Below are 229,830 nucleotides of genomic sequence, written 5' to 3'. Positions count from 1 at the left end.
TGTGCAATTTGTGTCATTACATTTGTATATTTTCATGTAGAACCAGTAGCTAAGCGTTACTATTGTTTACTATAGCATGACGTAAGTCAAATTACGTCAGTCTTTATCTCGGCGTCTGCCTCCTCGGTTGTGTCAATAAACTTACGAACCATTCAACCTTTAATTCCAACCCTACGGAATTAACATTGTTTCTAGGAGATTTTTCTTTTGTATTGAAGCTTAATATCATCTATTAATTCATCTATTTTATATTGCAGAAGTCTAAGGTGTCTAAATGTACCATTACTTATGGCAGTAGATAGAAATGCAATTGTAACCCTTCATAAAAAGGGCGAGAGTAATTCAGTCATTGCCAAAAAGCTAAAAATTCGTCGTGAAACTGTGTGGAAGGTGATAAAAAAATTCAAGGAAATTGGTGAAACATGCAATCGACCTGATCAAGGAAGGAAACGAAGTGTCCGAACAAAAAAATTGGTCAGAAACACGAGGGAGAAGTTGAGGAGAAACCCTCGTCGCTCAGCTGCAAAATTTGCTGCAGAAGCAGGAGTCAGTCAGACATCAATGCGTAGAGTCCTCAAAGATGACTTCAAAACCTCCCCTTACAAAATGCAAACAAGGCATGAACTAACAGACCGTCATGAACGAATAAGGCTCGAAAGATGCCAGCACATTCTGTATCTCATTGAGGATGGCATGCTTCCCAACTTGGTGTTCAGGAGCTATGGTGGTGCAGTGGTGAGAGATTCTGTCTCTCGCTCCCAGCTCCCGGGTTCGAGTCCCACTGACGACAAGTTCTTCCGGGAAGCTCAGCTCATGGTCAACTCAGCCATTCATCCAACTCTGGTTGATAAATGAGTACCTGGCTTGTCCAGGGTGTTGTGAATGCAATAAAATGGTTCTGGCGGGTCAGCGAGCCAGTGATGGTCGTGGAACTACCAGTGGCACCAAGTGCCCGGAAAAACTGACCTATCACCACCCCTCCCTAGTCGACACTACCAGGATGGCAAAAATAAGCCAAAAAGGGTAATTACACACACAATTGGTGTTCAGTGACGAGAAAAAATTTGACATTGAACAAAGCGTTAACCTTCAAAATGACTGAATTTGGAGTCGGGATGGATCTGTGGCAACCAGAACAGCAACACGACGTCAAAATCCCATGTCCGTAATGGTTTGGGCCGCGGTAACTGCCTCTGCTGATGTCTCCACTCGTTTTTGTCCCCTCAGGAGTGAAATTGAACAGTCAGCAAAACATTTCGGACATTTTGGAAGCTGTGTTGTTACCTTGGACCCGTAAACACTTCAACGGCTCACCATGGAGTTTTCAACAAGACTCTGCCCCATCACATGACTCAAACATTTCCCAAAACTGGATTCAGGGTCACATCCCAGCGTTCATTAGCAAAAATGAATGGCCCTCAAGAAGCCCTGATTTGAATGCTCTCGATTTTTCTGAGGGGGATATTTTAGAGTAGGGTCTGCAGAACACCTCATGATTCTTTGATAGTTTGAAGTCTAAATTGACACGAGAATGGTACTTGATCCCTCAAGAAATGCTGCGTGTCTCCTGAGAATTTTTCCTGCGTAGATTGGAGACCGTCATTAAAAATAAGGGTGGTCATATTGAATAAATATGTCTGAGAATTGTTTAGGTAATTTTTGGCTACTAGCTCATCCAATAAAAAACAATGCACCTGTTTGTTTCATTGAGAAATAACAAAAACATGCGTTGCCATAAATATGGCGGACCCTGCATTAGGTTGGAGAGGTGATGAATTCGAAGTTATAGCCCCAAGATAGTTTTTAGCCCCAGTACACCTCTAGATGATACCTATGTGCATATCATCACCGTGTCATTCACGTATGTAGCGCAAGCATTCGACATGAGGTTGACACCTTTAGAACAGCCAGCGGCCGCTGGTTGAGCGAGGGCGAGAGCGCGGCGGTAAAGTGGACATTTCGACCGCGTCACGTCCGCGAGCGTCCAGCGCTAATCGCCTTCAATCGCCGGCGTCACGGCCATAATTACACGCTGCAGGCTGCCACTGCACGCTAATTACACGCTGCAGGCTGCAACTGCACGCTAATTACACGCTGCAGGCTGCCACTGCACGCTAATTACACGCTGCAGGCTGCCACTGCACGCTAATTACACGCTGCAGGCTGCCACTGCACGCTAATTACACGCTGCAGGCTGCCACTGCACGCTAATTACACGCTGCAGGCTGCCACTGCACGCTAATTACACGCTGCAGGCTGCCACTGCACGCTAATTACACGCTGCAGGCTGCCACTGCACGCTAATTACACGCTGCAGGCTGCCACTGCACGCTAATTACACGCTGCAGGCTGCCACTGCACGCTAATTACACGCTGCAGGCTGCCACTGCACGCTAATTACACGCTGCAGGCTGCCACTGCACGCTAATTACACGCTGCAGGCTGCCACTGCACGCTAATTACACGCTGCAGGCTGCCACTGCACGCTAATTACACGCTGCAGGCTGCCACTGCACGCTAATTACACGCTGCAGGCTGCCACTGCACGCTAATTACACGCTGCAGGCTGCCACTGCACGCTAATTACACGCTGCAGGCTGCCACTGCACGCTAATTACACGCTGCAGGCTGCCACTGCACGCTAATTACACGCTGCAGGCTGCCACTGCACGCTAATTACACGCTGCAGGCTGCCACTGCACGCTAATTACACGCTGCAGGCTGCCACTGCACGCTAATTANGTCGCTCCCTTCACGTCGCTCCCCTAGAAATGCAGCAATATGGCAGCGCCGGGGGGTGCGCATCACCCACAGCAAACCTAACTGCGTGGTGCCGAGTGAGCCAATCATGTCCGGAGACGCAACAGCCAAATGTCCGCGCAGAAATTTAACGTAAATTAACAAGTTTCGGTATGAAATTTGAAATTTCGTTGCACGCTTTTGAGGGCAAGCGAGCCTCTGAACAACAAGAAATAAGTCTATGCGATAAAGTGGAAAAAATGTTTATTAAAATGTGATAACTTTGTAGGACATTTCCAAGATGGTTTTTAATAGAACTCTGCCTTAAGGCGCCTAAACATGGCGAGCAGAACGCCGCCTTAAGGCGCTCGATTAAGGTTATCACAGAAGCCTCTTATCGCCCAGCTGATAAAATATATATATATACATAACGTCACGTCATCATTTGTACGATGTTGATAAGGAAGAGGCCCAAATGATGGTTTAATTACCATCATCAATGATCGTCTTATTCGTGAATACAATTCATGCATTCATATCCAGCTCAGGAATAGTGATAAATGCCACTCTAAATTTAGTCACTATTCATTCACCTGGCACACTAAATGTGAATTCTGTATTTAACTATTATCTAAGCGCAATCATGAATCAGGTGAATGATGAAGGCCTGAGCAATCACTGCGTGAGTATCAATGATACGGATGAATATACCTTCAATTCAAAGCTCTTTTACGTCACTTCCTTAGTACGAATCGTACAAATTTAAATCGAAACAACGGCAATTAACTTCACACTATCTTCGTTGGGAATAGTATGAAGATATATATATCCCGATAATATTCATAAAATAATAATATAAGGGAGATATCTATATCTCCCTTATAATTACCAGTTCAAATACAAAGGGAATGCAAGACAATCAAGAGAAAGACAAAGTTAAACAAAAACTCAGAACCAAAGTACCGAATAAACGCAATAAGAAATACAACGATTAACAATTTAATGTTTGAAAACATGCTTCGATTCCAAAATCCATCGCATGTTCTTAAAAGAAAACCTTGCCAAAACAAAGCTTTTAGTTCTCACTCGTTCAAAACGGTTGATCGATCTTTTTTGCAATATAAATTGCCTGTGAATTATTCATACTGAAATAATCCTATTAAATTGTTCTTCAGTATCATTGCTGTCATTGTTATTCTGACGACCACTTCATTATTGTTTTTATATTATATTATATTATATTATATTATATTATATTATATTATATTATATTATATTATATTATATTATATCTGTCTCTTATACACATCTAGATGTGTATAAGAGACAGGTGTAGCGTGCTGCAGCGGCAGCGGCCGTGTAGCGTGCAGCAGCAGCAGCAGCGGCCGTGTAGCGTGCAGCAGCAGCAGCAGCAGCCGTGTAGCGTGCTGCAGCTGCAGCGGCCGTGTAGCGTGCTGCAGCTGCAGCGGCCGTGTAGCGTGCTGCAGCTGCAGCGGCCGTGTAGCGTGCAGCAGCAGCCGTGTAGCGTGCTGCAGCAGCAGCCGTGTAGCGTGCAGCAGCAGCCGTGTAGCGTGCTGCAGCAGCAGCAGCCGTGTAGCGTGCAGCAGCAGCAGCCGTGTAGCGTGCAACAGCTGCTGCGGCCGTGTAGCGTGCAACAGCTGCTGCGGCCGTGTAGCGTGCAGCAGCAGCAGCCGTGTAGCGTGCAGCAGCAGCAGCAGCAGCAGCCGTGTAGCGTGCTGCAGCGGCAGCGGCCGTGTATCGTTCAGCAGCAGCAGCAGCAGCCGTGTAGCGTGCAACAGCAGCAGCAGCCGTGTAGCGTGCAGCAGCAGTAGCAGCCGTGTAGCGTGCTGCAGCAGTAGCAGCCGTGTGGCGTGCAGCAGCAGCAGCAGCCGTGTGGCGTGCAGCAGCAGCAGCAGCCGTGTAGCGTGCTGCAGCAGTAGCAGCCGTGTAGCGTGCAGCAGCAGTAGCAGCCGTGTGGCGTGCAGCAGCAGCAGCAGCCGTGTGGCGTGCAGCAGCAGCAGCAGCCGTGTAGCGTGCAGCAGCAGCAGCAGCCGTGTAGCGTGCAGCAGCAGTAGCAGCCGTGTAGCGTGCAGCAGCAGCAGCAGCCGTGTAGCGTGCAGCAGCAGCAGCAGCAGTAGCCGTGCAGCGTGCAGCAGCAGCAGCAGCAGTAGCCGTGTAGCGTGCTGCAGCAGCAGCAGCCGTGTAGCGTGCAGCAGCAGCCGTGTAGCGTGCAGCAGCAGCAGCAGCAGTAGCCGTGCAGCGTGCAGCAGCAGCAGCAGTCGTGCAGCGTGCAGCAGCAGCAGCAGTAGCAGCCGTGTGGCGTGCAGCAGCAGCATCGTCCCCTATGACCCCGCGCCATTCAATGCATCGTAAGCGCAGCGTCGCCGCGCCTGTCACCTGCATTGCCACCTTCAGAGTCAGGCCAAGTGACGTGGTAACCTGGCATTTAGTGGTAAGTCAACCAGGCATTTAGTAGCGAAAGAAGAAAATATTATTGAAGAGATAAAATATGCATTTAGTGGCATGGTAATAAGTTATTTGATGAAAAGGTAACCAAGCATTTACTGGCGAGGTTACTAGGCATTCAGTATTGAGCCAACTATGAGTTTAGCTTGGTAGCAACAGGCACTTGGGGGTGATAGAGCCCGTTATTTACAGTCCACGTTTCTAGGCATTGGAATACATGGACCTCACATTTAGTGGCAGGGCTCTTAAGCATTTAGTGGTACAGTGACCAACTATTCACCAAACACTTGTAAAAAATGCAAGCTTCACTAACTTAGCATTTCCTACATTATAACTACGCATTAATGGCGTGGCAACATGCATTCATGAACATGGTAACTGAAGACGTAGCTCAACATTCCGTAATAAAGAGAGAATGGACATTTAGTGACCAAGTGGACAAGGCATTTGTGAGATTTGATTGGGTTTAGTCACGTGATGCTCATGCATTTAGTAGCGTTATAACAAGCATTGGAGTGCCGTTGCTATAACCAAAACCAAATCTTCTTGACAACCACACGCCGCCACGCGACTGACGGTCATCGTAGCCACATCTGCAGGAAAGTACGACGTAAAAACTAGTCTAAATTTATCCATTGTTGAACTATTATCCTTGAAACAATTATAGATATACAATTCAAACTGGAATATATATATTTACCAATAAATATCAGCGTTCGGCGGCACTATTAAGTATTAACATCTGCAATTTGAAATAGCATTGCTTTCCTTATTGTGTTACGAACAATATTCTAGAAATTCGTGTACATATCATTAGACTAAGATTAGCTTCTAATTAACACGACTAGATACAGACATGGCGGCAGATGGTCTGAGTAGATCAGGCTTCAGTGGCCGTAGCTAACTTAGGAAGGTCACACAAACGTCGTATATAATTCATTGCACGATACAACCTCTTTCTTTAGTCAGCGCTTAATAACATAAACACTTTAACTAAACTATTCAGTTAATGGTAATAAGTTAGAGTTTCCGAGCATAAAATTTCAATTGTGTTCCTATGTAATAAGTGGTGACATGATGCAAAACACGCATCTATAATGAATGGAAGGCCACGGCTACGACGCTCGAGCCGCCGAGCTGTACACACCCACTCACGTCAGTGCCGTAGCACACACTGGCTGCTGGCTGATTGGCTGGGTGGCAAGTGGCAACAGGCGCCACGTCAAGTGGCTGGCAGGCTGGATGCCAAGGCTGGATGGCACGTGGCACTTGCCCAATAATCACACACCTATAGCTTGTTCCGACGAGATCGTTTGAAGCTTTTCAATCTGGCCATAAATTTAATTAGGTACTGAAATTCAAGTAGAAATTTCAATTCCATATAATCAACAGTGTACGTAGGGTCGTATAATTTATTAGATGCATACGTTAGAATTAAATGTAATAAGTAATTGATTTTCCATTCATTGATGGTTAAATTATCACACATTTGATCAATGACAACACCGTCCCTGGCAACATCATCCCTGGCAACATCATCCCTGGCAACACCATCCCTGGCAACACCATCCCTGGCAACACCATCCCATTATATTATATTATATTATATTATATTATATTATATTATATTATATTATATAATCTTCTTGTTGCTATGCTTCAGATCAGCACAACACAAATGTGATATTTTCAGCGCATTGTACACAAGTTAGCACAGCTGTGGTGAGCAGATGTGCTGCAGCGGCATGTGTTACTTGTGGCACTGAGAGGCCCTGCCACCTGCCACCTGCCACCTACCACCTGCCATCTGCCACCTGCCATCTGCCATCTGCCACCTGCCACATGTCATCTGCCCCCTGCCACCTGCTATCTGCCACCTGCCTCCTGCCACCTGCCAGTTGCCACCTGCCACCTGCCACCCCAACACGTCCAGCAACCCCACCACCTTCCCACCACCAAGGTTGCCAGGGGTAACCAGATTCATGGAACCAAAGAGACCGAGGACCAGCGGTATTTAAGTTATTTGTTTATGTTTGGCTTATTTATTTATTTAATATTATTTTAGTTATGTTATTTAAGTTATGTTCGACGGTTTATCGATGCCAATTAGGGTATGCTACAAGGCAGTCGCTGCTGTGGCTACTGCAGCTATCGCGTACGACACTTATTTTTGTTGTCGAGTTTTATTTTCTTCTCATTTGCGCTGTCATTGTGGTCAGCAGCGGCCGTGTAGCGTGCAGCAGCAGCCGTGTAGCGTGCTGCAAGAAAATAGCAAAATTGTTTGAACGATAATTTGTGCACATTTACTGAATTTATGAATGCATACATGATAACTGTGTTGTTTTCACGAAATGTTATGTGTAAGGTATAGCTATGTTAATACAGGCTTAGTATAATGTAAATATTTAAGTACTTGAAGTTTCCGTTTGCAGCGCCATTGTTAAAGAATTGTTGTTGTACATAGTGGGTATTGATCTACATGTGTTTCTTATTTCTGAGTCATTTTCTCTGCGTGGCGGAGTGTGCAATTTGTGTAATTACATTTGTATATTTTCATGTAGAACCAGTAGCTAAGCGTTACTATTGTTTACTATAGCATGACGTAAGTCAAATTACGTCAGTCTTTACCTCGGCGTCTGCCTCCTCGGTTGTGTCAATAAACTTACGAACCATTCAACCTTTAATTCCAACCCTACGGAATTAACAACGTACACAAATTCCTTTCTTTCTCCGCTGATAGTTGAACTTCAACTCACAAGAACTCCAACTCACAAAATGTTTTAAATTCTAGGTAGCTCTCTAAAAAGTCCTCAAAATTTAAATAGGAAAAATGTAATTTTTTGCCTTGATTGCAAAAAATTACAATCAAGGCGTTATCATTGCTATTTAGACAACGTCTCGCTCATTTCTTCATATGCTCCCTAGTCAGTCAACGCAGATGACGCTGACACAATACAACCCCCTTTCATCCATGCGCACTGAGTCGACAGGAGCTAGGAGTGGCGAATTCGAAGCCTCTGATTGGTCAGTTCGTTGGATGGATTCGATAATACCTTTTCAGATGAGTCTTGCGTAAGACAGTTTTGTTAATGCCAAATTTTGACTGACTTACGCAATACGTAACTTTTTGAACGTAAGTACGAAAAGTTACGTGTACTTGGCGAAGTTTCGTTAATCTCTGCCCTGGCGTATAGGTTATCAGAATCGCTACGAGTCTGGAAATATCGCTGGTAGGCTTCCTTGTTGGTTTTCAGCTTAGCTAGAACACACGCAGCAACTGCAGACATAATCGTGTCCTTGAGAAATAACCATGACTCAGCCACATTCATGTTCTTAATGTAGTTCGAAATATTCACTGCATTCACTAACTGCTGCACGGAGTTTATCGTAGTCGCCTTTCGCAAAATTCAAATTCATTCATTCAGCCTCGTGACGAAACTCGCGTAACATTGATTCATCACTAGTAAACAGCAGGTCAGAAAATATCGGGGGTCTGTTTACTTCTATAATGGTTTGGCTTGGTGGCGTGCAGGACTAGGAAGGAGTCTCTCACAGACTCCATGAACAAGGATGCTGGGTGATTCTCATCCCTTGGAGAAGATCCATCTGTCCAGTCTAGGCTATGGATGATTAAAATCACCAACGATCAACGTGTGTGACCTACGGAAAGTCATGCTCAGTAAAAGACTGCTTAGTACTCTATCGTTATCAGAGGAACTGTTTGGTGACCTGCACACTACGCCCATGAGGCTATCTTTGCCTTTGAGAGAAAGTTCGCGGCATGCAGGAGCATATGTTCAGTCTTAAAATGACTAGCAAATTACGGACCAGGCAATAAGTCCAGCATCTATCTCAATCAATCTTCAGTTATGGAAAGATCGGGGTCCAAAGGCCGGATCCCTTGTGAATCAAGTCACGAAAAATTCAATAATCGGCAACAGGCCATGGGCCTATTTCTTCAGAGCCGACATTTCTATTCTATTCTATACTGATTCTCTAGCTAATTGATGCCTTGCAGATAACTTGACTTACTGGGCCCTATAAGAGGTTCTAACCATCAAAGCTATACCTCTATACTGCACTGCTCTTCATTCAAGTCATGAAAACAATCAAATCCTGACAACTGAAATTCAACAGGTACATAACATAACATAATGATGTCGGCGCTGAAATGTAGGCCTGATGTGGCCTGTCGCCGATTCTTTTATTAGAATTCTGTTTTACATATGTGTACCAAGTTTCAGAGTGATCCGTCTGTGAATAGCCGAGATAAATTTTACCCCAGACGCTCCCCTTAAACTCAGGCTAACTTAAGTTTGTAATGGATTTATCTGCTTTCCAGCTATAAATAAATCCAATTTGCTCGTGATAAATAATGTTGACAAGCAGGACAATTAATTTATCAATAATAGTAAATTATGCAATAAATGCAAAATTCTACTCAATTTTTTAAATTATACGTAACACAAGAGGGATAACTCATTTGTATGCATTGTACAAATGAACGACCGAAGTGGTCTCTTAATTGTATGCATATTAAAGCCACTTCATGACACCATTCTTCACACCTCATGTTTACATTCGTCATCACAACAAATTGCTCCCAATAAATCAAATGGAAATCCTCACCTAAGTAAATAAACATATGTGTTCTTCTTCCATTATTTTCCGATAATATTCATCATAACATTCATCATAACATTCATCATAACATTCATCATAACATTCATCATAACATTAATCATAACATTCATCATAACATTCATCTTAACATTCATCATAACATTGATCATAATATTCATCAGCGTAAGATCTCTTTCACTATCAAATAAATGCTGGATTTATCGAGGAGTCTCCTAATCTTGGACCGTTGATGAGCGCGATCACGGAAAATCATAAGGTCTCCTGGAATTAAATGGTATACCAATTTTATTATTCACCGACATAATCTATCGATAATCATTGATCATTTTATCATGTATGAAATTAAAACGAATGACACACACCTGTCTATTATAGTATTACCAGAGGTGGGCAGTAGCGGGCTATATGTAGCGGCCGCTACATTTTCAGTAGCGGTAGCGGCGCTACATTTAAGCAATTGTAGCGGTAGCGGGAGCGCCCGCTACATTTAGAGCATGTAGCGGTAGCGGTAGCGGCCGCTACATTTCAAAATAGCGCTGCCCAGCTCTGAGTATTACCAGCGATGTTTTTAATTACTAATGCCAAATCATCTATCAATTAGGTTCAAAAAGCTGCGCCAAAATAGGAAACTAAAACTGCATCGCAAGCTTCAGGAAAATATGCTGAAATTTCAGCATTTTTGGCGACAATTCCTTTCATTTCGTCTAATAAAACTTCAGATACAAAGAAAATCTACTTCATCAACCTTCTTTTAGCCGGACGAAATCTGTCGTCGAGATCTGCATTGCTGGCATCACTCATCACTTTTATTACCGGCAGATCCTGCACCACTAACTTATTATCTACGTTGAACGATTGGACTCGCCTGCTGGACGAAAGGGAGCCAGTGGATGCATTGTACCTCGCTTTTGCCAAAGCATTTGACAGTGTTCCGCATGAGCGGCTGTTGCGTAAAGTGAAGTCCTTGGGAATTGAGGGAAACGTACTCCAATGGATCAGAGATTTCCTAGTAGGTAGACGACAACCTGTAAGTATTAACGGAACCGTGTCAGACTGGGCATCAGTGCGCAGTGGCGTGCCACAAGGAAGCGTCCTGGGGCCTATTTTGTTCGTTGCTTTTATAAATGATCTGCCAGAAGTAGTGTCCAGCGTGTGCTCCATGTGTGCCGACGACACAAAAGTTTATAATACAGTGAAGAATGCGTCAAATAAAGTGCAATTGCAAGATGATCTTGACAGCTTAGTTAACTGGGCTGATACGTGACAGCTGCGGTTTAATGCTGAAAAGTGTAAAGTACTTCACCTCGGGAAGAACAATGAACAGCAAGATTACAGTATGAGAAGACATGGTTGCAACGAGAGAGTAATGATTGAAAAGTCTAGTGTGGAAAAAGATCTCGGAGTTTATGTCGACAAGGAGCTGAAATTTTCTAAGCGTGTTGAAACGCAAGCTAACACATCCAACAAACTTCTTGGACTAATCAGACGCTCATACGAGTTCCTAGAAATTTTTTCTCGCTTCGAATCACCGACATGTGGAACAGCCTCCCCGATGACATCGTTGGCGCTCCAAGTATGAACGCGTTCAAGAACAGACTAGATAAAGCTATGGAAAAATATATGTTCAGATTTGAAATGCCTAGATCCTTATCGAACCCGGTGGATGTCTAGTAGCTACTTCAAACTATCGTCAGTCGATCATGAAAATATCCGATCAAATGACACGAGTTTAGATCTTGTGTGAACAAGGCACGAAAAGGAAAAGAATCGGCGACAGGCCACATCAGGCCTACATTTCAGCGCCGACATCATTATGTTATGTTATGTTATGAATGAGTCATCCGATACATTTATATCAATTGCATTTCATCAGTTAAGTTCATTGCATTGATAACTTATTTCATATGTTATCAGATATAATTATATCAATTGTATTTCCTATCTTGGAGTTGAAGACATCGACAATTCTTCACGAGGTTTTGATCCTTCCGATCTTCTTAGAAGTTCTCTAGATTTTCTTAATTAAATTTTGTGGTTTTCACTCTTTTTTCACTCTATAGTACAAAGGGTCATTCAATCATAGAAACTTTCTCTCTTTTCTACAAAACCAGAATCAAAGAAGTCACATTTATGACGCAGGACTTTAATTGATGCGATTTTTTTTAGGCAAACCTTATATTGTTTTATATTTGTAATATTAAATTTTTAATTATTTCAATAGTTGAATATCTGTCAGTGACGGTATAACGCAGCTTAGTAAGAGATAATCTTACATTACGTTATTAATTAGACCAAACACTTCGTACTGTACGGTCTTTGTAACCACTATAGGTATTTCTTTTCAATATTTTTTTGTTCATATTAATGAATGACAAAGAAATTAAGAGATTTTTAATGTATCTAATGTACTGCAATTATATTGAGCACGGCTTGCATAATATTTTATGTAATAAACAAGATATATATTAATTTAATGAAATGTTCAACCTCTTTTCGTCCATGTTTCATCCCCATATCACGTCTACAAATCACGGTGAATTTAGATTTATATTTTACTGAATAACATATAAATGCATTTAAATCACAAGTTCAATAGAAAATTGACATATCACGCTTTCAAGTCTTGAAAATTCATAGGTAATTGAAACATTTCAGGTCAGAAAATTCAGATTAATGATATAACCTCTAATTAAGTCTTATCACATTGACCTGAAATTGTTTACACCATTATTTTTACACGGAACAGCAGCTTTCCATACGTCAAGTACTTTGAAATTAAAAAATTTGTTTTTATTTCGAGCCAACAAACTGCTTAGCAGGAGCATCAGCGGCAGGGACTGCTGAGCAGCAGCAGCAGAAGCAGCAGCAGCAGCAGCAGCAGCAGCAGCAGCAGCAGCAGCAAATGGAATTCACGGCTCGGTGAAATAGAATCACGGCTCGTAGAAATGGAATCACGGCTGGCAAATCCATAAAACCACGGCTCGAAAAATTCAGTCGCGGCTCGCCAAGTAGATATATTCCATACTAGCCACCGAATCCCCGACACCTTTGGCAACAGCCAAGTCCCGACAGGGCTGGAAAAGTCCTATTTTTGTTTGAAATATCGCGGCTCTAATATCATATAATTTCAGAATTTCAGTAGGTATGAAATCTCGCTGCTCGAATGTCATAAATTTTTGTTTGATTGAAAAATTGCGGTTTGCACTTTGCAAACATGTCGCTTCATAAAATTTTCAACTACCGCAATCCGCATTGCTTTAGCGTTCCCGGCTCCCGCCAAAATATCCTGCAGAAAAAACATAAACATCGTAATGTAAACAAATCAACTAAACATTTTGTTGAAGATCGCGCATAGTTGCGGTCATGTCAAAGCGGTCAGACTGCATTTGTGCAATTTGTGTAATTACATTTGTATGTTTTCATGTAGAAGCAGTAGCTACGCTTTACTGTTGTTTACTATGGCAGGACGTAAGTCAGATTACATCAGTCTTTACCTAGGCATCTTCCTTCTGGGTTGTGTCAATAAACTTACGAACCATTCAACCTTTAATTCCAACCCTACGGAATTAACATGGTGCCATGACCAGGATTGTGTTGTGATCCGAACAGTGCAGTTAGGCTGATTTTCGAAGTTAGTCATGATGGCAGACCGCGCCATTGAGAAGAGAGGAGGGCACAGAGCCGAGGTAACAAAGTTGCATAGAAGAATTGAAGCTCTTCTAGCCGAAGACGTTCTGCGGTTCGAGCCTCGAGGAACTGCAGGTATTGAGAGGAGAATTGTGCAAACAACGTGATGCTATTGTCAAGCTTGACGAGATTGTTGCAGATACCATCAATGTTGTTGATATTGATGATGATATTGCTGAGGCCTCTGTTGTCAGTGTTCACATAGCCAAGACACTCTTGATTATTGACAAACGAATGTTAGAAAGGAATACAAAACTCGCTAGCAAGGTTCGCAGCCCCAAACCTTATCCAAAGATGGTCAAATTGCCAACTATAAATTTACCATTTTTTGACGGATCAATCCTAATGTGGCAGCAATTTTGGGACTTATATAAAACTTTGATTCACGACCGCACCAATGTGTCAGACACAAGTAAGTTCCATTACCTGCTATCCCAGTTGCGAGGCAAGGCTTCCCAACTAATGGTTGGCTTTAATCACACAAGTGAAGAATATCAAGAAGCCATTAAACTTCTCAACGATACATATAGCAACAAAAGAAAACTAGTTGAAGCTCACATGCACGCAATTCTAGATTTGAAACCACCTATGGCAACTTTGAAAGACCTCCAGATACAGAGCCCAGTACGGGGGGCATATCAGGGGCTTCAAATCGTTGGGTGCTAACATCGACGATGCTGGGTACGTCCATGCGACGGTTATTATTTGCAAGCTTCACAAGAAGATCAGAGAAAATATAAACCGTGAGGGATGCTCGGATCATTGGGATCTGACGTCGCTTCGTAAGGTACTAGAGACAGAGATAGGGCATATGCAAGCCACCGAACATCTCGAACCAGACAGCTTTGATTTCAAAGATCAACTGGGGAAGTCTAAACTTGGCACAATGTCCTTACCTGTGAGTTCTGGTTCTCATCAGAGAATATGTCCTCTTTGTGACGATTCAACCCATTCAGTAATGAACTGCGTCAAATTTAAGGCCGCCAAAGCCGGCAACAACGAGCAAGGACACGGAAGCTCTGCTTCAATTGTCTGAGACCAAGACATCAAGCACAACAGTGCAGCAACAAATTTAGGTGACGTACATGCCAACAAAAACATCACACCGCACTCTGCAATGAAGATTCTCCTTGTCAGAAAACATACAAGCCTAAAGCCAGGCAAGTGTCAGCACAGCTATGATACGGTGAAGAGGATTCCACGCAGAAGAGGGTGGAAGACGTCACGGCAATGGATCCTGCGACCGCATTGGTAGGCAGAGTCAACAGCTGCTCATCCATACTACCAACAGCACTTGTTACGGTTAGCAGTGGTAACTCACACTGCAAGGTATGGTTGTTGCTTGACTCAGGTTCTCAAAAAACATTTATTAGGCAGGATGTTATGAGGATGTTATGAATACCAGTGGTTAGCAATGTAAGGTTAACAGTTAATGGGTTTCAGAACAGTCTAGAATCTACCATGTACGATTTCGTAAAATTTGATGTGCAAACTGAAAGGGAATGTATTCCTGTAGAGGCAGTAGTCGTAGATTTGATCTTTGATTACGTTTCAACTCCTGGTAGGTGTGATACTGTCAAGAAACTCAAGAATTTAGGCATTTATTTGGCTGATCCTACAGATAGTAGCAAAAAATTAAGCTTAGAAACTCTTGTAGGTATTGATAAATATTTCAAAATTGTCCCCGCCAAACAGGTAGATGAAATAGCTATCATCCCATCAAAGTTAGGCAATTTGATAGCAGGTAACATTCCAAATATTGGTGATGACTCGGCGGCAGTCGATCCTGTTACTGTATTGAGAGTTGATGTGTCACACGACAAGCTCGATACCATGCTTGAGAAATTTTGGAATTTAGACTCAATAGATATAACCCCTCATGATTATCATGATACCAGGGATGTTGGTGAATTCAAACAGTACATCACATTCAATGAGGGTCAGTTCGTTGCAAGATTGCCTTGGAAGAAGGATCATCCCACATTACCTTCTAATTATTCTCTAGCTTTAGGGAAAATGAAATCAAATGTGAGAAGGCTGAATTAACAACCTAATTTACATCATTGTTACGATTCAATTATTAAAGACCAATTGAAGAATGGCTTTATCGAAAGAGTGCAAGACCCCGATGTTAACTTAGGTAAGGTGCATTACATTGCACATCATTCAGTTGCAAAGCAGTCAAGTACTACTCCTCTTGGAATAGTTTTCGATTGTTCAGCCAAGATGTCAAATGACAAGCCAAGCTTGAACGACTGTTTGTTCTCAGGACCTTCTTTGGTCAATGATTTGTTTTCAGTGTTAATGAAATTTAGACAACATCCCTGGGCATGTGTAGCTGATATAGAAAAAGCTTACTTAATGATACAGTTAGATGAGAATGATCGCGATTGCACGCGCTTTTTTTGGCCACGTAATCCTCAAGATCCATGCAGCCCAGTAGACGTTTTTAGATTTAAGGTTGTATTTTTCGGTGCTACTTGTAGTCAGTTTCTGCTTAACATGTCAATTAAGTTACACCTAGAAAGTAATGCTGATGACACTTTGAAGGAATTGTTGAATTCACTATACATAGACAATGTTGCTCATTCTTGTCCAGATGAAAAATTGCGAATAGAATTTTATAGGAAATTTAAGTTGACCTTACAAGACGCAGGTTTCAACTTGCGCAAGTGGGCTACAAATTCAGGACGATTGAGTTCAGTTATAGCTGTAGACAGTAAAGATGGAGCCAGCAATGAGATCGATATTAAACCTAAACCTGTTGATGTTTTGGGGTTAAAATGGGACACTGCTAATGATAAAATGTACTTCAAGGTGCGCTCAATGAATCCTCTTCCTTGTACGAAGAGATCAATCCTTAAAAACTCTGCTCAAATTTTCGATCCACTTGGATTTCTCTTGCCTGTTACAATAAAGGCGCTTCTGCTTATGCAAGACCTGTGGCGCATGAAAGTAGGCTGGGACAAGGATTTGACCTTTAGGATTGGTACTGATTGGTCAACATTGGCCACAGATTTAAATGTGTCGCAAACAATTGAACTCCCACGAGCTACAATGTTGAAGGAAAATTTTGACATTTGTGCCTTTTGTGATGCTAGTGGAAAAGCTTATGGCATTGTCATGTATATCAGGACAGAGGCTGGAATATACTTTATAGCTGCTAAAGCTAGAGTAGTACCCATCAAATCCCCTTCCTTGCCTCAATTGGAACTCACCGCTGCAAACCTTGCTGCATGATTAGTAGCTAAAATAATTGTTGATTTGCAGCTAGAGGATTTTAATGTTACTACAAATATTTGGTGCGATAGTCAGATTGTATTGCATTGGATCCTAGCTGATAAGCCTGCTAACAGGAAATATATTGACCAGAGAGTTAAGGAGATCCGCGAAATTGTACCAATTGCAGTTTGGAGGTACGTGAAAAGTTCTGACAATCCTGTGGATGTTGTCACTCACGGCCTCAGTGGGGAAAAATTTCTCAATTGTAAAGAATGGGTTAGGGGTCCTGCTTGGTTAGCTGATAAGAGGTCTTGGACTCCATTCAGGAAATGCGAAACTCAGGCCAGCTTGACTATTGCTGACCATCTGCCAACTATCTCTATCCCAATTCCGAACCGGGACGCTGTTCGTGTTTCCGCGGCTGAAGTCGTGGGACGGGATGCGTGTATATTTGTGTCTAGTTTTGTGGAACGCTTCAGTTCTTATGCACGTATGATCAGAGTGTTTGCATTTGTTTTGAGATTCATTAGTCGAACAAAGGTCAATTTTCCATGCTCTGCAGCTGTTAACTGCGGAAGCCGTTTGACAGGAACGGAAATCACTAAATCTGAATCAAAGCTAATTGAGTTATTGCAACGTCATTACTATAGAGATTGCTTTCAGTACTTGGAAGGCAAAGTCAATAAGAGGATGCCTATTGTGAGACAGTTGAATCTTGAAATAGAAGCGGGCAAGCTGACTTGACGTGGAAGGTTACGCCATGCAGCCTTGCAACAAACTGCTAAGTTTCCTTTACTACTACCTTCCAAATGTCATTTTACAAATTTATTGATTTCTTCATATCATTTCCAATGTTTTCATGCTGGAGTAAACCATGTTCTGAGCTCCATTAGAGATAAGTTTTGGATACCTAGTGGTAGACAATGTGTAAAAAGCGTCCTTAGGACTTGCATCATTTGCAAACGTCACCATGCTCGGACTATTAAGCGACCTGTCGTCGCCCCATATCCTCATTTCCGTATAGTTGAAGCCAAGCCCTTCAGCATGGTTGGAATCGATTATACAGGAGCTATGTATGTTAAAGATAAGGAAAATGTGTACAAGTTATATGTATGTCTTCACATGTATGGTGATGCGCGCTGTACAACTTGTTGATAATGGGTCAGCTGAAGCATTCATGTTCGCGTTCCGTAGATTTACGGCAAGCCGGTCATGTCCATCTTCAATTTTAAGCAATAATGCACCCAACTTTGTCAATTCTGCCACCACTTTGTGTGAAATTTGTAACAGTGAGTTGGTACAAAATGCTTTGTGTAATTTAACGATACAGTGGAAATTTATACCAGTAAAGGCTCCTCATTTCGGCAGCATGTGGGAATGCCTCATTGGAGTGACAAAATTTGCTTTGAAGAAAGTAGTAGGCAGTTCACTCGTGTCTTTCACTGAGATTCATACGATTATATGCGAAGTAGTCATTTGTAAACGATAGACCCTTGGCGCATGTTTCTGATAGTTTGGATGATGACCTGTTAATGCCTTCCCATCTACTGTGTGGTCATCAAATCTGAGCCCTTGGTAATTCGGGGGTAGACCTGGATACTCTACTTGATCCCACAATGTACGAAAAGGAAATTGTGGGAAGGAAATTCTTCGACTCTTGCCAGCAAATGTGAACAGCGGCTAAGATTGTTACTTGCACATTTTTATAGCCGCTGGAAGAATGAATACCTGAAATCGCTCAGAGAAAGGGACCTTCATTCATCGACGATTTCCAATGGTCACATTGGTCCAGGCGATATGGTGTTGATCAGCGACGACGCTCCTCGCATGTCATGGCTGCTGGGGAGGGTAATGCGGTTGCATACCGCCGATACTGGCCTAGATTGCGTCGTGCATTCAGTTGAACTAAAGACGAAAACTGGAACAACTACTCAACCGATTACTAAATTGGTAAATTTGGAAATTCCTTCTGAACTTGGTAACATCAGCAAGTCTGACAGGTCGAGCACATCAAGAGATCCCATTCCAAAACTCGGGGCAGATGAGCAAGCCTGCGAGAAAATACCAAAATTGTTTGAACCATAATATGTACACAATTACTGAATTTATGAATGCATACATGATAACTGTATTGTTTTCACGAAATATTATGTGTAAGGTATAGCTATGTTGATGCAGGCTTAGTCTAATGTAAATATTTAAGTACTTGATGTTTCCTTTTGCAGCGCCATTGTTAAAGAATTGTTGGTTTACATAGTGGGTATTGATCTATACATGCGTTTCTTATTCCTGAGTCATTTTCTCTGCGTGGCGGAGTGTGCAATTTATGTAATTACATTTGTATATTTTCATGTAGAACCAGTAGCTATGTGTTACTATTGTTTACTTACCTTATGACCTTATGATGAGTTTAGGATGTCGCAGTCCACAGTCACGCTGATGTGCCGCCTTCGTCGTCCTCCGTCTCCGAGTCGTCGTCGGATGTAACGTTGGACGTGTTCCATCTATTAGCCCTCATTTGGGCTCGCTGATGCAAGATGCTGTTGCTTGTCACTTGCTGATTGTAGTTTCCCATTACTGGACAGTCCGGGAGCTTGCTCAACCACTTGTCCAGTTGTCTCTTGAATGTTGCAAGGGTAAACTCCCCTCCTCTCAGCGCTTTTGGCAAGGCATTAAAGAGCCTCGGTCCTACCACAGACAGTGATCCCTCACAAAGAGTCTGTACTCTGGCCGTGGCTCGGTTATTAAATGGGGGAATCCTGCACAGTCTACCCCTTCTTTCGTTGTAATATGTCCTTATTTTGGAGGTATCACTCTCAAAGTTGGGAGCCAGTCCATTTATCATCTTCCAAGTGTACAGTATGATATACCTTTCCCTTCTTCTCTCCAGTGAGTACAGTTCCTGGTGTTTCAGCCTTCCCCAGTAGTTCAGGTTCAGCTCCCTCATGCCACTGATGCTGTACGTGAAGGTACGCTGCACTGCCTCCAGTTTCCGCACCGCACCCGCCTTGAGTGGTGACCAAAGCTGGCAGCAATACTCATGATTGGGGAGCACGAGTGTAATCATTGGTGCTGCTTCTCTCATTTGAAATGTCCGCCATATCCACCCCATCCTTTGCTGGCTGCGCATGACTATTTCCTCGATATGGGCATCGAACGTGGCTTCAGTACTCATCAACACTCCAAGATCTCGAACTAGTTGCTTCTCCTCAATTTCTGTGCCATCTGATGCCAAGTAGCAATGTGGCAACCCGATCTCTGTGCGGTCTCTGTATCTCATTACTTCGAACTTGGTGCCGTTAACTGCATATTGTTCACTAGGGCCCAATCGTAGATTGACGATAGATCATCCTGTAACCTCTTGCAGTCTAGGCCATCTGTGATCTTCATCAGCACTCTTGTATCGTCCGCAAATGACGATGTAGATGTGTGGGTGAGTTCTGAGTCAATGTCAGCAATGTGGATGAGGAAGAGGATTGGTCCAAGCACTGAGCCCTGCGGAACTCCGCTTTTCACCTTCGCTTCTCTTGATTTCGAGTTTCCAATTGCGACAGCTTGTACTCTATCTGTAAGGAAGTTGTGGATCCACCTTAACAGGCTTCCTCCTACCCCCAACAGCCTCAGCTTTCTAAAGAGCACCCCATGGTCAACTTTGTCAAAAGCTTTAGCAAAGTCTAGGTATACCACGTCCATGCCAGCTCCCTCCTCCAGCTGGGCCACCAGACGGTGATGGTGCTCCTCCAGTAACTGCGACACAAACAGGAACGATTACGCCGGAAGCCATGTTGTCCGTTATTGCACAGGTCAGCCTCTTCCATATACCAGATAAGCCTCCTGACCACTACCTTCTCAAAAGGTATATATATTGTGTTCTCTTGTCAGCGACCGTACCTGCTGACTGAGCAAGTGTTCCGCAGCAAACTTCACAAGTTGAGCTTCTTGACTTGTGTCGCGGTCATCGACCTCTAAGCCACCAGGGCTTGTCCAACAGATTTGTGGGAGATTGAAGTCCCCACCAATTATCAGGCTGGGGGCTGGGTCACCCAGTTCAGCCACCCTGGTCTCTATTTCCTTGAGGGTTTTTTTGAAATTTTCCGGCAGACAAGCAGGCGGTCTATAGACTATGGCTACGCACAGGTCATATTTTTTATGTGAAGTAGCACGTATTCAACAAAGCCGTCAGAGTTTCCAGATTTCGATCTCAATTCTACAGTGCTTCTTGTGAGGGAGTTCCTAAGGTAGACAATTACTCCACCCTTCTTTCTCCCTTCTTTCCGGTCCGCGCGGTAGTGTTGGAATCCTTCCATTGTAATTTCTGCATCGAGGATATCTTTTCTTAGATGCGACTCCGTTAGTGCAATCATAAAGATCCCACCCTCGTCGGCCATCTCACACAGCACGCCAATCTTGTGACGCGCTCTCAGTGGGAAGAGCCCCTCGATGTTGGCCAGCAGAATGCCAGACTCTTCCCTTATTGGTGCGCTTACCTGCGTCTCCACCACTCTGCCTGGCGCCCCTGGCCCAGCAGCTCCTGCATCTGGTGTTGAATCATTTCCAGCTGATGCCTCATTTCTAAAAAAGCGCCGTAGCTAATCTCTGGCCCCCCGCGTGCGTCCCTGTCCCATACGCTTGGGCCACTCCCTGGAGTAGCTAGGTCATCCCTCCTTCTCCAAGAACTACCCTCCTCACCGCTCCTTCTACCAGTGTTTTCCGCAACCCTATCACTGCCCTGTCTTCCCTGTGATGGTGGGGACTGTGAGGGTGAGGGAGTGGGCTGGCAGTACCACACCTACCATTGTGTGGTACCACACCTACCATTGTGTGGTACCACACCTACCATTGTGTGGTACCACACCTACCATATTATTGGTATATTCAAGCGAGCAGCGGCAGGCGCGTCGTCTTTGTCCCGCCGTCGGTTTCCTGTTTTGGAAAAAAAGCAAAAATTTTTCCTCTTCGCTGCAGGAGCAAAACGGAGGGAGGGACTCCACCCCCCTCCCCCCTCCATCTCTCCCCCTTTCCCCTTCTCCTTCCTCTCCACCTGCGCCAACGTCTCGTCCGCCAACACATCCTCTCACATGCTTCACGTAATTCTCCTTCGTGATCCACGTATTGCACCTCCCGCACTGTCTCCCACTCCACTCGCTCCACCCGTACACGTCCTCTCATGATTCACTCTTGCACCCTACATCTCAACACTCATGCCACATATGCTACATTCAAACCTGACTCGCTCCTCAGCTACTCTGTGCATGCGCTTCTGGTGGTTGGTCAGGCCCACCTTACTTAGGCAGTCATTCGCCTTACACACCCAGTCATTCATTCTTCTAACATTCCTGATGGCCGTCCACCACTGAACATTGTGTTGAAGCATCAATTCATACCCTGGCCACTGCTCGAACTGGAACTTGCGTGCAACAGCCTGTGACCACTCGGCTTTGTCCTCCTCCAGCCTTGCGTAGAACCTGCCGTGCACCACCAAAAGGTCACTTTTAGCTCACAACATCCAGGGATAGGTTTCAGAAAGCATAGTTCTGTTCCAAAATCTATCATTTGCTGAGGAGTGACTTCCGCAGCTTTGCTAAATTACGTAACTTTTAGCTCACAGCATTTGGGGCTAGATTTCAGATAGCATAATTCTGTTCCAAAATTTATTGTCCTACTACGCATATGAACTGGTGCCATGTGTGGTTGTCGATGCCTTTGCTGTCAGTCCCAAACTTGCATTGTCTTCACAGAGCAGAACTGACTAACATTGGAGCCAGAGATGTGTAAAAATTAATTTTTTAAAATGTAAATTTATTTGTAAACTGAGTTATATTTTTACTGTTTACCATCAGTGTTCATAAAATTATGAAGCAATGCATATACTTACATTGCGTTCAGAAATTGTATGTTGACCCTAGAAAAAACATGTTCTTGTTGATTGCCACTAGGTATGTCGAACGGCAACTCCAAAAAAATTCCATATGCTATTAGTAAGGTGCCAGACACAAAATAAGAAGGTCCCTAATTACCCCTGAGAAAGGGGTAATAAGGGACACTTAAAATAAAACTTAATTTTAAAAGGTTTGAAGTATGCAGAGTGTATTCATCTATTACTAACAGTACTCTGAATTCTTCGCCCTTTGTAGATGATGTAATTGTAGAATAAATGACATTTTCTGGGATTTTTACTTGTTTTTCTTTATCAATATATTACCATATCCATACATTACTGACTGTATGGTACCATAAAATGGGGTAACTTTGACCACTTTTTTTCAAAATGTCATTTTTTTTACTAGATAAGTTTAACTTAAAGTGAAACATGCAAAATACAGGTCTATACTCTACCTTCAATCACCATAAATTGCTGGCTCCTGCCTCTCATAGTTTTGATGTAATTTCAAAAAAAGTGATGGTCTTTGTTATCCCAGCTCTTGGGGTTTCTTTGACTGGGTAGTAAAATCAATTTTATTTTTTGGTAAAATAACTCCAAATAACTCCAGGTTTTGGTGCATTGTAGTAGAACTCTTCTAGTTACATATGCAAATGACAAATTTTAGGAAAGTGTCATAGTTTGCAAATTAGGGGTGCTGCCCCCCTCCCCCAATGGGCGAAATGTGACCACCTAATGGCAGCTGTGACGGGGTAACATTGACCGGCTTGGAAATTAAGTTAAAATTACCATATATAAGACTCTGTAGAGTCTGAAACATAAAGAAAAAACATTAATAGGTGTATCAAACATAAAATATGTTATATAGGTACCTATGGTAATTTAAACTTAATTTCCAAGCCGGTCAATGTTACCCCGTCATGGCTGCCATTAGGTGGTCAAAGTTCCCCCATTGGGGGGCAGCACCCCCCATTTGCAAACTATGACACTTTCCTAAAATTTGTCATTTGCATATGTAACTAGAAGAGTTCTACTACAATGCATTGAAACCTGGAGTTATTTTACCAAAAAAAATTAAAAATTGGAGGGGTTACTGCGACAGGCTTTAAATAATAGCTCTTTTTCGTGGGTCACATTTTTAATTTTTTAACTTATTAGATATGCAAACTTTTTAAATCTTTCTATTGTGTTACGTAGCCTCAGTATTAGGCCTTTAATGGCCATTGACAAAATTTTTCTATTTCAAATAGTTTTTGAGTTTAGGGTTTTTTGTTAAAAAAATGAAAAGTGGTCAAAGTTAACCCGGGAGTCAAAGTAACCCCATTTTACAGTACTATTGATATTTTATTACCGTATCCATTTACATGCCATTGAGCATTGACAACAACCTTGTCAACTGCAAGTTTCATATCAGCAGCCAAATAGCATTCTTCTGGATCTGTAAGCTTCCAGGACATCATGTAATTTTGCACTGTTCTAATTGGATCAAGTGAATTCACTATAAAAAAAGATTGTAAAAAACATGCCTGAAACAGAAAGCAATATTTTAGTGACAACCATCATATTTTTGGAGAAATAAATTAGAGTTTAGGTTAATTACTTCTCTTCTATGTTGCCTGGTGCACAAGTTTATATATGACATTCTATGCAAAATTTTGTGATGACCGATTATGCATTAATTTTTCATTAAGTCAAAGTTTTTTGCCCAGCACTTGAAATTTTTTGTTGTTAATTGATTTTTTTGTTGACTGGAACCTTTGCTGATAGAGGTTCTACTGTAAATATGTTTTTATGGGTGTCCTTATTGCCCCGTCTTTTGGAAATCGCCACCATTTTTGGGGGGATGATAGGCAAATTTCATCAATTACGTTTTTAAGTCTACGCCTTTGTGCAACTTTTATGTAAGTAAGATTATACAGCAAATATATATATATATTTTTTTTTGCTACAGACCTTAGCAGAGGTACTCTTCCAAAATCTCGCTTCTAACACTTGTTTTTTTTATCAGGGAGTTTTTAGTGGCTAAATGTATGATTTTTTAACTTGCTTTATGCTGCATAGATAGTAAAAATGTTGAAATTTATGCCACTATTTTTAGTTTTGCCATATTTTGATTAGCTCAGCTGCTACAACATTTTTACAAAATGTGGGACAACTGTCCTGATTTACCCTGCCTGTTCAATTATTAGCCCATTTGATGGTATCTATGAAGCAATTTTAATTTAACTAGAATTTCATTCTTTTGGTAAATCTGCATTATTAGACAGAATTTTCTATGAATAGCAAGTAAAAATTATTATTTCAGTTTTTTCTGAAAATCAGCGACAAAATTCAACCATTTTTCTTCATTTTTTACAAAAGAAATCAAGCAAAGGCCCCAGAAATAGGTAAAACTGTCTGCTATCATTGTCATTTTTGTTGCATTAATGGGTGGCTTTGGCACAATTTTTCAGTTGGGGTTGAAGTTTCTTTATAAAATAAGTCATAGAATAAATCTAACAGTATATAGGTATATAAGAGCTGTAAAATCATGAGTGGCATTGAGTTTATACAAACAATTTCCCACCTAATTAGAATTACACTGTATATTTTGAATGATATTTGATAAAACTAAGAAATCACTTCAACCAAAGTTTATAAGCGTCATAAATTACATGGAGTACATCTTGAAATGCAAAGGGCATTAATTTTTTAATTTCTTTTATTTAGCTATAATTTGTACAAGATTTTCATTATTCATTGCAGATTTTTTTTCTTAATTATTTAAAGTGTCCCTAGCTTTTTAGTGGATATTCCGGCTACTTGTACTGTGGTGGCTCTAGATGGCATGTTTAGAAGTAAAAGGCAAGTGGTGTTATGTTTGTCGCTGCATATCATCATTCGAGAAAGCTAGGGCTTTTTAATTTTTATTTATTTCAAGTAATATCTTCATAATCAAGTAGTTTTCACCTTCAGCATCCAAAAATGGCTTCTGCTAAAGGACCAGGCCTTTATGAGTTCCTCACTGAGGCAGAACTGCAAGATTACTTCAATGTCATGAAAACTGAGCTCAAGGTATCCATCCAATCCATGTAATAATGAGATATTATTTTTTGTGAATCACCTTGTGCATTGTTTTCCTATAAATTAATGATGATCTTGCAATCATATATTTTTATGCACTTGCATTTCTAGTCACTTTCAATTTAATTGGTACAAATGCTGAATTTTTTTTTAAATTCCTCACTCGTAATACCTAATTCAAGCTTTTCATGCCCCACCTGCTGACTAAACTATTGTTAGTTCAAGTTTATGAAATACTACTAGCAGTTTACTATCTCTGTTCCTGTAAATATAGAATTTTTAAGGTTAACATATTATACAGAACATGAATATTTTTCAACTCCATTTTGACTCTCATTGATATTTTGAGAAGCATCAATACCTGGATTATTGGCTAAATGGCTTGTAAATTATAAATGGGTCAAGCAAATTTAATTTTGTATCTCATTAACAGGTTCAAAATGTTGGTCAGCTGAAATTTGTGACAGATGAAGATCTACTGGCACTGGGAATGACCCGACCAGAAATTAGACGTCTTAAGAAATTCTTCCAGAAGTATCATCCTCAGACTTACTTGTCCAAGTTTAAAAAGGTGTGTTTACTTGATCAATTGATATTACTGTTTGAACTTTTTCTGTTTATTTTCTTCTATCTTCTTCTGAGAGTATGAATGTAACTATTAAATGACTAGCTGTGCCCCAGAACACTAACATTACAAGAAAACTCTTTGACAAGAGTAATGAAGGCTGAGTAAACATGACCATGCATGATAATTTGCTCTGTATCCATGTCATAATGAGATCAATTTCTCTAGTCTCTTCAAGGAAGGTCAAACTCTTCACTCTTTCTTGTTCCTACTGGAAATTAATTCTTTTTTGGTTATTTATCATAGTAGTACAGCTGCATTTTATAATAAGTAATTGATATAAAATAAGAATGAGTAAGGTTTTAGTAGAAATTATATTGTAAAAAATATAAAATGTTACATTTAATATAACCAGTAGATCAATGGAAATCATCACACCAATGGTAGGTTGTGCAGAATTGAGAGGAGGTAGCCAATACTTAAGCATTTTCAATGCTGTAAACAAATTTATACTATTGATGGACCAATTTGGAAATTATTAGTGAACTTTTTATAGATCCATTTAGAAGTTCTGATAGCATTTCAAGTTATTCATAATATATGCAATATATTCATAATATAAAGATATAATATATGCAATATATTGTGTATTATTTATTATGCCTATATCATGATCACAAAATTATGCTAAGTTCTATAGTTATTTGGTAGATGTTTAAAGACATTCATTGACTCACATTGGAAATTTCTGTTACTTACCAGTGCAATCAAATCAAGGAAATGGCATCTGCTGATTGACAATTTTATCATTTATTTCACTGTGGAAGTAATTCAGAGCAACATAGAAATTTCTTTTATCATTTATTATAAACTAATAATTGTCATAATAAAGAAAATATTTATCATAATGAAAAAATAATTATCATTACCATGCAGTAATGATAATTATCAAAAATACATTTATATTTTTATTTTCTGGATCAAGTGATCTTGTCCAAAACCCCAAAATTACAGTTCAAAAAACTGAACCTATGGTATACCTTCACACATGAATTCTAAAAAAATGTAGTTGTGAATTTTATGTTTTTTCTGCCAAACGTGATACTTCTTCAACTAATGTTTGCTCCCATTACTTTCATTGGATCATCCTACTCCCAGTGTGCACTGAAATAGCTTATATTGAGTTTACCAATACTTGTTCCTCTTAGTACTCAATCATACTAACAGACATGTGCTTGCTGTCAGACAACTGCCCTGGTCATTAATGTTGCTCTTTTACTAAACATTTGTTATTTATGGTGTCCCAGAAGCTGTTGTCCCGCCGCGAGAGCGATGGTCTCTTGCACGGCACTGAAGACGCCGAGAGTTTGAGCGACGCCGGCGAGTTGCGCAGCAGAACAGACGTGGACCGCTGCAGCGTGCGCGTTACCAACCGCCACATCATCTCGGCTGAGGCCATCGTTATCAATAAGGAACTCGGCGTCGGCGAGTTTGGTGTTGTGCAGCAAGGAGTTTGGACCAATGAAAACGGAGACAGGGTGCGTGACTTTACTCTTTTGCTTGAATCACTGAAAATTTCTGCTTTTAGAACAGTTCCAAAAGATTTTTCAGAGATACCGTAATGCATACCGATTATCGAGCGATGTGTGTTACCATTTTTTCATTATTTTGATGTTTCTAAGTGACATAACTATAAAGCTCTTGTGTTAATTTTCAACGGAATTAAGTTTCTATAATGTTTTCACATACCAACAAATTTTGTTGTGCTAACATCAATTCCAAATTTATTAAGAATTTAGAAAGAAAGAAAACAGCGCGCAAAAATCACTATTTCTAATGAGAGAAAATGTTTTGGAGTCTAGCTCCATTGTCAATTCAAAGACCCAGTACACAAGTACAAACAATTAGCAAACTAAAATTGTCATTGAGGATATTGAAACATAAATTGTCAAATGAAAAAAAAATAAAAATGGAGCAAACATGAGCAGAAAAACCTATCTATCTACTATTTCGAGGGGATAGAAACTGCAGGCCGGATTTATACTAGGCTTCTATTTAAAAATGCTTAGGGATTCTAAAATTTACAGACCTAGCTGGAATGCCGCCAACAGTTCCTACACTCTAGGGTTTTACTACTCATGTTTTCTTCATTTTCATTTGTTTCCATTGGACGATTTATGTTTTAATATCCTCAGTGTAAATTTTAGTTTGATAATTGTTTGTACTTGCCTTCTAGGTTTTTGAACTAGTAAAGGAGCTGGACTATCTAATTAAAAGGGGTGAATTTTTTTGCTCTTTCCCTGTTTATGAATTCTTGATAACATAAACAAGTCTCAATGGACAAGTCCTATCACTAGTAGTTATTCGTGATTCTTAGTAACCAACACTACCGGAGTGCTCTATATTCATAGAATATTTTCAATTATTTGTTATCACACAATGATTGATGTAAGACAATTTGGTGATGCACTGCTCTCTGCAGATCCAAGTGGCCATCAAATGCCTGTCGACAGAGCGGCTGCAGTCGCAGCCTCTGGAGTTCCTGAAGGAGGCGGCCATCATGCACTCCATCAACTCCGAGCACATCGTCAGGCTCTACGGCGTCGTGCTGGACTCGGCCGCCCTCATGCTGGTAGGCGTCATGCTGGACTCGGCCGCCCTCATGCTGGTAGGCGTCATGCTGGACTCGGCCGCCCTCATGCTGGTAGGCGTCGTGCTGAACTCGGCCGCCCTCGTGCTGTTGTGTGCTCATTACATATGTAAAGGCCATTTTAATGTGAATGAATCGTCTTGGATTTGTTAGTGCTGAAGTGACTTGTTCTGTCAATGGTTGTCAGGTGACTGAGTTGGCTCCCCTGCGGTCGCTACTGGAGTGTCTGAAGGAGCCGTCGCTGCGGTCCAGCTTTCCTGTGCTGTCGTTGTGCAGCTTCAGCGTGCAGATCTGCGACGGCATGGCTTACCTCGAGAAGAACAGGCTTATCCACAGGTACAATTTCTCATTTTACTGACTCGTAACATAGTTCCTGGTAATGCTATAACGATTTTATTGAAAGTTTTTATTTAATCAATGAAAAGATAGAGCTGTGTGCGTCGGTTGATTTTGGGGCAGCAGAAACTCATAAAGTTTTTTTCTATTGAATGAACTATTTTTTTTACTCCTACTTGATAATCAAAGCATGCGTTTCTTAACAATTGATCTTTTAGATGATTTCAAGGTTTGCGCTGATGGAGTAGAGCTTGTCTTCATTCAGTTTAAAATTGTCTGTACAGTTTCATGAGCTGTTACAATAAATGAACAATTGGACCTGAAAATATGGTCTTCATAACTGTATGATGATTCTTTTCTGATTATACTTCTAGATTAAAATCATTCAAATGTAGTATTTTCGGCCATTACTTCACCATCAGTTTAGTTATTGTTCACCTTATCTCCAAGTTTAATAAAACTGATAACTTTTTTTATTCATTCTAATTATTGACGTCGATATTTCTTGAAAAGTTTGCCACATTTTCTTCCACAAAAAAATATGGCTAAAGTCGCAGTTTTGCTGCTCGAACTTTAAAATGGGCTTTAAAAATGCCACTATTCCATTCAACCTCAGGTCAAATCGATACGAGTATGTGAGCCATTGAACTTAATTTTTTTATTTCCTCTCATGAGTTTTTCGACATATATTCACATAAACATATGAGCATTTATGTAACTTAATTGAGTTGTGTTCAGGAAAGCTAAACTACCAGCAACATTGCATTCTAAATGATTATTGATTCCAAGATTATTCAACGAAAATTTCGTAGTGACAGTCCTTTGTTGTTGTTTTTCCGTCTATGTAATGTTAGAACGACACCTTCATCCTGATTAATTTACGTTTGATGATCATCATGCAGGATACATTTTTTGTCGGCCTATGAATAGGTCTATCTGCTTTTAGCATTGCTTGTTATTTGTGAACTGTGATTCTAAATGTTTTTTTTTCTTGCAGGGATCTTGCTGCTCGGAATATCCTTGTGTTCAGCAAGAATAAAGTCAAGATTTCAGACTTTGGCTTGTCGCGAGCGCTGCGCGTGGGTAAAGACTACTACCAGACCAACTTCAATGTCAACCTCAAGCTTCCTATTGCCTGGTCAGCACCTGCTGCTCTCATAATCAAATCATCATGTGCCCAGTTTCTTTTAATTAACATGTCAATCAATAGCTACTTATTTTTAGTCTGTCTTGTCTGCTACTCTCTTACCAAAATCATGATACCTGTGTTTATTCACTTCAACAGCATTCTCTATCTACTTATTTGTTGTTAGTGTCTGCTACTGTAATACATAAAAAATAGCTAGTTTTAAGGCGCACTGTTCCTCTGCTCGAACTGTTTGTGTGCCCCGTGTGCAGGTGCGCCCCTGAATGCATCAACTACCTGCGCTTCACGTCAGCATCAGATGTGTGGGCGTTTGGCGTGACGCTCTGGGAGATGTTCAGCTACGGCTTCCAGCCCTGGCCCGCACTCACCGGCCACCAGATCCTTGAAGCCATCGATGAGCCCAACTACGAGGTGAGCAACTGCGAGGTGAGAAACTACGAGGTGAGCAACTGCGAGGTGAGCAACTACGAGGTGAGCAACTACGAGGTGAGCAACTACGAGGTGAGCAACTGCGAGGTGAGCAACTGCGAGGTGAGCAACTACCAGGTGAGCGACTACCAGGTGAGCGACTAGGAGGTGAGCAACTACGAGGTGAGCAACTGCCAGGTGAGCGACTACGAGCTGAGCAACTACGAGCTCGTGCCGCATCAACTTGATATAAAATTCATATCTGAGGGGCTCAATGATGTGATTTCAAATATTTTTTTCCTTGTTGTTACCGGTATGCATTCATCATTGCCTCTTGCTTGTATGTTCTACGTTTGCTCTGCACTGTAGGAGGATCGATGTTGGCTGCATACTTCGTTCACTAGTAGTACAGATGTTGCACGAATCAATTCTGAATAAATAATATTATCTAATGTTATGCATATCGCCTGGTGCGCATGGCATAAAAATTTCCTATTTTATCTGCTATATGAAAGAATTATGTCAACAAGTAACTGGTGATAACTAGAACAAGCTCATGGTCTGGGATGTATCCCAGGACGACGTAATTTTAATTACAGTAATATAGATTTTGATTTACAGAAGTAGCTTATACCCGATCGAAAAGAGTCGAATTCGAATTGTTGATGTACTGCATTGATCACAGCGCCTGGACCAGCCTGACGCCTGCCCTCGGGACTACTACTCCGTGATGCTGCAGTGCTGGCAGCACGACCCTGAGTGTCGGCCTAAGTTCCATCATCTGCTCACCTCCCTGCCTGACGTGAGTAGTTCATGGTCACCTCCCTGCCTGACGTGAGTAGTTCATCATCACCTCCCTGCCTGACGTGAGTAGTTCATCGTCGCCATGGTCAGTTGTACTTTTATTCTTCGTTAAGATGACGGCTATAATATTACAGATAACGGAGACTGTAGTAGAACACAAGCAAGTAATTAATTTATTTGCCCACAATACCTGAAGCAACTTTTTGTGCTTGTATGACCTGCGAGGTGAACGGTGTTCATAGTTGCTAAAGATGAGTAATGTTTGAAGTCGATTCGTGGGGTTAATAACAGATATTTTCCAAGCATGGGGAAATTTTGAATAAATTTCAATCTTAAATTAATTTAAATTTTATTTTAATGCATGTTGTTGTATGTGCAGTGCAAGCCGGAGCAGGTGCAGGCTGTACGTGAGCACCAGGACCCTGCACCACAGCTGTCGCAGCTGCCGTGGCTCAACTATGCTCTCGGTGACGTCATCACCGTCCTCGACAAAAGGTAATGATATCACCATTCATTCTGCCTGCAAAACCTTCGTTACGCCGGGTCTCTTCAAGTGTTACATGAAATTAGTAATGTGAACTTGTGTAAATTTTTTTTATCTAGCGGCTGTTGACAAGTGGCCTCATTTAAAAAGCTTTAGATGTACTCTTGGTAAATTTAAGCAATTTCAGTAAAATTCAAAAGAAACTGAGTATTTCTGTTATTATTTTATAATTTTGAATAGAATAGAGCAGGTAGAGCAGGCGAATCATGCTATTGTTTCAAATATGTTGCTTGCTATTCAATCTGCTGTAATTGAATAGCAGTAACTCGCTAATATATTACACGCAGACTACCAAGCAACTGCGGCATCAGCTGACTCTGTGTCTTAGCGATCTTTGTTAACCCTCGTCAGGCTGTTGAATTTGACAACTTTATAATCGTACCAAGTGTGGGTACTGTTTTACTGAGCAACTTCATCAGGGTTAAGCTAGGAAGAAACCTTAACAGGAAGTAAGGTACCACTCACCCATGAACTACCACTCACCATGACCTACCAGGTTACCACTCAACATGAACTACCACTCACCATGAACTACCACTCACCATGACCTACCACTCACCATGAACTTTCACTCACCATGAACTACCACTCACCATGAACTACCACTCACCATGAACTACCACTCACCATGAGCTACCACTCACCATGACCTACCACTCACCACAATTCACCTCAGCTGCGCCACTCACTGCCACTCTAAGCTCGCTGCTCACTGTGCATGCTATTATTCACCATGTTTTACATCTCTCCTCATTCACATGCACTTACCAAATAGTCGGGGGTAGAATATTATCTTTTATTTCATTTATCCAGCGTATTATTTGTACGCTGGAGCTGACGTGCTGCTTGTGGGCAGACCGAGCACAGAGGAGAGCTCGCAGGTCATATGGAAGGGTGTCCTGAACAACGGCAAGACAGGCTTCTTCAACCCCAGCCACACCGTCGCCTACCTGGGGCCTAATGTGCCCAGCAACAAACTGCCTCTCGTCAGGGGGGGTAAGGCCTTCTCCTCGCCAGTCTAAAGCTATTAACACACTGTAGTTTTGCTGCTTTTTACACCACATTTTGTTCTTTTACTTCATTTTTATTTGTGTGCCACAGTGTCATCAATTCTAGATCATTTCTAATTTCAAGCTCTAATAAAAGTATATTATCTCTACAGAGATAAAATCTTAGTCTTTTCAGGTATTTTTATTGTTTCGGTTATTTGGTTGTTATGTTGGGATTCCTACTGAGAAAATAGACCATGAGCTATACTCCTGGCATGGAGCTACCGTTATTCTTTAATGTTAAGTGCATAACGTTAACTTTCGTAAATCTTGCGAGAGTGTCTTTCATTTGCATGTTATTAATACTTCAACATAACTTTGTACATGAAAGTTTTGTACTGGGACGTTATATAAGTATGTATCATAGTTTTGATTAAAACCTTTCTTCATAAAGAAGCAAACCGAACTTTTCACTGAAAACAATGCCACAATATGCTGTTATTATGATGATCTGGTTACATTATTTTCAATTGAATAGAATAATTTCAATTGAAATGAATTACTTTCAATGTAAATAAACAATCAACGAGCTGGTAATGTGCGTGGTGCTTGAAATGAATTATTTTCAATAAATAAACAATGAATGCGCTTCTAATGTGTGAGGTGCTTGAAATGAATTATTTTCAATGTAAATACGTGCTGCGTATTATTGTATATATAATGTAAATCAACGATCGTATATAATGTAAATAAAAGCACAACGCGCTGCTAATGTGTGTGGTGCAGACGGCAAGAACACCTGCTCGTCACGCCGCCGTCTGAGGCCCGACATGATCAGCAGGCCCCAGGGAGACCTCAAGCACACCGGCCACGTGGGCCTCGACGGCACCTTCTTCGGTGACGTCGGTATCCTGGCTACCAAGACTGATGTGCCTAGGGTCAGTCCTTCTTGTGTAATTGCGTTATTTAACTGTATTATTATGGAAGCATATTTCCTGTGGTACTTTTTAGAAGATGAAGAGTGGATAGGATGGAAAGTTAAACTTTGCCATCTACAGTACAAGTAGGAAAAAGTGGTTATTTTGATTAACATTATAAACACTCGTCAGATTATTCATGCCTCATACTTGGTATCACTTCTACACCGTCTGTATGAGAGTCTCGTGCTCGGATATTTTCTCAGGGCTGGTGCAGAAGCCATTCCATGCATAGGTTGTCGCAGTGTGAAACTGTAGTCTGCTAGGAGAAAAAATATAACTCAGTACTCACTGCAGTGAGTGACAGAGAGCGCATTTTCTCGTCGACGAAATCGTGAAATCACGGACGGACAGACAGACGGACGGACATGACGAGCAGAATAGGACATTTTTTCCATAAATGAGAAAATGCGCTAAAATGGGCTCTTATTTTGCTGGGCATGCTTTTTTAAGAATTTATTACCACCCAAAATTGGGGATAATTTTGTGTCGTCAGGTTATAACTGAACGTAAAATGAATTAAATTAAGCCATCGTTCTTTTGTAAGTAAGATAATTCGTTATGTGACAACCTTGCATGCTTGTTACTCACCGTACCATAATGTTGGTGCAGGTGGAGGGCGTGCCCGTGCACCGCGTGCCGCCCTACAAGCCCTACCACTCTGCTGACGCAGACGCGGCGTCCGCGCTGTCCCGCGCAGGTTCTGACGCGTCCGAGCGAGCGCCCTTGCTCAAAAAGGTGACTCGATTCTTCGACTCGTGACTTGCATGTCGTCTCTGATCTAAGAAACGAGCAAAATTCAATATGTATTGTTCATTCAAACCATCGTAATAAGCTTTCGTCTCACTCAACGCAAGCGTTGCCTTTCTTTAATTAAAAATGTATCTACTTGTAAATGACTTTTTTGCTGTTCTTGAATTTAAATTGACCGATTTGATCACACGGTTGTGATAGAACGATTTTACAGCGACAGAAGTCTTCGCGCTCAAATTGTGCATTAATTTTGTTGTCCTTATTCAATGACAAATTAAACGTTCACAAGCGTAGCTTTAAAGCACGTGGGGTGAAGTATCTCATAAATTAGATCCAATTCTTGAAAAATGATTCCTAATATTTGCGCAGTTACTAAATCATTCAATTATGTAGGCGATTTTTTCATTTCCACTTAATGGGAATTGATAAAAGGTCTGATCAAAATGTAAATTATTGCAAATATGTACATCGCTGCTCATAGATGCCCTAATGTGTTTAGCAATATTTTTCTTTATATTCGTGGGCAGTCAAGCGACGAGTACCGAGCAGGGCTGAGCTGCAGCGTCAGAGGGCGGGAGGCGGCCGCCCCGACCCCCAAGAACCTGGAGGGCCTGCGAGGGCTGGACGCGCTCTCTGCCGCCTCCCTCAGCCAGTACCCGCTGGAGTCCATTGACCACTACACCGAGATATCCGACGAGGAGCCTGAGCACCACAAACTTAACGACAAGAGCGATGATCGCCTCTGCAACTCGCTCTTCAACACCCTGCCTGCTGAGCGTGACAAGGGCCGCGCCTCCTTGGCTGCTCGCAAGGATGTGCGTCTTGCTTCTCGTAGCATGGTTCTTAAGCTATATTTCTGTACTGTTCTACTCCTCAGGATTTGTGTGGTTATAGTTATTTTTGTTAAAGCAGATATTGAACAGTACTGGTTTACTCCTAATGATTAGTACTCTCAAAACCATCATCAGCATGAAATTAATGAACAGTCTTAGAATACTGGCATTGTCTGGTGTAGTTACTCTATTCGAAACGATTATATTGGTAAGCCTGAATATTTAGGTTTAGTAAGTTGTGTGTAAACCGCCCCTGATTACGCCCCGGATGTGCGCGTGGTGCGTTCATACAAAATTAAATTCCATTTACCCTCCTTGATCGCCCTAATATTTCCCTAGTGAGAATTCTGGTCGCTGGCATGGCGTTGTCAATTCGGTGTTGAAGACAGTATGTGTTTCCCGTGTCTGGTTTGCTCTTCACATTCACTGTTAACTGTCATGCATAGTCGCATTAATGGTACTGGGTGCCGTGTTGGTGTACTCGTATCGTGCGGTTTTGAGCCAAACTCACCCTGAGCTCGCATAAGTCCTATGCTCCTACAGGCATATTTACATCTATACATCTATATCTATACATCTTTACACCATACGCTATATGAGCGTTTAAAACCATACTCATTTGTAGGACTTACATATGTTTGACGCAATTTAATACTAAGAATTATGCCGTCTAATATTAACATTAATCAACGTCAACGCAATGTCTCAGTTCCAGGATGGTAGGATGGTTGTTCACTGAGAAGAATGTAACTCGTGTATTCAGTCTCTTTCACTACAATTCCTATTTTGTTTGATGCCTTTTTGTTGTAATTTCGATTTTGCGTTCAATTTTGGTTCATTTCATTTGAAGGACACGCATCAAAAGCGCCGCTGCTACTCATATATTTTAAACGCCCCTAGTTTTTTGTCAATTACTATTCAATGCGTGAACCTCTCAGTCTTACTAACTTAGAGTTCTTTTTTCTAAACCTATTTTTAGTTATTTTTATCGATAGTATTATGCTTAGCTTAACGCCAAATCATTGCACAGCTTTCCATCTAGACAACCATAACGTCCTGGGACCGGAATATTAAAACTCGTTTAAGTACACGGAGCGGTCTAAGTACACGTAGCGGCTGATTCCTAGTCTTTGATAGGTGATTTTAGCCCGAAAGGCAGCCAGTGATTGGGCTAACGGAGATAGAATAGAATAGAAATGTCGGCACTGAAGAAATAGGCCCATGGCCTGTTGCCGATTCTTGAACTTTTCGTGACTTGATTCACAAGGGATCCGGCCTTTGGAACCCGATCTTTCCATAGCTGACGATTGATTGAGATAGCTGCTGGACTTATTGCCTGGTCCGTAAGGTGCTAGACATTTCATGACTGAACTTATGCTCCTGCATAGCGTCGTCTAGTCTGTTCTTGAAGGCGTTCATACTCGGAGCGTCAACGATGCTATCAGGGAGGCTGTTCCACATGTCGGTGACTCGAAGCGAGAAGAAATGTTGTCGTATGGATGTGTTACAATGCAGTTTTTTTAGTTTATAGCTGTGGCCCCAGGTGTTGGTTCTTGTTCTTAGATAGAGATACGAGCTCGTAACTAATTGTTATAGTATAGCTCGTGGTTGCCCCACAGGATGGAACAAGTCGCAGCACCTTCGACCTCGGCCCCAGCCTGATGGACGAGGTGCTGCGTGCCCTGGACGACTGCACCTCGACCACCTCCCCCGACGACGCCTGCCGCGCCACTGACGCTGATGTCAGCAACGTCAGGAATGAGATCAGGGAGCTCACGCTCGGCAGGACCTCCAAGAAGAAACAAGTCACGGTTGGCGTAACCCCCTAAGCTGTGCTTGTGACCTTGTATCCGTTTCAGCTTTAATTTGAATTCGACTAATAATATTGGCTCATCTTGAATGTGATATCAATGGTTGAGATCAGTAAATCCATGTAGTTTGTCGAAACATTTTTTAAATCTGTTGTAATCTTGAATAGGTACTGTTTCTATTGCTTATTGATTTTATTAAAAGATTCGTCAATGTGTGAATTGGAGTTTGTTGACTGACGTTGAGTAAGACATACCGCGACAAATATCGTCCAGTTAAAGTTTATTCATATTTGTTTTGATCTTAGCAGTCGCCCTGCTTTGCAATTTTCATCGTAATAACACTAATACATATAATATGTATAAGTTAAGAAATGTGTTAAAAATGTCGCTTAGCTTTTTTACCTCACCGAACATTGCTACTAGAAGTAATTACGTTGCTATATTTAATAAATATTTCTCATTTGCTTGGAAATGCCAAATGTCTATATCATCACGAAGCTTATCAGTTGCTTGCAAGTTACGTTCTCTGTTTACTAATCTGTACAAGTTTATCGTTTCGCGATGCCAATTGTCAGCTCAATGAGGTAGAATCTTAAGAAACAACCATGACAAGGCAACAATTTGTTTCACAGCAGCTCTGAATATATACAATTTATATGAGCAGGTGAATGAGCCATGATAAGGCAACACTTTTTTTTTACATATATACGTACAACAATTGTACAACAATTTTTTACATAAAATTTGTATGCGCAGGTGAAGCCCATCTCAGCGAGCGACGAGCGCACGCTCGACTCAGCCATCGCGCTCGCGCACGAGCTCGCGTCGCGCTCCATGCTCGCGCTCAACCAGGCGTGTGAGGCGGACGTCTGATGAGTGCCGTGTGAGGGGCTGCGTGAGGTGAGTGCCGTGTGAGGAGCTGCGTGAGCTGAGTGCCGTGTGAGGGCTGCGTGAGGTGAGTGCCGTGTGAGGGGCTGCGTGAGATGAGTGCCGTGTGAGGGGCTGCGTGAGGTGAGTGCCGTGTGAGGAGCTGCGTGAGCTGAGTGCCGTGTGAGGGGCTGCGTGTGAGGTATTTATGAGGACAGCAATAAATATATCGCTGTCTCCATGTATTAAAACCGCTCACTGCAAATCTCTGACACGAATAATTACTGTAAATTATTCTGGTTGAAGTGTACGGAATGTTTTATTTAGAGCAAGTGCATTTTTTAAACTTGGTCAAACTTCTGTAAGACAACGCTGTGAAAATTTTTGCGGATTGCGGATGTGATCCTAGTTGTTGCGACGTCAGTGAAGGAGGCTCTAGATTGCCAATCATTTTGGTCAGAAGCTTTAATCAATCAATCAACTCGAGCGTGATTGACCGTGTAGGACGCTGTTTGACGGTTGGAGCGAAGCTTGAGGGTGGTTGATTGGAAGTTTGATTAATGAAATTGACTGATGGAAAAAGACGCATATTTTCAGAGAGAGGAAAGCCAAATCCTTATTTGGAACCATTGCTCATCACCAAATTCAAAACCACATAAAAACCATTAGCGATCGGACAACAAGTGTTCACTGATCCTATTTCTGATACGGAGAAAAGTTTAGATCCCATCACGCACATCCCGTCACGTGTCAAAACAGCATAAATAACGGAACAAAACTGGTGGAACGACTTGTTCCTAACGCTTAACTTGTTCCTTACGTGGGACTTGTTCCCAATGTCGGACTTGTTCCTAACGTGGAACTTGTTTCTAACGCTTAACTTGTTCCCAATGTGGGACTTGCTATTCCTGGTGAGGAGGGACTTGTTGTTCCTGGTGAGATGGCACACACTTTTCGTTCTTTAAAGTTACGTCACGCTTGACGCAATATTCAGTAATATTGAACATTGCGTCATTTACTTTTTCAAATAGCATTTTTTGCTAACTAGCGTTGTCCACAAACGTGACAAACCGATCCCATGCGGCCGGGGAAAAATAAGTGTTTTCTGCTTGTTGATGTGTTTCCCTCAGTAGCCACACTAGTGATATTCTCGTTGTAAGCGCACTGAGCTGAACGCTGACCTCCCCTGCAGGTTCAGCTCGCGCAGCCCCAAGCACGAGCGTCGGCACTTCAGCGAGGAGGTCGCTTCTATACCCGACATCCAGGTGAGCTCACGCCTCATTCATACCTGCTTATTATTTCCAGAACAAAGTCTAGTTTTAGTGTTTTCAATTCCTTATTTCTCACCAGGATTATTTCCAGAATTAAGTTTAGTTTTAGTGTTTTCAATTCCTTATTTTTCACATGGGAGAATGTTGCTCTATTTCGTGAGGTTAAATGTCTCGATTATAGACTTTGAATCTTAGCTGCGAGTGAAGGTGTGGTTCAGCCAATAGATGTTCAATAATTTTGAATTTCTCTGCTTAAACTTTTGACTGTTACCGGGAAGTAAAAATCTTGATCATTTAAATATAAATAAATTTTGCATATCTCATAACAGCTTTTAACAAAACTTCAACCTCCGCCTAGAGGTATTATGTCTGAGTTGCGCTATTCTTCATCAGAGTAAACAGCTTGCCAAGAATGTCGCAATTTCATTTCAAAACCTCGATATCAATCTAATTCACGTGGTCTTTGGTAACCTTTGTTACCTTCAGCCAAGTAATATAATTTGGGGTTTCCCTGCTCATAGACTCGCTTCATTCCACTTGAACATAAGAGTGTAATAATAATTTTCTCGGAGCATTTGTCAAACTGAACGCCGCTCGTATGTTCATGGCGTATTACTCATTACGTATTCCTTCACATGGATTATAAGCTCTAATTAAATATGATTTACGTGTGCATATCATCACTTAACTCGTATAGGTTCTTGTTATAATCCTTGCCCTGATTTTGTTGAATCATAATTTATTTTGTAATCATCTTCGCTTGTATGATTCCTTATAAATGCTCTTTGTTGCTCTTGTCGAGTCCAGTAAGCTCGCTTGTTGTCATATATATGATGTTATAGGTCCTAGCTTTTAGTTATGCATGACGTTCCAAGATTTGCTAAATGTATATAGCTTTTTTACGTGTGAGCACAGGATTGTTGATTAGTTTTTTAATTTATTTGTGTTTTAATCGTAGTTTCCCAAATGATCTGTATTTTGTTACATAGCACATTATTCTTCAGTTTTTGCATCTAGTTAGTTTATTCATTATGTATGGTCGTGTAAGTGGCGTTTTTGTGTAGTTGTGATTTTTGCTTTTTATGTGGCATCTTGGTGCTTGTGTTGCGTCAGGCGAGCATCCCGGAGCAGGCGAAGGAGGCTTACAATGCACTGGTGGGTGGCTCAAGCTGCCACTCAGACACGCATGCCACTAATGCCATGCCACTCAAACGCTCCGAAGCCTTCCACCAGCACGCCTCCAAAGACCTCAACACTGCAGCAGAGAACGGCCTGTCCGCCTCTGGTAAAGTCTTGGCAGGCAGGAAAGCATCTTGTGACGTGACCGTGCAACAGCCTCCTGATCCCAGCGCCTCGGACCACCACAGCAACCCACTGCGCCTGCTCAGAGCCGGCATCACCGTCAGGCCTAAAATAAGAGGCAATAAACATAGCCAGGTTCTGAACTTGGTGCCATCTGATGGCCCCAGCTCTCCTTCAATGCCTTCCTACCAAGATTCTACTCCGTCATCTTTGAAAAGCTATTCTGATTCCAGTGTAAGTGCCTCGCAAACTTTACCAAAACATTTCAAAAACAGTGAAACTCGTCGTTTGAAAGACCGAATTTCAGAAATTAATCAAGCTCTCGCCGGCGACTACGTGCCGAGTGGTGGAACAGTAAGTGGCGATGCCAGTGCAGAAGGTGATGGTAATCCTTTGCCTCTTCCTCCTAGAGATAGAACAAGAGCATCTCAGAACTTCACGAAGCCGAGGCACCATAGGAAGCATCCACTGATCATACCTGGCATGCTAGGCAATGCGTTATTCCGTTCTTTTCCCTCTAACTCGACTTCCCCCTGGGCTGATAAGACTGAACCTAATACTAACCTGGGCGGGCGGCTCGTGATACAACACACACATAACCCGCAACTTGAAGACAAGACGGCAGTTAAACCTGGGGTCTTGGCGGCCGCTGCTTTGCATTCATCTCCACGAGCTGACGACGACTCCTTAGATGTTACGCAAGACATGCTCGCTCTTAATAGACTCTCACAAGATGGGTGCTCGGAAAGTAACAGAAGTAGCATGACCGACCTATCAAACGCTGAGGACTCTAATTCTAAATCATCAAGCGTTCCGCCGGCCAAACCTCCCAGACTTTTTTCGTGAGTATCATACAGATTCAGTTACTCACCTTCAATTTCTGTCGTTTCTTGCAATCTGTAGTTTTTGTTCGCAAGACGTTGATATTCTGTCAAGAAAAATTATAATTTTCTTGCATTTCATTGTAGAATTATTTGATCAAACAGAATCAATAATTGATTCTGCCAGCAATAACCGCGGAACAGCTTATGCTTACCGTAGTTATAGACATCGATTTTATCGAGCGAAAAGTCCTCAAAATTTCTCTTGTGGCCCTGCAATGCCTGGGTGTGGGTATGTTGTTCTTCAAGTCCGTCATGATGGATCTCTGCACCGAGCTTTTCACGGCTGTTGTAGTGAATGCGGTACGCTTGATACCTCAATTTAATTCATTATCTTACTCTTGCCTTGGCGAACCCGTATATACTTGTTGTTTTCCATGCCCAGGTGAGTGCTGTTGTAGTTCTGTCCAAAGTTTTTTTTTACTTTCACTCATTTGCTTTTTGTAGCAAAATATAATCTCGCTTTGCTTGCACCCATTCTAGTATTATTACACATATTCATCACTGCATCTACATTTACTTCTTTTTGTGTTGAGCTTTTGTATGCATAGTTTAGAGCTTCAAAGTCAGCACCAAACGCTGGCTGTCGTAATGCAATTTTTCCTCAGTGAAATCAGTTTGTTACCTCGATCTCTTAATCTGTGTTACGTGACATCGTCCTGTGCGATGACTGTAAGCAAACGACGGTACTTAATTGAGACTCGCTGCTGTGGTGAGTCGGCTAGAGACTCGCTGATGTGGTGAATCGGCTAGATCTGCGACTGCCGTTCTCAAAAGTTGATGGTAGTACACAATGCGGGCCATTATAGTTTCCAAATTATTCAATCGGTCGCACATTATTTGTGTTATTGCTAGCACTATATTACCTAACAGCAAAGCATATTTTTGTGCAATCAAGTGGGAACTCTTCTCCAGTCCTCAATCCGGTCAGTTTTATCACCTTGGTTTACACGACAGTGGAACGTTTCGGCGGCTTAAGAGATTAAATATCAATGTTTTCTTGGTCATATCAGTTTTGAGACTGCACTCCTAATGAGGAAAAAAGATGAAAAGACCACACAAATGTTATATTTATTCTAATTATATTTTATTTCGCTCTTCTACAAAATTCTACTGTTTTGCTCTGCGTAAATTTTGAATTAGTTACTCGGAATATCGGAGTTAACTTTTTAATCAGTGGGAGTCAGCACGCTAGAGGTTTTCTTATAATTATCTTGTCTGGAACAAATCAATCACTTGATAATGTGCGGTTGGTCTTTAACTTTGTGCTGCATTGCACTTCAGCTTTTCAATGAATTCGCAAATCTCTAAACTTGTGTTGACTGTATTATACAAGTACGTTCATTGTATTTTTTTCTTTGCACTGGCAAAACTCGCTTGTGTCTACTGCTCATGTAAAGTGATGGTATTTTTGTGGTGCAGGAAGGACTGTGTTGATGGCGTCGAAGTTCAAGTGGCAGCTGATGGCAAGGAGGGACTGCAGCAAGCTGGTGAGATGGGTCTCTTCGAGGGAGGGACTTTCTCGCTGAGCCCCCGGGCCACCAGCCTGCTCGACCAAAACCCTTTCCTGTATTCTGACAGAATTATGAGAGAAGGCAAAAGAGACCGAACATCTTTAGGTAAAGTTTATCAATCTGGAGACCACGTGAGCTGCGAGGACCTTCTCGAGTTCGCACTTGACAAACCTGATTCTCGAAGGACCTCTGGACCACAGCATGGAGAGAGCAGCGATGAGTGTAAACTCATTCTCAAGATACTTAAAAATCAGGTTACATTCTATAAATAAACTAGCTTTTGCCTTTGACGTGTTGTTCCATTTTTGAAAAATGTTGCACATATAATATTGCAGTCGAGCATGCATGGCCAAATTAATGTATATGATGTAGTCTTTGTGCTATCACATTGCTAGTGTGAAGACCAGACTTTAGATTATGTTATTTATTTTCTTGGTCTCCGTTTGCTGTTTTACGATATTTTTCGCTGTCTTTTGCATATCGCAGAGCAGGGTTCAAAAGAACACGTTTCGGATATTCAGTGTCAATTTCCAGCTAGAATGCTGGCTTTATAAAATTGTTGATTTTGACAAAAATGAAAGAACAGGAACTTAATCAACAATATCTTTTCACTGGTCCTCTGCACAACTTGTATACAAAATTCATTGTTTAGCAGAACTAAGAAATTAATGTAATGTAACGTCTTTTGTTCAATTAACACGCATAATGCGTTCGATCACTTAGTACCTACATCTCCAGAATCTAGGAACTGAATTTTCACATCACCTGTCACAGCCTCGGGCTGATCCAAGTGAATTGCAATGACGACTGGTCTAAAATATGAACGCGCATGGAAGAGTTAACTGTGAAATACAAAAAAAGTATTAGATTTAAGCGCAGTATACCCTGCGATGGCAGATGAGCCCAGCTGTACGCTCGCTAGCATCTCGACTTGCTAATTGATAAGCTGCTCCCAAGCCCTCCCTTTAGTTCCATCGCACTGCCGTTGGCCGATGTGTCCAGCGATTGTGATTCTTTTGCGTTTCTTAACACGCTTGCAAGCTTATAATATTGATTTGGATATTCACTGAACTCGAGATTATGGGATTTTTAATCTTTGTTCTCGTTATACATGATGAATTGTTTGCTCATTTTATATTTCTTTCGCCGTTAACTTCTCGACAATTACAAGTTTTGATATGATGCGTGCGCATCATCACATTAGACGCTCCCTAAAAAGCTGTTGTTGCCTGCAGGTGTCGGGACAGGAGTGCGTGTCTGCGCTGGACGTGTGCCACTGGGACGTGCATCACAGCCTCAAGCTGCTGCGCGTGCTGCTGCTGCTGCTGCCGGCGCAGCGTCCTCAGCTCAACGTCGTGCGGGAGACGCTCGTCGCCTGTGGCTGGGACGTGGCCAAGGCCGCTTCATTCCTGTCCAATTCTCATGCTTGATTCTCTCAGTCCATGTTTCTCTCATGATTGATAAGCTCTTGCTTACTAGATTAATCTCGTGCTTTATTCTGCCTTGTCTCTGGTTAGTACAAGTTAGCTTACAAATTTTCATACCGTCGATCAGGCACTTGGACAGACCTACTGTAATCCAATTAATCTTTCATTATAAAACATCATACAATATAATATGCAACCAGTCGTCTACATTAAATTTCAGCATCTTCGTCTCGAAATACTTTGACTCTGGTAAACCGCATAGTTCACTAGACTCTGGAATTTTACAATGTATATCTCTTGCTAGGTATCACATTCTGCTCAAGTTCAAAATGTTTTGACTTGTGCTCCACGTCTATAATTTATTTTCCACTTGTCTTTTGTATGCTAATTAATTGACATACCGTTAGCTTAAGCGGAGCAGTGGTGACTCGTGCCAAAATAACCTTGCAAATTATTTTAATAATAATTTTATTTTAGAATAAAATTAAAGATTTGTATGAATGTCTGTCTGGCAAGGACTTCTGTACGATTTCTTCCATGAGAATATTGGTGAACAAATATTTTCCAACGATCTAATTCGTTGAAACGAGAGAGATGAAAAGTATTGATATTCTTACACATATATTAGCTTGAAATCTCATAAAGGAATCTCCAAGTTATATGTTAAAAATTTTTAAATTCAATTTTTATTTGCTCCTAGGTGTCTTTGGTATTTTTTGTTAGAAAAAATTTGGTTTAAGTTGGTAATTCATGTATAGTTGCGTATTTTGTGCGTATTATTACTCGAGGCTGCTGTGCTATCTTCTAGTTTGTCAGCATTGAGTTTGTTCCTGCACTCGTGAGCTGTGTTCGTGAGACCACAGCTGAGGCCATCGGCAGCCTCGCTGCTGGGCTGGCCTCCTCAGCCGCTGCTCAGACGACCATCTTCCTGAATGCCAAAATCAGAGCCAAATCAAGAATTGTTTTCAAGTCAGAGAAATCAGAGTGATTTTTTCTTAGCAGTTGTTTTTAAATAAAAATAATGACGTGAATAAAAGCAGTTCCACGTTGAAGCATCTTAGGTGGCGTACTATGATTGTCAAACCTGGGGTAAATGGAAGTTAATGCATTGTTCTTGCAGATTTAATTCTTCCAGCGCGGAATCACGGCTATGTCCCGCGCAATAAATATGTTTTTAGGATGCAAGGAACGGCTTGAAAATCTACTCCATTTCTTACAACCTTATTGATGATCATTATTAGAATGAAAACGCTGTAAACGCTAATGAAAATTGTCCGGCAGCTCTTTCAGATCTGGTAGAGTGTAGACGATTCGTTCATTTCGTTGTGCGCAATGGTCTTGTGTATCACAACATTTCAATCCATGTGCAATAAGAGAGATTTTCAAACGGCGAATGATTGTAAAGTTATTTGTTTTATCGAAATGTAAATATTTGTGGTTCAAACGATTGGTCTGCATACTCCTTTGAACCGAGATTTTTTAGGTATGACTGCTCTGAGGAATTAAGAAAATATGTCAGTGCAAGCGTTCACATATCAGTCGAAGGCAGCTGTCCTGAGTGAAAATTGGAGAGCCAGTCGATGCTAAGTCATAAATTTGTAGACGGTGCGAGTCAACAACACTTGTTAGGTTTAGCGAATAATTCTTGTATGCTTAGCCTATAGAGCATTCGGATAAATAGAAAAGTTCTGATGACATGCTTCCCCCTCGATCTTACGTAATAAACTGAATCTCAACAGCAATTGAGGATCTGAAGCGGACTAACGTCTGCTGCTGCCTGATGGTCTCAGGCGATGTGGGGTTTGGGCTACACGCAGCGCGTTGCGTGTCGCGCGTTGCGTGTCGCGTCTTGCAGAGTTTCTTGTTACTCGAAGTGCAATTTATGCTCACTCTTTCATAACTTCAATTCTCTTAATGAATTCTCTGGTAGAAATGACAACTATGGTCACTATTATTAGAACTTATAATAACAGTAATTCATTTCTTTGCTTCATATTTTACGAATTTGTCAATTCTATTCTGGGAGGTAATGTTGTTATGATATTTTGAACTTATAGACAATAAAATATGGTATTATCGTCCTGGTCTCTTACAAGACGTATTTCGGACACTGTGTTCGGCAGAGGCGTTTCTAGGGACCACATGTCGCGTCTAGTATTAAGGATTCGTGTTCGATTTTATTTGTAATCATTTATTTTTCTATTTTTTCGTCCTTGAGCACATGCTTCTGACTTCGAAGTGTTGGCTGATGTTCTTAGTTAACGATCACAGCTCGCTGGTCTTCGCTATACTTATGCTCTACAAATGTGATGAACTTCTCTAATGTTGCTCCATGTTGATCTCCGCGACGGGGCTTGCGCACAATTATCAATTGTTGTTAATTTGATCACTTTTTAAAGAATAAAAACTGCGCGCCTGAAGTTGGTGTCGCTATAAACTCATCGTAGCCTCAGTGTAACCAATTAATGTCTGTTTCAGTCCGGGACCGCTCAGTGCTTCACTCAGATGATAAGATGAGCATGTTTTCATTGAGGCTGGCTGGAATGCGTCAAATTTTCTTTAGCGTAGAAATAAAAAATTTCTCTCCTGCTACTTAAATATAAATAATAATACTTAAATAATTCTCTCCTGCTACTTAAAGGTTTAGAGCAAGATTCCCTTCCACTTAGTCAGGCCGTTAATAAAGAGAAGCTGTCCTCTCTCGACAGTTCTGTTCAAGTATTACATCAAACTGTTCTCACTCACTGTCCTTTCTAAATGTAAGGCATTCCAGATCAAATATGGCTCAGACTATTTCTATTGATTGTGTGTAACTTCGTACTGTGCACGCGAATCTTTCCGCATTCGATTCTTGCCTTCATTATAACGAGCTCGGGATTAGTTGAAAGTTGGTTTGTATGACCTGGAACTCCTATTAGTCAAGTTATTTCACCAAGGATTATTTTTCCGATGTCAAAATTACATCTGATGCTTGATCCTCTGAAGATCGGTCATCTTCAACGCACAGAAGGCAAGACAAGCACGTTTGAGTCAGAATTCTACTTGTATTTCTTCTTCATTTTGATGTTTGCATTTGGCTAGAATCGATTACTGCATCCCATCTCCCCAAGTGCCAACGTCTATTAAGAATTTATTTACCTTGATAGCCTATGATGTTTCTACATTAGTAAATTAGTCCAAATCACTGTACGCCTGTTTCAGCTTTAACGTATCGTTAAGGTTTGACATTTAACCTTTAACAATATTTTCGTATTTTCACAACGTATATCTGCTGGCTTGTTAAACACTAACTTCAATCAGCTCAGACAGCGATTCAGGGCTGTTTGTCCAGGCAGAAACCGGCACTTTTAGGACCTACTTAATATTGTAAACAGCACTGTAGAAGTACTCTAAATTATTTATCCGGCATCAAACAATGTTTAATTAAATTGAAGATTGCTCTGCAATCTCCTAGCAAACAATTCCAAGCTGAGATAGACGGCTCAACTTTTAATAATTTATCCTCATTTGTTGCGGCTAATTTTAGATTAAGCGCATGGCTTAGACTGAAAATTTTTAGATGATGTGTGAGAATTTTAACTTATGTCTTATTTAAACAATATTTGGTGTCCTAAATAAAGTCTTAAATTTTCTGAAATAGAATAAAAATATCTGTAAGTAAAGCATTGCCTGCGACGCGCCTGCAATATGAGCGACGCACTTCATACACACCGTCTCTTGTGCTGTCTCTGCCATACTGTGTCGCTTATTATGTAGCTATTATATTCTCTTGATTGCTCCTTACCCGTCCACCATGACTGTCTAATGCAACTGCTGCGTGCGTATGTAATTTGTTTTAGCCCTCTAAATTATCTTGAGATTTTACTTACTTGTACATGTGGACGACTTTATTGCTTGTGGTTGAAGAAACCTTCGCACTAAATCAAAAATTAGTTATCTCTACAAGAACGAATCTTGAAATGAGTTAGAAATCTGTTTAAATCGTTTTTTATGTTAAATTCTACTGCAGCTGTAATTTTAAATTATTCTCTGAGCAGCTAAGTGTAAGCTTGTATGTTCAAGTCAAGTTCTTAATTGTTCACTCGGTTAAGTTTATTGCCTTTCTTCCGCTTGTGCAATTGAAGTAATTGCCGTAGAGATCGTCAGTTGGTCACACAAGCGGCGCTTCCCCCATTAAGGGAGCAACTAAGAGCCACGCTGGCTTCATGTCGTGTCATGTATTATTGGCGGGATCGTATTGAGCCTATCTTTTCTGAAAGTTTGGCCAGAAATCTCTGAAAATCTAATGCAGAGCAGTGCAGCAGTGCCTTGAAATATTAATTGCTACGTTAGTACTCCACCCATCGCTGCCCTCCGCCAGCACTCCACCAATTGCTGCCCTCTCGTACGCTGTATTCGTGTTTGTAATAGCTATGCATGCAATGTAAACATATATATCAATTTTTAGCATCTATTATGAGATGCATTTGGGCAGGTGAGACTGGGCCGTTTGATGAGCGTCTGCATTGCTGCAAGGCAGTGTGCGTTCTGAAACGCCTTGCCTTCTGCTTATTGATTCTGTGGCTATTTTCATTGGACTCGTTAGTGAGCTGTAGATTCTGTCGTTGGAAATGCCTTAAATTCGTATAGTATATAAAGATTATTTTAAATGAAAGTGACTGCCACATTCATGTTGTGTATTCATTTCGGTGGAGAGCGTTAGAAATGTATGAATTATTGGCATGGAACAATTCACGCTAAGTGTAGTTCTAATATTTCCGCTGGAATTTTATGTGTGATGAATAACAATGGTGTGAATGTTATGTTCCGATTTTTTTAAAGCTCTTTTCGTAATCCATGTACCGCGCTTACTCACATTTTTTAACTGTTTAATAAACATTCTATACTTCTCCTTGTTTTTACTGCATATTAAAATGATGTAGTATCAGCTCAGTTGGCCGTCTGAGGAAATTTCGATGATAGCCGTTGTTGAAGTTGTTTCCTGAGGTCTAGGGCTTTTACAGCCTTGCTCTTACAAAATGATCTTTAAATATTAGTAATTCTCTTCTCGGTACATTTCTAAATTTTTCGAAAGTGGCTTAAATTTGTGGATCTCGAAAGAATAATTCCCCCTGCCACAGTGACCAAATTTTGATTTGTATGCATAATTCGAATTATCATTACTTGATGAATATTTCAAGAATAGAAGCCATTTGTTTAGCGTATTAAATGACGTAACTTAAAGTGCGTTCGTTAGATAAGAAGTTTAAAGTTCATCAACTCGCTGTGCCGCGCTGCCAGCGATCACCTGGAGCTTCCTCCTCCAGCACCGCGCTTGTGATGCTGACGACAGGTGAGCGGGACCGAGACTTGAGGTGCCTGTACACAGGGATAGTACAGGGTGCGGCGCGGGAACTTACTTATTTGAATTGCGCGCCACGTGGCGGCCATTAGTCCTAGGAAGGTGGCGCCATGCGCAATATGGTGCGCGGGCTATGAAGTTTTTCGTCCACTCAGTTCAGTTGCGACCATGCAGTGGTCGAGAGAGGAGCGCGCGTTCACTCGTCTGACAAAATGTATTGAACAGCATGGAGGTCACCTACAAGATGTAATATTCAAGAATTAAACTTGTAAGTAAACCCAACGAAACTTTAAATGTAGCTCTTAGTAAAAAAGAAAGAATTAAAACGCTATCTTTAATACTTTTTACTTTGTGATTTTTTTAAAAGAGTAAGTTCCCACGCCGCACCCTGTACTAGCCGCTAGTTCATCCGCCTCTTGAACTGTCCACGCTACTAGCCTCGTGTATAGGGGTTCAGCCGCTTCAGAGGCATGTGCCGGCAAGTGCCCAAGACGCGGCCAAGAGGGACAACGATGTGATGATTTATGCGCTGGAGAAGTGGCTAGTAGCGCTGATGCAGCCATGGTGAGAGTATCTGTGCCGCTCTTGTGAAGGTTCTTGGGTCAAGTGAATCGTGGCTTGTTTACACGATAATGTTCCTAAGAAGATCCCAACAAAGTGGGTTCCAGACGATATGCAATTACTATTCTTTGAAATATTCCAAAAATATGAATTAACGTGGAATGTTTGCCATGATGGTTACTCCGACAAAATGAAGAGAGAAACGAGTATTTTGAAGCTGACAGAATACATTACCTTATTAGTCAGGGTTTAGTTGTTCCCGACGTTGCATTTTTAAGGGCTAGAATGAAGAGTATAAAAATGACGTACAGACTCGAGTTGATGAAGGTGGTCTCACTATCCATCTTCACACACCTCGACGGCTTCTAACGACGCACTGGCGGGCGCGAACGGGAAGATAGCGGCACCTATTATACTCTCCTTGTGTACAGGCTTACTTGCCGGATTTACTAGCCACCAAGCGACCGACACTTAGTATAGTATCTTCGGCATTTAAAGAATAGGCCTGTCGCCGATTCTTGTACTTTTCTTGACTAGACTGGCCTTTTGATCAGATCTTTTCAACGGACGTAGATTTAAAATAGCTTTTAGATATCAGTTGTTCCGTAGGACACTTGCCAGATTTACCAGCCGTCTGCACTATCCCCGTGTACAAGCGCCTTTACCTCAGCCGGGCACCGTCGCTCAGACCGCGGGTTTCTTGGACGTATGCACATCATTAACCAATGAAACGCATGACACATATCCAACGAATTACTCGTACTGATCTAGTTCCAAGAAAATGACACCGAAATAGTTAATTTGATTCCAGCGAATAAGGAAGTAATTAAACATGAGTAGGTACTTAAAATATTACTTGGAATTTTCACATACTTCCATTCAAACAATGGGTATAATAGCTTTAGGATTAATATTAGACGGAAATTACCACATGAACGAAATTCTCGGTACTTTTAAATAGCTGATTAATGTTACTCTCGTCATGCTAATTCTCTGAACTAACTCGCTACACAAGCTGGAAACTAAAGTTGGAAGAAGAGAACAATTAATGTTGCTACATTCAATAGCACTCCGTCCAAGTAAATATTTAAAACAATGCAAGGTTGATAAACCGATCTTTCGAAAACCTTGCCAATTACCTTAAAAGTGAAGTCAGTTGGACAGCCAGACAGAACAGCCCAATGACGGACCTGCCATCAGTTTCAAACTACGAACGTAAAAAATCCAGTACGCATAAGTGTGACGTTGCAGTGTATAATCCTCAGTTACTTTACAGCAAATTTTAAATGCGTATAAGCTCGTTTCTTCGAGCTTAGACCATACAACATTCGTTAGAAGACGCTATCAGACGCATAATACATCAACCCGCGGTCATGATTTGATCACTCAATGCCCAACGTCACGTGATTTTCCCAGAGCCAGTCACAGTAGATGTTCAGCATGTAGTCCGATGGCCGAACTTGTTTCCACTCGTTGATGCAAAAAATTCTGTACGAGTCATTGCCGTATTTGCCGATGCCATGCAATTCCTTGGGGTACTGCCAATTCTTGCGTAGATACTCTTCTGCACGGTAAAAAAATTACGAACACATTTTATTAGCAATTAAGTAATTTCAGAATAAACTATCCTCAATATCAGGATAAAGCACGTGGAAATTAATATGGTCTTGATAGAATCAATTGAACTAGCACGTAAGCACTAAATACAACCATGAAATATCAAGTACAAAACCTTTAACGTGATTAAGTTGGTGAATCATTTTAGGCAGCATGCAGTCTACTTATAATGTCTACACTAAAATTTATACTCATGCTTCAATTTTATACTTTTATTTCAGATGTCTTTTCATCTCAGGAGAGGGGGTTTGCAGGCCCCCCTAGTAGTAAAATCCTACTTCCTTGCTGGATCACTGAAAGGGGCTTCCCACAACAATATATTTGCAAGAATCATCAAGTGCCGTGCATACACTAAACAAGAGCTGCATGCAAGTTGAGATAGGCAATACCCTTAGAAATGCACGTAAAGTTTACAGACAGAGAATAAAGCTGTTAATTCGTGAGCAAACTTTGAAGTTGACTCACAAGAAGAATTTAGCACTCATCTGAAGAGAAAAAAGCAACAATCTTCCTGAATAAACAATACGTACATAATATCTCCTGACAGCTGCCTCAACCATCGGCGTGTCCAACTTCGGGGCACGTGTGGCGTAGAACAAAAGTACACTGGATGACAAATTATACTTTGAGGAAGTAAAGTCTAAAGAGACAGAAGGAATAATCATGCTTGCCGTAACCGAGTCACATCTAACAGAGGATATCCAAGATAGAGAAATCGAAATGAAATGCTTTCAACATTACCGAGCAGACCGAAAAGAAGAGAGGAAAAAAGGAGGCTTTATAGTCTACCTCAGAAACTCCATCGAGGCAAAAACAGTTCCCCTGCATTTAGGCTCCAATGGATATGTGGGACATGTTATACATATTATACATCTCTCATCTCCTATTGTGCATAGCTATCGTATACCGACCGCCTGACTGCCCGCCGGAAAAATTCAACGAAACTCCTGAGAGAATATAAACAGAGGTGGCCAACTTGGGTGAACCTTCCCCAAACATTGTGGTTGCAGGAGATTTTAACCTACCACGCATAGGATGGCCACACTTGGACTGTGTAGAACGGCGCAGAGATCAGGACGGAAACCAGACAACAGAACTACGTACTTCGCTAGGGAGCACTTGCTAAGTCAACAGGTGATGGTACCAACAGGAGAACACAATATCCTGGATCTATTCTTCACCAGCAATGAAGAACTGGTTGCTGATATTCGGGTTGAGGAGACCGCACTGTCAGACCATCGACTAGTAGTGGTCGAAACAACAATTGGGATTAGAAACCAGCCCAGACCTACATCTCGAGAGGGCCTGGCCGGGTTAAATTTTCATTATCGAAGAACAGACTGGGAGGCCATTGAAAACGAACTCCTCGACGTCGACTAGAAATCCGAGTTTCTGGAATTAAATGCCGAAGAAATGTACAATAAACTGTGCGAAGTATTACTGCAGGTATGCACGCGCCACACGCCGGAAAGAACGACCCCCAAACGGCAAATAAACCCAAGGGACAGGCGGATTCTTATGAGAAAACGAGCGATCTTGAACAACCAGATAACGGCCGCCTCCAGAAATATGAAGAAGCGGAGGATGGAACATCTAAAGAATAAAATTGAGGACACTGAACGACAGCTGCAGGACTCGCATTAGGCTGAACAACAAGTTGCGGAGGCGCGAGCGGCGGCTGCCATTCGGGAGAATCCCAAAAATTGCTACAAATATGCCCAGTCAAAGGCCAAAATCAGAGCATCAGTGCGGCCTTGAAAAAATAACGAAAAAAAGAAAAATCTAGATCTAGAAAAAAAATCTAGATAGAAGTATCCAAGAATTATCGGCTTATCCAGCTCCCGGGCCAGATGGGGTCCCTGCTGTGTTACTGAAAAAATGTGTCGGTGCACTGAAGGTCCCTTTGACTTTACTCTGGAAACATCATTGAGAGAAGGAAACGTTCCTAGTTACCTAAAATTAGGGCTAATAACCCCTATCTACAAGGGAGGTGCGAGAGATAAACCCCAAAATTACAGGCTGGTTACATTAACATCCCACGTAATCAGAGTATTTGAGAAGGTTGTTGCAGTACATGGAAGAGGCTGACCTTTTCAGCAGAAGACAACACTGTTTTAGACGAAATCGTTCCTGCTTGTCTCAGTTACTGGAGCATAATTGGAGTGCTCTTCAGAAAATTAAGACTGCTGGGAGTCGGAGGTGAATTGCTGGCATGGATCCACAGCTTTCTAACAGAAAGACTACAAGCTGTAGTTGTTGGAGGCTCATGATCGAGCGAGGCTAGGGTGAAGAGTGGAGTACCACAGGGAACGGTACTCGGCCGAATCCTCTTCCTCATTCACATCGTCGACATAGATGTGGCAGTGAACCACGCCACTGCATCGTCATTCGCGGACGACACCAGGATATTAATGACCTTCACGGACAGGACGGACAGTGAGAGGTTGCAAGAAGACCTCTCATCAATATATGACTGGGCCCTAGTGAACAACATGCAGTTCAGCGGGACCAAGTTTGAGGTCCTGAGTTACAGAGGAACCGGAAGAGCTGGAATGGATCACCGCTACCTGGCACCTGACAACTCGGAAATCAAAGAGAAGCGACTCGTTCGCGATCTAGGAGTGTTGATGAACAATCAGACGAATTTTGGTGATCACATAGCGGCAATAACCGCATGAGGTAGGCGACAGATAGGGTGGATCTGACGAACGTTCAAAACGAGAGAAACGGAACCGATGATCACGCTCTTCAGAGCCCTTGTAATACCTATCCTTGAATACTGCTGCCAGCGCTGGACTCCGTTCACACTCAGCGCAGTACGGCAACTGAAAGGGGTCCAACAAACCTTCACTTCCAGGATCAGAGGGATGGAGGAGTTTAACTACTAGGAGAGGTTGCAGCAACTGGGTTTGTACTCACTGCAGAGGAGACGGGAGAAGTATGACATTCTTTACACATGGAACATGATAACCGAAATGGCACCTAACTTCGAAAGCGAGACCTCCAAGAATGAGACACACCAAAACGAAAGAAGGGGGAGACTGTGCAGGATCCCCCACTACGTAACAGATCTGCGGTCAGATTTCAATCCCTGCGGGAAGGATCCCTTTTCGTGGCCGGGCCGAGGTTGTTTAACGTCCTACCAAAGGATTTAAGAGATGGGGAGTTCATCCTGGAGACCTTCAAGAGACGACTGGACGTGTTCCTGGGCTCAATCCCTGATCGACCTCCCCTGCAACACTACCAGCGGCGAGAAGCAAGCAACAGCATCGTGCATCAGGTGGCCCGAATGAATCGGATGAACGATAATCAGAGGCGGTGATCCATCGTGGCCTGGGACTGCTACGCCCGAAAAAACTACTAAGAAAACTAAGGTGCGTGGCATAAACTACGTGATATTGTGCCGTGGCCAAGCATGCTGGAGAGTGTAGGAGCCTTCTCGGTAATATAGTTGCTTTAGGCCATGGGAGCCATAGGACCACGGCCACTACTTCAACCTGGTCTGGTTTGGAGTGATCCAGCGTTTCCCAGCTGCCTCTTAGCCCTGAGGCTGAGTGTAGCCATTGCATTCTGAATGTTTAGGCTGCATTGACTCAAGGGCTAGTATAAGAGTTATATTTGAAGCCGCCTACTGCAATTATCTCTAGTATGGATGGCCTTTCGATTTTGAGATTCTAAATTTTGGCTAGCTTTATTATAGGTAACCTAAATTTTGGCTAGCTTTATTATAGGTAACACAACATAAACAAAAAGCAAGGCAAAATGAAAGTCAGTTTTGATACGCTTTCCTGGATATAACTTTCAGACATGGATCACTATACACAGCAGCAAGATATAGCATGCACAATTTATAACATGCAAATAAAATATAAACCAATTCGTTGAAATCAAATATGTGAGCATCAGCCCATGCTAAAGTGCCATCAGTGTACACAGCCCAAACTAAAGAAGAACTCAGCAGCTGATCCTCACCCGAGAACTGCTTGATGATCTTAGCCTTCCTCTGGTGCTGGCCGAGTGGCCTGAGCGCCTCCGCCATGTCCGTGACGTCTGCCTTCAGGACGGCCTGGGCGCTGCCCCACCGCTCCAGGAACTCCCACAAAAGGTTCTTACCAACAGCTTCATTGCCTGCAATGTCGCACCATCTTTAACATGAGAACCTAATACATAGCACTATCTTGCATGCACGTACAATGAAAACTTTGGTTTGTGTGTAGAATTCCACCCAGCCTATAAGCATTTGGGGGATACACAGCAAATGTGGAAGGATGAGAAATATGAGATTAGAGGGAGAATGTTAAATCCTCAGTTTGAATCCATGACAAGCTCTCACAAAGTATGTTTTTCATTCAACATGATGCTGGAATATGTTCAATACTTAAATATTTCCAATCATATCTATGAGAACTACAGAACAGGAATATAATCAATAGGTATATTTAAACTGATAATTACTTGATAAAAATAATTTAATGAAGGCAATTGTCTCCCGCACATTCTTTTTTAACTTTACTGTATTACCCAACATTGCACATTCCATGAACGATCAAGTGCCCAAAGCAAACCTCATGGACAAGACCAGAATTGCATGTCAGACCTGAGACTTTGTTCATAAAGATGGTGCCAACAAGAAGCTTCCAAGGGTCATGGTACAAAGTCTCCTGGATGAGGTTAAAAGGGCTGCGTGGAGGCACCCACTTCGAGCGGCCCTTCAGCCCAAGTTTAGGAAGCGCTTCAGACTCTGTCTTGAAATAAGGGCTGTTCTTCAGTGGTTCAGCCACGTCAGCATTCACTTTGTCTGGTGTGACTGGTTGAACTTTTGGTTTCTGCACTCGGTTAGGATGAGCCCCGTCTGTGTTTAGACCGAATATGCATTAAAACAGATAACATCATGAAATTGGGACATCGTACAAAATTTTTACAAAATTGCCATGTAACAACCAGAAAATTAGTTGGATTAAAGAAAAAGTTTAAAATTCAGATACATGAATTAATGTTTGAGAATTTCAACTCTTGTTCTTTAACTTCTTTGATTGGGTGCCATATTTTGACAATTAAGGTTGTATTCACAAGCCTTCTAGTCAACAGAAACAAAATGCACAAAGCAATACATGAAAGTTCTTTTCATTCATGGCACTCACTTTGAGCATTAACAATTTTTCGTTTCTTTGGAGGTGGCTGCTTGGGCGACATCACTGTAGGAGTTGTCAGGTTTGTAAGGTCAGTGGGTGCAGGGGATGCAAATAATGAGGGCATGGGGCTGGTGGTGTTGTTCAATGTGGGGGGCAAAGGAGAGATGCTGGAGGTAACTGTTGGGGACATTGGTGGGGGAGAGCGAGCAGAAGATGGGGCTCGTCGGGTTGCCATGGGATATGGCTGGTGGCAAAATTTGAACACTCCTAGATCCAGTTCTATATTCTCCTTAATGGCCCAGTTCTTGATTTCATTGCGAGATCGGAATTTTTTACCTTGCGGACTGAAAGAGAAAATGACCAAATTTCAAATTTAGAAATGAAAATCATTGGGAAACTAGTTAATGACTAGAACAATTGTTTAATAAAATATAAAACTTGGAAGTAGTGAATTGACAGCCTCACCAAATCAGCTCAGATTTTTTCAAAACTTGGAAACTAAACTTCTAAACAAAATACTCTTGTCAGAAGCACAGAATGTTTCTAGTCAAAAAGTATCTGTTGATATAAATAAATTATAAACATTGTAAGTTGATAGCTAAAAAAATAAGAGATTCAGTAAAAAAACAATACTTAATATAATAAAAGCTTCATGATGGAGATGTTCTCAATTTTAATTATCCATATTTAACTTGTGCTTGACAAGCTACAAGCTGAGTTGCAATAATCTTATAGAGTGTACACATCAAAAGGAATACCATAAGCAACCATCAACCAACAAATCTGTCATTCAATATGCCTAATTACACAACCATTCCTGCCCAAATAAAATTTACTACTTAAATATTATAATACGTCACAAAAAATAACATTTTTAGTTTCAAATCAATATGTTATAAATTTTATCCATTAATACTTAGTTCCGCTTATGCTGGGCTTGCATAACTGTGGTATGATAGAGTATTCTTGATGGTTCACAACTTTAGGGTTATGATTGACTTTTAGTCAAATAATCTTTATAATATAATCTACAGTCTAACACAAGATGATTGTGTAAAGGTTTACTACCTCACTCTCATGCCACACATCGAGTTCCACATAAATTAAAACTACATTTTATTCAATTTGTCAATTGTAATAGCACATAATTAAATAAAATATACTAGTAAAACTACTCCCAGTATATGCTAATATATGGTATTGTTGGTGGTGCATGATGTATTGTAATTGTGTAATTCTGTGAGTACAAGATCCCTAATAAAGCCTTTTGAAAATTTTTGTGATAACTGAACACCTTAAAAATGATGAATTTAATGCTCAAATTAATTAGATCAGTTAACCCAGTAATAAATTAATGCATACATATACATATCATGCAGCCTTTCAATATGAATTGATAAGTCAGGTAAGTAATTCATCATTCAAAGAAATGATAACTTAAAATTTAAATGGCAACACCCAAAATCCCTTCAAGCTCCAGTGAATTTGATTTGTATGCTTAGGCTATGCTTATACAGTGACTAATTCAGTGACCAAACTTGACTAAGATAATTCAGATAGAATCACAAAGAGGTAAAATTAAAGCCTTAATACAATATCCTCACCTAAAATAATATACATCAAATTTACCAGCAGACTGGCCACCCATTCTCTGTGAAATTTTTCGGACCCATCCTTCAGGAGTGTGTTCATTGCTCTCAAACACAACTGTAAATTACAGAATAATGTGAGTTTTTTACACATTAAAATATGTACAAAACAAAGTTTATGATTCTAGTAATTTAATAGTAATATCAAGGAAATTCAATATCTTTAAAACTCAAATTCAAGTCTCACTCAATTTACTTTCTATCACTATAACATGAACATATTAAGATTCTGTAACAAGTATGTGTCACAATGGTGTAGGCTAATTTTTCAAACTGATGGAAACAAATGCTTTTATTTATGCAAGTGCATAAATAAAGCAAAAAATTATGAATATATTAAATAGTTTTAACCACCAGATGAATCTGACCCTAGAAAATATTGAATTAAATTATAACTCACCAGGTTTCATCAGGGGATCTCTATGAGCCACCACTTTTTTGCCAGATTCTGCAGTTGATTTAGCTTTGTCCTTCCTTTTGGTAGCAAATGCACTAAATGCACCTTTGAATTTTTCAGTCAAAGATGGTTTGGTGTCATCCAAGCACTCATTAATGAGTGCTTGACAAAATGGTTCATATGATAATGGTTCCGATTTCACACAAACAGAATTATCTGCCACAATAGGTGATGGCTCTTGTTTAATTATAGCTAATGGGCAAGTAGAGTTTTCTTGGGAATCTAGTAAACATTTTTCTGGTGAAGAATCTCTTTCCAGGGCCACACCACTGCCATTGTAGTGGATTTGGTTCAAATTGTTATCAGCCATGCTACTGGCAAATGTCACAAATGAAGAAGAAAAATATATATACCTGAGTAAGCCTGAAAGAAAATATATTAATCAAGGCATTTATAAATAAGTTATTACAAGTAATCTATTCATAACTAAATATTTACTGAAAAATTAAGCTCAACTCAATCATTACCAAACACAATTACATCCTAAAAAATATACAAATGAATAGATCTTATTCTCATTATGAGCCTCCTTCAATTCACCTTAAGGGGAGTGTCTGGGTCCGAAATCGACAATTTTGGTTTTTTCCGGGTTTTAGTCTCATCTTAAAGCTGACATTCTGACCTATCCAACGGTACCAAAACCATCTCTGTACGTTGATTTATGCATTCACGGCAGATCGCGAAAGAGCAAAGGTTGGTGGAGTTCTTTAACATTTAACATAGGGAGTAAATGCTGAAGTGCGCCTTAAATAGCTAGTATTCACACTCTCCGCTCCAGTTACCCTTCAACAGTCGTGAGGGATGGTTCTTGCTCTGTCGTTCCCACCATCCTTGACAGAGATTTAGCTCCCGTATCATCTGGTCTTGCATCCTTGCAACCTTGAATGCCGATTTCGAGGCGCCCGCGACTTTGACGGGCTCCACTGAACAATCACACTTATTGTCACTGGAAAACTATCTCCTCCTACAGTTTTGAAGCTACAGCAATGAGAGAGAGGTATACCATTCGATTTGCAAATAAAAGATCTAGAGATTGGTTGTAGCTTTTTTTCAATTTCTTTATAGTTTTTAAAATATTTTGAAAAAGGAGGGGAAAAGAAAGGGGAAATTGAAAATTTTTCGAAAATTTCACAAAAAATGCCCCCACACCCAGAAAAATTCGAATTTCAAAAAAAGCTACGACTAATCGATAGATATGGACCTTACGCATCGAATGATATGCATCTCAATGTTGTAGCTCCCCCAGTATCCCCTTTTTGGCCGTTTTCTAAGGATTTCACGTTTCTTTCATTTTTTTCAAAATATTTACACGAACAAAAGAGTCTTAGAATTATTTTTAACATATGTGTACCAAGTTTAAAAGTGATCCCTCCGTAAATAAAAAAGTTTTTCTGGGACCCAGACGCTCCCCTTAATCAAGTCAATAATTAAATTCTTGCACACAGAGGAATTTTTCAACAATAATCTAGCCAGCTTAAAGATACAGTTGATGAATTGATAACAATAAATGACACCAAAATATGGGAATTTCTTTTAGTGATACTGTGGTAGTACTTCTACAGTTGCACTGTCAGCCAAATAGACTTTTATACAAAAAATTCTGAAAATTTTTCAGGGTTCATTGATTAAATCAAACTGATTAAATCATGTGATTAAATCATTTGATTTTTTTATAAAAAATCACGATTTTTATTTTTTCAATTTTTTTATATATTCAAATACCATAGGTATATTGAGTGGCAGACTTTCATTTATTTTGAGGTATTGTTATTCATGGTTTAGAATAAATGTACTATGAATGACAAATTGCTATATAAACAACTTGTTGCCTTTAGTGTGTATTAGGTTCCAATAAATTGAATGTTTTTGGTACAGAGGCATCAAGTGTGCAATACATTGTATGTAGCTATCAGCTTAGCTAATTCATATAAGGCTATAAGTAGTCTTTAACTATTTGACTATTTGTTATATATTGATTACAATATACAATTAAAATGTGTTAGCGCTAGCTTATACATGGTGAGGCAGAACCAATTGGGCAGTTTTGAGGTAAAATAAAATAGTAATGGAGGTACATAAAGAAGAAAGTTTATTTTCCTCAAGGTTTGCATAACATACTGTTACAGGGAGCATAATTAAGCTAGGTTTTAGCACATTCCTTACTGACTTCTCCCATTTAGCTGATTTTAACCTATCTATGATGTATTCATTATTAACATTGCCATGTTCTCTCTTATCTTGTTCCAGCATCAATTTATTTTCCATTGCCAGTGTCATTGCCTTGATGTGAAGCTGTGGTAATTTGTCTGATCAGTTGGGAAGTCAGAAGGCTATTATTGCTAGTTAGAAGGACTATTGCCTAGGTGAGTTAACCCATTAATGTCAAGAATTAGTTTCTGAATTTTTTTTTTTTGGGTTCTTTGTGAAAATATTATCATTTGTGATGGCAATAAATGAAAAAAATGTTCATATATTTATTTTTGTTGTATGTGAAAAATTATAGCTTGGTTCCATAACTATGGCACCACTTTGCATTAACATAGCATTTCTTCAAACAAGACTTTTTCTTATAGTAAATCAAGCAAAGTTCTCAATAATTGATATTACCTAATATACGTATTCATAATGGATAATACTGATAGATCCACCAATCATGTTAGGTTAAAATTTAATTTTTAGCATGGAATGCATCCATTCATTCAGATTGAATAGGAAGGTTGTTCAATTTACAAATATTTTTAAGCGTGTTGTCCACATTGTTTGCATATGCATTTGCTTCTGATGTCTCTTTGCTGGCCGATGTTGTTGATTGTTGTATTGCAATTCATCATGGATTGAAGTAGAAGGGTGCACTAGGTATAGACCCTGATTATTTTATTTAGGGTCTCCTGCATTATTGCTCTTCCTAACTGATCTTTTAGAAAAGTCATTGCAATAGCCATTCTTTTTTTTCAAAGTTTTTTTAGAGGCCAAATTAAACTAAAATATATCTTACATGTAATATGTTGGCCTGGGACCAATTGCATCATGTTTATGGGACCAATCCATGTTCCAGCCCATGATTAATTTTTTTTTTCATTAGATCCACCAATTAGCTTCAATTGCAGAAAAATATCTGATTTATCTGCTGCCCAAAGTTTATAATTAAATTTCATGGGCTAGCCACGTGTATGTCGTAGCACAAGGTGGCCATGTCGACCACAGTTGACTTTCTTCTCTATCAATAGTCATTGTTTTCACATTTGGTGATTACTGTTGCTACAATGACTATTCTTGATAGGTGAGCGGAATTACAAGTGACTGCATCATCCGAGTTATCTGAATCTCAGTCTGTTTCGTTTACTGCTGTTTCTGTGAGATGTTCAATAGCAAATATTTGATCTTCATGCTATTCTTCTCTCAAAATCTCATTATCCGAAGTGATGAACTGCCAAAAATACAATTAAAAAAAAGTGACTCGGGATGAAAAATTGTACGTATTGTGTTCATCGTACCCACCTCCTAATATTTAAATTTTTGGGTTATATACTCCTAACAACTCTTAAGATAATAGTTCACTAATAAATAACAGAAAAACTGTAGATCTAACATCTAAATAATTTCTAAATCCAAACAAATTTTTGGAATACAATGCGTAACTATATCATGAAGTACCGTCAAACGGGGTACAAAGGGACGGGCGTGGTAAATCGGAACGCGTGTCCCACATTTCATAGAAATGTTGTAGCAGCTAAACAAATCTAAATATTGCAAAACTAAAAATAGCGGCATAAACTTTGAGTGACTACATCCTAGATAATATAGATACATCCAAGATAATACATCCCAGCATAGCCACAGCTTATGGTGGCAGCAGGGATTGAACTATATACCGTAAAATAGGGTAACTTAGACCACTTTTTTTATAAATGATGCCATTTTTTTACTAGCTAAATTAAACTTGAATTGAAACATGCAAAATACAGGTCTATACTCTAGCTTCACTCACCATAAATTGCTGGCTCCTGTCTCTCATAGTCTTTATGCAATTTAAAAAAAGTGATGGTCTTTGTTACCCCAGCTCTTGGGGTAACTTAGACCGGGTGGTAAAATCAATTATATTTTTTGGTAAAATAACTCCAGGTTTTGGTGCATTGTAGTAGAACTCTTCTAGTTACATATGCAAATAACAAACTTGAGGAAAGTGTCATAGTTTGCAAATGGGGGGCGCCACCCCATAATGAGGGAAATGTGACTACCAAATGGCAGCCCTGATGGGGTAATATTGACTGGCTTGGAAATTAAGCTAAAATTACCATATATAAGACTCTGTAGAGTCTGAAACAAAGAAAAAACATAAATAGGCTGTCAAACATAAAATATGTTATATATGGTAATTTTATATTAACTTCCAAGCCAGTCTATGTTACCCCATTAGATATGCAAACTTTTCAAATCTTTCTATTGTGTTATGTAGCCTCAGTATTAGGCCTTTAATGCCCATTGACAACATTTTTCTATGTCAAATAGTTTTTGAGTTGTGGGGGTTTTTGTAAAAAAAACGAAAAGTGGTCTAAGTTACCCCGCCGGTCTAAGTTACCCCATTTTACGGTACAGTTATAAATACACTACAAGCATTGACACCTATTGGCGTTGGGAGAAGATATTACGTCACAGCATAGCTGCAGCTGCTGCCTGCTGGCAGCAGCAGGGTTCAAACTATATATGGTTATTAACACATTGACTCTGAAGTGGTACATATGCATACCACGAAATGTATTTCTCCAGGACGTAGTGGTACATAATTCAGGTTGCCTAAAATCGGCCAAATCCAAGAACAAAAAAGGCTGATAACTAAATATATACTAGTTTATTTGTAGGTTCCGCTATGAAAATTCCATTCATTTTCTTTTTGCAGTATTTAAAATTTAATTAGGAAGTACCCCTATCATAAATTTTAGCCAGCCAATGCAATTGAGAAAAACTAAATCACGGAATTTGTCCAGAAAAAATGACAGTCTGGCAACCCTGTTTAAAAACGGTACAAAAAAATGAAATAATAGTACAACATGAAGCAATTGTAGTCAATGTGTTAATACCCTACGTACATTGTCACAGCGCCGCGTGGCGGTATTGTTATTGCCGCACACCCATGTTTAATCTATAACTAGTAACTGCACATGGCAAATTTTTCTTGACATATTACCCAGCACCACCCAGAATGAAAAATGGAAGACATGAATTCCCGCGCACCAGGTGCATTTTCCTGCCTATGGCCCACCCCTAAACTTCATTCAGTCTTGAAGCAGCAGTTTTTGTTTGGGAAGGTGCTAGTGTGTTGTGCGGTGCGGCAGCAGTCAGTCCGTAAAGAAGCCTTGATTGGTTCAAACTGTCATACGACCAGGTTCTTTTATATGACCTATAGAATTGCACTATGGCCCAACACAGCTTACATGGAAAGCTGGGAGCTTGGCAAACCTGATTCAGGCTGATTGCAAGGAATAAAGTAAATTTCTGAGAAATTATCAATTCTGTTGCCTTGTATAACCACTGGGAAGGGTGGCCCAGTGGTTAAAGTTCAGAGTACCAAGATTGGCACAGAGAGGCGCGGGTTCAATCCCAGCTCTGTGCGCCAGTTTCTGGTCAGAATCGGCAAGGAGGCCGGGCGGTTAAGCACAGCAGAATTGTAGCAGTGAGTTACAAGTTCGAGACTGCGAAATGCTGTGAATGTTCTGCCATGTTAAGAATCAGGGACAGGCCTACGGCCTACTAAACGCTGAAACTGCTATTATATAGATGTTCCTACTAAATCTGATATTTTATGCTAAAATCAAATTTCTTCTCAAGTACAAAAATTAGTATGTCTGCAGACTGTCACTTTCAGCCTGTCAGGGAACTAAAATTTCCAGTTGGGCTTTCAGCCATTGGAAAAATAACATTTCCAATCAGGCATGGAATATATCTACTTGGCGAGCTACAACTGAGTTTTTCGAGCCGTGGTTTCAAGGATTTGCCAGCCGTGATTCCATTTCTTTGAGCCATGATTCCATTTTTTGAGCCGTGAATTCCATATCTTGGCCATGAAAAGCCATTTACGAGGTGTGAATTTATTTACATAGTCCATGCACGAGTTACCCCAAATCATTAACTTTACCATGAAATAGTCAAATGGAAGCAATAACATTTGTCTTTACTGTAAGCTGAACATGTGTTAATGCAGTAAGCGGTCTGACCGCTTTGATGTGACCACAACTATGCGCGAGCTTCAATGAAAGGTTTAGATTGACTTGTTTATATTACAATGATCAAGTTCTGCAGGATATTTTGGTGGGAATGCCAGAACAGTAAAGCAATGCAGATATTGCAATTGTTGAACATTTTATGAAATGACATGTTTGCAAAGTGTGAACCATGATTTTTCCAATCAAACATAAATTTATGACATTTGAGCTGCAAGATTTCATACTTACTAAAATTAAATGATATTAGAGCCATGATATTTCAGAAAAAAATAGGACTTTTCCAGCCCTGTTTCCAATTTGTCAGAAACAGAGAGTAGAATCAGTAGATGTTTTCCACACTTGGCATTCTTTTATCCCCAGATTTAAAAAAATTATTTTTAATGTTTTGGATTGGATTGTGACTTTTACCTCCCAAGGCTCCCACTTCAAACTTTATTTGCATATTTCATCAATTAAGTAAAAAGTAAATTAAGTACCATCAAACGCGGTAAAAAGGGACAGGTTGGAGCAATTTTTGTTAATAACTTCTTACCATGAAACATTTCACAAGCAAGTTTAGGCTCATTTTATAGCTCTTTGCAAGGGCAATCGAATAGCATCTTCAAAAAAAATTCCATATGTTATTTATTATGTGCTAGACACAATATAAAAGGCCCCTGAATTCAAATGGGGTAAGAAGGGACACTTGAAATAAAACTCAATTTTAAGCGTTTGAAGCATGCAGAGACAGCAGAGTGTACTCATCTTAGTCACCTATTACCAGCACTCCAGCAGTACTCCAAAGTCCTCCTCTTCCTTTTAGATGTAATGTAACGACAAGGAGCTTCTGCCTCACATTCAGGCTGTTCTGCTCCCAAAAAGATTTTATTTTAATTTAAATTTAGATTTTCGCTTAACACTCTGACTGCGACTTGCAAAATAGCCTGTTGGACTTAACTGTGGCCTTTGCTAACAAAGGATCTGCTGTAAATGTGTTTAAAGGTTGTCCCTGACCCTAATTACCCCGGGGAGTGTCCCTTATTACCCCATTGTGAAGAAATGGCTGCCATTTTTGGGGGGAATTAGATAGGCAAAGTCCGTCAATTGCATTTTCCAGCCGACACCTGTGTGCAACTTTTATGTAAGTAAAATTTTTTAATGCAGCAAACATTTTTTTTTTCCTCCAGACCTTAGTAGAAGTACTTTTCCAAAATCACGCTTCTCATACTTTGTTTCAGCAATTCTTTAGAGATAGTAAATGTTTGATTTCTTGACTAGCTTAATACATAATAGATAGTAAAAATGTTGAAGTTTACACCACTATTTTTAGCTTTACAATATTTTGATTAGTTTAGCTGCTACAAGCCCACAACATTTCTACAAAATGTGGGACGCACGTCCCGATTTACCCTGCCTGCCCCTTTTTACCCTATTTGACAGTAAATCAAGTAAATTTACTTTCATCACGTCAATTAACATTTAATTATTAATTAACATACGACACATCCTACAAAATTTATAGAAATTTGTTTCCATTCCAATAAATAAGTCAGGGAAGTAATTACAAGAGCTGAAGACTGATGAGCACAAGTTTTCAGAGTTTTATAGGGTAAACGCGGTATATTCCGACACATTAAGGAGGCATCGAGAAATGAAAAACTATAAAAAAAACGTATGTGTTACGTAAGTTCTGTTGCCTTCACACGACTCTCAAAACACTTCACTACGCGTCAGCAACGATGAAACGTCACAAAATGTTGCCATATTTATTAAAAAGCCTTTAGAATGGTACTAAATCCAAATCCCTATATTCCGTCACTTTGTACGGCAATATTCGACACGTGATGAGTCGTATTGCGTCAGCGCTTCAAATTTAACTGATACGTATTGCCGACATCCACGTGTTCGAATTCCGTTTGCTGTGTGAGCATAAAAGTCTCAAACCATAATATTCTTCCTATAAAAACAGTTATTCACTATTTGGTAGAGCCATGTCAACTGTCAAATTTGACACATTTTTCGATGATCTCACCACGTGGCATGCATTGTCTCTCTTTGGATCTCAATATTTTCCGGCTAGATGGCCAAGACCTAGTGTTTTTGCAGTATTTCGACATGCAAATGTATGACGTCACCATTTCAACCATCAATGAAATGAACGCATGGAACTAAAACAAAGCTTAATATAAAGGAAAAACTAGAGAAGTGACGGAATTACCTATGATGTCGGAATATACCGCATTTACCCTACCCTAACTTTACAAGTTGCTCACTTGTCACTTACAGTCTTACACTTACTGCATTCTTCCCTTGACTTACCTATCCACTCTTACTCTTAGTCTCTGTGTGGCCATTTGCACAAAAAGCTGTAATTTGCAGCTTTTGCCTGCAAATTTCTTAGATTGATACAGATATTCAGATAATATGTTCCCAAGTCCCAACACCAACATATGGCATTGTAGATTGGTTTCAGAAAATGAAACTTGTTCACTGGTTAAATCACTTCAATGTGTAAAAATTTCCCATGAACCTAAATCTTTGATCTTACTGACTTTGTGACTGCTGAGAGCCTGAGACAGCTGAGTATGGACTGTGACAGTTCAGTGTTGACTGTGGTCCATATTCCATGGGGAATGGAACCTTGTTTGTTGTTAGCCTAGGTACCTTGGAAAGTTGTATGTTGGACTTTGATTGCATTATTTGCATAGCACCGCAACCTGGCAAACCAGAGATATTTTAGAATCAGTTCATTGTTAATTTCCACATTTACCTAGTACTCAATATTTAAGCAAAGTTCTTATGGCAGCCTATGATGAATTGATGATGCTGTATCCCTAATACTTTACTGGTCTACTAATAGTTATAGGCAGTACTCAAAATTTAACTTGAGGGACAGGGAGTCTAGGAGAGTCTAAAAAACTCTCTGCTTTGCCACTCGCCTTAGGTATGCGTATGCCGGGCTTGGATATCATAATCTAGCAATGATCAATGAGCAATCCAGCAAGGACCAGCACCAGTCAGTCAGTCTAAGACGGATTTTCTGTTAGGATGATTGTTCTCATTTTATAAATGCGGTATGGATTGAATATGCTAAAAGCGTTGGTGCAAGTAAAGAAAAAATATCAAAACAGTAACATGCTAACATTCTTCTTAGCAGGGGGTCCACACTGTGAATGCTAACATTGTTGTAGGTAGTCAGTCTTATTCTACAATAACTACACTATTGCAGCAGGGTTGCCAGATGGAGCCGAGTAAAAAAGGCCAATTTAGCTCACAAAAAAGGCCACAAAAGGCCTCATTTGAAATTAATAAGAAATTCTTAAATTATAGGTAGTTCTAACCATTCGCAGGGCATGCATTTACTCTCAACGCTTTCAGAAAGCAAAAAAACTACACCAATTTCACCAAGTGTACGAGCTGAATTACCGCCAATGCTACATAAGCCGCCAGGTTCCAGCCTGCACGTTTCTGCACGTTACTTGCTGACCGTAAATAAATCCGTATAATACAGGTCCAGAACTATGATATTTAGGATTCGATTGCCACCTTACATCTATGAAGCTTTTCGATCGCGTTAGAAAGTTTTGGCTCAGTTTGCTAAGAAAATACATAGTGAAGTGGCCGGCGACAATGTGGCGAAGTTCTGTGGTATTGATGGTAGAATATTTATACGCGGAAATGAAAATAAATGTAAACTCATATTATCGCCGGCTGTTTCTCCTGAGGGCTGATTGGTCTAATTCAATTGATTCGTTCTGTCTGGTGGCTTTCGGCTGCCTATATGATTTTCCAGAAGTGTTGAAGGCTACGTTCCGGAGGGCAGGAGTCATGATAGTCCATTACATCCAGGGCAGTGGTGGTCTTCGGCAGGCTTCCCATTATAATAAATATAGATAAAAATTTAGCTGAAAAAAGGCTTGGTGGCCGAGTGCGATCACCGAGACTCGAGCAACGATTTATGGGTTCGAGGAACTTAAACTAGAAAAATTTGTCGTTTAAACAAGCGATGTGACCGGGTGGTTAAGAAGGTGCAAAATTGGAGCAGCGAGTTATTCATTAACAAACCATGACGATTGTCAGCGCAACCTTGGCCTGCTACAAGATGATAAATCGGATTGCAGATGCAACGACTAACAAGTTTATTAGCCGCGAGAAAAGTTGCCCGCAGCAGTATCTCGTTATATTATAAATGAGTTGTTATAGCCCTGGAGTTTGCATGTACATAATTGCTTTACGATTTATTTATGATTGCCGAATTTTTCCTTCGCGTTAAATGACTAACATTGTGACATCTGGTTGAAAACTCGTCTTATCGAGTAATTTTGAGATTAATTGTTATAATATTTTTACACATCTTGGCATCATAAGTTTACCCTAAAGATGTCTGTCTTTGCTTTTCACAACTCTCCAAATTTAAAAATATCTTTCCAATCTTCCGTTAAACAGTCAAGTCAAGGTCAGTAAAATAAAAAAAATTGATACATGAAAAATTAAAGATTAAAAATTTAATAGGCTCACTAGAGCCTCTCCCTACAAAAATTCAATATGGAATTATTTTTTGTTACTAAAACCAAAAATAGTTTGATATAAAAGTTCCAATTTATATGCATATGAGTTGAAGAGCGCCTTTAGAGGCAACTGCTTGACCTCTCGATGAGCAATGAAGTCCTTAAGAAGTACCTGGGCTTTATTAATTTTTTACCACGTTTTTCTTAGCTTCGTTTCGTGGCTGTCTGTTGTCCTCAAAAATTCAGACCTTGATTTAGAGCACTTCTGAAGATCCTAGAAACTTGAAATTGGGCATGCATGCTTATGCTGCCTAACAATTCAAGATTTGATCATCAGAAATAATAATAATAAGGAAAATAAATTTTTTAGAAAAAAAAAAACTAAAAATTCACGGTTCGGAATCGAGTTTTTTTCTCGAACATCCAGACTTGCCACCCTGGAAATTGATTTGAATTGTTAAAATTGCTAAATTAAAAAGTAGAAACTAGATAAATATAAAAATCAGTTTTAAAAACAACGTTTTTCAGGTTTTTACAAAACTAAAAATAGTGAATTAAAACAAATAAAAAAAAAACGTTTAAAACCACGTTTTCTTAACGGACAAAAAAGAAAAACCATTTACTCTTACATAACATTACATAACATTTTACATAACTTAAACGTTATGTAAGAGTAAATGTTTTTATTTTTTGTCTGTTAAGAAAACGTGTTTTTAAGTTTTTTTATTTGTTTTATTTTATTATTTTTAGTTTTGTAAAAAACAGAAAAACGTGGTTTTTAAAAATGATTTTTAAAAACCACGTTTATAAACGTTAATATTCGTTTTTTTATCAACAAAGTTTAAATTAGCCAGGCTGCAACTCAACTTTGCGTTGAGCACTGAATACAAGTCGTCCGAGAAGTTGTTTTCGTGAAGCGTATTTCAATTTTGTAACGATTAAAAACTCCTCAAATTGTCGAAAAATTTTAATGTAAATCAGTAGACAACTCCGTCATCAAATTTGAGAAAAATCACATCTTTCGCTTCCATTCATAAGCTGTAATTCACATCTTATTTGTGAGTAAACTATATAATATTTTTTAGAAGTTCACTGATTCAGTCATTACTTTCTCAAGTTAATTTACATTGACTTCATGGAATTCCGTAGATTTTATAAAAAAAAATAAAAATTGAGAATCCCATAATCAAAACAACTAGACTGTCTTATAAGGACTTTAAAATAATAGGTTAGAGAGATGTATATTTCGTATTACGTGTGACACTAAAAAAAATGTCATATTGAGGAGGAAAATTTCCGTTTACATGGGGGAAATTTACTTTAAAAATCATTTACGGGACAATGCTTTTAATATTGATTTCTAAAATCGCGGAGAAAAAGAAGTGAAAAAATCAGAGTTGTATTTAACCGTTGCTGAGGAAATACTTCATGGCACACATCCGACGATGGGGCGGCACACCCCGTTAGGGTCAGGTTGGTAGCAATCGGGGCAACCGCCACCTCCACAAACTGCAATGCGTACAAAAATTACAAACATAAATAAAAAGGCTGACCTGGTCTGTCGTCCACCAGTATTTCTATGACCTTAATAGCGTCAAATGTATTCAATCCAACGACCATGTCTGCTTAACCAGTGATTTCAGTAGGCACATGTTTTTGGGTCCGCTATCCATTAAAAAGAGTATCGTTTATAAACAAAAAGGCCATTACTAAGTTTCGTAGTTTCAATTTCCCTGAGAGTCTTACTAACTAAATGGTTAACTTACAGATGCATCGTGCGTCAAAATCAGAGTTCAGGTTGACATTGGTCTCTTGGAGGTCCGAGTCGACTGCTTTTTGATCGTCCATGGAGTCGACGACGTTTTCGTGTAAGGCTGCATCCTGCAGTGACGCGCTGCGTTGGTTGGTTGGCGCTGCGAGAGAAGAGTCTGGAACTTCCTGCAGTTCTCTGCTCGCAAGAGAGGGCAGAGCCAACCCTCCCGAGCACAGCGTCAGTACGCAGGCGAGCAGCACCAGCGTCAAGTGCTCTGTGATAACAGCATATAGGTAGTCTAGAATATAATTTGTAGTCATTAAATCCTGAATTCCTATTTATTTGAGACAAAATAAAAAGTAACCTAAAAGTAGCATGTCTGGAAAATTATTTTTACTCACTCATAATGATAAACAAATTACGACACAGAAGATAGCCTCGAACAACGCCTTGAGACTTACTGACAGTGGAGTAGGGTTTGCAGTCTCTTATCATTTTATCTTGACTTTGATAGCCATTAAAAGTTCCTAGTCATAAGTTGGTTCAGAATCTAAATTCGTCACTGGTACCTAGATAGCGGAATATTAAAAAGCCCGCTTTACAGCCCCTCAATTCCCACAATATAAATGATAGTGGTGCGTTTATACCATGGGTTCTCTCATGCACGAGTGGTTAGGGGCAACCTTAAACAGGTGCACATCGAAGGTAACTGATTTCTTCAAAACAACGCACGAGTCATCTGTTTTTGATTCGTTTGGTTCATACCATCGTCGAGCGAGTCTCATCGCTTCTTATCATTGATTCTTAGCTTGAATGTTGGTCACTGATTTTGGTCCTAATTGCAAATTTAATTGGCACAATGCTTCGAATTGTCAATAATTAACTTTAAATGTTTGGCTGAGCTACTCTAGTGGCTGCGATGAAACGTCGATGTTGGAGGCTCGAGCAGCACACGTATGTAGGATGACGACCATGACGCCGCGGGATGGATTAATTAAGGTTCACGAGGTCAACTTATACATTTCTCTCTCGTGTGTTGCAGTCTCGGCTACAACGCTGAAGTGAATTTAGTACAAGATACTTGAAAATTTAAGTCAACATGCGACTCCTGCATACCTGCATAATCGGATATTTAATGATTAAAAGACTCACGCTTATTTTTTAGTATAAAAATCTCCATGTAATTGAAATGCAGGTTATCCCATGTTTTAGAGAATGAAAAGCGGTCAAATACGGCCATTCAGGGATTTTCAAGAATAAAATTTCAATTCGAGGATCACCATATTAAACTTTTTTTTCGTGCTCTTTCATTTTCAAGCAATTGATGAAAGAAAATTCGCTGAACGTGTAAATGGTGACAAATAAAGCGTGAAGTGTGAAGTAATAATGAACCTCGCCTATGCCTCAGAATAGTGAAGGCAGGGCTGGGCGAAAGGCTCCTGATTTACGTTCGGGACCCTCTCTCCTCGGCCAGAGACATATGTCATTGTAAGTAGAACTAGTTACTAGAGCTACATCCAAGGAGGCTCGCTTCGAGTTGCACAGCCATGCTGGCGCCCATCGCATGAACAATTTCTTCTCCAGGGGAATGTTTTGATAAGAATTATGTCCTGTCCTAATTTTAAAGACCGATATTGGCACTTAATCGAAGTGAAAGGCTTTGGCCTTCAGTTAGTAAGACCGTAACCATGTCAAACTATCGACTTTCGAGTTAGGATGCAGGCTCTTGTATCTTCCCGTATGCAGGAGCAATACTCGAGGATATATGTAGAAGCAAACGTTCCTAATAGAAGTTACCTCAAAATAAGGGACTTTTTAGAGTCCATTCACGGTGATACTGGTAACAGTAATACTTTTTCAGCGCTAGCTGCATCCTGCGGTAAGGATTGAAGCTGCCAAAGCTGGTTCAAGGACTAAAGCAGCACATATGACAGTTGCTGTAAATGACGTTAACATGTCTGTATTCCGACTGTTTCAGGACGCAAGAAGGCTCTCGACCTGCATGCACAAAGGCATCCGCTGTAGTTTGACGAGACTAGAAAATAAGTGTATAGTTCTCTATAGAACTCTGCGCTAGTGGCGAATAATCTTCTGAACGATTTAATAGTGGATACCTTATTACTATAAGTCTATAAACAACATTTCCTTCACGTACATTCTACGTATATTCGGCTAATTAACAGGACGCCTCAAGAAGGTAAGGTTATTCTATGCTGGAAATCATGGTCGAATGGAATGCCGAATTCCAACAAGCTGTGGAGACTTCGTTCGAGAGGGGCGAGTGTGATTAAAAACTATGAAAATAGTGAACAGTTAAGCTTTCCTCAACACATTCAACTGTTCAAGATTGATATATAATCATGAGAGGAAGACTACCATAGTTCTGAAAAAAGGTCGAAAAAAAGTGAAAATCAAAAGCTATATTTATTAATAAATGCGCACAGCTTCATTTATTATCAAATGCCTGCGACCTTAAAATATGGCGTTTATTCTACATAAATTTAAAACTTCAGAACGAATAAAATTACCGCAAGCATTGTAGCAAATGGAGAGGATACGATAACGTGTTGCGTAGAACGTTATCAGTTATTTGGTGCCGATCTTTACTACAATTTGTTTTTGAACGTATCAAGGTGTAGAAAAGCTTCAATTTACAAGCATTCCAGTCCGCCGCAACTTCCTTCAGCAACAATCTGCTGGTGCTGACGCTTCAATGCTCGTCACGAACAATTGATGCGGCATCAGATGTTGTTTGGGTCCTTTTGATAACGCGTGGGCATCCCCCGCCGTTGCTGAGTGCAACAAACAATTTTTTATTAAACTTTACGTAATGAGGGGCTATGAACTCTAAGATATCAAAGTGCATTGCACAATTTCATATAAAGAGCTTGTAAGATTCCGGCTATTGAAATCATATGAGAAACCCAGATCAATGCCAAAATCATCATTTCTTATTTCAGCAGTGATAATGAGTAGATTAAAATCAACAATATTTCATGGGGCTGAAGTAAAGTGCAGCAAATGTATGGGTTGATAATTTGTTATCTAATTTTTTCGCGAAGGTTTAGTGATGATCATATCTTTCTCGAATGTGCATATCGCCAACACAATGTCGCCACTCGCCTTGAGAGTCGAGTAATACTACTGACCATCAGAAAGACGGTCTCTCATAGGCAATTAAGTACAATTATGTCATAACTTCTGCAATAACTTCCAAAAACGCATCTATGAGAAGTGGTGCAATCATACTCACAAATGCCCTGCTGTTGATGACTTGGCTGAAAGAAATTTTCCTAATCATCAGAAGGCGGATCGACCAATTGCAGGACTAAATCGTTAGGATCTTTACGTTTCATTTCTTCCGAAAATAAATCGACATGATATTTTTCGGAACCCTCGCCATTTCTTCCCTCAGATTCATCCGACGTTCGGTCTACATTTGACCCCCCAAAGCCATCATTAGTTTTCTTAGTTCTAACTAACTTCAAGTCGGTGGACACTTCATCAGAACCCTCGTCATCCGCTTCAATAGATTCACCAGAATCCTCATCCGTTTCATTAGATTCATCAGATTCATCGGAATCCTCATCAGCTTCCCTAAATTCATCGGAATCCTCATCAGTTTCACTAGATTCATCAGATTCGTCGGAATCCTTATCAGTGTCACTTGATTCATCAGATTCCTCATCCTTTTCAACAGGTTTAGCAGAATCAGAATCGACGGACGTTTCATCAGTTTCAGCATTTTGCGAGGGCTGTGAATAGGCTGATACTTCATCAGTTGAAGTATCCACAGTTGGTTGTGAATCAGCGGAGGTTTCATCAGTTTTAGTAATTCCAGTCTCATGTGAATCGGCTGACGCTTCATCGCTTTTGGCATTTTCAGTCAATTGGGAATTGACGGACGTTTCATCAGTTGTGGCATGTTCAGTCTGTTGGGAATCGACGGACGTTTCATTAGTCGTGCCATGTTCAGTCTGTTGGGAATCGACGGACGTTTCATCAGTTGTGGCATGTTCAGTCTGTTGGGAATCGACGGACGTTCCATCAGTTGTGATATTTTCAGTTGACTGTGAATCGGCAGACTCACCAGTTGTATTGTCAGTCTGTTGCGAATCGGCTGATGTTTCATCGCTTGTTCTATCAGTTGGTCGTAAATCGGCGAAATCTTCAGTTGTCTTAGTATTTTCTGTAGATTGTAAATCGGTAGACATCTCAGTTGTAGTAGTTTCAGTGGATTGGGAATCGGCGAGCGCCTCATCGATCTTATTATTTTCAGTGGTCGTTGGTGGCGCGTTATCAATTCTAGTATTTTCAGTGGTCTGAGAATCGGCGGACGTTTCATCCGAACTATTGTCTATGGTCCGATCTACTTCAAGTGACTGTTCTTCGGTTTGCGGTTCATTGGAGATCGCATCGTTCTTTCCTCTCACATCTGCCGATTGAAAATCTGCGTGCGGAATCTGAGGAACTTCTATGGGACTGTTGAGGTCAAAGGAAAGTTTTTCAGCAAGGGGATCAAGTTCACGGAGGATGTCAACATCGTGGGCAACAATTCCTGGTAGCTTTGGGAGTTGTTGTCCTGCCGTTTCAGGCAGGACGGACTCTTGACCACATACCACTTGCAGGAAGACGAGCGTCAGCACCAGATTAGTTTCTGAAGAAGAAGTTTAGAAAATGATTCATCAAATCAGAATTTACATCAATTTATTCATAATGAATCACAATTAGAAAAAGACGACAAATCTAAGAAAGTTATTTTTCAAGAATTTTGAGCCTTTATAATCATATCCCTTACTATGCCCTGTTTGTAACCTGTTTCATTCTTATTCGTTTCCTGCACCATTCCAACCATTCGTTACCTCTATCATACCTGACCATATACGTATCCCATATATCCTGCAGCCACACGAAGCCAATACCACATCCTGCCGCCACACGAAGCCAATACCACATCCTGCCGCCACACGAAGCCAATACCACATCCTGCCGCCTCACGAAGCCAATGCCTTATCCTGCCGCCACACGAATGAAATATCCTGCCATAAGTATTCAATATAATTTTTTCGTACATATATCATACAATATTCTGCCGAACGTATCCGGAATTTAAATCAAATAGCTAACTAACGTGAATATCATTCAGCTCGAGATAGTAGCATTCACGTTAGGAGTGGGCAATTGCGATTCTTGAGCAGCATCGAACGTACTTATCACATGTTCTTGCGTCCATCCAAATATCCATATGATTTAGACATCTCGAAGCGCTAAGTAGTGAGTATTCACTCCAGTAACCGAAAATAAATTTCAAATAGCTGCAAACAAACAGCATGGTGTTGAGCACATACTGACATAGTACAATAAAGAATGACTATTCTAATTAATTCGAGATCAACGCAAACCCGACTAATTCAAATAACTGCACACTATCAGCTCCCAAGGCTGATAGTGTGCATCACGTTAATCTAGACTAAAGTAAATGTTGGCTTGTTTAAATTTAAACAGTTGCTGAAAACTCAAGCAAAAGAACTTGCGTCTATGATGAATGTCTAAGATAGAAGAGGAAGTGCGTGACGACACATAGATACGAGCGTAGTGATTTACTCTCCAAATTTACTGATCTGGCAGGTATATTATGTGCGAATCCATATTCCCATTTAATTACTCAAATAATGGTGAAATTTTGGCTATTTTCTTTACTTTTAAATTCCTGGTAAATTTGCGACTTCAGCAGCCAAGTGATTTTAATAATTACTCAAATAACTCAAGTTTATCTGCAATTAGATTAACTAGATAAAAACCATTCAAACATTTGATTAACACTGCACCATCATGAACCATCCGTTGGACATTTTATAATGAAATATTGGTTGATTATATTATTCGATTCTGAATTCTAATGAATTGAAAATTATTCAGTCCATTCCGTAATGCATACCAATGTTGCAATACCTCAAGATTGCACGAGTAGAGACCAAATTTCAGTTAGTGTAAAATGTGTTCATGAGCATCGCATTGTGGATGCAAGCTGGAAGAACTGCCAAATATTTACGGTCTGGGCGACAAACCAAAAACTCTAGACGCAAATCTAAGGCTACGTAGACATTGTCGAAAGTTTATAGATGGATACAATTGTCAAGACTAACGTTAAATTGTTGTAGGATAGAATAAGAGAAATGACTACAGGTTTTTAGCCTGTATACTTTTGTCGTTCCGCCAGTTATTTTCAATTACAGAAGATTCTCGGCGTTAGTCCGTAAAAATCTCGAATATCTGTAGTTGCCTTACGTACAAAATAGACTGCTCACATAGACGGCTTTCCAACTACGATCCATCGATATGATTCGTATGCGATTCTTTATCAGCGAACTAAGAAATATAAGGTACTAATTTTTATGAACGACAGGTATTTGTTTGTATAAGGTATGTTAATAAAATTTTGAAGGAGCAGTCGGATAACTGAAGCCTACTTTTCCAAAGTTATTTTATTCAATAGGAAGAAAGAAGAACCAATGCATATACCCCGATATTTCTTCCATATCAAAATAGATTACTTGTAAACTGCGTAACAATCGCAAAAGTTAACATCTCTGTTAACATCAGGAGCATTGAATTTACTTTAAAAACTTTATCAGAAGAAAGGAGTTTCTTGATCGCAGCATTCAAGAAATCAACTAATCTAGTGGATTCCTATGTAGGAGAATCTTCATGCTCAACGGTTAGGGAACGAAATCAAATGTGATGGTGCGAGACGCCTAACTTCAGAACACGTATTGCAGTCTTTGTTGTAAAAACTAACTAGAATAAAAGAACAAGTCAAACGAAACTGAAGTAATGAGCAATTGGCCGCTATCGTAGGTGGCAAGCGATAAGAATGCTTAAAATTTATATAGGGTACATCTCTTGGCCCGAATAACCACTGTAGGTTAGGACAATGTACACAGTAGCAGAGTTGACAGTAAATTGTGAGAACCGTTTGCAGAACATTTATAGTTTCTTTTAAGTTTAAAAAGCAGAAATTCTAAATATCTTCATTCGCGAAGCCATTACTTCTACGTTTACCCATTGAAGTAAGTCTCAATAGATAAAGAGTATAATGGTTACTTATATCATGCATTGAAATATCGAACAACAGAACACCCTCAAAGAATAAATCTTGGTTTATGGATGAAATTCCAACCTGAACGGGTGATAGTAGGTATACCATCATTTGGGACTTGACAATCTGAAGGCCAATTGTAAAATAGTAATAGCATACTACCTGATAGAACTCAACAAGATTGCCACGATATAAACTTCTCGTCCGACAAAGACATGGTAGTTTATTTGTAGAAAAGGTTCAGAAGACTCAAATAATCCAAGGGGAACAAGAATATTTTTTATTCAATCATAGCCTGTATGAAATTAATGTATAGAGTCGTGTAGGTAATAAAGCTTCGCCCTGCTCTACGTCCTACGAATCTAGTCGAAAATGCCGAGCTTATTCACAAACAAGAGCCTAATACTCTTTGTAAGTAATTTGCTATGTAGGTAGGTAATTGTGCTAGGAGACAAGTCATGCCATGATTTCGAGATTTTCAACATCTCTACTTCTTACACGAAAAAAGCAGAGACTTTCCACGACCCTATAGCACACAACTAATTTCATAGTCTAGCTATTAAGTAATGGTTGGCACGCACCAATTAATTAACCTCATATTACCGAGCACTAACTTAGTAACTACCGTTGGCGCACACTAAAAATATCTTCCAATCAAGATCCAAGTCTGTACGAAGGTTTCACCTCTAACTTACAAGGCCAATTCCTAACAACAATTGCAGATAAGCAATATATCAAAGGAATCCAACATAAAACAGAAAATATAGACACCGGAGTTCATTTGGAAGTTACTTACTCATCTTGCATGTAGATCAGTACGCTACACATGTGGCGAGAACTCCGAGCTGACTGCGTGACTGTTGAACTCGAATCCAAGCAAATTTTAATGTCGTCAATTTGAACACGAGGGTACTAGTCTATCGCGGCATCGATGTTCTCAAATTACTCTAATTCTAAATTTCATCAAAGTTAAAAAAAGTATAAGAATTTAAAAAAAATTTCCAAAAAATTAGTATGAGTAATTCCATATTATATTGAACCAACATATTTATCAAGGTGCTACCAATTCAGGACTGACATTGAAATTATTCAGTAATTTTAGAAAAATAATATATCCTATTAAAATCATGAAACGTTGCGAACAAAACGTGCTTGTTTTTACTCGTGTATAGACTATTATGGCTTTTTTTATAAGCTCGAACCGTCTTTATTAACGTCGTAATTTATTTTGTGATGGTGACGTAACTTGATGCAACTTCGCAATGCGTGCGCAAGAACCGATCAGTTAAATGACGTGTCGGGCCTGAGTCTGTTTTTGTAGCGATTTTTGCACCGCAAGGGAGAAGCGTGAAGACGAGTTAATAGAGCCTGCTTGGATCTGGCTTGTAATTCTTTATCATCTAGAATTGAAGTGAACTTATGAAGTGCGTTATGCGGTATCATTTCCTGAAACACTAACACGATTATCAGCGTACCTGTTGTAGCCGGAGTGGACTTTGGTAATGGTGTAACCCTAAAATATTTATATTTTATGAAGATGCACTCCAGTTTCAACTTTTCCCTTTCAGACATTGGTTTGTGGTAACATATTAGTGTTATAGTGTATTTACTTATGAGCATATCACCTAAACATACCAGTCTGTATGGTACCGGAATTCCTAAAATAAGTAGCGGTCAGTCGGTCACCACAAATTTCCTCAATCTAAAATAATTTATCGCAATTGTACGTGGCACGAAGGCCGCCCGCGCGAGACAGAGCTGGCGACTTTAGTAATATGAGACATGCAGTCCCGCGCAAAGCCTCCAGAAGGCGATATTTCATTTGAATCCAAAGAGCATGTAAACGCGTTAGAGAAGGCGCGAGGTGCCCTAATTCTACTGTTGTTTTTGTGTGCGGCGTGTGGCATTCATCGCGAAATGAGTAAATGGTGGCTAGTGAACAAAGACCCTACATTGCACCATTCTTTAGCCGAGAGCCACATGCCGCGGGCTTAATTACTAAGGACACGGGTCTCTCATATATTAAGAGATCGCTTCCTTGTGTGAGATCGTTCGCATGTTGTCAACACAGCGCGAAAACAAGGCAAGGAACCTGCACGAGTGACTTCACCTCGCGTTGTACTCGCTCAAGTGACGCATAAGCAATTCATTTGGAGAATGAAACGAAATCGACGTATAGAATAATTTATATCGGATAAACTCCATTAATATGTAATAATTAATAAAAATGATAAATGGGTAGCACTTGCAAAGATCCATTTCCATTAGGCTATAGTCAGCAGTCCTGTGAGAAAAGTCAACAAATAACATAACAAAGGCTGTAGCACAATCACTCAAGAAATTCATAACAATTTTACAAGTGCTAGTGAAGAAAGACACAAGCAGTTAGTAAATAGTAAAGGCATAGACATCCTACGCAAGAAGTGCTAGTAACAATTTTTACAATATAATGTTTACTCTCGCCAGTGCAACAGCACTGTGCGTTGCGGAATCCTGCATCTCGGAAAACCGAAATGCTCCTATTTAGACACCACTATCCTTGGTACCAAGGATAGTGGTAACTAAATTATATGCTTTGTTTTAGTTCGCGCATGATCGCTACGAGTCAACTGCTATAAATTCAATAGAACTTAGACGAAACAAGCGAAGCAAGTACTGCGGTAAGCAGCTAATTAGATACAAAGCACATTCGTGAATATACTGGCTAAGTCTACTATGCTCTTTGGTGCTACCACATTGCTAATACTTGTCACAAACGAAGCAAACTTTCGAAATATTAACGCTTGGTCCAGCCTTACGTAGATGAATACGATCTCATTCCGCACATCTAAATAAATTTGTTATGACAATGTTTATAAAAAAACTGGCATGCGGTAAGGCTGCTGTAGTAAGCGACATCAAGGCTGACGAATAACCATCAAATGGCGAAAGACAACTTTTAGCACACATGGCAGATGGTGCAACAGGCGCCTGATTTGCAGGTAGACAGTTAATCTTAATGCTTGCATCATCGGGGTAAATAGTTTGGGTTACAGAGACACCAGCTGCTTGGCTGTGAGCGAGTCTGGGGAAGCGAGCTCCGAGGAACTGGAAGGTTGCTGTTGCGTTGCGAATTGAGTTGTGTTTTTAGAGGAGCCCAAGCTGGATGAGGCGGAAGGGTGGGGCATAATAGGCGTGGTGAGAGGCGTGAGACCGGTGGCCAGGCTGCTCACTGTAAGCGGCGTCACAGGAGTGAGCCCCGTGCCTCCTTCCATCATTGAGTCGAAATTGAAACCTCGTAAGCCAGCGGACGGTGTCTCGATAGACACGCCAAGCTCGGTGAGCGGTGCCACGGCAAGGCTGGTGGGTCGGTGTGGCTTAGACACGACCATCTCGTCGGAAAATTTCGTTGTAGGAACATCAGTATGAGTGACAGGCACACTGGCTTTGCCTCGAGGAATGATTGAGTTAAACAATGAGTTGGTGTACTGCTCTTCAGAGTCGCTAAGGGTTTCTTCCTTAACACAAATCTCCGAGTCCGAATCTGAGACGAGCGCTCCAGGTAGATGTGCTGCGTTAGGGGCGCTGCACGTCACGACCGCGGGTCGAGTAGACGCCACTGACGAGGCCAGCACACGTCCAGCCGACGTGACGACAACGTTGACGTTGTTGTTGAGACGAGACGATCGCGTGCAGACAGGCTTGTGCGTCGCTAGTAGGAACTGCAGCTCGTCACGCTGGGTCTGCAGCTGCTCAATCTCGATCTGCAGGGAAGATTTCTTTTCCTCAAGACGGTCGGTCTCTTCCTGTAGCGTCATCGTCTGGTCGAGGCGACGCTTGCGACATCGCGCCGCCGCCATCTTGTTGCGCTCACGACGGACTAGTCGCTTCTGCTCCTCTTCTTCAGACAACTGTAAATGAAAAAATTCATTACGTTACTTCAGTTACTATTTAAGGCATTAATAAAGATATGGAATACATAAATTCATAACTCAGAATACCCGAATGAACTGCAGTTGACCTTTCAAAGTTAGACACTTGGCATCTCGATCAGATACAATATCATCTACTACTTTCGATAAGAACGACGTCACGAACGAAATTGATAAAAAACGCAAAAATTGTTCATTAAATAAAATATATTATATTCCATACAACTATCGTTAATTACCAGAAATTGTAATGAAAAGACAACATAAACATCCGCAGGTAACTGAAAACAACGTAGCTGACATCTCCGGAGCCACTCTTGAAAATTTTTAAATTATAATTTTTTCCAAGACGAAAGCAATAAAAGTTGTCTTTGAGCGAAAACGCTTAGCAGAACTTGATGATAGATCTTGATGAGGAAAAAATCAATTTGATGAGGATCATTTTGAAGGAACATGCGTTGTGCCAGTGCCATCAGGCAGCTGGTGTGTGACGCTTAATTGCGTCATGACAGGTCATTACTTTTACCTTGACAGGTGGTAAAAGAAGTTGCAGATAAACGAATGTTTCAATTCCCCGATTGAAATTTTTAAATTGAGAACAATACCAGATAGAACGAATCTTAAGCAGGAAAAATTGTTCAAGCAATTAAAAAAATCGCACAAAATGATGGAATAACTTAAGATTTAATTCTCACAATGATGTTAGAAATAGAACACTATTTTAACTAGAGAAATTTCCCAACAATAATATAGAACTTAAATTTGTACACTAGCTTGCTCAAGTGATAAAACAAATCAATCGAATTCCGAAAAACAAGGTAACCAATAATTTAACTCTGTTTGGCTTTTACCACGATGTCTCGAAAATTATTATCGGGTTTCCTTCGCTTTATGGAAAGACTTGGTCATTGCTACAACAGCAATGATCATGCTGGCTTGCGGCGCGGTGGATTCACCACTACTTCATACAACCAGCAGGCAGCTGGATTCAGCGCGCAAGGAGTCACCCAACAAGTCAGCACGGCTACTGGTGGTGCTGGCTTGCAGGAAATAGCGTGCTGGAGATGCAGGCGTGCAGAAAAAGGCGTGCTGGAGATGCAGGCGTGCACTCAACAAGCCACCATGCTAGCGCAGAGAGCGCTCGAGGACCCATACATCGGGAGGTATGCGCTCACGCAGCAGACTCTTACCTTGGCAGTGTTGTTGGGCCGACGTCCTCCCATCCTCCTGTTGGACGAGTGTTGTGGCGGCTGCTCGTTGCCAGAGTCAGAACTGTTGCTACTGGCACTGCTGCTGACGTTGAGGGCAGCGACGCTAGGCATGGAGCAGGCGTTACTGTTGGTACTGCTGGCAGCGCTAACACTCAGGATGCCAGTGATGGGCAGTAAGGGAGGAGGGCCACAAGTCGAGGTCTCTTTAAAGTCGTTACGAGAACTGGACGTGTCCACGACAGTCGCGATGCCGCCACCCAGACTCTTGCTGTTGTGCACCGAGATGAATGTGCTACCTGCACAACCGACATACGTAAGTAATGAAAATGAATAATACATGGGAATTTGCTCCATCATATAATATATATAATAGCCGTTTCAGCGTTGATTATGCCGTTAGAACTGTAGCAGATTCTCAACTTCGCAGAACATTCACAGCTTGTTGCGGTCTCGATTGCGCAGCTCTCTACTCAAATTCTGCTGTGCTTAACCGCCAGGCCTCCTCGCCGATTCTGACCAGAAACTGGCGCACAGAGCTGGGATCGAACCCGCACCTCGCTGCGCCAATCTTGGTTACTCTGAAGTGTAACCACGGAGCCAGCCTGCCGTATACATTACCTCACGCTGCAACCTGGTGTCTCACCATTTTTCCGCTCATTATTGCTGGTATATCTAATTAGACCCGATTTATTAAAAAATATATATGACCTTTTTAGATTGCAACGTCTAAAATATTACGTAACTTGTAAACAGTGAGATAATAGGTTTAACTTTAATAAAAGATTAGATTGAAAGTTAAAATCTTTGAGTTGAAAAAGGATCAAACCTAATCGGAGAATTGAAAAAAAGTGCCTACCGGGAGAAAAAACACGGTGGTGGCATTTGACTATCCTTCAATGAGTTTCGTTAAGTATATATACATTTGAAACAATTGAACCATCATAAACGAAACTAATTCTAGAGATAAGAAATTGCGATCCAAGGGCGACACAGCGCTGACACTGACCAGGCTGCGGGTGAACAACAGGAGGTACGAAGCCCGCTTGATTGGAGTGCGTCTCAGGAGGCTGTGTGTCGACGTTGGCAGACGCCTGCAGGAACGTTTGTTGGATGTTGCGTAGGGTTGTGGGGGTCAGGGTGGGCGTCGTGAGTGTCGGCACGCCGCTCTGTACGCCGTCCACCGTGCTCAACTGAAATAAAAGAAGTTTTATTACTTTAGACTCGAGCGCGACAGGAATGAACTCAAGCCACTGGCAAAGTGGAAAGATGGTTAACATTTCTCATCATTCAACACATTAATATTAGTGTTGTCATGGATAAGCGAGATAATTTAAAACCCGATACTGATACATATATTTTATCCAAACCGCCATACCACTGCATCAATCGCTATTATTAGACGAGTAAAAGGAGTGTCGAATATATAGTCTATCTTAGTGGTTTAACAGCACTCCACTGCTGAAATTTTGTACCGTAAATCATCTCCCATAAAATCAACAAGGTCGAAGTTTTCGATTATCGCAAATTTCTGAAATAACGATTACGAGTAAAAATTATTCATGGCACTTTATGACCGCACGGCTTCAAAGGACGATCGTGCATGCAGCAGCCGGCGAGAAATGTGCAGCGTTAGCATCTATGAGAAGAATAAACTGATGAGAACAGCAACAGAAACGATGACACGTTAAGCACAATAAATCGCTTACACGTGATGTCGGACGCGTGTTCCAGAGACAGAGCAGGGTCGTGTCACGTCTCGTGCTTACATTACAACTTAATCTCAAACCAGGCGTTCATCGTTAGCTACCACGAGCTGCAAGACACTTGGGAACAATACACAAAATCCCATAGTACTGAAGGTGAGCAAATACAAGCGTCACAATAATCCAGTGAGAGGACATCGGGAAAACAGAAGCCTGTGGAACAAGTGATAGGGAAAACAGAAGCCTGTTCACGCTAACGGCGCAACTAGCAAACGATTTGACAGCAGAGAAGCTAACGCAGAGCAAGACGCGTCTTAAGAAATGATCACAGAGAAGCACATTGGAATTTTTAGTTCGCTTTACAGCTGCCTAACCTAGTGATGGATTAATTTTATCGGAATTAGTATAACGCAAGCGTGGGCAATGGGCATGTTTAGAACTGATTGGCAGCAGACATGATCACAAAACGTTCAACTGATTTGCTTGCGAGAAAGTGATAGTAGTTGGCACAGAAGGCTGGCCTGTCCAACAACAAGTCGGCGCAGAACACAGAACAACGTGTCCAACAGGTCGGCGCAGAACACACCTGTAGAGCAAGACACCTGTGCCTCTAACGCTGGTCTGTGGGCCACTACTCCACAATAAGGTTTCAGCTGGAGTAAGGGCTTATAACTTCTGCCTCACGTATGGCATAAACGCGTTAATAAATGAGCTATTCGTCAAAACCAATTCTCAAACGTAGGAGAACTTGGGACAGCGAGTGCACTGAAGGCCAAATCGAACAAAGCGATAGTAGTATATAGGCTTCATGTAATGGGAATCAAGGTACAACCAGTCTCGTCGGACAAAAAGATGTCCGACTAAAAGGCAATAAAGGTGCTGACTAACAATATCCTTTATACCTGTATGTTACATCAACAAAGATTTGCGAAACAAGTGAAGAACATAAAACAGAGGAAGATCAAATTTATTTTCTGCTCCATTCCGAACTGGATGTGAATTTCCGCTTCACTTCAACCCTATCTAATTAATCTGAGTTATTAAAGCTCAGTCTGAGATGAGTTACCCTCAGTCGCAGCTTGGATGAAAATCAAGCCAAGCAGCAACCAGAAGCTAAGTATGATACATATATATAGCGGCAGGAGCGCAAGAAGCAGTTGGTCGGGTACGCTGATGTACCCGCAAGAACCATGTAAGGCGTTCGCGTCCAGCCAACACCTGCCTGTCCCTGCCTGTGCTCGGTATGAGTCAGAGACGGCATCCCCGCGCTATACTTGGCACGCTTACGTCACTCGCAACAATGCAGGTCTACGACTCGCCCACCACCACGCCGCCGCCGCCACGCACTCGGCTCATCATTATATATCAACAATAATAATAACTAATGCATTGAGCTCACAAAACATACAGGAAAAAAGTGACACGAATGAAACTACTATCAAACGAGGATTTCACACACAAAATCAGCATCAGCTGCATAAAACCTAATTTTTAAACAGTTCCAGACGCTCTGAAAAACAAACTTCACATCTCGCAAACGTTTCAAAATATTCAACGAGAAAATGGATAGTTACTTTGAGCCTCTCCGTTGACGCAACAAAGTCTATGGACCATCAAGGACACGCAAGCTACCTGCTGAGCCTGGATAGCAGCATGATTGTAGGGCGGCGCTGGAGGCTGAGCGGCATGCGAGGCCCTGTAGTGAGGCGGCCACGGCTGGTACAGAGCTTGGTAAGCTTGTTGCTGGGGCTCTTGTTGTTGGGCAAAGGTAACGCCAGAAGGGTATTCTAAAAGGTGAGCAGGGGTCTCGTACCAGCTGGTTTGTTGCGACCCAGCTACGTAGGATTGATGGTCGTAATGAGAACGTTGGTAAGGCTGGTACCTAGCGTCGTGGTGATGGCCATGTACTGCTCGTCCTGAGTAGCTACCAACAGCTGGATGGTAAGCAGGCTGAACAGAAGATGCTGGAGCAGAAAGATTGCCGTACCACCAAGAATTGTTCGGTCGTGAGCTACCTTCTTGGTCGATTTGGGTATTCTTCGCACAAGATCGTGTGTCAGTCCAGTAAGGCCATGAGTTCATATTATTGACCTCATGGTAGGTCCAAATTCTCTGCGGCTTAATCAATTGGTAGTTTTGGTACGAAGGAAGATGGTCTCAATCAGTCTCTAGTCCCATGCATGTCCACTTTTTTAACGCCATCAATCATATTTCCGTTTGAATATTCATGAAACAAGATGATTCACACACATAGACTACAATAGGCGACAGTACAATTGTAACACCGTCACCACATGAAGCACAGGACGTAGCGACACAAGAGCTGCCATCAACAACACACTCAGGACAGACACAAGAGGTCCAGGAGCAGCTCGGGTATCACAAGCGCGGTGACTCATGGTCGACTGAGGCGAGCAGGCAGTGGCGCTCCTGAGGCGTCTTGGCACTGACGGAGGAGGCGACCACGCAGGTGGTGACTCACAGGTGCTGCTACCGCGGGTGCCTTACTTCGCACGACATGCCCTATAGTCTATACAGTACATTTCTGGGCTACACGGTTCATGGATCGGTATGAGTTTCAGCCGAATAATAACAAACCTAAAGATTATTTAGCTTTACCAAAAAATTAATAAATGAAATAAATACAAAAAAATAGTGACAAAGATTTGCGCTCCCCCTCGTGACCGCAATGCGGGGATCTGACTGGTGACGCAACGCGTGCTTATCGGCTAAGAGTTTATAAGAAATTCGCAAGCCTAATTGGCTGTACATAGCTTGCCTGATTGGCTGTATAGCGCACGTCAGTCCTGAATGAGTCTTCAAAACAAACTCCGAGCACGCAATTCTATAGTGATAAAACTTCTCAGCAAAAGCGTACCTTAAAACATGACATTGTGACAGGAGCGTTAATTTTTCTGGATGTTTTGTAGGATAAATAGAAAGCAGTGTCAGCACCTAGATATAATAAAATTGAAAATTTCAGAAGAGCAGAATAAATAAAATAATTTTTTTATCGTGTAAAATACAAGCGACCCGTGTAACGATGTCATACCCAAGAAGCGTTAACGGTACAATACGCAATGTAATGTGGACGGAATACAAAATTTCAACCACTTGATGGTATAAACTTCACGGCAACGAGTGGAGTCATGACCATAGGACACGGCCACGACACCACGGCCGTCACGCTGGCCACGTGCGTGCAGCACGTAACCAGCAAATTTATCAATGTTAACAGCAAAATACTTAGTATTACACTTGCTAATAATTTGTTCTTAATCTGCATTTGGAATAAACGCAATTGAAAATGCGGCATCGTCACGGCAATTGAGCAGCAACTTTATAATCATATCTTTGATTGATTTATCAATTCAGACTTCATGCAACCTCGTTTACAGCATCGGATTAACTTTTAATACTGATACAAACTAAAAAGTTAGATAACAACAGCTACTTGTACTCCTGGAGTACTTCTGTGAGTAATAACAAGATTAACAGAAGAATTCATCGCAATATCACGCTGGGAATCCCAAAAGAGTGCGATCTTTATCAACTAAAAGAGGATAATGATTTGCAGTCCAAAGGGTACGGTCTATGCTGTCATGAAAAGGGTATTATTTTATCACACAGAAGAGGAAAAATTGCCCATTAAGCCCAGAACAGGGTACGGCATTTGTGGCCTAATATAGGATACGACTTTTTCGCTCACAAGAGGGAGAACGGTTCTTTCAGACCAGAGGAGGGAACGGTTTTGCTGCTGAGGTGATCACTGCAGCGCGCGATCTCGAGGCTCCATCGTAATCTTTATTTTGGGCAAAAGCCGCGACTCCAATAACTTTAGACGTGAGCTCAACAGGGACAAGGCCCTGAGAATTGTTGCCGTGTCTTCTTAATACACGAGCAAATCATACCAACATGCCTCTTACGTTTGAAGAGTTACGTACAGTAATCGCGGCAAAATGACTAATTGAAGGTTAAAAAGAGTAACCACATGTAGTTGTACTTTCGAACAGGGTAAATTTTCCGTTCTCAGGCTTCCATTGTATACAACGTTGATCGAATGGAAAAAATTTCCTCGACCAATAAAAGAGATTGAAAAAATTAGAAATTCAATTCCATATTGCGGGGTCAAAACTAAATTTTAAAGGAACAGCTTAATAATTGAATGGTCATTATTTGTCTGTCTTAGCAAACGAAACCTTATTTTATTCGAATATTATTGGATGATTATTTGATTTGATACTCAAACAAAATTTGATTGGCATGGCGAAAAATAAAACTGCTAATCGTGATGAACAGTTCAATAGAAAGTTAACATAAATAAAAGACACCATAAGTACCTAAACTCTTATTTTGGTGTAGTTCGACAGAAGCTTTACTTTTATGCAAGTTTTGATTGAAGACCAAAGCATACTTTTTATTAATAATCGTCTTGTTCGTTTTTTCAACGAGTCGAACAAAAGTTTCGAAACGTCACAATTTATTAAAACGTCATTTGGAAACCTGCTTTTTTATCTTCTTTTGAGCCAGCAAGAAATTTTGTTCGACTCATTGAAAAAACGAAAAAAAATATTATTAATAAAATGCGTGCTCTGGTCTACAATCAAACTTGCATAAAACTCTTATTTGTACGCCAACGAGACGCGGTTCTTATATTTGAGAAACGTGCTTTAACGCAGGTTTTCTTCGTAAGAAGCATATAAAAGAAATAGAATCAAAATGAATGCATAGACAGGAATGCATTGTCTACAAGCTTGCGTAGAAGAAAAGAGTTCCTGTTCGAACAATTTAATTCAAACTTATTAAATATATATTAATGAAATTAATTATTATGAATTAAAGGATTGAGAAAATTTATCTGCCAAGATTATAATCCCATATTCATCTTCCCCACGTCGTGATATAAATAGTGATCGGTTACATGCAGACGCTACCGTTCCCGGCAACGCAATGACGCAAGCCTAGACTTTCTCATTGAGACGCACCTCCAGTGTTGCGATGGCAAGTCACAGAGCTAACGCAAACTTGCTGATGTCGTCAGACTATTGAGCAACCATGGGAGCTCGAAGCGCATTCCTTATGCATACGTGATCAAATTATGGTAAAGAGAATCCGTGCAGCGTTTGAACGCAGAGCGAGGCGAGGAGATGCTACCGCGTCGCGTTGGATCGTTCACGATTCGTTTTCATGGCTGCAGGTGAGTCATAAAATAACACTGTTCAATGTCAAACTAACTAATTATCTGGGTCAGATTTGAAGGGATAATAGCGATTCTTTTCAAGTGTCTTCATCCGAGAGCATATATTTTTATTTCACTTTTTAAATTAACCACTCACTATTAGGTTCTATATAGGAGTGGGTAGTGAAAGAAAGTGCATTTTAAATATGGTATGGTACAAGGAACCCAGTCAATGCTTCAAGTCCCCCACCATTTTATGGTAACCAACACTAATTTACATAGAAAACACTGTAGTTTGAGTTGGATAGCTTCAATAAAAATGAATGACAAAAAATAGAGCATCACAAAAATATAACTTATCACTGGATGACTTAGAGTGATCAATGAAGAAGATCTTGAAATTCCTCAACTGTGTCACATGCATAAGGTTAATATAGTTATTGAGAGTATGAAGCTCATGCCAAACAGAAATAAATGAACTTGCCCTCCCTGAACTGAGAATCTAGCATCCCTACCGTCAACACCGAACAGTCATAATATATTGTGCAGTCTTTGAAGGCATAACTGTGCAAAACAAGCAATGCATGTATAATAATGTATGCAGCCAGCCATGTGCTTTTACATGATGTTGAGAAGACATGCATGTACAATAATGTATTGCTGCATACATTAATGCAATTATGCATTACTGCATACATTACTGCAGCAAGTCATGTATTGCTGCATACATTACTGCAGCAAGTCATGTATTGCTGCATACATTACTGCAGCAAGTCATGTATTGCTGCATACATTACTGCAGCAAGTCATACATTGCTGCATACATTACTGCAGCAAGTCATGCATTGCTGCATACATTACTGCAGCAGCAGGTCACTGTCATGTTCAACAGCCCTGACTAGCAAAGCAGCAACAAAACACCATTTTCATATATTAACTTCACACCAAAGTAAATATTTTTTCCACAATGTAGCTGCTCAATAAGACATAAAACAATTGTTTTCTACTTTATAGCAGTTTTAACATTTATTAGGCCATAGGCCTGTTGCCGATTCTTAATATCGCAGAACATTCACAGCTTGTTGTGGTCTCGAACTTGCGACTCACTGCTACAATTCTGCTGTGCTTAACCGCCCGGCCTCCTTGCCTATTCTGACCAGAAACTGGCGCACAGAGCTGGGATCAAACCCACACCTCTCTGCGCCAATCTTGGTACTCTGAACTGTAACCACTGGGCCACCCTGCCCCTGCCTTTGGATAATTTTGCTCACAAGTTAAGAATAAATAGCTATATATAGCCTGAAACATTTTTAGAACGCTCAGTATATGTATATATTGATGTGCACATGTTTTGCTTAAAATTTTGAAATAGAGTGTCCATTTTTTAAAGGTGAAAACCAAAAACTAGTAGAATTTTTTTTACAGTCAGCACTATAGATGACAAAGGCTCATGGCTCATGTAAATTTAACAGGTAAAAATTACTTCTTAATGACACACAAGGTCACAGTTGTCATGTTAATAACCTTCACTAAAAATAGTCTATTTTAAGACAAAATTGCAGCACAACTTGTTAGCAAGATCAAACCAATTTTAGTTATTCTGCACTTCTAAAAACCATACAAATCATAGTTTTGACCAGTTACAATAAATTTTTTTATGAGTGGCAAGTCAAATGTAGGACCTGCCAAGTGGCAACTAATATCCTGGACATCAAGATTAAAATTTTTGTATTTAGTACTAAATGTCCAAAGCAACACAAAATCTTGCAGCTCCAAAGTAATAAATTTTCAATAATATTTTCAACCATGCAGTTTGATCCTGCATTAGATGAGAGGTAATACATCTTGTGACTGAAAAATTGACAGAAAATCTTGTGTTGTAAAACAGAAGGTATATATATCATAGTTGCAAACAGTGGACTGCTGTCAACTGGTGTTCTTTTTTGTGTCCCATAATTTTCTTTAATGTTGGTGTTCTTTTTGTGTGATTTTACTTGTTTTCCTGTTATTAATTTCATATTGATTTTATATTGATGTGGTATTACCACATCCATGAACATGCAATTGAGCACTTACAACAACCTTGTTCACTGCAAGCTTCACCATCAGCAGCTGTATAGCATTTCTTCTGTATCTGTAAACTTACAGCATGGCTTGTAATTTCACACAATTTTAATTGAGTCAAGCTAATTCACTATGACAAAAAAAAAAAAATCATGAAAACATACCTGAAACAGAAATAAATATTTTAGTGACAACTACTATCATATTTTTGGAGAAATAAATCATAGATTAGGTTAATTACATTTCATTCTATGATACCTGGTGCACAATTCTATCTATGACATTCTATGCACAATTTTGTGATACCTGATGATGCATTAATTTTTTGTTAAGTGAATATTTTTTGCTGAGCAAAGTATATGTAATCAAAATATTTTCTGCCAATTCACTCAATTGATTTTTTTGTTAACTGGAGCCTTTGCTAATCAAGGTTCTACTGTAAAGGTGTTTTTACAGGTGTCCCTAATTACCCCGTCTTGCAGAAATTGCAGTCAGTTTTTTTAAGTGAGACGCTACTTGTGTTAATCACTTTCTAAAGCTAACACCTGTTTGCAACTTTTAATCAAATAAAATTTTTTAATACAGAGCAAATATATATATATTTTTTTTTTGCTTCAGACCTGAGCAGAGGTAGGTAGTTTTCCAAAATATCACTTTTCAAACTTTTTTCAGGGATTTTGTAGAGGCAGTAAATGTATGATTTCTCAACTTGCTTTATGCTACATAGGTAGTAAAAATGTTGAACTTTACACTACTATTTTTACACCACTAATATTTAGTTTAGCTGCTGGCACATTTCTATGAAATGTGGGACGACTGTCCCGATTTACCCCACCCATCCCTTATTACCCCATTTGACAGTATTGAGAGCCTGAGAGTGAGAGGGAACAACTTATAGGGCAGGGTGGCCCAGTGGTTACAGTTCAGAGTACCAAGATTGGCGCAGGCCGCAGGGAGGTGCAGGTTCAATCCCAGCTCTGTGCGCCAGTTTCTGGTCAGAATCGGCGAGGAGGCCGGGCGGTTAAGCACAGCAGAATTGTAGCAGTGAGTTGCAAGTTCAAGACCGCCAAATGCTGTAAATGTTCTGCCATGTTTAGAATTGGCAACAGGCCTAGGGCCTAGGCCTACTAAACGCTGAAACCGCTATTATTATTATAACTTGTGCAGGGAAAATATAAATTGCCCATAAGTCAAGTTGTGACTAAACTTGTGTAGCTATGAGTTAATTTATTTAGCTGCAGTGTATCATTCATCAATCATCATTGTATGCGCGTGATGCCTCAAGGCTCAAAGTAACATCCCTATTTCCTAGTGATTGGTTTTTCATCATAACTTATAAGTTATAATTCATAATTTCATGTACACTCTGAGAGTGAGACCTGAGTCTCTGAGATTCTCTCAGGAAAAGATTCTCTTCAATTCAAAGGAAAATTAGCAGTTGATAAAATTTAATTGCTCGGGGTAATATGAAGTACACAGCTGTACACTTGCTATTCATTACACTGTTGATTTGTTCTCAGCTCTTCCCTATTGTTAGGTATGTGCACAAAGTACGCTCAAACGTAAACAATGCTGGCAAAATGGCGGACAGGCACTTTCCGCATCGGCGCGCGTAAGGTATTTAATTTTGAAAGTCCCACCAAAATGTTAGCTTAATTTGATTGAGTTTTGTTTGGAAACGAACTAAAAAAACTTGAACTATGACTACATCATTTTTTTTTTTCGAGAAATGTCTATCAAGTACCTGCTTAGCTGGGATGTGCAAGAGGTAACATTTGGGTGGGAAATAAACATGGGTATCGTATTTTGAAATTAATGAGAGATAATTTGAAATCAAGATAATAGTTTTCAGAGCATGCTCTCGAAATTTCAGAGCTTTGCAGCCATTCGGACAGTTTTTCTACCATGTCCTGTCGCGCTGTTTACGTTCAGTTCAGTCATGAGCCAGTGAGGTACGCTGGTCCTGAACTACTGCCGAGACTGAGACATGAGGTGAGACATGAGACAAGACATGAGAGGGTACATGAGACGAGTCATGAGACAAGATATGAGATGAGACATGAGACGAGATGTGAGATGAGCCGCAAGACAAGACATGGGACGAGACATCATGACATGAGACGAGACATGAGTCTGAGATGAGACATGAGACAAGGCATGAGATGAGGAGACAAGCATGAGACGAGACGTGAGATTGGACATGAGATGAGGAGATGACACGAGACGAGACATGAGACGAGAGGAGACATGAGACGAGGCGAGACATGAGACGAGACGAGACATGTAACGAGACACGAGATGAAATGAGAAGAGACAAGACACGAGACGAGACACGAGATGAGATGAGTCACGAGACGAGATGAGATGAAGCACGAGACGAGGCACAAGACGAGATGAGACAAGGCACGAGACGAGATGAGACGAGGCACGAGACGAGATGAGACGAGGCACAAGACGAGATGAGATGAGACAAGGCACGAGACAAGATGAGACGAGGAACGAGACGAGATGAGACAAGGCACGAGACGAGATGAGACGAGGCATAAGACGAGGCACGAGACAATACGTGACATGATGATGATCAGTATTTAATATTATCATTAATATCAATATTCACTAATATTTATTATAATTAGTTATGAATTAATAGTAATAAAACTTAATAATATTATTATTACTAGTAAATTTTATTTGCGTATTCTATTAAATTTCATATTTTTAAGCTTAATTATGGTGCCAAGACCATGAAACTGAAATTTATTCCATCCAATTCTGCCTTTAAGTTAAGTTATAGCATTCATATCTAGCAGTTGCACCCATTCCCCCCACCCACCTGCAGTCAAAGTCTCAACCAAAATGTTTTATTCTAGTTAGAATAGATAGTCTACAACATGAGCTTTCCAATGGTACTAAAAACTTTGAAATTGGCTCATAGGAAGTAAGGAAACCTACAAATGATAGTTTTTCCAAAAAAAGTGACAGAAGTTGGTCCATTTTTGGGGTGAAATTGAAACAAGGAAAAAAATTCATATCTTTTTCATTTTTCAACCGACTTCACTCATACTTATATGATATTTTTCTAAATTTTTTTCTCTTTTCAGTGGTGTAATTTTCATTACGATCAAAGGAAAAATTTTTTTTTGTGCACATACCTACAGTATTGTGCAAGAGTACCAAACACAGACAGCTCAAAGCAAAACGTTTGAGTCTCTTGAGTCTTGACTTTGAGTCTCTTGAGTCTTGAGATGACCATGGCTGATGGCAAGCAACAAAATCCATCGTTTTCCAAGTAATCAAATAGGTAATCGTACAGAATGCCCTGCAAAAGCTGCAAGTTTATCACATTGATTGCGAATGATGTAAGCTTATTGAAGATAGCTAGTTACACTTACGAGAATACGGGTTATGGTAGGAGTGTCAGGAGTTGGGTCCACTGGAGAGGCAGGTCGGTAAAGTTCTGGAACAGCACTAGTATCACTAATAACAGTCACAATGCGATCCGATCCGAAGCTAGCGTTGCTTGAAATAGCGAGATCGGTAAAATCAACAGTAAACGTAGAACTTTTATTGTCTGAGTCACTTGTTAACACTGAGGCTGAGGGTAGTCCTGCTTCTACACCGATAGAGTGTGCTGACAGAGCTGTGTCGCGATAACGAGTAAACATGGCGATAGTCTGAGGCCAGTAGTGATGGCTCATGCACGGGGAATTTCCTCAGCTGAGCTTCCTGTGCCTTTCGAGAGATGACTAACACGACAAGGATTGTCGTCACTGTTAAACGTTGCAACGCACTAACCTCACAGGCTGAGGATGACTCATCCACTGGCAATTTCTCCGAAGGGAGCGATAGTAGGGAGATTCGGTGCACGAAATGTTTCATTCAAAATTTTGTTCAATCCTGCACTAATAATTCCATTCTAGCAGACTTTAATTGGCGAAAGTAATTAGAAACAGTATTTTTTCTAGTACATTTTTACACAGAAATATAAACTAAGTGTTGAATGTTGATTATTTCTAGCTCCAGCGAACATAATGACACGTGAACGAATCAAAATGACATCGATCTCTCACTGGACTAAAAGCGGTATATGACGTAAACATGAGCCAAGTCCTTGTTTACTTCAATAGCGTTTTCGTTTTCAGACTTCAGACATAATAATTTATAACAAAATCGACTTTTTACATATGTTTAGTGTAGAAATGTTGATCAGGTAATACGCATATAAACTATTGAAAGTTGAATCTGGAGACGCATGAAAATTATTGAGTACCAGGAATCGCAAGCATTTCGCACAATTGCGTCATAGCAGTGCAGTGAAACGGTAACGGAGATCATTCACGTCATTCTGCGAATTTATGTCTGAGTTTGGCAATCTGAAACGCCTTTCTGATACATTGAAACTGAGGTATTTCGCAATGTTTAACGTTTTTCTTAAATTCAAGGCTTAGTAACTTAGGTTGCTGTCAAGCAGTCACGTGGTACCAAAACGGACGATCGTATACAATGGGCATGCAGTAGTAAAATCATTTTACTACTACAAAAAATCAACAAAAAATCGCAACTCCATTTTACGAAAATAGAGTTGCGATTTTTTGTGACATGGCTGGATTTTCTGCAAAATATTTCAAGTTTGCACTTTGCTAATGTAGTAACGTTTACATTCACATCCCGATTTCTGTCATTTTGAGGTCTTTACACCAATATATACGTGTAAATATTACTAACATAGTTATGTTGACGTATCGAACAAATTTACGGCCGGTCTCGCGGCTGGTGTCCAAATTCAGTGAGCATGGAATATCTCGCAAAGTAATGAACGTAGAATTTTGCAGTTAAGTTATTGATCTAGAATTTTGCAGTTAAGTTATTGATGTTCTTGATAATCTCCTGTTGTTGTTGAGTAATTTGTGGTTGCTTTTAGTGGACGGAAAAATTTTCCAATGCGGTCATAATTCCGTATCACACGTTTATACTGATTTGCCGGCTTCTTTAAAATAACGGTTAAAGGAATGTTAATAATAACAATAATAATAATAATAATAATAATAATAATAATAATAATAATAATAATAATAATAATGATAATAATAATAATAATTAATAATAATAATAATAATAGCGGTTTCAACGTTATTAGGCCGTAGGCCTGTCGTCGATTCTTAACATCGCAGAACATTCACAGCATTTTGCGGTCTCGAACTCGCAACTCAATGCAACAATTCTGCTGTGCTTAAGGGGAGCGTCTAGGGTAAAATTTATCTCGGCTATTTACAGACGGATCACTCTGAAACTTGGTACACATATGTAAAACAGAAATCTAAGACTTTTTTGTTCATGTAAATTTTTCGAAAAAAAATGAAAGAAAACGTGAAAATTTTAGAAAACGGTCAAAAAAGGGGTACCGTAGAAATCTATCTCCTCCTAGGATTTTCAAACTAGAACATCGAGACACATATCAATCGATGCGTTAACCGCCCGGCCTCCTTGCCGATGCTGACCAGAAACTGGCGCACATAGCTGGGATCGAACCCGCGCCTCTCTGCGCCAATCTTGGTACTCTGAACTTTAACCACTGGGCCACCACTGCCCATTAATCTTACAGTGATGTGTATATGTTTAGTAGATTGCCATTTCGATACAATGTAGCAATTGATGTCTGTATTTTGTTTATAAACGTATTGTGAAATCTTTATAAATAATAAATCATATTACTGGCGTCCAACATTGGATATTGTTTACGAACGTTTGTGACGCGGTTTATTGATGGTTCGTAGACAAATGAGGTCAGAATGTTTAAAAATAGGCGGGAAATATACGTTCAATGTTAGGCGCTGTAAATTTAGGAGCTTACGAAAGTTATGGTAAGAGTGAAGACGAAGCAAAGGATACGTTATAGATATAACTTGACCCAGTCATGAATTAATGAGGTATTGAACGTATTTTTAACCCCTAGATGCAAAAGTGACTGGACCCTACACTTTTCCATAAATGGGTCAAAAAAGCCCCAAATTAAAATCAATGCGTTTTTATGCAAATTTTGTCATTTTGTTTAATAATTAGTATTACATACCACAATATTTAGTTTTACATTGATAAAACAAAAGAAATTTCATGTTGAATTATATATATATATATATATATTTTAGTTCTTTTTATTCGTTATGGAATAGAAAATTATCCACAACAGTAATAAAAAATGTGAATATTGCGAGCATCCTTTGTATATGCATCTGTAACTGACCATTATGATTCCCGCCTTCCGGAACGTAGCCTTCAACACTACTGGACAATCATTTATAAAAATAATAGCGGTTTCAGCGTTTATTAGGCCGTAAGCCTGTCGCCGATTGTTTAATGTCGCAGCCGATAGTCACCCGACAGAACGAATCAATCAAATTAGACCAATCAGCCCTCAGGAGAAACAGCCGGCGATCGAAAGGCCTAGCATCGTCCGCCGTACCGCCAAAAAATTCTACACCGCTCGGACGTAGCGCGCCGCAGCTTTGCAGTGAATGTGATATCCGCCACCAAGCCGCCCGTATCTAGTCCGTGCGTCGAACCAGAGTGGAGCGCAGCCGTGGACCAAAAATTTAACTTCTAAACCAGCCCTGGCGCCAACGCCTACCCTCATAATGCAATAACTATACTCAGCCCCATGCACACCCAAGAAGCCACACCCAGAGCTCGTTCGAACGGCCACTCGGTCGCCTGCCGAAGACCACAACTGCCCTGGATGTAATGGACCATCATGATTCCTGCCTTCCGGAACGTAGCTTTCAACACTTCAAGCCGTCCGTATCTAGGCCGTGGGTCGAACCAGCCCTCGGTCGAACGGCCACTAGTCGAAGCACGATAAATTTTGGAACAGAACTATGCTATCTGAAACCTAACCTCAGATGCGGTGCACGTAAAATTACGTAATTTAACGATGCCCGGAAGTCAGATTCGATCCGCGGCCTGGTGGTGCACGGCAGGTGGTGGTCAAGGCCGGAGGAGGACAAAGCCGAGTGGTGCACGGCTGATTGGTGGATGTCCGGGGATATCAAAGGCGTTCGATTCAGGGCTTATTGGTGCACAAAATTGGTGGTGCACGGCTGCGCTCCCCGGCCACTCCTCGAAGGACGATAAATTTTGGAACGGAACTATGCTATCTGAAACCTAATCTCAGATTCGTTGAACGTAAAATTACGTAATTTAACGATGCCCGGAAGTCATATCCCATCCGCGGTCTGGGGGTACACTGCAGGTTTTATGCATGGTTGAACTTTATAAGGTTGAACCACGAGAAGTTCCGTCTTTCTGTTCAGCTTTCTTGTTACGTCACGTAGATCGAGGAACGTAAACAAACCCGCCATTCCCATGACGGATTGGTTGACTGGTTTGATTGCATTTCGGCGATTGGTTAATGCCCGTGACGTCACAGAGATCAGTGACGTCACATGCGAAAAACGAACTTCATCCGCAAAAATGGGCTTCTGATGGGTCAACCTTATACTAGTTCAACCATGGTTTTTTTATGCAAGGCAAGACGAGGACAAAGCCGAGTGGTCGCAGGTTGTTGCCCGCAAAGTTCCAGTTCGAGCGGTGGCCAATGAAGCGATGCTTCGACGCAACGTTCAGCGGTGGACGGCCATTCGACTCCAGGCTATTCGACCTCGTCCTCGTGTCTGGGGGGTATAGAGCTCAAAATATTCAAAGCAGAATGATGTGAAGCGTCGGTTACGGATAGCAGGTTCCATTCACGGCTGATTGGTGGATGTCCGAAGAGATCCAAGGCGTTCGATTCAGGGCTTATTGGTGCACAAAATTGGTGGTGCAGGACTGCTCTCCCAAACAGATCACAAATAACACGGAGTTGGCAAAATGGAGATCGCTTCGAACCCTCGTTAGTACCCGACGCGCCCAACAATCCAGGTTGACATTACAAATAAACTAAGGCAAAAGTGTATAGATATGTAAATAATAAGGTTATTTTCTAGTGGACTCAATATTTCATCTTACTTGAACACGTTCCAAACTCGCACCCGCTCTAAAATATACGTCGTCAACCTGTGTTTTCAATCGGAAATAAAAAGGCCGGTAATGGAAAAACGAGTGAAGCAGTTAGATGAGCAGACTCTGATACCATTATTTATTTGTGCATGCAGCAGACTTCTGGAATAATCGCTAATTAGGCATTCAAACCCCAAAGGCCAATTGGCGGTCACAGTTAGGAGGCAACGCCCAAAAACTTGTTTGAAGTCCTGCTTCTGACATAAGTAGATATGAGCAAACATGCACTGTTAATGAAAATAAACATGAGGAAGAATTTGAATAATCGCTCTAACCAAAGTAGAACTTAAGAATAAGAAGAGATGGCCGAAGCCATTGTTTAATCGTGGTCTTCAAGAAGTCTGATGACAACCTAATCATTCAATGACTCAAACCAATCAATGAGTGAGGAACAAAAATTATCGCAATTTAAGCGATTTAAGCATTAAGAAAATCTTTAACATGCCACGGACATCACTATCTTTGCGCCTGCCATCGCTTTGTACGTGAAAGCGATAAATTGGGACAGGATGCAGCGTCTCTTGCGCTAATGATGCTAATTAGAAAATTAATGGGTGCACGATATTGCGTCCGTCTCCATGCCTGTGCCTTGCTTAATTATTGGTATAATCAGCAAAGTGAGTGAGCGCAGGACTTTGTTCATCCAAGTTCTCTCAATGTGTTACTTTGAGTATACTTTTGCTTGTATGTGACTGATAGCCGTCTTTGCTCCTAGTCAAATACTATTCTTATCTAAATACGAATGTTAAACTTTTTCCTTTCACCTTATTTCTAGCATACCAGTTTATTCATTACAAATATAATGTCCTTAGTTCAACAATTAAATCATAACACATTACGTTGTTCATCAAGCAAAATTCACTCCCGATACGCGCTGTCTGCCCCACATTCATGATAGCACTGAAAACCAACCTACCAGTGTGTGCAAGCACAACAGGCGACTAGTGTCTGCAAGTGTACCAGACAACGAGTGTCTGGTACACTTGAATGATAGTGTTTTACCTCTGTATCTTGGTAATGTCAACTTGTTGGGTTGTCGGCAAGCGCCATATTTGTCGCTAGCATGCAACTTAGCTCCTCTATTCGGACTATTCCCTCTCATGCAGCGTAGTAGATGCAGCGGTGGCGCCGCCTCCCGGATGGAAGCCGCGATACCCTATCGCGTGCACCGCCACTGCCCTCAGGCTCCGTGTGTGGGTTTCGTCCGAAGTTCTGCAGTAACGCGACTTTACAAGGCCTTGTAGTGTCGTGATCTGTGCTCTGCTTCAGTAAAGTGCAGCTGCAGCACATGTTTGGGACTGATTTACTATTCATGTTTTTTATTTAAACTATCGTGTGTTACAGAAACCTACGTACGATAAGACAGTTGTAAATGTTGTCTATTTACTTTTCTTGACATGTATACGGTTGAATCAAATTGTAATTTGGATGTGGAAACGTATTAAAGGACATGCAAATTATCGAGCTGCTGCTTCTAGGTTTAGGTTTACTGCGTGATGTGTGACTTGAACTACAGTAACTCAGAAGGCTATTTATCAAAGGCTGTCAAAGTTAGTCAAAGATTCAGGTGCGACAAGAAAACGATTCCATGATATAGTTGCCGAGCAGTTATAGAAAAAGGTTACTATTGAGCGTATATTGTTCAAAAGGGATTTAGACCTTTCGTGATCTAATCCCAACATTGATACTCATATCGTACATTTCACTCCGGCAGGCTTCCACATCAAACAGCTTCCATGCAAGGACATACATATGAATATTATTTTGGGGACGTGGCGCGCAAAATAACGAACAATAATTGCTAGAAAGTTTTCGCTGTAATTTCCAATAGGAAAGGAATGACCTCATTATAGAGACAATAATTAATACAGTAATGATGTGAAGAAGTGATGGGGTTTTTCGCATATTGAGTATATATCATGGGGTTCAATCTAAGGATTATTGAGGCAAACTACCCAGTATTTTTTCCCATGTCAATGCAGGAAATTTTTCTCGTTTCCATTGGTGTATGATATAATTTCTATGCAGCTAGTGCCTATTCGTTAGTTTTAATCGATTTATTCGGATTTAATACCGGGAATTTCCAAATTTCGAAGCAATTTGTTTGTTTTAACAAAATAATGGTTACGTTGTAACTGAGGATTGAACTGAGAGAGCACGATAATTTTTGAGGCTTGCCCTGGTAAGCGCCTTCCTGAAGAATATCACCAAAATAAAGCTGCTTTGCATCCACCATAGCAAATAAAGTTCATCTGCTATCAACTATTCTCACATGCAGCCGATGAATTCATATTTCTGATGACGTCCCGTTGCCGCCTCAACAGACAGGCGGCCAGACTAGAGCCACATAGCCAGATAATTTCATCTTTCCTATTCTTATTTGTACAGCTGTTCATCAACCACATATCATATTCATCAACCACTTCTTTAATAAATGTTGCTACTGGCTAACTCTGCCCAAGGTCCCACATTCTCTTCCATGGAGCCCATTATAAGCTCCACATCTCGACTCTTCCAGTTTACACGTGGCTATAGCCAGCTGGCCGAGTTTGAGAAACAGCTGGAAAATTCACCTACTTCTATTTTTAAGTGGCAGGAATATGGCTTTTGCTGATATGGTCGCTTATTTTCAATGCATGTGGATATAACTATTACGAGATTTATTATAGGAGTTGGGTATGGATACCTATTCGTCGTATACGGAAGATGCTCTAATAACGAATGATTTTCATCCAGTTTCCTATAACGGATTGTAGTTATTTAATGCACTACTGTAAATGACTGCTAATTGTGTGTAGACAAATTTTTAACATAGACAACCAATTTTTCTTTGTTTTATATCATTCAATTGTATGCATTTTTCCTTAGTAACTAAGATTAAAGCTCTAATCACTCAGGTAATCTTCGAATTTTCAATCTATTAATGCAAACCATCCGAATGTTTCTCCTATTTTTTATTTAATTAACTTACATAGATAACTTCTTTTAGAGATACCTATCCAGTCAACTTAATCATAAGTGAAAAGTTATCATTGGTAAATAATAAAATTTCGATCGAAAAGTGGCTCTCCATTCTCTTTATAAAATTTTCTCGCGGACCTATCTATAAATTTTACCTTCACAGACTTGTAATAATAAAGGTTCAGCCAATAAAAGAGAGTCAAATATAGATCAAAATCCATTTACTACGAATGAATGGTAGATAACCCCGTATACATTATTCATTTTCCTTATCAAATTTTAAAGCAAGTTTAAATGACATCGATTGTCTAAGACTGTTGTATCTCGAGACATTTTAAATTAGCTTGTATCATATAAATAACTAATCATTGGTTTCGCTTTCAGAATATCCGTTCAAGTGCTTCTGATTTTCTTCTTATATCTTCGCTACTGTCAATCTGAGAGTCAAATTTTAGCACATTTTGTAAAGTACATTATGGCTTAATATTCACTATAAATATTAAATTTAAACAATAATCCTGATCCAAAATCATTTATTGAATTTGAAATCCCACTGACCAGTACAAAATATTGAACAATATATACGGGTAAATACTTATTGTCAACCGAGTGAGGGATGTTCTCGATAAACTTGGAAAGCGTGAACAATATTCTGGATTCAAAATTGATATATACATAATTATTATACTATATCCATATATATATAATTTCCAAAACTTGAATATGAAAATTTCGACAATTCTTGAAATAATTTTTCCTATCATGCAAATTTTTGCATGGGGATTCTTCGTATCTGGAAGTTTCGGTAAGATTATTTGAGGATAAGATTATCTGAGTAATATAAAACATAACACATCTACAAATGAATTGAATCATCAGTGCCATCACTCGGGCAGCACGTGGGTAGTTTCAGCATATGTTCTCTCCATTTGTATTGTAAGTAGTCTTGGTTGAAATAAAGTGTCGTGGCGTGAACCATGGTTAGTAAGTTCAACCATGGCTTGAACATTCGGTGCAAGCCATTGATTGTATTTCTCATTATTTTTGTAGCATTCGAGTTTGTTCACAGATTTTAGCCTAAATATACTTAGCAGCTTGTCTCTTCTAGCTCCTATGTTTCTAACAAATCCAATTAAAAGCAGTAGTTCTAAATTACCATTCATTTAGGCTATTTTGTCTATCCACACGAAATAATTGAGTCACCTATAGCCGCTGAGGAATATGCTGGTTTTAGACGAAGACAAATTGTTCAAGTCAAGAAGAAACCTCCAATCATTAAAAAAAAAACAATTATTTCGAACTCAAACGATAATCCACCCCCCATGTAGGAATTCCTACAATTCTTAAAGTCTCTATGAGAACAGATGGTAGCTAGGTAACGGTTTCAATCATTATAGCTTATTTGCCTTAGTGCGAACATTATTGAAAATATTTGTCAGAGTTGATTCGTGTGTTTGAAGTCTGGCGCCGCGAACATAGATGGACTGTTGGGGTGCGTATCTACAATGCTTATTGCGCCGGGATATAACCTGGACCTGAAAATTTATTCTTTGTGGAAGAATAACGCATTGCAGTACAGTAAGAAATGGATTGGCACAAAAATCTAATTTTATTTTTGAAATTGGTATTTATACATATACCTTGAAAGCTTAAATAATTAATTTTTGTATTATTGCAGGTCATGGACCCGTGCTCGTAAGATCAGAAGGAGCGGGAGTCGAAGCTGGAATGAGCTTGGCCAGCTTGCAGCAGAGCGCCTCTAGAGTGCAACGCAGCGACCCAGAGCAGCGTCTTGAGCGCCAGAAACTTCGCGAGGCTCGCAGAGAAGAGAGAGAACGCAGCAGGAGGTGAGTTTTCTCTCATGTATGGTCAGCTGAAATGCTCTAAATAGCCCTTCTATCTATTTTATTTGACAGCCTAAAGTATTTGCATTTGAATTATAATTAGAGAGATAATGTGCGGAACAATGAATCAGTCCAAATCGAACTGTTCCCTCAAACGTGCGTGACCACTGAACTGATTTAAACTGTTATTTTCATTCTTGACGAGCCAATTTAAAATACGAGGATACCTAAGGCGGATCAAAAAAATATCTTCTTATGATATAAAGTTCTAGAAGTTAAAAGTTAAATTTTGTGCCCCCATCGCTCGAATAATAAAAACGAGAAGTGAACTAAAGTTGATTAATAATGTAATATCATTTGATTCACATACTGGGAGAGAGAAACAAACCGGAAAGTTTTAAATGCCCAAGTGGCTAAAGTGAGCCTGTTTTGCACAACAAAATTGCGGCTGTTTATCAAAACTTGGTGGCTGCCCTGAATTAGCATAAATTCATTCAATGTGGGAACATTAAATGTATACCTGACTATTGAAATGCCAGACTGCATTTAATAGATTTTCAGCTAGCAGCGTGATGGGAAGGCTCCTCGAATTCCATTCTTCGCAATAAATAACGAACCCGACATTTATAGCTAAAAAATTCTCGAGATGAAGACACCAAGGTAAGAGTTTATAACGAGACCTCTGAAATATTGCAATGGTGAAGGAACCATGTTTACGCTGCATAAACCATGTTTACTGGGCATAAATGGAAATAAAAACTTGGTTAATCTCAGTACCCATCTCGTATACCCTCAAACTGTACTCATTAATTATATACCAAAATAAGTTGGTCAGAAAAACAAGCAACTCTACCTAATGCTCATCGAAAGCCGTTCTCAGTGTATAGTTTATAGTATACAACAAGCGCTTTAAAAGGGGCAGATTTATGATACACAGACAGTCGTATTTTCCGATGTGGGTTACCCTCAGGAAAATGAATCTTATTGTCCAAATAGTGACACTTTCTTACACAGTGCACGACAAGAGAACGGACGTAGCACTGATACTCTCTCTTTTGCTAGGCCAAAAAATGGGTCTGGATTACCTACTTACAGACAGAAAAAATGCATTGCTATTTGGATAATGTATCGCTAATTTCTCTCATGGTTAAACTAAATTCGAACTGTTCCAAACTCTCTTCCAGGCAAAGACTTGAGCGTCGCCAGCACAGGCACCAGCAAGCGTCTACGGATCGTCCAGCGGTGGACAATAAGGTGAGAGCATCACTAATGTGACATTAAAATATCAGGGACAAGCCACCAGCTTGATTACAACATTTCATATATAGGGATACAGCAATTAGGAGGGATTGCTAGGAGCACTCAGGCAGCACATCGGTCGTACACAATAGTTTATGTTGGTGAGAGATTAGTCGCACACAACCTCTATAATGCAGTGTGTTTCACAGAAACTTCCTGTTTTGTATTTGCGCCAAGCAGCCAGATGTTGTAGGTAAAGGGCGCAGGGTATTTCATATGAAAGGTAAGGTCATGAAATTTTGTGTCCTGTCTAATCAGTTGCCACTATGCATTGGATAAGTGAGCATTGCGCATTTGCTGTCGAGGCGCACTTTTCTAATGGCCGTTTTTCAGAGTTGTAGCCGTCTGAGATGTAACATTTTGCAGAGCACTCTTCTCCTTGAGAGGTGACCTTCTTTGGCCGGTCCTATCTCCCTATTTAGCTCCTTGTGATTTTTCTAGGGTTATCTCAAAGGGGAGCTTATCGCTAGGGTTATCTCACAAAGATTGTCCAAGGACCTTATCGCATTTGAAAAAAAAACAACATACTCCAAGCCATCGGTAACCCACCCGTCAATAAGCTTCAGTGAGTTGTCCGGAACTTCAAAAATCGACTAACTGACTGCATTGACGATGGGGTCGTCATTTGTCCACTGCCATATTTAAAACTAAGTGATACAGAAATTCAGGTGATGTCTTTTTTCCAATAAAACTATATTGTAACGATATCTTTACTGTTTCTTTTAATTATTGAGCTTTCAAATTAGAGAGTTTCCGTGAATCACCCCTGTAAATTCTAAACCATATCCAGATGGGCATGAAGCTGATAATGTACGAAAAATTAATCAAAATAGGAAGAATGCATATGAGGTCCTCCATTTAATTTTAGAATTTTTTTCACAGTGAATCAGATGGAATGCGACTATGGTATCATGATACCGAGGTAGGTTTAAAAAATTCTTGGTACTTCAGAAAGTAATTCCTCATGTTTCCACTTGTCATGTTTCCGCGCCTCACCATTGAAGAATAATTGTTTGTGAATCACTGATTCAGAATGAACATCTTAGTTAATTCTAGATCAGTTTAATCACGTTGCTTGATGACGAATTATTTCACAGCGTCACTCTAGGGCAGACGACATTCAGTGGATGAAGGCCAACTTGTCGTCGTTGTGGGCTACGGTGAGGGAGCTGCAGAACAACCAGGCACACCTCCTGCGCAGCTCTGCTGGTCACGAGCCGGTGAGACTCTAGTCCTAGTGTATAGGGTAACCAAGTATTATATAGCGGTTTCAGCGTTTATTAGGCCGTACGCCTGTCGCCGATTCTTAACATCGCAGAACATTCACAGCATTTTGCGGTCACTGCTCCAATTCTGCTTTGCTTAACCGCCCGGCCTCCTCGCCGATTCTGACCAGAAACTGGCGCACAGAGCTGGAATCGAACCCGCACCTCTCTGCGCCAATCTTGGTACTCTGAACTTTAACCACTGGGCCACCCTGCCCGTGTGAATGCCGACTCGTTTCATGTACAGCCTAAGTTCGAAATTTATTTATTAGTTTCATCTACAATTGGCATATTCCCTATGGTCTCTTTCAAGTTCGTCTTGCGTGATAAATCGGGTCAACTCTTGTTTTTACAAAATTTTACATCCTACAGTATCAATAAAAAATCCACACATATATGTACCTATATCTGCAGAATTCTACCGTGCAAAATTTTCTTCATTGCCATGAAATTGTGGGTATTTTTTTATACATGCACATAGATGCTGTCGTTGCGACGGATATAAATAGAAAACGAATCGGAAACAAAATGATATAATTCTTATTTGCCACAGTTAAATTAAGGCATAAGGATGGTGAAATAATTGCGACTGCCGCTTCCTCACGCGATTTTCCGATATTAATAGATATTCGAATTATTGGATAAAATTAATACATATTTGCACTAAAATAGTTTTAAATGCATTTAGCGTAAATTATCTCTATCTAACATCAAGTCTTGAAAAAAAGATATGTCATTCAAAACGCGGTTGAAACTCATATGGAATTGTTTTGAGACCTAAATATTATTGGTTCCATTTTCATCCACCAGCCATTGCCCCCGATGCAATTTAGTATATTTTAGAACTAACGTGTCCGCTTATTTCCTAGTTCAGTGCATGCGTATATCAGCACTGATTTAGAAAAGAGTTGCAATACATTTATTTATGTTACATATGACAGTGTACAAGGTTTGCAATATACGTTCTAAAACTACTTGTATTCGATATTCAAGTTTGATGTGGGGATCTTCGAGCATGCAGGGTAAAAATAAATGTAATATAGTTCTTTTTGCCTAAACGTGGGAGAAGTGTGTTGCGGCGCAAACGTTTGGTTATATAGGCTGGATAAAATAGTCACATCTGCATCATTCAAAGTAAGAATTTCTAAGAAAATAGATCAAAATTCAAGGTACCAAGATCGACGCACGTTGCTTCAAAGTTGAGATACGGTTGTTTTACGTCTCTTCTAGTGCTGATCACATTTCGACGTTGATTTTAGATTAAATTTTGATTGGGAACATTTCAACGTGAAAGCAACCAGTAATCAATATATTGTTTCAACGTCAAATGCCTAATGGGATTGGATTTGGCAGACGTCTAATTCTTGCTACAAGATTCGAACGGTACAATAGATCATTTTCCTGATATGTATTTCCATGTTGATGACTGATCATATTTTGTAATAATAGGAATGTAACACCCCAATAATTAGTGAAGCGAATTCGCTATCAGGTCTTCTATTTAAATAATACGGCAGGCTAACCGACTCAATAAACAATTCCAACTTTTATTTAAGATTGAGCGAATATAGACGACAATGAGAGCTAGATTAAATATTTTTATTTCTGTGAGAAATAGACATAGATAAAAATAAGTAAATTTAGTAGTAAAAAATCATTTAAATTACTACATCGCTAAAAAAACTATTTGAAACTGCATTGAATAGAAAAAAATGATTTTGTTACCGGAAGCTACTAGAAAAATATAATTGACCTAAAAAATTGCCCGCGTTTTATTGTGAGCCACTCGATTACAATTAGATTCAATTGCTCTAATATATATGGATTATTAAAATATCATTTGACGGTCATGTATGAGTTGACGACGTGTGTGGAATATGCTGGCCCCTACACACCCTCATGTGAGAGAACACGGATTAATTCCGTAGCCTGGATACTACGAAAATAAGCGGTCAAAGGTTGCAGTTCTATATGGAATAGATCCTTAAACGCGATTTAAATACGAATGTCTAAACAATATTATCTTTAAAAATGTGCAGCATAATTCTAATATTCAGTAAAACTCAGTTTCTTACAAGTCGAAAGAGTTCACATCCTTCCAATTTACGACACTTACCGTTCTGAAACGTGCCACATGTTCTTGTAATTTGTCGTCAGATTGTAACTAACAGCCTAAGTGCTACTGGGATGCCCGGTGTGGCATCGCCTTGCTCCCCCGAGCTGTCGGCAGAAGATTGCCCTGACGACGACGAGTTGCAGTGCAGGCTTGGCGGCGACGAGCTGACGTGCTCGGGACGAGGCGAGTGTTGCTGCGGCCAGTGCTTGTGTCAGCTGCCATACTTTGGAACTTTCTGCGAGTGTAACAGCGATCTGTGCCCCATGTTAGTTCCCTTGACGTATGGATTGTAAGGAAATGTCCACGTAATTGGTCATTCATGTTAATGCAGTATATGGCAAAGAACTTTGTTAAAATAAATAACTTTAATGAGTTTAACAACTTTAATAAAATTTTAGTACCTAGAAAATTTAATGTCTAGATAAGTCGAAAATTACGTGGATCATATGGATACGTAGAACTAATTTTTTAGAACGAACTTTTTCTAACGAGGTCACCCTTACTCTTTCTCAGAGGTCGAACTGGTAGTACCTCACAGTTGTTTAACAAATCAGCTTAATTGTTTGAAACAGTTGCGTTTGACAGTTTCTGGTGTCGTGATACAAGTTCTGAGAACACACAGGCACGACGGCGTCGTGTGCAGCGGGTCAGGGTCGTGCTCGTGCAGCTCCTGTGAGTGCGACGCAGGTTTCACGGGCCCCGCGTGCGAGTGTCCCTCCCACGACGGCCGGTGCCGGGACCAAGATGGCGGTCTGTGCAACAACCATGGCACCTGTCACTGTGGTAGATGCGAATGCTTTAGCAGGTTAGGCTGCACTTAGATCGTGCGTAAATAAGAGCGATTGTGACTTTTCAACGTGAACAATTCCTGATTCAATTTCGGATCGGTAATTCCCACAAGATCGCAGCTGTTAGTGGAGATGGCTTTTAGAAAAACTGTATGACAGAGCAGGATTTCTTCGTGTCGTCGAGGAATCTATTCAGTTGTATAGTTTACAGTCGTAGGATTTTGGCCACATTCTAGAAACAATGAATGAACATCGTCAATTTTTGTATCCTATTTCATTTATAATTCTTAGTTGAAACTCCACCTGTATAAGATAATGGCTAGCGTGTAGTACGCCATAATTCATCAGCAAAATTTTAAAAATTCTGCAAGAATTCCCCTTGGCATTGGCAGTAGAATTTTAGGATTATAGTGACGTCAAATAAACATTGCCCGTCTCTTATCTGTATAAATAATTTTCTGCATGCGAACTCTTTCTATGATTGATATGTTCTTTGTAGCTTCCATATTTTAGCAGCTATTGATTCATAGGGTTATTTTTACATGAAAAACTAGTCCTATTTTAAAACTAATTATTCATGTTCTTCCGCTGCTGTCACATTTGCTTTATTTTCAGAATAAACGTCATTCTGGCTTCCCCTAAAGTCGAAACTCTCTTTTCAGTTACTTGGGTGAGCTGTGCGAGCAGTCGCTGTACTCGGCAGGGCTGTGCGAGGAGCTGAAGCCGTGCGTGCTGTGCAGCGCCCTGGGCCGCCCTCTGCCGCAGTGCAGGACCTGTGACCTCATCACCGTCGAGCTCACCACCGAACTCCGTGAGACATCGTCCAGGGTCGCCATGCACATCTTAACTTTATGAAGTGTTATGTCTATTTAATCCTCGTCAGACTCCATAATATTGAATTGTAATCGCAACGAGTGTAGGTACAGATGTAACTATACAGTCCGACAAGGGTGAAATATATTGGCTGAAATTTGGTCGAATACAAATACCAAATGCGTAAAGCAATGCTGAATGAAAAAAAAATTCTTGAGTTGGAGTTGAATAAGCTCGTAATTAGATGGTACGAGTTGGCCACTATGGAATATCACGAGTAACCGTGTGCGCGGTGTCTGGGCAGAGCCGTCGCAGAAGCTGTGCCGCATGGTACACTCGGGGTGCCTGCTGCGCTATTCCTACGAAGCTGCTGAGGAGGGCCAGTTCCTCGTAGCCGTCCCTGCCAGCGTCGTGAGTAACGTTCTTGGTGTTTATTGCAATAAATAAAACTGCTTACAGTTTATAAGAGCTAAACGGGTATTCCCAGCAGCTCGTGGTCGGAGGTACATTGATAATACAGAAAATATATAGTAATGAGAGGGTGGTTACATAGCTTCAATTTTTATTAAATGAAGCGCGTTTGTAAAATACAGAAAATACTTGTTTGCGTGAACAACAATAAAACAATTAACTTACATCATTGTAAGTAGTTCGGCGACAATCGTCAGAAATGCAGATACCACGTGTAAAAATATAAACATTCGATGCCATACCTAAAGCAGTATATAAAATTCAAATACATGATTTTTGTGTTATTTGATTCTTATCCATTTCCGCTATTTACAATTCTTTATCCATTGGCCTAAATTCCAGAAAAAGTATTCTAATACTATGTTATTATAATTTTCATTTTTCATCTCTGTGGGCGGAATATGTTCCATTATACTACCTATTATGTCTTGAACTTTACGCTTGTTATGAAGGTTCAAACTTTTAAATCTGCTAGTCAAATCAGTGTTTTCTAACTCATCTTATTAATAACGTTTCCCAGTCTTGCTAAAGATATAATTTCTTTCCAGATTGAAGACTTCAGGAACTGTGACGAACAAAACAGAAACAGAGTTTCTGTTTCGCGACGAAATTGAACTCTTTAGTAATAGAAAAGTGTCTGTTATTCTGTTCAGTCACTACACGGCACTCGACACCGATAACGACGCTCAGAACTCGGACGTAAATGATGACTGCAGAGCTTAGGAAGATCTCGTCTGCATCAATTCAGTTATCTTCAGATCCTTCTAAATTTGACATTTAGGTAACATCTCTATTTTAACCAAATATACTATGTCCAAATTTCACCTATATATCGTATAGCATTGCCCACAACTCAGTTCAAGTAAGTTAGACGGTTTGTATCAGTTCGGTATAGTGAGAATTGGAAACTAAGATTAAATGCGTTGGGTTCGAATTTCATGTTAATTACATTTTTTAACAGTCGGTAAATTTATTTGAAGCCTGGGACTAGCGCTGGATTTGTGGAGTTTGTTCGGTCGAATATCCACGATATTCATCGCATAGGAGTATTATACGAGAATACAATTCTATTTCACATGATGGAATCAAGAGACTCTGAAACCTGGAGTTTATGTTAGATAAAAAAAAATCGATAGGTCTGCGGGTGTGAATTTAAAATTAACGGGATTTATGATGTCTGGGAGACGAAATTCGGGATGGCGTGTATCAGAATGTTAGGATACGGGATTCGGAATTCTCAACTCAATGGATTATCTATCTCGGCACTGCTCGGTTAGGTTAACTTTGTATAAATGAGGTAGTCTAAAAATACGTAACTACTTCCTACTGTGTTACGTTTTTAACCCAACATATTTAGTCTCGGTACTCGATCCCCTTGCAGCATTCCATTTAAATTCGGAGTGTCTGCAAGATGAATAAATTTGCTAAAATTATTAGGAGGTAAATACCATTCCTACAGACCAAATTGTAATTATGAAAATTGATGTTTGCATCGACACTACGTACAGGAAACGCAAGTAAGCAATACTATACATAAAACCCTATGAATAAACCCTGCATGCATACAGGAGCAATTCACGCCTGCAGTTTGATACTATATGAGCCATGCACAACGCACAGGCTGTAACTCTCTACTAAGATCATACGTTCGTGGTAACAATAAAAGTCCTTCAATTCCAGCGTTTCTCGATTTAATGGCATAGTTAATTATAGATAGAAATACGGTACTGTCATGTATATAATGGAAGTTCCGTTCTGTGTTTCTTCGAGTTTCTTGTGTGAGCATCAAACTCTTAGTTGTATAATGCAAGGAGAACCTCTTCGTTCCAATAAGAATTAGGAGTAACTTCACACATCATAATAATCGACGTGACCTCCTGAAGTGAACGCGCCGCTCTCCAACAGACTGATCATTTTGTCGACCGTTTGACTGGCCGTCAAGGTTTCGCCGGCATTGAACTTCGCGATGAAACTCTCGCGCAAACTCACGTCTGCAGTGTTCGTCCGGGCTTCTTTCTGCAACATGGTTATATGAAGTTACTATAACATTAATACCTAGTCTAATTAATTAAAAAAATGTCTGAATTGAAGATGTGCAAGGACGTTTAGAGTATACGAGTTCACATGGCTCAGTGTTTGCTGCCTGTTATTAGCACGTGGCCCTGTAGAGGTGCTGTTAGTAGCACTTCTACATGGCAGTGCCACATGGCAGTGTCACATGGCAGTGTCACCTGCATGGCAGTGCCACATGGCAGTGTCACCTGCATGGCAGTGTCCACAGGACCAGGAGCGTAGCTCAGCACGGTCACGCTTGGCTCCTCGGCCGCAAGCACGCGGAAGAACATGTCGCGCGCTGCCTTGCCTGGGGCGAGTGTTCAAACCATGAGTTTATCGTTAAAAAATAGTTATCATTCCTAATTAAAACTAAAGGTTAATAAAATTCCACATCTTACATTGATAAAAAGTAAATTAGATAAAAGATAAAAAAGTAAAAGATAAGTAGATAAGTAGTAAAAGTAAAAGTATATAAAAAGTTCGGTGAAACATACAAGAGACACACAATCCGTCTGTTTCGGGAACCTATCCGCAAGCGCTGTTGGAAACGCATTCTGAGTAGCGTGGCATGATGAGCATGTGAATGTTGGAAATTACTGAGCTGAATGCGTGAAATTAAAGAGCTTAATTTTTATTTAAAGGCAAATAACTTCGCATCATAGTTACTGGTACGGCTGCACCTGAAACCAATGTGAGAGTTTCTCAAACAACGCTTATAAGTAGAACATATTTGAGAGAATGCATCGTAAAATTCTAAAGAATAATAAAAAATAATGAAAATAAATGACAGTAGAAAATACAAGACTTCATATTCAGTCATCAATTTTGTTTGACATTATATTTTGCATTATTGAACTAAACGAAGTCGCTCTCTTGTAACTCGGTTCGTGCACACTGCACTCACCTGAGCAGTAGAGCGACCAGGACTTGAACGGCTCGAGCGCACAGATAGAGGAGATGTTCACCACCTGAAATAAACGTCGTCGTGTCATAAATTGGACACATCCATTTGGATTCATTTACAATGATGCTTGCTCACGGCATGCACTTGCTGAATTTATTCTTAATTTCCGATCGATTTTCGGGTTTTTACTTTGAAATTGGGTTCAAAATGTTAATTATTGATCACTTAAAATTATGTTCAAGTGCATTCATAACTTCTTGATCAAAGCTCGGGATATTTTCGTTGCGGGTACTTGAAGTTGCTTACCGTCTCTTTAGGATCAAAGGCACAACTTTAATCGTATAATCCTTACAAGTTACAACGAAACATCTTGCATTTGGCTAAGTTATTAGCACCGTTTCAATGGCTTAAGCCTTAGCCTTTCACAGCCTTAAATTAAGCAATTCTACTCAAATTTATTCAGCTTAGAAGGCCGTCACTAACAAAATTTGTTTGTGATTCTATGCACGATTCACAAGTAACTGCAGCACAACTAACAACAATAGATAAATAAAGTTAATCGTGCCTGATAACAAACTTGAAATGAGAGTTTGTCGAGAAATTTTTACTCAGGGCAAGAATGTATTTAATTTTTTTTTCATAAATCACAGTTGCAATTTTGTACGACGACACTTTATTATACCGAAGGGTAATAAATGGGCATCATAATGATTATTTTGTGAACATCTCCAGCACTTAAGTGAGGGACAAACGTGTCCAACTCCCACCAGGGACCGAGCTCGACTAATGATTTAATCGCGCTACAAGCTCCCAGAAAATAGCGTAAGTAGGTTAATTACAAGAGAACGCAATGTAGAGGTAATAGAAGAAAAAACGTTCACGAATTAAAAATTAAAGAAGATAGTTTAATTTCCCACATTCTGAACAATTTGCGAGCAAGATACAATTAAGTTGTGATCTGATCCCTTTCTGTAGATAGTAAATTAGTTAGCGAATTCAATGATTTTCTCTGAATAATTTTTGAGAGAGTGGGAGTGTATGTTCAGTAAATAATATTTCCAAGGTTTGGACGGTAATGCCGTTCATGGTGAAATTGCTGGCATCGTCTCTACACCTGACAAAAAATTTAATTTGTTTAGTTTTGTTCCTCTTTGAGCTCTAAAAGTAAATCCAACTCATACTTAGAGATAACTCTCTAAACCGAGCATAAATTTTATTACTCATACTGATAATTATTATTTCTTACGTGACGAACATGTATTCTTTCTAATACTCGTATAATGTTATAACTTGTATTAAAATAATAACGATTGTAACCTACCTTTATTGTCATGCTCGGTGTGGCAGCTTGCTGAACTTTAGCGAGGCTCAAAAAAGCGGCGTTCAACACAACCACTGAACTGAGAGGCAAATATTCAGTTAGACAGAAACAATGACACAACTTTAATGTCAAAATACTAAGAACATTTTAAGAATTCAAGTCTTTAAATATTTTTACATTTATCTGAAAGATTTTATCTCATTTTAAATAACAATTTGATACAAAGTAACTATTTTTAAAGATACTCAAAGAAATTTCTTATAACCTCATAAAAATCATACGGCAAACTCTACTATAACAAAAACTGGAATAGTGCTTGACGTTTAACGAGGTACATTGTCGGTCATTGAAACGGAATCTTTTAAGCGCGTCCAGTAAATTACGGGCGTAGGCAGTCTCAGTCAAAAGCCGAAACAGTTTGGAATAGAACGTCCAATTCCAGAAGATATATAAGGATCGCAGGAGCCCATGCAGCTATTAAAACACCTGCCGCGCTCAATGAACAAATACAGCATCTTGCCTCCACAAAAAGTGTATGCAGGTACCTGCATAAATATGGATTTGAGGAATTGCAGAAGTTAGAGAACTCCTGTTCTTAAATAACTAATGTTTTACTGTGTACCGCATGTTTTGGAAGTCTCAATATATGAACTTTCAATTAGGCTTCGTGAAAATGCGTTTTTCTCAGGCAAGCTAACATTTTACTTCACACCTGCGATCGAGAGGGGGTTTGGAGGTAGCAATGGTAAGCGCTTTATTTCTACTAATTCCTTCTATCGTCTCTCGGAATGATAAAAGTTGTAGCTGAATATTGCGATTTATTTGTCTCAGAAATAACTCGACATTAGAATTATTCAACACTTAGGAGAAATGAGATAATATCAGTTGCATAAGGTGTATCGCTTACATTGCACTTAAATATATTTTGTAGTATATCGAGGCGAGTTTGAGAATTTTTGTTCTCGTCTTGTACTGTTGCTTGACACGAGTTTGAACGACAAATCATATTCTTCAAATGAAATTAGCAATAAGATTGGATTATTCTAATCGCAGCTAAAACATTCCAAGTGAAACAGAATTGTGACAAGTGTTTAATACATTCTAAGCAGACTCAAATTTCCTTCTTATCGATATTCTTCCCCTCTAATAAATCAAGTGTTGATTCAGCATTGCAGTCAATTCTGGCCGTGAAAAAGCGAAAAAGTTTTCAGAAGACTGCACTAAATAATAACACTTTAGCATGAAGGATAAACTCAGTTCAGATATCCTCGTCTTTATTGGAGCGCTGTAGAGCTCCAACAGAACAACTAAGGAACAAATAAGGTGTCTAAAGTTAGATTTACACCACCTGAATTTTAGTATCATCTAGTTTTAAAAATGACATCGGATAAATGACCGCCCCATTGTCAATGCACTCAGTTAATCGATTTTTGAAGTTCCATTCAACTCGATGTAGCACACTGACAGGTTATATGTTGGCGATGGCTTGGCGTATGTTGTACTTCAAATAAGGTGGACAGTTATTTTAAACAATTGTTTTAAGATAACACCATAAAAGATCAAACAGAGCCAAATCGGAAACCGGTCAGGATCGGAGCCGATCAGGAACCCGGCCTGAAGAACGAATACGGAACCGAGCACGGAATCCTCGTTGAGTAGCGACAATGAAACGGCCATTAGAAAAATACGCCTCAACAGCAAACGTACGCTGCTAAAATTTCCAATGCATAGTAGCAACAGACTAGAAGGGACACATAAATTCATGACCCTGCCTTTCATATGAAATACTCCCCGCCCGTTTCCTACAACATCTGGCTGCCTTGCTCGAAATACAGAACAGTGCTTCCGTGAATCACCTCGTATGAATAGTCAACCAATAGCTCTGTACGAAATTGGTTAATTTAGAGGAGTCTGTATGCATTGGGTATAGAAATGATTCTATGTTATAAATGAAAATGGAGCTGGAATATCATTGGATCACTTGTAAGTTTTGACAAAACTGTGACATGCACTGGTTGACTTCACAGCAGTGGGTAGTCTCCATGAACAATTTATTAACATCAGTGTAAATAACTGCATGGACTTGCGAAATCACATTTTTCAGCATCGACATGAGCTTAATAGCTACAACAGATCGACAGAGAGAAGGCAACGAACGAAATACGTCCACCAAACATCACGTTAACACTACCTGACATTGAGGTCGTAGTACTTGCTGACTTCAGCGAAGTTGTTAAGGTCTTTGGTGTAGATCACATCGCCAAGAGACCCTGCATTGTGGACCATCAAAGCGGTGCTCAGCGCCCCGCCAGGACTACGCAGAGCTTCTTCGAAGCCCTGGGCGAGTGCGTGTTGTACAACTGAAGCTTCCAGGCTGCTTAGGTCTTGTTGAACTGATATAAACTGTGGGTTGGGCACAAAATTTAACCAAATACACGACTAATGAGCTAGTGTTCAAAACAGATTGAACGGCATTACAAATGAATATATTGGTTATAATAGGGCGCTGTACTTCTTATTGTTCTTCGATGCTACTAGAAAATTTGGAGAGTAAAAAAAATGTAGCCCAGATTGGACGGTTGGAGAAATAGAGAATTAAATAACAATAAGGGCGTGAAATGGCACTACGCGCATAATTGTGCGGAGAATAATTGTTGCCGGACCTGCCGGAGCGATGGGAACATGCGGAACCGGACCGGGCATTAAAATTTCGTTGCATCCTCGTAATTACGTACAATATATACAATGATTGCAAGTAACTCGATTGGTACACAAAAAATTTGAACCATGTTGTATACATTTCTTTGCTTTCTGTCATGCTTTTGACGTAAATGTTTACGTGACCAAGGGGTTAAAGATGACACATCTCTGTTTTTTTTTCTAAAGAATAGAATAATTAATATGATGATGCGGACGATGAGCAAATGTGTGTGCATATGTGCATCGTGCAAGAGCACTTTGGGAACTTTTTTGAGCGACCGTGATGAAAATAAATAGAAAAGTTAAAATCGTTAGAAGACAGCTGATAAATAAGGAATACATTAGTCTTCTTCACAACTCGCCACTGTCTGATAAAATTTTTCCACTGAAATGTTCCAAAAATTCAGAAAAATTCGCTAAGATTCAGCTTTCGACCTATAAGACGAAAATGTATGTAAATAGTTCGAGATTATTTACATTACCTTGAATATGGTTCATCTAATAAAATGAATTCACAAATGAAAAAGTAAGTGATAAATTTACAAAGAATTTTCCTCGATCTAATGTAATGGTGACTCACGGCAACACTGGGGTTCGCTTCTTTGACGCACGATTTGCACCGCTCGAGGTTGGTCTCATCTCGAGCGACACCGATGATGACCGAACCGATGCCGAGGTGCGGCGCCAGACGTTCGCAGACAGCGGCGCCTATACCGCGCGATGCACCTGTCACTACCACCACAGTCTTGCCCCAAGCCATCGCCGCACCGAGCGTGAGTCAAAATTTGCAGCAAACTTACTGGAAGATTTTAGAATTAATTTTTTAGAACTATAACAATTAAATGCAGATCATGAAAAAATTCAATTATCTCTTTCAATCACGGCAATGGTGGGACCATGAGTACTTGAGGTAGTCTTCACACTTGTAACCTCTACGTACTGGAAATGGGTTAGGTAGCGTGCCGACTCAGCCAAGTTTCAGGCATTAGGTCTGAAAATAAAGCTACCTAATAACAACAAAAGCTCTTATCCGTATTAACTAGCGACCCGAAGGAAGAAAGCAATATCAAGTGGATCTAATTTGTATACAAGAGATTTTCTGGAAAATAATAATAGGTTATTCATATAAATTCCCTATACACAACTAGAATAACATAATTAATGCTATTCACAGTTGACGTGTGTCCATATTAATCTCACGTCGAAAAGTTGACTCCAAATAAAATGTATAAAAAAAATTTTTAAAGACCACGTTTTTCATGTGGACTCAAAAGTAGAAAATAATTTTTCGGCAGCTAAGAGTTTATACGCCTGGAAACGTGCAACAAATTATTGATTATTGTATTGTTATCGGGAGCTGAGCTTCCCTAAAAGTTTCAGAGCGCTAGCTAATGGGAAAGTTGGTGAAATATCGATTGCAAGATTTGATCATCACAGACACGAAAGCGAGCTAAGAAAAACGTGGTAAAAAATACGAGTGTTGGAGGTATGAGGTCGAGCAACTCTCGAGAGAAGTCATTAATTAGTGTAATTAGCCCTCCCGAATTATACAAAAAGAATGTTCCAAGTCAGAAGATTGTGCGAAATAAGAACCTTACATTCGCCGTTTCCATCCGTTAGAGAATCGTCTTACGCCTTGCACATTTTATAGACACAAAACTGGCAAAAAGTCGTCACGTCATAATTCACATGACTATGAAGGTGCTTGTACACGGGGATAGTGCTGACAGCTAGTAAATCTGGCAAGTGTCGGTCGCTTGGTGGCAATCCGGCAAGTAAGCCTGTACACGAGGAGAATATACGTATAAGGTGCCGCTACCTTCTTGTTCGCGCCCGCCAGTGCGTCGTTAGAAGCCGTAGAGTGAGGTGTGTGAAGATGGATAGTGTGATCACCTTCAACAACTCGAGTCTGTGCGTCATTTTTATCCTCTTTATTCTAGCCCTTAAAAACGCAATGTCGGGAACAACTAAACCCTGACTAATAAAGTCTTTGTTCAGTTTCAAAATAATCGTTCCTCTCTTCATTTTGTTGGAGTAACCATCATGGAAAACATTATACTTTAATTCATAATTTTGGAATATTTCAAAGAATAATTGAATATCGTCTGGAATCCACTTTGTTGGATTCCTCTTAGAAACATTATCGTTCAAACAAGCCATGATTCACTTGACCCAAGATACTTCACAAGAACGGCACAGATACTCTCACCATGGCTGCATCAGCGCTACTAGCCACTTCTCCAATCTCCAGCGCAGAAATCAACACATCTTTGTCCCTCTCGGTCGCGTCTCGGGCACTTGCCGGCGCATGCCTCAGAAGTGGCTGAACCCCTCCCTATACACGAGGCTAATAGCGTGGACAGGTCAAGCGGCGGATGAACTAGCGGCTAGTACTATCCCTGTGTACAGGCACCTTAATAAGTTGCGCGTTCGAGATCGCAAACTGTGAATTTTCTGCGATGTTAAAAATCGGTGAACGTTGTATGGCCTAATAAACGTTGAAGCCGCTATTATTACGAGAGTAGTAACGGAACTTGTGTATTAGTAATACTATTACGAGCATTAGTATATACTGGAATTTGTGGCCCGTGACCGCGCTCTCGCTTACGTAGTTCAGCCTTTATAGATCGACAAATGATATTTAGAACTGGGTCAATTCTGATAGGATCTTCAATAAAGAATAAACAATTTTCACGTAAAGTTAGTAAAAGTTTATGAACGTGTACGATTTTAATATATAGTAAAATAATTAGCTGCCACAATTTTTGACGAAAATTTTGACCATTCAGATGAAAACTTGTGCGAGAATAAGCTTATTATACGAACTTCAGGAGTCAATCAAACAAATCTTAGCTGAATCCTTTAACCTATATTGCCTTTCAATAGATTTGAGTAACGTTTAATCGTGGTGTATGAATAACAAAGTAAATTAAAATGAATTTTTGTATTGGTATTGGGCGCGCGTTGCTGAGAGGCAATGCAACTAAAACTGGGTGCCATCGACAAAAACACGAAAAATTGAAATCATTATTATAGCGGTTTCAGCGTTTATTAGGCCATAGGCCTGTCGCCAATTCGTAACATAGCAGAACATCCACAGCTCGTTACGGTCTCAAACTCGCAAATCACTGATTCAAATTCTGCTGTACTTAACCGCCCGGCCTCCTCGCCGATTCTGACCAGAAACTGGCGCACAGAGCTGGGATCGAACCCTCGCCTCTCTGCGTCAATCTTGGTATACTCTGAACTTTAACCACTGGGCCACCCTGCCCATGTAGGTTGTCAATACTATTCTATAAACTATTGACGGCTCAAGAAGCGAATAAATATATGTGTGCGTGTTTGGGGCAACATTACCAGCGAATCTATAAGCGGATATCCTTACCCAAGTGTTATCTGAGTACTGATAACTAACTGCATTTACGCTGCCCGATGCCAGCCTAGTACCGCAGTGGCCGGAAGGAAACAAATGCTAGATACTACACAGTCTTACACTTAAGATGTTTCAATTGAAACACGGTACCGCATTCACATGTTTTTTTCCAGAAACACTCATAGTTCAGTCTTTCATATTTGCTTAAAGTCAACGACTCATATTTTAAACTTTCGTAACTTTTTCAAATTAGTCAGGAATGTCACAAAACAGCAACCGCTCGCTGGTCCATGCATACTGGAGCCACAGGTGGCTGTCTCTGAGAACTGCCGCTTGGTCGGTGACCGTCGGTCGATGAATTCCCAACGCTTGTCAGTTGCCACTGAACTCCAAAATTGGAAACGTGCACATATATCGTATATTAAACATAGATAATTAAACTACTACGAATAAGATTTTATTGATAATAATTAAACGTAAAATGAATCTTTCATGTAGTTACTCAAGTCAATAGTTCTACTATGCGCTAATATCATGCTCAAGCAATTAAAATTGTCTAATACAGTAGTACTTATAGGTAGTTAATCCGATCCGATCGGTGGTTGTTTTATAAAATAAATTTGCTACGTAAAAATACTTTTTTGGTTTAGTGTTAGTGTAAATGGTTTTCATATATCTAATAATTTTCATTCGACTGTGAATTCCATCCGCGGAATATTATCAAACCTTTGGCTTATCAGTGACGGCCTACGCAATTGTTTCTCGTTTTCATGGAAACGAATGGATAATTTTAATAACGCGTATTTTAATCAACGAAAAGCTAATATAAAATTTGTGGTTGGGTCCTGGTTTATGTTTTTTTAATCAATTCATTTGCTCCTGGACTTCACGGTACTCAGAACTGGTATCATAGCTATACGCAAAGTTGTCTAGCTGCTGGTCGATTTAATCTTTAACAGGTAAAAATAGTTGAGCCAATGAGCAGGCGCAACATATACATCAATAGACTCCAGGAAAAAACTCAGTCATGCTGTTAAAAACTACCAGATCCTAAGAAATGTCGTAAATTAATGCGATACAACACAGCATCACAAAATTAATTAGGATAACAATAAAGGTGTTTTGTTGTGGAATTTTCACAAAATCTGAATGAAAATATGTGGAAGTTATTCACAGTTACCGAGCATGCAATTTAGATTTGGAGTCGAGGTGAATCTTTTTGTATATAAGAAATCTTGGCAGAAGACTTTTTAGAAGTCAACCTAATTCAATTTTTATATTCTCTATATCTAAGTAAAAAGGTAAAATTGAAAAGTATTCCTATCGATATATGCCAGTTGAGGAGAATCAAATCCTATAAATTAGTATAAAATTAGGTTTTTGGACATTTATGAATGTTGACAGCTGAAGCCGATTTGATGTAAACAAGAAACTTGGGTCAAATATTACGAGCGACCAACTCTTGGTTTATTATTGAGCCTCGAGTCCGCAACTGATCAATTGGCGATTAACAGCAAAGTATTGTGGAGGGCGAAATAGTGAAAAATTTATCTTTCCTGAACAAGTGGCTTTCATCGACCTGAGACTCTGAGTGAGAAAAAGATAATCGATAGCTATACTAGAGTGAAGAGTCCGAGAGTCGTAACAACCCTTGAACCCTACCCGGTATTCGCCACTCGGTACCGGTACAAATTAAAAAAATGGTCCGTTGGTATTATTTGTTGTTGGCATTTACCATAGCTATAGGCTTCTCGGAATCCAAGAAGGAGGTGAGTGTGAATTTGTGAAACCACTTCAGTGACTTCACTCTTCATTTTACCTAGACTATGTGTTAGCATGTGATGTGACTGATGTCTGACTGTCTGAGTGTGCTGTGTGCTAAGCCTAAGCCATCCCTTAAGCCATTACCCCAGCCATCCCTTATTACCCCATTTGACTGCTCACTTTGACAGACTGATAGTACTGCTGGGAAATGGCAATGTATTTTGTAGTTAAGGATTAACATGAAGAAATTTCAACTTCAAAATTTTTGTTTAGCTTCATTTCACAAAATACAGATTTTTATTGTATCCTGAATCTGAAACAATAGTTAGACCAAAAATGGGCAAAAAAGTTATTCTCAAACTTCAACAGTGATTTATTTATAAAGAATTGGTTTATTGTATGCCTCACAAATTTTGCCTTTTTGACCTTTAGCAGGGTCTGGGTCCACTGGTCCAGACTGTAAAGACTAAAGCGTGGCACAACATTGGTCAAGGAGGCCAATTTCATGCACCAAAGATGCCAAGGTGGATGCCACTAGATGCCAGTTGCCAATTATGCTTCTCCATAAATTGCTATTTATTTTCAATATGGCCAATGCGCCATATTGATCTACACGCGAGTACACGGTATGATCAGATTATCATCAGAACTATGCGTCATAGCGCATAGTTACGATGGCTGTGAGAGCTACTTTTGAGCACCAAAGCATACATGCTCAACAGCTCATAGCCACCTAAACTACGTGCTGTAGCGTGCAGTTCTGATGGCTGTGAGAGCGTATATTTGAGCACCCAAGCATACGCACTCCAAGCTATCTAAACTAATTGATGTAGCATGCAGTTCTGTTGGTTCTGAGTGCATATATTTCAGAAATTCAGTGCTTATGTTGAGAGAGCCTCATAGCACTGACAATGGATAACCAATGCAGCTTGTGATAAATCATTTAAAAAATGGACTAGATTATTAGTCTAGCCCCCTGAACTACATGCCATAGCACGTACCAAATCCAAACCCAGGTCACCAAACCCAATCCAACCAAACCCAACCCAAACCAAGCCAGCCCAATTCAACCACATTCAATTCATCCCAACCTAACAGAACGGTCTGAACCCAACCCTATGCAACCAAACCCTACCCAATGCAACCCAAACCAATTCAACCAAACCCACTCCAATGCAATCCTAATCAATTTAACCCAACTCAATTCAACCCAAGCCATTACAACCCAACCCAATTCATCCTAACCAACTTTAACCCAAACCAATCCAACCAAACCCAACCCAACCCAATCAAAACCAATTTAACCCAACCCAGTTCAAATCACCCCAGTTTAAGTCACCCCAATTCAATCCAACCAAATTCAACCAAACACATCCACTACAACCCTATAAAGACAGCTCACAATGCAATAGGCATGCTATGGATAACCACAATACCAAATTAACCCAGGAAGAACTGGTACAAATACAAAAATCCTTAGTCACAAACCAGACTTTAAAGTACTACAAATAATGGAAGCAATTCTAATTCAATGGAAAAAGATGTACCTAAACAACCAAACAACTGGATCTCATTGCACTCTGAAACTTCATAACTAGAGTGACTGTATACTAAACTGTACAAGAACTTTACTCAAAGCTTCGTTCACCACTTAAATTAGTTTTCTCTCTGCAGCCAACCTGTAAGCACCTTGTCTACTCTGCTGCTTGATCTTATTGCCTGAAGATGCTCAGTGATGATCAAAATGCATTGCCGGATTTACTTGACCTTCCATTTGGACAAATTTTAAGACTTGTTGAAGTTGTTGACCCTATTATTGTACCTTTCATCAGAAAGCTTGAGAAATTAAACTCGAGACAAGTTCTTAATAAAACTGGCATCAATTTTAACCAAACATATAGGTTCCTATATATATATTGTAAAGTACTTTTTTTAGATTCATGTAATAGCTACCGTCAAACGGAGTAAAAAGGGATGGGCGGGGTAAATTGGGATGCGCGTCCCACATTTCGTAAAAATGTTGTAGCAGCTAAACTAATCAAAATATTGCAAAACTAAAAATAGTGGCATAAACTTCAACATTTTCACTACCGTAAAATGGGGTAACTTAGACCGGCGGGGTAACTTAGACCACTTTTCGTTTTTTTAACAAAAACCCCCACAACTCAAAAACTATTTGACATAGAAAAATTTTGTTGATGGGCATTAAAGGCCTAATACTGAGGCTACATAACACAATAGAAAGATTTAAAAAGTTTGCATATCTAATATCTTAAAAAATTAAAAATGTGACCAACGAAAAAAAGCTATTATTTAAAGCCTGTCAGAGTACCCCCTTCAATTTTTTTATTTTTTGGTTAAATAACTCCAGGTTTTGATGCATTGTAGTAGAACTCTTCTAGTTACATATGCGAATGACAAATTTTAGGNTTGAAGATGTCATTGGATAGCCCTTGCAAAGAGCTATAAAATGAGCCTAAACCTTTTTCTGAAATGGTTCATGGTAAGAAGTTATTAACAAAAAATTTTGATTTTTTGTCTATTTTTTGAAGATGCCATTGGATAGCCCTTGCAAAGAGCTATAAAATGAGCCTAAACTTGTTTCTGAAATGTTTCATGGTAAGAAGTTATTAATAAAAAACGCTCAAAACCGTCCCTTTTTATCCCGTTTGACGGTACAGTAAAACTGGAGATGAATCTCTATTAGAGCTGTTTATTTTACACTGTCTTAGGTCTAACTTTTTGTTCGTGGGTTCCACACGCTCAACATGGTTGTATGAGCATATAAGCACTTAATGATATAATTTGCCATTTTTTGTATACATTTCTCTTCACAGCTGACTCAAGGGGAGCGAGTGCAGCAGCTCACTGATGCAGCAATCAAGAAGCCCATCATCAACCTAAATTCTGAGAAATTTAGGCAGTTTGTGAAGGCCACTCCACGCAACTACTCTGTCGTGGTAATGTTCACTGCACTTGCTGCCAACCGCCAGTGTGGCATCTGCAGGTGATTGCCCAATTTTAAAACTGACTGATGTGCCAGAATTATTTATGTTATATACTCTAAATTTTCAGATTGTTTTTGATATCACAATAATCACATGGCATCAGACCAAATACCATTCGGTCTGATTGGTCCATTACCATTAGGACTATTTATGGACCATTGGTCCATAATACCATTATATATAGGTCTGGTACCATTGTCTATTTTAATTCTCAGCAACTTCATGCATCACGAGACTGCAAAATCTCAGAAGCAAATAATGATTGAAAGAGATCTAATAATAAAATCATTATTTCATACTGAGGGAAGTATTGAAGAATATCTTCAGTCATTTTATGAAATATTTGAAAATCACAATCTGATTCTGCAGTATATAGACATGTACCGTGGAATCACTGATTTCATATGCATTGTTTGATTATCTGGCAGGCATTTATTTAATTTTGTTTTAATGGTATGGTGCTTTTTTTAATCTGTAAAAGTGTCTCTTTTTAAAATCTAAATAAGGCTTGGGTTCTATTTCAAATGTTCACAATCATTAACATATTCTGGAGCAAATAGTGACATGTTATATAGTTTAAAAATAATAACCACTTGTGATGAATTTTTTGGTGGAGCTTGAAATCAAAATGTGTTCACTCAGTCTTGCCTTATCATTCTCCTCTTGTTTTTTTTTTGCATAATTTTGAATGCTCACTATATGCCAAAGCATAATTGACGAGGTAATTCTATTTGACTAACAAAAAATTGTTGTATCCACTATCCACAAATGGAGTGGTTTCACTTTTCTGAGAACTCAGAACTAAAGTTAAATCTGCAACATAAACATATGTTATCACTTTTCTCAAGGGTAAAAAGAATGCATTTTTTAATACATGAGCAACATAATGGTGCAATCAAAGATGAAATGGAACAGAATGAGTGAAGTCAGAATTTTCTGTTAACCTTCAATTGTTTGCACTGAGTATATAGAGACTGATGAGTCAAAGTTTGAAGAAATTTGTATGTAACAAAATTTAACTTGAGTACCCAAATCTAATAATTTAGTTTTTGTGGGCATTACGTCAACCACGTGTGCAGCGTTGATGGAAAATAATTTTATTTTGATGCCACAGACATGCAAGTGATGAATTCCAGCTGGTTGGCAACTCATGGCGCTACTCACCCAGCTTCTCCAACAAGCTGTTCTTTGCCATGCTTGACTTTGATGAGGGCTCTGACATCTTCCAGCAGGTTGTACAATTAACTTGATGCTTTCCTGTGGAGATTCTTTAGTACTAAGCCTGTGTTAAGCCTTTAACCCTATTTTGACTGACGGGACTTCTTGGTCCCAAACCACCAGGTACAACTAGCATTGACAACAGTAAATGTTTCTGAGACCAATGAGTTATCAATATTTTTTACTTATGTTTTTAAAACCATGTTATGCAGAGCTGTTTAGTTAAATTCTGACGGCTGTTAATAGCCCAGTTTAGCCTATAGATTCAAGAGCTTATAATGACTGATGTATTAGTGTCTTGAAAGAAGAACTTTATCTTAGCTGGAATGAAGCTATTGTAAACTGACCAGCAAAATGCTTGTGTGTACAAATCATTAAAATGATTGAAACTCGTTTCTTAAAAAGATCAATAGAGCTGATTCTGGCTTCTATCTAATTGCTCCCAGTTTTTTTGGCAGCACTCCATGCTAAATTTTTCAATTACTCAATCTGTCATTTGATCATAATTTATACAATACTCATCAGTGATATGTCAGTTTATTTTTGGCCTGCCACTATTTACTGTAGTAGTAATTTTCATATGTCTCTTGACTAGCTTACAAGCTAAATCCTAACCTCCTTACACCTCACTGCGCAGCTCCACCTGAACTCTGCGCCTGTGTTCATGCACTTCCCTGCCAAGGGCAAACCCAAGAAGCTGGACACACTCGAGATCCAGCGCGTGGGCTTCAGCTCCGAGAGTATCGCGCGTTGGGTTGCTGAGCGCACTGAGATCCAGGTTAATGACGCCTCTTTTTCGGTGACAAATGTTGCTGATCCGATTTTCTGTTCATGGCAATAGAGGTAGTGGTACAAAATCAGTCATACTGGTGACACAAGATTAACCTTTGAACTGCAAATAACCTGTATACCAGTACCGTACCATATATCTCAGATTGAATCGTTTGTTGCCATTTTAAATTACTACGCTATACGTATTGAGTACGGTAAGTCATAAATTGATCAGGGGAAATGGTACTGTTATGGCATGCCTTAGCTGGACAACTGACAGCTTTCAATTGTTCATTTATTTTAGTGTCAATATCCTAATTTATTTCTGGAAGAAAAGTTATTTCTGCTGGCAAGATTTTTATTTCTTTTTTCTTTGTGATTTTTCCGGTGTATTAAAAAAATTATAACTCAATAATTGAAGGTATTTTCACCGCAAAAGAGTGGTGGTTCTCGGTACAGTGAAAAGAAATTTACATGTGGATACTGTGTGCCACCAGAAAAAAATTCGTTGTCGCCAATTTGACATGGTACCATATCTGCGTTGTACACTCATTATCTGCAGCTATTTATGGAGTAATATCTGTCTTATTCCCTGCAATAGAATTACATCAAATTTGCTAGATCACGGCTTTATTGGCACACAACTTGGAGTAAACAAGTGTGTTCCTGCAATTGAACCTTCAATAATGATACATTCTTCAAAAATTAACGCTTAGGGGCATAAAAATCTTGTGGATGAGCTCGACTGTAATGGATGTAAACCACTTCATAAGTTCACCTTTGTGTAGGATTAAGCTGAACTAAAAAATAGCAATGGCTAAAACTACTTCATAAACATTCATGGTGATTGTATCTGCTCTTCAGATCCGCGTGTTCCGACCTCCGAACTACACAGGCTTGCTGGCGCTGGTGGTGCTGCTAGCCATGGTCGTGGGGCTACTGTACCTGCGAAAAAACAACCTCGACTTCCTCTATAACTCCACCACCTGGGGACTCATTGCCCTTGTAAGCCTCTCGTCATCTCTCTTTTGCTGAATCGCAGCCATTTTGTTCTAGGAATAAAATCTGTATTTTGATTACAAATCTAGAACTAATGCACTGATGTGGAAGATTCAATGAATGATTTGAAAGAGTGTACGGCTAAAAGGGTTACTAGACGTAGCTGATCTGAAGCGCTAGAAATCTCCTTCTTACTACTACTACTACTATGAGGGTTACAGTGTCTGTGTATTATGTCCAAATTACTGAAATTCTTGTGGCGCTGCTTTGATGTTTACTAGTAGCTTTGCTGCCAGGTTTCCAAAATAGATAGTTTACGTCAATTCGGAAGGGGATTTTGTCAAATGAGTGAAAGCTTCAAAGTGATTGAAAACTATTGTTTCACAGGCGTTTGTGTTTGTGATGACATCAGGACAAATGTGGAACCACATCCGCGGACCTCCATTCCTGCAGAAGACACAGGGCGGCAACATAGCTTACATCCACGGGTCCTCCCAGGGACAGTTCATCGTTGAGACCTACATCATCGCCTCGCTCTGTAAGTGTGGGGCCAGCAAAACTCAGTATGGTGTGTGGAACAACCGAACAAGCCGTGCTCTCTAGTAGGTAGAGCTACATTTGATCTAAATGCCATATACGCTATATTCTACGTCATTATTGCGCGAAATTTACTGTCTTATGATTAGCCAATTCTTCTATTTAACTTCAACAGTGCAGTGCGATAGCTTGCATGAAATGTATTCCAGAAATACATTCCATAGTACCTGATGATGGGTTCAGCTCAGGGTGCCACAGCCATGATCTTTCCAGAAGGTGGTGAGAGGGTTTTACCTAGGCTCCTCTAAGTGACCACTTGGGGAGGTCTGCATTGTCCGCCATATTTATTATGCATATGCAACGCATGTTTATTGTTATTTCTCAATGAAACAAACAGGTGCATTGTTTTTTTTTATTGGATGAGCTAGTAGCCACGAATTACCTAAACAATTCTCAGACATATTTATTCAATATGACCAGCCTTATTTTTAATGACAGCTTCCAATCTACGTTTTAAAGGTTCACAGCAGACACGCAGCATTTCTTGAGGGATCAAGTACCATTGTTGTGTCAATTTAGACTTCAAACTATCCAAAGGATCATGAGGTGTTCTGCAGACCCTACTCACTAAAATAGCCCACACAGAAAAGTCGAGAGGATTCAATTCAGGGCTTCTTGAGGGCCATTAATTTTTGCTAACGAATGCTGGGATGTGACCCTGAATCCAGTTTTGGGTAATGTTTGAGCCATGTGATGGGGCAGAGTCTTGTTGAAAACTCCATGGTGAGCTGTTGAAGTGTTTACGGGCCCAAGGTAACAACACAGCTTCCAAAATGCTCGAAATGTATCGCTGACTGTTCAATTTCACTCCTGAGAGGACAAAAACGAGTGGGGACCTTCCAGTGGCGGTTACCGCGGTCCAAATCATCACGGACATGGAATTTGACGTCGCGTTACTGTTCTGGTTGCTACAGTTCCATCCCCACTCCAAATTCCGTCATTTTGACGGCTAACGCTTTGTTCAATGTCAAAAATTTTTTCTCGTCAATGAACACAAAGTTGGGCAGCGTGCCATCCTCAATGAGATCCAGAATGTGCTGGCATCTTTCGAGCCTCATTCGTTCATGACGGTCTGTTAGTTCATGCCTTGTTTGCATCTTGTATGGGGAGGTTTTGAGGTCATCTTTGAGGACTCTACGCATTGATGTCTGACTGACTCCTGCTTCTGCAGCTGAGCGACGAGGGTTTCTCCTCAACTTCTCCCTCGTGTTTTTGACCAATTGTTTTGTTCGGACACTTCGTTTTCTTCTTTGACCAGGTCGATTGCATGTTTTACCACTTTCATTGAATTTTTTTAACACCTTCCACACAGTTTCACGACGAACTTGGAGTTTTTTTGCAATGACTGAACTACTCTCGCCCTTTTCATGAAGGGTTACAATTGCATTTCTATCTACTGCCATACGTAATAGTAAATTTAGACACCTTAGACTTCTGCAATATAAAATAGATGAATCAATAGATGATATTAAGCTTCATTATAAAAGAAAAGTCTCCTAGAAACCAATTTATTTTTCTAAAGCAAACATCCGTTGCCATAAATATGGCGGACCCTGTAGTAAATGATTTCGATTTGGTTTTTGAAACATGCAAACGTTGATTGATGTATCGAGATGCATTGTAGTTCCTTGAAACATAATATAATATTTTCAACAAACAACTCAGTATTTGATGTTAGTGAAACGGGAATTGGATCAAACGGTAGAAAACGAATGTCATTTAAGGGGAGCGTCTGATTTTTTCTGTTGACATTTTTATTTATTTACGGACGGGTCACTTTGAAACTTGGTACACATGTGTAAAACAGAAATCTAAGATCTTTTTAAATAATTTTTGTTCATGTAAATTTTTCGAAATAATGGTAGAAAACATGAAATTCATAGGAAGCGGCAAAAGGGAGTATATATATACTGTATTTCTACATACTGTAGAAATCTATCTCCTCCTTGAATTTTCAAGCTACTACATCGAGACGCATATAATTCGACGCGTAAAGACCATATATAGAGATTCGTCATGTTTTTTTTCGAAATTCTCATTTTTGTGGGTGGGGGGGGGGATTTTTGTCAATTTTTCATTTACGAGGATTATAATTTCCTCGATTTCGAGGATTATAATGCACTCTTTCCATCCCACAGACGCGGCAGTCTCACTAGGCCTGGTGCTGCTCACTCAGGGTTATAATGTCCTCTTTCCATCCCACAGACGCGGCAGTCTCACTAGGCCTGGTGCTGCTCACTCAGGGTTATAATGTCCTCTTTTCATCCCACAGACGCGGCAGTCTCACTAGGCATGGTGTTGCTCACAGAATCAGCTGGCAAGAGAGAAGACGTGGGCAAGCGCCGTATTTTTGCCATGGTCGGCCTAGCGCTCGTTGTGTTCTTCTTTTCACTGCTCCTCTCCATCTTCCGCACGAAGGCTCAAGGTTACCCGTACAGGTCAGTTTACACTGTCAAAATTGTCAGGTACTTTTTTTAAAGGCACAATGGCCTGTCGGTGGTAGGGAATGATTGAATCAATAGATTTTGTTTTGAGAAATTTTTTTATAGATCGCTGAATTTTGAAGTTTCTCCCTGTTTTTCTCCGTGGTGTTCGATTCGTTCTTCAACTCAATAGCCATTGCAATAAGCGAAGGATGATTAAAAGTTAAATCTTGAATACAAGATTAAATTCCAAAACTTCACATTAAATTGACTAACTCCTGCATTAGTAATAATGAATTGAGGAGAAAATTGTACGTAATTCTGCACATGGAGTTTGATGGCCTGAAGTTTCTTTTGACCAGATTTTGATGCAACTTGAGCATTGTGAAGCAACGAAATTGAATTGAGTCGTTTTCGTCATATTGTGCATGCGTAATTATGCGCCTTGATTTTCTCTGTACTCTAAGAAACCCTTGAATGATGAGTTTTTAAACTTTAGTTGCACTGCCTTTAAGTCTGCCAAAAATTTCCCTGCCCCTGGTGAATGAATAATTATTGTATCAGCAATGCCGTGGGCGGAAGCCGTGTCCTACACTGGGACGGTTACTCATAACTGTCATTCTTGTATATATCATTCATCTGATACCATTTCAACTCTATTGCTTATTCCAATCAGTACTTTCCTTGTTAATGAACTCCGTTAATTTTGCACGCGACAAAGTTTCTCTTATGTCTGGAACAATTTTGCCTGTTTATTTTCAAAAATAAATTCTGCGACTTTACTCAATGAGAGTGACGGAGACCTCGAACGCTATACTTTGAAAAGTTTTTTTAATATAATGTCAATAAATATGAATATCATTGTTTTATCTCGTACTGCGAGTTTTTCTGGCCTCGCCTCAATGGTATTTTATTCTAGCTTAGTTAAATTTACTGTAATTACAAGTTCGAAGACGCTCGTCGTGCCCTACAAAATTTCAAATGTGTGCAGCTTCCTGCTCAAGTGAGGCGTTCCAGCTGACGTCTCGGCGCCGAAGATCCTACTATTTTTATGTTACGTGTGAGTTTTATTTTGTTGACAAAGGATGTGTTTGTTGAAGATGGCCCTGGGACCAAATAAAAAAATCACAACTAATGACGGTTTGGTTTATCCTTCTGAGATGTGGCTAACTCTCCGGGTTTTGATGTATCATCTTCCATCTTTTAATAATGTCGTGAGGATTTTATAGATTCTTAGAAATTAAGGTTAATGTTGGATAGTGATCTCACTCCACGGGCTCTTTTTTTTGTCTCGTCAAGGTTTACTTTTATTCCGAAAGATGAGTAAAATGTTGAAAACTATAATGAGATCAACATAGAGACCAGATGCATTTGTTGCAGATATGCTAAACCTTGTAGCTTACGGACATGATTTACAAATGAATAAAATATAGATACGATTTGATATTCCTGCAAAATCATCAAAACGTTTACAATTTGTAAACTATCAAGTCGAATATCAATGAATATATATGTAAGTTATCTGAAACATCAATTGATGAACGGGGATCATCCTTTGAAATTAGCTAAGCCAAGTTTGAAGTGAGCAATCGCAGTCAACCCACCACCCGCGGACTGCAGCGCGGGTGTACGCGATACAAGTGTGCGCCCGTAACACAATGCGATACGACCTACCGCTGGCTCTGTGGGCCGTCCCGCTCCCGCACTCAACGTGTTAAACAATCACAGGCAAACCACCCACAAAATTATGCCCAGGTATACGCAGACGGAGAGCACTAACCATCGTAGCTTGCCGTGCAATGCAACGGTTTTTAGCGCATTTTCTCATTAATGGAAGAAAGGCGCTATTGTGCTCGACATGTCCGTCCGTCCATGACTTCACGCTTTCGTCGACGAGAAAATGCGCTCTCTGTCACTCACTGCAGTGAGTACTGAGTTATATTTTTTGTACATTGAATCTTGATGTTGTGTTCAGTAAGTATGATCTTGAATCGCACTGATCGTTGAAGAAGTCGAGACGGTTTTACCCGAAAAATTCTGTATTTTTGAGCTTAAATCTGTCGCATTGATAGTAAGGGTATTTTCTGTAAGGAATTCGTGCTGTAGGTTAGAATGGAGTTTCACAGTATTGATAATCGCTCACAGCGCCGTTCCACTCAGTGTGCTACCCACTCAAAGTTTCGTCCCACTCCGTAAAAAACGAGGCTGTGAACGAATCATATACGTTCTCATTCACTCAAAGATAATCGTTCATAAACAATTTTTAAGGGGGAGCGCAGCTGTGCACCACCAATTTTGTGCACCAATAAGCCCTGAATCGAACGCCTTGGATCTCTCCGGACATCCACCAATAAGCCGTGAGCCACTCTGGTTTGTCCTCCTCCGGCCTTGCATAGAACCTGCCGTGCATCACCAGGCCGCGGATCGAATATGTCTTCCGGGCATGGTTAAATTACGTAATTTTACGTTCACAGCATTTGAGGCTAGGTTTCCATAATTTATCGTCCTTCGACCAGTGAATCAATCGTCAGCTATGGAAAGATCGAGTTCCAAAGGCCGGATCCCTTGTGAATCAAGTGACGAAAAGTTCAAGAATCGGCAACAGGCCATGGGCCTATTTCTTCAACGCCGACACTTCTATTCTATTCTAGTGGCCGTTCGACCGAGGGCTGGTTCGACGCACGGCCTAGATACGGACGGCTTGAAGTGTTGAAGGCTACGTTCGGGAAGGCAGGAATCATGATGGTCCATTACATCCAGGGCAGTGGTGGTCTTCGGCAGGCGACCCTTTTAAGGTGTAGAAATAATTTGTCCAGTCCCTCATATAACCGCTCTGAAGTAGGGCACTACAAGCCCAACATAACTGGTTGATTTTGGCGTGGGTTGTTCCCAACCTTCCATCGACTATCAGGCTCTTGCTCACTAATAATAATATTGTACTAATTGCTCACAATATGGAATTTATATTATTTAAATAGAAGCTACGATGAACCCATGGCCGTCGCGATATTTCGAGAAATATTTACATAATTTCGTCATGTGTTAATGGAAGTTGCAATGACACGTCATGTACAATGTTCAGCTAAAAGTTTTCACACGTTTCCGATATTACATTCTAAGCGAGCAGTATATTTGCTAACGGCTCACAAGGGGGTTTGCCAGTAATCAAGCCAGAGCCAGACATTCGCAAAAACATTCTCTGAAGGTGCGTTGATTTGCGGAATAACCTCAATCTGAATATTTAATTGCAAGAAGTTAATTAAAATTATTCACGTAATCACTCCAATCAGTATTTACCAACGCATTCGTAATAGAAATGCATCCAAAATTCACACAAATGTACCTTGTTCCATATTGTTGTAGGTACCTGCATGACCGGGGACCCTTTGACTCATTTGCCTGAAAATATATGTTGAAGGTTTTTGTTGCTCTACTCTAGACTCTAGAGTTTATAACAATCTTGTCACTAGGTATGGTGCTTAGAAATTTTTAACTTGAACACATATTAGCCTACACTGCTTGAAGAGTTGAAGTCTTGAACGATCTTTTAATTTGTTGAAACCTGAATACGTGTGCAGTGCTTGGACAAGTCAGACTTCTTCAAATCCTCAATCTAACCTCCCTGAGGCTATCTTGCTCTAATAAATTGCTCCTTTTGCGGTTCTGCCTAAACAGCTGGCCAAGCTGGGTTTGTATTAGAATAGAATAGCGGTTTCAGCATTTATTAGACCATAGGCCTGCCGCCGGCCGATTCTTAACATTGCAGAATATTCAAAGGCCACAGCTTGTTGCGGTCTTAAACATGCAACTCACTGCTTCAAATCTTGCTTTGCTTAACTGCCTGGCAGGCTGGCCTCCTTGCCAATTCTGACCAGAAACTGGCGCACAGAGCTGGGATTGAACCCGCGCTTCTCTGCTCCAATCTTGGTACTCTCTATTCTGAACTTTAACTACTGGGCCTATTACTTTAGCTAGGCTTTTAGCCTATTAGTATTACGAGTATTAGCTGTGATAATATTTCTGGCCTCAGTGTCAGTGCTCAGTGGCCTGGGCCCCATTGTGGCAAACCAGTGATTTTTTAAATTCAGTTCATTTTTAATTTCCTCATTTTCTCAAAATTTTAACAGATTTCTTATGTATGATAATTCTGGTATCCAAGATACTTTACTGGTCTACTTATAGGGCTCAAAAATGAACTTGAGGAAAAACTCTAAAAAACTCTCTGTTTTGCCACTATGCTGGGCCCACTATGCAGAGGGTCGGCAATATATGGATTTTTAAGCCCAAAGCGTCGCCGGCCATTTTAAAGATGCATTGCCGGGTAATTTTTAATGAAAAGCCATTTACGCTGAGTAATGACGAACTATTTACAAGCCACGAACTTATTACAAGGTTGCATGCACGTGTTACCCCAAATAACTAATTTTACCCTAAAAACAGTCCGGTTGTACAGCAAGTGTCCCATGGTCAGGAAGGTGCAGCGTGTACGCCGGAGGTTCGTTTTCGGATGTACGCCAGTACGCCAGGAAAGAAAGTTGCCAATATGCTTGCTAAAAACGGAAGTGTAACCCTCACCAATGCTGCATGATCGACACAGGCACATGTACTTTACGATTGATGCCTGGCGATCGTCACAAACACACGTCATTTTTTGCGGGAACTCATCGCAACTGATTTCCGGACAAGCTTCGCTGCATCGTAATCCATCCAACGTACCGGAAACCTTACTTTTTTTCTAAATAGTTGGCTGAAGACTGAGATTTGAGAAATATATTAAATGCAAGAATTTCAATCTAAATGTGTCGGCAAGATCTTCTGAAGGCGAAAATTTTGCCGATAATGCATCGCCGTAGGTCTTTAAATCTTTGTTCACTCTCTGCACAGTGGGCCTGGGCAGTGGGCACGGCACGAGGCTGGGGCTCCATTATGGCATTATCCATACCATGCACTGGGCGCTGGCGCCTGGCAGCTGGCGCTGTGCAATGAGTTCACCCTACTACTACTAGGCTATAGCTTTTCAATACCTAATACCTTGGCTTCAGCCTGCAAGCTTGATTGTTAATAGTTAGGTCAACTTAATAGGGTACTAAGGGCAGGCCTAAACATACCATATTCCAACACATTAAGGACATACCAAAAAATGAATGGCTATAAAAAGATTACCGTATGTGCAACTCGAGTTCTGATTGCCTTACGTCACTCTCAAAACACAAAACTACGTGCCAGCAATGATGGAACGTCACAAACTGTTGCCATATTTATTTAAAAGCCTTTAGAATTAAAATCTACAAAATCCCTGAATTCCAAAGATGTGTATGACTAAATTAGGCATATTGTGAGACTAATTCAGACAGCGCTTCAAACTCTTACTAATTCATAATTCCAACGCCCTGTGTGAGCAACGCTGTGTTGGAATTCTGATGCCCTGTGTTAGCTGTATTGGAATACGACACAGCTCGGAATGAGCTTAATAAAAAATTTTAATTTTTTAATTAGGATTTTAATTAAGAGCTATTAAGCTTTTAATTAAGAAATTTTAATTTTTGAACACAGCTTGGGCCTCAGAACAAGCTGTGTGTGTCCAATTCCAAGCTGTGTCAGAATTAGTTTTTTTGTCTAAAACCATCTCTTAACTTAATCATCTATTAATTTATTTACCACTTGAAATCAGCAAATACAAGTATACTTAAAGGATTCCTAATATATTCACAGTCTCACAGACTTATTTAAAAGTCTCAAACCATAATATTCTTTCTACACAAACAGTTTATCACTACCGTAAAATGGGGTAACTTAGACCACTTTTTTTCTTATAAATTATGCCATTTTCTTACTAGCTAAATTAAACTTGAATTGAAACGTGCAAAATACAGGTCTATACTCTAGCTTCACTCACCATAAATTGCTGGCTCCTGCCTCTCATAGTCTTTTTGTAATTTCAAAAAAAGTGATCCATTGACAAAATTTTTCTATGTCAAATAGTTTTTGAGTTGTGGGGGTTTTTGTAAAAAAAACGAAAAGTGGTCTAAGTTACCCCGCCGGTCTAAGTTACCCCATTTTACGGTATTTGGTAGAGCAAGGTCAACTATCAACTTTGACATGTGTTACGATGTTCTGGCTAGTTGACTTGGACTTTCGCTCTGAGGATCTTAACATTTTCCCGCAAGACCTAGTGTTTTGGCTGAATGTGACGCGCAATAGTATGACGTCATTATTTCAACCATCTACGCATGCATGGAAGTAAGACAAAGCTTAATATAAAGGAATAAGTTGAGAAGTGTTGGAATTTCCAACGATGTCAGAATATGGTGCATTTACCCTAAGTTCCTCTAGTCATACTCATGTAATGTAAATTGTATTTCCAGTTTTCCACTTTTATTCAATATTCAATTTATTATCTACTCAATAGGTATATCAATCTCTTATGTATGATAATGCTGGTATCCCAAATACTTACTGATCTACTATTTGTACTTACAGGACTCAAAAATGTACCTACTTGAGGTAGGGCAACAAAAAATGTTCTCCGTTGCCACAATGGCTTGGCAATTCACAAAATGGGAATCTAGCTGCTGCAAAAAATGGTAGGCATGTGATCAAGCAGGGAAAACATATTCCTTTAGGGCTGCACCTGCAAGTAGAGCTTTCCCAATTCCCGCTATTTCCGAAACCACAAGTTCCCCAGCACATGAATTACCTCCTATAATCTAATTGTTGACAAAAGTGTATGATCGGGCCATGAGTCTCCAAATGCAAATGTATTAAAAATTTGTCAGCCTGGGACTGTAAGATTTCAGAAACAAGCAAGGCAATTCCAATCCTGCATCACTGCATGTGACATGAGAGACAGCTTGCTAACAGTAACAGGTAATGGCAAAGAACTTAGAAACTAACACATCTATGATTGAAATAAAAAATTCACTTTATAAAATGCTAAATTGCCTTTATAATGAAGCAAAGTGTTCTTATTGCTATTTTTAGGGTAAATACTAAAATTAAATATTAATGAACTCATTAAATTTTGAATATTAACTTACATGGTGATGGTTTGGAAAATTTACCATCCAATGGGTAATAAGAGACTGGCAAGGTAAATTGGGACAGTCCCCTGTCATGGCCTAAAAATGTTATAGTGGCAAAAATAATTGAAATATTGCAAAACTGAAATTAGTGGCATAAACTTCATTTTCCTTTCTATGTAGCATAAAGAAAAGTTAAGAAATTACACATTTACTAGATCTAAAAAATCCATGTAAAAAAATGTTATAAATGATATTTTAGAAAAGTATATATTTCTGCTAAGGTCTGTACTAAAAACATATCTGCCATATTAATTTTCTTAAAAAAACTTGCAAACAGGTGTTGGTTTTAAAATTGTAATGATGGAATTTGTGTACCTTGAGTCAGAATAAAATGACAGCCGTTTCTGCAAGATGGGGTATTATAAGACACCCCTCCTTCATGGCGCAATTCAGGACACCCATAAAAATGCATTTACAGCAGAACCTTGGTTAGCAAAGGTTCCAGTCCATGAAAATATCAGTTAATGACTAAGAATTTTAATTAAATTTACCACCAAGCTTGGCAAAAAAAATTTCACTTGAGACTTGACAAAAAATTAATGCATTATTGATCATCACAAATTGTGCATAGAATGTCATAGATAAAGTTGTGCACTGGGTGACATGGAATGAAAATTAATTTAAAATTTGATATGGTAATATCATTGATAAATGAAAAACAAGTACAAATCACAGAAAATATCATTTTACATCTACATCATCTACGAATGAAGAGGACTTCTGAGTACTGTTGGTAATGGATGAGTATGCTCTGCATGCTTCAAACGTTTCAAAGTTAAGTTTTATTTCAAGTGTCTTGGATTAGCCCATTTGCTGGGGTAATTCAGGATGTTATTTTTGCTTCTGGTACCTTAAAAATAGCATATAGAATTTTTTTCAGAGATACCATAGGAAAGCCCTCTCAAAGACCTTTAAAATGAGCCCAAACTCATATATAAAACGTTTCATGGTAAGGAGTTGTCAATGCAAAAAAATTTGTCCCTTATTTCCGTGTATGATGGTACAGGTTATGGTCCATGTATGTATAATATTGATATTCAATAGGTTTGAGGTTCAAACTAGGCATTGCAGCCATTGCTAATGGACAAAGGTTACTGAAAATGCATGGGCACTACTAAAGAAGCTAAATTGGAAAATATTTTGTGCCTGCCCAGTATAAAATTATTATGCACATTATTATTAATAATGCACAGTGTTTTTTGTGCAGCTAGCACAGTATAAAATTGGGTTAGTCAAATTGCAAAATTGCATTGGTTGGGTGAGGCATTAGCGGAGTGAAAATATTCAGCATGTGCATGCATGCCCCCAGGCATAGCACAGCTGCTCTATTGATCAGGCACTACTAGCATAACTTCACAATTCAAAAATCAGGTTTCATTGAAGATCAGAGAATTTGTTTTATTTACAATAATGATGAGGGCCTCGTGATAGCCAAGGCCCTCATCATTAAGGATGGGACTCCAGCCATCAACCTTTAAACTACTGGATTTATCAGAACATTGAGACTGTTTTTGGAGTGATTTTTGGTGTTTTAAATACTTGAGTATCTTCATGTTTTTGTGATTTTGTAATTATTTCTAACTATCTTGATTTCTGAGTAGTATCCTATTTACATGATTTTATACTTTTGTCAATCCAAATTCTATCACTCAATGCATCTTGTAACTTGATAATGAGTGATTGATACATTTGAAATGTTGTTAAAGAAATAAAAATGTCCATCGGTACCCTGATATTCGATTTACTAGTGCAAACGAAAAATATTGTTCGATCTATTGAAAAAACTAATAAGGAAATAGTAAATAAAACAAATTCTCTGGTCTTCAATGAAACTTGCATAAAGGAAAAAATTTTGCCAACCTATACTAAAACTCAAAAATCATATACAATCACCAGAGTATTGGTGATGCCCAATGATTCACCAATTGATGCCTAATTTATTCACAAAATGTGAAGCCTACATAATTGAATAAGTTGGATTGTTACCATAGAATCTTGTGTGTACTGAATCCTTGCTTTAAAAATGCTTCCTGAAATTTAACAAATTTACATTTGCAAGTTTGAAGAGAAGGGCACAGGTGAGTGGGAAGGGTGCAGGGTGCTGTGAGATAGGTAGATATTAATGCACATGCCACACAACTAAAATGCAAATCTATGATGTGAATCTACAAGACAAGAAGCTGCTTTATTATCATCTTTTTTTTACAGATCTGTAAACAAATGTTTTATTTTGTACAGGTGAATCTACTGTATCATGATCTTTTTTTTACTAGTTGTCTGTTGCTGCATTCCTGTTGCTATTTCATGTGCTTATTTAATTGGGAAAATTTTTTCTTAAGAAGCATCAGTCAGCCAAAGCTGTTATTGATACCATTATGTTTGTATACATTATTAATAGCAACCACTGTGTTGATTTTATGAACTAAGTTGAAACAAGTTCAGTTGTAAAATTCACCATAACTTTTTCAGAGAAAATGTAAATTTAAAAAATCTATCATCAACATTATATGTTTCAGAGACTGAGAGTTGAGTGTGTTTTGGGTATTTTAAATCATTGACAACATATGAAAAGTTGATAATTTTGACTCTTTTATAGAAGATATCTAAAATTAGCCTTTAAGATGGGGGACTTGAACCAGTGGTTCAATAGTTTACCTCCCATGACAAGGTATTGGTTTGGAGGTACAGTTGCCTTCTCCTTACTTGGCCGTTTTGGAATCTTACAGCCACATTGGCTCATTCTACATTATGATCCTCTCTTCTACAGCTTCCAGGTGAGTTCTTTTTTCTACCTTGCAAGTATCTATCTAGTATCTAAATCAGTGCATAACCTCTTTTTGATAGTTTTGCACTGTATTGTGTGTACATCTTTATCCCATTTTTTTCAGGTATTTACTTGAGCTGATAGCTTTGATATCTTGCAAAACTTTTTTTCTGAAGTTTGTTTCAAATTATGTACTACATTAGTTATTGACTTGAATTTGTGTTTAAAAAGTTGATTTTAAAAAGAAATTTAAGGCATGATAAACTGCAATTGATTATTTGTTCTCAATTCTCAGTTTCTTAAAGATTCTTGTGCTTTAAAATCTTTAATTTCATTTAGAAATGGGCAGCAAGCATATCAGCACTAGTGTTCATGTGCACATTTGTGTGTTGACAGCTTTAGGCTACATTCATGTTGACAGCTCTAGACTAAAATTTTACATCTTAATTTGGGCACAATTTTGGTGAAAAATTGAGATATTTTGTTGCAATGTTTTTTATGGAAGAAATAGTTTTATGACATAAAAAGTCAACTATATTATTTATTTATTTATTATAATTAATCATCTTCAGAAATTCAAGAATATTTTCTCCAGTGCTTCATAGTAATTATGTATTTATATTTACAAAATAAGTTTCAGTATGAATATAGTATCAATTAATACAATTTATTATGTTGAAGAGTGACAAATTTTCTTTTTATTTTGTTTGTTTATTTAAATTCTTTATTTTATGAACTGTGATGGTGAAAGTTCATGTGGGACTTCCATTGAAATTTCAATGAAGTACTTTCTCTAATAAAGTGTTCTTGTTACAATTAATAAAAATTATAAAAGATCAATTAATCCAATGACCTGATGCTTTTTAGATGTTCATACCAATAGTTGTCATATTGCTCAGTTTTATATATAAATTTTGCATAATTTGACCCTGTCCTTGAAATAATGCTTTGTATTCAATATTTTGATTGTGATTTCAATGCCTTTTTGTGACACAGATTTGGCGGCCAGTGACAGCACTCTTCTTCTACCCCATCACACCCGCCACTGGATTCCACTTCCTCATCAACCTCTACTTCCTCTATAATTACTCTTTGAGATTGGAAACAGGTCTCGTCCCAAATTTTATTGATAGTTTGAAGTGAAGAAGTGATATGATCACTGATTATTGGAGTTGAAATGATGTGCACATTTTCACTAAAATACTTGACTTCATTAACCTCCTTGCAAAACATGAGTGGTATAAAATATCTTTCAACTTGTGTTCAGGACATAACCTTAAGTAACTCTTGCAATTAATTTCTGTTTTAAAAATCGTGGATAAAAATCATGTCCTAACAAGGTGCTGTTTTGCGGTGATGCAAAAGATATCTTCAGATCTTCTGAATCCCCAAAAAGTTGTCAAAATTACTATCAAATGTCTGTACAAATGAGCATAGCTACAAACATAGCTAGGCTCCAAAGTATAACTATGAGTTAAAAGGTTGTGTAAGGTTGAATCGGGTAATATATTTATATAGGAATCTGATGGCTGATTGTATTAAATTTATTTCAACTGAATTTGAAATTTGATGGCAACTCTTAGGATATTAAATTCTATTTATCATGTTATTGATAACAACTAATGGGATGTTAAAGTCTGTTCAGCATATTGCTGTTGAATAAACTGATCAAGCAACTGATGTATTGTGCAGTGATGGGAATGGTGCTATTAATTAAGGTGTAAATCTTAAATAGTCATTATTTTTTGTGATATTTCCTGTACATACATAACCTGAAAATAATGTAAATGTCTAGAATTTTTCTTTATCTCAGAATGAATATTTTAGTCAGTATTGCAGTCTATGAAATTATAGTGAGAAGATACAGTCAGTTTGCTGGAGAGTTTTGGAGGTTAGTTGCTTGGTAGTTTTTGTTTAATGTTTATCAAAATTCATCTAAAAAATTTGAGTTCTACATATAAAATTTTTAATTGCGCAGGTCTATTTTTGGGCCGAACGGCAGACTACTTGTTTATGCTGCTGTTCACGTGGCTGTGCTGCGTCGTTGTAGCACTCATGGGCAACATAATGATGCTCATGGATCCCATGGTGATGTGCGTGCTGTACGTGTGGTGTCAGCTCAACCAGGAGACCATCGTCTCCTTCTGGTTTGGCACGCAATTCAAAGCCATGTACTTGCCGTGGGTGCTGCTTGGCTTCAACCTCATTGTGGCTGGAGGGTGAGGCCTTGAGCTTGCCTGAAATATCTCTTGCTATACTGAGGGTGGTTTAGCTTTTAAGATTTTTTTTATTCTTGACAAGGGAAGAAAAATGGGAGGGAATGTGTTCTTAGTTTCAGTTCTCAAGAAGTGATATTGGTTTCAGTTCTTGCCGAGTTGAGTTCCTGGAGCTTCCAGTAAAACTTTTATTGATTTTTTTAGACTAGATTACACTTAATTTAAAATCATTGAGATTTAAATGTGTTGCACAATATTTTTAGGTGACCGTTCACAAATTTTTTTAGTTTTCCAGTGAAAATTCTTGAGGAATTCACTAGTATCTAATATTGCAATAAATTGTTACAAACTATGAACATCGTCTAGACCCTTGAACATACAGCATTCGACTATGAAACTCGTCTTTAAAATTAATTGATACCCTCGTGCTTGCTGATGAAATCCAAAAGATCTGAGGTATTTGTTAGAGGCCAGTGATACAATATTAATTTATTTTACTTTTCTAGAAGATTTTTGGACGGGATACATTTACCACGTTACTAATAAATGTTCTGCAGGGGCCTTATGGAGTTTGTGGGCATCTTGGTCGGTCATCTCTACTTCTTCCTGGCGTTCAAATACCCGCAAGACTTTGGCGGCGCCTCTCTGCTCAGCACGCCACAGATTTTGTCAGTAACTCCTCTGTTATATTTATTTTTTGGGGAAATTAGATTTTTATTTGTTTATTTGAAGTTTGGCTGTGGAAATGTACAAGAAGTGACGAAAATATTAGTATGATTCTGTATGTACATTTACTCATATATTGATATGATGAAAAGATATCTTGCTGGTATTCATTTTTACTATCATTTCGGGACATTAACTCGTATTGAAAATTTTTAGAGTTTTGAAATAAGCAGACGTGCATCATTAAACGGAGCAGAATTCAAAAATTGACACTTTATCTACGCCATAATTTACTCGACATTATTTGTAAATGAAAATAAAATCAAAATTTTCTTCGTATTTCAAAACCTGAATTGCATCGAGTCTTTGTTAAATGAAGGTTTGAATGGGTATTTCATCAATTCATTCTGTTGTTTTGCAATGAAACCATGCTATGGCGTGGAAGACCATTATTACTCCATGCTAAACTCTTAGAAGATTATCTTATCACGGCGATGCTGTGTATAACAGCAATTTATCAACAATTCGTGAAATTTAACCCATAAACCCCTTGCGCCTCAGTCATTCGTGCGAAAGCACGAATGACTGAGGCGCCTCCCCCCGCGGATGCGGCGGATTCTTCCACGCGGACGCGGTGGGACACTTTTTTTTAGATACATTTGGAAATTTCACCCTCAGTACTGAAAGGTAGACATTTGAATCGGGTAGAAATGTGGCATTTTCTATGTTCTTCGAATGTCCCATTACTGGGACAGGGAAAGTCATGTGCTGTCTGCACGTCGTTGAGGAGAAGCTTAATATCTCTAATTATTTATTATTTCGCAGGTACGATTACTTCCCAAACCAGCGAGGCGTCATGTCAGGCTTCGGTCAAGCGCCCCAAGCTCCTCCTGCTGGGGGCAACGGCAGAGGAGGTGGTGGTGGTGGGGGAGGAGGAGCGTGGTTCAGAGGACAAGGTCACACGCTGGGATGAAATTTACCAGACATTTCAAAGTAATTTTTGTCAAGATTATTTGGTACAGCCATAGTTGGATGAACATTAAGTGGAGAACATTTGGTTATGAAAGCCTTCAGATAGATATTCAAGGTTGAATGTTTATTTTAACATCTCACGTTGTGTTTGATTTGAGCACTTGATTGCTTAAGCCTTTTCTAGGAACGTTGAGTTGCTGGTTATGCTTGACGTCACTGGCTGTCGATTCTTGTTATCCCAACCCCTCAAAGCTCGCATGTATTTAGGAATTTTATATTGATGGATTTATATCAAGCATAATGCCAATGGGCATTTCTACCCCGCACTTGCAGACACGGTACCTGATATTCTTGAGTATCTTCACTTTATATGTCCCCCAGTTAGGCCACCTTAGTTCCTCTAGAATTATCTACTAAATACTTTGCTAATTCTAGCAATTTGATTTTTATTGTGCGAGTCCTTCAGTTATCGGTGGTTTTTCTAGGACGGCGTTGAATGCCAATATCGAGAATGTCGTTTTGCCACATATCCCATTTGATTTTATTTAAGGGATATAGCAGCCCAGTAATTGCTTATTCACTCAGTGTTGTGTGATACTTATTTGCGCGTGCAAATTTTTTCATTTCTGCCGATTCGATTGATTGCCATTGCGTTGATGTCAGTCGTCGCGCACCTGAGTCTATACAGGTGCTTCCCGTTGTGCTCGACGCTCGAATGAAAGCTCGAGACGCAGAAGTCTTGTGCCGCCTGGAGTATTTTGATCATGGGGATCGTTGCTTTTACAGCAACTAACCCGTTTACTGATTTTTTACCGTCGTTGCAAAAATGACTCGTTTCCTTATATTTGGTACGTCTAATAGCCCATGTCTCACTGTCTTCGAGTTTCATTAACCCATTGCTTCATTGACGAGAGAACTTCTCTGATCGAAGTTCAAGTAGGAAATGTCTAGTGCCTAGACATGACTAATTCAGAGCAATTAGAAGAGGCTACAGTGCAATTCCTGTCTTTGTCGCTGCGTGACGTTAGGTTTACCAGTTCCCTCTTCTTTTGAAATCGCGCCTAATCGTATTGCAAGACTTAGGATACAACCCTCCACTGTCAACAAAACCACGGCTCAAAACATAGACGTTCACTCACACGTGTGGCACGGGATGAACAAATTTAAGATGTGTAATTACCAATTTCAACGTAAATGATTGGGTGATTAATCATTCATTAATTGATGATTGAGTCGTTGGAAATAAAGCAAACTAAAAAGTGGACTAGTGTAGCGATAACTCACTTGAAACTAACTCGGGCGAATTGTTTGAGAATTGAGCACAAGTTTCTGCTTGATGTGCATCGAATATTAATTCCTTAAGGCGAATGAGGTACTATCTCAGTAAATAAACTCATTGACTCTTCGTTTATCTTGGTGATATTAGAATTCAGACCATCAATACGCAAAACAAAGCTTAGGTCGCCATTGAATTACAATGAGCAGGTTTCAGCAAAAAGCTACATAATCTTCAGGGACAATCGCGTCACTGAGATTACAATATAAACGAGAATGAACCTACCTTAACCCATTAATGCCGAGCGGTTCCATTTGGAACCAGCGGGAAAAATGGATCCATAATAAAATTGAATGATCAAATAAATATAGAAGTGTATGCGTAGGTTTGATATACACCTGGTACATGTTCTTTCAACGTTTGGTTCTGCTTCGCCGACTACTCCCTGTTCAGTTAACATTCAAAGATTATAAGAACCTGGTGTCAGGCATGACGGCTTGATATCATTGCGGAGAAAGGGGAGTAATTCGTTTTAAAAATTTATTAGTTATGAGTTAGATGTAGAATTTTATCGATAAAGCGAGTAATTTTAATGTTGTATATGGTTTTACCTGTTACCATGTTTCTAAAGTCATTTAGATCGTGAAATATTTAGCCCGGTTCCTAATGGAACCAAGCTATAATTTTTTCACATACCACGAAAAATGAATATTTGAACATATTTTTCATTACCGTCACAAGTGGTAATAGTAAACAAGAAAACAAAGAAAAATTCAGAAAATAATTCTCGGCATTAATGGGTTAATAGGGGATCATAATTATAACTACGTATTCCTTAACTTCAGCAGGCGACCATTTCATGACAAGTTCCTTCAATAGTCTTCGCTATCCGGTAAAATCGTCCGCAGCAAGTAGAAACACAGGACTAAAGAAGCATTAGAATAGAATAGAATAGAAGTGTCGGCGTTGAAGAAATAGGCCCATGGCCTGTTGCCGATTCTTGAAACTTTTCGTGACTTGATTCACAAGGGATCCGGCCTTTGGAACCCGATCTTTCCATAACTGACGATTGATTGGGATAGCTGCCGGACTTATTGCCTGCTCCGTAATTTGCTAGGCATTTTAAGACTGAACATATGCTCCTGCATAGCTTCGTCTGGACTTATTGCCTGCTCCGTAATTTGCTAGGCATTTTAAGACTGAACATATGCTCCTGCATAGCTTCGTCTAGTCTGTTTTTGAAGATGTTCATACTCGGAGCTTCAACGATGCTATCAGGGAGGCTGTTCCACATGTCGGTGACTCGTGCTGTTTTTTTAGTTTATAGCCGTGGCCCCTGGTGTTGGTTCTTGTTTCAAATTCTAGTAATCCTTCTGGGACCTTGTATAAGCCATGAGTATATTTGTATACTTCAATGAGGTCCCCACGCAGACGTCGTTGAGGCAAGATGAAAGCAAATCGCGCGATAACGCAGAATTTATTACAAACGTATCACAGATTTCTGACTTGCACACGATCTCTTCCGTTTACGCTAGCAAAACTTGTAACAAAAATAACTAAACTCACTCATTTCCTTCATACCAAATATATTTATCACATTACTGTGAGGCCATTTTGTCTAGCAGAAAAATTGAATTGAGAGGATTCAATTCAGTGCAAAAGCTGAGGGCTGCTGAGGGAGATATGTTTGGAAACAGCCTCCATTGAATCTGCAATTATTGGAAAAAGTCGATTTTAATAATTCAAGAAAGTTCTTACAGCAAAATGACAGAATTTGTTATCTACAATTCATACTCTATTTTATAAAAAAAAGACAAAGAACACTACAGATGATAGGTTAATATCAAAGATATTATTTCCTTAAGCGTATAGAGCGCTAACTTATACATCACTTCAAAAAACAGACGTGCGTGGAAAGAAATTGTTATTTAATGTACTTCACAAGTTCTTTTTTTTTTGGTTTTGTTAGAAAACATCAAAGACCTTAGAGCTTGAGTTAATGGAATTTCTTTAGGACTCGAGACGAACACGTAGGTAAGGTGCCCATATTCCCTAGGTCCAGGAAAACAACCAGGCAATGCCAGTAGAGGCTTCAAAAACAAGAGCAATTTTATCTTGAAGCCACCTCTACTGGGACGCCGAGGAAAAATGTTCCTGTGCAGGGGGGTTGGTGCTTAAGACATAGCAGAGCTTAGTCGAGCGTAAATATCCTTGCGGCGATGTCCCTGATGAGCCAGTCCATTCCCTGCACGAGGTTGTCCCCCGTCACGGCGCTGCAGGGAAATATACTCCAGTGATGAGTCTTCAGATTTTGCAGGCTCAGCACCTGCACAGGTGAAGGGGTTCATGTCAAGCAATCTCCTCAAGAGAATGACAGAGCTGCGTAATTGCAACAAACTTAGAGATTCAACAACAAAGTTCAAATGAATTCCATCTTAAGCAATGTTGTGAGCCAGTATTACCTTACGTTATTGAAATTATTGAATTAATATACTTTCCTTTACTGTCCAAGCAATTCTATACATTGAATGACTAGATTTGAAATACGTACACCATTCACTAAAAGTGAAATTATTACTTCCACTAAATGAATGACCGAGATTTCTAACATTTAAAGCTAATAAATTCCATGTTAATCATTTTAAATAAATAACGCACAAACATTGGAGAATAATTCTAAAATCAGCCGACCTCTTAGGTTTTTAAAACACTCATTCCTAAGAAGCCTAAAAGCTCCTCAAGGACAATCCATTGCCTTTGCTATCAACAACAAATGAGGGTGCTAAGCTTCAATCAGTTACAAGATATCAACACCACAGATGTCCACATGATTCAACAGTACAAATCGATCCTTAATACGAGTGAAATGATTACTGGGTATTGTATTTTGTTTCCTCTGATCATTGTTAATGCCATGAAAAACTCGAACTCCTGAAGTTCACATTTATGTAACCTAACATAAAATAATTTATGTGAATTTTCATGTATTATCGATATATGGAAGAGAAAACCCAAACACAATTATTATAATAGTTTATATAAGATTAAAAAAGGTCCTAAATACTAATTAATTAATGATGCATAAAAAATTGGTAATCCCTTTTTCCACCAATCAAAATTCTTAACAAAGCTTGCACCTTGTATTCATTAATAGTTGTCCTGTACAGCCATTAAGCGTTATGATTTGAGCATTTTTATTCTTCATCGTCCTTTCATAACCAGGTTGAGAAACTGTTGCTTGTCATCACTTGATTCCCAACTTAATTTTAACTATTGAATGTAGTATCACAATTGCCCCTGGGAACGCGTGAAGACATTTACACGCCCGACGCCACGAGAGCCGCGGCACTCACGTCTCTGATGTCCTCGGAGGAGAGCGCCTCAGGAAGGTCCTGCTTGTTTGCCAGGACCAGCAGCGTCGCCCCACACAGCCTCTGCCAGACATAGAGTAGCTCAATAGATCATACTAAACTTATCACCAACGTGCAATAAATAAGATCAGATGACAGGTATTTGTAACGCTCATACGGTATCAGTTCTGCATTAGCATTTCAAAATTAAATTGTAAATAAAACGAGCTGCATGATTAAACTTCTACTGGATTTCACAGCTTGTTGCAAATATAAGTACAATGAAGATGTATAAAATTTTGTGTGAAATGCATTTCAGAGCATAACCATTTGTTCCATAAAGAGCAGATGATCATCACAGCACAACCACACAAAGAGTAATATCAGCATAGATTTACCGTACATGATTTGTGAATACGTACATGAAGAACAGAAGTGTATTTAATTAAGCATTGTTTAAATCTCAAGTTGACTTCACATAATGACTAGATGCATACTTCTTCCATGAGTAACTTGTGCAGTTCCTTCTCACAGTCCTTGAGGCGGTCCACATCAGCTGAGTCCACCACCCAGATCAGGCCATCTGTACACTCAAAATAGTTGCGCCAATACGAACGTAAGGATGTCTGCCCACCAACGTCCCAGATGTTCATCTTGTATCTGCAATAGAAATTGATCCAACTTGTCCATATTTTACACTAATTGAAATCCTAAAGTGTGACTGGACCTAGGAATTAGTATATCAGAAAATAATGAATGGAATTGAATAGAAAAACTGCACATTAGATTTTTCCATCCATATATATGAAATGAATTGATTAGAAAAACTTTGTGAATCAAAACTTTTTAACAAATAAAGTTGAAAAATTTAGCAATTTTAATGCAGTTCTGTAATACTTATCTTCAAAAAATAATAAATGTTTTGGTTTAAGTACCATAGTACTAGGTCTACAAAACCACTTCTGCTTATATTACATTGATACATGTATAATGTAAATGGTGGTCTATGACAACATTTTCTGAGGACTGATTCAAAGGGACATTCTTGTGTAGATTTTAGCTGATTCAAGATGCAAAAGTTAGGTTGAAAAAGGTTAAAATATACAATATATGAAAAAAATATTATTTTTGACAAGTTTTAAAGAATTGTTATATTTATTTTTTAATTTGTTGAGTGGTAGTTTATTTCACAAGGTATATATATATAGATTCTATTTTGCTACAGAAATATTCTCTTATACACAAAACTTGTCGATTTGTATTGTACATAAATTTCAGTCACAAATTCAAGAATTGTAACAAGCAAGTTAGTTAGTTCAGTGGCCGTAGTTGCTAGCGCTTCAGGTCGAGCTATCTCGCGCCGAAAGGCACATCGGACATTATTGGCTAGGGGTAGATTACATCACTTGTGCGGTGTTGTGCGGATCATATGTAGTCAAATGCATTGATTGCCCTCAAGTACTCCACGAGTCGGTCAACATTATAGTTCCCTCGCTCTGGTTGGGCCAAAATACTTTTCAGGTTAACGTCGGGGTTGTCTTGGCATAGGTAGGGGAAAAATTGCCGCCGGGCATCACCATAAGACGGACATTCACAGAGGAAGTGGGTTACGGTCTGGGGCACTAAGCAGTCCATGCAGTAAGGAGCAGGTGCGCGTTACATGAGATGGCCATGATTGATTCTTGAGTGTCCATGAGTGATTCTTGAGTGTCCAATGCGGAGACGAGTGAGGCATACCTCTACCCGGCGTACGCGGTGGGACGGTGATGGCCAAGGCCTTATGTCCTCTTTAATTTTGCGGAGTTTGTTATTTTCAAGGTGTGTCCACTCTTCTTGCCACTCGTCCAGCAGTTTCTTGCGAAATATTGGGTAATAGTCTTGATGGGGAACACTTTCATTCCCGTGCGGTGTCTCTCTAGCCGCCGCATTGCGTGAGAGCTCGTCCGCGGCTTCGTTGCCTGCCACCCGAACATGACCGGGGACCCAACAGAAGGTAACTGTCTTCTGGCGTGCAGAGAGTCGGATCAGCCATATGTGTATGGTGGTTCCCAACGGATGCGGCGAGTTGTAATGTAGGATCGCTTGGATTGCACTCATGGAGTCGCTGAAAATACATATCTCTGTGTCTGTGCTCTCCTTGGCAATAGCGATGGCACACAGGATGCCGTACAGCTCTGCCGTAAATATTGACGTCGTCGTTGGCTTAGGAAATTCAATATAAAGAAGGCCATGTGTCCACGAATGCCACACTCGTGTATGGCGCGAAGAATACCGAAGTGCCAGGTAGTGTCGTAAGCTTTTTCCAAGTCGAAAAACACACCGACAAGGTGCTGCTTATCTCGATACGCGGAGAATACATCAGTTGTGAGGCGAACCAGGGCATCTGTTGTTGAGCGAGCTCGGCGGAAACCAAACTGCTGCGGTGACAGTTGCTCTTCATGTTCCAAATAGTTCGTTAGTCTCACGTTGACGATGCGTTCTAACAGCTTACATAGGCAGCTTGTAAGGGCGATCGGTCTATAGCCTGTCTCTTATACACATCTAGATGTGTATAAGAGACAGAGGTACGGAAGAGGACGAAGCCTCATGCCGTTTGGCCGTACTTTCAATTGATTTAGATCGTTCTCGCGGGCGTCTGGCATTGCGAGACGATGATCGGCGGGGTGCTGGGGTCGTTGAGGGTTCGGGGGAGACTGGTTTTTCTGTCGGCGTGGGGGGGGAGGGAGCAACGACTTGGTCCACAGGTGTTGGGGTCCCGAGCTCCTGTGCTACACCAGCAGGTGTAACACGTTGGGGCTCCAGTGATGAGGTGGTTGCTGCATCATCACGATTTTCTTTTGTGGTCTGTCGTGGCTCCAGCACGCGGTCAGGGCCACGGTTCTTACGAAGTATGGATGCGTAAGTGGTGCCCGGTCGTGGGACAATGGCACTCGCTTGACGCTTTGCGTCTCTATACATTAGTTTCTGTTTTACTTGTATTGCCAGCGTTTCCTGTTCAAGTTTGTAGTGATAGCAGTCAGGTGATGATGCTTCATGGGGGCCTCCACAATTAGGGCATCTAGCCGGTCGGAGACACGGCAAATCATGTGCATCTTCAGAGCATCTGGGGCATATAGCAGTTGTCGCTCGGCATGTTTTAGCTCCATGGTTGAAGTGCTGGCACTTATAGCATCGGCGTGGGCGAGGGATGTACTCTCTCACAGCACAGCGGTGCCACCCGATCTTCACTTCGGTTGGGAGCTTGCATGTTGCGAATGTTAAGACATATAACGGAAGGTCCACCAGGGTTCCATGTAACTTCTTCTTCATTTGGTAGATTGATTTCACGTTATAGTGGCTAAGATGCTCTTGTAGTTTTTCGACTGAATATTTAGGCTCATTTCGGTAGTAGATGGTTCCTTTTGTTTCATTCAGTGCACCGTGCGGTTCGACGGTGACAGGAACAGCTGCTAATGACTTTATGTTTAGTATGGATTCACTCTGAGCTTTACTTTGTACTTCCACAATGAGGGCTCCGTCGCGGGTCTCGTGCACATTTTTGGGTTCACTGCCCAAAGAAAGGACAAGTTGCCGGTTGGCCAGAACTACGTCAATGGCAGCTGGGCTCTCACCCGTCGTCGACGAGACGCGGAAGAAGTGAGGGTAATCTCGGTTGTGGGCTTCTAGGGTTGGCTGAGTTTGTCTCCGTGTTCCTCGTTTAGAATTCTTATTTTGTCCGGCCCTGCCAGAGGCCTGAGGGCGCGGGTTAAACGGCTCCAGTGTTGTGATCAACATGGAGGTAGGAGAGGTCAAGGTTGGTTCCGTAGTGAGGGTCCGGGTCGTTTCCGTTGTCGGGGTATCAGGTACGAGAGGCGCATTCAAAGAGGTCATTTTCCAGGTCCGGGTTGTATGGTTCGTCCGACGCGCTGAGCAGGCACCCGTGTATCTGCCTCCAACAAGGGATCCCTGGTGTCAAGCACACGTAGTCTTGACGGGAACACTCGTACGCTCGGATGTAGCTTTGGTTGTCGTGGGCGCAGCAGGTTGTGCGCTTGACTAACGTTGCAAGACAGGCGCCACTCCATCTGCGCGGTGTTTAAGCAGCCCCCCGCCTGCCCAGGAGTCCCGCAGCTAAACCTTGCCACGCATGACTATTGAAGCTAGCGGGTCGGGTCTAGGTCCCCGCCAGGGTTCGTCAATCCAGCGAAAGGTCTTTGCGTATCCGTAAGAGAGCCAGGTCGTTACCAGAAGGGCGTTTTGCCATCTCTGTTAGTCTGGACTCTCCACCCGAGCCACTCGGCCATGATAGCATCTGAGACCGCACAGCCTCGGGTCTCATCGAGACACGCAAGCCCCCCCCCCCCCGCCACGGGCGAGATGGCACGGTGGGGAACTTGCCAATATGACGTCTGCATCCGTCGTAGAATAAACAAATTGCTTGACGTGTTAAATGGAACTATTAGTGATTAGTTCCATTGGAACTAATAGTGATAGGCAGTATATTGAATTGAAGCATGGCCGGTAAAACAATATTACGCACACAAGGACTATGATCAATAAATAGTACTAATACCCAACTATTATAAATCATACGGCAGATTAAAATATTATTTCTGTCATTTTGACTTTTGAGGAACACCTACAACATCCTGGTTTTAATTGCACCAAACAAGCTTGTTGCAAGCATTAGACAGTACAAGTATGCCAACCATCATGAGACTTGGTGATAGAAGTAGCAATACGATATCTCACAGCAAAGAGTTTGATGAGCGTGGTCTGCAGCAAGTGCTCTGTCTCATCCTGTTCCTCCTCCTGCAACTGCGGGGCCAGCTGCAGCCCACACCGCAAAACTGTAGCTTCCATTTCACCTTTCTCACTCGCCCCGTCAAACACTGGAATCTAAAAGATAACATTTGTGATAAATATAGCACTGTACATAATACATATTGGAACTACTTCAAGGGCAACATTCATTCAAATACAACATTGTACCTTGAACCCTCATTTGAATTATTCAAAAAAGCACATTTGCAAGGAAGTGATGGAAAACGCAAAGATAATGAGGAAACTCATGACAAAACCTATTTAGCCAAAACAAGAATGACTTGAATCTTTAGTCCAGGTATTTCAATGCAAATACCGGGAGAAATATATAGAAACATGACAAATTTTAATATAAAACACTAATAGATGAATTAGTAAGAAATTTTCATCAAAATAATTAAATATTATTGTTTGACATTATTGAGTTTTAACAATTGAATTCTTCGGTATGTAATGGGTTCAAAATAATGAAAATTTTAAAAGCAAAGAAAACTACACAAAATTCACCATATTTCTATTGAAAACGTTTCCAGCGCCATCGTCAGTTCGAAAAATCTAGAACACAAATACAATCAGAAAATAATGCAGCCGAAATTAAACGAAAAAATACTAAAGTTAAAATCTAAATTTACCAACAAAAGACAGAGCAATGAAGTAAAAACCTATCTATTCACAATTTCTGTTGGATACGAGCTAAAGGCGGCATTTAAACTAGGCTTCTCTTTGAAAATATGCGATGATTCTAAAATAAATAAAAATAAAGCCTGGTTTAAATGCCGCCTTTAGCTCTTATCCACTAGAAATTGTGAATAGATAGGTGTTTACATTATTACTGCCTTTTGTTGGTAAATTTTGGTTTTAACTTGCGTATTTTTTCTTTCAATTTCGACTCTTATTAACTTCTGATTGTATTTGCGTTTGAGGTTGTTTGAACTGACGATGAAGCTGGACTCCGAAACGTTTTCAATAGAAATATGGTGAATTTTTGTGGAGTTTTCTTTGCCTTTAAATTTTGAGCAAATTTGCAATTTTTAAGTGATTTTTTTTCTTTGTAGTGAATTTGCGATTTTCTAGTGACTTTAATACTGGTTTAAATTAATGAAAAACAACTATTTCAGCCTAAAAATATCTTAATTTCAGCGAGTAAGCATAATTAAGAAGAACTCTAGAAATATATCCAAGTTTAGGCAGACCTTGAAGTCAGTGAGTGAGACATAGGGTGGCGGCACGAGCGGAGGGTAGCGGCTGCCCCGACATAGAACGCTCCGCACTTTGCATTCTCTTTCACTAACCCCCAACACAAAATGGTGGTCGCTGCGTCCTTGTACCTGAAGAATAACTTCTAAAAGTTTTTTTTTCTTCACTCTTACATTTCACACAACAACAACATACAATGGTTATGGTTGTTGGTTCATAACAACAATAGGTTATGTGTCAACCAGCATAAGCTTGACGAGTTGCGTATGCAGAAACTAGTTACTCGGCGCATTAGCATGCTAATGGTGATTTATACGTTTCCGAATAAAACAAATGTCCATAGCAATTCAACATCATCAGAAAGAAGAAAATTAGATGATGCAGCAAACATTGATGAGCATTTTCACCCAAAAAATACCAAGATTAATCGAACTACTGGTTTTATGAAAGCCTTTCTTCAACTTAAAAATTTGCCAACTCAAAATGGGTTTGAGTCAGAACAATGAAATCAGTGGTATTGATGATAAGGGAATACATGACTCATACTAACCGTTGCCTTAGACGCAAGTATGATGGTCCAGGAGCCGGGGTAGTTGGGGTGCAACATGCGCACATACCCAGCGCTGTCCACGACTACAGGCGTGCCCTCGTCTGAAAAGCCTGCCCAGGACACGAAGCTGCTGGGGCACAGAGCAACGGGCGTCGCAACAGGCACTAAGTGGGTGACACGCTGCCCTGCAACTGTTGGCTTCTCCGTGTTCAGGACCAACATGTTGATTTGCTGGTCACCTCCGCTCCCTGCATACAAAATAACTTCGTGCCTAAAATGTAGGTTCAATACATCAGTACTTGGTACAGCATCGGCGTGTGAAAGTATGACTGTGGATTTAAATTAATAAACTTTAGCCTAATGTTCCCAACTCATTGGCGAGAATTCGGCTTCAATCGTGCGATAAAATGTCTACTCCCCATTAGCATGTTGGACTTCAACTTTGTTCTATTTGTAGAGGAAGAACGCTTGCCCCCCATCAGTTGGTGATATTATTTTTAAAGATTGTTTTTTTCTTTCTTTCTAATTTTTAATTTTGCTAAAGCAAGGCCTGAAAATTACAACATAACGTTAAACAAATGCATTTTGTTCAGGCAATGCATTTAATCTTGACTTATCTAGCAATTAAAATATGGATACTGCTGGCTGATTACATGAACAAAATCGAGATTCTCATCAAAAATAAACCGACGAAGTTAGAGTTGATACTTGTAAATTAAAATTCAAACGATTGTAAATTTAAAAGAACAGTACAGCAGCTACAATTACATGCTTAGAATTTTAATAAGATATATATAAAAAAATTAAAGTTAACCAGTTAATTAAAAGAATTAATCTATTAATTCTTATTTAAAATTAAATAGCAGTCCAAATGAACTAAATGAATAATAGTAAATTAGCTGAGTACGCACCGACTGCAGCGTGGTAGAGCAGCATGAGGTGATGCTCGTGGGCAGCCATGCACACCAGCGGACCAGGGACGCAGAGCACGTCCAGACTCACGCCACCCACGCTCAGCACGCGCACGATTCTCTTGCTGCTTGCAACGCAGACAACTTTATTGCCTGAAACACAATATTATAATCAATATATTACTCAAGAATTGCAGTGTATCAACACCAAAGTGAACAATGATGAATTATATTTCGGAATAGATATATGAATTTCAACCCCATTGAATAATCTAATTGTGTGGCAACAGTAAGGAACTCACTGCAGGCGACGGCGATGCAATCTTCGCCGTCAGGGAGCTCCACTTGCCAGTCCTGAGCGCTGCCTGACGAGCTAGCAAGCAGCAGCTGCACCCACGCGCGACTATCGCGTTGAACACGTGCGACACCGTCAACGTGCGACACCAAGAATTTCGACACCGTCAAGGTGCGACACCAAGAATTTCGACACCGTCAAGGTGCGACACCAAGAATTTCGACACCGTCAAGGTGTGACACCAAGAATTTCGACACCGTCAAGGAGAAATACCAAGAATTCCGACACCGTCAACGTGTGACACCAAGAATTTCGACACCGTCAACGTGAAACACCAAGAATTTCGGCACCGTCAAGGTGCGGCACCAGAAATTTCAGCACCGTATACGTATGGCACCGTCAACGAGCGGCACCAAGAATTTCCAACAAGGAGGGGAGTATGAAAAGGAGGGCGTGATAGAGAAGATAAATGATACCAGGTGGGATAATGAAATGAAGTATCAGCGGAATAGATAACAACATGAAATTCCAGAGCATTGAATTATAGTCCATGAACAGCGTGTACAGAAGAGAAAAAAATATGTAAAAATTATATGTGTTTGTAACCGCAATTACAGGAACCACGCCAAACACGATAAATGATGAGAAAGAACAAGTTACAAGCTCCCAGTACCATGATTTTCATCAACATCCACCAAGCCAATGGAATGGCCGGTAGAAGTAGAAGATTAGGTCCAAGTGAAGTGAAGATAGCGCGATGCCAACATTCCAGAGGGAAGAGGGAGAGAAAAGAAAAAAGACGTTAAATGCATGAACAAAATTGAATATGCTCACGAATACATAAATTATAACGTCAGCTTACTAAAGACGTAATCATGAGTTGAGCAGGCCCAGACTGAGGCTCCGATGGTATCAAGTTTACAACTGAACAGCCCCTAGAAAGGCCGTTGAGTTTGTGGGTGAGGTCTTCCATGAAGCAAGGAGAGGCGTGTCGGGAGCACTCGAGCTCCTGCCACGCCAACACCACCATCACCAAATTCTAGGACGCCTATCAGATCTCACCTCTACACTCAAAACTGCACACCATTTTGTCTCCAACTTAGAAAATTTTGATTACTTGAAATTTCTTCACTCAAAAACTTGGACATGAACGCCAAAATTTGAAAAAAAATTTCAAGAGTTGCATTTATGAAGCAAATAATACAGCATTTCACAAAAAAAATGAAAATGTGTAATAGCAAGTCTGATGTAAGTGACAAAAAGTGCAAGCGTAGAGGTAAGACCTTGCGTACATGAAGCAGGATACCACATGGAGCTCTACAGTGCAGGTAGCTGCTACTGAACTCAATCATGGAACGCATGTCTCATCAGGTCATACAAAACGGCAAATTAATGTTTCACTAGAGTAAAAAAATTTTTCATTGCATATTTCTTCAAGTTAATAAAAGAAATTTCCCAACCTTGGTGTGTCAGCTGAAGCTTCAGAAGCCAATACAAGGGCTTGATGAGAGAGCCCAGCAATGCTGTAGCCAGAGTGTGCATTGGGGAGATGAATGCTGTGGTGCAGGCTGCTGTCGTGGAATTCCACTCCAATGCTGCAGTCTTCTTCTAAGTTGTATTGCTTGATTACGCCAACCTTATTCCAGATCTGAACAACAAGTTAATTGTATGTGAATATAATCACCTTGAGAAAATAACTGTGGGAAAACCAGACTAAATTCTTACTCGATAAGTATTACGACGTAAATGATTAATGATAACAACGTTATTATCAAGAATTACCAAACAATCAGACCATGAACTTTTGTCATGCCAATAGCACAAGGAAATGTCAATATGAGCTCGTGTTTGTTGTTAAATATGCATGTGAGACATACCATGTATCGCTGAGAGTGGTGTTCTGGAGTCATGCTAGGAGTGAAGCAACGCTGCAACTCAGCAACGGGAGCAGCAACTACTGCAGCTGCAGCAGGTATTGCAGATTGCTCGACAGACGGCGCAGAGGCTTCAGTTGTAGCTGGTGTGCAGACAAGCAAGATTTATTTCTCAACCGGGACAGTTTTAAGCTTGTGCTGCGGAACACATCTACAATCAAAGGCTAAAAGTTGCCCATATAAATTTATTGTGGCACTCACTACACTGTTCGAAAAAAAAAAACTGAAAAAACGGTCTTAACGGCGTTTTGGTAACCAGCCCACCCCCCCCCCCCACCATGAAAATAAACCGTATTGCCGTTTTTACAGATTTACACGGGTTTATATTGTAAAATTGGAATAAAAACGGCAGCGCGGTGTTTATTTTCACGTGCCGGCCGGTTACTGAACGCCGGTAATACCGTTTAACGGTGATTTTTGCTAACAGCGTAGGGTTCCAGACAATTTCACAATTTTACCAGGCTAGTGCTTCCTCACTCATCCAAGAAATTAATTTAAAAAAATTAAAGCAAACGTTAAGCATAAAATAAGCATAAACTCAAAATAATGTAAAAGATAAAAATAAATGATAATATATATGACATTATATATATGCTAACACTAGTTTATTATTACTCTAAAACATAATAAATGTGACCGATTCAGTCCACAGAAAATATAATCATTTAGAACTTGAGAAACAAATTTTCCATAATGAAAAAAACTAAAAAAATTAAATGGCAACAAGCACCAGACCTTTCTGAGAAGGAAGCCCAATAAAAGTGCCATGTTCATCGTCAGCAAAGCCCATCTGGGATTTTATCTTAGCTAGGGAGATGTCATTATCATCTTGCAGGTCATCAGTGGGGTCCGATAGAGCATGGTTTTCATCGTTGATGTCGTCCAACATGTTATCAAGAGCCGCATCCACTTCAAGAGGGGGGAAAACGTCAGATGACATCGCAGGAACACTCTTCCCAGATGATGCCTGTAGAGAAATGATGTATGAATCACTTAAAAATGGTATATACGTTCTAATCGCCAAGGAATGACCAGACATTCAGGAGCAAATATACACAAGTTAAAAATAAAAATCAGTCCTGGTGGATATGTTAAAAGTAGATATATTTATGCATAGATATATTAATGCAATAATTGAATCCATATCAATTCAATTATTCTAATTTAAATTTTACCAGTTAAGAAGGGAACAACCACCACACCAATGTGCGATTATGAGAACGCAGTCTGTAGAAAATAATATAAAATATTCAACCTGGACTTGTGTTTTGAAATGAATTTTATAAAGCATAAACCTCACAACTGCATAATGACAATTTCATGTAGTCACATACCCCTTTGCTTGCAGTTTGGTCGTAGTCAATATCAACAACAGTTCCAAGTTGTCCATTGGCATCTGTGAAAGCAAGTTCCTTCTTGGCATGTACATTTGGGTTCCACACAAGCGCAGTGATGGCCAACTTCCTGGGATGTTGCACCGACAGCACTGAGGTGCCGGTTGTGTAGTCAAACACATTAATGCAGCCATTGTTCGTAGCCATTGCTACTAGACTTCCACACTTGGACACCGTCACAATAGACACAACCTGCAAGAAAACAAGAAATAATACTTCTGAGTATTGTAGATCACAGCCGCAAAACCACGCGTTTTTGAACTGCAGTGATGCCTTTCGATTCGAGAAAGTTTTGTTTTTGGTTGTTCAAAATAAGAAAACTCGAATTAACAAGGAATTTTTGTAGAAAGCATAATGAGAAATTATTTCAACAGAATTGGTAAACAATATAAATCAGAACAAAATAAAAAGTGCTTACAGAGAAGGACCATGCATGACAGAAAAATGGCAAGAAAATAATGTCCACTGAAGGCCACATTTGCAGGAATAAATAAAGTTTATCCTCAGAATGTTATTAAATTGGGTGTCAATTAGTTTTTAAATTAACAGGTAGCACTGTGAATAGTTAACGCATTTAATATTCATATTAGATGGCAGAATTTGCTTGTTTATACACGTGTGATTAATAACCAGAAAATTCATTGATTTAAATTATCAGAGTCGAACAATTCTTCAAATGGCGATGGTTTCAAAGATGCTTCAAATGCAAAAAATATTCATTTTCAAGTTACAAGAAGCATTAAATATTGAAATTTTGGTGGAAATAAGTACATAATACACGTAAATAGCAAACAACAGTAAAATTTTGAACCAGAAAAATCACTCTGAAACTCTCTCAAAGTTCAGACAAATCCAGTAGTTCTGAGATAGAGCCCGAGCGCAATCCGTAGAGATAAGGGGTTCAGCCATCATCGGTCGGACGATGTTGGGCCACTGCTTGATGGCGATGCTGGTGGGTTCTCCAGCACAATGCGAGTGATGGTCTGGTTGTCTCATGTGGTTCACTTGCCCTCCAGTTTCAAGGTAGCTAATGAGACCGCGGCACTATGTCCTGGTTGTTAGTTCTACGTAGTCCAAATCATGAAGAAGTCTAAAACCTTCTTTGAAGCAAAATTTAAAGACTACATCGGGGTCTCAGATAACTCCCGCGTTTTTGCAGGGGCCATTGTTGCCTTTAGTTCGGATTTTGACGTTGTCAAGGGTATCACGAAGCCTGTCAAATTCATCAACAATCTTGAGGTGACGTTGCTTGTTTGTAATGCTTTGAGACCTGGTCTGGTTGTGAGCTTGTCTCAGGTGGCAAGAGAAACTGCTGTTTAATGTCGTAGTTGTTACTGCAATAACTCGAATGTAATCCATATAATGAAGTCTACAACCTTCTTTGAAGCAAAATTCAAAGTTTCTTGTAACTTGAAAATCAATATTTGTTGCATTCAAAACATTCTCACTTCTCAATAAAGTTAAAATAGTTCCTGAAACATGCCTGTCGATGTACCAACGTCTTCTGAAGAATTGCTTGACTCTCTAATAATTTAAATCAATGAATTTTCTGATCTTTAATTGCATGTGTATAAGCATTTAATACTAATGTAGAATATGGAGTAAACGTCAAACTGAAACCTTGACAAGTCAAAGTATATTCACACGGAATGAAACCATAAGGTTTGAAGGATTTTAAAATTTTCTAAGATCACAACATAAAGTTCAACAAGTTTTCTCTAAAATTTCATATGAACTGAAACTAATAAAAATTATTCACCATTGTCAAATAAAATTTAAAAAAATTTTCAACCTAAATAATTCAACTAAGTAGAAGACGAGTGTTATAATATGACCATCTTGAACAGTTCATTTAGTGGATGAATGCAAGCCAATAAGATGTATAAGGGAAAAATTCATTGCAATATTACTCACATTCTTTGGGTCATCCAACTTGAAATGCCTCTCAAGCTGCCATGAATTGCGAGAGAACACATTGACCTGCAAGCAAAAATAACACATGGAATTTCTTTCATGAAAATTTGAATACAAGGCATCCATTCTTTCTATTGAAATACTACTGGTCTTTTTTATTATATTTAGTTTCATACTAAGTGGCGCTGAAATATTCCCCATTCTTATAAGTTGACTTCAATTAATGGGGAAAAAGAATACAATGCTTAAGCTTGGAAGACTACAATCCCTTTTTCCGAGCACAAATCACCAGTTATTTGCCTTTTACAGCAGTCAAATTTTACTATGGCACAAGCAAGGATATAATTAGCAAATATTTAGAATCTATTGTATTTAACTAGGGAACTCCACTCAAGTACCACCCAATTTAAATTAATAGAATAATTTTTACTTCTGAGAGTGAATAGATCTAGGCATCATGATTTACCTTTTCCGCAACGGGGATTAAAAGATGGCCTCCAGAAGGTGTAAAAGTAGCTCGGCAAAGTGTAATAGATGCAGGAAATCTGTTGCTTGTGGGATGCAGTCCAGGAAAAGTTTTAACGCAAGTTTCTGATGCTAAAAACCAGACTTTGACTGAACCATCACAGGAGGAAGAAACCACATACTCTCCTGAAAAATGACAAAATTGTTGACAATCTTGCAGGTGAACACACACGTCTATCTCTATATATTCTAAAATATTTTAAAAATTACATGAACATGAGAGTTTAAACACCATATTTGCATGAAAAATTGCAGTATTGACTTACTAAGACCCTGTATTTATAACGTTTGTCTTGAATTATGCCTGTTTACCTTTTGGATCAAGAGCCACTGACAGGATTGCAGAGGAATGGCCTTCTAGCACAGTATCAGTGTTTTCAGAAATACTGTGCACACGCACCACCATATCACTGCAACAACATTGGTGGTTGAAAAAGGTTATGGAAGTCATAAAATCTGCTTCAAATGCCCAGGATCAGACATGATGTACACATAACAACTACGTATATAGCGATTACAGCATTGAATAGAACAGCGTAAGATATCAGAGTAAATCGATTTTATTTGTAAGTTTATATTTGTTACAGATGGCAGTGACTTTAAAGTCAGCAGAGGGATGAATTTTGAAACAAAATTAGGCAGGCCACAGCATCTTAATCATCCTTACTAGCCCAAAATTTAAATAATACCATAATTACCCAATTGAATTAAGTTTCAGAGGATCCAAATAAATTTCAAGCAGTATAAATGAGTAGGCTTTACCTGCCACCAGCAGCGATTAAATTTTCAGAGATATCCAGGCACGTTGGATGAGCAGTGAACCGAGTGATAACACGTCCTGGTGCTCCATCTTCAGCATCAAAATATTGCACACAGTTGTAGTCACATCCAACCACAATGTTGGGGAACTGGCCAAAAAATGAGTAATAATGATAAATAAGCTAAGCTTATAGACACTTAGAAGTAGTTTAGTTTATATCTTTCTGATATTTCATTTTAAAAAATGCATTAAGACAGCACTGACCTGGTAAGCAACAGCATGAGCCTGCTCTCCAATAGCATGAGTGACACAGTCATCATCATCAATGCCCTGGAATATTCTAACTTCCCCATCTTGGCCACAAGTTATCAAGGACCTGTAAAACCCAATATAATTTAGAAGTCATGTTTAATGCTTCTTAGTTCAGTAATATGCGTTTAAAAATTACTTGTTAAAGACAACACTTCTAAAGAATCCAGTCTCTGATGTTACACATGTACTATGAATTTCTAATTTTATTTTCATATATTAAAAAAAGTAGGTAATTTTTGAATATCTGTATAGATGCAAAAATAAAAATTTTCAAAATTATTTATTCTGTCAACTGCTTCATGCATTGTCTCCGACTTAGCGCAAGTGTGCAAAACTTCAGACTGATTGGACTGGTAGAAGTGTTTTATATATTGATTATAAGATTTGTAGCAGACAAACAAACAACAAGAAGTGAAGTTAAAGAGAAGTGTTGCTAAATTGGGCACTATCCTAATATCTTAGGCAATATTAATTCTGATAGATATACCTTCAGAAAAATCTGCTGATGACAATACCAAGTAGTTTCATATTCTAAACATATGAAGATAATGAAATAATTTAAAGAAATTTCATGGTTATCTTAATAGATGATTGCAATGCTGACTAAGAAGGCTGCTCACCCTGGACCATTGACTTTTGAAGGCAAGCATAGATTAAAAAAAAAATTATAACACAGTGGATTACAACTATGAACAATAGTGAATCATGATTGGCAATACGTTGTTTAGTGAAAACCTAACTTCAATAATTGAACTTTAAAGCATGATTATCAGCCTAAGGCTTTTCTGCAGCACCTCTGGCACTTGAGTTGCCACCATAGTACTATATTTACCCCCACCAACAAAAATGATTTAATGATAGTTAATTGCATTTTTTATTGCACCTGAGTAGTGTGAAAAATTTAACAAATTTTAAATCTACTATTGATAATTGAAGTAGTATAAAATCATCTCAAATGAGATTCTTTTATCTGGATGGAAAGCAGTGTAACACGTGTCATTGAAGGTAGGTTTAAACAAATCTAATAAAGATTCATATCAAAACTAATTGATTAAAATTCTACAATCAAATTTTCTTTGGAGTGTATTCAATTAAAACAAAAATTCATTTAATATAATGTTAACCTTTTCCCTGGAATTCCCCCAAAAAATGGAAATTTGTTTACCTATCAGCATAAACTCATTAACAAACTCAACCAGAAAACTTGCAAACATTTCCATATGAATCAACATACTTGCCATCAGCAGAGAAGCAAACATCTGTGTGGCCCTCACAATGAGCATACCGTGTGGGCCGAAGCTCACCTCCCATATCTCTGTAAGCCTGAAAATACAAATGAATTTGGTAATTTGTGTAATTCATATTTAAAATAAATTTAAGCATAAAGATGAGTAAATATTACTTTGATATCCCTAGACTGACTGGATCTGATTTGAATACCTGTCATCTGGAAAACAGCTAATTTTGTCCCATTGAGTAATTGTTACTTGTACAGAGTCTAGCATGGAAAACATTTACATTCAGGGTCCCAACTAGAGCTTTCCTGCCATTTTCAGAACAACATTTCTGCTAGATAAATTCCTTCTCATCTAGTTGTTAACAGAAATGCACAATTATGCCATAAGATTCATAAATGCATTAAAAATTTGTTAAGTTGGAGCTGCAAGATTTTAGAAATAAGTAAGTAAATTCCAATACTGTACAGAGTTTGATCACTAAATCGTGAGTCTTTTACTAAATTAGTAGAGAACTAGAAAAAGAAGTGCCACATAATTTGGCTGGATGGAAAATTTACCTGCCTTCACAAGATATTATGTTTTGTTATCAAAATTGACCATTGAACTTTCTAGCATGATTATAAAAAGCTTCTAAGGTTTAATTATGCGGCAATCAAAGTATCAAACCTGCAAACTGTAATTCAGAGAGACCATCCTTTATGGTTTTTATTGACAACTGGCAAGTTGAGTGCAGAAGCTGCAAACTGCTGTGGCTGCAGTGTGATGCCTGATAGGTGATGGCACAGCATGTCAGCAAGTTTATCAATGTTAACAGCATTGAAATCCATGCAGAAACATAAATTTTTCATATTTTTAGACTGAATTAGGCACCTAAGGACTTGAAACCACATTTTGTTAAGGCCTTTTACTTTCAAATTACTCAACCGAGCTGCTGGCGCAGATTGCTGCCAACACTGCACACACATTCTTGACTAAGGTGATCAATTTTAATAAATGATTTATATATTGTGTAGACTCCTGCGTCTCGAAATAATTTTCTTGAAACGAACCGGGACAGACGAAACGAGACGAGAAAATTCCGGGAAAAAATAACGGGACAGAGGGTAAAATTTGTCCCGGAATAAACGCATGAACCGAGACAAGACTTCTGTTCCGGACTTTAAAACTTGTGTCCCGGTTATTTATGAACCGGGACGAGACAGACAGATTTGAAACGAGACATAACGATGCAAGACGTGATTTGTCTTAATTATTAAGGACAAATTAAGTTTTTCAATTACGATATGAATTGTTTCGACAACATGGGTTGAAGAATGACAAGTTAGCCATTTATTGCTAATAGGGCCATGGACAGTTACCAATTAAATTGAGTTAATTGCAGATTTAGCAAAATTTGTCTGACTAACTGACATGGCAGTTGGTTAGTGGTTCGACAAACACTGCAAACCTGTCGATGTATGGCTGAGTATTGAGTAAAAAATGTTACCCTTTAAGTCTTAACTAAGGCTTCCTTGGCACTTTATGGAAACCGTATGAGTACGAGTCGAATTCATTACGTGTTCGGAATGAGTTCAGGCACCACAGAGCGCATTGGGGCGCAGGGTCTAGATTAGTCAGCCAATTAGTAGACAGTGGAGTGGAGTCCTGGTAAGATATTCCTAAAAATACTAAAGCTAATTTTAGATTATCTCTGCCTTTACAAAAATTTTATGCTAAAAATCCAGGAAATCTTCACAATTGCGCAGTTTCCTGAATTGTTATTAAACACTTGTTTAAGGGGGGTATCGCCTAAAATTTTGGATTTTGCCTTTTCCGGTTAGAAGTCTCATCTTAAAGCTGACATTCTGACCTATTCAATGGTACCATTACCATCGCTGAACGTTTGATTTATGCGTTCACGACATATCGATAAAGGGTTAGGGGTGGTGGAGTTCTTTAACATTTATGATAGGGGGAAATTAGCTGCTGAACTCTTAAATAGAGTGTCTGCTTGAGCTGCACTTCAGTTACCCGTCTGGCGTCATATGGGGTGGTGTGCATGCAGTCGTTCCCACCATCCTTGACTGGAATTGAGCTCCAGTAACGTTTAGTCTTGTATCCCTGCTACATTCAGTGACTTCCGATGAGTGTGGGACTTTGTCAGGCTTTACTGAAAAGTTAACTTATTGTCAAGGCAAACCTATCTCTTCCTACAGTTTTCAAGCTACAGCATTGAAAGATATACCATTCGATTTGTAAAGACTATACCTTTCGAGCAACGAAGCCCCTCTTTTATATTTGTGCATAGTTTGGATTGAAAATGGGGGGGAGGGGGGAAAATCAGAAGAAAATGAGAAGAAAATGGGAAAATGCGGGTAAAAAAGCTCAGACAAAAATAAAAAATCGGGCTGTGTTACTCGATTGGTATGGTCTTTACAAATTGAATGGTATTCTTTTGATGCTGTAGCTTGAAAACTGTAGGAGGAAATAGATTTTTAAAGTACCCACTTTTCCCGTTTTCTATTAATTTCATGTTTTCTTTGAATTCTTACGAAAAAAACATACTAACAAAATGTGCTTGTAATTCGGTTTTACATATATGTGGGAAGTTTCAGAAAGATCCGTTTGTAAATGTGGAAGTTTTTCTGGAGGGAATACCCCCCCCCTTAACATTATTTAGAAAGGACACACATGGATATTTCGAGCTCTGTTTTGAAGATCAAACTATTATATTTTTTCCAACTTAAATTTTGTTGTATTTTAAAATGTTTTTGATATTTCTTTCCAGACTTTTTTTTTGAAGGAGAATGATCAAGACAAGATCGATGAATCTGATTCTGTGATTGAGCTGGAGGCAAATCAAAGTCTGTCCAGTCAACTGATGTCACCAGCTACAGGCTACAGCTAGTATGGCCTCCTCCAGACCATCATAGAACACAATTTTTGGAAAATAAATAACGTGCTTTTCCATTTTATTTGCCTGTCAAGATTAAGTACCATATTAAACCACGACATTTATTTGTAGCAAAAATCATTTCAATTACCAAGCTCAAATCAGAATAGTAAAAGGATAAGTCTCAAGTTATTACATAAATGTATGATGGTAAGCCAAAGTTTACACCACATCAATAATTGTTTCGTCTCCTTATTTCTCGTTGTCTCGTTAAAATGGCTATAAATTCCGGGAAATTTTAATATACCTATTTTAACCAGGATGTCTTGTCTTGTCTCGGTATCGTCCCAGAATTCTTACGGACAGTTGAAAATTGTCCCAGTTTTTATTGTGAACCGGGACAGAGCCTTCCATTCTGTCTCGTCTCGTCTCGGATACAAAAAAATACCAAACACAGGAGTCTAATATTGTGTTTAAAAGTATCTTGAGTTATTGATCGCTATTTTCATTTATTAAGGGGGGTCTACCCTAAAATTTTCGGATTTGGCAGTTTTTAGTCTCATCTCAAAGCTGACATTCTGCCCTGTCCAACGGTACCATTGCCATCTCTGTACGTTGATTTATAATTTCAGGACATTCCATGAAAGGGGGGCGGGTGGGAGAGTTCTTCAAGTAATTAGATAGGAACTAATTAGCTTCTGAGTTCTTTAAATATAGTGTCTACTTGAGTTGTGCTGCAGTTATGTGTTTAGTCTCATCTTAAAGCTGACATTCTGGCTTCTCTAACGGTACTACTACCATCTCTGTACGCTGATTTTTATGTACACAACACTTCATGAAAGGGGGGCACGGGGTTAGTTCTTTCAGTAATTACATAGGAACTAATTCGCTGCCACAGCACTACAAATGCAGTGTTTTTGTGAAGTCTGACTCAGTGTGCCTCCGGGCTTTGTAGGGAGAGGTGTGCATGTAGTTTCTCCCATCAACCTCGAGTGGAATCAAGCTCCAGAAATGTTTAGTTTGGTATCTATGCTACATTGAGCGCATTTTGTGGGCTCTGTTGCGCTCTCTTCAACATTCACACTTATTGTCATGGAAAACCTATCTCCTCTTAGAGTTTCAAAGCTACAGCAATGAGACGTATACCATTCGATTCGTAAAGACCATATATATACCTATCGAGTAACAAAGCCCTTTTTTTAGATTTGTGCATAGTTTGGATTCAAAATGGGGGGAGGGGGTAAAATTTGAAGAAAATTAGAAGGAAATTAGAAAAAAAACAGGAAAATGCATATAAAAAAACTAAGGCACAAATCAAAAACTGGGCTTCGTTACTCGATTGGTATGGTCTTTAAAAATCGAATGGTATATGAGATAATTCATCTGGCAGAAATCTCACAGTTCTGGAAATGACAGGAAAGCTCTAGTCTAGTCTAGTTTGTTGTAGCTTGAAAACGATTTCTACAGTACCCCCTTTTCTGTCGGTTTTCTATGAATTTCATGTTTTCTATTAATTTTTTGAAAAAATCATAGGAACAAAATGTGTTTTTTTTTTTTTGGTTTTACATACATGGTGTAAGTTTCAGAAAGATTCCTTAGTAAATGTAGAAGTTTTTCTGGAGGGTAGACCCCCCTCAAGTACATGTTAATGTCACAAATTCTTCATAAAAGTTGTATCCCCATATTTCCATGCTTTGTTACAAGTGAAATTCATCGCCTTAAATGATAATTTTCAAGTAAAACCTGAAAACTTGTAACATGAATTCTCCATTACCATTCTCTATTATAAGTCTTCAGTAAAAAGTTTCCTATAAACTAAAGCCATAAGAAAAAATATAATTCAGTATGCACTGCAGTGAATGACAGAGAGCGCCTATTTTCTTGTCAAACAAAAACGTGAAGTCTTAGATGGAGAGACATACAGACAGACATGATGAGCACAATAGTGCATTTTTTCCATAAATGAGAAAATGCACTAAAAAGAAAAATGCAAAAAGTAATATTCATTCTAGTAATAGTAGAATGAAATTAGTAATATAGAATGAATTTTATTTGTTTATATTCAATAATAGTAGATATTAATTATTCAATTTTATAAAATTTAATGAGGAGTGAAGCTCTGAAGCATATTTCAAGTCTACAATTGCACAGATTGCAGCACCAGCAGCAGCAAGTCAAGTCCCCTAACAGATTGCAGCACCAGCAGCAGCAAGCAAATAAACTACCTAGGTACCTACTTTATTGTCTAGTCTATTTTACTATTAAAATAATAATATCAAATTCTGTTCAGGCACAGTCTGTTAAAGCGTTTGAGCAATATATTTTCAATTAATAATTATTTATTTATTTGGTCAACAAAATTGGCCTACAAAATTGCTTCATCTTGTGATGTCACATGCAGGTATGGAAAATATCTACTTGCCTGTACTTGTTGAGCCATGACTGGATTTTTAGAATTGTGGTTTTGTTCATTTGCCAGCCATGACTCCATTTCTTTGAGCCGTGAATTCCATACCTTGACCATGAAGAGCCATTTACAAGCCGCAATTTTATTTACAAAGTCCTGTGCACATGTTACCGTACCCCAAATCTGATTTTACCCTAAAACCAGTCAAACAGCATTTGTCTTTACTCAAGTAGAAACTGAACATGTAATAATGCAGTTTGACCACTCTGAAGTGACCGCAACTATGCGATATTCAACAAAATGTTTTGGGTTGACTCATTATTATTGTGTACTGCGGGATATTTTGACAGTAGTGTTGATATACTGCGGATTGTGGAAGTTGTAAATTTTATGAAACATGTTTTGCAAAATGCAAACCACAATTTTTTCCAACAATCAAAAATACATGACGTTAGAGCTACAAGATTTCATACTTACTGAAATTATATGATATTAGAGCCACAATATTTCAGAAAAAAAGTAGTATTTTCCCAACTTTGTCACCTGTGATGTATCACGGCAGAGCACTGTATCTTAGCCCCCTATGGCTCCACCTTGGGTGGAAAGCTTTTTTAAAAGTGAACTTCCATTTCTAGAATTTTGCACTGCCTGACAGAGCACTGTATCAGTAATCAGTGTATCTGAGGAAAGCTTTTCACCCAGGGTGGACAGCTTTTTTATAAGTGAACTTCCATTCCTATAATTTCACACTGATCATGTGTGACATCACCACAAGCCCCACCTCAGTAGTCAGTAGTCCATGTTTGCTCTGAGACGCATTCTCTAAGCCACTATGCAGAGGGTGGATGCAGCGTCGGCAATATATGGATTTTTAAGCCCAAAGCGTCGCCGGCCATTTTAAAGATTGTAATCCATCCAACGTACCGGAAACCTTACTTTTTTTCTAAATAGTTGGCTGAAGACTGAGAAATATATTAAATGCAAGAATTTCAATCTAAATGTGTCGGCAAGATCTTCTGAAGGCGAAAATTTTGCCGATAATGCGTCGCCGTAGGTCTTTAAATCTTTGTTCACTCTCTGCACAGTGGTCTCTAAGTTCCAACATCCAACCTGCTTTCGCAAATCCTGATAGTGGTTATATTTTTTATTGTGATATTGTCATCATTCTTACATCAAAGTTCTAACATCTTGAGATTATGAGATACATGTTAGGAAAAATATAAGCAACTAGCCAGCATTTTAAAGTTTTAAAGATACTACAGTTTTAAAGATACTATGCATTTTTGTGGAGTTTATTTTGCTTTTAAGTTTTTAATGGACAAAGAAGTGAAGTGAGCTTGAAATTGTAACCAACATAAGTAAAATATGTTACTGCTTCATTCTTTGTTTTTTAACTCACTTTGTGAATTTTGATTGTATTGTATAATTGTATTTGCTTAGGAGTTAGGCATTAGTGAATCTGGTCACTGGGTGGTTGCCGCCTGGCTGGTGGGTGCTGTGCCAGACTGCCAGAGTGCCAGTATCACTGACTAAGCCTAGGACTAGGCCAAGGGAGGCTGGCCTGGGTCTGGACCGGATTCCGGCCGTTTCCGGGACCCCTTTGCAAAAACCAATAAAGACCTACAACTTGCTACAAGGCTACAATCCTACTATTCTAGTATTCCACTATGACCTCCCAGCCTTTGCACAACTTGATTTTTGTTGAAACTTTGTTTTGTCTTGCCACTTTAACTCCAATTTGAATTTCTGTCACTGGTCACAATCTCACAAAGACTGAAAGAGGTGGTTGTTATGTGACTAATGTGCAATTGAATTGTGCAGACTGTGAAAGAAGAAATAAAAGAATTAGACACAAGCGTGGAAAACGTCTACTTTAAGTTTAAGGTCTGCAACTAGAGCTTTCCTGCCATTTCCAGAACTGTGAGATTTCTGCCAGATGAATTATCTCCTACCTACCGGTATCTAATTGGTAACAAAAGTGCATGATCAGGCTGCAAGATTTAAATTGTACTAGGTATAAAAAATTTGTCATGTTGGAGCCACAAGATTTCAGAAACAAGTAGGAAAATTACAATCCTGATTAGGCACTGATTATTTTCAGAGGAATTTTGCCAAGCTGCATCTCATGATCTGAGCAAGTATTATCCCAGCCCCCAGGCAACATAAAATCACAGTTCTTTTTTTTTTAAGATAGCTATCACCCCCTCTCAGTCTCAAAGTTGTGATGAGGTTCCAACTTCCAAGGGAGTGAAAGCCTGAAAGGTTCTCCATATTTGAGCAAAACTCCCTCCTCTGGTTGATGAAGAGCATACAGTACAGAATGAAGTGACCAATCGTGTCTTTTATGTTGCAGGTTGAGGTAGGTCAAATGCTAGTTAGGTGTGCTACAATTAGCCAAAGTGGAACGGGCCAAGTGGGCTTTCACACGGTCACACCAGCATGGCCAAGCCGCAGACGAGCCACAGGCCACAGCACATTCAATTGAGCGTGGTAGTGAACCAAATTCCACGTAATTTAACGTTGCTCTCAAACCCAGCTTCAGGCAGCTTCAAGGTTCCCCTGCACGACACCTCCTCTGACCTCTTCTTCTTCTTTCGATGATTTTTGGAGCTCTGGAAGCTCATCCATGTTGCACCATGGCAGAGGGGTAGTAGGGTGAGGCAGAATGGCTGATGAGAATCCCAGTGTTTGCCAAGGTCCAGCCCCCCCTCAGCAAAGTACACAAGTACACAGATTTTAAATGAGTTTAATTATATGCGAAGAGTGAAGGAATGAGGCCAAAGCTTCAACAATTCTCAGCTGCACTGGCAGTGGGAAGGTGCCTCCCCCCAGGAGATTTTTCAAGTTAGGAGCTACGTTGAGTTGTGCTAGTACGTCAAATAGGTTAGCACGAGCAACAGCATGATTAGCACATTCCAACAGGAGATGGTCTATTGTTTCTATCATTCCACAGGAGCAGAGTGGGTCAGGAGCCAGGCCAAAACGAGCAAGGTGCGATCGGACTCCAGCGTGACCCGTTACGAAGTAAGACCCTGTATAGCTTCAACAGAACTTGGCGATCAGCACCCCAGTGTCTGTGGGATATAGATTTCAGCAGGTTAAGAATTGGTAGGCATGATATTCTCAGCATTTCAATGTGAGGTTTCCACCTGAGGCAAGGTGCATCCAGCACAACCCCAAGGTATCTATGTTGCTGAACAATTTCCAGGTTGTGTCCGCTGGCTTTGATGGGAAGTGGGTGGATTTTCTTACTGGTGAAGCACATAGTTTTAGTTTTTTCCAAGTTTAACTTTAGACCCCAACTGTGCGTCCATTCAACAAATGAGTTCACTTGGGCTTGTAGTAAATTAGTTGCTGTTTGAATATTTTTATGGCTCACATAGAATGTAATATCATCAGCATACTCTGCGGTTGAGACGCCAGGGGTAGAGGGCATGTCACTCATCATAACGTTGAACAAGGTAGGGGACAGTATTGCGCCCTGAGGCACTCCAGATTTGATAGGTTCGGTAGATGAGTATTTCCCTTCAAAAAAGACTTTGAAGGTCCTGTCAGTCACTGAGGTATGCCTGAAACCATCTCAGGAGTGAGCCCCGTATTCCACAACGACTTAGTTTATACAGGAGGCCTGTGTGCCACACCTTATCAAAGGCTCTACTGAGGTCAACAAAGCAGACCAACAATACGGACTTTGTGTGCAAGGCACTATGGATGGCAGCTTCCAGTCTGGCCACCTGATCAACTGCTGACATGCGGCAACGAAATCCTCCTTGGGAAGGGCGCAGGGCCTGCTTCTGCTCGAGGAAGTATGTGAGGCGTTTATTTATCATTGCTTCCATCAGCTTTCCAACACACGACAGTAAGGAGATGGGTCTGTAGGAAGAAGTTCTTGTCAGAAGTTTACCAGGTTTAGGTATGGGGATGATCACGGCCTCCTTCCAAGCTCCAGGAACAGTGCAGGTTCTCAGACTCTGATTAAATATCTCCAGTAGCCAGGTGCGGAACTCTAGAGGGAGGTGAACAAGGTGTTGATTGTGCACCCGATCAGAGCCAGGAGACTCCTCTGACCTCAGAAACGAAACGGCAACGGACTGTTATGGGCAATCAAAATCCCGCCTTCGTGTTCACGGATCAACTGAAGAAAGACAAGCGACAAGCTTGTCAGCTTCAGAGACTGACGTACGATAAAAATACAGACAGACGTACATCTAGTGCTAATTAACAGTAGTCAAAGAAGAACGATATTATTTGACAAATTGCCTACCATGAGCATTACGTGAATTTAAAGACGCAGTACTCCGTGTCCGTGAAAATATATTAGACGTCATTAGGATGGAGAAGAGTAGACATAAATGACGAACAATTCACTCGAACAAAAGACTATGGTGGAGCTGATGATGATCTGCATTTACTACCATTCATTGTAGAGCTGATAATGATCTGCATTAATTCAGCTCCATCATAGTTTTTTTAATTTTGAAACTTATTTCCTGGTGTGTGTGTGAAAGCCAGTGAAATTGGATTTCAATGAACGTAGGTTTGTCCGTGGTTATATAATATAATAGCGGTTTCGGCGTTTATTAGGCCGTAGGCTTGTCGCCGATTCTTAACATCACAGAACATTCACAGAATTTTGCGGTCTCGAACTCGCATCTCACTGCTACAATTCTGCTGTGCTTAACCGCCCGGCCTCCTTGCCGATTCTGACCAGAAACTGGCCCACAGAGCTGGGATCGAACCCGCCCTATCTGCGCCAATCTTGGTACTCCGAACTTTACCCACTGGGTTAAATCCATCAGTCATGGTTTGTATACTAATACAAACTAATATATTAGAGTGAATATGTAATATGTATATATTCACTGAGTTGAATCCTAACAGTTGCATTTAACCCCGATATGTTCTATGAGTAACGAACATCTAACTTACGATACGGGAAGACATGAGAGCGATGTTAGAATCGCGTTTAAAAAGACGATAGTGATATTCGATGTCATAGTTGGTTGTAATTTGTAAACGCTATGACTTTAAAGCGCGCCAGAATCGGTAAAGTTGTTAGCGGCTCGTGTGCGCTCGCACCTAGAGTTCGCAAGCGCTATTTGGGCACCAAAACTTGAAAAGAATAAAAAAATTTAGTCTACGGCGCTCAGAAGCATGCTAGAATAATAATTACAGCAAATTTATACGAAAAATGATTAGCGATTATACAGCTTCAAAGCTGTATAATCATAGTTTATAAAAGATTACATAGGAACTGTGTAAATATGAAACACGAACAAACAGAAGACGCTATTTTTTTAAACAGAAAAAATTAAGTTGCAAACCAACCAAGAGACAACTTTCTTATCGCTTCGCGTCACTGACATGTAGTGCAGACTCCCTGCTAAGTCGTCGTGGCCTTGAGTATGAAAGCATTGACGAAATGACAAGACATATTCCAGCAGATGTTAATGTACAGTAATGTAATGTAATGTACATTAACTTAATGTATGTATATTAATGTACATTACATTAATGTAATGTACTTAATGTTAATTAATGTAATGTTAATTAATGTATTTAATGTACATTACATTAATTACATTAATGTAATTAAGTACATTACATTAATGTTAATTAATGTAATGTACTTAATGTACATTACATTAATGTATAATGTAATGTACATTAATGTAATGTAATGTATATTGTAATGGAGTGTAATGTAATGTTAGTACACTCCACGCCTGGTGAAACAGAAGTAGCATCAAAGTCAGTTCGACAAATCTTTTCGAAGTTTCTAGACCTACGGCAGCAGGAACATTTGCAGGCGTCGGTGACAGGCCACATCATGCCAACTATTTAGCGCCGACATCACTATGTTATATTAGGTGCGTTGTTTTAAGTTACTAGCATTGATCGTACATTAATCAATTGTATCAAATGTAAATCAAATTGGTTAGTGGATGTGGTTACGAAAGTGATATGTAGTTTAATGGCAGGACTGTGAAGCCTAGGAATGTTTCGATAGATCGATGGCGATTCGACTTTCATTGATGCCGACCGACGGCACCGCGAGGGCAGGGCAAAAAACATTACACTGCCTTACACATTACTTACAAATTGCGCCCCAGAAAATTTCTTCGTCTGAGATCCATGTAATTCACTTAAAATCGCTTTAGACATCAACAGCATACAAATAGCAACCAAAAATAGGCGATACTGATATACGGACAAGATCAACACTGATGTTGGCGGACTGATGCCCCCTATTTTATGAGGCATCAGTCGGCCAAAAATATTCTTGAGCGCCTTAAAAATCGAATAATCATACATGAAATCTCTATTTATTTACCAAAAAATACTGATAAATTTATTATAATGAGTCCTGAAGTTGTAATTAATGCTATAAACATGCAGTACTTCAGTGTTTGTTGTTGCCCTATGATAAAGATGTTGTTATCTGTTTGTGAAATTAAACGTTCGCTCACATAATGTACAAGTGTACATCTCCTGGGGGCCTTGGCTCCCCTATGCATAAAGCCTAGGACGCTGATAAACACTAGGGCCGTTCTTTAGCGTGAGACAGCAACGAAGGGTGCAGCGACTATGAGGCGTCAATAACATCATTAAAAAAACGATCCCCGTGCAAGAATTATATTGAGTGAACGATCACAGTTAACAGGTGCATCGATCTAAGCTGGGACTATGTTAGAGCCATAGCTTTAGGTCAGGACATAGAGGCATTCCGAAGTGCGGCCGTTACTAGGGACACCTACTCTGTCATAACACTCTACGACTACTGCAGCATGGATCATTCGTTGAGTTTCATCTGGTTAATTGGGTATTCTAAGTGATATGAAGGGATAACTGTTTGAACCTGGTATGCATTTGGACATCTCTCATCTTCTACTAAAAATTTTGTTCACTACAGGATTTTTTTTCCGTTTACCCAGTTCGATTTAAGGTAAAAAAATATATATACATATGTACAATAATATATTATTTCAGTGTTCACGTGACAGCAGTATCCACGGTTGAACTATATATACTAGTTATATATACTAGTTCAACCATGGCAGTATCTGTTGTATTTCATTCGGGCTGTACGACAACTTTGAGCATATTGTATCATGTAAGATCAAATCAAATGAGTTTTCTAAACAAAGTCAAAATCACAATAAAAAATCGCGAAGAAGTAGCTCTCACAAAAAATTATAAGTATTCGAATGAGTGTGAAGGTTGAGCTATATATGAATAGAGGTCGGATTTCTGCTAACCTTCAGCAGTTAGAACCAAAGTGCGAAAGTAAACAAGGTTACATGCCTGTCTGCTCTGCAGTGTGCAGGTGTGTGCTGTAGCTATAGAAAAGCAAGCTGTTTGCAATCTCAAAGGCACTGGAAATTGCTCTAAGTCGTGAAGAGTTTCGAAGCAGAACACTGGGCAGTGGTTATCATAACAGACTCGAGATCACCCTTGATCCTTGTATATTAGCCTATCATTATGAGTATCATAAACACGTTGACGTGTCGACGGTGTCGTCCAGCTGGGAGCGCTGCCGTAGCCCAAAAATTTGACTCTTAAATCAGCTCAAAAGCCAATGCCAACCCTCTACATGCAATAGAAATAGTCAGTCTAATACCTATGCAGCTGTTCTTACTTGCCTCATCTCGCCACACCAGCTTGAAACAAGCAATGCCTCATCCCACAAATTGATACTACAAACGGATTACGCCCAATAGCTCCTACACCAATGATTTAAGCCCATACCATCACTTCTTACAAATGCCGTAAGCCACAGGGTTCGCAGGCGTAAGCCCAGCCCTAACGCTCACCAGCATCTTCTACCTCCACACTTACCCCATTCTCTCCTATTCCGCGATACCGCAAAGGGGTTAGGTTAGGTTAGGTTAGGTTTGGTTAAACTTCTTCTGCAAGCTGGTACCGAAAGGAGGGGGAGCAGGGGGTAAGCGTGGAGGTTTAGCCTCCAGAAGAACGGACAGGCTGGAGAGGTAGCAGCTGTCTCTTATACACATCTAGATGTGTATAAGAGACAGACGCTCACTATACCGGCCACGCTCAGCAGACGCCGTATAGGCTCTACGCTCACTATACCGGCCACGCTCAGCAGACGCCGTATAGGCTCTACGCTCACTATACCGGCCACGCTCAGCGCGCCGGAAAATCCTGGACCGCAGCTATCAAAGAAACTTTTTTTCACGGCGTGTAGATGAAGAAAGCACCGATTAGAATGATTACAAAAGTTACGCTTGTAAATTAATCAAACTATTTAATAGGTTCTTATTCGCCTGGACAAGAGGCAGTATGCAGTTATGAAATCACTGAAGCGTTCATAATGATGTTGAAAAATTCGATAACAGAGCCTCTTCCGCGCATGATTGCTCCTGAAGGTACATGTGCCAGACCTTAATTAAAACTAAATCATGAAGAGCTACAAGGTTCACGTTAGTGTGGTGAGTCGTGCATAATGTAACGGGGCTGCATGCGCGTACTGCATCTGCCGGGGGCGACGTGGAGTAATGGCAGGCTTCCGCACGACGTGTGCGGGGGCAACGTCTCGTCCCTCCTGCCGGTAGCTCCTCGCAGCCAAAGACAATGCATTTCAGTTGCTAGCAACGATATTAGAAGCCAACACTCGCAGTCAAAGCCAAATTAGCCAATACAGTTCAGTTGCTAGCAACGATATTAGAAGCCAGCACTCGCAGCCAAAGACAATGCAGTTCAGTTGCTAACAACGATATTAGAAGCCAGCACTCGCAGCCAAAGACAATGCAGTTCAGTTGCTAGCAACCATACTAATAGCCAGCACTCACGGCAAAAAAAAAACAGCACTCGTAGCAAAAGCCAATGCAGTTCAGTTGCTATAGCAACGATATCAGAAGCCAGCACTCGCGACCAAAGCCAATGCAGTTCAGTTGCTATTAACTACATTAAAAGCCAGCACTCGCAGCCAAAGCTAATTAATGCAGCTCATCTGCTAGCAACTATAAGAAGCCAGCAAGCAGTGGTTTCAGCTGATACGTACTTGATGTGATACGCGGAAAAATATGACCTCTGTGTCGGATGAACTACCTTCATTAGACGAGATTCTGTTTAAGAAGTGAAACGATCTTAAAGGTATGATCGTTCTCACTTCAATGTGAGAACGTGAAAGAAGAATTAAAGACATTGCAAAATACGTAAGACCTTGTCTGGCAAGACCACAAGTTTACTGATCTTTTTCTTGAACGCGAGAGAAATCTAAATGGGGATTAATTCGAAGAAAAATACGCCGCATGGAGGCTTTGTATTTTCTACGTGAGGATGGCAATTGCTACACTGAAATGCCGCTACAAAGCCGACATTGATTACAAATATACTTAATTTACATCTTAATACATCATATTCATGATCGTAACATCGATCATTACCATCCTTTTAAGTATTTACAGCTCTACCTGAGCACGTTTCTTTAATTAACTAGTAAAATTGAACATCTCTGATTTCAAAGAAATCATGTTTGAATCATATTATGTGACGATAAAAATGAATTATTTGATGATAAAGTTAGGACGAAAAGAGTCCTCTGATGGAGATCAGCTCAGACGCGCGTATCTAGCGCTCAAACGAGAGCAAAGATCGAGTGAAACGACCCTGGGGAAACGAGACTTTTTCTATTAAAGGTCAACGTTTTTATTGAAATCAGAATACAAATTGAGCTGCATAGATCCAGCAATAAGCACGGTAAAAAATAAGATCGCATGCAAAAGTACAGGAAGTGCGGACAAACTTTGAGTAGTGGCAAAAACCGATGGGCGCGATGGCATGAACTTGAACTTGAATTGTTGAAATTAAAAAAAAAAAACACGAGCAAATTTCATAGTTTTGAATAAATATTGCTTCAAGAATATCCTTCGAGAAAAACAAAATGAAAATTCACCATTCATAACAGAAGATTTATTTTTCGTTGACAAGCCGACAAAAAAAAAAATTCTTCATGCATCGAAAAATTAATTTCTTTCAACCCAAATGACTTGACCGAGGCGGCGGCGTGGAAAGAAGAAGAAAGGACAAAGCAGAGGCTCGGAGTTATGGCTTGAGCAGTTCGGCGCCGGAAGAAGATCATTTGCTCAGGAGTGACTGAACTGCAGCGAGACCCACGGTCGTGAAGGAGCCGATGGTGAAGTGAATACTGGTGCATTAAACTCCATAAGAAATACAAGTTCTAATAGGCTGATCAACTAGCATGAGGGAGTATGGTTTGACGCTTCAGTAGTGAAGAACACTGTGCAATGAAAATAATATTAGAGCTGTCAGAAGAGGTACTGTCCTAACGATTCACATTCATACAGCAGTTGGAAATTGGTCTAACATTCTACTTCAAAGTATTTTGCTTAAATTTTCTCTACCAACGAACAGTGAATAAGTGCAATGATTTTTGCTGAGAGACTTAAATTTATAATTTTCAGCCAGTAATAGACGGCAGCACACTATATACCGTCTACGAGACTATACGGGAATAAATAACAATAAAATCACAGGCAGGATTTTGAATTTTCCTCGGCGACTTAATCGATTGTTTCATTGATTGTATTTTCGTTACTTCATTAGATGCGCTCAAAATGCAGGATTATTTTAAGTAGCTTATTGAAATTTCCTGTTGCTGGGAGAGATCGGTACAATTTGGGGGTATATATTCGTAGCGTGCATCAACACAATCACACAACAATTATAACAATGTTGATCAGGGAAACAGTTTGTGTTTTTAGGTAGTATAATATGAAGACGTTTGGACATATTCGCCATTTTTACGATAACATCTAACGAACAGCAGCATGTAATGACTCTTTAATTCTTAGTAAAATGTGAAAAAAATACAGACGCATTAGTACTTTCATGGTGCTTCATTATCAAAACGTCATTATTATTCGCTGGAGAAATCACGAAGAGACAACGGATATTGAGAAGCAGTCGTACGGAGGATGGATAAGACTCACTCGTTAGGTTTCAGCGTAGGTGAAGTTCTGAAATTAGCACTTAAAGATTAACCATTCCTTAGGAGTTGTAGTGCATTGATGTGCCTGCGAGACTTTGGTAATAACCATTGACCTGGAGTTTGAAAATACTGATATTCATATGATAACTATTATTATTATTATTATTATATATTTTCCGAAATATTTTATTCTTAGCGACACTGTACGCTTATAAATGATATTTTTATAGAACAATATGGTTACTTGACCACCAACCTGGACACGGCGTAGATTTCTTCGTGCATTCGTTTGTGGCGGCGGCCGGAGAGCGTGGCGAGCGGATCGTCCGTGATGGCGGCGGAGAGCACCTTCCTTTCATGGGTGAGATGACGAAGCTCTGATGTTGGCAGGTGATGAAGCTCTGATGCAGGCAGGTGATGAAGCTCTGATGCAGGCAGGGCCGTCATCAGAAAATGTTCAGATCCTACTAGCATCTGGGCCTCCACCGGATGCGACCAGAGTTTCTGGCTTACGTGCGATTCTTGTGGTACGTCTGCAGAGGTTGACGGCGGTGATGATGAAAAGCCTGCATGGCGTTTATCTTGCACCACTTCAGAGCTGAGAAAATTAGGAGCTGCCATAGCAGCCTGCATTTGAGCTTCGTTGGCGACTAGAATATCTGACACTGCGTAGTGATAATGCTTACCTTGCCTATGTTCATTAGGCAATGACAAATTTTTCGAATGAAGGTGATTTGTCCTAAGTGATCCAGGCTTTTCAGAGTCTCCGATTCCAGCTATATTGTTATTTAAAAGACGGTCATTGGGCTGTTGAGTGCGTCTGTAGTAGACACTTGGCAGCAAATGTTGCTGTATGATGGCCGTTGAGTTGTCTAAGCTCAAGTTGACTGTGGGAGGCAGTTCGCTGTTGTCCAAATAACCTGAGACGGAATGCACGAAGTATCTGTCGGTTGACTGCCCGGGCTCATCGGTGCCCGGGTTGCGAGTGACTAGCCATTTTAGCATCGCTGGCTACAACCAATAGAAGTGTAATCATTTGGTTCTTAAATCTAACTTCATAATTCGCTGAATTAATTTCGACTCGGAAGAGTATTGAGTGACGCGTGACTTTGCGATGGAGGATGGGTAACGGAGGTTTATGTAGTGCTTGTAGTGCAGGCCTCATGTGAAGCACGTCCAACTCTGAGGCTGATGCAGCGATTGACCTGAAATGTAGATGAAATAGAGTTTTAAAAATGTTCCGATTTGAAGGTATGTAATTGAGTAATATCCACATTTTTACGAAATCTTTCTAAAATTTCGTTGGCGCAAGTTGACAAAAAATGGAATGAAAGTCACTTTTTAGCGCATTTTCTCATTTATGGAAAATATGCACTATTGTACTCGCCAAGTCCGTCCGTCCGTCTGTCTGTCTGTCTGTCCGTCCGTCTGTCCGTGACCTCAAGTTTTCGTCGACGAGAAAATGCGCTCTCTGTTACTCACTGCAGTGAGTACTGAGTTATACTTTCTTATTAGATTTTATTAGATTGAATCACTCTAACGGCGCGAACAAAATCTATATTTCATGCTGCGTTAATTCCAGCAAATTTTCATTATAAAACAGCCACAGCATCTACATACGGCAGTGACACGTCACGGCCGCCTGCCTGCGTCGTCACGCCATGAATGCGCCAAGTGGTTACCTACAATACTGCATTCAAGGCCACAAAATAAACTCGCGATCGTGATTGGTCGAATCGTTCCGGCACTAACGCCACGTAACAAACAAGTACTGCGAGACTCCGCTAATGACACCAAATTAGCGTAAACTGATCATGTCCAAAACTAAATCAATTGCTCATTTTAGCTCGATTGAGAGCAAAATTATAGTCATAACACGGATTTAATATTCAATCATTCAATTAAAATACTCAAAAACTCTTTTACTAAAAAATTCTTGCCATAAAGGGTAAAAGTAATTGATGAATTTGGTTGTATAATGGAAATGCTTGTGGTAGTCGTGAGTTTCAACAGTTGTTTGCGAATTCCCCTCTTGCAGGAACTTGAGTAGTAGCTTAGATTGGTACAAATCTACGATACTATAATTAGCCCAGGCAAACTATCCAAAAGCACTGAGGATGAGAATTTCTCATTTTAAGATAACCCGCAGCAATAAAAGAAAAGAATTAATGAGATAAGATCACAAATACACATTCAAACTCGTATAACAGAATAAAGAAAGCATTTGCGATTGGTACTCACACTGCACGACATTTATTTTAAAGACCGAAGAGCTGACCAACTGGTCTCTGATCAGGCGAGATGAATATCCGGCCGCCCTGTCTCAAGGAGACAAGAGCCAACATCATATTCAACTTTGACCAACGGACAACTCAATTGTCAAACCCAAATGACTTGACCGAGGTAAAAATATAACTCGGTACTCACCGCAGTGAGTGACAGAGAGCGCATTTTCTCATCGACGCAAACGTGAAGTCACGGACAGACGGACGGACAGACAGATGGACATGGCGAGCACAATAGCGCCTTTTTTACATAAATGAGAAAATGCGCTAAAAAGCCAAAGCTAATATAGGTTAATAGGTAGTTTAACTATCTACTTTTGTAATGGCGCATAAACTCCCTTGAGACTCTATAGCATATGCATGAGCATATACTGTACATATGCACTTACCACTCGGCAAATAACTACGAACAATTAAATACTTTTGCATTAAAATAGATGATCAAAAACAGCCATGACAGGATAAAATCATGACGGCAATAATACGTACATGATGCGGTCATACGGCCCTCGTATAACGGCCATCCTGCGTCATGTCACGAGGAAGTTTGCATTAGGCCCACGTGGTCAGCCAACAAAACATCTAACAGTCTTCAATTAACCAACCGTGAAGTTTACATCCACAATCCGGTAGTGAATCATTCGACACTTGAAGACGATACCGTTGTTATATTCGACCTTGGGCAGCGTCCGAAGATATTATTCATTTGCCAAGAGATTCATTATTAAATCAGGGGTTAACACAAAATTGCTGTCAGATTCAGCAGAACCGTCGTACAAACTATGCAAAATTTGTGTGGTCATATAATTTTGATGATTTTGTTAAGTACTGCAGGGTTTGTCGTGCAGTACTTAAAGTTTGTTGTTGGTTTGAAGAAGTAATTAAGAAATTCTAATAAGCGTGGAACTTCGAGTAGCATCATCAGAAAAATGTGAAGGTAACCAATCAAGTCATCACTTGTCATCTTATCACTCAAATCAGGTCGCAGCTTTGTGATCACAGCCACACTATCTGCACTAATTGCCTGACACAGCAATTTTGTTTCAATAACATTCAAGAAGATTCAAGTAACGTTACTGGTTTTTGCTGTTGAAAGTAGCAATGCTGAGCAATGTCGTTTGTGATTGCACTTTTTGCTCACAATGCCATCAAGTTACGCCATATGTCTTTCTTTCAGTTCTTTATTTATTAAATCGGGAACAACATTTATTTTATACTATAGGCTTTATTGAAGCACAATAGTTATGTACTAGCTGTGTTGGATGTACAGGTGGGATGGGACTGTTGTAAGAAGTGTCCGCTACAGTGATTTTTCGGGAAAGAAGTATAAAAATACTGGAAACAATCTGTTTGATTCAATATTGCTGTCCCAAACTGAATTAATTTTCACAGACAATAGACAATAAATTTAGTCTTTCAACCAAAGCGAAGCGCCAAATTTTGTGCCGAAATTACGAATTTCGCGAAACATACCTTCTAGTTTTTTCATAGCATGGTCACCTCACAGCGATGTAAGATGAATTAATTTCTTCGTTACGCTAGCAATGTAGTTCTACTATAAAAAAAGAACACAAGGAGGATATATTAAGGCATTGTATTATATATTAATTGAACTGAACAATATATTATTTTAGGTAATTTTAAATAATTGCATGGGTGCTTACTAGTTTTCTTTATTACCGTATGTAATGTTGATTTTCTGTGCAATAATTATTTTCTTTATTATGTTTATGTAATCTTGAAAGAAAATCCAGTTTTTTAGGAATCTTTTATTCCACCTCCTTACAACAGTATCCATTAGTCTTTGAAACTGTATTTATAAGTTATTTTTGGCGTCGGTACTGTTTGACACTGTTGCAGTCCCGACGCCAAGTTCCTAATGTTAGCGATGTGTTGCTGCTGCATTACCGGCCAGCGAATCATTCAACGCGCCTTACAGCTGTACAGCAGCTCGCTGCAAGGCGTTGTCTTACCGCAGCGACAGCGTTAACTAACTCAACGCGCCTTACAGCTGTACATCGCAGCGACAGCTGTTACTCACTCAACGCGCCTTACAGCTGTACAGCAGCTCGCTGCAAGGCGTTGACTAGCCGCAGCGACAGCGTTAACTAACTCAACGCGCCTTACAGCTGCACAGCAGCTCTCTGCAAGGCGTTGTCTAAATGCTGCGACAGCTGTAACTCACTCAGCGCGCCTTACAGCTGTACAGCAATTGCTGCAAGGCGTTGTATTGCCGCAGTGACAGCTGTAACTCACTCAACGCGCCTTACAGCTGCACAGCAGCTCTCTGCAAGGCGTTGCCTTGCCGCAGCGACAGCGTTAACTAACTCAACGCGCCTTACAGCTGCACAGCAGCTCGCTGCAAGGCGTTGTCTTGCCGCGGCGACAGCTTCGCTAATATTGCGCCGCTGAAGTAAGTTTCTGCCGGAAGGGATCCAGTAAGTTCCCCCACAGGGGGAACAAGGCGGGGTGCCAACGACATGCACGAGCGATGACGGCACCCTTGACACCTCGACACGGCAGAAGGTAAGCAAACATTAACACGGGACAACGAGAAAGCGGCTCGATCTCGTGACAATTGCGCGGACCACTTCTCTTGACAGGACTTTAGAAACTCAAAACACCATCAAGCTTGGCCTTCAATTAAGCAGCAGTTTCTGGACTTAATCATGCTGCTCTGATTCTTTTCTTTGTGTGACGCAAGAAGAGATATTCGAGAATTTTCCTGTCCAGTGAAACAGTTCGTTAAGTTTACCTTGGTAATTATTAGCGAAAAAATATAATTAATTGAAATTGCATAATTTGTATATGAAGGTCTGTTACCAAGACTCACACTCCGTAGCCAAAGGTTAATAATTAGTATTTCATAAATTGTAGCAAATGAGACGATATTATAGGTGAAAATTATTCGTTTGAGTTACAAACATTTTTCAGTGCCATGGAACTACATGTATTATTGTGTGATTAACAATATTTGTAGTACGTTTCATTATTAACACACAGAAGTGCATCCAGCAAGTAATTACGGTTGCTTGAATAAAATTGAGCGATCATATGTCTTCTATTCAACACGTGCGTAAAAACGTTGCTAATGAAATAGATCAGCAAGAATTTCTAAAAAAAAAACAAAGGGATTAATTGAACGGACAAATTAGCGGCTAGTCACCATCCAAAGTGAGGCCATGAGCCGATATCATGAATTCTATTGAAACTCTTACACGAGAGTCAAAAACCGTCAAATTTTTCTAATTTATTTGTGGCGATCTCTATCTTCTGACACTTGATGCAGTCAATAGCATGGAACACTAAGAAATCATAAGCAACTTTGCACTTCGCGCAGAATTAATGTAGGGAAGTTGTACAGACTCTTTGAAACACAAAACGATTGTAAACTTCAATTCAAATCAAACATACAAAAAGGCTAAGAAGGTTGAACTGAGGTGTGCCGGTTCATTTATACAGAGGACCAAGTTTTTTATCTCAGCTTCATTTAGAGCAATTTTTTGCCATTCTTTAGCAACGGAGCGGAAAGATTTCCCTTGGTCTTTAGAATCTGAATTATTTCTTACGTTTTAGAGTCAACGAGGAATGGAAGCGAAGGACGCGCAGCGGCCAATGGGAGTGCGCATGACAGAGCGCGCGTTGTTGCGGAGCAAGGCGACCATTGTGCACCTCAAGTCAACTAGGCCAATATACAATGCACAATTTACTATACATCTCGCGTGAACTATGCAATATACAATAAACAATTTACTATACATCTCGCGTGAACTATGCAATATACAATACACAATTAACTATACATCTCGCGTGAACTGTGCAATATACAATAAACAATTCACTATACATCTCGCGTGAACTATGCAATATACAATAAACAATATACAATACATCTCGTGTGAACTATGCAATATACAATACTCAATTTATCATACATCTCGCGTGAACTATGCAATATACAATACTCAATTTACTATACATCTCGCGTGAACTATGCAATATACAATGCACAATTTACTATACATCTCGTGGAACTATGCAATATACAATGCACAATTTACTATACATCTCGTGTGAACTATGCAATATACAATGCACAATTTACTATACATCTCGTGTGAACTATGCAATATACAATACTCAATTTACTATACATCTCGCGTGAACTATGCAATATACAATGCACAATTTACTATACATCTCGCGCGAACTATGCCAATATACAATACACAATTTACTATACATCTCGCGCGAACTATGCCAATATACAATACACAATTTACTATACATCTAGTGTGAACTATGCAATATACAATACACGATTTACTATACATCTCGCGTGAACTATGCAATATACAATACACGATTTACTATACATCTCGCGTGAACTATGCCAATATACAACTAATAGAAACTTGTAAGCCCATATTTGTCCATTATTGCATTACAATACACAAAAGGTTTATGCTGTGCCATAAATCATGGGAAACTACAGGAATAATAATTTAAGTTCAACAATGACGAAGGATCAAACCTCCTTTTGGGTTAAAAATAATAAACTTAAAAATTCTATAGTAGATTCACAATACGGCCGCACAGACAAATCGATCATGTTGGAATTTAGTGTACTGAATCTATCAATTAATACAGGAAAATAAGGCACTTCAGATAAAGTTTATAGCACATATATAGTAATAAAGCACACATAGTCGACTCTGAACATCAAAATTTGAATAAATGCGAGTCCATATTACACTCGAAATACAAAAGAATCTTTCAGTCGGATTGCTTCAGCCGTAAATTCTTCAAAGGGATCACACGCGAAAAGAAGGTTGAGAATGCGCTCAAATTAAACGAAACGTTTAATTTCATTTGAAGGAGGTGACTTTGAACTGAACTGATTCGGTGTCTTTGTCTTAACGCGTCATCGGCCGAGCGCTTTTAGCGTTGCGAAGTCGGAACTAACGACGCGGTCCAGAGAGACGACGTCTCAACGCGACGCCTGGTCGCTGTGAGACGACGTCTCAACGCGACGCCTGGTCGCTGTGAGACGACGTCTCAACGCGACGTCTGGTCGCTGTGAGACGACGTCTCAACGCGACGTCTGGTCGCTGTGAGACGACGTCTCAACGCGACGTCTGGTCGCTGTGAGACGACGTCTCAACGCGACGCATGGTCGCTGTGAGACGACGTCTCAACACGTTGCCTGTTATTTCTCCAGCGGAAATTTTTCGGCACAGAATCACTGATATTTCTACAATCTCTCGTAAACAAATGTAATTATTCCTAAGTACCGTGGCCAATTGGTTTTGCATACCAAATCAACAGTCTGAAGAGTGATTTAAATTAGCGTACAATGGATTTCAGTGTTCAAAAAGACAACATAACATTCTTTGAACAAACACAAATGGCCCAATGACAACGTCATTATTGAATTATTGGAGCTATTCAATCTTGTTTTGGTCGCGCAATAATTATTAAATAATTTGGACGGCTTGTTTCATTGTTGATAATCCTGCAAATGTAAACGCTTCTCCATAATTTTTATTCATATACGAAAAATCCGTTACTTGGCAACGACAACCCATAACATGTCATAGTTCATGTTCATACGCCTTCTTTATATATACATCACATCGCACTAACCCATAACATGTCATAGCTCATGTTCATACGCCTTATTTATATACACATCACATCGCACTAACCCATAACATGTCATAACTCATGTTCATACGCCTTATTTATATATGCATCACATCGCACTAACCCATAACATGTCATAGCTCATGTTCATACGCCTTATTTATATATACATCACATCGCACTAACCCACAACATGTCATACGCCTTATTTATATATGCATCACATCGCACTAACCCATAACATGTCATAGCTCATGTTCATACGCCTTATTTATATATACATCACATCGCACTAACATATAACATGTCATAACTCATGTTCATACGCCTCATTTATATATGTATATGTACAATGTATATGTACGTATAGCCTCCTCACGCTGACATGCGGTGGCAGGACGAAGGCTGGTTTAAATCTCCGCAAGGCGCCGCCAATGAGCCGTAAAAGTCAGCATGCAGTACGTTAACCCCTCTAAAGCAAGCATATTTTCGTAAATATTACTGAACTATACATTAACAGCGCCCAAGGAAGACTAAACCGAGTTTGGTGCAATTATACACCACTGAAACACGTTTTTGATGTTATAAATGAATTTTGAGTGTACAGAAATTGTTTTTTTTTTTGAGGAAAGGGTCGCTGAAATTAGTTCACATTAAAAAACATTTGGGGTTCTACACAGCAAAACTTTAGGATTATATTGTTTACATGAGCATGATTTAATTTCAGCACTTGACCTCGACACACGAATAAGTCACATGAAGAGTAAAGCTGGAGAAATATAGTCAATATCAATTTCAGACTTGTCTTCTTAAGACGTTTGTTTGGTCCAGCAAAAACGTTGCAAAATAGAAATGATATTAATCTTCCTTTCAATAATTTAACTACTCAATAGTAAATTAAACTAACTATTAATTAATAGTGGTTAATGATTAATTAATAGTAAATATAATAGTTAGTTTCATTTTCGTGAGCTTCACTTGAAAGAAAATTGCGTCTTGCAGCGATGGGGAAAAGAAGAAACCTCAGGAAGTTTGATGGTAATGAATTTAGGAGAATTTCCTGTACGCAGCGGAGCGTTAACAACTGCGGTCCACTTACAGGTCTAACAACTGGTCACCGCCAACAAAAGTCGAGATTTAAATACATTAAAGAATAGCGCTATGAATTAGTGCAAAAATTGAGTAAATAAAAGCGAATTTGCGAAGGCCGGCAGAACATAACAGCCACGGAACAAAGTTGACTCAGGCAGACATAGTAAAGCCGGCACAAAGTTGACTCAGGCAGACATATTAAAGCCGGCAGTGCACATCACAGCCACGGAACAAAGTTGACACAGCCAGACATAGTAAAGCCGGCACAAAGTTGACTCAGGCAGACATAGTAAAGCCGGCACAAAGTTGACTCAGGCAGACATAGTAAAGCCGGCACAAAGTTGACTCAGGCAGACATAGTAGAGCCGGCAGTGCACATCACAGCCGCGGCACAAATTTGACTCAGGCAGACATATTAAAGCCGGCACAAAGTTGACTCAGGCAGACATGAGTAAGGACGGTAGTTCGTTCATCCGCTCTTAGACCGGAAATTCGCAAGCTTCTCACGGTTTTTTGATTGCATCGTGACTAACCGCCCAAAGCCGACGACACACGTGACGTCATCGCCATCTCCAAATTATCTTAAATATAGAGAAAAAGACACCTCTTCCTTCAAGATTAATAATGATTTCATACCACGTGCGACGACGGCAATATTCGTGAACACAAAGACGTATTTAATATATAATTAATGAAAATAAATCAACTTTGCCAGCGGTGACGCGTAGATACGCGATGCTGCCTCAAGCCTAAGGTACTGTATATGCGTGAAGTATCGTAGTTATAGTAGTCAAACAACAATGCTCGATAAATGCAATTAAAATGACTTTCAATTCAATTTTAGTGTTCCTTACAGCAGCGTGCACCATTATTGTCTCTCACTATTCCCCGCAATTCCTTGATCCAACGGACGACAGAATACTCCATGACATTAGAATCAACATATAAGGCTAGAATAGTGCTTTGGCTTCACACCATCTGCCGCATCGGTGAGACTATGTATCGCTACACGACTCTAAAAATAACTCAAATAAATATAATTAAATAATGTAAAGAAAACGGTCCTTAATTACCACGGCTGTGCACATCGACCATGCGGCCACAGGTCAGTACAATGGGAAGCCACCAAATGTGTGTTTAAAACGAAGAGGGGGAAATAGCAGGCTACCAACAGAGGGGAGGGATATATATTGCAGGTTGAAAACAGGGGCGAGTGGATTGTAGAGTAAAAGAGAGGGTGGGAATGCAATGTTAAAAACATTGGTGAGGTCATTGGGGGTTAAACAGAGGAAGGGGAATACTAGGTTGAAAACAGGGATGACGGAATTGGATGTTAAAAACATTTGGGGAATGTTAGGTTGAAAACAGAGGAGGGGGGCGGGGTGGCAGGTGCGTAACGCCGGAAATGAGCGCCGCTGGTCGCTTGCTGCGGCCGCTGCGTGGAGGGGTTAGGGTGGAGGGGTCAGAGTGGAGGGGTCAGGGTGGAGGGGTCAGGGTGGAGGGGTCAGGATGGAGGGGTCAGGGTGGAGGGGTCAGGGTGGATGGGTCAGGGTGGAGAGGTCAGGGTGGAGGGACCAGGGAGGAGGGGTCAGGGTGGAGGGGTCAGCGTGGAGGGATCAGGGTGGAGGAGGGGCTGTATGCTGTTTATATTATGGTAGGCCCAGGCTCAATTTTTTTTATTTCAACCGTGTATTTTATTCCAATTTATCACCAGATTGTATTTTATAGACCAAGCAGTACATAGGCTCATAGCAATATCATCATCAGACGCTTGACTAATGCAACCTACATCATCTCCATGATTGTGGGTGATGTGGAGCACCATGATTGTGGGTGATGTGGAGCATCATGATTGTGGGTGATGTGGAGCACCATGATTGTGGGTGATGTGGAGCACCATGATTGTGGGTGATGTGGAGCACCATGATTGTTGGTGATGTGGAGCACCATGATTGTGGGTGATGTGGAGCAATAAACACTGCACCTGTGGGTATGATTGCAGTGACGATACGATATCTAACATTGTAATTATTTTCCGACGTTAAATAAATTTATGCATTGTACGAAAATCAGACAATAAGATGAAGATTTCCGCTGCAGCCTACATCACAACACGGCAGGCCTATACCTGCAGGCCGCTGCAGCCTACATCACAACACGGCAGGCCTATACCTGCGGCCGCTGCAGCCTACATCAGAACACGGCAGGCCTATACCTGCGGCCGCTGCAGCCTACATCATAACACGGCAGGCCTATACCTGCGGCCGCTGCTGCCTACATCATAACACGGCAGGCCTATACCTGCGGCCGCTGCTGCCTACATCATAACACGGCAGGCCTATACCTGCGGCCGCTGCTGCCTACATCAGAACACGGCAGGCCTATACCTGCGGCCGCTGCTGCCTACATCAGAACACGGCAGGCCTATACCTGCGGCCGTTGCAGCCTACATCAGAACACGGCAGGCCTATACCTACGGGCCGCTGCAGCCTACATCAGAACACGGCAGGCCTATACCTGCGGGCCGCTGCAGCCTACATCAGAACATGGCAGTTCTCATTTGCTAATTTAATGAAGGTCTCGAAACAATTACTTGCGCTCACATCAGCTCTTGAGCAACATTAAATGCAGACTTGACCATACGACATTGATTGGATATTCGCAGGAAGTTTAATTTTATTGGGATTTAAAAAGTCTTGAAATGTAGAATTTTTTTACCCAAACCCAGAATTAAGAGTATTGAACGAAGTTTAGTAATTGACAGTCGCTTCACCTGATCGATTTCTATTTGACCTGATCTTGCCTAGGTAGATGGTTTTAAATCGATTGTGGCTTGCCTGGTTCCTTCCTGTTTCAAAATATCATAATAATTACTTACGTCAAAATGATTATCTTGCCGACATAAGTGCTCCGATAATTATTTTAACATATTCTGTATTGCTCAATATTAAAAAGAGCGCTCTGTGTTCACAGATTCCTTTCAATGTGAGACAATTATCGATTGCCTACGTTTTAGATCCAGTGGCTGCGCTTCGTTCAAACTCCACATTAACAAAGTAAAATCAACAGAAATATTACATTGACTGACCTCGAGAAAAATAGTTTGCTCGCCTTGCAGCGCAATTTATCCGGCCATTTGTGATGTAATTCTAGCAACGGAAGTTTAACTTGGAGCCTTTCAGTGACCACCAGGTTACGAGCCGCGCCGCCCACCTCCTCACTCAATGAGACCTCGCGGCGTACTGACAACAGTAACAGTTCGTAGTAACTTCGGGTTGTAAGTTACAGGTTACTTGACTTAATAAAGTTCTGCCATAAATTGAAACTATAATCGAACACATTATGGAGCAAGTCTGATACGTTATGCATGCAAAAATGTAACCTGCTTAATTAATCCATAATTTAAAAATTAATAATATAAATCCACAATAAAATGGAGCATTGATTAATTATAGAACGGTGGAATATAATTTGTACATCAAATTTTGCACATCAGGTACTACTAACGAAATTGAAATTAACTATTCTCGTGCTGAGGCATGCGAACAAAGTAACCACATTGCCCCACCATATAATTTCTGATCGAGAGTGTTTCAATCAGCAATATTTAAAAGTGTTGAGATGGCTGCTGGTCATGTGAATTGCTTCAAGGGCTGGCGGTAATCATTATTTGAAATATTGAAGGTAAAATAAAAAATGTCTAATTTATGTCATGAAGACATAATTTCAAAATTGCTTTTTGAAATATTGAAGGTAAAATAAAAAATGTCTAATTTATGTCATGAACACCTAATTTCAAAAATGCTTTCAAAATATGGAGGTATTTTCTAGGCCTTTTGCTCTCCAATTGCTTCGCCAAGTATTTTTTTTATTTCAGTTATTATCTTTGTTTGATTGTTACACCATGGGATTATAATTTAACGGATCCAGAGACCAGAGTAACGTAAAACTAATTTGAGTGCTCAAAATTATACGAGCAATAGATTAATAAGTATCCTAGCTTCATAAATTTTGAAACATTTAACTTCTCGTTCCTGCCAGCGGATAATATTTGCAAAACTTAGCGCGAGACTTTTTTATTGTGTTGAAGACTTGTGGTGGCAGAAGTTTTTATCTTTGTTAAAGACTTGGCGCGACACTGTTTGGAATTTAGAAAAAAATCCATGACTTTTCCGTGACTCTCCATGAACATCAATATAATTTTCCAAGAGTAATATACGACAGGTTTAGCATGACTGAAAGACTAACCGTGCACATTCTAGCATCTCATACAGTTGATAAATATAAAACGTGAAAATGCATAGAGCAGACAGACACAGAGGAACAAAAATGACACATATCTTAAAATCAAGCCCACTGCACTGGTATTATTATGAATTAAATAGTGTCAAATCACAACAAATATTGAGTAATGCACACAAGATTGTACATGATAATGTCAATACAGTTCAGAACACTCGTCAACACCACTACCCTAACATTCAACTGGCAGCTATTTCATCAACTTTTTCTTTAATGTTCAGTTCAAGAGTGTCTAGCTTTGTTTTCAATGATCGCCTCATGACGTTGAACTTTGCGATAATTTTCAAATCCCCCTTTCTCTCCATTGCTTCTGCATGTTCATCTGCTGCTTGCTCAAGCGCCTTGATGCCCTCCTCCGTAAGCCATTTCTTCTTCAGTTCATCTAGCTGATCCAGCAAAGCCTTATCTACTGTGTTTTCTGGGCCTTTGCATTCTGCTCTTTCTCTTCTGCCAAATAAGTATTGTAGGCTGTTTTGGCAATGCCAGCTGCAAGCAGCATCTTCTTAGTGATGGTCATCTTGTCACGCCACCAACATGTGCAACATGATCAACCACAGCATGCAGCTAGGCCTGCTAGGGCAACCACCGTTCGCTCTTTCATGTTGTGTGTAATGATTTCTTTGTTGAACGAAATTCTCTTTCAACCGTGGTTTGGCCATGAGACAACATGAGCATCTGCAGTACAGACTGTACAGTCCATAGCTTCTTGTAGGTGCTCTTTGATAGAATGGCATACCAGAAAGTGTCCAGTCGATCAGAAGTTGAAAATGCTTGGAACTGTGCGTTCAGTTTACTGCAATGTTGTGATTCAGCTCTAAAGTTGCACAACTCATCGCACAACACCATCCACATCTGTGTTAGGGAATCTTTTGGCATCAACAAGCGAAGTGAGTCGGTTCTTCAATTGTGTCTTGTTGAAATTATAAGGACGATTGAAATTTCTTGTATATTAAAGAATAGAACTGTCGGCACTGAAGAAATAGGCCAATTGCCTGTTGCAGAAACTTGTACTTTTCGTGATTTGATTCCGCAAGGGATCCGGCCTTATGAACCCGATATTTCCACAACTGACGAATTGATTGAGATAGCTGCTGGACATATTGCAAGGCTCGTACGGTGCTACCGTGCTAGGCATCTCAAGACGGAACATATGCACCTGTATAGCTTTGTCTAGTCTGTTCATGAAGGCGTTCATACTCGGAGCGTCAACGATGCTATCAGGGAGGCTGTTCCACATGTCGGTGACTCAAAGCGAGAAGAAATGTTGTCGCATGGATGTGTAACAACGCAGTTTTTTTTATTTTATAACAGTGGCCTCTGGTGTTGGTTCTTGTTTCACATTCCAGTAATCCTTCTGGGACCTTGTATAAAACGTGGGTATACTTGCATACTTCAATGAGGTCACCACGCAGACGTCAATAACGGAGGATTGGAAGCTTCATAATCTTTAATTTTTCTTCATAAGGTTACCTTTTAATCCCGGAATCATCCTTGTAGCACGTCTTTGAACACTCTCGACTAAATTTTTGTCCTTTTTTAGTTTTGGTGACCACGCTGCGTTTCCAAACTCTAGGTTCGGACGCACGACAGCGACAAACAACAGCTTCATCGCTTCTGCATCAGTGTACTCGTAAGAGCGTCTTGCCAGTCAAAGTCGTTGATTGGTTTTATTAACTTGAGCTTCAATATGCTTAGAAAATTTCAACTCATTGTCGACATTAACCTCTAAATCTTTTTCCATTGTCGACTTCGACATCATCACTCCGTCGTTGCAACCATGTCTTCTCATAATGTAATCTTGCTGTTCATTATTCTTGTCAAGGTGGATAACTTTACAATTGTCAGCATTAACACGCAGCTGCCAATTATCAGCTCAGTCAACCAAACTGTCAAGATCACCTTGCAACTGTACTTTTGGCGACGTATTCCTCACTGTATTATAAACTTTTGTGTCGTCAGCATACATCGAGCACACGCTAGACATAGCTTCCGTCAGATCGTTTATAAGCGCAACGAATAAAACAGGTCCGACAACGCTTCCTAGTGGCATGCCGCTGCGCGCTGAAGCACAGTCTGATATACTGTCCAATTAATACTGACACGTTGTCGTCTCCCTACTAGAAAATCTTTGATCCATTTTAGTACATTACTCTCAATTCCCGAAGACTTCAATTTACGCAACAGCAGATCGTGTGGGACACTGGCAAATGCCTCCTAGCACCATATCGAACCCGGTGGAAGTCTAGTAGCTATTTCAAACTATCGTCAGTCCTGAAAAGATCTGTCAAATGACACGATTTTAGATCTTCTGTGAACAAGTCACGAAAAGTAAGAATAGGCGACAGGCCACATCAGGCCTATTCTTCAACGCCGACATCGCTATGTCATGTTATGTTAAATGATCGATCAATTAATCCCTCACAACAGATTCCATTACCTTGCAAACGACACTTGTCAAACTGCCAGGACGATAATTGCCCAGTCAGGTCTTGCCGCCTTTTTTGAACAATGGTGCCACTTGAGCTTCTTTCCACTCAGCCGGCAAGTTCCCTTCGTTTCAAGTTTTTCGAAAAAATGACGTCAAAGAGCGGTTGCTAACTCTTTGAGTAATCTGGGGTGGAAGCCGTTTGGTCCACACGACTTGTTGGGATTTAGAGCGATCGGGCGCTTGAGAACTTCTTGTATTTCAAAAGTTGTTAATTTAGAGCCGACTGGGCGTTTTTCAATATCTGGAATACCGTTCAAGTCCTCTTCAGTGAATACGCAACTAAAATACTGATTAAGAACGTAGCCTTGCCCTCATCACAGGATATCTTTCGTTGATCTACTTTCAAATCATAAATACCATCCGTTGCCTTGCACTTCGAGCTAGTGTACAAAAAGAATGCATTCGGGTTCATTCATGCATTTTTGGCGATATTTTTTTTAAGATCTTTACTGCGGTGCGACAGCTTTCTTTAGCTTGATTTCGAGCTCAGTGGCGTATAGGTTGTAATCAGCATCGCTACGAGTCTGTAAATATCGCTGGTAGGCTTCCTTCTTTGTTTTCAGCTTAGGTATAATTCTACCGTTCATCCACTGAGTTTTTGGGCTCCACCAAGCTTAATTTTAGGTACACGAGCAGCAACTGCAGATATAACCGTGCCCTTGAGAAATGGCCATGACTAAGTCACATTCATGTCAATACAGTTCGAAATATTCACTGCGTTCACTACTTTACGGAGTTTATCACAGTCGCCTTTCGCAAAATTCAAATGCTCACGCTTCCGAGGCGTTTTTTTCTGTACAGCACTTTTAGCTGAAAAACAATGATTGGTGATGACTTTTGCCCAATGGAGCCTTGTGAAGAAGCTCATCTAACATTGACTCATCACTAGTAAACACCAGTGGTCTAGAATATTGGGAGTCTGTGTACGTCTATAATGGGTTGGCTTGGTGACGTGCTGGACGGAATGTGTCTCTAACATACTACATGAACAAGGATGCTGAACTCCATGAAATGAGCCAATAAAACGGAAAAGCCAAAGTTTTTGTTTTTTGACTGAGACGGTCCCCTAAAAACTTGAGCAGGGAACTAACTGCTTACAACCTTCTAAAAAAGTACCGTGTATTAATAAAAAATTATTATATGCCTTTGCGTCTAGAAGCTGCAATTGCTAACTGATTTTAAGAGAGTACTAAAATTTGGATTCCAGTTACTACTAGGTATTTAAGTAAAAATTCAATGTGAACATTTCATTGCGAAAAATGCGCGCGAAACATTGGTAGCTCACACACATGTTGTTGACGCCGGAACTACTTTCCTTGCAACGCGCATTTGTTTCGGCTCATTCTTTTAGATTTGGCTTGAGAAGCAAACTTAACAGATTGTTCTTCATCAACGTTAAAATTTTAAGCCGGATGACGTTGAATGAAAGTCTGATAAGTCCTGTTGTCAAAAATGGCCGTCTGTTTATGCATTTCTGTTCCTAAAATGAGAACAATTTTGTATTAATATTCATGCTCCCTAGTGGTCAAAAATGTCTGCTCAAATATTTAGAAAGCTTAAATTATACGATGAAACCATCTATCAACAAAGTTTTCAGACACATATATTCCAAGTTACATGTAAACTTTCCAATCATTTATACGCGTGATACTTCTTAAAACGAGTTTAGACTTGAGATTTGAACGGACGATTGTGCTCCTCAGTGATGTTCACTGTTGCTTTCATTTGATGATGTTGTCGGGTGCTTGGAAAGCTTAGTTTTTCAATTGAATTTGTTTTTCACTTTATACTGAGCCTGAGGAATATCTTATCTGAGCCTGGAATATCGCAATGTCAATTTTGTTAGCGTTTGCGTGAGCTTGTTTCTACGTCTTGTAGAGGAAATGGTTAAAGGTAATTAACTTATTAAGTAGTCCAGACTACGAGTTATAAAACATCTCTTGCTTTGTAGGATGCTTAGTTACCAACAGGCTAACGTAATTTCTAGCATAATTCGGCGAACAAAAAAATGAGCAATATGTATTTGAATTTGTTATTTCTGCTATATCGGCTTGACTTGCAATTTCGACAATTTATTGAGTGAGAATTATCGTTTTTCAGGTTACCTACTGTCGACTGACGACTGTAGAAATGTGATTTTATTGTCTAATTTGGGCTTAGGTAGTTGGATTATGTAATAGGCCTAAGTTGAAGACTTGAAGTCAGGGTTTAAAAGCATCTTATAGTACAGAGTGAAAGTCTATTAATATAATTCCAGTGGCTCCCGCTCCAAAATAGTTGAGTGAATGTGAATGATTCTTTTAATTTGTAGACCCTACTAAATCCTAAACTAAACCTTTTGGCTACCAAAAAAAGTGATGACATCACAGTACAGATAGATACTATTTACTAATATTGTATGGGGCACTATCACTATGGTCTATGGGCCATATTCTCTAATAATATATTAGTGCAAAGTGGATTAGTGGCAAAGCAGAGAGTTTTTTAGACTCTCCTAAAAGTTCAATTTTAAGTCATAGTAAACCTAAGTAAACCAATAAACTAATAAAGTATCATGGATAGCTAGTATTAGGCAGTAGGCTAGCTACCAGCATCATCATACACAAGAGACAAGATATTGGTTTGACCATTTGATGATGAGATATAAGGCCTACTGGTTATTATTGAAAAGAATTATTTATTATTATTATTTAATTATTAATTATATTATTGATTTGATGATAAGGTATACCAATTTATTACCAAGTCTTGAGGAAATGAGAAAATTGAAAATGAACTGATTATAAAAAAAATCACTGGTTTGCCACTATGTATAATAAACTTAGTGTGTTATCAAATTGCCTGAAGACAACTAGTAATCATTATCAAGACTCAGAAGACAAGTCACAAGAGCAACCCATGAATAAAACAAAAATGTACCTGACACTGACAGTGCTTTCAGTTCAAAAGTATTTAGTAAATTATTAAATATCAAGCCAGCAACATCCAACTCAAGTATTTGTTACATTACTTACATACACAATAAAAACTAAAGCCTTTGGTACAAGCAGGAAGCAGCCAGATAGTGGCCATTCAAATATTTTTTTAGACTCTTCCTTATCTTAAAGTTCATTTTTGAGTTCTATAAGTAAACCAGCAAAGTAACATGAATATCAGCATTATCATACATAAGAGATTGGTTTAAATATTGAGTAGATAGGGAAATTAAAAATGAACTGATTCTAAAAAATCTTTAGTTTCTGTAGTTGGCCACTGTACAGACAGTACATATTATAAATAAATGTACTAGAATAAATAGGTAGGAATGAAGTGAATATCTGGAAAATTAATCAACTCCATAGCAGGTAACATATATTTATCCTATGTCATATGCTAAAGCCCAATTTCATCACAAGTAGAAAAATTAGGCTAGTATGTCTCAGGGAAGTGAATTTACACCTGGGACAAACCCCACTATATTACTCTCATCTCCTTCATTCAGAATCACATTATACTAAAAAAGTTGAAAGATTTGTCCTCCCTTCTCTCATTCTACCTGTTAAATTGATGCATGGCCAATAAAATTTAAAATGGTCAATATACCAAGCTTGTTCAGTGCTCCAGTTGCTAATTTAGCCATACTTGTGGCGTATGGCATACATTAACTGGGCCAAAATAATGGGACTAGAACTTGTGTTTTACTTCAAAATTTTTTTTTTACAAACTCAAAGCAAAATTTCTTGAATTTCTTTTCAGAATGACAATGTAGTTGACTTCTAAAGCATAAGAAAAAATATAACTTGGTACTCACTGCTGTGAGTGACAGAGAGCTCATTTTCTCATTGACAAAAACGTGAAGTCACAGACAGACAGACAGATGGACATGACAAGCACAATAGCACCTTTTTTCCATAAATCGGAAAATGGACTAAAAGGCTGCATATTTTCCTTTTTTAGCGCATTTTCTCATTCATGAAAAAAATTCACTATTGCGCTCGCCATGTCCGTCTGTCTGTCCATCCGTGACTTCATGTTTTCATCAACGAGAAAAATGCGCTCTCTGGCACTCACTGCAGTGAGTACTGAGTTATATTTTTCTTGTATTAATTCATTTTGATGAAAATAGTGACCATGCAATTCAATATTTTGACAACTATTTTAAGTTGCCAAGTCAGATAAGCATGCTGGAATTCTAGAGGGGGTATTAAATTAATAAGAATACACAGCATATTGGACCCAACCAATCATAGTTTGGGGATGGACATGCACCTGCCCAATAATAAGCTAAATGCACTATCCTAGAATTCCAGCTTGCAGAAAAGATGAGATGCACTGTTCTAAAATGATTCATATATTTATTTATGTATTCAATTACTTCAGCTTGAGTATCTTGCATATTAAATATGTCACAGTTCAATTGCTACTGTAAGCAATGATGCATGCTTGACCAAGATTGTACTATGACTGCCATTTCCAGCATGGATGAGAGTTATTTGCTATTGAGTTCTAATGTTGGAGAATAGGTAGACTGTTTTAAAGCCTGCACAACTTACCATTTTGAGATCTTTAGTATTCATTGGATTTTAAGAATAAATTGGTTGAATTATTTTTGTTACAATTGATATATCTTCTGGATCAAGTGACATTATTGAAGCTCATTCACTTGTTTTACAGGTAGGAAGCCATCTGCAAAGTGCCAGGTGGCTAGTAAGATCACCTCAGCTGGTGCAAAGATGCCAGATATTTCTGTGAAGTCTGCCACATTATCTCCTGTTAATAAAATGATTGTGGGGAAACAGAAGGACAGAATCACTGATTATTTCTCACCTGCAAGGTATGGATGTTAACAAAGTAGCTTATTAAAATTTTTTTAGTTTAGGTAGTCTATTAAATAATGTTTTATGGAGAAGTGCTATCAGGATTGAATCTTCTATATACTTGTATCTAATCCTGGAAAGGAAATATTTTTCTAAGCTAGCTAAATGATGTCAAATGTTTTTTTTTTTCATCATGAAAGCCTGTTAAGTTGTTAGATACAAAAAGGTTATAATTTGTTATATTGGATTTCAAATCTTTTCATTTTTTGGACAACTGAACACTCCAAAGATTTGATAAATGAGTAAAAAGATGAGACTAAGTTTTTTTTTAAGAAACATGTTAGCAGTATTTCCAATTTCCATTGAACTCAAACAGATGACTACTAGGCATGTATATAATCCATTTTGCATTGGTACAAATGTTTGTATATCAGGCATCTGATAAAAAAAGTTTCCTTGATTTTTTTTTGTGTAAATTTCTTGAAGTGTAACTTTCTATAGCATTCCTATGTACAATTTCAGATCTCCTGTGATGGCTGATGATGCAGACTCTGCCATCACAAGCACGGCGCAACATGGCTTGAGATCACATCAACAACACCCCATGAAGAGTGCTAGGCTCACTCGAACAAGTAGCTCCGATGTTTGCCAGTTGCAAGAGAGTGATGTTCAGGTTATAAATGATAAAAGTGTGGACTGTGTGGTATTAGACCCTGGATACAGATGCGAGGGTAAAAAGTTAGCTGGTACTAAAACCTTATCCACAGATGTTGAGAATTCTTCCCAGCTTGTTGTTAAATCATCTTCATTTAAGGCCAAAACTCCTCATTTAAGCTCTCATAGCGATGCTGAGAGTGACGACTGTATTGTTATAGAAAAGGATATGGATTGCTGTGCAAACCCAAGTTCTGGTCAAGGAAAAAAGGTGCGTTCTGATGAGTGAGGAAATTCATTTGCTATTAAGTTGACTGTCTGATAATCTGTTGCATGATTGAAACTTTCTTATATACGTTTTTGGTTTGCATAATGCAGAGGAGTTTTTAATTATGCTTGAATTTTCCATCTGAATATTTGAATTGTACTGTTAATGATTCATAGATTTTTTTCTTTGTTCTCAGTTTCAGGCTGTGTTTCATTTAACAATTTGTAATTTTTTCGGCAGAATTTTCATGGCTTCAATGGTTTTGTGTCCTCCAATCCTGCTGCTTGTGGCAATTCATCATATGCTTTGAGAAACACGCGGAGCCGTTCACAGAAACACATTTCAAGTCAGAGCGCTCCCACGGCTGCTCTCAAGGTAGTCCACATCAGCAAGATGTGTGTTACTTGCAATTCATCAAAAGCATCTAATGCTTCTCCAGTTATGAATGGTGTAGGTCAATACTCTTGCTGCACTAGTGGGAGCAGCAGTTGTAGCAACAGCAGCTGTGGTAGTAGTGTGAATGGAAGCAGCTGCCCAATAGTGTGTGATATTTGCGATGGCCGAGATGTCATTTGTGATAATGAATTAGACAAGCCAATACTTCCATGCTACTCTGACGAAATTTCATGTCAGTCGCCTTCTCATTCAAATATGGCTGCAAATGGTGTTGCCTACAAGTGCAGTTCAACATTCCCATGTGATGTAACGTCACAATCTCCTCACAAGAAGCAATGTCAACTGGCATCTGCATCCAATGGGTTGCTCACTGATCAAGACCTCCTATATTCCGCCGTATATAATAAACGCACCGCCATGATGCAGTCTATTCAAGATGCAGAATTTGGCAAACCTTCGTTATCAACTACAAGTTATACTACAGAGCTTACAGATATTAGTCCCAAGAAGAGAAACCATTCAGATTGTACAAGTCCCCAAAAACACACTACACCTGAAGTTGGGTTTACTAAGTTGCATCATGGTTCACCTTCGCTGCTAGGTGTGGAACTCTCGAATAATGATCTCATTCCATCTCCTAACAAGAAGTCCATGCAGTATTCTTTACGTCACTCCACTACTCCAAAGAATAATGTTGTAAATTCTTATGATAGCTGCATTTCCAGAAAGCCTATGCCTCTAGTTGTTGACCTAACTGAAACTAGCAAGTCGTCTGAGGTATGCTGTGCTGAGGAAGTGTCAATAAAACCGTGTGTGAAGGAATGTGGTGCAGACAAGCTAGCTGCATTACAGCCCAGATTAAACCACAGCTCACCCACTGTGCGCAAGCTTTTTACCGAGTCCAAAGACAAGGTCTCTAATTGTGAACAAAATAAGCCAGTTTCAGATACTTCAGTAGCATATAAGACTCGAGTTAAATCAGCTTGTACCTCTCCAACTTTGCGTGGCAATGCTGCTCTTAAAACTCCCCCCAAGTCCGCCAGCTCTTCAACACCTTCCACTCCTCACAAGATTCAAGTGATCGGCAATGCTGAGGATCTCTTCTTGAGCCCAACAACGAGCAATGCTATGGGTCGTCTGAGCGTCTGCAGCCCTAAACAGCATCCTGGTGTGGAGAGCAAGCGCACCCGCGGCCGTAAAAGGTTAGATTTATTTTACTATCTTATGAAAAATTGTTTCATGTCATTAATGTATACCTCGTACACATAGCACAAACTTAGAAGTTTTAGGTTAGCATTCTCTTAGCAAATTAGTAATCATTGTTTTTAAATTTGTTGTTAAATTATTAAAGTAGCTGATGTAGAACAATAAAAGCTTTGTTTAAATTAGAAAAGGCCATCCTAACCTTGTTACACTTAACTACAGAAATTATTTTCCTCGCCAGGTTGAATATGAGGCCAGCAAATGCTGGAGTGGTAGTTGTGGACTACACTAACTCAAAAATGCTCGATGAGGCTAGCTCGACCCGATCTTCCATACCTGATGGCAGCCATGATGCTGTTAACAGTGCTCACTTGGGGGCTAAGAATTGGAGCCCTGGCAGTGGCAGCTTGAATGGATTTGTACGTCCAGTCACCCGCAATGCTAAGATGATGCAGCTGCAACACTCTAATGATCTCAAACTCAATGCCAACAAGTCAACGGGAAACATAATTCCTGATCTCATTAATAATAAGCTTGATAAAACCAAAGGCCCAGCAATTGACACAATCAATCTCACAAACGGTGAAGATACTTCAGCCAAGAACAAAAATGCACAAATGACTGACTTCTTCCCAATCAGAAGATCTGAGAGGAAACCTAAAGCCACGCTCATGTTAGAAAGACAAATGGCCATTGAGAAAAAGATTTTGAGTGGCTCTGAGGAGGGACTGAGAGTGAGTTAATACCTGGTAGCTTCGGTTTTATTCTTTTATAATTTGTACCAGTATGTATAAGACCCATTTTATCTATACTTCTACTGCATTGAATTTCAGGATTTAAATGCCAAAATTTCATTAGTATTTCATCACATAGTTCTTGCAAAATGTATTCTGAACTTTTTATAATAACTTGAGGCATGGTGTTTTTTTTTGTAATTACCTTTCCTCTAGATTGAGCAACTCCTAGGAAATACCACAGATTGCTGACACATTTCACTGGTAGATTTAAATGACTACTACCATGTTCTCAGGTTGAGCATTTTGGCGAGAAGGGGCGAGGAGTCGTGACAACGAGAATGTTCCGCAAGGGTGAATTTGTGGTCGAGTATGTAGGCAAGCTGCTTGATGTTAAAGATGCCAAGCTACGAGAGCAGAAGTATGCCATGGACTCGACCATGGGCTGCTACATGTACTACTTTGTCTTCAATGGCGTGCAGTACTGGTGAGCAAACATTTCAACTCAACCTCTGTCTAAACTGATCTTTTTGAAAAGTACCAATTTGTAGCATGTATTTTTTTTTGTTGGAAACAATGTTTACTCATGTTTTCTGATACCAGTGATAACTGATTACTTGCTAAAGGTTTCTGGCTTTCTATCACAAGACCTGAACCAAAATGAAATTTAGCAAATGAAACTGACTTGAACAGTCGCATGTAGAGCAATGGATTCAAATTTGGTTGACGTGTTGCCAAATGTTACAAGAGGCAAAAAGCAGGGTAACTTTTACAAATGTTTTCGACATTGATAGATATGGCTGAATCTAAAAAATTGATGTTCTCTTCTACTCATTGTATTTGAACAATGACAATCTACAATGGTTATGTTAAAAAATGTCAACGTAAGCAGTATGTATGGGAGCAAGTTGTGAATAATTGGGATTGTGGTTGAAGGTGCTTGCCTAAAGGCATAGTAGTCTTTTCTAATATTGTTATGCCGTTCATAACAATTATTGTTTTAATCTATTTTCAAAATTATTGTTGGTTTACCAAACATTAAATTGAATGACTAAGTCACCATTAACACGTTGACTATAATTGCTTCATCTTGTACTATTATTTCATTTTTTGTGCTGTTTTTAAGGAGGGTTGCCAGATGGTCATTTTTTCCGGACAAATTCCGTGATTTAGTTTTTCTCAATTGCGTTGGCCGGCTAAAATTTATGATAGGAGTACTTCTTAATTACATTTTAAATACTGCAAAAAGAAAATAAATGAAATTTTTATAGCGGAACCTACAAATAAACTGGTATATATTGAGTTATCTGCCTTTTTTGTTCTCGGATTTGGCCGATTTTAGCCAACCTGAATTATGTACCACTACCTCCTGGAGAAATACATTTCGTGGTACGCATATGTACCACTTCGGAGTCAACGTGTTAACCCCAGATACCATAAGGTACCTTTGATCTTCATAATTTGTAACTTTACTGTTTCGTTCTTCATGACCTCTGATAAATGGGTAACTTACTCCCTGATTTATTCCTAGCTGGTCTAAAGAAGTGCTGCAGAATTTTGCATCCACAGTTTTATGAAAACATATTGACACTTGTGATGGCTGGGTGGTGACACTATATGAACACTTCTGATGACTTGGTTGTGACACTATATGAACACTTCTGATGGCTGGGTGGCGACACTATATGAACACTTCTGATGGCTGGGTGGTGACACTATGAACACTTCTGATGGCTGGGTGGTGACACTATATGAACACATCTGATGGCTGGGTGGCGACACTATGAACACTTGTGATGGCTGGGTGGTGACACTATATGAACACTTCTGATGGTTGGGTGGTGACACTATATTAACACTTCTGATGGCTGGGTGGTGACACTATATGAACACATCTGATGGCTGGGTGGTGACACTATATTAACACTTCTGATGGCTGGGTGGCGACACTATATGAACACATCTGATGGCTGGGTGGCGACACTATATTAACACTTCTGATGGCTGGGTGGTGACATGAACACATCTGATGGCTGGGTGGCGACACTATATGAACACGTCTGATGGCTGGGTGGCGACACTATGAACACATCTGATGGCTGGGTGGCGACACTATGAACACATCTGATGGCTGGGTGGCGACGACAGCGGTCAAATTGTTTTGTTTCCTTTACAGTATTGACGGCACGGAAGAGACGAGATACCTGGGCCGCCTTGTAAACCACAGCCGCACCAACAACAACCTGGTCACGAAGGCTGTGTGCGTGAACGGCCAGCCCCACCTCATCCTGCTTGCCAAGAAAGACATCCCGCCTGACACCGAGCTGCTCTACGACTATGGCGACCGCTCTAAAGAAGCCCTTGCCAACCACCCTTGGCTGGCCTTTTGATCGCCAAATCGCTTTAGCGTACCTAATTGATCACTTTCGTACTATATCACAATTCTCTAATTAATAGAATTTCATGAAATGCTTGGAATAGGTCTTATTGGCCGGAAAATTCACATTCTGGCCACATTTTAATTCCAATAAATTTATTCTGAGAGAAAAATGAAGAGCAAAAACCATTCTTCATCGGTTACATATTTCGTATCACAGGACAGATTCATTGCCCAATTCAATGCAATATCTACACTACACCTGACTTAGATTTGTTTACTAATATTGATTGGATCCACGTGTGTTCTAGATGATAGTTGTCTCGTTGGTTTAGAATTATCTAGCTAATATATCTGTCTACTTTCTAGGCACACTAGCCTGGACAGCTATATTGGCCAATTACGATCAAAATACCGTGTATTGTGACAGTATTTGCGTTCCTGCCATTGGTCATATCTTAGTAATGGATCTTTGGTATGGCGCTTACTAATTTGGCACTGTCAACTATTAATAGCTCTACTATTACCGTGACTAATGATATTTGTTCATGTAATAAATTGACAATCGATAGCAACCCTGTTTCCTCGCTGTATTCATGACTGAAGCCTGTATTACCTGGTCTCTTTTTCTTGTTGGTTTGCTTTTCATCGTTTATATTCTGAGAAGTGTTCCTTAATGCACACAATTTGTACGCTGCGATTGTGTTGGATAAAACAAAACTTTATGATTTTTAGGTTTATTTTTGTGATCTACGCATGTCTTCATGTTCGTTGTGTCCATCTTCTGGTGTCTTGCTAGTGGTATCTTCATTCGACCACAATTAAACTAGCAATTATTACAAAGCTACGATTTCTGATAATATACTGCTGCCGGAAGTGTGTCTTCCGGCAGCAATATATTCCGGCCATGTTCTAAAATCTCTTGAGCGCCGTGTATTCTACGATAATTGTGCTCTCTTATGATGAACTCGTGTATGGTGAACTGTTTGGCTGCTGTAGCTGAGATGGCCGTTTGTGTGTGTCAGTGTCAGCTACTGACTGCTACTATGTAGCCACGCGTTATAGAGTGGCTCGTATTTATATTGATTACATCAATAATTTGAGGTAAACGTGGGCATCATGTGAACTTCTAGTGTACAGTAAATTTTGTGCCGTGAATATTTTAGTCTTAAACCTGTGTAGACAAGCATTGAACTTTAATTATTAAATATAGATCGGCGAAAGTGAACTCAGCCGCCGGGTGCTGTGAAGAGGCTAGAACTGCTTTGTATGTTCCTGTAGCCTTGGCGTTACGTGTACCATGTATCATTATTTTTATAGTTCCTCTGCTAAGTCATGGCCGAGCTCATTTCGCTTATTGATCATTTCACAATTTGCTGTGCTCTTCATCTTCTAATGCGTTATGTTGCCATGCACGACCTAGAATTTGTAAGATTCTTTCTTCGAAATGTAATCTAGGGAGACTTGGCTATAAATACGTAAACATATTTCATAATACTTGACAATTGTTAGTCTTGCCCCCACATGGTACTTCTTTCTTTCGCTAAGCTTATCTTTCAGTGCTTGGAAAAGACATGATTCGCAGATATGTGCTTAGGTACTAGTGGCTATGCGGTTCTGAACTTGAAATTGTTTTTTTCCAATCTTTTGCATCATGTAACAGTAGATTCTGTGCCACTGTAATATCACAGTGTACTTTTCATCCTCATTATTCATGCATTGTAATTGATGCACTGTCATCATGCAATTTATCATACAAATTTTAGGCTACACAAGTTCATTTGCCTTCAACTTGAAAGAATAAACTAGTTAGGGAACTGCAAATTTAATGACCTGCTGTGAATGTGAAGTGTTCTTCAAACTGGCTGGTCTGATACTATTTTGATTATTTGTGTCTAACACTCTGACTTGTTGTCATGCTGGACTAGGGAATTATTTTTAGGACAGTTCCATTGCTGGCATAGTTACTGTCCTTTACTAATCTACGAGTTGTATATGCCAATATGTCGCGATATTTTTGTTATTAATTTGATTCTTTAAATAAGCCCGTGAGTATTTTGTCGTTTTTGGATCAGTGAGTTTCTAGCGCAACGATAGCGACACCGAGATAACAGGAGCCGTGACTTCCTTTAATTTTCTGCGGACGGCATTGCCGCCTCTCAACATTTTTGTAGCGTACATTGTTAATGCCATGTGTGACATTCTTTCGTGTTTTTGCTTTCTCCATCACCAAAGATGGATGTTGAAAGCTGTGATAAGAAAAGAGTTTTGTTTCTTTTTAGCTCACACAAAAATATATATGACGTGCTTTCGCACGTTATTAAGCATTTATTGGTTTCCACGCCCTGATAAGGCTGATATACTAGTAGGTTGACGCCCCCTTCACAATCTCAAACTTGATTTCAAGCAAAACTTGCCAAATCGTTAGGAAAAACAGACCAACTAGTTGCCTTCTGATCAATAGTTGAAACTGTGGACATAATATATATATCGCTAAAAGAAGCGAAGATAGCCTAATTTCAAATTCAAATACCATTATTGACATAGGTTACTCGTTTGTAGTAAATCCTTTTTATTTTTCATTAATATTTTAGTACGATTTTTGTAATTTTATGTGAAAAAAGGGACTAGCGTGGATTGAAAATATTTTTACCTGTGTTATGTTGATGTATCATCTTAATCTTTGGTGCTGAATTTTCTGCATGGCCTCTTATCAAAAATCGGCGTTTTAATTATCGTTAACCAAATCAGTGAAGACTAGTGTACCGATGTACGTTGTTCTGAAATTGTAGAGAAAGTCTGTGTGTCATTGCGGCTCATCTCTAGAAACGTCGAAATAAGTGTAGGCATTTTTTCTTTGTTCAACATGGATTCGATAGCGAAAAAATCGTCAAGCTAATTTTTTATAATATCTTCATCGAAAATGCTATGGATACCAGCGCAATCATCTGTTTAACAAAGTGTTTAAATCCTCTCTTTTTGTATTTATTCTAAAGAAAATGGAAGAAATCTTCCGAGATGAACCTATTGTGTTGTAATTAGACTATTTGTGTACAGGAGCATTTAGCACCTAAATAACATATTCAGTTCTATTTTATAAATTCTATATTTAAGAAATCCACACGTTTCTCGTTAAATAACTCGCTTGCACAGCGACCATGTCTATAGAATTTTTCAACCGTCAAAATGATCGAATACATGTGGCATTCGAAAGCTTTCTTTGGTCACTCTATACGTGGTACACCGCGTCACCGTTCTTTTTTTTATTTATTTAAATATCATTATTCTATGCAGCTTCCTAATTTTTTATTATACGAATCATTTAGTGTGAGATTATACGAAAATTTTGCCCAAAAATTTGTTCTTAGGTTATCGAAATTCTTGAACAAGAACAGCGTTCAGAAATACCGGAAGATTGACGAAGGCTTTATTGGCAATTATCTGACGTCTTGTTGGAATCGCCCAAAATGATTATAAAATTCAAAATCGCAAAACATCATAATTGTTATCTTTTGTTGAAAGCATTTTTAATATATTGCCATACATTGATACTGTAGACATGCTTGGCGCACTTTAATTGCCCGAATAAACGGTGACGTCGTGTACCTTCACAGAGAGGTTAGTTAGTATGCGATCTGTAGGTTTAACATTCCCGTTTTTGCCAGAAGAATTTTGTTTTTTGGGCGTCAGAGATGATGATTGTTCCTAGCACAGCCAAGGTAAATAGCCTGTTCTTGTTACCACCAAATCTCTGCTGAACAATCTTGACTGCGTATATTTTCATAACATATCCTTGCTTAACATTCATGTAAATTTTAAATTAGATTTATCCTTAATATTCGATGGATACAGAATGCAGAATACGAGCGTCTCCATACTTGTTCAGAGAAATTCACATTCCCATCACCTTCGTGTTCATCAGTGAGAGAGAAGTTTGATATATGGGTTTGTGCATGGCCGTTATGCTGCGACCATGATCCTTGCAGGAATTCTAGTTTAAACCAAAGTGTGTTTGAAGTCGCGTGTTAAGATCTTAGATATTATTGGAAGGATTGACCGCACGGAAGTGCCTCACATTCGTTCCTTTTGTACGTACTGCATTCTGATCGCAGGGACATTGCCGCTTACGGCTCAGCTGTTGAGCGATTTGCTGGCCTTGATTAATATACATCTTGACTAATTATCGCTTTTTTAATATCTTCCAGTCCTGCTGCTTTCAAATATGATTAAATTAAACATAATTTTAAATTCGTCATGCTGAGAATTGCTTCGGTTTATGGCATGGATATCAACTCTATAATTTGCTGTTGCAGAATTTGACGAAATTCACGTTTTGGAAACGTTTACAAGTTTTCAAAAATTTTTAATTTCGCCTATGTTGCTGTGGATACGTAACCACTAACTTTTTTTATCAAGTTAACATATTTATACAGCAGAGTTGAGGTTTTGAGAACGTCAGATTCGGCTGAGATTCCCGAATTGCTTTATAATAAATCGCTACTAATTTTTGTCGCGTTTCAAAATAATTTGAACTTGACAAGCAAGCAGCAAGCCAGCCCTCACATAAAGACGTTTCTTCGTTTTTGTATTATGGCTGCATCAAATAGTTATGGCTGTATCAAAGATCTTCACGTTTCGAAGAAATTTATTAGTATAGTATCTTCAGCGTTGAAGAATAGGCCTGTCGCCGATTCTTGTATTTTTCTTGACTAGTTCACAAATCTAAAAGACTGGCCTTGTGATCAAATCTTTTCAACGGACAGTGATTTGAAATCGTTTCAAGACTAAACATATGCTCCTGCGCAGCCTTGTCTAGTCTGTTCTTGAACGTGTTCATGCTCGGAGTGGCAACGTCAACAATATCTTCAGGGAGGCTGTTCCACATGTCGGTGACTCGAAGCGAGAAAAAGTGCTAGTCATTTTCCTAAGGCATCTGATATCCTCGTTTGTGGATCGGTCGTCCTGCTAAGGGTTCATACTAAATACTAGCATGTAGCCCTAAATTCTCTTTATCTTCAGTAGTGCCCCAGACCGTAACCCACTTCCTCTGAATGTCCGTCTTATGGTGATGCCCGGCGGCAATTTTTCCCTCACCTATGCCAAGCCACCCCCGACGTAAACCTAAAAAGTATTTTGGCCCAACCAGAGCAAGGGAACTATAATGTTGACCGACTCATGGAGTACTTGAGGGCAATCAATGCATTTAACTACATATGATCCCCACAACACCAAACACAAGTGATGTAATCTACCCCTAGCCAGTAATGTCCGATGTGACTTTCGGCGCGAGATAGCTCGACCTGAAGCGCTAGCAACTACGGCCACTGAACTAACTAACTAACTAACTCTTTATCTTGAGTCCTGTCATTCACATTCCCTGTTCCTGTTTATAAAGAATGAGGAAGCTTATACGTTTCAACCCCTCAAGTGGACTTATGATGTGTCTCTGTGCTCGTCAGAAGTCCAATGGGATTTCGCGCTCCTCCCCTCTTCCTCCCTGAGCGCCCCACCGCTGAGCTCGCGGTGTCTAACTGCAGGTCTCAGTTGTGGGGTTAAGTTATTATGTAGGTAGGATTCCTTACATTTCCCTTCTCTGTCTCTCTCGTGCGGACGGCCGACGTCCCGTGTAAGCGACCTCTTGTTCGAGTGTCTTAGTTTCTGTTGCTTTTAACCTGTCCCTCCTTGTCACTTCCGTCTCTTTGAGATGCTAACGCTGCTTCTTTCGAATCAGCTTCAGCAGGCCGGACAATTGTAACCTCTTGGCTAATGGTATCTTGCCCGCCGGTGCCTACGGAGAGGCCAAGCGGTGTCTCCGCATGTAGATCGCCTCCCGCGTTTCGGCGACTGACGTTATAAACGCCGTCCTCGCAGCCCCACCACCACCGATTGCATCGGCGGAGGCCACACTCCCTCGCCCCTACCGGTCGGCGCTATCCCAGCTTCGCTCGGGATACTGCAGCTCCCTGGCATCCTACTCCGCTAGGATCGGACGCTCCCCTAGCTCCGCCTGCCCGGAGTGCGGGGATCCCCTCCAGTCCCTCCATCATCTCTTCGCCTGCCCCGCCTTCCCCTCGTCCCTTAGCGGCTCCTCACTGTGGGACAGCCCCGTGGATGCAGCGGCATTCCTGACCACCCTTCCTGCCTTCGCCCATCTCCCCCCTCTTCCGGTGCTTGCCCCCCGCCCACCACCTGAGCTTCCCCCCCCGGCGAGCGTGACGGACGCAAAAAACAACAACATTGTGACCTGCTCCTTGTGGGTGATGATTAATTTGAGACTTTGAATGATTCAGACCTTTCGCCTGGCGATGTTATCTTTTGACCTCCGGTGCGAAATAGCTTGGCTAAAGCGCTAGCAAACCATTCTACTGCTAATACGTTTCAATTTAAAGAGGCCTGTTCAAACCCAAATTTTTAAGCGTTCGTGGGCAGGATAATAAATTGGGACATATAACTGATGTCTTCAGATATGGAACAGGTGCTTCCTAACTCAATGTTTTCGCTTCTAGAGGTTGCCATACTTTTTCAATGCAGTTAGTGATGTCGATATATTTTAATTCGCTTCAAATTGGGTGACGGATCACTAGTCAATACTTCCACTGCCATGTCAAATATAGAAGATAGCCTGTCTATCTTGTTGGTCCATTATATCCCAGCACTTGCTGACAAAATATGTTATTTGTACCACTCATTTGGTTAAATGGATCCGGCATTTGATGCTTCGAGCAATGTTCACACAAATATTGCTATTCAGGATATTTTAGCTTTGAAATTATGCTAAACAAAGCGGTCGTTCAATTTTCTTACTTCAAAATTCATGTGGATACGGTGCTTTGAATTCATGGTTAAATATTTATTGTCCGAAGCTAATCACCCAGCTATAATAAATCATTTTATTATAATAAAAAATAAATTTGTAGAAACCTAACTCTTGTAGTATTGCCTGTGTTTAACTTGTTTGGTTGAACATTTCTGCGCAGAAAATTCATCGGCGTCTCACACGGATTTAGTCATGCTTGAACTAGTGCAACCATGGATTTAGTCATTTGCCAATACAAGTATCCGTAACACGGCACGGAGCGAGCGCTCATTGCGGATACCGAGAGCCTGAGAGGGCCAAAAAAAGCCATCAGAGTCAGACCAAGATCGAGAACCCTGGCCTGACCTGCGGCGTGACAGGAATTGAACTAGGGCTACTTGTGTATTTTAACGTGCTTTAGATCAATGAAACCAACTTCTGGGGAACATTGCCGTGCCGCTGAACGATACTCATTTCAATAATTGACTTTTGTGATGGTGCTCGGAGCCCTCGGAGTCGGAAGGCGGACCAAGCGGTCTCAGGTCTGCTGTCAGTGTCTTCTACGTAAATGTATCTACCTAGACGGTAGACCTAGTTAGTCTAGTATTGTGTTACTGTTAGACTTAGTAATAACTTTTGCGTTTTGCTTGTCAGCCTGAAATGGCCTTTAAAACTTTGTCAGTTTGTGCAGCAGAGGAGACAGGAGAGTGAACAAAAATCTAATGATCTTTGCCAACTAGCTAGCTATTTACTAATATAGCAAATAGCATATTAATCCATGTGACATGTCTTTGAATAGCCTAACCTAACCTAGAGTTTTGCAATACATGGCTTTTTAATTACCATTTTACATGCCTTTTAATTTTAGGCTTTTTTGATGCAATCTTGAAGGTTTTTGGCTTGACATTCAGCTTTCAGAATTCTGATAGCCTACCTTAGGCTACCTAGTTCAGGCTAGGTAGTTGACCCCAAACCCCAATGATCTGTAGGCTACCTAGTTCTGTAATGGCATAGCCAAATCCTAAAGTAAATATAATGGCAACTCTTTAGACACAAAACCTAATCTTGGCCACACTCAGGATGATGTATGTTTTCGGTGAATTTTCCCGCTCATTTTCACTTTTTTTAAGCTATTGCTGTGCACAGTTGGCGCAATGTAATGAAAATTGATTCTCTTCGCGCACGTTTTTGCGCAATCCCGGCCATCAATTCTACGTCCCGCTGCCGCGCACGAGCAGTTTGTGGAGAAACAGATGTAATACTCACATTACTCAGTACAGTATGCCTTTAATTATCTTTCAATAATATATGATTTTTCTTGATACGGAAATTTGGTGAATGAGAAATCTAGAACTTTATTTTAGAAGAAATTTTCTCCAAAGTCATATGGCAACACTGAACACCATCTGTTTACATTTCGTATGTTTAATAGCCGCAGTTTACGATTACCGAACGTTCCGTATCCGTCAACTTCGTCAAGCGGAAGAGTCATAAGTAACCCGGACATGTCTTACATTTTATTATTGTCAGTTCAACTCGCGTAGTCAATATACTCGCGTATATTGTCGACTAAAATAGTAGAACTATTTTAGCCTTCTAAAGTATGGCGCACGGCGCATTTTTTTACCAGCATAGTACAGCGCACCGCGCGGTTTGTTAAAATGACAAAAAAAGTTCCTGCGCACCTGGCACATCTTCCTGACCATGGAATCTTGGGCTTTCTTGACAACAATTGCCATTTGCAAAAATCTGCATAGCAGATTGTGGATAGGTATAAAACACAATTTTAAAACAGTTTTGGCTTAAAATTGCAGCTGCAGGAGACAGGTTAAAATATTGTTTTACAATCAATAGTGAAAAAATTAAATGAGTACTCTCTGAAGTGAGTGGCAGTGTGGCACTAAGCCTACTGTGGCAGAGACTAGAGAACACATTTTCTTGCCCATCCATCCGTGAAGTCATAAGCCGATGAACGGCGATGATAAGCGGACAGACAGACTCAGAGTCTCAGACATGACCAGAACAATAGGAAGCGCTTTTTTTCTATAAATAAGAGAATGTTCTAAAAAGCAAGTGATTGCCTCTAGGCTCTATCTTAATTTTATACGAAATAAATTGGGTATAGGACATGAAAAAGGGTAAAATTGACTGCAAACATGAACATTTTTGTGTCATTTATGTTTGGATTCTCAATTTTTTATAATAGATATATCATTGTGGCATTGCCATTTTGGATAAGGCCTAATTGGCCATAGTGGCATAGTTGAGAGAGCCAATTTTAAATTGGCTCTCTATCCATAGGTATCTATTGAATAAGACTTTTAATTCTCTTGACATAGCTTTGGATGATACTTCCCAAATAGATACTTCCCAAATGTAAATTTTCATATTGTGCTGGCAGCTGGTAAACAATTTCACAATTGGTTCTTTCTTTAGATATAAAGATATGCTCCCTGTTCATATGCGATCGTCCCTGGTTTATCAATACTGTTGTGCACAATATGCATCTGCGTACGTCAGGATGACGTCATGCAATCTTTATTCCAGGGTCTCTGAGCATAAGGGCAGGAGTTGTAGAACCAGACAGTTGCTATCGCGCCCCCCTCATTTGGCTGTGCGCGCTCACGCCAAGCAGTGTGATGTCCCTATTTCTGACAGTGACTTTCGTGTGTTAGTTTCCACCTCCGGGACTTCCGATTTGCACATTTTAGAATCATTGTACATGTTTAAACTTAGGCCTAGTTTGAATTCAGCTGTTAGCTCCTATCCCATTGAAATTGGTAATAGATAGTTCTTTTTTTGCTCCATCTATTACTTGTAAATTTAGGTTCTTAATTTTGGTCTGTGCTTTCAATGTATTAATTTGTGACTTCTGATTTGTGATTCTAGATTCAACAAACTGACGATGGAGCTGGTTTCCCAAACGCTTTCTAAAAAGATATAAATTTTTGTGGACTTTTCTTTGCTTTTAAATTCTTAGTAAATTTGCTATTTAAGCCAACGAGTGATATAAATTCTTTGATGCATTTTCTGCATGTAAGGTTCAGGAAATAACTTACAATTGTATGTAGAAAGTACAATTTGATTTCACTCTCCTTGCTAGAAGATTAGAAGTTTCTCAGAATATTTAGCATAGGGAGACACTCTGAACTTTTAATATTCAATGGACAAATATGAATACTTTTCATAAATTTTATTATTGGTAATAAATGCAGTATATACCTACATTTTTAAATAATTTGTGATTAAAAGATTTTTATTGCTAAATTATTTGGGAGTAGGTTAGGCTCTGCAACAGCTCCTGCAATGAAAATTACTTGTTCATGTCTCTAGTTGAAAGCATGTGCGTGAAATAGTTTCTTACGTCTTGGGTTACTGCTGTTGAAATGATTGGGCCTGGTATGGCTGTTAACATATCGACTGATACATTTCCTATACAATCCTCAATAATATTGATTAAAAACAGAAAATCTTTTCTAAAGTATTGAACAATTCTTTGTTAACATTGTGTAATGGATTTCTATAGTTTACTTTTTGTGTGCCATAGTATTTGGTGTAGGTAATTGGAATTGAATTTGAATTGAACATAACTGCCTCGAGTGTCATGCTTTATATTTAAATACATAAAACGTTTATGCATTTATGTGTACGATCTTGAAGTTGTCATTGAAACGTGTTCGTGAACGAATGTATTTTAACTTCTTTACGGCTGCTTGCGCGGCAACGGTGTTCGATGATAGTGACGTACGGTCAACGTTATCAGAGCGTCACGTCATGATCGCCTCAGGTTTATGAAGCGTCTTGTCTTGTAGCTACTGCTGCTCTGCTGCACAATATGGTCTCTGAGTGGAGTGAAACTATTTCTTGCTGGCATTTATTAAAAAACTTGGTAATCATGTCAGTCTTATTTTTCATCACGAGCTCGATATCCTGAGTATTTAAAAGCTCCTTTTAGAGATTTGGCAGCATTTTGAACAATTTTGTACGAGTGGTCGAAGCTCGTGCGACTCTCCGTTTTTGGATTTCTCGTGGGCGTTAGTAATATCTCTAGCAATTTTCTTTAATACGGTACTTAATTTAATTGCTCGATTAATATTTTTGTTTGAATCCTGATTTGGTTAAAGATCGTTGTTTTTGTGGCGTATATTAGATTTTCCCATTTGCAGTTGTTTGGATCCTCAATATTTTTTATATTATTTGTCTCAGGCTATACCGTTTGTAGGACTGTTGGGTTGCCTGCTCTGTAAGAGACCGGGCAGCTGTGGCTGTATGAGCGCCTCCCGCTGTGCGCTATCTTTGGTCTTTTGTTTGCCTGCGCCGATAGCGGCTACTGCAATTCAACTTTAATTATGACGAGTCTGTCAGCCCTTTAAATGATTTTGAACTTTACAGCTTAACTTCATAAATGTATCAGCAATTAGATTGTATAGTAGTTTTTTCATGTTTATAATGTTGAACCATTCAAAGCGCACCATTAGTCTTATTTGCTGCAAGTTATTTATGTAAGCTAATTCCTTCTTTCTTACTATAAATGTATTATGATGTGCTGGCGCTTAGTAAATATAACTGACACACATTATAATATCGCCATGAACTATTTGATGGTTTCTCGCTCAAGCTGTTATCCTTGCTCCCTCGGATATAGTCTTTACCACATTATTTATGTACTACGTATATTATTTATACGTCATTATATATATTGTTGTATTACTTTAACGATGCAATCGTGTATATATATTGTTTCTTATGTTGCGTTAAATACTCCTACATTTGTGGCTTCTTTTATTCGTTGAATGATCGGATCTGTCGCCAACGGCTTCTATTGGCATGATATTTCAGGTGAGCTTCATCCGCATTGACAGACGAGACTTTTTCGCGCTTTATAGCTACCATTAACAGGGGGTCTTCCATGTATAGTTGGTGCAGTGCCTTTCTTTGCTGTCGTGGCTCGTCCACGTGAATTCTCGCTGATCTTGTGTCGTTTCGACACATTATTTTTTTAACCTGAATTGCTCTAATCTCGTAAATTTGCATACTTTAATTTTTTCCCCCAGAATTTAATCGTTGACTGTCTTTTAAATTCATACAATTCTTCCCTCAATCTTGCTGTATGAGTTTTGACACAATAAACAGCAAGCTTATGAGTTTTCGAATTAATTTTAGTACGTTTTTATAATGATAAATGTTAATACTTATAAGCTGTAGAGTTTTATTTGCATTTTTTCCATAAATTCCATGACAGCACAGCTATAATCCATGCTATTGATGCTTGAAGAGATTTAGGGTCGCTTGTGCTGGCTGAGGTTCCGTGCTGCTCTCACTGCTTCAATGACTTCCTGTTTCTGACTTCTTGTATAATGCGCCTCGTGTATAATGCGCCTCTTGGATAATGCGCCTCTTGTATAATGCACCTCGTGTATAATGCGCCTCTTGTATAATGCGCCTCGTGTATAATGCGCCTCGTGTATAATGCGCCTCGTGTATAATGCGCCTCGTGTATAATGCGCCTCTTGTATAATGCGCCTCTTGTATAATGCGCCTCGTGTATAATGCGCCTCTTGTATAATGCGCCTCGTGTATAATGCGCCTCGTGTATAATGCGCCTCTTGTATAATGCGCCTCTTGTATAATGCGCCTCGTGTATAATGCGCCTCTTGTATAATGCGCCTCTTGTATAATGCGCCTCGTGTATAATGCGCCTCTTGTATAATGCGCCTCGTGTATAATGCGCTTCGTGTATAATGCGCCTCTTGAATAATGCGCCTCTTGTATAATGCGCCTCTTAAAGAATGCGACTCTCGAATAATGCGTCTCTTGAATAATGCGCCTCTTGAAAAATGCGCCTCTTGTATCAAGCGACTCCGGTAAACATGCGCCTCTGGCGTATGGGCGCCTTTCGTATGAGGTTCATTATAGATATTGTGTTGCTTCCGTCTCGGCTTCGATCAGGCTGTGATTCCGGATCCCTGCACAAATCTAATACTGGCGTCTTGCTAACCCCAATGTATTAAGTCTTGATACTCTCGCAGCAGGACTTGTTCTATGGTAATACGCGAGTGTTGATGCATCAGGTGCAGGTCCTGAGACGCATGCGTTAGCGCCTAGTCTTTAGTTGGATTTCTATGTCCGCGGTGCATGATGCTAGTCGAAAGTTTCTTAAATTCGTTCCTCATTAATGTTTCGTGTGAAAGCACTAGATTTTGGCTTCATTATAATGTGGCTTTCTATTTCTCTTACTCCGAAAGATGTTTTCCTGTTATCCTGAGGTAATTATTCGCGAATTTAATTCGTATGGGTAGCGTTTAGCGAGTAATAAATGAATAACTGCGCAATAATAAAACAGCTAGTTTGAAAATGATTGATTTTGCGATAGCTAGCAAATATCTTTGCAGACCGATTTTTTTTTATTTCAGGCGGCCAATCATGAACTCAAGCAATCAGTAACCCTGTCTGGCGATGCTGGTCGAGCGCTGTCGTGCAGTGCCGTTACGATGCTGGTCGAGCGCTGTCGTGCAGTGCCGTTACGATGCTGGTCGAGCGTTGTCGTGCAGTGCCGTTACGATGCTTGCTGTCGTGCAGTGCCGTTACGATGCTGGTCGAGCGTTGTCGTGCGGTGCCGTTACGATGCTGGTCGAGCGTTGTCGCGCGTTGTTACGAGCGCTGTTGTTTCTGCTCAGCGTTTGCTGTGCAAGCCAGCGCCGGTAACGCCGCGGTAAATGCACAGCGTGAGTTGCTACAAAGAAAATCACCAAGGTTTCCAAAAACGCTTTTTTCCCCACGGAACGTGCGGTGATCACAAGGCGTACTTGGTGAAGTGACACCAAACGTCCAAGGTATATAATAAGTTTGTTTGCTGAGATTTGAGTTCTTGTGTTAAGTAGGGCTTCCATGTTACAACCTATAGTGGCAAGTGGCAGCTTTTTCAGCAAGTGTGCACTCTGCATAACCTGAACAACCCGTTCAATCATTGCGTACTTTGTACCAAATAAATGCTTACGTTTACATTCTGATTGCAATTGGCATTAATTATCCAACAATTTCGTGTTTGAAAGTTGATAATTATGTATGTGAATATCCTACGTATATCCTATTTAGCGGTCAATAAATATTTAGAGATGCTCCTTTGTATTACAAGGAATCTTGGCTGCAATAATTAGAGCCTATGAATTTAGTGCTTAGTCATTTTATCCGTTCCTATCCTTTCTCGTGTCTATTTATTTTATGCTTGCTATTAATCTTATTTGTGACGTGCCCTCGAAGTTCGTTTGAACCGGACACCACGATAAATGCTTCGTAGAATAATAATAATAATGAAATTACTGGTATTTTGATTTATAACTTTATTATATTGTTAATGATTAGCCATTACGCGTGTTCCATCATTCAGTTGAAAATTCCCCAAAATAGAACGCGATTCTTCTTACGCGGGCAGCCAAGTTGCGTATATTGGCGCCGAGTGCAAGGAGCCAAGGCCTGCGTGACGCCGGCCGAAGCGTAAGCAGGGCTTCGTAAAGCTGTCCTGCGCTTTGCTTCTGCTGCTGATGCTCTAGCGTTCTCTGTAGTACTCGGCTCTCCTCCCTGCCTCACGCTCTTGTAATCCTCATTGATTATTCTCACGCACTCTTGACTTGTTGATCGCGTGCTTGTTTGCTGGTATTACCGGCGCTTCCGAGTGCGTGAGTTATTTCACAAAGAGTTTTTATATAGACACGAACTCTGTCCGTGAGAGTCTGACGTGCGGACATGAGGGGTTTGTTTGAGTATTTATAGCCTCATTTAGGAGCTTTTAAAAAACTACAAAGAACTGTAGTCGGCACAGTAATACTTCCTAACAAGAATCCGGTCACCTTTTTGCGTTTGTTTTTACAAATTGATGATTATCAGAATATTTATCTAAAAATTTATTCTTCGCGTGGTTCCGCGGAGTTACCGTGACTGCACCAAAATCTTTAGTCCTCGAGAAACGCGAGAATAATAACTAATGGTCGGAATTGTTCTTTCATATGATCGATTTGAAAGAAAGCAAAGATTACGGGAGCAATTGGAGCCGAAATGATAAGTAGAAATACAAGATCGGGGGCCGTTGACGATGTTCTCGGCTTGCACTAAGCGCAATATTCTTAGTGTGAACAATGGTTCGCTGTCAGTTCGAAATCAATTGTCAGCGAAATCCTACGTCGTCTGTTCAAAATCCAAAATTATGCGTTCGTCCATAGTTCATAGAACAGTTGCGCGCAATGCGCATCAGCGTACGTCGGTTTGACGTCTCGCACTTGTTATACTAGGCTGGCGGAGCATAAGGGCAGAAGTTTTAGAACGGGAACTTTACTTGCGCATCCTCCTCATTTAACTGTGCGAGTCCAGGCCGAGCAGTGCAATGTCCCGGTGTCCGATAGTGAGTTTATAGTTCTAGCTTCCACGACCGGTGATCCTGACCTAACGAATTTTTAGAATCCCTGGATAATTTTAAACTAAACCCTTGTTTAAATACTGCCTTTTGCACCTATCTCCTTGAAATTGTAAATAGATAGGTCCTTCGCCTTATATTTATTTGTTTTATTTTTCATTACCAATTTAAGTTTTTATGTTCAATGTGAATTTTAATTTTCTAATTAATTCTGCTTGTCTTGTGGAATTTTGAACTGACGATGGAGCTGGACTCCAAAACGTTTTCTTATATAAAGAAATGGTAAATTTTCTAGTAATTTTCTTAGCTTTTAAATTCTTTGTGAATTTGCGATCTAAGCAGTCGAATGATTTTGTTACGTATATCCTATTTTTTCGATGAGCACCATTGCCCCTTGCAAGCTATCGTGTACTTCATTTTTGAGTTGTTACTCCGATTCTCTTTGAGCGGCCAATAAATATTTCAAGATGCTCCTTTGTATTACAAGAAATATTGGCTGCAATAATTATGGCTGGTGCGTTGCCCTGAGAACGATGCTTATCATGAGATCGTCTCCTAGTAGACCTTATTGTCCAACGAGGCCTTAAACAAGCATCGCTCATAAGCCTTCTGGCCGACGTGGACACATAAATCCAATGTAGCCGTCTGGACCACATTTATTGTTACTATTCTTTCATATATATATACATATTTTTTTATTATTTTGAAATATTACGTAGTGGGCATGACATTCGGCCTACTGCAAGTTTCTTCGGACCGCGTTGATAGCATCATAACAATCATTGCAACTCGTGTGATGGTATTTATATTCATGTAATTTAAATCCTAGTTATTTCGTACATCGATTTAGAATTTCATTATTTATTATTTTTGATCGGAGCCAATTATCACGTTGTTTCATATGAACGTATTGGAATGTAATTTGAATTGTACTTATATTTTATTCGTAGTCTGAGCCACATTGCCTCTCATTTAGCCCTAGTCGTGCTGCATACGTGTGACTGTACCAACGCTAGGTACGACTGTAACCCTTGTCGGGCTGCATAGATAAACTGTACCTGCACTATTGTAACCCTTGAGCTGCATAGATAAACTGTACCAGCACTAGGTACGACTGTAACCCTTGTCGGGCTGCATAGATAAACTGTACCTGCACTAGGTACGACTGTAACCCTTGTCGGTCAGCATAGATAAACTGTACCTGCACTAGGTACGACTGTAACTCTTGTCGGTCTGCATAGATAAACTGTACCTGCACTAGATACGAATGTTACCATTTTCGGGCGGCATTTATTGTTATTTTCGTAGAATTTGCTGTCTTTTGTTGACGTCTCTAAACTCTAAACGCCTTGAACCTCATTATGCGATCCTCAATTCTTGAAATTCATTTAACATGGCGTTTCTTCGTTATGAGGAATCATCGTTGAAATTTTTAGTTTCTTCTGTTCAATATTTTTATTGAATATTCGTTTGCTAGTACTCGCCGTTCATTACTCCCAGCGGCTGTTGTATTTTTCGCGGATGCTTTTAATTTTCAGGGTAACAAGAGATGGTCAGAAAAGGATCTGCTGCAGACGCCGCGTTCAAGTAAAATTACCACACGTAATTGATATTGTCTTGAACTCGCCAATCACTAACACAAAATTTTCAAATCGTTTAAAAAATATTTGGTATGAACTTATTCAATAACCTGACTTCTCGTTCATGATATGTGCCATTTCTAAAGTAAAATCACCGATAACATGAATTCATCGTGAACGCAGATGCGCTGAAAGCATCTTGGGCTGGATCGAAGTGCTTCGTCTGAGTACCGTTCTCATCTCACTAGGCCTCTATGTATCGAGATGAACTTCAATTGTCAGACGATGTGATTGAGATAAAGTACCGGAATATACAGATGACGAAAATTGTTGGCTTTTTTGTTCCATTATTTTCATAAGGTTATTAGCGTGAGCGTTCTCATCTAAGACATTGCTTCATTTATTTATCTCATGCAATTGAAAAAAAGTGTTATGTCACTGGATCTGATGGAACATGCAACTTCAATATGGCATCATTAGCGAATAAAATTGCTAGTTTGCTTGCTTGAGAAGGTGCAAGATGCTTTAATTCTCCTAATTTTATCTGGCGGTTTGTGGCAGTATGGCTTTGCCTTCCGTTTGGGTAGGGTGTTTATGTCGGATGGCTCCGCTAGATGACCATCTTGAAATGCCTATTAATAATGTTTCCAAGCAAACATTGCTATGAAGCGTTTTTATTATCCGGTTATGAGGCAAATTCTAAGTAATAGTTATTTAGTAAGAACTTTTGAACTTGGTATTTTGCAAGTGAAAGCCGTTGTGAGGGTAACTAACGGTGGTGGTGACCGCTGGGTGTGGTGGTAAATTTAGTGTAAAGATCCTAAAACGTGAATGAATCTTTCTTTGAAGATTCATTACCTCATTATTGTTTGAAAAGTGTTGCATATTGTGCTGCAAATGAACTTAACCGTACGACAGAAAGTAGTAACAATGCCAATGCTTGAGCCGATTCAGCCAGTATAAATGATTGAATAGCAACACTGGAAAGTTGAAGACGCGTGTTGTGCATTCGTTGTTTAGGTACAAATCACTAAGCCAGAGCATCAATTTGTTCCCTCTATTTGCATATGAGCTGCTTTTGCATTGAATTTTGAAATTAAAATAAATTTGAATGTTGAAAAAATTCTCCCTTGCTGACCTAGCTACATAGGCTACATGCTTATTGCACTCACACCATCACACATAGTCAAACTTTCATTAGGCTAAATGCTTTTTGGTGAACAATTTTTGTAGAGTGACCATAATGGATATTATATGTGTATACCTACTGTATATTATAATTGTTACTTATTAAATTCACTCCTCTGGTATAGTATGGAATATATCTACTTGGCGAGCCGCGACTGAATTTTTCGAGCCGTGGTTTTATGGATTTGCCAGCCGTGATTCCATTTCTACGAGCCGTGATTCTATTTCACCGAGCCGTGAATTCCATATCTTATATTCAAAAATTAAATGAGAAATTCATGGTACATCTTTAAGATTGGAGACACTGGATTCTCTGGAAGTGTTGTCTTTAAAAAGTAATTTTTAAATGCATATTATTCAATGTTAAGTTTGGACCAAGATTGGAATTGTCCCATTTATTACTGTAATCTAAGACACTTTGATTTTGGATGGATGATTTGGCTCCAAACTTCCAAAGTGACATTTTTTCAACATATTTAGAATTTTGTGGACTTGCATGGAATTCATCTATCTTTTTAGGTAGCCGTGAATAGTTATTTCCCACAGTTTAAGCCATTTTCAGAGTTGCAAGATTGCCGCTGGATGAATTACCTTATAGCCTATATATTTGTTAACAAATGTGCTTGATTAGGCCATTAGATTTCCAATGTATAAAAATTTATTGCTTTGGAGATGCAAGATGTCACTCTTAAGCAGGAAAATTCCAATCCTACTTGTGGTTGTCTACTTTTTCAAGTAGAAGAGGTAAATCCTATATACGTTTCTATCTAATCAGATAGGAGGTAAATCTTGAAGCAGGAATCATAAAGCTCTAAAAAAGTTAGGAAAGCTCTGGTCACTGCTCAGACAGTAGACATATTCCATGCATTGGTTCGTTATTGTGGTAATCAGATAATGGTTAATTCTATGCAAACCATGTTCAAAGCTGGCATTCTGGAAAATCAGGCAGAAGCCACCTGTGAACAAGACAAGAATACTCATGCTTGCAGTAAATTTCCTTGTTTTTATGGCTTTTGCCAAATTTCATAAAAAAATAATAAAAATGACACATTTTACTTTTTTTTTTAATGCAAGTTGTCTGTAAATTTAGTTTTTGCCTTCAATTTTCTTTCATTTATTTATTTCTTTCATTTACCCAAGGAATTCTGCTCAAAATTCCAGATTGGATCTAATCTAGAATACCTGGCAGAAATTTCCTAAACTTGTAGGTAAAAAATCACAGTTTCATAAGTGATTTTAAAGAATTGCAGGGGAAAATGTGAAATCTTTCTAAATTTTAGCAAAGAAATTAGTTTAG

At 39.7% G+C, this 229,830-nt stretch overlaps 12 protein-coding genes across 16 annotated transcripts; 5 read left to right on the top strand and 7 right to left on the bottom strand.

Moving 5' to 3' along the window:
* The first annotated feature begins 25,368 nt into the window (after positions 1 to 25,368).
* On the top strand, positions 25,369 to 46,889 carry LOC108671791 (activated Cdc42 kinase-like). The gene is made up of 19 exons (XM_047883749.1): positions 25,369 to 25,693; positions 26,136 to 26,273; positions 27,575 to 27,805; positions 28,750 to 28,899; positions 29,105 to 29,253; positions 30,251 to 30,391; positions 30,652 to 30,811; positions 31,494 to 31,610; positions 31,992 to 32,107; positions 33,013 to 33,152; positions 33,932 to 34,083; positions 34,735 to 34,860; positions 35,403 to 35,690; positions 37,328 to 37,519; positions 38,276 to 38,386; positions 39,547 to 39,651; positions 40,771 to 41,801; positions 43,263 to 43,608; positions 44,590 to 46,889. The coding sequence occupies exons 1-19, from the start codon at positions 25,604 to 25,606 to the stop codon at positions 44,782 to 44,784; spliced, it is 3,978 nt and encodes a 1,325-aa protein (XP_047739705.1). The 5' UTR covers positions 25,369 to 25,603; the 3' UTR covers positions 44,785 to 46,889.
* Positions 46,890 to 51,520: 4,631 nt separating this feature from the next.
* Positions 51,521 to 59,901, bottom strand: LOC108671802 (methyl-CpG-binding domain protein 4). The gene is made up of 6 exons (XM_018159388.1): positions 59,482 to 59,901; positions 59,037 to 59,139; positions 57,442 to 57,776; positions 56,898 to 57,152; positions 56,273 to 56,428; positions 51,521 to 52,247 (listed from the first exon to the last, which is right to left on the bottom strand). Exons 1-6 carry the CDS (start codon positions 59,846 to 59,848, stop codon positions 52,066 to 52,068), a joined length of 1,398 nt encoding a protein of 465 aa, XP_018014877.1. The 5' UTR covers positions 59,849 to 59,901; the 3' UTR covers positions 51,521 to 52,065.
* Positions 59,902 to 74,410: 14,509 nt separating this feature from the next.
* On the bottom strand, positions 74,411 to 80,012 carry LOC108671805 (clumping factor A). The gene is made up of 3 exons (XM_018159391.2): positions 79,895 to 80,012; positions 75,253 to 76,656; positions 74,411 to 74,791 (listed from the first exon to the last, which is right to left on the bottom strand). The coding sequence occupies exons 1-2, from the start codon at positions 79,896 to 79,898 to the stop codon at positions 75,293 to 75,295; spliced, it is 1,368 nt and encodes a 455-aa protein (XP_018014880.1). The 5' UTR covers positions 79,899 to 80,012; the 3' UTR covers positions 74,411 to 74,791; positions 75,253 to 75,292.
* Positions 80,013 to 81,394: 1,382 nt separating this feature from the next.
* LOC108671800 (transcription factor kayak) lies at positions 81,395 to 97,015 on the bottom strand. 2 transcript variants are annotated; one of them, XM_018159386.2, is made up of 4 exons: positions 96,559 to 97,015; positions 85,227 to 85,410; positions 84,200 to 84,516; positions 81,395 to 82,988 (listed from the first exon to the last, which is right to left on the bottom strand). In XM_018159386.2, exons 1-4 carry the CDS (start codon positions 96,862 to 96,864, stop codon positions 82,128 to 82,130), a joined length of 1,668 nt encoding a protein of 555 aa, XP_018014875.1. In that variant the 5' UTR covers positions 96,865 to 97,015; the 3' UTR covers positions 81,395 to 82,127. The 2 variants fall into 2 exon arrangements, with proteins under 2 accessions (XP_018014875.1, XP_018014874.1); XM_018159385.2 differs by lacking the exon at positions 96,559 to 97,015 and adding an exon at positions 87,556 to 88,571.
* A 7,777-nt stretch (positions 97,016 to 104,792) lies between these two features.
* LOC108671798 (teneurin-a-like) lies at positions 104,793 to 114,104 on the top strand. The gene is made up of 9 exons (XM_018159381.2): positions 104,793 to 104,984; positions 105,858 to 106,026; positions 107,208 to 107,277; positions 108,420 to 108,542; positions 110,745 to 110,968; positions 111,326 to 111,508; positions 112,154 to 112,302; positions 112,609 to 112,715; positions 113,324 to 114,104. Exons 1-9 carry the CDS (start codon positions 104,903 to 104,905, stop codon positions 113,387 to 113,389), a joined length of 1,173 nt encoding a protein of 390 aa, XP_018014870.1. The 5' UTR covers positions 104,793 to 104,902; the 3' UTR covers positions 113,390 to 114,104.
* LOC108671799 (sepiapterin reductase-like) lies at positions 112,886 to 123,283 on the bottom strand. Of its 3 annotated transcripts, none has more exons than XM_018159384.2 (7): positions 123,141 to 123,283; positions 120,336 to 120,554; positions 119,247 to 119,458; positions 117,056 to 117,134; positions 115,735 to 115,798; positions 115,037 to 115,137; positions 112,886 to 114,791 (listed from the first exon to the last, which is right to left on the bottom strand). In XM_018159384.2, the coding sequence occupies exons 2-7, from the start codon at positions 120,513 to 120,515 to the stop codon at positions 114,624 to 114,626; spliced, it is 804 nt and encodes a 267-aa protein (XP_018014873.1). In that variant the 5' UTR covers positions 120,516 to 120,554; positions 123,141 to 123,283; the 3' UTR covers positions 112,886 to 114,623. The 3 variants fall into 3 exon arrangements, with proteins under 3 accessions (XP_018014873.1, XP_018014872.1, XP_018014871.1); XM_018159383.2 differs by lacking the exon at positions 123,141 to 123,283 and adding an exon at positions 120,696 to 120,951; XM_018159382.2 differs by lacking the exon at positions 123,141 to 123,283 and having other exon boundaries at positions 120,336 to 120,951.
* Positions 123,284 to 124,505: 1,222 nt separating this feature from the next.
* LOC108671804 (tumor suppressor candidate 3) lies at positions 124,506 to 135,043 on the top strand. 2 transcript variants are annotated; one of them, XM_018159390.2, is made up of 8 exons: positions 124,513 to 124,897; positions 127,730 to 127,899; positions 129,015 to 129,132; positions 129,756 to 129,896; positions 130,754 to 130,894; positions 131,276 to 131,426; positions 133,758 to 133,923; positions 134,900 to 135,043. In XM_018159390.2, exons 1-8 carry the CDS (start codon positions 124,829 to 124,831, stop codon positions 134,913 to 134,915), a joined length of 972 nt encoding a protein of 323 aa, XP_018014879.1. In that variant the 5' UTR covers positions 124,513 to 124,828; the 3' UTR covers positions 134,916 to 135,043. The 2 variants fall into 2 exon arrangements, with proteins under 2 accessions (XP_047739706.1, XP_018014879.1); XM_047883750.1 differs by lacking the exons at positions 133,758 to 133,923; positions 134,900 to 135,043 and adding an exon at positions 133,624 to 133,743 and having other exon boundaries at positions 124,506 to 124,897.
* Positions 135,044 to 137,061: 2,018 nt separating this feature from the next.
* LOC108671801 (derlin-1) lies at positions 137,062 to 148,484 on the top strand. The gene is made up of 6 exons (XM_018159387.2): positions 137,062 to 137,113; positions 143,507 to 143,764; positions 144,751 to 144,862; positions 145,733 to 145,973; positions 146,528 to 146,638; positions 147,462 to 148,484. Exons 2-6 carry the CDS (start codon positions 143,612 to 143,614, stop codon positions 147,607 to 147,609), a joined length of 765 nt encoding a protein of 254 aa, XP_018014876.1. The 5' UTR covers positions 137,062 to 137,113; positions 143,507 to 143,611; the 3' UTR covers positions 147,610 to 148,484.
* Positions 148,485 to 150,345: 1,861 nt separating this feature from the next.
* On the bottom strand, positions 150,346 to 153,034 carry LOC108671806 (ADP-ribosylation factor-like protein 2). Its single transcript, XM_018159393.2, has 3 exons — positions 152,732 to 153,034; positions 152,238 to 152,318; positions 150,346 to 151,210 (listed from the first exon to the last, which is right to left on the bottom strand). Exons 1-3 carry the CDS (start codon positions 152,885 to 152,887, stop codon positions 151,076 to 151,078), a joined length of 372 nt encoding a protein of 123 aa, XP_018014882.1. The 5' UTR covers positions 152,888 to 153,034; the 3' UTR covers positions 150,346 to 151,075.
* Positions 153,035 to 156,899: 3,865 nt separating this feature from the next.
* Positions 156,900 to 174,151, bottom strand: LOC108671789 (WD repeat and HMG-box DNA-binding protein 1). Its single transcript, XM_018159366.2, has 16 exons — positions 174,128 to 174,151; positions 168,064 to 168,152; positions 166,782 to 166,893; positions 166,520 to 166,665; positions 166,070 to 166,167; positions 165,699 to 165,883; positions 165,233 to 165,298; positions 163,259 to 163,510; positions 162,660 to 162,891; positions 161,868 to 162,007; positions 161,451 to 161,638; positions 159,998 to 160,098; positions 159,696 to 159,848; positions 158,785 to 159,032; positions 158,231 to 158,365; positions 156,900 to 157,112 (listed from the first exon to the last, which is right to left on the bottom strand). The coding sequence occupies exons 2-16, from the start codon at positions 168,138 to 168,140 to the stop codon at positions 156,900 to 156,902; spliced, it is 2,346 nt and encodes a 781-aa protein (XP_018014855.2). The 5' UTR covers positions 168,141 to 168,152; positions 174,128 to 174,151.
* Positions 174,152 to 183,447: 9,296 nt separating this feature from the next.
* On the bottom strand, positions 183,448 to 196,569 carry LOC125178904. Its single transcript, XM_047883748.1, has 4 exons — positions 196,433 to 196,569; positions 184,578 to 185,526; positions 184,375 to 184,434; positions 183,448 to 183,517 (listed from the first exon to the last, which is right to left on the bottom strand). The coding sequence occupies exons 2-4, from the start codon at positions 185,324 to 185,326 to the stop codon at positions 183,448 to 183,450; spliced, it is 879 nt and encodes a 292-aa protein (XP_047739704.1). The 5' UTR covers positions 185,327 to 185,526; positions 196,433 to 196,569.
* Positions 196,570 to 201,819: 5,250 nt separating this feature from the next.
* LOC108671795 lies at positions 201,820 to 214,743 on the top strand. The gene is made up of 7 exons (XM_018159378.2): positions 201,820 to 202,027; positions 204,788 to 204,947; positions 205,453 to 205,855; positions 206,093 to 207,450; positions 207,693 to 208,185; positions 208,482 to 208,672; positions 210,362 to 214,743. Exons 1-7 carry the CDS (start codon positions 202,018 to 202,020, stop codon positions 210,573 to 210,575), a joined length of 2,829 nt encoding a protein of 942 aa, XP_018014867.1. The 5' UTR covers positions 201,820 to 202,017; the 3' UTR covers positions 210,576 to 214,743.
* The last annotated feature ends 15,087 nt before the right edge of the window (positions 214,744 to 229,830 follow it).

This window comes from Hyalella azteca, unplaced genomic scaffold (genome assembly GCF_000764305.2).
Source record: "Hyalella azteca isolate HAZT.00-mixed unplaced genomic scaffold, Hazt_2.0.2 contig13563, whole genome shotgun sequence".
Taxonomy (NCBI): Eukaryota; Metazoa; Arthropoda; class Malacostraca; order Amphipoda; family Hyalellidae; genus Hyalella; species Hyalella azteca.
Note: the sequence above shows the minus strand (reverse complement) of the source record. Positions and strands in the feature narration are given on the sequence as shown.

Bases quoted from the DNA above. Each gene is read 5' to 3' on its own strand.
- LOC108671791 (XM_047883749.1), top strand. From the start codon at position 25,604: ATGGCTTCTGCTAAAGGACCAGGCCTTTATGAGTTCCTCACTGAGGCA. The intron at 34,084-34,734 runs GTCAGTCCTTCT...ATGTTGGTGCAG, and splicing joins CCAAGACTGATGTGCCTAGG to GTGGAGGGCGTGCCCGTGCA. The intron at 43,609-44,589 runs GTTACATTCTAT...TGTTGCCTGCAG, and splicing joins TCAAGATACTTAAAAATCAG to GTGTCGGGACAGGAGTGCGT.
- LOC108671802 (XM_018159388.1), bottom strand. From the start codon at position 59,848: ATGGCTGATAACAATTTGAACCAAATCCACTACAATGGCAGTGGTGTG. The intron at 57,153-57,441 runs GTGAGTGCCATG...GTCTAAACACAG, and splicing joins AAAAATTGTTAATGCTCAAA to ACGGGGCTCATCCTAACCGA. The intron at 56,429-56,897 runs GTCTGACATGCA...GCGACATTGCAG, and splicing joins CTTTATGAACAAAGTCTCAG to GCAATGAAGCTGTTGGTAAG.
- LOC108671800 (XM_018159385.2), bottom strand. From the start codon at position 88,005: ATGAACTCATGGCCTTACTGGACTGACACACGATCTTGTGCGAAGAAT. The intron at 84,517-85,226 runs GTCAGTGTCAGC...TCGGTTGTGCAG, and splicing joins TGTTGTTCACCCGCAGCCTG to GTAGCACATTCATCTCGGTG. The intron at 82,989-84,199 runs GTAAGAGTCTGC...TTTCATTTACAG, and splicing joins GGCCCAACAACACTGCCAAG to TTGTCTGAAGAAGAGGAGCA.
- LOC108671798 (XM_018159381.2), top strand. From the start codon at position 104,903: ATGAAAATTTCGACAATTCTTGAAATAATTTTTCCTATCATGCAAATT. The intron at 110,969-111,325 runs GTTAGTTCCCTT...GAGAACACACAG, and splicing joins AACAGCGATCTGTGCCCCAT to GCACGACGGCGTCGTGTGCA. The intron at 111,509-112,153 runs GTTAGGCTGCAC...CTCTCTTTTCAG, and splicing joins AGATGCGAATGCTTTAGCAG to TTACTTGGGTGAGCTGTGCG.
- LOC108671799 (XM_018159384.2), bottom strand. From the start codon at position 120,515: ATGGCTTGGGGCAAGACTGTGGTGGTAGTGACAGGTGCATCGCGCGGT. The intron at 119,459-120,335 runs GTGAGTCACCAT...CCCAACCCACAG, and splicing joins AAGCGAACCCCAGTGTTGCC to TTTATATCAGTTCAACAAGA. The intron at 115,138-115,734 runs GTGAGTGCAGTG...CACTCGCCCCAG, and splicing joins CTGGTCGCTCTACTGCTCAG to GCAAGGCAGCGCGCGACATG.
- LOC108671804 (XM_018159390.2), top strand. From the start codon at position 124,829: ATGGTCCGTTGGTATTATTTGTTGTTGGCATTTACCATAGCTATAGGC. The intron at 124,898-127,729 runs GTGAGTGTGAAT...TTCTCTTCACAG, and splicing joins TCTCGGAATCCAAGAAGGAG to CTGACTCAAGGGGAGCGAGT. The intron at 131,427-133,757 runs GTAAGTGTGGGG...TTCATCCCACAG, and splicing joins CTACATCATCGCCTCGCTCT to ACGCGGCAGTCTCACTAGGC.
- LOC108671801 (XM_018159387.2), top strand. From the start codon at position 143,612: ATGGGGGACTTGAACCAGTGGTTCAATAGTTTACCTCCCATGACAAGG. The intron at 143,765-144,750 runs GTGAGTTCTTTT...TTTGTGACACAG, and splicing joins CTCTCTTCTACAGCTTCCAG to ATTTGGCGGCCAGTGACAGC. The intron at 145,974-146,527 runs GTGAGGCCTTGA...AATGTTCTGCAG, and splicing joins AACCTCATTGTGGCTGGAGG to GGGCCTTATGGAGTTTGTGG.
- LOC108671806 (XM_018159393.2), bottom strand. From the start codon at position 152,887: ATGAACATCTGGGACGTTGGTGGGCAGACATCCTTACGTTCGTATTGG. The intron at 152,319-152,731 runs GTATGCATCTAG...TATGTCTGGCAG, and splicing joins ACAAGTTACTCATGGAAGAA to AGGCTGTGTGGGGCGACGCT. The intron at 151,211-152,237 runs GTGAGTGCCGCG...TCACCTGTGCAG, and splicing joins CCTCCGAGGACATCAGAGAC to GTGCTGAGCCTGCAAAATCT.
- LOC108671789 (XM_018159366.2), bottom strand. From the start codon at position 168,140: ATGGGAGGTGAGCTTCGGCCCACACGGTATGCTCATTGTGAGGGCCAC. The intron at 166,666-166,781 runs GTCAGTGCTGTC...TTTTTTGGCCAG, and splicing joins CTCATGCTGTTGCTTACCAG to TTCCCCAACATTGTGGTTGG. The intron at 165,884-166,069 runs GTAAACAGGCAT...GTCATTTTTCAG, and splicing joins AGTGGCTCTTGATCCAAAAG to GAGAGTATGTGGTTTCTTCC.
- LOC125178904 (XM_047883748.1), bottom strand. From the start codon at position 185,326: ATGCTAAAATGGCTAGTCACTCGCAACCCGGGCACCGATGAGCCCGGG. The intron at 184,435-184,577 runs GTTGGTGGTCAA...TTCAAACTCCAG, and splicing joins GAAATCTACGCCGTGTCCAG to GTCAATGGTTATTACCAAAG. The intron at 183,518-184,374 runs GTTAATCTTTAA...TTAATGCACCAG, and splicing joins ACTACAACTCCTAAGGAATG to TATTCACTTCACCATCGGCT.
- LOC108671795 (XM_018159378.2), top strand. The intron at 205,856-206,092 runs GTGCGTTCTGAT...TTTTTTCGGCAG, and splicing joins GTTCTGGTCAAGGAAAAAAG to AATTTTCATGGCTTCAATGG. The intron at 207,451-207,692 runs GTTAGATTTATT...TTTCCTCGCCAG, and splicing joins CGCACCCGCGGCCGTAAAAG to GTTGAATATGAGGCCAGCAA.